This window comes from Papio anubis, chromosome 2 (assembly GCF_008728515.1).
Source record: "Papio anubis isolate 15944 chromosome 2, Panubis1.0, whole genome shotgun sequence".
Taxonomy (NCBI): Eukaryota; Metazoa; Chordata; class Mammalia; order Primates; family Cercopithecidae; genus Papio; species Papio anubis.
In genome coordinates this window covers 156,956,456-157,244,813 of record NC_044977.1, presented here as the reverse complement: position 1 = coordinate 157,244,813, position 288,358 = coordinate 156,956,456, and the positions used below count along the sequence as shown (strand labels likewise).

The 288,358-nt window shown below is 42.9% G+C and overlaps 3 protein-coding genes and 1 pseudogene across 38 annotated transcripts; 1 reads left to right on the top strand and 3 right to left on the bottom strand.

Moving 5' to 3' along the window:
- Window positions 1–87,232: 87,232 nt before the first annotated feature.
- On the bottom strand, window positions 87,233–96,129 carry ANAPC13 (anaphase promoting complex subunit 13). Of its 2 annotated transcripts, none has more exons than XM_003895087.5 (3): window positions 96,018–96,129; window positions 92,345–92,470; window positions 87,233–88,267 (listed from the first exon to the last, which is right to left on the bottom strand). In XM_003895087.5, the coding sequence occupies exons 2-3, from the start codon at window positions 92,441–92,443 to the stop codon at window positions 88,142–88,144; spliced, it is 225 nt and encodes a 74-aa protein (XP_003895136.1). In that variant the 5' UTR covers window positions 92,444–92,470; window positions 96,018–96,129; the 3' UTR covers window positions 87,233–88,141. The 2 variants fall into 2 exon arrangements, with proteins under 2 accessions (XP_003895136.1, XP_003895138.1); XM_003895089.4 differs by lacking the exon at window positions 96,018–96,129 and adding an exon at window positions 95,396–95,555.
- On the top strand, window positions 95,403–273,176 carry CEP63 (centrosomal protein 63). Of its 32 annotated transcripts, XM_017955881.3 has the most exons (16): window positions 96,343–96,609; window positions 99,651–99,688; window positions 105,597–105,665; window positions 123,275–123,452; window positions 148,344–148,439; window positions 149,274–149,396; window positions 153,968–154,081; window positions 162,924–163,157; window positions 163,462–163,601; window positions 164,654–164,791; window positions 166,696–166,810; window positions 167,682–167,879; window positions 169,777–169,863; window positions 173,637–173,842; window positions 174,644–174,923; window positions 176,887–177,410. In XM_017955881.3, the coding sequence occupies exons 2-16, from the start codon at window positions 99,660–99,662 to the stop codon at window positions 177,043–177,045; spliced, it is 2,166 nt and encodes a 721-aa protein (XP_017811370.2). In that variant the 5' UTR covers window positions 96,343–96,609; window positions 99,651–99,659; the 3' UTR covers window positions 177,046–177,410. The 32 variants fall into 32 exon arrangements, 31 of the variants coding, with proteins under 31 accessions (XP_017811364.2, XP_021790534.2, XP_009199943.3 ...); XM_017955875.3 differs by lacking the exons at window positions 96,343–96,609; window positions 99,651–99,688 and adding an exon at window positions 95,403–96,105 and having other exon boundaries at window positions 105,597–105,661; window positions 176,887–180,537; XM_017955880.3 differs by lacking the exons at window positions 96,343–96,609; window positions 99,651–99,688 and adding an exon at window positions 95,792–96,105.
- On the bottom strand, window positions 126,986–134,814 carry LOC108583956 (annotated as a pseudogene).
- KY (kyphoscoliosis peptidase) lies at window positions 215,314–265,805 on the bottom strand. 4 transcript variants are annotated; one of them, XM_031663751.1, is made up of 12 exons: window positions 264,902–265,805; window positions 261,541–261,603; window positions 257,428–257,490; window positions 244,438–244,512; window positions 242,574–242,636; window positions 241,175–241,249; window positions 239,887–239,969; window positions 235,585–235,693; window positions 233,985–234,102; window positions 225,574–225,762; window positions 224,042–224,232; window positions 215,314–219,868 (listed from the first exon to the last, which is right to left on the bottom strand). In XM_031663751.1, the coding sequence occupies exons 1-12, from the start codon at window positions 265,212–265,214 to the stop codon at window positions 218,973–218,975; spliced, it is 2,238 nt and encodes a 745-aa protein (XP_031519611.1). In that variant the 5' UTR covers window positions 265,215–265,805; the 3' UTR covers window positions 215,314–218,972. The 4 variants fall into 4 exon arrangements, with proteins under 4 accessions (XP_031519611.1, XP_003895131.1, XP_009199951.1 ...); XM_003895082.5 differs by lacking the exon at window positions 241,175–241,249; XM_009201687.4 differs by lacking the exons at window positions 241,175–241,249; window positions 257,428–257,490.
- Window positions 273,177–288,358: the final 15,182 nt, after the last annotated feature.

The window sequence follows — 288,358 nt, the reverse complement described above, 5'->3', positions numbered from 1 at the left end:
TCCAGAATCCACCCATTTCTGCACTTCTCCTACAGCTCTCTTGCCTGGTCACTGGGCTCCAGCCACACTGGCCTTTTGGACCCAGACCTGCCAAGATCCCGCCCACTGCAGGGTTTTTGCACCTGCAGTTCCCAGCCTTAGGACTCTGGCTCCACATCTTCTCATGGTTGGTGCCTTCTCTTCCTTCCTGTCTGATCTCACACATCGCCTCCTCAGAGAGACCCCCATGACCACCCAGCTTAAAACACCTCCAGCCTCGGGCACTCTCTGGCACACCACTCTTCCTGTTCTCTGCATAGAAACAAGTCATTTCATCAGTAACTAATTATTTATGTGAGGGATTGTTTCTTTATGGTCAATCTACCCTCAACTGAATGTCAACTTGATTAGGAGGGACCTTGCTTTGTTCCCAGTGCCAGGCACAGTGCCAGGCATGTAACATTGACATAAATATTTATTGGATCAACGAATACAAAGCAGAAAGGGAGGCAGGAAGAGAAGAAAGGGAAGAAAAGAAGAAGATGGAGGGAAGCATAACAGATCAGGAAGGGGCAAATGGAGGGAGAGGCTCTTAACCGCCACAGTGGTGAAGAGCCAGGGTCATTGCCTCAGTCAACCCTGGTGGTGTGTCATCTCGAGCGTGTGATCACTCACGTCTCTGTGCCTCAGCCCCTCCTTTATGAGATGGATTTTCCCTCACAGGGCTGTTACGAAGATGAAACAACATAACATATGTAAATACTATCCTGGTGCCTGGCACTAAAAAAGCACATGATTAATGGGGAAAGAGAAAGAGAAAGAGAACACAGTCTCTTCCCCGCACACTTACTGGGGAATTCGTTTGCTCTCCCTCCCTCCCCGCCATTCAGGGGACTGGAGCCCTGGGGAGCATCTAAAACCCAGGGTCAGCCCTAGTTGTATGTCTTCATGTCCTGACACATGCTGGGGTCCAGTCTCCACCCTGTACTGGTGGCTGTCCTGTTTATAGCCAGCAGACTGCAGTGGCTGAGCAGTCAGACTCCAGCTGGGGTTCCCTGGGAGATCTAATGTCCGCAGCACATTCCAGACCTGCTCCCTTGGGAGGCGGTGCCAAGACGGCATCTTCCCTGCCGCCTCATTTCCATGAGGAACAATGGCTAAGGAAGGAAGGCCGGGGGATGGAGAGTGAGTTGGGGGGTAGAATGGGATGGGGGAAGGGGAGAGAGCCCTTGGTGTCTGCAACTGCAAAGCCTTTAATGCTGGAGACCTGGCCGGCTCATTTCCCCCTATACTTGCAGCTGCCACCCATCCCTGGGCCCCCAAAGCCCCTCTCAATGACATAGTCAGAGGAGGATGAATGCTCAGCCCAGGGCTCCCAAGAGGAACCAACTCTTCTTAGGGGTCCTTTCTTTTTACTTCTGAGCTGAAGGTACTCTCTTCTATTCCTACTATTGCCTGCAGGTTAGTCTGATAAGCAGTCACTGGAAATGGTGGGATGGGTCTAGGGTGGGGGATTGTAAGGTGCTGAGAACAACAACTCAGGAAAGCTTCTCTCCTCTCTTATTGGCTTTTCCACCTGGAACAAAAAGATGAGCCTCACTCTCATCTTGTGCAAAATAAGCATCGTAATAGAACTTAGCTCATAGATAAGATTGTTGTTTCTAATGGTTTCCAGCACATGCTCAATAATTACCTTCTCATGGAGCAGTTCTTTAAATTCTCACCTCTCTTCACCACAGTGGGACCTCCCATGTGCCAGGTTTCCCTCACTAAGACTCAATGGCAGTTCTGAGCCAGCAGCACCCTCTGCCAAAGCTGTTCATGAGGATGAGTCATGTTCTCTGGGAATATCTCCTCTTGCTTTAGGATGAGAAGGTTGAAGCTTTCTGTCCCTGTCTTTGTCTATTATTCACTCCCTTGGGTCTTTTATCAACATCATCCTTTAGCACAACCTTCCCTGATCACCTTATTTAAATAATAACACACTGTAGTACTGTCCTTTTTCCCCATTTATTTCCTCCACTGACTTACTACCATTCTACCTATTATTCATCTCGCTTATTTATTGTTTTGTTGTTTGTCTTCCCCACTGTAATGTAAACAGCACAAAGTCAGGGAGTTTTGCCTGTTTTGTTTGTGTCTGTGTCCCCGATGGCTAGAATAATGTTTGACACATAGTAAGTGCTCTATAAAAATTTGCTGAGGGAGTGAAATGAACTCTTGGACATTTGTTTTTGTCATGGGTGATCCATATAACATTTTGTTTGGTGGCTGCCTACAGGAAGCCACTTCCCCCACCCCCCAACTCATTTAAGGTGCCTATAAAGTACCCTAGCAATATCCCTCTGAGTCTGAGAAGCGGGCACTCACAGGATATGCATGTGGCTGGTCCCGGTCTGCTAAAATCTTCTGTGGTCTGATTGGTCCAGTGGTCTCATATCTTGCAGTACGGTAACACTGTGATTATTATCAGTTGCAGGGGGAATGCAATCCAGTGGCTTTAACTGGGGTGAGGTTAGTATCAAACAATCAGTGGGTTTTGCAGATGTAATGTCCTAAGCCTTGGGTGAGGTTAGTATCAAACAATCAGTGGGTTTTGCAGATGTAATGTCCTAAGCCTTGTATATTAGGAATCATGTTTGGCTGTGAGTATTGGACACCACACTAAGAGTGGCTTAAACTTAAGTTAGGGATTCATTTTTCTTCCATAATGCATGAAGTCTGCAGGTGGGTACTGGGACTGGTGTGGCAGCTCCATGGCATCTTTAGTGTCCCAGGCTCTTTTTATCTTTCTGTTCCTCCTTTCTTTGCCCACAGCTTCTAGACTTAGCCTGATGGTTGTTAAGATAACCACTGCACTTCCAGCTATCAAGTCAGCCTTCAAGCAGTAAGAGGGCCAAGATTAAGCAGAGCAGGCAAAAGGGTGCCCTGAGTTAGTCTCCTTTAAAAAGGACCCAGTCTGGCAATCTTTGATTTTAATTGGGACATTTAGCCCATTTATATTTAGTGAAATTATTAATATATTAGGGTTCAAATCCACTATCTTACCATTTGTCTTTTATTGATTTTATATATTTTGTTTTCCTTCTTTCTTGCTTTCTTGTGGATTAAGTATTCTTATTATTCCTACCCATTTAGATTATTAGTTATAGTTTTCTTATTTTTTTTCCATGGTCACTCTAGAGATTATAACATGTAGCCTTGACTTATTAAAGTCTTAGCCTATAATCCCAGCACTTTGAGTGGCCACAGAGGGAGGATTGCTTGAGCCCAGGAGTTTGAGACCAGCTTGGGCAATACAGGGGGACCTCGTCTCCATAAAAAATTTAAAAATGAGCCGGGTGTGGTGGTGCATGCCTATAGTCCCATTTACCCAGGAGGCTAATTGGGAGGATTGCTTGAGCTCTGGACTTGGAGGCTGCAGTGAGCCGTGACTGCACCACTTCACTCCAGCTGGGTCAGCAGAGAGAGAGCCTGTCTCAACAGCAACAAAAAGTCTAATATAAATTAATAATTTTGCCACTTCCAGGGCAATGTAAAGACTTGAGAATACTTTAACTCACTTCCCTCCCATCTTTTCTGTTCTTGGCATGTATTTTAATTTCATATATATTTTATTTTATTTTGAGACTGAGTTTTGCTCTCTGTTACCCAGGCTGGACTTCAGTGGTATGATCTTGGCTTACTGCAACCTCTGCCTCCCAGGTTCAAGTGATTCTTCTGCCTCAGCCTCCCAAGTAGCTGGGATTACAAGTGCGCCACCATGCCTGGCTAATTTTTGTATTTTTAGTGGAGATGCAGTTTCGCTATGTTGGCCAGGCTGGCCTTGAAATACTGACCTCAAGTGATCCGCCAGCCTTGGCCTCCCAAAGTGCTGGGATAACAGGTGTGAGCCACAGTGCCCAGCCTAGTTATATATGTATTTTAAACCTCACAAAATATTATTACTATTCTTTTACATATTGTAATGAGTAAATCATTTGGAATTACTCATCTATTGACCCACTTTATTGCTTTCTATTCCTTCCTACATCTCCGTGCTTCCATTTGGGGTCATTTCCCTTTTGCTCTGTGTTTCCTATATCTAGATGATAACAAAAGCTTCCCATTTTTGTTGGCTGGAAAAGGTCTTTATTGCAACCTTCTTCACCGTTTGCGAAGAACCAGAGTACCATGGGTTCCAAGGTAGGACACTGTGAAGAGCTGGAGGATGTGCGCTGGATGGAAAGTTCACATTCCTTTTTTCCTGGGCATGAGAGGCATCAAGTCAAGCCAGTGTTTGGCCGAAGTCACAGGCAGCTATTTGATTCTGACTTGGACCAAAAAGTCAGATCTGGCTCTGGTCCAATTTCCAAAGGGGAACTGCTCTTGGCTGTTCCTCTTACAAATCAGATTTTCCCCTAGGCAGCTGTGGTGTCAGAATCTCAGTGTCCAGCCTCACTCTGAGCATGGTGGTGTGGAGAAGGAGGATCAGCGGGCCAACCCAAACTCTGCCTTCTCACCTACATGATGGAATAACTTTCTAAGGCCTATGTTTTTCCAAGCGCAACTCATTTGGAAACTGCTCTCTCCATGTATTCCTCAGATAAGCCTCAGGCCTGTTTGGATAGAAGTGAATGGTCGTCAGTGTCCCTGGCTCTGACCATCTCTGGGCAGCTAGAGCGGTCCTGGCTGGATTTCTTAGACCCCTGTTGGGGTCTGGCCCAGTGTGAATGGGTGGACCCAAGGATCCCAGAGTGAGCTGGGCCATTCAAGGCTTCTCCAGCTGGTGTTCCTGTAGCTTGTGGCCCCAGTTCCCCAATCCCTACATTCTCTACTCCAACTCAAGTGGGAAAACCACACCAAGGTAAATGGTAGGACAAGAAGGCATTAGACTGCTTCTTTCCCCACCTCAAAATCACAGAGGTCCCGCCTGCCAAGGTGTGTAACTGCCTATATTGAGGATGTAGGAAAGAAAGAAAACGAAGCACAACTTGTCTCTGAACTCTGACTCTCTCTGTGGGCAGGAGTGAAGTTAGAATGCAGCTTTGGTGAGCTGCTAGTGCTTAGCTAATTTTTTCTACAGGCTAAACAGAGGAGCCAAGAGCCTTTCCTTCTCTAAATTTTGTTTTGCTAAGTGAAACAAAAACTCATTCTAGACTGTTCCTTCTGTCTGTAACACTCTTTCCCTAGATAGCTCATGGGTCACTCCTTTCCTTGCAGGTCTCTGCTCAATGCTGCCTTCTCAGAGGTCTTTCCTCTTCACCCTATTTAAAGCTACAACCACTATCATCCCCACCTCACCATTCACCGTTAAACCCTGGCAATTCCCCAGGTCCCTCCACTGCTTTATTTTTCTCTGTCACTATCTTACTCCATTTGTGCGGCTATAACAGAATACTTTAGACTAGGTAATTTATAAAGAACATAAATTTATTATCTCACAGTTCTGGTGTCTGGGATGTCCAAGATCAAGGCTCTGGCTTCTGGTGTGGGCCATCTTACTGTGTCTTCATATGGTGGAAGGTAGAAGGGCAAGAGAGAGTGAATCCACGTCTGCAAGCCTTTTTTTTTTTTTTTGAGACAAGTCTCATTTTGTCGCCCAGGCTAGAGTACAATGGCGCGATCTCTGCTCACTGCAATCTCCACCTCCTGGGTTCAAGCAATTCTCTTGCCTCAGCCTCCCAAGTAGCTGGGACTACAGGCGCCCGCCACAACACCTGACTAATTTTTTGTATTTTTAGTAGATACGGGGTTTCACCATGTTAGCCAGGATGGTCTGCATCTCCTGATCTCATGATCGCTCGCCTCAGCCTCCCAAAGTGCTGGGATTACAGGTGTGAGCCCCTGTGCCTGGCCTGCAAGCCTTTAAAAAAAAAAAAAAAAGCAGCAGCATTAATTCTTTCAAGAGTGTGGAGCCCTCATGAACTACACACCTCCCATTAGCCCCCAACTCCCTGTACTGTTGTATTGGAGACTAAGTTTCCAATACATGAATGCTGGGGGACACTAAAGCGGTCAACATGCTTTATCATCTGCTTTCACTCATTAGACATCGGCTACATGAGCACTGGATGCTGTATGTTTTGTCCTCTGCTCTGTCCCCAGAGCCAAGAATAGTGCCTGGCACAGAGTTGGCATATGAGTTATTTATTGCTTCATAACAAATTATCCCAAACCTTAGTGGCTTATAACAACAATGTTTACTAACTTACAGTTACCAAGGATCTGAAGCCTGAGGGCCTCAGGTCCTCCCTGAATGGCCAGAAGTCACCCTCTGTTTTCTTTTCTTTTCTTTTCTATTCTTTTCTTTTCTATTCTTTTCTTTTCTATTCTTTTCAGATGGATTCTCACTCTGTCACCCAGACTGGAGTGCAGTGGTGTGATCTTGGCTCACTGCAACCTCCGTCACCCAGGTTCAAGTGATTTTCATGCCTCACCCTCCTGAGTAGCTGGGATTACAGGCACGCGCCACCATACCCAGCTAATTTTTGTATTTTTTTTGTAGAGACAGGGTTTTATCATGTTGGCCTGGCTGATTTTGGACTCCTGACCTCAAGTGATCCACCTGCCATGGTCTCCCCAAATGCCGGGATTATAGGTGTGAGTCATCATGCCCAGCCCACCCTCAGTTTCTTGACACATGGGCTTCTCCACAGGGCAACTCGCAACATGGCAGCTACCTTCATCAGAAGGAAGAAACATTGGGATAGATGGAGAGGAAGAATAAAAACAGGCAGGGGTTACTGCTGTTGAGCAGTGGGTTCTTTCATACACTGGAAAGCCAGAGGACTTGGGCATCAAAGAGCTTGCCTTTCCACTTGTCACATGCTCCATTTTCAAGATTGGTTAACTTCCACTCTGACTCCATCCTCCTCTTTTGCCCACAAATGCATGCGCGTCCATGACATAAAAATGGGAGGACAATTCATTCCTCAGAGAGGTGAAGAAACTGGCAAGCTTACACACTGGGCTCAGAGGTTTGTGAATTGCTTTCAGAGGAAAAGCTGGGGAAATTTTTTTAATTTTGGGAAAAGCACATTTTTTCCCACTTGCACAACTCAAATAAGGCTGAACACTCCCATGCTGGAATTTTCCAAACCTTTCCATTTCTCAGATGGAGAGGAGAACATTTAGACAAAGCAAAGCCTTGTTTCTAAGGGATAAATGAGCTATATCTGTGGTGTACCTTTTGTAAGCTCACATAAACTTGCATTTCAGGGACACAGAAGAGATAAAAACACAGGAGGCACAACCAGGACGTCTGGAGGGACCAAATCAACAGTCAGGAGACCACTGCCTCAATCATGGGGCTCAGACATACTGTGCTATCAGAGATCAGGAAGAGGGTCCACAGGGCTGATGTGGGCAAGGAGGGAGTCTGGAAATGGATGGGTTAGAGTTTCACCTTTGAGTGTGAAGTGTTTGAGGAGGAGGTGGGCATGATAGGTGAGGAACACAGCAGAAGAGGCAGGGCCATGGGAATTTCTGAAGCGTGATCATGTGTGGAGAAGCAGACCTGAATACACAGAAGGTAGAATAATGACAGACTTCTGGATAGGGCCTTTCTAAGGTTAAGAGGTAGGATTAGCAGGACTGGCTTTTGGAAGAGAGATGAGGAAAGTACTCAGTTCTGGTGATATTAGCTCATCTCTGGGCTCTTGGATACCGCTGCCAGGGGAACAACAAAGTGCACCCTGATTCTTTGTTGTCGGCTACAAGATTAGGGGAAAACCATCATAGGAGACAAAATAAGAGCAGGGTCACACTAGAACTTCTGTGCAACTTCCTTCCCTGTCCCTCCCAGCTCTGTCCATACCACTTCCTGTCTCTTTGTCTCCTGTCCCAACTCTATTTTTCTCCACCACACTTTACCGACACCTGAGACATTGTATGTTCACTTATTTGTCTTGCATATGGTCTGTTCTCCTGGCTGGAATGTAAGCTCCAGGTGCCAGAATTTCCAGAGACTACAAGAGTGCCTGGCACAATAAATATCCATTGAATGGAAGAAGGAGTAGATAATATGGTCCAGGCCTGGTTTCAAAGTGACAAGCTCTGTGACCGAGTTTGAACTGGTTAGGAGAACCAGCAGTCAATTTGCTACCATGCCCACAGCCAGCGTAGCTGTGTAAGGTATGAGTGTGTCTTTACCTGCCAAGAATAGCTTGCTCTTGTGGGGAACACCTTCACCTCAGCTGGGGCACTAGGGAAAGCTGCAGGTGACACCGGCCTCCTTCAGGGGTACATCTGTGCTCTTGCTCTGACTCTGCTTAGCGGTGTAACTTCCCAGGTCTCTGAGTTTGGGGCTTCCGCTGCGCTGCACCTCTGCACAGCCTGAGCCTCACCTCCCTGGATGCCCATGGATAACCCCTCTCCCCTGCTGCCCTCCTGCCAGCCTCAATGGGCACCATGGATTGCTTCTGTGTGAGACCCTGGCTGGAAAGGGCAGGCAGAACTGGGGTTTGCTCTTCCCAACACCCACCCAGCCCCAACAAGCACCAAGAAGAAGGGCTGGCAGGGACGTTTCCATGGCTCCGTGACCCCGTAAAGTATCTTTCATTTTTCTCACAAAATGAGCCTCTTATTCTTTCTTATATTTTCATATGGTACCCAGAAGCCCCTGGATTTCCTGGCATTTATGTAAAGAATTCCAGCTATTCCACCCATAATTTTCACACACTGCCCCTGCCAACAGACTTTGGCCATCTGGGGGGCAGCCCACGACCGTGACCTGAGCTTGTGCTCCTGAGCTCTGGAGATCTGGTAAGGACCCTGGCTTCCCCGCTGACCCCTTGTGTACTCTTGGGTATTTTTTAAATGCTGCTGGATCACGAGGTCAGGAGATCGAGACCATCCTGGCTAACACGGTGAAACCCCATCTCTACTAAAAATACAAAAATTAGCCAGGCAAGGTGGCGGGCACCTGTAGTCCCAGCTATAAGGGAGGCTGAGGCAGGAGAAAGGCGTGAACCCAGTGAGCCAAGATTGCGCCACTGCACTCCAGCCTGGGCGACAGAGCGAGACTTGTCTCCAAAAAACAAAACAAAACAAAACAAAACAGTCTTGGCAGGGCACAGTGGCTCACGCCTGTAATCACAGCACTTTGGGAGGCCCAGGTGGGCAGATCACTTGAGGTCAGGAGTTTGAGACCAGCCTGGCCAACATGGCGAAACCCCGTCTGTAGAGATTAGCCGGGTGTGGTGCCACATGCCTGTAATCCCAGCTACTCGGGAGGCTGAGGCAGGAGAATTGCTTGAACCCAGGAGGTGGAGGTTGCAGTGAACTGAGATCATGCCATTGCACTGCAGCCTGGGCAACAAGAATGAAACTCCGTCTCAAACAAACAAACAAACAAACACCCAAAAAACAAACAAACAATCAAAAAACACAACAAGTCTTATTTACTGTTATGGACATAAACCACATATAACAGTTTGTTAATTTCAGCATTTCAGTCCTTCCCTTCCACCCCTCTCCCCCACCCCATCCCCGGGCAATCGCTGATCATCTTTCTGTTCTTATAGATTAGTTTACCTTATTGAAACGTTTATATAAGTGGAATCATTCAGTAGGCTCTTTCTTTTGGTCTGGTTTTTTGGTTTTTTTCACTTAGCGTAATTCCCTTGATGAGTCATCCATGTCGTGTGTATCAATAGTTCATTGCTTTCTATTGCTAGGTAGTATGGCATTGTATGGATGGAGCACAATTTGTTTACTCGTTTCTCTTTTAATGGACATTTGGCTTTTTTTCCAGAATCATTACTATTACAAATAAAGCTCCTAGGAACATTCATGTTCAAGTATTTGTATGGATATATAGTTCCTTTTATCTTGAATAGTCACCCAGGAAAGAAATGACTGGTTAATATGGAAGGCATATGTCAACGTTTAAAGAAACTGCCAAACTGCTGTCTGAACTGGTTGTACTATTTTACATTCTCACCCACAACATATGAGAGTATCACTGCCTCTGCCTACTGACCAATGCTTGGTATAGTAAGTCTTAATTTCAGCCATTCTAAATGATATGTAGTAGTATCTCATTGTGGTTTTAATTTGAATTTCCCTAGTGGTTCATGCTGTTGGGCATCTTTTCATGTGCCTATTTGCCAACTTTACATCTTCTTGGCAAAGTATCTATTCAAATATTTTGTCCCTGTCCCCCTTTAAAATTGGGTTCTTTTTTTTCTTATTGTTGAGTTTAAGAATTCTTTCTGTGTTCTGGAAAGAAGTCCTTTATCAGACACATACTTTGCAAATGTATTCTTTCAGCTGTGGCTTGTCTCTTTTATACTCTTAATAGAGCATTTTGAAGAGCAAAAGTTTTAAATTTTGATGAAGTCCAATTTATCCACTTATTCTTTTATGGACTATGCTTTTGGTGTTGTATCTAAGAAACCAATCACCAACACAAGTCATGAATATTTACTCCTATGTTTTCTTCTAAGAATTGTGTAGCTTTAGCTCTTACATTAAGGACTATGATCCATCTTGAGTTAATTTTTATTAATGGCAAAAAGAGTGACTCCAAGTTCCCCTTCCTTCCTTCTTTCCTTCTTTCTTTCCTTCCTTCCTTCCTTCCTTCTTTCCTTCTTTCCTTTCTTCCCTCCTTCTCTCTCTCCTCTCCTCTCCTCTCCTCTCCTCTCCTCTCCTCTCCTTTCCTTTCCTTTCCTTTCCTTTCTTTCTTTCTTTCTTTCTCTTTTTCTTTTTTGACTGAGTCTCACTCTGTCAACCAGGCTGGAGTGCAGTGGTGTGATCTTGGCTTACTGCAACCTTCACCTCCCGGGTTCAAGCGATTCTCCTGCCTCACTCTCCCGAGTAGCTGGGATTACAAGTGCCCACCACCACATCAGGTTAATTTTCATATTTTTAGTAGAGATGGGGTTTCTCCATGTTGGCCAGGCTGGTCTCAAACTCCTGACCTCAGGTGATCCCCTGCCTCGGCCTCCCAAGTGCTGGGATTACAGGTGTGAGCCACCGCACCTGTCCCAAGTTCTTTTTTCTTCCTCCTCCTTCTCCTCCTCTTCTTCTTTACTGTAGTCTCTATTTTGCATGTGCTTTTCCAATTATTCCAGCACTGTTTGTTGACAAGGCTATTCTTTCTCTACTGCATTACTTTCGAGCCTTTGTAAAAAAAATCTGTTGTTCATGCCCGAACAATTAGGCAAGAGAAAGAAATAAAGGGCATCCAAATTGGAAAGGAAGAAGTCAAATTAGCCTTGTATGCAGACAACGTGATTTTATATTTAGAAAAACACAAAGACTCCACCAAAAAACTGATGAAAGGACTCAATAAATTTGCAGGATATAAAATCAGCATACAAAAATTAGTAGCTTTACATGTGCTGACAACAATCTGAAAAAGAAATCAAGAAAGTAATCTTATTTACAATAGCAACAAAAAATAAAAAATACCTAGGAATCAACTTAACCGAAGACATGAAAGAACTAACTCTTTAGGGAAAACTATAAAACACTGATGAAAGAAATTAAAGAAGACATTTAAAAATGGAAAAATATTCCACATTCATGGATTGGAAGAACTAATATTGTTAAAATGACAATACTACACAAAGGGATTTACAGATTCAATGCAATTCCTATCAAAATACCAAAGACATCCTTCATAAAAACAGAAATAACAACCCTAAAATTTACATGGAACCACAAAAGACCTTGAATAGCCAAAGCAATCCTGAGCAAAAAGAACAAAGCTGAGAAATCAAACTAGTTGACTTCAAAAAGCTATAGTAACTACATCAGTATGGTACTGGAATAAAAGCAGACACATAGATAAATGGAAGAAAGTAGAGAACCCAGATATAAATCCACGCATTTACAGCCAACTCATTTTTCACAAAGGTACCAAGAATATAGAATGGAGAAGGGACAGTCTTTTCAAGAAATGGTGCTGGGTAAACTGGATAACTATATGCAGAAGAATGAAAGTAGACCCCTAACTCTCACCATATGCAAAAATCAAATCAAACTGGATTAAAGACTTAAATCTAAGACCCGAAAGTATGAAACTACTAGAAGAAAATGTTAGGGGAAAAGCTCCATGATATTGGTGTGGGCAAACATTTTTTGTGCAAGACATCAAAAGCACAAGCAACAAAAGCAAAAATAGACAAATAATAGTACCTCAAGCTAAAAACTTTTGCACGGCAAGGGAAATAATTAATAAAGTGAAGAGATAACCCAAAGAATGGTAGAAGCTATTTGCAAACTATCCACCTGACAAGGGATTAATAACCAGAATATATAAGGAGCTCAAACATCCTAGTAAAAAAACACAAATAATCTGAATAAAAAATGGGTGATATCCAAATAGATATTTCCCAAAAGAAGACATACAAATGGCCGATAAGAATATTTAAAGATGCACAACATAACTAATCATCAGAGAAATGCAAATCAAAACCGTAATAAATACCATCTCACCCCAGTTAGAATGGCTTTTATCAAAAAGACAGGGAATAACAGATGCTGGCCAGGATGTGGAGAAATGGGGAACCCTCATACACTGTTGGTGGGAATGTAAATTAGTATAGCCACTATGAAGAGCAGTAGGAAGGTTTACCAAAAAACTGAAAATAGAACTACCATGTGACCCAGCAATTCCGCTATTGGGTATATATCCAAAAGAAAGAAAATCACTATATATTGAATATATCTATTCCACTGATTTATTTGTTTATCTTTGAACCAATGCCATGCTGTTTTGATTATGGTAGCCTTATAATAATTTTTGAAATCAGATGTCAGTCCTCTAACTTTTAACTTCTTCTTCAGGGTTATTTTAGGTATTCTAGGTCCTTCCTATTTCCATATGGATTTTAGGATCAACTTGTCAATTTATTTTTTAAAAAATCCTGCTGGGCTTTTAGGTAGGATTGCTTTGATTCTGTAGCTCTTAGCTATTTTACTTTACTGCTTTCCTCAGTTCACTCCTCTGCAATGTGGAGATGTTAATTTCTGAATTGCAAGGCAATTGGGAAGTTCAAATGGGCTGATACTGTAAAAATTCTGACATAGCGATTGAGCACAGTAAATGCTGAAAAATGTTGATTCTTTTATAACCTGTCAGAATGCAAAACCTTGCATTTTAAATCGAACTTTTCCTATAGATCTCCCTCTGTCACTTTTGGAAATCCACCATAACATCCTGGTTAGTGGTGAATATGACCTTTATCCTCTTCTCTCTTTGAAGTAGTCTCAAAAGTAATGGCTTCAGCATCTGTCTTCAGTATCAATCACCATAACAAAATGTGGGCATAAATTTCTGTCATTATACTGCTGAACTTCCACGAGTCACAATCTCCAGACAGAAATCTTCCTCTCTAGGTTTGATTCTTTCCAAAGTTATCTGAAACCCAATCTATTAGTTAGGAATGTTTTCACTTGCAAGTGACAGAAAATTTGGCTAACGGTAGCTTAGACAAATAGGGTCTTATTTCATTCATGCAACAAAAAGATTGGAGGTGGTTTCTGGTGTTGGCTCAGTTGTTTAGCAATGTGACCAGAATAGGAAAGAACTCCTCTTTTTCTGGTTTGCAATATTTAGTCTGATGACTTTCACCATGGAGCTTGTTTTCTCATGGTTAGAAGACGGCTGCCAGGGCTCCAGACAACACAACACCTTAAGTTAGGAAGAAAGATGTGGGAGAAATGGAAGCGTTCTTAGAACACCTTGCCCCTCAACAGACTCTACTTCTTTTACACTGTCCTGAATAGGCTCACATGGCCACTCCTAGCTGCAAGGGAGTCTGGGAATGCAGGGAACAGGATTATTGTAATCCATCATTCAGGGCTGGACACATTCTCACCCTACACAAAGCCAGGACTCTATTAACAAAGAAGATGTGAAGAATGAATGTTAGGTAGTTAGTGTCATAGCTGAAAGTGGAGATAATAATGAGATTATTGTGGGGATTAAATGAGGTGATGTATAGAAGGTGCTTAGCACTGTGCCTGACCCATGTTAAGTACTGAATCAATGGAAAATATAATTTTTATTACAGATATCTTCCTTGAAAATGCACAAGGAATTCCTTCACTGTCCAAATAGCCCATTTGATCCTCAGCTCCTCACTCTGTGCATGAAATCTTTCCAACACCCTCCTCCATCCCTGACCACAAGGCATTGCTCTAGCAGATGTAGGAGAGAACTCATTGTGTTCTAGAGGGTGGTGCTGTGGTAGAGAACAGGGCAGACAAGGCTCCTGCCCTCATGGGCAACAGGTAATAAATACACAAGCATACAGATAAACAGGGATGAATATAGTTAGTGATGAGGGGATGCAGGAAATACACTGGGTAAGTAGCTGTAGCCACTGCAGGAAGCCTCTTTGACCAGAAATCCTGGGAAGGCCTCTCTGAGGACACATTGTTTGAACTGAATCTTGAAGGATAAGCAGGTGCCCCCAAGAGAAGCCAAGAAAACAGCAACAGCAAAGACCTAGAGCTGTTATGAGGGTGGGTGTTCATGAAGAGGCTAGAAGAGGGTCAGATGGCCCAGAGCCTAACAAGACCGGAGGAGGAGGAGGTATGAAAAGTTGCAGAAAAGGACTAGGAGATGCAGTTTTGGAGGCCATGTGAAATGGTTTGGCTGTGTCCTCACCCAAATCTCATCTTGAATTGTAGCTCTCATAATTCCCACATGTTGTGGGAGGGACCCAGTATGAGACAATTGAATTACAGGGGCGAGTCTTTCTTGTGCTATTCTCATGGCAGTAAATAAGCCTCATGAGATCTGATGGTTTCATAAAGGGGAGTTTCCCTGCACAAGCTCTCTTCTCTTGTCTGCCACCATGTGAGATGTGTCTTTTGCCTTCTGCCATGATTGTGAGGACTCCTCAGCCATGTGGAACTGTGAGTCCATTAAACCTCTTTCTTTTGCAAATTGCCCAGTCTTGGGTATGTCTTTATCAGCAGTGTGAAAATGATCTAATACACTATGAAAGGAGTTTAAATTGTGTTTCAAGTGCAACATGCAGCCATCAATTAATTTTTAGCATAGGACAGATATGAGCTGATTTAAATTTTCAGATGGTCATTTTGACTGCTAATTCATTCATTCAACCACTATTTAATGAGTGCCAGACAATGTGCTAAGCACTAGGAAGAGAAATAAGATAGTGAGCAAAACAGAAAAATCTCTGCCTTTGTGAGTGATCAACCATCCCAGTTTTCCAGGAATTTCTTGGGACATAGTAATTTCAGTGCTAAAATAGGGACAACCCTGGGCAAACTGGGATGGTCACCCAACATGGAGCATACATTATCTCTACTAGACACAGAAAATAAGCAAAATAAACAAGTAAATTGTATCATATGTTTGACAGTGATAAGTATGGGGATCTAAAAGTTTGAGTCAGGGGAGATGTTTTAGATAAGGTGACTAGGGGAAGTTCTCCTCAGAAAGAGCACTAGCAGTACAAGTATTTGGGGGAGGAGCATTTCTGGGAGAGGGAACAGTCAATGCAAAGGCTCTGGGGACAGTGTGTGCCTACAGGTGTTTGCAGAGCCGTAAGGAGGGCAGTGTGGCTGGAGCAGACCATGTGAGGGCCAGAGTATTAGGGAAGGAAGTCAGAGAGGTAGGGGACCAAAGGCAGGTTATGTAGGGCCTTGCAGAGCACCATAAGGACTTCAGCTTTTCTTTGAGATGGCAGCCATCAGAGGTTTGGAGCAGAGGAGTGACACGGCTTGACCTTTCACTCATGAATATTGCTCTGGCTGTGTTGAGAAAAGCATGAAGAAGCAAGTGCAGAAGCAGGGGGAGCAGTCAAGAAGCTACAGCAGTCACCTGTAGGTGGGAGAGGTGCAGAGGACTTGGTCAGGGAGAGGCACATTCTGAAGGCAGTATCATCTGTGTGGGTTGAACGTGGTATGGATGGTGAGGGAGACGGTGGGTGAAAGGTGATCCTTTGCCTCTGGTTTGAGCAAGAGGGTGGAAGGAGGGGCCGCTGATGAAATCAGGCTTGGGGTAGGGGCAGGGAACTAAGACTTCTATTTGAAGAAGTGTGTGAGATGTGCAAGTGGAGATACTGGAGGAAGAGAGGGCTGTGGGAACTCGGGGCTGCTTGGAACTTAGGGGACAGCTGTGGAGTGGAATGTAAGTTAGGGAATCCTTAGCAAATGCATGGTATTTAAAGCTGTGGGGATGGGGAATGTAAAGAAGACAGACTGAAATATTGCTCCCAATTCTTTGCTCCCTGATAATACATACCTTTGCCACTATTTCATGGTGGGAGGAGTGAACATTACCCTCTTTGACTTTGGACTGGGCCACGTGACTTATTGGCCCAATAGGATGTTAGCAGATGTGACGCTTGTGTAGTTTGGCTTGGCAGTTCATGCCTCTGTCATTGTCAGGACACACCCAAGGGAGCTCAGCCCAGCCACTGAATAAGACACATCAACAGAACTGTCCCAGCCACCCCACAAATCCACGTCTCAAGCAGAGCTGCAGCTGGCCTGCAAATGCTGAGCAAGAAAGAAATGCTTATAGTTGTATATACTTCGTGGTTGTTTGCTGTACAGCACAACCTGACAGGCATACCTCCCTTCAACTTCTTGTGCCATTTTCTCCTTAACTCCAGCTCTCCTCCACATTGTAACAGCCTATTGCCTGCCACCTGACAAAGCTTTCATTTTCTTATCCAAGGTCTTCAAATTCTGTCCCTCAGCCCCTGCTAGACAAGGTGAGGGGATGAGAATAGTGCTTTGAGTCAAATCGTAGTAACAGGGGTGCACAGCATTTCAGCGGGCCTGGAACACTTTTCTCATTTGGTCCTAATGAGCTCATGCTACAGGTAGTCTGACACTAGTTTTACTGAGGAGGCAGCCAGTGTTCAAAGAGAAAAAGAGTCTTGCTCTGGGTCCCACAGCTGGCAGGAGATGGAAGCCTAGGCCTTCTTGGGGCCAAGCAGGAACAGAAAAGCAAGCACTGCTATCTGGGAACAGGGTGGAAGGGAGAATTGGTTTTCACTGAATAGCCATTTTTTTCTTTTGAATTCTGTACCAGGTATATATGTTACACACACACACACACACACAGAAAGAGAGAGAAAGAGAGAGAGAAGGAATAATATGTGATATTTACAAATATAGAGAAAGAATCCATCTGCAAACTGAAGGGGATGGCGAAAGGGAAGCAAAGAAGCACATTCCCCCCGCCCCCATTTTTCCAGTTCTGTCGAAGAGCGGAGATCTGACATACAATAAACTACCCATATTTCCAGTTCTGATTTCCAGTTGTGATTTCATCCTCACCAGGCCTCCCTTTGGATAGAGAATTATGGGCTGGAAGCACCAAGAGTTCTAAGGAGGAGTGCCCCAGTCTGCACAGAACTCTGCCCAGCCTTGTGTGAGTGTGCTTCTTGAGATCTGGAGCCTCTGGGGTGCTGGCACTCCCGTTTTTGGTGGCAGGGTCAAGAGACTGAGCAGGAGTCGGGGCTACTGCCCCAGGTAACTCCACTGAGGTGTCTGTCTGGAGAAGCTTTTCCTGAGAGACCAGCCCCAGATCTCCCCCGTTAAGCCCTGACACTTCTCTTTGCATGGAAATGGCTGTTAGTAATAGCTCAAATTGAGTGTGGGTCCCTTTTGTTTTAATCCACAGACAGATAAAGTTCACAGCTGTCCATAGCTCCTCCCATCTTTTGGCCTTGGCTTCCCCATCTATAAAAAGTTGTGATGTGCTTGTTGTTTGTGTGTGTGGCGGAGTGGGGGTTGGTGGGGAGGGCCGGCGAGGGGAGCGGTGCACAGTGAGAGGAGGGAAAGGGTCTCAAAGAGTCTGGAGAGATAGTTACCTAGGAAGGAGGGTGGATTCGAATCACTGCGGAACAAGGTTGTAGTGTGAAAGGCAAGCTCCACAATGACCATAGCTTTGTTTTGTTTTCTTTTCGGTCGGGATATATTAAAACATTTCAAACTTTCCACTGACATGAAAGGAGGGTGTGTGATATTCAACAAATATGGGTACAGACTTCTGGAGGCAGCAGGCTGGATGATGGGACTTGAAAGGGCTGCCTTTGCCATTGCAGAAAAGAGAAACTCTTCTTTCAACCCAGCATCCCAAGAGGCCTGGACAATTGGTATAAATTCGGAAGATCAGACGTGCAGGCAGACAAAACCAACATCTGCATTTGAAACGGGCTCCCGGGGCTCTTCAAGGAGGGGAGCGGCCGTTGCAGGGCTCCTCTAGGCCAGATTATATCCCAGAACGCCCAGGCAGGACGCTCCAGCTCGGATTGTGAACCCTGGGACTCTGCGTCCAGGAGGGGCCCCCAAACGCCGCGCTAAAAGCCGGAGGTCCGGGGAGCAGGCGGATGCCCCCAGACTTGGCTATTTTGCTTAAGGTCACCTCCAAACGGGACTGGAATAAACCCTCCTTGTTTGCCTCTCGCCAGGCCTAAGCCGCGCGTCCCCTTGGGTGTCGTCCAGGACGCCAGGCGCGGCTGCTTACAATGGTTCTCAGACGACAGATGGCGGGCAGGAAGGGAGGGGGCGCGGGGCAGGTGCGCGGGAGAGACGCGCCGGACGCCAGGCTGCAGGGTGAATAGATTTGCAGCCCGCCGGCTGCAGGCGGCGGCCGCCGAGCCCTGCGAACAATAAGGGAATTCTCCGAAGCGACTGAAACCCCCCGGGCTGGGCCACGCGCCAGCCGGGGAGGGCGGACCGTTGTTCTCCGCAGGCTGAAGCTGGCCCATCCCGGTGCGCGCGGAGCCCCCAAGGGCCCTGGGCCGGTGTGGGGGCCAAAGCCGCGTGTGCGATCGGGCCACGCGGCCTTTAGAAAGAAGTGGTGTCTAGTGTTGACTGATGAGCTCAACATCATGAGCCACCCGGGTCTGGGAGACCCAAGCAGGGCAAGTCCTGAGTTGGAGTTGGGAGGAGAGCTGCATCCCGGCCATGCCCTGCCACTCACTCGGCAGGAGGGGTGAGGCGGGGGGCAGTCGATGGGCTCCCTGAGCCGCTATGGAGAAGGCTCACTTTCACCATGTCCCTCTGGTTGTCAGGCTTTTACAACTACTGTGATGGGCTGTATCCCCTCCCTGTGCTTTATGTTCCATTTTAAACGAAATGAGCCAGAACTGGTAAGGCCGGTAGCCTGAAAGCAAGCCCTTTCTGACCATCCCTTGGGCCTGAAGCTTTCCTGAGGCCAAGGAGGCATTCTTGTGAGTCCTCAGCTAAGTGTAGTGTTGGGCCCTCAGGGAAATCATCTGCATCCTCTGGAGACATTGAGCAACTGGGCGAGTCCACTGCAGATGGAGGCAAGACCTCCCGGCACGAAGTGCCAGACTGTGTGTTGCTGAAGAGCCAATGGCAGCCCAAGTGACCAGGGCTGTGAATGTTGAAGTTTTGTGTGCGTCTGTGGCTTTGAGAGGAATATGTGGGCTAGTTGGACCTTTAAGAAGTGCTACAGTGACCTTCCTCCCCTCACCCACACATTGTTGTGTAAATACTACACAGCAAAAGAAACAAACATGCGGGGCTCTTATTTGGGGAGAAATTCCCTCTAGTAAAGGCAGATTGGGCTCCAGACCCTCCCTCACCCAGATGCCTTTGTGGAGCGGTTGCCTCATCAGAGGAATCCCTTATGGTGGCTGCAATTCCTGTCCTGCCTTTCTCTAATAGCCCCATCGCTTTGTGTCCTTGCTGCAATTGCTCGGCCGGACTGTTTTTAAAACATTATACAGTAACTCCTGCCTCCTTGCTTTTTAAAATGATCTGTCTCTATTCTGAGGTCTCTCCATGGCTATGCTATACATATGATATAGATGTACGGCTTGTATAACCATGAAGAAGTCATTAAAACCAGTCATTTAACTCGTTTAATTATGATTATCATCCCTTCTTTTTTTCTTTAAAGCGACGTGTCACACCCTATTAGGAGAAGATTCTGGCAACTGTGCTGTGAAGAGTAATAGAACACCAGAGTTGGAAGGGAAATTTCATATTTTTCTGGTGCAGTGTTCTCAGGCTTTGTCATTCAAACATCACCTTTGTGATTTCTGTAATATCAGGTACCATCTGTAATATTATTAATACTTTTCCATACATCTAATTTCATACGTAAATTTCATTTTTAAAAAGTCACTTTAGAGGTGATTCTGGGGACATGGTAACTGGAATATGGTTTCCTTTCTCTCCACTTCCAAATGAATTTCTGTTCCTCTCAAGCTAAACAGTTGTAGGAACCAGTAGAAAGAACAGAACTAGTAGTTCTTCCCCATTAGGTCTGCAAATACTGAGGCGTCTCAAAGTCTGGGAAGTGAGTGCTGGAGAGAGCTTGGACCCCAGTGACCAATGGAAGGTTAACATTGCACTAGATGAAGATACCTGGACCCCTGGGCCCCATCCAGAACTAAGAAGTTGTTGAACCAGGGGGTTAAGTTCCCTAATTCCTGAGGTTGGGAGACCCTATAAAGCCCAGGTCAGGGAAGCCTTTTCCAGGTGCCTGCACAGGAGATGGGCAGCATCCCCGTATCTCTACTTAGGATGGAGTTTTTCCCCTCCTTTTTCTCAGTAGAACATCTGTCCTTTAGGGTGTTCCTGTCCTCAGACCTGAACCCAGTGAGCTGGCAAAGAGAGGGAGGTAAGGAGGGACAAACAAAACACACATCCAGTGACACAGAGCAGTTGAAAGAGGCAGATGACAACATGAATTTAAAAAATAATAATAAAAAGCACCTGTAGATATGTAAATGGAGGAAAGAAATACTTTACGAAGCTGTAAAAAAAATGTGATTTCCCAGCTAAACAACTCATCAGATGACTTGAAAAAGAAAACGGTCACTACAATGGAGGGAGTCGATTGGGATGGGAAATCAAGGTCAGCACTCAAGGGCAGCTTAAAGCACAGAACAAAAATATAGGGATGTAAATTAGGGAAAAGATCAGTCTAGCAGGGTAGATCTGCTTACCCAACATGGATGAATGATAAGACTTCCAAAGGAGGAAAAGGAAGACATGAAAGAAATAATAAGCATAATAATAATTTTAAAAACCACCATTGTCCTGAGGCAAAGAAAGATTTGAGACTAAAGATTGGAGATTGAAAGAACTTGGTGATTTTCAGGCTGAATGGATTAAGAAATTACCTACGCCTATTTCTAAACTCTAAGGATAAAGAGAAAACTGTTAAAACACACAGACAATTACCTTAACTTACCTAAAAAGATAAAGAATCACACTGGCATTAGACTTTCCATCCAGTGCTAGAAGCTGGAGACTAGTGAAATAGACTCTATAGGACCACACCTGATCAAGTGATTCACTTGTTATGGAAAAAGAAAAATATTGAGGCTAATGCTATTTCACGAAAATATTCAAGAAAATGTGTTCCCCCAAAATAAATGAACCAACCGAGAATAAACTGGAAAAGTAGAATAGAATTTTCAAATTAACAAGGGGAAAAATAGAAGCCAGCAAAAATAAGAAAAAGCAAAAAGAGAGAAGAAAACAATTCCTGTCCATCCTTATTATTCTAGGATTCTGTATTTGTGAATACAGTTACTCACTAAACTTTATTTGTAACCCCCAAAATCAATACTTGGAGAGTACTCATGATCATCTGTGGACATGCACAAGAGCAGCGAAAATTTTGAGTCACTCAACAGGCACTTTCCCAGCTGAGGTTGACAAAGGCAATGCTCCACCTTCTTGTTTCACTTCTCATACTGTAAATTACAGTTCTTTTCTCAGACTGCTTAGTGTCATCTTTGTGTGTTTCTGGCTGGTGACTTCTGTGAAAATTGATTACACAAATTGAGTCATTCTTATCATATGCAACTACTAGGTTCGTGCAAAAATAATTGCAGTTTTTGCCATCACTTTTAATGGCTAAAGCCGCAATTACTTTTGCACCAACTTAATACATCCGCGTTGAGGGGCTGGGGGGAAAAGCCCTCAGGGCACATAGTACCAGCTCTAATAATTGAATTTGCTGCAAGTCCAGTTGCTGAAATAGCCTGTTGTAACTCTAAGACCAGTTTTACCTAGTAGCTGCTGAAACAACCTGCCTTGACTCAAAGATTGGTTTTATCTACCTCCTTCACTCACCAATCAGAGCTTGCCAGTTCCCAAAAGCTTCTCTAGCACTAATGAGCTCTTTTCAAAACAAAACAATAGGTAACATGGCTTTTTCTAGTAAAACCCCCAAACTTCTGTTTGTTTTTCAGACATACGAAGGCCATCCCAGTCTGTGCGTATGCTCTGAATTGCAATTCTGTGATTCCTAAATAAAACTCTGAATTTAGAGATTCATTGCTATGTTTTATTCTGATTTTCACATCTCCTTAAAAATGGCCCCCAAGTGTAGTGCTGAGATGCTATCTAGTGTTCCTGTGTGCAAGAAGCTGTGATGTACCATGTGGAGAAAATACACATATTAGACAAGCTTTGTTCAGGCATATGTTATAGTGTTGTTGGCTGTGAGTTCAATGTTAACAAGTCAATGATATATAATAAATAAGGTGTCTTTAAGCAGAAACACACCCACAACAAAGTTATACATTAATTGGTTGATGAAATGTAACCCAGAAAGTCACAGAAACCTAACCCTCTATTTCCTCTAGGAGGAATGGTTCAACATTCACTATTTAGCATTTTCAGTGACTCTGTAAAACAAAACCACTGTGAATAATGACAATGGGCTGTCTTAAAACACATAAAGTAGGATGGAAGGAAGATTATTAAGTAAATTAACAACTTCCTTAAATGTGGCTGAACTAAATACTTCAGTTTTTTTTGAGGCCTTATAATGTTTACAAGAAATATCTAACACAATGTGATTATAAAATGGTTAAAAATAAGAGTGTCGATAAAGAGGTATCTTTTTGATACCTTTTTTAAGACAAAAGAATGTAATAGACAGTTAATTGGCAATACTAATCAGACAAGTTGGAATTTAAGGCTAAAAGCATAAAAAGATTAAGGAGGGAAATTGTGACAAGAATTGAGCATAATAAACATAAACTAGTGTGCAACAGACAGCATAGCAAGCAGCTAAACAGATAAAAAATGATACGACTACTAAATGTGGTAAAAACACAGATATATATAGAGAATTTGAATACAATTCTCATAACCAAACAGATCAGATTGAAAAATTAATAAGACATTGTCAAAAAAGTATCCAAAACTTGAAAATAAGGCAGACATTTGGTTATCATATCTTTCCAAAGTCATATGGGGCACTGAGCCACCCAAAGGGTATTTAGTGATTTAGGGTGAATATACTTTAGTCAACCCATTCTTTATGATTGCTTAAAGATCTTACACATGGAATGGTTACATTTTAACTTGCATATTTTTGTCTAGTAAATATGCAAATAATTTCTGACTTGTAGAAAAGATAACCTTAACGTTTAAGATTTATTGCCTTGTAGAACATTAACCAGTTTCGTATCTAATCAGACAATCTTACTCTAACGTTCCTTCATTAAATTTCCTTTAAATATCCAGTACTCAAATTTCCTTTGAATCATCTTTCTTTCTTTCTTTCTTTCTTTTTGGAGATTGAGTCTTGCTCTGTCACCCAGGCTGGAGTTCAGTGGTGCAATCACAGCTCACAGCAGCCTTGAATTCCTAGGCTTAAGTGATCCTCCTGCTTTGGCCTCCAAGTAGCTGGAACTATAGGTATGTGCCACTATACCTGGCTGTCATACTTTTAACTTTTTGAAAATTATACTTATTCTTAAAGAGGAATAAACTAATATATTCAATTCCTCAATTCAGTAGCCAAACAGAATCTTCATTTTTTGAGTAAATTACATATATTCATGGAACAATTGCAAAAACTTAGCATGTACTTGATGAAAACTTTAACACATTTTATTAAATACCGGTTTTATGGGCTACATTCTCCAATCATAATTCAATAAAATCAGTCATAACTAGTTAAGGGGTGACCAAAAATCAAATCCATCAGAAAATTAGGAAACATGCTCTTTGAAAATGCTTGTATGTCATCAGGGAACTGCAAATTAAAACAACTAGCTACAAGATAACTGTTAGAAGGGCCAAAATCCGGAATACCGACAACACAAATACTGGTGAGGATGTGGACTAACAGGAACTCTCTTATTCATTGCTGGCAGGAATGGAAAACGGTACAGCTACTTTGGAAGAATTTGGCGGTTTCTTAAAAAACTAAACATACTCTTGCCATACAATTCAGTAACTTAGTATTTACCCGGATGAGTTAAAAACTTCTGTGCACTCAAGAACTTGCACATGGATGTTTATAGCAGCTTTATTCATGATTGTTAACATTTGAGAGCAAACAACTTGTCCTTCAGTAGGTGAATGGATAAATAAACTGTGATACATCCAGAAAGTGGAATACTATTCAGTGCTAAAAATAAATGACCCACTAAGCCAAGAAAACACATGAAAGAATCTTAAACGCATATTTCTAAGTGAAAGAAGGCCATCTGAAAAGACTAAGTATTGTATGATTCCAACTATTTGGCGTTCTAGAAAGGCAAAACCAGAGACAATGAAAAGACCAGTGGTTGCTGGGAGTTGAGGGGAGGGAGGGATGAATACGCAGAGCACAGGGGATTTTTAGGGCAGTGAACTATTTTGTATGACACTATAACGGTGATGCATGTCATTACATATTTGTTCAAACTCATAGAATATCCAACACCAAGAGTGAACCCTAATGTAAACGAGGGACTTTGGATGATAGTGATGTGTCAGTGTGGGTTCAGAGATTGTAGCAAATGTAGCACTTTGGTGTGGGATGTTGACAGTGGAGGAGACAGTCTTGGGGGGGCAGGAATGGCAGGGAGCAGGGGGTATATAGGGACTCTGTATTCTTCTCTCAATTTTTCTCTGCAATTTATATATATATATATATTTTTTTACCCAATATTTCCAATATTTTTCTGTGTGTATATATATGTATGTGTATATATATTATATATACCCAAAAGATGAAGATTCTATTTGGTTATTGAATTGAGATCATTAAATATATTCATGGATTCCTCTTTATGAATAAGTATAATTTTCAAAAAGTTAAAAGTATGACAGCCAGGTGTAGTGGCACATACCCACACACACACACACACACACACACACACACACACAAATATTGGGTAAAAATGATTGAAAGTTATATTATAAACTATCTAGAAAGCAATGATCTATTTCAGTCATACCAAAACCAGTAGAACACAATGAAAGCTTCACTTACAGGAAATTTATAACTTAAAGTACCTTCATTATTTAAGAAGAAAAATGAAAAATAAAGGAACTAAATATTAATGTTATGAATTAGAAAAGCAAAATAAACCAAGAGAAATAAAAAACTGGATCTTAGTTGTAAAGAGAAAAGAAACAAGAAAAAGGGAATTTAAAAAGATAAAAACTGAAATCAATAAAGTAGAAACAAACACAAAAGATGATCAAAGGACAAAGAAACTTCAAAATGGATTTTTTGAAAAGGTGAATGAAATAAACCTTTTCACAAACTTGATCTTAATCCTTAGACCAAAGGAAGGAGAGTGCAAAACCATGACTAAGAATGAGAAAGGAAACATAACTGCAGATGAGATTAAAATAATTATAAAGAATATTGGGGCTAGGCACGGTGGCTCACGCCTGTAATCCCAGCACTTTGGGAAGCCGAGGTGGGCAGATCACCTGAGGTCGGGAGGTCGAGACCAGTCTGACCAACATGATGAAACCCCATCTCTGCTAAAAATACAAAAATTAGCCGGGTATGATGGTGCACACCTGTAATCCCAGTACTCAAGGGGCTGAGGCAGAAGAATTGCTTGAACCTGAGAGGCAGAGGTTGCAGTGAGTCAACAGTATGCCATTTCACCCCAGCCTGGGCAATAGAGTGAGATTCTATCTCAGAAAATAAAATAAAATAATTATAAAGAATATTACACATAAATTTTCAAGAACACATTTAAAAACTTAGAGAAAATCAATAATTTTCTGGAAACAAATGTCCAAAATTGGTCCTAGAAAAAATATAAAATTTGAAAAGACCAATTATCGTGATAGGAAATGTGATAAAAGATCTACTACTGAAGAACATACTAGTATCAGATGGGTTAATGGCTGAGTTTTTGTGTTTTTCTTTTTGATCTTTACAGAAAATCAGCCCATTGAAAAAGAGAGAATGTTTCCAATTCATTTAATAAAGCTGGCTGTATTAGTGAGGTCCTGCTGCAAGAATGCTACATAACAATTTTAAACAAACAAACAAACCCAATCTCAGTGGCTTTCCACACAGGCTACAGGTCTGTCCATCATCTAAAGCTTGGTTGGGCTTGGTTAGGCTTGGCTTCAGGCTACAGGTTGGGGTTACTTCTGCTCCACATGTTGTCTCCAGAGAAATGGTCTTCTTAAGGAGAAGGATAACACTGTAAGAAGTCAAGCCAAACCAAGGCTGAATGTGACATCTCTTGTGTTTGCTCACATTTCACTGGCCAAAGCAACTCACAAACTATCAGTGCAGTGGTGGCCTATACTCCATCCTCAATGAAGCCACAGCAAAGGTGGGAGTTGGAGGCAGCGGGAATGAAAGAACTACAACTGTGTACAATAATCCTATTTAGTAGCCTGTCTAACCAGAAGATCAAACTTTACTTTTTAATGTAATTGCAAAAACTCTAAATAAAAATGTTATCGAATAATAGAAATGTTATCTATCTTGACCTGAGTAGTGGTTACATAATTGTTTCCTCACTTATGATTTGTGTTTTTTCCGTAAGTATGATATTCAACAAAAAGTCTAAAAAGTACACTAGAAAATTAAATCCAAGCCCAGACAACTAACATGTGACCCACAGACCTGTGAGTAAGAAATAAATGGTTTGTTGTTGAAAGTCACCGAATTTTTTAACAACAGCTTGCTGAAAGGTAAGCTTCCTGAGGTCAGAAATTTTATATTTTGTTCACTGTTGTGGATGTAAACAATGCCTACAATATAGTAAGGTGTCCACAAATATTTGTTACTATCAAAGAAAGTAGCAAATAAATTCCAGCAAAATATTTTAAAAAGTATTTTGACCAAACAGATTTTTTTCTAAGCATAAATGTCAGGAACTCCATTCAACATAATTTATTACATTAGCATGTTAAAGGCAAAAAATCATATGATCATATTAACAGATACTGCAAAGGCTTGGTAAAATTCAATAGCCATTCCTAAAAAAATCGTAGTAAAATAGAAGTAGAAAGAAAACTAAATATTTAAAAAGACTGTCAAAATCCAGTGGGAAATGTTACTAAATAGAGAAACACTGAAATAATTTCAATTAAAGTTAGGAACTTGACAGGGATGTCTGCTCTCACCACTACTGTCCAACATCAATTTGGAGATTCTAACAGATGCAATAATAGGAAAATATTAAATAATTGTTATAAACAAAGTTAAAACTATGTATCTTTTTCTGGTTATGTTATGGTTCACGCAGAAAATTCAAAAGATTTTAGAGAAAAAATCTGCTGGAATTAGTAAGATATTTTAGAAGATGGCTTGACAGATAATATATGTGTCAAAATAGTTTTCCCTTATTTCCACAATAAGTGTCTAGATATAGAAGCAGAAAATGTTTTTCATTACAAGGGTGACAAATGTTATATGGTGCCTAGAATAAATTTAGCATAAAAAACACACAGTCAGCCGGGAGCAGTGGCTCACGTCTGTAATCCCAGCACTTTGGGAAGGAAGGCAGCTGGATCACCTGAGGTCAGGAGTTCGAGACCAGCCTGACCAACATAGAGAAACCCCATTTCTACTAAAAATACAAAATTAGCCGGGCACAGTGGCGCATGCCTGTAATTCCAACTACTTGGGAGTCTGAGGCAGGAGAATCGCTTGAACCTGGTAGGCAGAGGTTGAGGTGAGCCGAGATAGTGCCATTGCACTCCAGCCTGGGCAACAAGAGCGAAAATTCACTTCAAAAAAAAAAAAAAAAAAAGCAAAACAAAACAACACACACACACACAGTCTATTTGTAGAAAACTATAAAATCTCATTGAAAAACATAACATATTCTTGTTTGGGATGGCAATATTGTAAACTATAAATGCTTTCAATGATTATAAAGATTAAACTGTATATGAAAAAATAGGTGAGGGATCTTTGGCAGGTACCAGATGTAATACAAAGTCAGTGTAGTCAAATCACTATGGTATTGGCATAGGAATAGACACATAGAAAAATGGACCAGATTAGACAATCTGGGATTAGATTCCAGATTATATGAGAATTTATTATGAATATATTTATTATTTATTCAGTGGGATATGAAATAGATTATTGGCACCACAGGCTATCTATCTGGAAAAAATAAAAATTGTACCGTACTTCTTTTATCATATCAAAAAATAAATTTAGATTGATCATGCAAAACAAAGAAATTCCTGCAAGAAAATCTAGAACACTCTTCATACAATCTAGGATAGTCCTTCTTAACCAGCACGAGCTAGAAAAGAAAAGATAGACATATTTGACTATACATAGAATGCAAAGCTTTTGCATGGCTAAAATACTTCGAATAACAGATTATTCCAATATATTCTTTAAAAAATTTAACATAGGCCAGGCACGGTGGCTCACGCCTGTAATCCCAGAACTGTGGGAGGCCAAGGCAGGTGGATCACAAGGTCAGGAGTTCGAGACCAGCCTGGCCAACATGGTGAAACCCTGTCTCTACTAAAATACAAAAATTAGCTGGGCGTGGTGGCAGACACCTGTAATCCCAGCTACTTGGGAGGCTGAGGCAGAAGAATTGCTTGAACCCGGGAGGTGAGGTTGCAGTGAACCAAGATCGTGCCACTGCACTCCATCCTGAGTGACAGTGAGACTCTGTCTCAAAAAAAAAAGAAAATAAACAGCCACGGGCGGTGGCTCACGCCTGTAATCCCAACACTTTGGGAGGCCAAGGCAGGTGGATCACCTGAGGTTGGGAGTTTGACAACAGCCTGGCCAATATGGAGAAACCCCATTTCTACTAAAAATACAAAATTAGGCGGGCGTGGTGGCGCATGCCTGTGATCCCAGCTACTCAGGAGGCTAAGGCAGGAGAATAGCTTGAACCCAGGAGGCGGAGGTTGTGGTGAGCCGAGATAGTGCCATTGCACTCCAACCTGGGTAATGAGAGCTAAATTCCATCTCAAAAAAAAAAAAAAGAAAAAATTAACATAATTCCAAAGAGTAATATCTACAACATACTAAGCACTTTTACAAATTGATAAGTAAGAGATGACTCAATAGAAAAAAAAAATGGGCAAAGGATATGAAGAGGAAGTTTAGAATGACCAAGAAACAAAAGAGAAAGTGCTCAAAAACACCAACCATCAAGGTAACGCAAATTCAATTGAAAAATAAAATCTCACTTTTTGCTATTTGACTAGCAAAAATTAAGAAGGTATAACATGGATTGCTGCAGGAGGCTGAGGAAAGAGACACTATCCTACGGACCTGGTGGAAATGTGACTTGCTATAGGTTTTTGGGAATATAATCTATGAACATCTATTAAAATAAAAATATAGTTCCCCTTTGACCAGAAATCCCATTCCTGAGGATCTCACTTAGAAATTAAACAATGAATATGTCAAGGCATACATGTGAGAATGTTTCTAGCAGCATTGTTTATGAAGGGCAAGAATCAGAATCAGTGTGAATGCATGATACGTAGGAAGGATGGTTGAAGTAATTGTGATACATCTACACCATAGTATATACATGGTATATACGGCTTCTAAAGATGAATAAGAGCCATAGCAGTGGACTTGGAGAGACTTCTGAGAGGTTTTTTGAATGAATAAAGAAAATGCAGGACAGTGTGCACAACATGATTTCATTTTTGTGAGAGTAAACGTGCCAAAGTCTGTATGTATAAATTTTTTTAAAGGAAAAAAACCCATCGTGATTTTTTATATAAAGAAAAGAAACCCCTCTAATCCCCAGCTAATAGTCAGAGGTGTTTATCTGTACTCAGGTTATTCCTGCTGTTTAAGTCAGAGTTCATTTGCAAAGGGCATGCCCAAATTGATCACCTTTAATACAACATTTGCAGGTGCCATACGTTTCTTTGGTTTGACTCTTTCAATATCTGGGAAGGTTAATCCAGACAGATTAACTTAAAGCACACTTTCCACCCCAATTCTTGCTTTTCTCTCCCAGTGAAAAATGAACCCCCTTTTTGATGAAAAAATAAAAATTAAAAAGTAAGCTATATTTTTACTGTAAGTAGAAACCCAGTTGTACCTAATATAAATAGAAGGTAGAAGAAAAAAATTAAAATAATAAAATCAAAATGATGTTATTCAATCCCAACTCCTACTGCCAGCAGAGGCTAGGACCTAAGCCCTGCTCTATCTGTCACACAGGAAGATTAGAAAGCATTAGAAACGTATGAGAGGCCCACCAGCACCAAATTGAGACTTTCTCCCCTATAGTATCAAAGGACGGAAAGACAATTGCAAAGGAAATAATTCTTTCAGTGTCTGCTTCACTGTCATTTGATACCCTGCTTATATGCCACCTGAAATCCCTGGCGGCATAGCTTTAGCACTCAGGAAAATGCTGAGAAATCAAATGCTGATTTTGTCTAATCCGTATTTCTTCAATTAATAAACCCACCCCAGAAGGGTGTGGTTCTTCCTGCAAAGGCAAACGTCTGGATGATGGTGTGTTCTTCCTGTACATCAGGCTGGTTCTTCCTGAAAAGGCTGAATTCTTTGTAGACATTTTAAAGAAGAAGCAAAATCAGGAGATGACATAGATGAGAACAGAACATTTGGTTCTATTCTTGGCTGGTCATGAAAAATAGCTCCGTGTTCCTCTCCTTTCACTCACTTAGACAAATACTGTTATTTATATGAAAGTTAAAATAGATGTTCAAGTGGTAGTATGGAATATATAAAGGTCCTTTGAGGAGAAAAATGTCCATCAAGAAACCATTTAAAGTGCTTTGTCTTGTTTCTCAAGGCAGGGAAGGAATGTAAGAATAGAACGCACGGAAGCAAGGGTTCCAAATAGAAGAGTGATGGCAGGGTAATTATAATGGGATGGGTAATTATGGTTTTCCAGGAAGTGCCAAAATTACAGGGCAAAGTGTCATTTCCATGTTAGATCCTCCTGAGAAAAATAATACAGGCATTTGGCATCCGGGCGCACCTGGGCGCTTTGTCCGGGGTGAAGACAGATTTGTTTCAGGGTCTCGTAGTTGCCCTTCTCTCTCCTTCAGCACCCTGTCATCTGACCTGAGAAGTGGCCATTCGTGTCTTGCCCTGCCTCCCTGACTCTATAGTGAGGTGACACTATTCACCAGTCCCTTGTCTGCCTTCTCTCTGGCTCCAAGACGAAATGGTGGGAAAGTCAACAGCGATGAGGTCATGGAGAGCAGGCAGCCTGAAAGAGCAGATTCTCCTTACCCTCGTCTCTGCACAAAGGCAACCTTTCATTCCCTTGGAAAAACCCACCGTGGCCCTCTCGTGAAGAAACTGCCATCCCCAGGACTCCTGTTTACTTAGCTCTCGCCTGGGAGGCCAGAGCTGGCTGACACAGATGCCACCCTTTTAAAGCCATATTGACCTCAAGCTGGCAGAGTGGAAAAGTAAGAGTTTGTGTGAGGGGCCCCCACGGGGAAGGCCCATGGAATTTTCCTGCATCCATTTTGACTGCAACTGTAGCAGCTGCTTCACACGCGGTTGTTTTGATGTGAGGACCTTTGGACTCAGCCTAAAACCCAACCATTAAACTTTAGGCTTAAAAAAAAAGACCACGTACATAGACATTCTTTCCTGAGCCTCACCCCCAGGTAGGGTGAGAGTCAGGACTGGAGTAAGGGTTACGAGAGCCTGTTTTGTATGTTGACTGATGATTTTAAGAAACAGAGTTTTATGCTTTGATATAACCTGTCAAAATGTCAAGAAGGTAGCATCTGAGTGGGCACATCCAAATATCCATCTTCTCATCCAGCCTACACCTGCCCTCTCACACGCCACCCCCTCTCTCATATTGCCTGCTGTGTTGATACAGTGTAAACTCCTGAGGGGCATGCAATGCTTCCTCTGAATCTCCAGCAGGTATATAGCTGCTCAGTGAGTACTCATTTGACTGATAAAATAAAATATACTGATGTTGTTAGGACTTTCCCCATGTCTGAAAAGCAAAGCAAAGAAACAAAGAAAGATCCCTAGACCAGTGGTTTCTCCAAACTCTTTGACCACAACCTATAATCAAAAAACAAAACAACCATTTAATATTGTAGCCCAGGAAGTATAACCTCTCTCTCCCTCAATCTCTCTCTCTCTCTCTCTCTCTCACACACACACACACACCCCCCATTGATATAAAAGTTTAATGGCAAACAAATAGAAGGTATCGTTATCAGAACCTAGATGAAACTGGTTCTAGGAATTTATAAAGAAACTGGGGGCTGGAACCCAATGCTGCTGCACAGGGGAAGGCCCATTTCTAAGACAGAAAGCAAAAAGGAAGGAACAAGTTCTGCCTCTATCTAGCACCTCCTGTTAGCGGAGCCCAACAGGGACCAGGTTAGCTAAAGGAAGATATAGTGTGTGGAGTCCTACTCCCAGCATCCAAAAGAGCATAAGGAGATGGATGTGGGGCAGAGAGATAATGACATAATGACCAACACATTCTATCTCTTTAGCTACTGGACACTGATATACACACCCTTTTTTTTAATACTTCAATTTCCATATAACAATTACAACCATATGCTTCCATATAATAAGATTCAACTCTCTGTTCTTCATAAGAACAAAGATGCTCTCACCCTCTATCAAAATCAGGATACAAAACATCCCACCATTATGGTATCCATCTCTGGACAGTAGTCATAGGATCTACCTCTGGGTGATGTTAATTATTTCTCTGATTCTGTCATAGTCCTGCCCAATTACTTCATAACCTAAGACAAATTTTACAGGTAACTACCAATGGCAATCCTCACATAAAATAAAAACGGGAGGAAGAATGGAGAAATACACACACACACACACGCATGCACACACACACAAGCATAGCTGTTACAGTCCTTGTTTCTGTAGCTGATCATGAAGCTGTAGTTGATATGTATTACTTCTTTCTTCTTTGACGTGTTCCATGTTCTCAGATGGCTGGGGTTCTTGACCTGATGGGCTGACCCAAATCTTTGTGCCTAGATGATCTGAGTCCTCAGTGGCCCTGACATGTTTTCAGTTGTTGAAATTTTTCATTAACTTTTACTATCTTATGCTTCCATATAATAAGATGCAATTATCCTTCAGAAAAACAAAGATGCACTCAACCTCCATCAAAATCAGGATACAAAACATCCCACCATTCTTGTATCCATCTCTGGGCAGTAGTCAAAGGACATGGACATAGATATACCAAGAAGCAGCCTAGGACATCCTCTGAGTTCCAGGCATTGTGCCCCTCACCATGTGTAGCAATGACCCAGTTTCCCCTTGGTAATCGGGATCAGTCATCCTAGCCTGTAAAGTAACTCCTTTTTCTGCTTGCTGGCTCAGTAGCACAAGGATGCCCAAATGGCCACATGGCAGTCCCATCTTCCATTCTAATGGAATCAGTGTGTCTCCTGGTAGAGTGCTCTCCCTTTGGGGACTAAGACCTCCAAACCAGCAGGGCTGTAAGTTGGGATGGGAAGCAACATTGATGATGGATTATTGGCTGTAATAGTGACAGGAGTCACTCCTACTTCTGCCCTTGATTCCCAGACTTCAGTATCTTGGCTATGGGAAAAGCAGCATTACATACTCATTGTTGAGTCAAAGCCTATGCTGGGTATTTTCTCCCAACTGGAGCTATAACTGGGTTTTCAGCAGGCCCTTCCACCATTCTATCTGGCCTACTGCTTCTGGGTGATGGGACATGTGGTAAGACCAGTGAATCCCATGGGCACAAAGCCTTTGCTATACTTCTTTTGTTGTCAAATAAGTTCTTGCTATACCTAGTGATATAGTTTGGATATTTGCCCCCACCAAATCTCATGTTGTAATTTAATACCCAACGTTGGAGGAGGGACCTGGTGGGAGGTGATTGGATCATGTGGGTGGATTTCTCATCAATGGGCTAGCACCATCCCCCTGGTGGTGTCCTCACAATAATGAATGATTTCTAGCAAGATCAGGTTGTTTAAAAGTGTGTGGAACTCTCCCCCTCTCCCTCTCTTGCTCCTGCTCTCTCCATATGAGACACCTGCTCCCCCTTCCCCTTCTGCCATTATTGGAAGCTTCCTGAGGTTCCCCTAGAAGCTGAGCAGATGCCAGCACCATGCTTCCTGTAAACTCTGCAGAACCATGAGCCAATCAAACCTCTTTCTGTATAAATTACCTAGCCTGAGATGTTTCTTTATAGCAACATAAGAATGGCCTAATACATCTGGGTTATTAAGAAGATGAATAGAAAAGCTGGAGGGTGGGGTGGAAATCATGAGGTTGTGTCCCACTTCCTACAAGAAAAAGCTTATGTCCCTTGATCCTACATTCAAGGCCCTTTTCTCTCCCAGAAAAGCCATTCTTTCCAGCCCTGGCCACTTTTCCTGTACTAACTAACCTCACTTCTGCCTGTGGACACCTCTGCTCTCAGGACTACTGTCTCCTGGGCCACTGTCTCCTGGGCCACTGCCTCTGCCTCTGTGTGAAGCCCCTTCCCAGGCATGTCTGGGCCCCTCTCTTCTCAGCCTGCACCCAGGAAGCTGTTTCCTCTTCCCAGACAGTGGATGTCTCCCTGGCAAGTCTCTGCAGCCCTGAACTGTCCTGTCTTTCAGCGTGCAGTTCTTGGAAGGCTCAGGACTGCCATTTGAATTGGGGTTATCCCTGGGAGCCCAAACATCTGGTCATCTCCAGAAGGCCACTCATTCTGGGGCAAGGATGGAGCTGGCAGTATGTCAACTGTGATGTGGGGTGTAACATCTAGACAGTGATAGTCTCATTCTGGGCAAACTATCGCAAGGACAGAGAACCAAACACTGCATGTTCTCACTCATAGGTGGGAATTGAACAATGAGAACACAAGGTCACAGGGTGGGGAACATCACACACCGGGACCTGCTGAGAGGTAGGGGGAGGGGGGAGGGATAGCATTAGGAGAAATACCTAATGTAAATGATGAGTTAATGGGTACAGCACGCCAACATGGCATATGTATACATAAGTAACAAACCTGCATGTTGTGCACATGTACCCTAGAACTTAAAGTACAAAAAAAAAAAAAAAAAAAAAGAGATTCTCCTGCCTCAGCCTCCTGAGTAGCTGGGATTACAGGTGTACACCACCACGCCCTGCTAATTTTTGTATTTTTAGTACAGATGGGGTTTCACCATATTGGTCAGGCTGGTCTCAAACTCCTGGCCTCAGGTAATCTGTCCACTTTGGCCTCCCAAAGTGCTGGGATTACAGGCATGAGCCACCTCGCCTGGCTCATCATTTTTATAAATATGTGCTCTGTCCCATTTTACTCTCTTGCTTAAGTGTGGATAGCTCCCGGTGTGAGTTGCTTATCTAGTCTGTCAAGAGTTCAGGTTAAAGCCGGGTGCAGTGGCTCACATCTATAATCCCAGCACTTTGGGAGGACAAGCTGGACGGATCGTTTGAGCTTCAAGACCAGCCTGGGCCACAGAGTGAGGCCCCATCTCTACAAAAAATAACAAAAAAATTTAGCCAGGCATGGTGGCATGTGCCTGTAGTCCCCGTTACTCAGGAGGCTGAGGTGAGAGGATTGTTTGAGCCTGGGAGGTCAAGGCTGCAGTGAGCCATGATAGTGCCACTGCACTCCAGCCTGGGTGACAGAGTGAACCCCCGTCCCCAAAACAAGCAAACAATAGTTCAAGTTGAGGAATGTCCTTGATTAGCTCCTGCTTGGGGTTTCAGAGGAATAGCTTACTTTGTCTGAGAAGAGCCGAAAGCAGCCTTCCTTCTATGGCAAAGCCTCCCTTTTACCTTTTTCTTCCTTCTAGGGCCTCTCTAAGATCTCTCTGGGGCAGGCCTTACAATTCATCTCTGTACGAGGCTGGATGCTGGCACTGGAGACTACATAGAGGTGATAAGACAGAGACTCCACCCTCAGGAAGCTCTCAGAGAGACCTCCTACCTTGGAAAGAGAAGGCCTTCTTTCAGGTCCAGCTCACACTTTCACTGCCAGTGTGACCTAGGCCTCGGTTTACCCATTTGTGAAATGAGGGGGCTGGCCTATATTAGCCTACCCCCAGGTGTCAGTCATGTACAGCAGTCCCATATGATGCTCCAGGGACCATACTTTGGCCAGCAGGTTTGCAAGTCACTGACGCCTGTGGTAGCATCCTGGGAAGCCCACAGGCTGCATTGTACCCAGGTCAAAGCTGGGGCTGCCCACTCTAGCTGGAACACAGAGCCCTTTACTGCCGAGTGCCTGCAGACAGCCTTCTGGGAAAAGCCAGCTGTGGATTTCTAAAGGACTTTCCCAGGCAAAGATGCCTGGGGTAAGAGAAAAACAGGATGGGGAAAGCACCATCCTGGGGATGTGAGGGACAGAGCACCCTCTCTGACCTGAGACCTGTGGTTGTGTCCCTGCCTCCACTGAGCTGCTCCAGCTGCATCAGGCCTGACTTTGCAGGCTGGTGGTTAAGTGGGTAGACGGGTCTGGACGGTACAGCCACTGCTGGTCATCCACAGCGATGAGCAAGCAAGAGTTTCACTGCGGCCGCCTCTGACACCGTGCTTCATCCCAACCTTTCTTACAGCCTCCCTCAGTGTTTCCAAGACTCCCCGGGGTGAGTGAGACTCATGGTAAATCTGACTCTACCATGGAGGGCAGGCCTGCCTCACCTGGGGGCCTCCCTAAGGGGGTCACAAGCAGGTCTAAGGGAACACTTCTCCTTGGCTGGCTCCTAGAAATGAAAGAGCGGCAGGATGATCACAGGAGTAGAGTTAGCCTTCCTGCTCCCTCCCTGTCCTCCCTCAAGAAAGGGGTGACAAATGAAGCATTCTTGGGGAAGGAGAGAAAGTCCACAGTGACTGAGGTCTGAGGGCAGGCTGAGGCAGAGGTGGTGGAGATGGCGACCTCAGCCCTCCACACGTGCAGTGTCAGGGCGTCAGAGCCCAGCTGGCAGGCTGCAGGAGACAGCGGGAGGTCTGGCTGGAGTGGAGACTGAGTCATCTGGGACCGCAGGGTCCAAAGGAGTCACGCCTGTGAGTGATGAGCACCTTGACTGAGGCCAACGTCACAGACGTGTCTGGGAGGTGAGTCAGGGACCCGCAGAGTAGGAGTCTCAACATTCCTGGGAACAGCTTCCTCTGACTGTCCTGCTATGATATGTTTTCTCCCCTAAGTGGCCTCAAAGGGATGCCGGCTTTGCCACTGACATTTCTACAGCAAAATGAGCTAGTGAGCACTGGAGTTCAAAGGACGTGGCGCAACTTTCAAACCAAATTCTCGTGGGATTTCAGAGGCTGATTACCCTCCCCTCCCTCCCTCCCTCCTTCTTTCCAGCATGTTGATATTCATCTTTCAAATATTTATTGAGCAGCCACTCTGTGCCAGGTGCTGTGGACTGGAGTCACGGTGATGGACAAGACACATGCCTGTGCCTTCCAGTCCCTGCCTTCACACGCCCTGTAGTCTTGGGCAGGGGGACACTAAACACTCACACAAATAATTGCCTGCAATTTGCTGTGAACGATGAATGAATAGTTCAGGGGGCTCTGAATGTATCTAACAGTGGTCCTGGCAGGACCTGGAGGGCCAGGGAGGACTTCCCTGAGGAAAGTCCCCATAAGAAGGGCTGGGTATGGTGGTTCACGCCTGTAATCCCAGCACTTCGGGAGGCTGAGGTGGGTGGATCACCTGAAGTCAGGAGTTCAAGACCAGTCTGACCAACATGGTGAAATCCCATGTATACTAAAAATACAAAAAGTTAGCCAGGCATGGTGGTGCATGCCTGTAATCCCAGCTACTCAGGTGGCTGAGGCAGGAGAATCGCTTGAACCTGGGAAATGGAGGTTTCAGTGAGCCAAAATCGCACCATTAGGCTCCAGCTTGGGCAACACGAGGGAAAATTCAGCTCAAAATAAATAAATAAAGTCCACGTAAGAGGAGACTGAGAGGGTAGAAAGTTCACCCGGGAGGAGTACTTCAAGCAGAAGAAGCGGAAGAAGCTGAGAGCTCTGGGACATTGAGAGACAGAGTGGTTGGTGTGGTCCAGGAGAGGTGAGTGAAGCAAGGGGCAGGACTCAGGTCAGGCAGGGCCTGGGAAGCCACTGTGAGGATTCAGAGCTTTCCCCTGAGAGCAATTCTTAGGAAAGGGAGGGCGGAGAACTGGGTCCCCTGAGCGCCCGCAGGGAAGTTACGAGTTTCTGCTCGTGGAGCATGTGGGCTCTGATCCCCCACCTATCAGCCACAGCCCACATGGTAAAAGCTGGTGAGGCAGGGGAGGCTCAGGACCAGGAAGTCCCACGGTGGACCTGGGTGGGAAGACACCAGAAGCCAGCAGAGGTGACAGTGGGCAGGTGCTTCAGTTTCCCTTACTGTAAAGTGGGTAGAATCACCCTTGGATCAGTGTGTTGAGAATTTGTAAGGATGGACAACAGTAGTAGCTGGAGGAAAGCCTTGTGCGCTTTTAATGGCTGGCATGGCTCAGAAGGTGACTGCTGACTGCCTCCCTCCAAGCCAGCAAACCCTGGGATTACAGAAACACAGCAGCCCCTCCAGCATGAGGTGGCAACTTACCCAAGGAAACAGAAATATACCAAGGAAATCAGCAAATAGCCTGCAGATAATTTTATGTAGTAGAAGGAGCCTGGACTTTGGAGGCAGAAAGACTTGAATTTGTACCCTGGATCGGTCACTAGCTGTGTGACCTTGGATAAGTCACTGTCTGAGCCTCATTTCCTCTTTAATAACAAGAGGACAATTGCAACAAGCTGCGCTAATTCCATTGTTTTAAGGGTTAGAGATGGCGTTTATAAAATGTTCGGCACAGCATGAGGCAATAATGGTCCTCAACATTTGGTAGAAGTAGGTAAACATTCAAACCATTAGAGAGGTGGGTTTTCATCTGTGCTCAGAACAAGGCGAGCGCTGTCTGCCACCTTTGCCCTTTGATAGTCCTTTATCCATTAACCTTCACTGCTAGGAGGTCCTGCCTCATGTCCAATCTGCATGCCTCTCTTCACGTGGCAGCTGGAACCTACCTGGTCTTGATCTGCCCTAACAAGTGGAGCCTGACAACACCTGTGTACCACCAAAGAAAGGAGCCAAGCCCTGGCCACCCACAGGGCCTCTCCCACTAGTTTCTACAGAGAAGCTCACAGAAGACACGGAATGTTGGTCCTGCTGAAAAAGCAGGCAAGCTGGGGGACTACAATCATGTCAGGAATGCAGGCACAGATATCACCCTCTCTCATCACTGTCCATGGTCCGCACACCAAGACCTATCACTTTGGACACAAACCTTCCCGGGACCAGGACAGGAGAGATCAACTCTAAGGTAAGCAAGGGTCCAGGATGAGAATATGGGGTTTCTGGGTCCATGAACACACACACACACACACACACACATACACGAATGTGGACACACGTAAGAGCACACAACTACGTAAAATACACAGAGAAAGATGTTTAAGAGGACCCCACACCCAGCGATCCCCAGCCACTTGAGGAGATGGTGAGGTTGTTTAACTTTTTTATACCTCAGGTCTCTTGTCTGTAAAACAGGAATGATAATAACACAGGAACGTTGTAACGATTACATGTTAGGTACTTGGACAGTACCTAGCCCAGTGTGGGCTCCCGTTTTTGCTACTATGATTGTTATTACAGCTGGGCACTCTCTCAGGACACAGAAATCTAGAGATACAGATGCAAACACAAATACACCCAGATCCTGCACATTTAGATTCACAGGCACACACATACCCTGAATCTGACCGCAGATACAGGTGCTCATCAAAGAGAAGCTGCGTCAAGCACCCTGCTGGTGGACAGTGTGGCAGAGCTCACATAGTTTGGCCTTGGTCCAATTAGGCCTGGTTCATTTCAGCCAGACTGCAGCAAAGAAAGTAAAATTGCTCTGCAAATTCAAATGAGCAGAATTTTGAGATGCCACATGGAGAGATGCCATGGAGAGAGGTAGGGGACTGAGCCTAAGTTCAAAGCCTATTTTTTCAGAGGTCAGATAGTCACTTTTAAGCTGCTTAATGGCCGGACCTGTGATGTAGCCAGGCCCCACTCCACCTAATACACCTTCAGGGAAAAGTGTACTGCCCTGAGTGCCTGCCATGCAAGAGTCTAGAGATGGTCAAAGAGAGGAGGTTTGCTCCACATATGAGCTAATGCACCATCAGTCATGCTCAGAGGCAAGAGGCAAGAGATGCGGAATTCAGTGGCATCAGGAAAGTGGAGCAAACACCAGAAAGCAAAGGGCCTTGAAGCACTCCAGGATTGTCATGAGATAGGGATCAGAGCTATAAAAATGTCTGGAGGATGCAGGACTATCCTCTGACATCCAACTTTATAACCCAACGTCTGGGTTATAAAAAGAGCAGAAACATGAGCATGTGTGTTCAGCCCTCTCTAAAGCATTATGCCTACCTGCTAAGGGAGGCTGGAGGGCAGATCGAGGATGCTGTGGATTTGACCAGAGAGGGCTTTGTGGAAAGTGGGTGTGGGTTAGAAAAAAATGCGGTGTTTGCATCTGGTCAACCTGAAAGTGATGAGGGTTATATCTTGGGGGCGGCCCTCTAGGAGATTTCTCTGAAATTCATCAAAAGATTTTGTGTGATCCCTCACCGATTCTATTTAAGAGGAGGCTGTGAATGACCCTCAGACAATGAGGAGCTATCATTTTTCCTTCCAGGATGAAGCTGCCGCATAACTCTGTGATTAACACACACTGACTCTGGACATCAGGGGAGATTAAAGCAGGGATCAGACGCTTTTGAAGAGAAGGTGGCCATCTGGATGGTGCAGGTGCAAGGTAGTGAAGGCTGAAAGGTGGCAGATGGCTTGGTTCTGTGAAGGCAAATTAGAGAACACAGAAGATGACAGATGGGCAGGTGTTGGGTCATTGTGAAAAGGATTTGCCCAAGTGAAACAAAGATTTTTTTTCTATTTAAATTTGGGTCAAGCATAAGGATTTCATTGCTATTTATTAACTGGCTTTCAAACTTTGCCTACTAACAAAGTGGAAATCTCTTTATAGCAGATTAATTTGGCAAACAACTCAAGCAATAAAAAGAAGAGAGAGGAGAGGCAAGGTTGGCCTACCATCCCTTATTTGCAATTCTAAAAGGTAAAACAGTTCTGAAAATTAAATTTAAAAAAAAAAACAGATTTGACAGCATAACCTGACTTCAACTGACCTTTTTGTCATCTTTATTCCATGTAGTGTGAATATTTGATGTAGAAATGTTGATGCGTTTGACTATTGAGTACTGCCCAGACCCCACTAGGGTTTTATGTAATACGAGTAATATGCCCTATAGTACCTTTCTAAAGTCCAAAAAGTTCAAGATTTTGAAACACACCTGGTCCCTGGGGTTTGTTCACAGATCCCACTTACCTTCAAGGACAATGTATGCTGAAAAGGTATGCTGAGCAGACTGCCCGGTGCTGGCCTCAGCATGGGATGCTCAGGTGTGAGCCAGTGGAAGAGGCTGCAAAGAAAGGATACAGCTCTTTGTATGGGTACATTTGCCAGGGAGGGGAGCAGTGTGCAAATGCTCCACTAGACTGGTGGATGTGAAGTTGACAAAGAGGGAGAGAAGCCCTTAGGAAAGGCGTCCTCCTGAGTGAAATGATAATTCACTTCGAGATAGTGCTAATAACTAAAACATTTTTATGGCTTTTTAAGAAACATCAATTAGGCCCACATGCAAAACTACTCACAACTCCTTGTAACACACGTTTCAGAAATGTTGCTATCCCTTAACCTGCCTTTCTTATCTTCATCAGGTGGGTCCCCCATCCCTAGCCCTGCTTAAGGCCTCCTCAGGAGGGCCAGCGAGGATGACGGCTGAGGTGGGAGGGCAGGGAGCCAGGCGGATCACTATAAATAGAGTCCACCTTCTCCATTCTTCTTACTGAGCCACTTCTGAGCTTTCCAAAACAACTGCAGCAGCAGCAGCTGCTGCTTCAACAGCCACAGAAGTGTTGGTGTCACCAGGTCACAGCCTCAGGTAAAAGAAGGGGCATGGCTGCAGAGGGGCAAAGTCAGAGGGGCTGTGTTGGTGCTGAGCTTCAGGGCAGCCTTATGAGAAAGTAAATAAATAAATACCCACAGAGTTCTCATAATGAAAGAGAAAATGTAACAATTTCTTGGAAATATTTTTAAAAACAGAGCTTCATTCTAAAAGGAAATATCTCACATGGATCTTAGGCAGAGAAGCCTGAGCAACTTGCAATTTTAACAATGATTTTGTCATAGATGTAAAGGTAATTTTTTTGAAGATTTTTTTGTCAATACAAGAGCTTAATAGAAGACCTTAAATGAGGTTCAGGACCAGTGATGCTGAGAGGGCCACCATTTCTACACACTTTCTATGACAGAGGATGCAGGAGCAGAACATGCTAGGGCCTCCTCCTACACAGGGCTCATGAAGAGATGCTGATGAGGAGAGACTTCTAGGTAGGAGAGGATAAGGTTCTGGGTGGGGAACCTGGAGCCCTCAGGCAACAGGGACAAATGGGAGGAGTGTCCATAGCCACCTTCTGTCTGACTGCATCAAAGGAAGACTGCTACCCAGTGATGGATGGGCTGGGGTGGGAAGTAGAGCTCTTCATCGCTGGAGGTGTTTAAGCAGAGGCTGGCAACTCCTTGACAGATACACTGAAGAAAGGATTCATGAATCAGCTGGGGGATTAAAATATTATGTTGATGCAAAAGTTATTTTCATCAGGAAGGACATAGGAGGGAGTGTTTCCAAATCTTAGGGTGGAAGTGGGCAACAAATTACTACTGTCTTTGCAGCCACTGATATGCCCCTCCCCAAATTTCAGACAGGGTGTCAGTGCAGCTGGTGGTCAAGCATCCCTTAGGATATGTCCCTTAGGCTACTGAGGAGGAGGACTTGAAGACTTCTGGGCAGATGCTCTCACCTGTAGCAACAAGTAATACTTGGATAACTGTAATGGACTAGAGAAATACTCACTGAGAGCTTCTTAAAAATATTTTAGCCTAGAAAGACAAGGTGAGCTCACGTTTGACAAAAGGCAAGCTTTCCAGGGGTTGGCTGTTTTTCCCCATGCAAGCAGGACCCCACACCCACTGCATTCCCCTTCCCTGGCTACTTTTGGTTTGTAGGTGGTGGAATGCAAAAGATGTGCTTTCAGCAAGTATTTAACACCAGGACAGACGTGGAACTACCCAGATAATGTGCATCTCCCGTTGCCTGTCTCCATGTCTCTCTCCAGTGGAATTTTCTGCCAAGAGGGAAATATTCTATGTCATCCAGTTTGGTCTCCGTGAGCCACATGTGGCTATTGGACAATTGTAATGTAGCATGAGCACATACATACATTTTAAACTTAATTTAATTTTCATCGATGTAAATTTAAATAGCCTCTTGTAGCTAATAGCTATTGTATTGGACAGTGCAGTGCTGGAATATTCATTCTTTGATAGCAGGAATTGCATTTTAAAAAAGTCTTTGTATCTCTGGCTCCTTGTGTAATGCCCATGAGTAGATATTGGATAAATAAACAACGAAAGATGAGGATGTTCTAGGAGGTTTTTGGACAGGGCATGGTTGAAATCTGAAGGCAAAAGGGCTGTTTTTAGTAGATTAATGAATACTTCAAATCACTAGAGTGTTGGCTGGTTTGTCTGCAGTTTCGTTCTCCTCAATGGTCTAGGACTTTCCTGCCATTTAATCACAGCTTGATTCATTTTGATAAATGTGCACAAATGTAGGTATAGAATATCACCATCAAGATATAGGACATTTTCACACTATGAAAAGTTCCCTTGCGTCCAGGGTTGGTTTCATGGGGACACACAAGCTGTGCAGTCACACAAGGACATGTGCTCAGAAAGGCCCTATACTTGGTTTACTGCTCTGCTGTTGCCGCCTTGAAATTCTTAATACTTTTTAAAATAAGGGGCCTTGCAGGTTCATTTTGCATTGTGCCCTGCAAATTATGTGGCTGGTACTGCCTGTATCCCTTTGCAGTTGATCCGCTCCCACCACCCCAGCCTCAGGCAAGTACTCATCTGCTTTTGTCTCTAAAGGTTAAATTCGTCTTTTTAAATTTTTCATTTATTTTTAAAGACAGGGTCTTGCTCTGTCCTCTGGACTGGAGTGCAGTGGTGCAATCATGGCTCACTGCAGTCTTGAACTCCTGGGCTCATGTGATCCTCCTGCCTCAGCCTCCTGGGTAGCTGGGACTACAGCATGTGCCACCATGTCTGGCTAATTTAAGGTTTTTTTTTTGGTAGAGATGGGGTCTCATTTTATTGTTCAGGCTGGTCTTGAACTCCTTGTTTTGAACATTCCTCCTTCCTTGGCCTCCCATTGTGTTGGGGTTACAGGTGTGAGCCACCACCTGCCCTTGTCTTTATCAGAGTTTCATGTAAATGAGTCATAAAGTATGTAATTCTTTGTGTCTGGTTTCTTTTACTCATAACATTGCTCTTGAGATTTGTCCTTTTTTCTGGTTAGCAATAGTTTGTTCCTTTTTTATGGTTGAATAGTATTCTATTCTGTGGATACACCATGATGAGTTTATTCATTCATTTGTGATGGACATTTGGGTTGTTTACAGTAGTTGTCTGTTATAAATTAAGCTGTTATAAGCTTTTGTTTATAAGTCTTTGTGCGGACAATGTTTTCATTTCTCTTGGGCAAATACCTGGGGATGGAATTGCTGACAGTAATATAATATATTTTCAACTTTTCAGAAGCTGCCAAATTATTTTCCAAGGTTTTTGTACCACTTAATATTCCTACCAGCAATGTATGAGAGTTCCAGTTGCTTTACATTTTTGTCAGCACATTGTATTGTCAGTCTTAAATTTTAGTCATTCTAGTGGCTAAGTTGTGTAGAGTTCCAGTTGCTTTACATTTTTGTCAGCACATTGTATTGTCAGTCTTAAATTTTAGTCATTCTAGTGGCTAAGTTGTATATTTTATTATGGTTTTACTTTGTGTTTTCCTGTGACTGAAGATTTTGAGCATCATTTTGTGTATCTACTTTTGTGATGTCTGGTCAAATCTTTTGCCGTTGTTTGTGTTCTTATTATCGAGTGCTTTATATATTTTGGATACAAGTTCTCTGTTAGATTTTGTGTGTGTGTGTGTGTGTGTGCGTGCACATGTGTATTAATCTGATATATTTTCTTCCATTCTGTGACTTGACTGGTCTTTTTTTTTTGAGACAGGGTCTCCCTCTGTCACCCAGCCTGGAGTGCAGTGGCACATTCATAGCTCACTGCAGCCTTGACCTCCTGATCTCAAGTGATCCTCCTGCCTCGGCCTCCTGAGTAGCTGGGACCACCGGTGTGTGCCACCACACCTGGCTAATTTTTTTTTTTTTTTTGTAGAGATGGAGTGTCACTGTGTTTCCCAAGCTGGTCTTGCACTCCTGGGCTTAAGTGTTCCCCCAGTCCCAGCCTGCTAACATGCTGGGATTGAAGGCGTGAGTCACTGCTCCTGGTCAGCCTTGTCATTTTTTTAATGATATCTTTCAAAAATAGATGTATTTTTAACTTTTATGACATTCAATTTGATATTTTGTATTTTATGGTTTGTGCTTTTTGATGTCCTAAGAAATTTTGCCTACCCTAAGGTCACAAAAATGTGCTGTTAAGATTTTCTTTTAGAAGTTTTATAGTTTGTTTTTTATCTTTAGATCTATGATCTATTTTGAGATTTTATGTATGGTATGAGATAAGAGTAAAGGTTCACTTTTTTCCCATACATATATTCAATTATTCTAGCACCATTAGAAAAACTTCCCTTCCTCTGTGGAATTACCTTTGCTTTTTCATTAAAAAATAATTGATCACATATGTTTGGCTCCATTTCTGGACTCTGTTTCATTGATTTGTATGTCTATCTTTATGTTAATACCACTTTGTCTTAATAACTATAGAATTATAATAAATCTTGAAATCAGACAGGGCAAGTATCCCACATTTGTTGTTTATAAAAATTGTTTTAACCATTGTAGGTCTTTTGCAGTTTTATAAAAATTTTAGAATCCACTTGTCAAGATTGCATTACAACTATAGATCAATTTGGGGAGAATTGATTTTTGACAATATTGTTTTCCAATTCATATCTATTTATTTAGATCTTTAATTTCTCTCAGCAATGTTTTGTAGTTTTCAGTGCACAAGTATTGTACCATTTTGTTAAGTTATCCCTAAATATATAATTTTTTAATGGTGTTGAGAATGCTATAATAAAATTTCTTTTCCCTTGGTCTTGACAGTATGTAGAAATACATTTGACTTTTGTATGTCGAGCTGGTATTCTATGATCTAAAACTTCTTATTTCTAGTAGCATTTTTGTAGACTCAGGATTTTCTATGTACATAGTCACGTCACGTGAGAATAAAGATAGTTTTGCTTCTTATTTTCAAATCTACATGACATTTATTTCTTACTTTTCTCTTTCACTGACTAGAATCTCCTGTATAATGTCTGTTAGAGTTGGTAAGAACAGATATTCTTGCTTTGTTCATGATTTTAGATTAGAACTCATTCCATCTTTTACCACTGAGTATAAAGCTAGTTTAGGTTTGTCACAGACACCATTCATCAATTGAGAAAATTCTCTGCTCCTAGTTTGTTGAGAGTTTTTATGCTGAATAGATGTGGAATTTTGTCAAATGGTTTTGTTTGCATTTTTCATTTGTTTTTTAATCTCTTGAGGTGATCATATAGTTGTTCTCTTTTTATTCTGTTAACATGGTGAGTTGTGTTGATGAAGTTTTAAATGTTGAATAACCTTTGCATTCCTGGGATAAACTCTATTTGCTTACAATATGTTATTCCTTTTAAAATCTCAAGGTGACTCTCGTGGAGGTAGCTAGCTTGAGGCTGGGGAGTGCTGAGCAGCATGTCATGCCCTGCACTTGTCCAGACTAGTGAACAATACAGTCAGGATGGCTAAAGGTGACTCCAAGAAACCAAAGGGCAAGATGTCTGCTTATGCCTTCTTTGTGCAGAAGTGCAGAGAAGAACATAAGAAGAAAACCCCAGAGGTCCGTCAATTTTGCAGAATTTTCCAGGAAGTGCCCTGAGAGGTGGAAGACAATGTCTGGGAAAGAGAAGTCTAAATTTGATGAAATGGCAAAGGCGGATAAAGTATGCTATGATAGGGAAATGAAGGATTATGGACCAGCTAAGGAAGGCATTAGGATCCTTTTTCTTGCCTCCCTTAGTTGGACCCTAATCCTTCGTTTGGATCCCACCATGTGGATTCTTCCTGTTCTGTTCCGAATTCTGCCCCAATATTAAATCCACAAACCCTGGTATCTCTATTGGAAATGTCGCAAAAAGGCTGGGTGAGATGTGGATTAACATGTAACAGTGAAAAGCCGCCTTACATCACCAAGGTGGCAAAGCTGAAGTATAAGAACGATGTTGCTGACTAAAAGAAAGTTTGATGGTGCAAAGCGTCCTGCTAAAGTTGCCTGGAAAAAGGTGGAAGAGGAAGACAAAGATGACGAGTAGGAAGAAGAGGAGGAGAAGGATGAATTTTAAAAACTGTTTATCTGTCTCCTTGTGACGACGTTAGACTAGGGGAGCACCTTAATTAACACATCAAGTGTCTGTTGCCCTCATTAGGTTTAATTACAAAATTTGATCACGATCAGATTGTAGTCTCTCAAAGTGCTCCAGAAATTGTCAGTGGTTTACATGAAATGGCCATCAGTGTCCAGAGCACCCTGAAGCTGTATCAACATTGTACATATTTCTAAACATTTTTAAAATGAAAAAATAATCTTGTGTTCTCCTCACTCTGCGCACTTTGCTGTTGGTGAGACAAGGTGTTTAAAGATGTTTCTGCACGCTCCCCCCTCTCTTTTTTTTAATTCATGAAGTGGTGTTAACATATAGTTATTGGCTTGAAACCCTGAGTTATCAACTGTATTTATCTCTAGTTTGTAAAAAGAACAAAATAATGGAGACAAACTCTTGACACTCCTTGCTTGACATTGAGGCTGCAGGGGAAGATGCCTTTCGGAGGGGTCGTAGCTCATGCACTGTGAGGTTGGACCCGGTGTCTGCAGCAGGCATCCATTTAACTTCAGGTTGTCATGTTTCTGTATATAATGACATAGCATTCTGCCTCCATTCTTAGCTGTAAACAAAGGAGGGTCAGTCGGCATGAGAAGTGCTTTTTGTTTGTTTGTTTCAGTTAAGTGTGATAGTTTTTAAACTGTTTCTTAAACAAACTCTAGAATTCTTCAGTGTCAGCAAAGTGAAGAGCCACTGCATCAATGAAAATTCAAAAACCTTCTGTACTTAAACACGATTTGCAATGTTGTCTTTTTTTTTGTATGTTTAGAATGCTGAAATGCTTTTGAAGTTAAATAAACAATATTACAATTTTAAAAATAAAAATAAAAATCAGTAGACTCTTTGCTAATATTTTGTTAGAGATTTTTATGTTATATTCATGAGGGACATTAGTCTTTAGTTTTCTTTTCTTACAATATCTTGGTCTGGTTTTGGTATTAGAATAATGTTATCTTCGTTAAACAAATTGGAGAATGTTACCTCCTCTATGTTATGAAAATATTTACATGAAATTTGTATTATTTCTTCCTGAAACGTTGTAAGGAATTCATCAGTGATGCCATCTAGACCTGGAGTTTTCTTTATGGGAAGGGGTTTATTTACAAATTCAATTTCTTTAATAAGTGCATGGCACTCCAGATTTTTAACTTCTTTTCCAGTTTGGCAAATCATTTTTTTCAAATAATTTGTCTTTTTTATCTAAGTTGTCAAATTTATTGCCATAAAGTTCTTCATAATATTCTGTTTTATCCTTTTAACATCTGTAGGGTCTACAGGGATATGCTGTCTTTCATTCTTGATATCAGTTATTTGTGTTTTCTCTCTTTTCTTCCTGATCAGTCTAGCTAATGGTTTATCAATTTTATTTTTTTTTAAAAAGCTCTAGAATTTAAAAAAAAATTTGATATTCTTACTGTTTTTGTCCATTTTCACTGGTTTCCACTCTGATCTTTATTATTTCCTTCCTTCTATTTTGGACTTAATTTGATCTTTATGTTTTAGCTTCTTAAGGTGGAAGTTTAGATAATTGATTTTAGACATTTTTTCTCTTCTAATATAAACATTTAAAACTATTATTTTTTCCCTACGTACTGCTCTAGCTGTCTTGCACAAATCTTGGTATGTTGTCTGTTTATTTTCATCTACTTCAAAATATTTCCTTCCTGATTTCTTCTTTGACCTGTACTGTACAGGGAAAAACTCTCTCTCACTGAGTTTCCCTCTGCTCTCACACCACACCACTACAACAATCAGCACAGAGGAAGACTTCTGGACCAAATGTGGGGGGCTTTCCCCACACACCAAGCCACAGACACCAGCAGGGTGTCCAATTCAATTCCAACACAATCTACCTGGAGACAGTGTCAGGGCCCACAGGTTGGGGGCTCAGTTCCCAAGACTGCCCCCGACATCTCCCGTTGCAGTCACAAGTCTGGGCCTCCAGAACTTCTGACTGACTGGCTTCAAGTTGGGGCTCCCACTACCCCCTCTTTGGGTTTGATTCATTTCCTGGAGTGGCTCATAGAACTCAAGAAAATGCTTACATTTATTGGTTTATTATAAAGAACATTACAAAGGATACAAACGAAAAGAAGTGTAGAGCAAGGTATGGGGAAGGGGCGTGGAGCTTCCATGCCCTCCCTGGTCACACTACCCTCTAGCAACCTCCCCGTGAGCAGCTATCTGGAGGCTCTCTGAACTCTATCCTCATGGGTTTTTATGGAGGCTTTACGACATAGGCATGATTGATTAAACCATTGGCCATTGGTATCAGCTTGACCAGCAACTCCTTTCCCCTCCCTGTAGGTTGGAGGGGTGAGGCTGGAAGTCCCAACTCTCTAATCCTGCCTTGGTCTTTCCAGTGACCAGCCCCACAGTTGAATCTATCAGACAAAACACGCACACAAAGACAGCACTTTGGAGATCCCAAGGATTTTAGGAGTCATGAGCCAGGAACCAGGGACGAAAACCAAAACCTATGTATGTGCTCCGTGGAGCATCCCTTTAATCATCTTGGTTTCCATTGCTACCACAGACCACCTCCTGGTTTTGACCACAGATCCCTTACATCAAAAGAATATACAGAATCATTAAGAATTAGTCCAGTCCATCATATTGTATAAATGTCCCAGGGTGAGGCCACTCAGGTTTGCAGTCTTCCTTTCAATCTTGTCAGGTTCCCAAAACAGGAGTGGTCCTGACAAATATACAGCTTAACCCTTTCAGGTATACGGAATAATTGAGCTAAGAGACAGTATCATCTATTGCTCTGAGACTCTTGAGTTGTTCATGTACTGTTGAGCTTCCCTCAGTTAATAACTCATTTATTTATTCATTTACACTCATCTACTATTTCTCCTGCTCTCCATTAATATCCAAATTTTTCACCTTTGGACGGGACATTAGAATTGCCACTGTGCTGGTCTAGATTGCAGGCAGCAGCACTAGTCTGGCGAGTGCCTCCCACTCAGCCTGTTCTCATTCACGTAGGGTAGGGTTATATAGATTCCAAACTGGTGAGCCATTTTCACCACCAGGCATTATAGCTGTATTTATCCTTGGCCCCAGTTTTGCCAGAGGGTGAACTCACAAGCCACCTGCATCAGGCCCTTAGGAATTCTGAGAGGAGAAAAACAAATTTTTTCTTGAGGTGATTTGGGGAAGAAAAAAAAATTGTAGCCATTATACCAATATACTCGTCCCCTGGCAAGAGGTGAGTACTCATACCAGTGTCCTCCCCACCTCCCCTTCCCCAGATCAACCAGAAAAACCGAGAAAAAATCTACTGGGGATACTGTAGTCCCACTCGTGTTGAGTGTGAGCACACAGTCGTGAAGGTGTGTCAGCCAGCCCTTCAAGCTTTTGCTTCTCCCTGCTTTAGGCAACCAATGTTTCAACTGCCTGTTCTCCTCTATCAAACTATTACTTGAGGGAGGCTATCTCTCTGCCCATTGTTGGACATTATGGGCTGTACATTGTGTTCCTTGGTCTGAAGAAATGACAGTCAGCCATCCAAATTTATGCAATATCTTCTGTTCTGTTTTTTTTTTTTTTTTTTAATTTTTATGGCTCTCTGAGCATTTTCATTTCCCACCAGGCATGCAAAAGCCCAGTCCAGAGTCAGTGTCTATTCTTGTCAAGACCCATTTGTAGCCTCCAGGGCTCCCAGCACCAGCCTCCCTTGCCAGCTGTGTTCAGGGCCTTTTCACCAGGGAATCTGCCGCATAGCCATCAGCAGTCTCTCTCTCCTTTTACGACAAACAGAACAATTCTTACTGGCATTACGTGCCTGAGAGGGTGCAAAAAAAGAACTGTCTTGACAACCCATCTCTCCACTGCTGCAGTACCCACTATCCTATATCAATTAATCTCATGGACCCAGGTGGCCACCTCCAGGGAGCACACAGGGATATCTGCTTGGGCCCTGGCAATTGTACTTGTTTCTGTTTAGCAGGTCCAAGCAATATTGTTCGTAAGGACAGGTTTACGTGCTTTCTGTTTTACAGTATGAGGTAGAGGAAACCAATGTGTGTGTGTGTGTGTGTCGTAATACCACACATGGGTTATTAAGAAAATTTGGGATTTTATTCCTAAGTATCTTCTTGTTCTTGATTTCTAATGTAATTATGAGTGGGCAGAGAATATATAATTCAGTCTTTATTTATTGAGACTTATTTTATGGCCCAGAGTATGATCTATCTTGGCAAATGTTTTATGTGCGCTTGAGAAAAATGTGTGTGCTGCTGTTTGGGGATGGGGTGTTCTATAATGTCAGTGAGATCAAGTTGATTGATAATATTGTTCAAATCTACATACTAGCTGGTTTTCTCTCTACTCATTAATAAGAGAGAAATATTGAAATATCTAAATATAATTATACATAAAGTATATTTCTCTTGTCAGTTATCTTTTGTTTGATGTATTTTGAAGTTTGTTTGTTAACCCTAGATGTTAAGCATCTAGAATTGTTATGTTCTCTTGGCATATTCACCCTTTTACTATTATGAAATGTTCCTTTATATCTTTGGTAATATTATTTGATCTGATGTCTACTTCATTTAATATTAATATAGCTATCTTAGCTTTCTCATTAGTGCTCACGTGGTATATCCTTTTTATTTTATTTTATTTTTATTTATTTATTTATTTATTTATTTATTTTTTGGAGATGGAGTCTTGCTCTGTTGTCAGGCTGGAGTGCAGTGGCATGATCTCGGCTCACTGCAACCTCTGCCTTCTGGCTTCAAGAATTCTCCTGCCTCAACCTCCCAAGTAGCTGGGACTACAGGCACACCCCACCACCACGCCTTTTTGTAGTTTTTTTTTGTGTGTGTGTTTTTAAGTAGAGACAGGGTTTCACCATGTTTGGCCAAGATGGTCTCGATCTCTTGACCTTGTGATCCACTCGCCTTGGCCTCCCAAAGTGCTGGGATTACAGGCATGAGCCACTGCGCCCAGCCATGGTATATCTTTTTCTATAAATTTTTTTTATCTTTAATTTTCCTGTGTCTACAATCAAAGTGGGGTTCCCATAGACAGCATATGTTAACAGTTGGGTCTTCTTTAAAATCTGGTTGACATTTTTTCTTTTTTTAGTGGTTACATAGGATTCACAATGTATCTTTAACTTATCACACTCTACCCTTCAATAATATAATACAACTTCAGATATAATAGAGAAACTTACAACAATATTACTTAATTCTTTCATCTTTTGTACTATTGTTGTGCATTTTATTTCTGTTATAAATCCCACAACATGTTATTATTTTTCTTTGAATAACCAGTTATGTTTTAAATAAAATTTAAAATAAAAAACTTTCATATTTGCCCACGTATTTATTATTTCTGGTGTTTTTTCATTATTTTGTATAGTTCCAAGTTTCCATCAGTATGATTTTTTCTTCCACCTGAAAATCTTCTATTTATATTTATTAAAAATTTCTGTTTATAATTAAAAAGTATAAATATAAAGTAAATGCAAATTTTGTTGTAGAACAGATTTATTGACAATGAATTCTCTCAGCTTGTGTTTGTCTGAAAAGATCTTACTTCATCTTTGTTTTTGAAAGATATTTTTACTTCCTATAGAACTGTAGATTGATTTGTTTTCCTTTCAGAATTTTTTTTTTTTTTTTTTTTTGAGACGGAGTCTCACTCTGTCGCCCAGGCTGGAGTGCAGTGGCGCGATCTGGGCTAACTGCAAGCTCCGCCTCCCGAGTTCACGCCATTCTCCTGCCCCAGCCTCCCGAGTAACTGGGACTTGCAGACGTCTGCCATCATGCGCGGCTAATTTTTTTGTATTTTTAGTAGAGACGGGGTTTCACTGTGTTATCCAGGAGGGTCTCGATCTCCTGACCTCGTGATCCGCCCGCCTCGGCCTCCCAAAGTGCTGGGATTACAGGTGTGAGCCACAGCGTCCGGCCTTTTTTTTTTTTTGAGACAGAGTCTCACTCTGTAACCCAGGCTGGAATGCAGTGGCGCAATCTCGGCTCACTGCAACCTCCACCTCCCGGGTTCAAGTGATTCTCCTGCCTCAGCCTCCTGAATATCTGGGACTACAGGCACATGCCACCATGCCTGGCTAATTTTTGGCTAATTTTTGTATTTTTTAGTAGAGACAGGGTTTCACCATGTTGGCCAGGCTGGTCTCAAACTCCTGACCTAATTTCTTTCAGAATTTTTAAAGTGTCATTCCATTGTCTTCTGGCTTGCCCTTTTTTCAATGATAAATCATGGAAATTCTCATTTTGTTTTTTATGTGTTACTTGTCTTTTGCAAATCTGTTTGCTTTTAAGATTTTCTCCTTATCCTTGGTTTTCAGCAATACGCTGTCTTGTAGTTTTATTTGTGCATACCTTTCTTGGGTTTAAGTGAGCTTACTAAATCTGTGGTTTTAGAAATGTTTTCAAATTTGGAAGACTTTCAGGCATTATTTCATCAAGTATTTTTCTGGCCTTTACTTCTTCTCACATATGTTCAACGACTTGATATGTTTCCGTAGTTAGTAGGCTCTGTTAATTAATTTTAATCTTTTTTTTCTTTTGCATGTGTCATTTTGGAAGGTTTTTATTGTTATGTCTTCAAATTCATTTGCCTTTTCTTCTGCAGTGTTTAATTTGCTGGTAAATTCATCCAATAAAGTTTTAATTTAATACCTTATTTTTTATCCCTATAGTTTTTATTTGTTCTTTTTTTATAGCTCCCATTTCTTTTCACATTATGTCTTTTTACATAAGCATATTTGTAAAAGTTATTTTAATATCCTTTTTTGTTAGCTCCAAAGTCTCTGTCATTCTGGGTATGTTTTTATTGACGGATGTTTCCGCTAAGTATGGGTCACGTTTTCCTGCATTTTTGTATGTCTAATAATTTTTACTGGATGCTAGGCATTGCCACAGTTACCTTTTTGAGTGGATGACTTCTGTTTCTTGTAAAGAGTATTAAATTTTGTTATGGCATGCACTTAGGGAACTTAGAATCAGCTCAATTTTTTCAAGGTTTGCGTTAAGTTTTTCTAAGGCAGGTCTAGAGTAGCCTTTATTTTAGGTCTCTTTTATTTAGTTTTACTACCAAGATACAATTCTCCTAGGATCTCCACTGAGTTCCCTGGATGTTAAATGAGATCTCTTCTCTCTGGCTGGATCCCTACTATCTCATAGCCTGTGTAAGCTCTAGGAATTGTCCAGCATATGGATTCTCAGTACTTCTTTGCATAGCTTTGTGGAGTTTTACCCTAAGCATTCACAGCTTAGTTTTCAGCAATAGATTCAAGGAGACCCCTATGCAGATTCTAGGCTCGTTCTCTGCATAGTTCTCTCTGTTCCAGTGCTCTGCCCCATAAATTCCAGCTGCTTTAGCCTCCCTTAACCCTGATCTCTGCTTGCTTAACTTGGCAAGACTGCAGTGTTATGCTTGTGTTCCTTCCCCTGCACCACTGTCTGGAAAAGTGACTCTTGGCAGAGAGCCAGGGAAATTGTAGGGCTTGCTTGTTTGTTTCACGACTCTTGTTGATCATAGTTCTGCACTTCTTGTTGTCTAGGATTTGGAAATAGCTGTTTCATGAATTTGTCCAACTTTCTTATTGTTTTCAGTGGGAGGACAACTCTGGTACCAGTTACTCTGTCATAACTATAAGATAGAGATGAGTTTTTAAAAAGACCACATTCATAGCAGTAGTGACTACAAGTTTTTTTTCATACAATCTCACATGAAGGAGCTTTGGGAACTGAAAAGGACTATGGAGAATCTGAGCTCTGGAGATTTGACATTGGTAGCAGAAGTCCAAGATGCCAGGGAAGATAGCTTAGCAGAAAATCTGACAGCCAGGCTGGAACAATCAGGATTTCTGATGTGTAAGCTCAGAATAGAATAGATTTCAGTACTTTCTCTCTAAACATTATTTGCTTCTTATTGAAGCAGAGGATCCAATATGAGATAGACAAAGGACTCTTCTTCTGATAATCGAATCTCAACCTTGGCTACATACTCGAATTATCGAGGGAGCTTTTACAAATCCTGGTTCTCAAGTTGTACTGAAAAAATAAATCAGTCTGTGGGATGACTCTAGGCATGTGTATCTTTTAAAGCTCCTTGGGTAATTTCAGGGTGCTGCCAAAGCTGGGGACCACTGCTCCAAGGTGCCCCACTGCCAGCATGGAGGGTTAGGGTTAGGGTTAGTATTAGGGTTTCTCTCCGGGAAGTTCTATTAGGTGTTCTGCATATCTTATCTCTTTACTATCCCCTTCCTTTCCCTTCCTGAACATTTTCTCAGCTGCTCTCGTTCTACTCAGAAGAAGGCCCAGGTGATGAGACAGTGGGGAAGGCCAGGCACGAGGTGTTGCAGTGGGGAGGAGGGAAGTGTGGACCCAAGAGGGGGTAGAGGAAAGGACCCAGGAAGGGACCCAGGAAGGAGGAGGCAGAGAGCAGATGCTGCGGAAGCCAGGGTGTGTGGAGGTCCCCATTTCCCCTTCCCCTCCTTCTGCTGTCACACTTCCTTCCCCTGCTCCAGGCCCAAACAAGTCTGGAGCTAGCCAGCTCAGCTGGTGGCTGTCCAAGATCTTCTGCCCACACTTCCTGGCCACAATCCTCCTTTGGGGTGATGAAAAGGCCCTGGAAGTCCCTTGCTATTTACCGAGGAAGCGTGGGCTTCTCTCCTGGGAACAGAAGCCGCAGACTTTCTGTGATGGAAAGTGCCCTGGGTCAGAGCTCATGCCCTGCCACTGACTTGCAGAGTGACCCTGGATGAGTTGCTTCTCCTCTCTGCACCTCAGTTTCCCCACTTCTAAAGCTAGAAGATCCAACTGCATGGTTTCCTTGATCCTCCATCTCTTTTTGAATGTGTGCGGGCAGACTGTACTCCTTTGGGAAGGCTCCAGAAGTTGACTTGAAGGACCCTTTTCTCCCTAGAGGTGTGTGAGGTATGGTGAGTGTTGGCTCTGGACTCCGCTCCTGAAGTGTGCCCAACTCTGAGGGACAGCCTGGAAATAAAGATGGTTTTAGTAGCTGAGAGGACAGCAGGTGGATTGTTGGTTGTGTAATGGATCATTAAGTGAAACTGGACCTTAGCATGGCCTCTTCTTTTCCTTTAAAGCTAAGAAAAATGACATTTCAAAAAGGTCATGTTGGGGGCAGACAACATGTTTGTTTTGAAAAGGACCACTCAGCATTCCCACTGATGACGCGGGAAGGGAATACCTGCTCTCTGGGATGAGGGTGTGCCATGGAGATTCCTGGAGATTGGGTGGGGTGAGGGTAGACAGCCAGATGGAGGGTGTGAGGAGAGAGCCCTGTCCTTGGAGGACGTTTGGGAGCTGGGTGAAAGCCAGTGCGACAGGGACTCCGAAGACAAGGTTGGGCCTGGGGCTGTCTCAGGATGTGCTTGGAGCAGCAGTGCAGGAGGGATTTCTGAGCGTCGAGGAAGGGGACAAAGTGGGAGCCAGGTCCCCAACCTAGGCCACGCAGCAATGCTCTGGTGGGGCTCAGCCACACCCAGCAGCAGACATGCCCTCACAAGGACATTGGGCAGAAGGGGCAGCAGTGCTGGGGCCAACGGTGAGCAGGGAGACTGGAAGCATGTCTGTGGCCTTGCTTCAGAGCCTATGTGGGACGGCACTCGGGAACCCCCAGAAACATCTGGAGAGCAGACCGTCAGAGAGCGCAGAGTCTCTGCATTGGGAGGGCAGGAACTCACAGTGCTTGGCCCACAGCTCTCTGAGGCACCACACAGAACAAGGCAAAGGCTGATTACGAGAGCAAAATGTGTAGCGCCCAGTGTCCACAGGTGTGTTTACAGAACTGCTGCTGTGATTACCGTCATTGTTATGAGCTATCATGGGAATGTTTGTTTTCATGAACTGTGGCCCAGTTTACGTCGAACTTTTTGTTGACTTCTGCTTGGTTACCAGAGTGCCACTATCCAGGCTTGTCCCTAACATTTGTGGGGCCTACATCAAGAACGCAAATAGAGGCCCACATACTTTAACATCATAAATTCAGCCCACCACCAATTTTAGGAGCAATGTGAATTATTTAATTTGAAAATCTTCCTCACACCGTATACAACTGTTATGAACACAGCACTATATAATGAGAGCCTCTGGAGACACACACTGGAACATGAAGAGAAGTTAGGAAGCGAGTGCTCAGTATGACTGGGGAAGTACATTCTGTTACGTCATGCCAGGCCACCTATTGCATTCATGCTGAGAGGAAGGACTGGGCAAATTAATTTGTCTTTTCTTGATCTAAGCACTTCCAACTCCAACTATGCACACTGTTCCTCTCCAATGCTATGCCTTCACAGCATTCAGACAGCTGGCTTTGTTGTGAGGACACAGAGCAAAAAAGCTCCAGAGGTGAGTTTTCCTGGTCCCTAACTGGTGCGGATTGAGATAATGAATGTAAGGCTTTGTGTTTGTAATATGCGGGGTGCTTGAAAGCACGGGGCCCTTCTTGCTGGTACAGCATTGTTTTATTTCATCTAATTTTAGCTTTGGACCTTAGAAATAGACCTTTTAGTTGAGTGTACTCCTCAGTGCATGACACAATATAATCTTCGGTGTGTCCAAGGGCCTTTTAACATCAGACATAAACTTCAGGTTGAGTTTTTCAAGAGATGAAGGGAAATATCACATTAGGCTAAATGAATTGCTAAGATGATGATTCTCCTCTATTTAGAGAAATACAACTTAAAATTAATCTAAGATAGTTCAGCTTAACTCTTGAATTTTTGATCAAAAACAATTTTCAGGTTTTTCTTCAAAATTAGTTAATAACCTATCAAGGGTCAGAAGGACCAGCCCCACTGGACATACGTATTTATAGAGGTGGGTGTTTGGATTTCATGGGAGGAGAATACAGGAAAGCAAAGAAGGGGTGCCAAGCTTGCAGGCTGGTTGCCTATATGTGAGAAATAGGTGGTACAGCTTGTCTTATGTCCCCGTCACTGGCTTGTCCACTGTGGCCTTCCCCAGCCGTCAGCTACTTCTCTTCCTCCTGGCCAGGATTCTCTGAGTTAGGCTTGCTGGCCTTCCAATCGCTGTGTTTCCTGCCCCCTGCTGTCCATTCAGCTGGCACTGCTAGAGCCTCGACAATGTTTCTGGTGTCTCTTCCAGCCCCAGGGGCCTGCCTGTGCTCTGTTGTGCCTATGCCTTTATCTCACCCCTACTGTACTGCCTGGAGTCAAAGCTGTGCTTGTGGAGACTCTCACCTTGGTTATCAATCACGGAATGGAACACTGGGAGTGAGCACGCCCACATAAACCTGCCATGTTGGAACACTGGGAGTGAGCACGCCCACATAAGCCTGCCGTGTTGGAACACTGGGAGTGAGCACGCCTGCATGCTCAACGTGAGCACGTGCCATGTTGGCAGCCAGTGGAGGGTGCCACTCAGCTCTCCCTCCAAGGGAACCTTTTGACGAGAGTGTAGTAAGCTGATGGCCACCAGCTGTGGCACCTTCAGGGTCTGTTGCTGTATTTGAGCAGAGGCGACACTCTCCTGGGCAGCAATGGCCAATGACTGTGCACAGCAGAGGCACTAGGGTCTTGATAATTTCTGTGCAATGCAGGATTTCTCTAATGGGTGATCTTGGTTCTAGAACTCCCTCTTGGGATGGCTGAGATTTTCTGGGGGCTGTACTGCTCTGAGGCGCTCCGTACCCACATACACCTCCTTCCTTCCCCCTTTCCTTTTGCAAGGATCAGGGCTGCACTGCAGTTTGAAGGCTCTTCCTGCCTCCTCCTGCTCCTTCTTCCCCTTCGATCTTCACAGTCATTTCCCCTAATAAATCTCTACGTTTCTAACTCCATCCTGCCATCTGCTTCCCGGAGGACCTGAATTGACCCGACTTGTAAGGCAGTGTGTGTTAGAAGAGCCATGTGTGGCTTTTCAATTGCTGGCAGAGAGGGAAAGAGTGGTTTGAGGGTAGGGTGGATCAGCAGTGGCCCGTCCAGAGCCACTTTCCTGTAAGAGCACGGCTTGTGCAGGAAGTGAAATGGAGCAAAGTGTAATGGGGCCCCTTGCTTGCTATATTCCCCTAAGTTTACCCCCTTTTCTATAAATAATATAGAGAGCCTGGGATCTAGGTCTGGTGCTCATCTCCTCCTTTGGCCATTATTCACCCCCAAGCTCCATTGCTTTTATAGGATCTTGCAACAGGTGGAGTGCAACTGGGAAGACACTGGCAGTGAGGCCCTATCTTCATTTGGCTAACTTTCCTACACTGAATTCATATCTCTTGCTACTTACTTGTGCAAATATCTTGTCAATGTCCATCTTCACCCTCAGAATATAAGCCCCATGATTAGGGGAACCCTGACTGTTCTATTCAGAGTTGATTCCCTGGAACCAAAAGGGTGTCTAAAACATAACAGGCACTCAAAAATATTGCTTGATGAAGAAATGAGTGGGTGAATGCGGGGTAGATCATATTCTTATTCTTCCAGCAGCTATAAAAACAAACCAAGAGTTATATTTTGGTTTATCCCAATAGTTGGGATGCTAATTATCCCAACAGTTGAGTATTCTAGCCAAAAAATGTATGTCCCACATGTATATTTTTGTAAATGTAATGGGCACAGTCCCTGTGGTTCCTGTTTTAGAGCTGTCATCTTGTCTTCAAGATCGTTTTCTATTTTCCCCATGTGAAGCCTGTTTCCACAACCCCTGTACCCAGACTTCCCCCAGAAGCTAAAGCCAGCTCTATCTGTGTTGGGTAACTTATTTAGGGTGTCTGAGATTACTCGTAAGTCCAGGGAAGCCTGTGAGATGACATTCCAAAGAGCACTCCCCCACTGTCTTCTTTCATATAAATAATTACAGGCTCTTCTTCCCAAGGTTCTGTAAAAACTTCCCCATGGGCCAGAGTCCCTTGGAAAGTGGTCCAAGCCCAGTGTCAGTGAGGTACAGTCACACATTAAAAACCATCCTCTATCACTTTTCGCAGGCACGGGGCAAGCCCACAAGTAACCATTTATCAATATTGAGAAGAAAAACAATGGTCAAACGCAAGAGTTAAGTCCATTCAAGACTTGCTGGGTGATATGGTTTAGGTTTATGTACCCCGCCAAATCTCATGTTGAATTGTAATCCCCAGTGTTGGAGGAGGGACCTGGTGGGAGGTGTTTGGATCATGGGGCGGATTTCCCCCTTGCTGTTCTCATTATAGTGAGTGAGTTCTCACGAGATCTCGTTGTTTGCAAGTGTATAGCACTTCCCACTTCACTCTCTCTCTTCTGCCAGCCATGTGAAGATGTGCTTGCTTCCCCTTTGCCTTCTGCCATGATTGTAAGTTTCCTGAGGCCTCCCAAGAAGCACAAGCCTGTACAGCCCACAGAACCTTAAGCCAATTAAACTTTTCTTTATAAATTACCTGGTCTCAGGTATGTCTTCATAGTAGTGCAAGAAGGCACTAACACACTGGGCTTACACAGAGTGGAGGAGGGAGGACTTTTCTACTCTTATATCTTCACCAAGGACCAAAACTGAAACTGCGTGCTGAAAAGGCAGTAAGCTGGGATGGTTGTTACTGAGCCATGGCTTCTTTGAAAAATAGGGTTAGTTGGCTCATGCAGAATGTATTATATGTGCTTACAAAGGGGGCTGGGCTTTGGATAAAGTCCTGTGCTTCCCTCCCACCTGGTTACCTCAGGACACTGAAACAACTAAAGGGCAAGTTACCATACCAGGGATGAGTCCTTTCAACAAAAGAGTCTCTCTATCTGAGTCTCACTCACTTGTGTACTCTCTCTGTCTTCCAGAAAACATTATATAGAAGGAAAGTTCTCCAAGATCAAGGTAGGAAATAGTATATTCATTCAACAGACATTCATGATATGTATTCCATATGCCAGGAATTGCTCTAAGAGCTGAGGATGCAGCAGTAAAAACAAACACATGACCCTTGTTCTTATAGAGCTTGTGCTTTAATGTAGAGGAAAGACAAAGAAATAAACTAGCAGTAAATAAAAGGAAAAAGCAATTTCTGATAGTAATGAGTTCCAGGAAGACAATAAGACAAGACAATGTGATGGAGAGGATGGGATGGGTTCTCTTTGGCTAGAGACATGGGTTAGTGAGGAGTTTGCTAATTTGGACTGGTAGTCAGGAAAGAACTCACCAAGCAGGTGCCATTTGAGCTAATACCTGAACAACCCCCAAAAGCTAGCCACACAAAGGCATAGGGATGGTGCTTTCCTGGTAGAGGGAAGAGCAAAAGCTGAGGTAAGAATGAGCTACATGTGTTTGAGGAATCAAAGGAAGGTCCAGGTGATTGAAGAGCAATGGACTCGGGGAGAGGACAGGACAGAGAAGTAGAAGAGGCCAGATTACATGATAATAACCAAACTTATGAACTAATGAAAACATCATTAGCTCCATGCCTCTCTCAGTCTCTAGGCACTTAACACCAGGGGCCTGTTTGTGTAGAAATTGCTGATTGATGATAGGCTGTGGGATCTGAGACAGTGTTGGTCACTTCCACAGTCACACATATATGCAGGTATATCTAGAATTCTTCATTTCTGCCAAGCTTCTGGCTGGTCCCTTCCATAATATTTCATTATCATGGTGGCTGAGTGGTTTTGCAAACTTGGCATTCCACCACAGCTACAGAATCCCCATATAAACAGTTCATGTTATACGAGAGGGAAGTGTTTAGCCCTTTACTCTTCTCATTGATGCCACTGACTTCCACGTTAACTCTCTTGCTAATCAACAGGAGGCTATAGATAAGTCAGATTCAAAAAACTATGCCAGAGCTTCTCATTGGGTAAGCCAAGGCTTTGCAGAGTTTTGTAGCATCTCCACTTATTTTCCCTAGTGATGTTTTTCTTCTACTTTTTGTTAACTGTTTGTGTCAAAAGAGTCATTTGAAATTCATGCTTCCCATCCAGTGAATGAATCTCAGTGCCAATGTCCTTCAATGTCCTTGTCAGGTGGTTGTCCATCCTTGTCTGGGGAGTTCATCTCCTTCTGAAGAAGGTGGTTCCTTTGTTGGACAACTTTAGTTCTTAGAAAACTCATCTACCTATTGAGTTTATCTTCCAGTAACATTCATTAGCATAATATTTGAGGAGAGTTAGCTTGCAGTCTTAGAGTCTTCTCTACCCCAGGATAACATCACCTCAGCTGTTCTCCCTGCTGAACTTTCCAGATCCTTAGAAGCCTCGGATACACTTATATCCATTAGGATTTTTTCACTAAGAAATGACTGAAAATCCAAATCAAATTGGTTTAAGCCAACAAATAAACTTAAGGGCTCATCTAACTGAAAAGTCCATGCATCAGCACAGTCGAAGTTCAGAGGCTGGTTCTCCCAGTCTTTGGCTCAGCCTTCTTTTGTGTTGGGCTCATTCTAGCCTTCCACTTGGTTGTTCCGGGAGCGCGAGGCTCACATCAGAGTTTAAACGCCATGCTTTGATTGGCCAGTCCAGATTACATTCCTGTGGTAGAGCAGGGGGAAGGGAACAACTGCTTCAGGAACAGAATGGTACTGAGCATGAAGGAGAGGGGGTCCCCTGGAGGAGAAATGGGGTATAGCTAGCTGGAGATAAAAGTGAATAGACACCTTGGGGATAAAACAACAGCACTTCAACTGAGCCACAGATTTAAAAGTAACCAATATTTCCCACTTTGTCAGCTTGGTTACAATTAAGATTATATTTCTTCATGCAGTATTCCAATGGAAGACTTCAAGTCTCCAATCCCAACTCATCTTTTCTTCCTTCCTGGGGTCTACCCTGCTGGGATAAACCAAGAAGTGTCCAAGCTGTTAACTTATGTTTACTGTGTTTCGTCTTTGGTAGAAACACTGCATGGTGTTTGGCGTGAAAGTAGAACTCCGACCTATTTCAGAAACCAGAGATCAAGCATCACATCCAATGCTTCTGAGATGCATGAAGTTTCCATGCTGTCACTTTTGCTGCTTCTGCTGCCACCCTCACCACAGAAGGGTGTCACACCACTGGTCAAATTTAAAAACTTGACCAGCTGAGACTGAGCCTCCTGTTCAGGGGGCTGCCTATGGCAGCAGCAGGGGTTCCTCTGCTTAGGATGGAGATGGATTTTCCACTCCTCTCCTTCCCCACATCCTGGTGCAATTCAGCCAATGGTGTCCTTAACAAAGTATGGCCATATCTGGCCTCCAAGCATGTGCATAAACAAGTCTTTAATGTTTGAAGGCTTTTGAGGTTGATGAAGAATTACTACTCTTGTACTCTATATAATGATTTATTCATGTTCCAAATTTATCAAATAATTAGCATTCCATTAACTAAATGCTGCATATTTCTCAACATGTTCACACAATATTCACACAATTATAAATCAAAACTTATTTATTTGATTAAAAATTTCCAATTGATTGCAAAGTATTTAATCTTCTAGATATTTATCATATTCTAAAATTATAAATCCATTATATCAGATTTTCTTAAGTGCTTCAGATACTTTTAAAAACAACTCAAATATCACAGTGATTATAAAACTAATTATTAAACTTATGTTGAAACCATTTATTAAAGTGCTGGTACCTAGATTTATTTATTTTATCTGCTTGTATCCTTATTCTTTCTTATATTCTAATTTCTCATTTAAGTTCTTTTCCCAGGATTTCCACCCCCAAAGGAAAAAAACAATCAATCATTTAGAGTAGCCAAGAGTGTGGGATGTGAGGTGTAAATTATTGAGCAGGACCAGGAACTTGTACTTTAAATCCCAGCCTCTGGGGGTCAGGCTGAGGCTGAAGCCCTCTGGTAATTTAGGTTAACTTTTAGTTTCCTGGAATTGGTGTAGATTTTAATTTTCAGAAGGAAGGTGTCTTTCCAGAAATGATTGACCCCTAACGTTTGCACACTGGCTCCCTGACCCTCTGCCCTGCCACTGTGGTTCTTGGGCTTGGTTAGGATCCCTGCAGGTGTATCTTTATGAGTAGCTTGAGGTCGGATGGGGCCAGTCAGCATCATCTTTGGGACATTTGATTCCTTTGTTTTCTTGGAACCCACACTTGCCTTCTTTTAACTGGCTACTGTGAGTGACCACCCTGGCTGGCCAGTTTTGGGCCTCTTCCCACGAGACTCTGTCTGTGGCCTCTGGTCCCGGTCAGTGGGTCTTGTTCTTGGAACAGTAACTTACTTTTCCGGTTTTCCTTGGCTTAGTCACAATTTCTGTTTTCTAAAAAATTTACACTTGAAGAACTTATTTTTACTTTATAAATATCTGTTTAACAGAAGAAATAAAATAACCCTATATATGTGTACACAGGTGTGTGGATATGGGTATGTGTGTATATAGGTATACACACAAAGTCTCTCTCATATCTATTAAAATTACTTTAAAAAGAATCTATTGTATCATGTTCATTGTTTTTTCTCCTTATTTTCAACCAGGTCATTTGTAGTCTCGATATTAACTTTTTCTTGAGTATTATTGTCCTCTGGCTTTTCATAAGCCGGAAGTGTTTGAACCAGTTACACTTATGATTCCCCATTTGATGCTCAGAGTCCCAGCTCAGCCTGTGGGAGGCCCAACAAGCCAGCTCCTTGTTCTATCGGCACTGCCTCGAACATCCCAGAAAACATCCTTGCCTTCTGGCAACAACTAGAGGATGTTCCAAACCCTCCCCAATGTTTCCTTATTATTAGGGACCAAAATCTAGGCACTCTGAATGCACAGGGAAGTTGGAGTAGAACAAAATCATATCTGTTGTTTCAGTTTTGGAAAAAGAAATTAATTTTTTTTTTGAGGAATGTGTTCGTCCTTGCTTTCCCGGTATAACACGTCACGGTACCTGCTTTTCATGGTTGGTGTTCTCTCTCATAGTCTGGTCTCAGGAGCCACTCCAGCTTTTCCTACCTTCACAAGATACGGCTCCTTTGATTCACTCTGCCAGCCTCTCCACCACCTAGAAAGGCTGGGCCAGGACGTGCTCCAGCACCCCTTATACCATAAACCTCTAATCCTTTTCCTCTTTGGTCATTTAACTCAGCACAGCATCCTGGCCAGAGGTCCCATCCCTACCTACCTACATTTGTGGTAGTTTTGTTTTGGGAGGTTCACTATTACTCTCAATTCTGCTTCATTAGAAACCTGCCTCATAGAAATGTCATCCTTTATTTATTGTTAGAAAAACAATGTATTTATTGAAGGTAGTTTAGGAAAGTCATTAAGTTACAGTGAAAAAAATTAGAATTAGGCTGGGTGTGGTGGCTCATGTCTGTAATCCCAGCACTTTGGGAGGCTGAGGCTGGCAGATCGCTTTAGGCTCATGACTTCGAGACCAGCATGGGCCACGTGGCGAAACCCCATCTCTACTAAAAATACAAAAGAATTAGCCAGCTGTGGTGGCGCACCCCTGTGGTCCCAACTATGTGGGAGGCTGAGGTGGGAGGATGGTTTGAGCTTGGGAGGTGGAGGTTGCAGTGAGCCGTGATCACGTCGCAGCACTCTAGCCTGGGTGACGGAGACAGATCTTGTCTCAAAAAACCCAAACCAAAACAAAACAAAAAAACTACTGCTACTACTACTAATAAGAACTAACTATGTCTCTAGCTTCTTTTTGCAGACTGCCTAAAATAAAGGAGGTTTTTAGGAAATTCAGCTTCATACCTGGTGAAATGTTATTTATTTCACAATGTTAATAGAGGCTGTTGAGTGGCCATGGAAGTGAGAGGAGAAAGTTTAATTTTTACTTTTTGTACTCATGCATGATTGGAATTTCTAATCCAACACTTACTGCCTTTGTAATCATACATACAATTTTAAGTGTTTCAACTAATAAAAAATAAGTCACCCATGGTTAACATTGCTAATACTTTTTGTGCCTCCTAGTCTTTTTTCTCTCTCAGGCATGTATTTCTCTTAGCAACCTTTGAACCATAATCCATATTTAATTTCTCCCCCTACTTTTTATTTTAATTTAACTTGATGTAGCAAGCACTTTCTCAGGTTATCAATTATTCTTGGGAAACATAGGACTTATAATAGCTGCCTGATATTCTATCATTGAGGATGCACCATAGTTTATTAGGTTATCCCCCTACTGTTGGCAAATAATTGTTTTTAATTTGGGAAGTACTTGAAAAATCACCCATTTGAGGTTCTCACTTTCCAGATGAGAAAACTGCAGTCCAGTGAAGCTAGTCATTTGTCTAAGCATGGCCAGTCGATCCGAGGCTTGCTGGGATGGGATCTGGCAGTCCTGAGGCCTGGGCCTCAGCTCTTGCTGCCGTCACAGGCCGCCTCCTGAGCCTCCGCAGGGCACTTCTGGAACTTCACTGTAGGGTACTGCCTACATTCTTTCTAAATTACATTTTGCCATTTGGGACACATTATTCCTGCCTGTCAAGATCATTTTTTATCTTCTGTCATATAACCATTAGCTAATGAGGGACAGTATAGCCAACGTCAGAAATTATGGCTTTTTCCTCTATCAAGATGTGCTTCCTAAATCATCTCTATGCCCAGGAAGGGGAAATACTGTCATAGCTCTGATCAGATAATTCCAATAGTCACCAGCAATTATAGGGAAGGGTGCTCATTAGCAGATCTCAGGCTGTGTTTCTCAGGGATCCCCTGGGTTCTGACATTCTGTAATCAGCATTCCGGCAGGATGCCTGGGCTCTGCCCTGGGGCTAGTGCTCACAGGATGGAAGAGGAATAATTATTGGGTGGGGAAAAGAAGGAGAAGAGGCAACTAACATCTGAGGCTGACACTGTGCCCAGTGCAGGGTGCCCTGGCAAAGATGACAGAAGCGTTATAGGGAGGGGATCCTGCAGGATAGGACTGGTATGGTTTCAGGCGAAAGCAAGTAGATCAGAAGAATCTCCCATTTCCTCAAATTAAGGAATACTGTCCCACCCCACAGCTGTATTATTAAACTCTAATCAGACATGAAGGAATTCATGGTGATAGAGAAGATTATTCTTAGAGACCTGAGGCTTATTCTGATTTTTTTCCTTCAAATTTTATGAAACACATTTTATCCAAACTTTACGAATGAATCTTTGACATCAGTGTCTGTCATTACTAGAACCAATTTTTGCGTCATCTGGTATAGTTTTTTTCCAGACTCTATAATGTTCACTCCCTCCTAAGTTATTTGACTTATAACCTCTTCAAAATCTCTCTTTAAAAATATTGTGGCTTGAGTTTATTCTGCATGGACATTTTTCATGTATTGCTTTTCAGAAAATGCTTAATTCAAATGAAGCAGGGACCAGGGAATGTGATGGTTTCTATTCATGGTTAATGTTAATCCATTGACCATATGTTAGTATAAATTTCTCGTGCAAATTCCTTTTGCATGGTGTTATAGCACATTCCCGAACTGCTATAATTATGTAATTTATCAATGTGAAAAATGGACTTCGAGATGTAGTAGTCCAGAGCTAATATAGTGAGCAGTAAGGGAATGCAGTGTGTTTAGCGAGGAGCTGTTTCCATGGGAACTAAATCTTTTAAGAAAGACTCCTGGATCCCTGGGCTTCACTGTGAGCTGTACATCCAGGTGATAAGACCTGGGTCCCAAGTTCAGCTCTGACATGAATCGCCAGATGCCACAGACAAGTCCCTTAACCTCTTTGAGACTTAGCATTCTTATCTGTGAATTGAAGTCAGACTAGTTGCATGGTTACTGGACTTTGGAATATCAGTGACCAGTAAGATATTTAAAATTTTGGAATAATTTTAGGTTCACAGGAAAGTAACAAAGATAGATGACTTCCCCTAATATTATCCTTCACCCAGATTTTCTCAATGTTAGCATCTTAAGTGAGGACAGTGCATTTGCTAAAACTAAAAAATTAACACAGGTGCAGTACTACTAACTAAATTACAGACTTTATTTGGATTTTCCAAGTTTTTTTCATTGAAATCCTTTTTCTGTTCCAGGATCCAATCCGAGATTGCATTTAGTTATCATGGCTTCTGAGTCTCCTTCATTTTGTGACCATTTCTCAGTCTTTCTTTAGTATGACCTCAATAGTTTTAAAGAGTACCGGTCAGATATATTATAGTATGTCCCAGACGGTAATTTTTAAAAAGAAAAAAAAAAAACATTGGAGCCTAGGGTTGGCAATTTTTAACTTTGACATATAAGGTGTAGGAATAAATTCCCAGGGTTCCTAGTGACAGAAAGTCTGGTCAAATAGAGAATTTATTGGCCCATGTAACTAAAAAGTCCAGGGGCATGTGTGGGTTCAATAGGACATTCACATCCAGTTCCATCTTGTCTCTTGGTTTGGTTCTTCTCTCCTTTGAACGGTTGGGTCATTCTCAAGTATGCACTCACCACATAGTTCTGAAATGGCTGCTGGCAGCCTTCATGGCTATATCCATCCAGGTTGTGTGCGCGTGTGTGTGTGTGTGTGTGTGTGTAAGTGAGCATGCGTGTGCATGTGGTGGGGGTGGGATGCTTGCCTCTGTTTCACTTTCCCCACTCAGCTATCTTTGGCTCTGATTTGGCCATCTGCTTATCCCTGAACCAGAGGGAAAAGATAATCTGCTCTGATATGAGGATATATTATCCAAAGATGTGGTCACCATCTCATAATCATGAGGGGAGCAAGCTGAGAGCTGCGGAGTACACAACAATCTCAAACAGGGACAAGAACCTGAGTTCTGGGTGACGTCGTTTAGTTACTGAAAATTAACCAACCCTAGAGCTGGGTTGCTCGTATGAAATAAGAAATCTTCCTATTGTTTGAGCTCCTTTTAGTTGGGTTTCAGATCACTTGCAACCAAAAGCATCTTAATACAATGATATTACATCATACCTATTTCCTTGATATGAGTTTCTTAACTGAGCATCTGTAGTTGATTGCCCAATAAAAAGTGGAGCTCAGTATATTCTGGTTCACAGTATTCATCAGAATTATTGTTGAAAACTCCAGCTGCACACAGGTATTTTGGCAAAAACAGAAGTGATACTTTTTTATTTTATTTATTTATTTTATTGAGACAGACTTTCGCTCTGTCGCCCAGGCTAGAATGCAATGGCACGATCTCAGCTCACTGCAACTTCCACCTCTCAGGTTTAAGTGATTCTCCTGCCTCAGCCTCTCGAGTAGCTGGGACTGCAGGTGCCTGCCACCATGCCTGGCTAATTTTTGTGTTTTTAGTAGAGATGGGGATTTTGCCATGTTGGCCAGACTGGTCTCGAACTCCTGACCTCAGGTGATCTGTCCACCTCAGCCTGCCAAAGTGCTAGGATTACAAGCATGAGCCACCACACCTGGCCAGAAGAGATACTCTTAAATTTCACACAATATTGAACGTTAGAGCAATAGCTCCGACGTTTCTTCTCATGAAAGCTGGAAGAAAACCATGGGGACAGACCAATGAGGGGACAGGAGAGGTCTGCAGGCTGCTCCTCACCCAGAACATGTCTGGACTCAGGCTTCTGCTCATCCAATGGCTATGATCTGGAATTGGTCAGAAAGAAACACTTCTGCCTAGAGGACGCTTCTCATGACAAACCTCTGGGCACCCTGGATTGAGATGCCCTTTTCCAAGGCCCTTTTCAACTCAGGCTGGTATTGCTGGATGGACAGGTGTGGAGACCAACAGCAACGGGGACCTTTCTCTCAGCGTAATGATCAGCCCATGGCTTCTCCTGAAGGACCTTTAGTCCCTTTCAAGGACTAGCGGGGTTACGATTTGGAAAGGCACTGGCTCCTTTCCTCTTTCTGCCCTACAAACTCACTCCTTTAGTGATGTCTATGAATACTTTTCTGTTTGCCCCTCTGGCTTTTTTAAATGAAAACAGTTTCTACTCCTTCCTTTCCTCCCACACACACTTTCTCACGAGCAGATACACACTGACATGAAACTCTCAGACCTCTTGTGGATCCACATATTTTGGGCATGTACATGAAGCCATTTATAGGGGTTAATCCATGAATCATAGACAGAAGATTCTCATTAGGAATGGGCAGTGGCCTCTTTAGGCTTGCATAGTACTTAACCGTATTAGGAGGTAGAAAACTCAACATTTTATGGGAGGCTTACAGGGTCACAGGAGACTTTACATTTTAATATTAAAAACTCAGATATTGTATTAAGCCCAAGGGGCAATAATCAGAAATGATAGCAGCACTTTGTTCAGGGCCTGGCATCTAGTAAGTTGTCAAAAACATTTACTGAGAAAGTGAATGGCTCTCTCCTCCTTCCCTCACCCCTTAGGGTTTTCAAGATAAAAAGTTACAAAACAGAGCTTTAGGGAAAATCAATTATTTCAGGATAAATAGCAAGTATTCCTGGAATGCTAAAAGCTGAAACAAATTTTATTTTTATTTATCTTTTTAAAAAGTCAATTTTTGGCCGGGCGTGATGGCCCACGCCTGTAATCCCAGCACTTTGGGAGGCCAAAGAGGATGGATCACGAGGTCAAGAGCTTGAGACCAGCCTGGTCAACATAGTGAAACCCCATCTCTACTAAAAATACAAAAATTAGCCAGTCGTGGTGGTCTGCGACTGTAATCCCAGCTACTCGGGAGGCTGAGGCAGGAGAATCGCTTGAACCCGGGAGGTGGAGGTTGCAGTGAGCCAAGATCATGCCACTCCACTCCAGCCTGGTAACAGAGCGAGACCCTGTCTCAAAAACAAACAAACAAAAAGTCCATTTTTATTTCAGATTTGGGAGGTGCATATGCAGGTTTTTTACAAGGGCGTGTTGCATGATGCTGAGGTTTCAGCTTCTGTTGATCCCATCACACCAGACAGTGAACATGGTACCCAATAGGAAGCTTTTCAGCCCTTGCCCCACTCTCTCCCTCCCTCCTTTTAGAGTCCTCGGTGTCTTGTTTTTATCCTTATGTCCATATGTACCCAATATTTAGCTTCTACTTATAAGTGAGCACATGTGATATTTGGTTTTCTGTGAAATGATTTTTAAATTTCTCGGCAGTTAGACTCCAACAGGGCTACGGAAAATCTCATGCAGATTTGCTGTGTTTCAGTGAATGAAGTTTTGTCTTTGGTGTAAAATTGGCTCCCTTGCTTGAGCCCGTGTTAGGGGGCTGCTGTTTGTTTTCAGCAGTGCACACAAAGGCCTCAGGGCCTGGGCACTCACTTCATTGCTGAGAGTCTCACACTTTCCCTTTTGGTCTCAAATTAGTTTTACTGAAACCCTATCTTTATGTGGGTCAGGGCTTCCGTATTCCTTAAAAAGGTTTTTTTTTTTTTTTTTTTTTTTTCCTTTAAAAACAAAAAAACACCCTTCCATTTCCAGAAATTCCTGCACTTCTTATTTCCTGTTGGCTTATTTAGGGGCATTTTTTGCTAATGAAGTTTCAAGAGGATTTCTTGAAACAAAGTTATGTAACTTTGCTGATTTCAAACTATCTTTTTTGCTAAATTCTTAACTGTTGAGTCTCTCTGTTTAGAACAGAGGCTGCTTCTTAACTACGGATGGTCATAACAGTGAAACTGGATCTCGGTTTTGAAGAATGTCACTGCTTTATGCATTTTTTTTTTCCTTTTCTGATTTCAGACAAAATGATCCTCTTCTCCAAAACGGTTGTTTCGGCCTCCTATTTTAACCCTGCCAATCAGACTCCGAGACATAGACCCAAGGGCTTGTTTCTGGGCTCTCTCCTGGGACATCCTGTCAAGAAAAGTACCTCATGTCTCTAGCCAGGACTGCAGTTTCTGATTGCAAGCTTTTTCTTTTTCTTTTTCTTTTTTTTTTTCTCTTTCTTTTTGAGACAAGTTTGTGCTCTGTCACCCGGGCAGAAGTGCAGTGGCATGAACCTTGAACTCCTGGGCTCAAACAATCTTTTTTCCTCAGCTTCGGTAGCTGGGACTACAGGCACATGCCACCACACCCCACTAAGTTATTTTATTTTCTTCTTCATTTTTTTTTTTTTTTGAGACGGAGTCTCGCTCTGTCGCCCGGGCTGGAGTACAGTGGCCGGATCTCAGCTCACTGTAAGCTCCGCCTCCCGGGTTTACGCCATTCTCCTGCCTCAGCCTCCCGAGTAGCTGGGACTACAGGCGCCCGCCACCTCACCCGGCTAGTTTTTTGTATTTTTTAGTAGAGACGGGGTTTCACCGTGTTAGCCAGGATGGTCTTGATCTCCTGACCTCGTGATCCGCCCCTCTCGGCCTCTCAAAGTGCTGGGATTACAGGCGTGAGCCACCGCGCCCGGCCTCTTCTTCATTTTTTAAAGTAGAGGCAGGGTCTTGCCGTGTTGCTCAGGCTGGTCCCAAACCCCTGACCTCAAGCAATCATTCCACCTTGGCCTCCCAAAGTCCTGGGATTGCAGGCATGAGCCACTGTGCTCAGCCTCCAGTTCCAATTCTGTCGGTTTCCCCATCTGCAAAGGAAGAATTCTGTAGTGGATGTTTTTATGCTTCTTTCAATCTCAGGCTCTGATTTGTTCTGGCATCTAAACGGATGTCAGCTATTCCTCTTCCAAAAACCTCAGAGAAGAAAATTCTCAAGTCCATGGTTTCTTTAATTTTTATGCCTAATAACTCTGTAAAAATTTCTTCCTCCCATCGCATAAATCCTTTCCCATTCAATCAAATGTCCTTGAAGCAGAAACACATGCCTACTTCTGCAGCCACACAGATAGTTGACCTTCGCACACTGGTTGATGTAGGGTTTTGCTCCTCTTCTTCATAAATGTTGGCTACCATAATTATTCACATTTTCCCAGAATAAAGATTATAGGTGTAGTGGTATGGTGTGAGGAGGCTGGGCTTCAGCTGGGGCAGCTGGCCCCTCACTTTCAGGGTGATCTTGGCTCTCTGAGTTTCCTTTTCCCCAGAGGTAAGGTGGGGACCTGCCCTCCTGGGCCGCAGGGCTGTTGTGAGGATGAACTGAGATGCACCAGTAGAGTGGCTGTCTTCACAATATGTGATTATGTTGCATCCTGTCACCTGCTGGCCCAAGGACAGGGATCTAATTGTGTACTGAGACCCCTTGGGAAGTGCTTTTAGATCCCTATGGAATCCTTAGTGGAATGAGATGGGCTATAAATACATGAAGAAAATAGGTAGAGTGAAAATAGAGACTTCTGGAGAATCTGGTTTCCTGTGACTCCACTGGGGTGCTGGGTGGGAGCGCTTTTTCAGAGCACGGAGACTTTCCTTGTACCTCCCCTCATTCCCTCATTCCCCTATTCTCCAGGGTTAAAAAAAAAAAGAACTTTCCCCGAACTTTCCCATTCCTCTGCCCTGGCTGCTAATGCTGAAATTCCATCTTGTGTTTGTTGTCACCCGCAGGTCTGTTTCCATGGTTACCCAAATTCCAGGCACTGGCCCCAGGCCCACCACAACGCATCCCTCAAAGTCTCTTTGGCAGAGGAAAAACATTTCTCCTTGCTGCGGCAAGTCAGAGCCAGAATCTCGGGCTCTCCTGTTTCCAAAGCCCCCACTACACCCTCATTCGTGTGTGATTTGCATGTTTAGGTGGTTCTGCTCAGCGTCGTTTTTTTGGCAGGGGGGTGAATAAGCACAATATAAGAGTTTCCTTCATTTCTCTTCTCCTCATTTGAGCTAAGGAATTACTTTCTTGTACCAAACATTACACCCTTGGAAAACACTCCAGATGGTTCTCATTAAAATTCCAATTCCTTTTTTTTTGCAATTCATTTTTCCCCATTCTCCCCAAACTACTATCTCAAAAATAAACACCAGCCTGAGGGGCAAGTGAGGGGTCTGTGAATAGCAGCTCCGGCGAATGGACTCTGTCAGAGACCCGTGGTGTGGCCCTGAAGGGGCCTGCAGCTTCTCTTGTTGCCAAGGGTCACTTGGCCCTTCATAGGGATGCCAGGGGTAGCAGCCCCGTGGCTTCATCACCAGAGAGAGTCCAAATACACATGGGGGGCATGTTTATAGGGATGAACATGAACACACAGGGATGCCGAGTGCAGCAACCCTGGGCACTGTCACCAGGGAGCGTCCAAACACATGTAGGGGGGCATGTTCGATGGCAAAGGTGCCTTAAAGGGGCCATGGGCTCTGCTGCCTCTGCAGGAAGAGGGGCAGAGGGCCAGCTAGGCCTCTGTTCCCCAACAGGCTGGGCCCAGACCATGCCTTGCAGAGGGGCTGTCCACCTTGTTTAGTGTACAGGGAGGCCTCTGCAGATTTCTAAAGACACTGGCCACAGGAGCGAGGCGATACTTACTTTAACAAGCGTACAAGGAGAGATTGCCAATGCCTTTTGGCCATAATTGAAGCTGAGCAAGTCACAGGCTTTGCTCCCACATCTGGAAAAATCTGCATGCACAGGAAAAGAATGTGTGTGTCCAATGATGTGTATTTGATGTGTTTTTATTTCTAACTTTGTTATGAAAAATTTTAAAAGTACAGAAAAGTTGTAAGAATGGTACAATGAACAGCCATATCACTCCACTTAGATCCAACGAATGTTCCATTTTGTCATTTTTCCTTTCCCTCTCTCTCTTTCCAGATACACAGAGAGATAAATACATACCTTTGCTTAGACATTTGAAAGTTGGGATCTTGTCCCTATAGCATTTTATAACCTAGTAATCTATGCATTAATGAAATCATATAATGCAGTCATGTACTTCATGACAATGTTTTGGTAAACGATAGACTACATATACAATGGTGGTCCCATAAGATTATAATACCAGGCCAGGTGTGGTGGCTCCTGCCTGTCATCTCAGCATTTTGGGATGCCAAGGTGGGTGGATCACTTGAGGTCAGGAGTTCGAGACCAGCCTGGCCAACATGATGAAACCCTGTCTCGACTAAAAAAAAAAAAAATACAAAAATTAGCTGGATGCAATGGTGTGCGCCTGTAATCACAGCTACTTGGGAGGCTGAGGCACGAGAATCGCTTGAACCCGGGAGGTGGAGGTTGCACTGAGCCGAGATCACACCACTGCACTCCAGCCTGGGCGACAGAGTGAGACTAAGTCTCCAAAAAAAAAAAAAAAATTAGAATACCATATTTTTACTGTATCTTTTTATGTTTAGATATATTTAGGTACACAAGTAATTACCACTGTGCTACAATTGCCTACAGTATTCAGTACAGTAACATGCTGTGCAGGTTTGTGGCCTCGGAGCAAGAGGCTATCCCATACAGCCTAGATGTGCAGTAGGCTCTAGCACCTGGGTTTATGTAACTGTGCTGTGTGATGTTTGCACAACAACAAAATCACTTAATAATGCAAATGCATTTCTCAGAACATATCCATGTCATTAAGTGACACATGACTGTATATGAATATATTCTTATTGTAAAATATTCAGACATCTGAATAGTACAGACACATAGAGTATAAGCGAAACCCAGGCATGAACCCCTCCTCATCTCACCTTCCCCACTCCCCAGGGCTGCTTGGCTTGTGTTTCTCGTGAACTATGAGTTTATTTAGACATACGTGTGTTTAGACAGAAATATATATTTTTGTGACACGTGTTTTTAAACATAAATACTATGTTTAAACATATAATACTATGCGTGCTGTTTTGCAGCTTATTTTTCACTTGGAAATGTGTCTGGGATCTTTCCATATTAGTATTTGGAGCTCTGCCTCGTTCTTTGACTACTGCAGAACATGCCAAAGCATGGTTGTATAATAATTTCTTAAATATTCCCTCTTGATGGGCATTTCAGCTACTTAGTATTATTTTTCCATTACTCACAGTGATGCATTTAATATCCTTGAGAAATGTTGCCTTAAGGACATGTACCAATATGTCTCTTTGACAGATACCTAGAGGTGAGATTACTGGGTTGGATGAGAGGCACATTTTATACTTGGATAGATACTGCCAAACCACCTTCAAAATGGTTCTCCAGGCTGAGCACGGTAGCTCACGCCTGTAATCCTAGCACTTTGGGAGGTCGAGGCAGGTGGGTTGCTTGAGCCCAGGAGTTTGAGACCAGCCTGGGCAACATGGGGAAACTCTTCCTTTACTAAAAATACAAAAAAAAGGTTAGTCCGGCTTGGTGGCTTGTGCCTGTAGTCCCAGCTACTTGGAAGGCTGAGGTGGGAGGATCGCTTGAACCCGGGTAGTCAAGGGTGCAGTCAGCTGTGATAGAACCACTGCACTCCAGCCTGGGCGACAGAGCAAGACCCCGTCTCAAAAACAAAAACAGAAACAAAAACAAAAACAAAAAAGGCTTTCTGAGGTAGCCCATTTCCATTTCCCCACATCCTCACCAATGTAGAATTTTGTCAGTCTTTTTAAGCGTTGACTTTGTAATGAATGAGAAATAATAAACATTGCTGGTTTAGTTCGAATTTCTTTGATTATTAGGAAGGTGTCAGAGTTCAGCTAGAAATGACAGAAGCCACTCCCTTAGTTTATGTAGAAAGTGATTTAACATAGGGAATTGAGTGTTTAACATTTTGTCAGATAAGGTAGAATGGTAAGTTCAGGATGAGCTTCGAGGACTGACTCTCAGAACTCCAGCTCAGCAAGGACCCACCAAGGGAGCTTTCCCTTCCCTCATGACCTGGAAGCTGGGGATTTGGGAAGCTGGGCCCCAACTGCTGGCTCGGCAATCCGGAAACCAGGAAGCCTCAGCCATACCTGGTGTCCAGAACCATACTGCCTCAGTTGTGTGGTAGATGCTGTACGTCCTGGCCATGACACCCACAAAGCTGGAGACTGGATCTAGACACTGAGGTCTTTGCTGTTGTTAATGCAGGAAAAAAACCAAAACCAAACAAACAAAAAACCCAAAATAACCCCAATCTAAACACAAAAAACAAGGATATTCTCTACTCTGTCTGCCAGTGGAGTTAGTAGGTCTCTTGAGGGTACACCCAATCAAGAGAAGCCAGGTCACAGGTAGAGGCTCAGCTCTTAGGGAGCCAGGACGCTGCAGGCTGTGGCTTTCCAGGCTCCAGCATGCAGTGAGGCAAGCTGCAAGGTGGCAGCATGGGAAGTAGGGAAAGTCTGCCTGAAATATCCACCATCATCATGTTTTCAGGTCTTCCATCTTTTTTCTATGAATTGCCTGATGGCACTCATTGCCTATTTTTGTATTGGGGTTATATTTTCTTATTTATAGAAGTTTTATGGGTTATCTGGAACTTTTTTTGTCTTTTATACGTGTTATGAATACCTTCTATTCTTTTAAATTTATATTTTTTGTCATGTCGAAATTTTGTTGCTCTATTTTTATACTTTCTGCTTCCTGGCTTTTGTAACTTACTTAAGAAGGCTTCTCCTACCTCAGATATCCTAAAGTATTCAACTACATTTCCTTCTAACACCTTTAACAACTTTTTCATGTTTAATTATTGAAACCCTAACTTGGGTTGTTGTTTTTTCCTAAATGGAAAACCACTGTCTAAGCATAATTTGTTGAATAATTTGTCTTTCAAATTATTTTATAAATTAAATTTTACAAAATTTAAAGGAGAATTTAAAAAAATATAGAATGAACTCTTTCTGCTTTCTGAAGCAAAGCCAAGATGAAGCTCTAAAAAATAAACTTGTTATCACTTCACATTTTGGCTGCACAACAGGCTCAAAAATTAGAGGTTTGATATTCCCTGAAGGACCGATGTGACAAGATTATTCCCCTAATTACAAGCCGTGATTGGACCCCCTTTTCCTGAAGACCAAAGTTCAGTCTCCATAGACTAGTCCTCTGTCTGCTCAGCACTGCTCCCCGCCCCATCGTGGGCCTTTGCAATCTACTTCCCTGCTCCTTTGCCTAGACGGGAGATCACATCAACTGAACTGGCCGACGAAAGCAGAAAACTTGTAAAGATATCTATGTCAGCGATGTTTTTAAATGACATTGTAATCATCTGTTTATGATGCTTCTCTCACTTACTGGTATTTCTCAATGTGGTCACTATCAGAGTTTTAGATAGAACAATTCTTCTTTGCAGTATATTTACTAACCCTGGCCAACATCTCACTAAATGTAGCAGTATTCTCTGGTACCTCCCCCGACCATCCCAGACGTTGTGACAACCAAAAAAAAAAAAAAAAAATGCTCCCATATGTTTCCAAACACACCAGCCCTACCCCTTAGTTGAAAAGAAGAGAGAGAGGGAGAAAGAAAATCAGAAATGACAGAATGTCATCACCACAAGGTACTGTCCTAACTCGTCTTCTAATCTCCAGATGTTCAAATTTGGCCTTTGTTTCAAAAGGCTACCTTCTCCACAAAGCTTTCCTAAATTCCCTCAACTGCAAGAGATCTATTTCTTTTCTGACTCCCCTCTTCCATGGTACTGCCAACATCCATCCATCCATCCATCCATCCATCCATCCATCCATCCATCCATCCCTGCGCTTACTTGCACCACTGCACTATCTATCTAGTAAGTATTTCTTTAGCATTTATTGTGCACTGGGCACACTGATCACTTTCTTCTTATATTTTGACTTTTTATATGGTGTCTTATCTGGTCTAACACAGTGTAATGTCAGGCACAATTCACATCTGACTTATGAACGCTTCTCTCAGGGTGCTTTGCACAGAGCTGGTGCTCACTGCTGAACGTTAGAGGAATGAAAAGTTACTGATTGTAGACAAAAGTTTTAACATAAATTTCAAATATTTATTCAAAGGCAGTAAGGGTAGTTTTTTTTTAAATAATGCTTTTCTGGCTGGGCGTGGTGGCTCACTCCTGTAATCTCAGCACTTTGGGAGGCCGAGGCAGGTGGATCACTTGAGGTCAGGAGTTTGAGACCAGCCTGGCCAACATGGCAAAACCTCATCTCTATTAAAAATACAAAAATTAGCCGGGCGTGGTGGCACATGCCTGTAATCCCAGCTACTCGGGAGGCTGAGACAGGAAAATTGCTTGAACCTGGAAGTCGGAGGTTGCAGTAAGCTGAGATCGTGCCACTTCACCAGCCTGAGCGACACAGCAAGACTCTATCTCAAAAAAAAAAAAAAAAAAAATGCTTTTCTGACTTTCACAATATCAACATTATTACTTGAAAAAATTATCCCAAACCTCATTGCCTTTTCAGAAGGATGTAAAGTAAGATGGGATGAATTACTTCCTTACCAGTTTAATCTTGTCCCTAGAAGTAACTCCTGCTAATAGCTTCTTTTCTTCTCTTCCAGACTTTATAAAAGATGTTTATGCAGATTCAGATACAGATATGCCCACATGTGCATTTATTAGGTTTAAATTAGCACATATATTAAAACGCTACATGAAACATGAATTTAAGAATGAAATTACACAGTTATGAAGTAAATAAATCATGTTTCACTTAAATGTGTATAGTTCTTTATAACTACAAAACAGTTTTCCATATGTTTGTACTCTCCAGCCCTAGGAAGTAGGCTCAGTGAAGTTAACAATCAGGCTCCTGGTCACACAGTCAGCAAATGGTGGAGCCAGAACCTGAACCCGGGTCTTCTGTCTCCTAATTCATTGCTGTTTCTACTGTGTAAAATAATCCCTAAGGATTATCTGCAAGTTATTATTTATATAATAAAATTATTCTTTGCTTGACTTCAGAGCGTCAATGTAAACTTTTTTGAAATACTTAATTGTATTACATTAAAAACAACGGCTAATATTTACCAAGTGCTACCACATGCCAGAAACTTTTCTAAGCACTTTACTTGCATTGTCTCATTTACTCATTCAAGAAACCTTTCATGTAAGCAGTATTATCAACCCCATTTTCAATGAGGAAACTGAGGTTCAGAAAGGCAAATAACCTGCTTGGGGATGGACTGGTGTGTTGCTTGGCTGGGTTTTGAACCTAGGTCCTTCTTGCCTCAAAAGTGTGTACTCTTAGCCACTGTAGTTCGAGGCAGCCTATATACATTTTACTTATATATAATTTTAAGTAAATATTATGTAAAACAGAATGAGATACGAATTTGATGTAAGTTCTACTTTAGAGATAATTGCAATTTGAATGACATAAGAAAGACAAGTCCAATGTATAGACTAGGATGTTTAGATAAATGCTTGAATAAAAGCAAGGGAGAGGGCCAGTCGCGGTGGCTCATGCCTATAATCCCAGCACTTTGGGAGGCTGAGGCAGGCGGATCACAAGGTCAGGAGATCGAGACCATCCTGGCTAACACGGTGAAACTCTGTCTCTACTAAAAAAAAAAAATTAGCTGGGCATGGTGGCGGGCACCTGTAGTCCCAGCTACTCAGGAGGCTGAGGCAGGAGAATGGTATGAACCTGGGAGGCAGAGCTTGCAGTGAGCCGAGATTATGCCACTGCACTCCAGCCTAGGGACAGAGCAAGACTCCGTCTCAAAAAATAAAAATAAAAATAAAAAAATAATAATACAAAAAAAGAGCAAGGGAGAAAACACAGAAGCAAGAGAGAAATAGGAACAAACATGGAGATTGATTCATTGAAAGAGGCAGGCTGCAGAGTCAATGCGAGGACGAGAGACTAGAGCTCCAGCCCTCTCCACTTCTGCCTCGAGCCCATCTGAGACTCTACAAGCCAGCCTGGGACTCATTTTTCTTGCACTCCTGGAGCCCTTGCTGTATGATGCCTGTATGCCTGGACTAAGATCTCAAACTAAAAAATAGGCACCTAATCTCCCGGCCCAGAGGGGAGCTGTAGGGTAAGTGGAGAGAATATCCTTAAAATCTACCCATCCCTGAGAGTAGGGGCTGGGAGGCAAGAGTGGTGACAATGAGGCCAGGAAGAACAGCTCATCAGGCAGACCCATGCCTCCTGTCTGTCTGGGCTGAGTAAAGGCAGGCTGCATCAGATGTTAGTCAATGACAGGTGTCAGGCATCCTCACTGGCCAAGAGGCAGGGATGCATCCACCTCACTCTCTCTCCAAAAGCCCTGTGCCATTAGACTGTGTACCACTTCGAGTGAGTACCACTCTGTGGGTATGGTGGAGGGGAACAGGGGAACTGCTGGAGACTAAGATGACAGGTGAGGAGGAAGCATGGGCAGAGATGCCAAGAAGGTAGAGGAGATCATGCACGGGCAGAGGAAAACCCCTTTTGCCTTTGGGTGGTGGCAGCATGATAAAGGGGATCTGAGTCACAGGGAAGGCGTGGAATAACTGGGATGGGTCTGTACGTCAGCCTCTCCCCTACTTCCTTTGGAGTCATTTGGTTGTTTTCAAATTCTCCACCCTTTGCCTGTCCCCCTTGCCCCATCAAATCCGGTTTGTGTGTGCTGTGTGTTTGTATACACACACAATTGGCTCTTGGTAATAATATTAGCTGAAAACATAGGAAATTGCAATTATCTGACTAGTTTTGATTTATAAAAACAGCTTTTTCATATGGTTCAGCCCAGTTGGTAAACTAAAATAAAAATCTAGGTGGAAATCCTTATAGTAATGAGCAGAACTAATGAAGGAATGGGGAAACCATGGGTCCCAGCTATGTAGTTGTGTTTCTCACACCTACAGCACTCAGAGGCTCGATTCTGCAACAGCTGCATTGCTGTGACCAGGGTGACAAAGTCATATAGTAGTTGGCTAAGTGCCAGATGAAATTTAGGCAGGGACATGCCCTGAGATTGGGTGATAACCTTACTTCAAGTTCTGTACCTCTCCTTCCTCCCATGGTCAGTCAGGCTAGTTTTTAGGAGGCAAAAAAGACAGAGGGTTCAGTTGAGCTGAGGAACCAATTTCAGCAACTGCCTAGGAGGTCATTCAAGGACCTGAACCCCTGTCAGGACTCTGGCAAGCCCGGGGGTCTGCCCCAGCATTTTCCCTGTCGTTCCTCCTGGCCCTGGCTGTTTTTCTGTCACCCCAAAGGCCGACACCCACAGTCCCTTGAATTCTCATTTCTAAGGTGAGGGCATTTGCTGGGTTGAATTAATCACTGTCCAGCATGGAACCCTGATGGGTACCATAGATTCAAGGATCAGCTACCTAATTTATGGGGCCCAGTACAAAATGCAAATGTGGCTCCCTTGTTAAAAAATTATTAACACTTTCAAGACAGCAAAAGCAGAGCATTATACCAAATGCAGGCCCTTTTGAGTGCAGGCCCAGGGCGACTGCCTTGCTTGCATGCCCGAGCAGCTGGTCCAGGCTGGTTCCGGTGCAGAAGCCAGGACCATCCATCATCTGGGCCAGGAAGGCCACAAGATATGAAGTCCCTTTAGGAGACCACCCAGCTGCCTTTTCAGGCCTGCCACTACCCACTGTTTTATTGAGAGCTCACTGATGGGGTATGGCACAGTGAGAGTGAGAAACTGGGGAACAAATTTAATTGTGGGTAAAGCAGGGCCAAATCAAGAAAGGAAGCTTTGAAAAACAGTCCTTTCATGGAATCAACCTAAATGCCCACCAACAGCAGACTGAATAAAGAAAATGTGGTACATAATCACCATGGAATGCTATGTAGCCATTAAAAAGGAGATCAGGTCCTTTGCAGGAATGTGATGGAGCTGAAGGCCATTATCCTTAGCAAACTAACGCAGAAACAGAAAGCCAAACACCGCATGTTTTCATAAGTGGGGGCTAAATAATGAGAACCAATAGGCACAAAGAGGGGAAAAGCAGACACTGGGGCCTACTTCAGGCAGGAAGGTGATGGAGGGAGGGAATCAGGAGAAATAACTATTGGGTACTAGGCTTAGTATCTGAGTGATGAAATGATCTGTACACCAAACTCCTGTGACAACAGTGTCCCTCTGTTAACAAACCTGCACATGAACTCCTGAACCTAGAGTTTTTGTTTTTTTTTTTTAAAGAAAAACAGTCTTTCTAGAGCCTAATGGATTATTCCTGGATGATGCCTAAATTATCCAAACGATTTCATGCAAAGATCTGGGAAATAGCTTAATGAAAGAGCCCCAGGTCTGACTATAAGTTGGGGACACAGGTGAGCAAAATTCCTGGCTCCAGACCTCTTTTTCTTTAACCAAAAGTTCTGAACTGCCCTCACCTTTTGGGTGCTCTCACTTTGCCACTGACAAAGCATGAGTGAGGAGCTCACTAGGTGAGCTGCTCAGTTCAAGCCTGGCTGGCCAGAATCCCAGGGAGGCTGTGTTTTCCTCACATAAACTGCTACCTAGCACTTTGGGCAGCCCAGGTATGCAGAATCACTTTCAAGCAAAAGATCACATGTATTGAGAATCTTCAGAGTTCAGAGCTAACAATCAGCCAGTGATTCAAACTTTCTAAAAGGAATTGAGCGCCCCCTGCTGGGTATTGTAGCATTGACATTAAACCATCCTCTCAAATGCACCAAAATCTGAAACTACAGAGATTTAATCTCCTATAAAATCCGGTGATAACAGGACTCATGGTGACATTATATATGAGTTTGATAAAAGGTTGAACCTTTAAATGTTTCATGACTCCCATGCTCCTATTAAAAACGCTTCTAGCTCTTTGTCTCAATTTTAGAAACAAGGTACATACTTTAAAGTTCTAAGTATTCTGGTAGGATTTTCCTCCCATGTCGCAGAAAGTTTTACAGGAGACGTAACAGGTCCAGGGAGAGGACATGGGTTTTGGGATCAGACATCCTAGGTTGGAATCCATTTACTATTTGAATGACTTGGAATAAGTCTTTTTTTTTTTTCTCACTCTATCGCCCAGGCTGGAGTGCAGTGGCACTGTGTCAGCTCACTCTCTGTTTCCTGGGTTCAAGCAAATCTCCTGCCTCAGCATCCCAAGTAACTGGGATTACAGGTGCCCACCACCATGCCCAGCTAGTTTTTTGTTTTTGATATACCTTTAGTAGAGACGGGGTTTCATCATGTTGGCAAGGCTGGTCTCAAACTCCTGACCTCAGGTGATCTGCCCACCTCGGCCTCCCAAAGTGTTGGGATTACAGGCATGAGCCACCATGTCCAGCCTGGAATAAGTCTTCTAACGTTAACTTGGAATAAGTCATTTAAGTCACCATCTCCTGATCAACGAGGACAATGCTATCCATTTAAAAAGTGAATGTCAGGGCTGGAACTCATGTGTTTAAAGTGCATAGAAGTGCTTGATTAACCATCTTGTCATTGTTACGATACTATTACAATGTGAGTCTAAGTTGGGCTTCAAAGAATGGGTAGCCCCTGGACTCAGACCCTGTTTCCAGAGAATAGGGCCTGTACCTTTAGTCCTGTGTCTAGCTCAGAGATCTAACCCCTGGGTCATGAGGGTAGTGCTCACACTGTGCAAGTCTGGACAATTCCACCTTGAACAAACATTTCAAGTCCTTCTACTTCTACCTGTCTTGCCAATCCAAACTACCATCATCTCTCACTTGAGCCAATGCAAAGCTCTTCTAATTTGTCTTTCTACTTCTATTCTTATCTCCAAAGGGATACACACACACACACACACACACACACACACACACACATATATATATTTAAATCCAATCTGATCAGGCCACTCTCTCTAGTTAGAACCTTTCAATGACTTAGAAAAACTTTTTTTAACCAGACATCTGCCTACCCACCTTGCTTATAATGCCAGTTCTACCTCCTGGCTTTATGCAGTTAGCTCTCTCTGTAAGCAATCCTCATCTCCCAATTCTTTCCCTTATTACTACTACTCATCCTTCAGTTGTTGGCTCACAAGCTCAAGGAGGGTACAAGAGATAGCGTATTTCTTTTCTTCAGAGCAAATTAAGTCCATTTGGCCTCACTCTGCTGCACTGCAAACAGAAATCAATTCTGTGGTTACTGGGGTGTCCCTTCCCCTTCTTAGGGTCTTGCAAGCATTTAGGACACTCATGAATGACCTGGAAAAATGGGTAAAGACCTCTACTCTTCAGGCTATCTGGGTCGTTGCTATTAACTTCACTGCCAAGTCTGAGGGGGCCCTTGTAGGAGGGGGCTCCAAGCTTGGAGGTTTTGGCCTTGTCTGGAAGACTCAGTGTTGAGGTGCAGGTTTCCTCTGGAGCACCCAACAAACCATGAAACTCTGAAGTTCACCATCTCACTGTGGTACCGAGTGGCACACAGCTTTCCACTCCTCCTTAGAGGCTCCTGTCTGCAGACCCTCTTCTCTCCCACCCTCCCCTGCTTCCCAAACAAGCGCTAGGGTTACTGTTAAGCATGTCTGCTTCCTGCTGTGCAACAGGAAGCACACAGGACCTGGTTACTTCTTGGAGAGTGGAAAAAAAAAATCAGAGACAAAATTAGTATTTCAAATTATGTGCTATAAAAGCTGCCAATCACAAGGTCTCCCCTGGATTATTCAATATAAATCAGATCCCCTCCAGTCACACTATCCTATACTGCAGTAGCACTGTCAGTACCCATCCCCCCAGCTACTGTGCATTGGCCGTCAAAGGCTCACAGCTGTAGCATACTCTGCAAAGGCGTGTTGCCTGGCAATGCCTGGGAGGTTACGCTGTCACTGGGGGATTGTGGGAGGGGCCAAGCCAATGACTGACCAATTCATACTCAGTACAAGGGCCTAACCACTTGCCTCAAGGTGAGAAAACTCTTGGTGTCATCATGGTCCAGAAATCCCATCGGATCAGACTGAAGCTACACTTCAGCTCAAACCACATCTTGGCTCAGCTTCTTTCCCTGCCCTATCCTGTTTACCTCACAGGACTCTTCTGAAAGCACCTCAATAAATCACTTGCACAAGAAATCTCTGCCTCAGGCTTGGTTTCTGGGAACCCAACCTAAGTCACATCTCTTATTTCTCCTTCCTAGCATATGCCCCAAATTGAAATTATGTGTTTGTATGGCTAATGGTTTAATGCCTGTCTCCCCAACTAAAGGCTCCACGAAGGGAGAAGCCATACTTACTTTGTTCACTGCTATATTCCCAGTGCCAGCCATGGTGCCTCCCACAGAGAAAAGTAATATGCAGGCTCTAAACTGGAAAGCTGGCAGGAACCAATAGGCCACACAGCCTCTCGGCCTCCCTCTCCAGATACTTCCCTTTTTGGGTGTTTTGGTAGAGACAATTGAAGAAAGCTACCCTGTAACAGCAACTTAGCATTTCTTGTGCCCATCATCCTCAAGCCAGTCCTAGACAAAGATTTTGAAGCCCTAGTTGACAAAAATCTGACTAGCCCAGATTAGGTCACCTAATTCCTGATACAATGAGTTTATGAACTTGCCCAGAGGCTATTCGTGGGGGTGGGGGCAGTTCTCAGATGAGTGTCATAGACACAAACCAACAGCTGTATTCCAGACATCATATTCTGGTTCAGCAGAAATCAACAATAGCTTTCATATTTTACTGGTTTACTAATATTCCAGGGAAAGGCTAGGCAGGATTCACATGAACATTTGTCAAGTTCTTAGATGTGTCTCAGAGATTACATACCCCAAGAAAGCTGTAAAATCCTCATTTAACAAGAATGTGAAAGAACTGTGGCATTCTAGGCACTTTAATTTTTTGAAAAGCTTTTTCTCTTGTATAATTTTTTTGAAATATTGTAATTCTCTTTTCTATTAGGTTGTCTTTCTTTGCTTATTGAAGGGACTGGGGTCTTTATTCTGAAGATCAATGATTTCGAGGTAGAACTACTGATGCAAAGAGAAGAAATCAGCCTGGATGTGTTTGGATTATAGGATAGCTGCTAAAATCATGTTTCTGATTGAAAACCTAAAATAAGCTAATTTGTTTTTTCACGTACCTCTTCCTCCTAAAAGCTAAGTAAACAAAAAGACCCAGCATAAAAAGGATGAGAAGAGATTTTAGTTATTCAGTGTTTTCAGAGTTTCAACAAGGGATACAGATACAGGCAGCCAGGGCTGCTTCTTACAGCGTTTACAGTCTGGGGAGAGCACACGAAAGACACTGTTTAACAGGCAAATAATTCCAGGAAATATACACAAATGTGTTTTTCAAAATACAGGTTCTTATACAAATGTGTAACTAAATACTGATTCCATAGTGGGGTGGTTATAACTGAAAGGGCTTTGAGAAAATAAGAAATGCCACTACTGAATAAAACTAATGGTCCACCTAGCCAAAGATCCTTTCCAGCAGCACAAAAGGAAGTTGTAGGGAGAACAGAGGTAACTGTCAGATATCTTTCTAATCTGTAAATTTATCCAAAGTTTGAAAATACCATGAAGAATCTTAGGAATGCCAGTAACCAGGGAATGGAATATTTGCATATCACAACATCTACAGGCTAAATACACTCCGAATGCTTCTCAATGTGGGGAAGTATGAGAAGTTAGTAATTCTCCCAGTATCTGGCTTCCTTTTCCCTTTGCCTTTCCCTCTCATACGTTCAATCCCCTGTGTTACAGGACACACATGAGTAATTGGAAGGTGTTAAACTTTGACAGTAAAGCAAAATCAGAGGTAACGGCAAATGTTTAACCAGTCTTGTTCAAATACAAGCTACTCAATGAAGAGTTTTAGGTTTAAAGAGCCAAATATTCACCACTACTGAGATATCTCAGTTTCTCATTCTGGTGAACATTTTCACATCGCACTTTGCTACCACAAACTAAATGGGTATACATTTTTGAGTGCTGATTTATTACTCAAAGATTTGATTTAGGAGACTGAAACAAAACATGCTTTATCTGTGTGCTTTTAGAAAATCCATATACAAGAAAGGAGCCAAGTGTCAGTTTCCAATGGGGGGAACATTCTCATGGAGGTACTGTAAGGCTAAGTCTGTCCACTTCATTTCTTGTTCTTTGACAGATTCTGTGGTGCCACCATTGTCTTGTTCAGGTTCAGGAAGCTCATTCTGAAAAGGTACAATAGAAATTCAGAACAGTAATATATTCTGTATCTTCTTGGAACTCAAGAACACTTAGAATTAAAGCTTATGAGTTCCTAGGAACAGGCAACATAACTGATATGTGTATCCTAAAAAAGCTAAAATCATACACGTGAGGAAACGATCAGAAGTATCACTCAAACATGGCCTGGGCCTTCTTCAATAGGGAGTGATGGGCATTTTGACTCTGACATTTGTGAAGGAGGCACCGTGGCAGAAGGGTTAAGGGCAGAGGCTTTTGGAAGCCAACTAGGATCCAAGACCACAACTCTCCCATCTGCTGGGTTACTTGGGCAAGGTTTGCAAACCCCTGGGGCCTTTGTTTCCTCCTTGGCAAATGGGAGAAAAAAAGAGCCATCACCTCACAAGACTACTGTAAGGATTAGGTGAGGTTAGATGAAGTGCTGAGCACTATGTGGGGTACCTGGTGCTCAAGGAATATTTGCTATTATTATAAGGGGTTAGGAACACTGAGATGAGCCAATCCTAAATCTTCTTTTGGGGGAGCGTGCTTTAAAAGAATACTAGTTTGCTGGCATATTCCTTAGACACAAGAAATGTATCCAAAAATGATCTTGGACCCAACATGTCTTTTTTTTTTTTTTTTTTTTTTTTGAGATGGAATTTTGCTTTTGTTGCCCAGGCTGGAGTGCAATGGCGTGATCTCGGCTCACCACAACCTCTGTCTCCTGGGTTCAAGTGATTCTCCTGCCTCAGCCTCCCAAGTAGCTGGGATTACAGGCATGCACCACCACTCCCAGCTAATTTTGTATTTTTTTTTTTTTTAGTACAGATGGGTTTTCTCCATGTTGGTCAGGCTGCTCTCGAACTCTCGACTTCAGGTGATCCACCCGCCTCGGCCTCCCAAAGTGCTGGGATTACAGGCGCAAGCCACTGCGCCTGGCCCAACATGTCTATATTATAATAAAAATGGAGGTAGGGCAGGAAACACGGAAAATGTAACTAGTAGATGATACCTCCCCCTAGTGGTGGAGCAGGGCAACAAAAACCCCAACAAATGACCAATTCACACCCTACCAGCAATTTTCATAAAACGGTAAGTCATGGGCCACACTTAGTATAGGATCTGGGATCATTTACTTGTATTTCAAATTTAAATGTATTACTACTGAAACTCTGCTTTGTACCAGAGTTCACAGATACCAACATATTTCTTTTCGATTATCTTAATTTATGTTTTGTTTTATGCTTAGCAAACTGTTATGCAATATCCAGACTTAAAATTTTCCACTGGATTCTAATTTGTAGTATGTGAATATGTTTTCCCCTCTAAAATTATGCTCAATATATATTAAATGATATTTACTTATCTATATTTGAATCACATACATCTTGTTCTACAAGACAGATTCAAACATACTTGAACAGATTGAAAAGAGCTATCATTTATTGTAAAGCAATCAGTCCTAATAATTACTTATAGATAACAAAGAATAAATAGTATCCTTAGTTAATGAATTATTTAATTCAGAAGCAGACAACTTTGCTTAATTTCATCCTATCTGTGGTATGCTTTCTAAAATAATGTGTCTTTCGTTTGGTATCTATCGTCCCGTTCAATACATGCCAACACATCAAATCGCATATATGCCTGGAAAACAAAAACAAAAGTGTCATAAACCCAGCCATCCATTATGGTGTACCGTAAAATGCCCTTAGTTCTTTGCAGCTACTCTTATCAAAAGGTGAAACTGATTTCCCCAATCTTGGATTTGGATTGGCCCTGGGAGTTATTTTGGCCAACAGAATGAAGCTGTCATGCCAGTGGGCTAGTTCTTGGCCTAAGCTCCACGAAGCTCTGTGGTCTCCTCTCAGGTTGCTCTTGGAACCCTGAGACTGCGAAGTCCAGGCTAGCCTGCTGGATACCAGAGACCATGGCATAGTCACCCCATCACCCAGCGGACAGCTTGTTAACTGCCAGACATGTGAGACAGTCCTCGATTACCCAGCCTCCAGACAGTCTGTTGGCTGACTGCACAACACAAGCAAGCCTGGCAGGGATCAGCTGAGCTAGCACAGACTAGAAGTCCCTCCCAGCTGAGCTACGAAATCATGAAATAAACAGTTGCTCTTTTAAGTCACTAAGCTTTGGGGTGATTTGTTATGCAGCAAATCCTAACTGGCATACACACTGCCTTAGAATGACAGGACAAGCGAAAGGTATGGATTAGCAGCAGGGCCAAGCCAACTTCGCGTAGAAGTCAGCAGGGAAACTTCCCTCTCCTTCATCCCCTGCCACACAAATGTTCTCCAATCTGAGCCATAACATTCTCCAGAAATGGACGTCTCCTTTATTTTCTTGACTTTGTTCAGGCCCTCCTCCCTTGCCTAGACCACCACAATAGCTTGCCAATTCGTCTCATTTGCCCCTTTTTCCATATCACACCATCTCTAACAATGCTGCTAAACCGATTTTCCAAAAGCCAAATCTGAGCATAGCAGTCTTGCTTTTAAGATCATTCATTCCTGGATCTCCTGAGGATGAGGTCTAAGTGTGGTATCAAATACCTCTCTCAGTCTGATCCAAGCCCAACTTTTCAGCCTACTTACGTGACAAACGTATTCTTCATCCACAGTGAATGACTCACCATGTCCCAAAACCTTTCAAACCTCTGGGCCTTTACACATCTATCCCCTCTGCAGCAGTACCCTTGTCTATCTCCACTAAACTTCTGGTCCTTCCTTATGACCCAGCTTAAACATGACATTCTCTCAGAAGCCTTTCTGATGCCCACCAGGCAATCAGTCACTTCCTATATGATGTGGCTGTTTATGCCCCCACCTAGAATATTATCACAATTACTTATCTATAAGTGTTGCCTTTCTAGACCCCTCAAAGAGCAGGAACTGTATCTTATGTTCACATAGTCTTATGGCACACAGTAGGCTTCAAAAAATGCTTGTGGAATGAATGAACAAAAGTTCACAAGACAGGATCTAGAACTTCACAGACCTAAGTATATGTTATATGAAGCCCTACTTATCTGCTACCAGACTTTGGGCAAGTTCCCCTTTCTGATCCTATTCTTTTCCTATAAAATGGGACTAAGAGCACCTCCCTCACAAGGTTGTTTAAGAATTAGAGATAATGTATATTTCCAACCTCAGTCCATGACATAAAACTGGTATTCAATAAATGACATCTATAATTCTTATTATGCTCTTTCTTTTGACTATTTTCCTAAGCTTGAACTAAGCTATGACTTGTTATTTGATATGTATATTATTCACTGAACATATTACTATCTCTTATGCGTAAATGAAAATACAGATGAACTATTTTATTTCTTTGTAAACAGCAGCAGCAGATATTCTAACTATAAATTATATTTTATTTAATACTAACTACTCTTCTCAGGGCAGCTGGCATGCTTTAAAGAAAACAGTCCCATTTTCCCTTTTTTAGGCCTCTATGACATAAATAGGATTGTAAATAAACATTTATATAAGCAAACCTTTAGGATCACTTATTACATGAGGTTTAACAAACTCCCTGCAGCAGAGTTTTCCAAAGATAGGGAAGAAAAGGGTATTCTAGAAGGCCGCTGGCCTAAACGCAAAAGAATACCCAGGTATATTCTGAATATTTTCCAGGGAACACAAGATAGGTGTATGTTCCAAGAACGTGAGTTTCTAAAAATGCCAAAAGACTGATGAGCCACAGGCAGGGAAGTAAGAAACAGAGCTCATATGCTGCTGCTTCTCGTTCCTCCCCATCTTGTGCATTAAACTCTCATTATTTGGTTTTTCTGGTTTTCATGTGGTAGACAGAAAATGGCTCAGAAAATCTGGGCTCTAGTCCTGGCATGACTCCTAACTGACCTGGCCATGCTAGCTCCCTGAACCACATTTTTCTTCAAATGAAACATACAACTAGATGCTCTCCAGAGGCTTCTAGAGTCAGAGAATTCCACAGCTTTGATTTCTTTGCTACATTAGTTTATCTTCCATTGATATCCCTCCTCCACTAGTTACTGCCAGATCAATACCTTTAACCCACCCTCAGCTCAAATCATAACCTACCAGTGGTATTGCGACATCCTCATAAGGCAGCTTGTCTTCTCGCCAAGCATCATCAATCAAATCCAAGATCCTTCCATCTCTCTGAACCTCACTGTCCATTTTCCTGCAGCTTTGATCTTATCAAATCTGTAAGCCAAAGAGGTTATTTCTTAAACACAATGACTGAAGCGACGGTATAATCCACTATAAGGATTCTCCAGGCTTTATAGTCTTTATAGTCTGGGGCTACCTTTTGGGAAAAGGTTCATTTTCTCATATGGGCTGGGTGACTACTTTGATCATACTTCCTCTCTACAACCCCAGCTGATACATATTTTATAGTGTATACTGGACAGGCATGGCCAGTTGACAGACCAGTGTCATAGAGTGTGACAGGAGAGAAACACGTTCTTAAATGAGGCCCTCAAATATTAATATGTTGCATCTCAATGTAGCTCTTCTCTTCTAACTAGAACATTCACCTTTTCCCGTTTGTGATGCCTTTGATGAGTCCCTGATTCATAATGGCCTGCTAAGTTTCCTTTCTAGCCCCTGGCTCAAACCTCAGCATTCTTAGGCACAGGAGTCACATGAACATACTGTAAAGGAAACGGCTTCCTTCCCTAAAATAGTACCCACGCTGCGATCTGAACAAAGCACTTCTAGGTGAACACCAGTGGTAGAACCTCATACTGCCGGTTTCTCCAGTTTCTGCTTCCCTTTGGGATAGCTCCTTCCTTGGAGGTTCCTTCCTCTAATTCTTAATGCTGCACTCCCTTTAATTTCTGGCCCAAATGGCCAGGATACTTATTTAGCTCCTTGACCATGGCTGATTCCCCATTTTTCTCTGAAGCTGCCATAAAAACCCCAACAAATGACCAATTCACACCCTACCAGCAATTTTCATAAAACGGTAAGTCATGGGCCACACTTAGTGTAGGATCTGGGATCATTTACTTGTATTTTAAATTTAAATGTATTACTACTGAACTCTGCTTTGTACTAGAGTTCACAGATACCAATATATTTCTTTTCAATTATCTTAATTTATGTTTTGCTTTATGCTTAGCAAACTGTTATGCAATATCCAGACTTAAAATTTTCCACTGGATTCTAATTCGTAGTATGTGAACATGTTTTCCCCTCTAAAATTATGCTCAATATATATTAAATGATATTTACCTATCTATATTTGAATCACATACATCTTGTTCTACAAGACAGATTCAAACATACTTGAACAGACTGAAAAGAGCTATCATTTATTGTAAAGCAGTAATATATTATCTTAAACTTAAAAAGAAAGTTCAGTCTTAATAATTACTTATAGATAACAAAGAATAAATAGGTCCTTAGTTAATGAATTATTTAATTCAGAAGCAGACAACCTTGCTTAATTTCATACTATCTGTGGTATGCTTTCTAATCCAAAAGGCTGGCTAGCTTGGAGGATACTTTTGGATTCCCTGTTTCCAAGGTTGGGCCCTGATTCATCATAGGCGTCATCCTATGGGTGCTCCCTGCTACAAAGTCACAATCCAAAAAGCCCAGAAGCCACTGGCATCAAAGGTACTCTCAGTTATTCTCAGTTTCTGAGACTATGGAGACTCACACAATAAGCAATTTTGGCGGGGGCGGGGTGGAACCTACCATCTTGAGGTGCTTTTTTCAGAGCTCAGCCTGGGTGCTATTTTAAGGAAGGAAGCCTCTTCCTTTACAAGGTCAACTTCAGACATCGTCTTGCCTTGAGGATTTGTGTCAGGTCTGTAGTTGGTCCCTTCCCATAGTCCAGTTTAGTGTTATCTCAGTATGTTCATGAGCTCCTGTGCCTAAGAATGCTGAGGTTTGGGCCAAGGCAGGTGGAAGTTTTTGTAAAAATGGCTCACATGGCCGGGCGCAGTGGCTCACGCCTGTAATCCCAGCACTTTGGGAGGCCGAGGTGGGCAGATCACTAGGTCAGGAGATCGAAACTATCCTGGCTAACACGGTGAAACCCCGTCTCTACTAAAAACACAAAAAATTAGCCGGGCGCGGTGGCAGGCACCTGTAGTCCCAGCTATTCAGGAGGCTGAGGCAGGAGAATGGCGTGAACCCGGGAGGCGGAGCTTGCAGTGAGCCGAGATCTGGCCACTGCACTCCAGCCTGGGTGACAGAGCAAGATTCCGTCTCAAAAAAAAAAAAAAAAAGACTTGGTCTCAAAAAAAAAAAAAAAAGGCTCACAGATGTCCCCCATAGGATAACTGCAAGATATCCCCAACACCTTGGCAAAAATTATACACAGATTGGTGTGTAGGAAAGGGTTTAAAAGATCTGGGCAAAACTTAAGCAAAACGCGCCCTGCTACTTCTGTCACCGGTGAGCCAGGTGAGGGCTTAATTAATCCAGTACTCAATAATTAACCCCCTACTACCCAGTGGATAACTCAAAGCAAGACGAAGTTTTGGTTATACTTTTGAAGTCCCTGTCTTATAAGAGCTCCCCACTTTCCTGCTGCTACTCCTTTGTCCTTGCTGCTGTGTCTCCTGGGATAGATACCCTTTTCACTTTCCTCAGCTGATCCAAACCTGACTTTCTCAGGCCCACATAGGTTTTCCACCTTTTAGTAATGTTTTCTCAAATCACTCGAGCTTCAGTAGGCCTTCTATCCTTGAACTCTTGCTTCTTGTCCTAACTTAAATCTACTAAACAAGCTTTGTGATCAATTGCTCAGGTATTATTGCCTCCAACTGTTATGTGTACATTTTGTACCCAGGATTCCTTAGTAGATCTTTCCACAATTTGGCCTCAATCTTTTTCACCTGTCCCTTCTCCAAACACCTCAAACCCTGTCACATTTTCCAGCCTTGACAGTTAAAACCCCCCTTTCCACATCACTAATGCCACTCTTCAAGATCAACGCAGGCGTCAGCTCTTGGAGGTCAACATCCCATTTCCGGGGTTAGGCGTGAAGGTGCCTTCACTAGGGGCTGGAAGGATGGAAAGCAACAAGATAATCAATGCCCAGGGCACAGCCACCGTCCCAAGTACTCGTCACACAATACGACCACTGTTTCCTGAACAAACTTTTCTTACACATGTGACAGTCCCGATGCCTGCAATGCTGTTTGTTTCTTCCTTTTTATTCCAGCGAACCCATAGTCAGTCTACAAATCTTAGGTCTCAAGTTGCTTCCTGTAGGAGGCCGCCTCCAAACCTCAGGCTGAGCGCGGTCCCGGTACCCACCGGGGATCTCATAGTTCCCTAAGCACAGAGCATGGCACCAACTAGGGAGCCTGTCAAACAGCCCAGATGTATGTCTTTCCAGACACGCAGTGCCTGCGTTTCCCGGGACAGGGACATGTCTTATCCATTTCTATACATTATAGCTTTGTAAACATGTATTTGTAAGGTCAAAGCGGGAAAATATTGTTCCTTGCTAGAAATGAGCCTCGCAGGCCACCACACCGTACGAGAGGCCGCCCCTCAGCCGCGGCTTCCGGCCTGAGGCAGGATGTACCAAACGTGGAAGCCGAGACGGGGAGGTCTGGGGTGCCAAGCAAGTCCCTTTCCTCCCGACACAGCGTGCAGTAAAGAAAACGGTTATGAGCGTAAAGTGACAGCCTCGGCCGATGGAAATAGGGGGAAGTCCGACACTGAGCCACGAACGCATTCCCGCGCCTCCAAAACCTAGGCCGGGGGCGCTGCAAACCCTTACCGGTACGCGGCCCAGCGCGGCAGACGCTTCCTCCTGCCACGCCCCGCATCACGTGTCTGCACGCTCTTTCTCGGATTCCCGGATGTGGGTGAGTCCATTTGCTCGCGTGCAGGGGAAGTCTGGAGAAGACATTGATTCAATTATTAAAAGTGTGGGGGCAGTGGGCGGAACGAACGCGCCGACTGCTGAGGCTGGACGTAAGGTTAGTGGTGGCGCGCGTGCGCAGTGCCCGCCCGAGGTAACGGCGGGAAGGCTGAGGGGTGCGCTTGCTGCAGCCGTGTAACCGCCCGTGCGCAAGACGGAAGCGCAAGGGGCGAGCGCGTCCTGGTCTGGAGGCGGCCCAGGCTACCTTGGTGACTCTGGCTTCGCGGCCTCATGGCTTGCGGCCGGTTCGCGCAACAGTCTGCGAACCACCAGGCGCGTCCCCGCCGGCTCGCGTCCGCCCCGGAGCCCCGTCCCTCGGCCTGGCCCGCTATGCCCTGCACACCGGCGTAGTCCGGCATGGCGCAGCCCGGCGCGCGGTTCGGCCCCGCCAGGTGGTCAGCGTTTCCTCGGAGGCCGGGTGGCTGGGGGCGCTTCGGAGAGTGGCCAGGTGGGCGGGCGAGCTGCGCCCAGTACTCACCTTCCCCGGCGGACCCACCTTTCTTTTCAGCGGAGGGACCCCAGTGCGGCCTCCCTGCCAGGGCTGCTGTTTAGCTAGCGCTGTTAGGACTACTTCATTCACGGCACAAGGGGACCCGCTCATTTAGGGTGGCATGTTAAGGTTGGCAGCTTTTAAAATAGTTGGTGTAAACGGTTATGTTTAGTACAGCAGGTACGGAAATATGGCAGAAATCGTGGACTGAAATTGGAGAACCCTGAACTAACTGCTCCATGCACACAGATCAGGGATAGAAAGAAATAAGGACGGTTTCTTAGGAACACTTTAATCATGGAGATACTTGAAGACAGTACATTTAGGCTTATAATGTTTTTTTTTATGTCGTTTACGACATCAGGAGAGTAAAGATGTGTATGATGTCAGAGACTTGTCATCTTGTATAGTTTAAGCACCGTACACTAATATGCACAAAGTAGTTTTCCCTGAGCTTTATGTCCGGTTAAACTTACTAAAAGAATTTATTCTTTTATAAAGCAGTATTGTAGGGTAGATGCTCTGTATTTATACAGTTCCTCACGTGCTTGCGTTTATTTTTTAGATAAGAGAAAATCATAAGGATCGTTGATTAGATTTCTGTTAGCTGTAGCTTAATAGTAAAGTATATATATTTTCTTACTTGGAATGCAGTAGCATTTTTAGATTAATTTTTGAGATTGCCTTTTGACTGTGGCATGATCAGTGATCAGGGTAGTAAAAAAGGCTGTGAAACTAAAATGGGGTAGAGATTTATAAACAGGCACACTGCCTTTTAAAATGTATGTAGATGCAACTCTAAAAGTTGTTTGTAAAAGTTGTATATGTTGATTGTACTGATGCCATTTTCTCTCTTTAAAAGGTGGAATGCCTTTGCTTAGTCCTTTCTGTTCTAATTTACGTTGTGCTGGCAGATGGTGACAGCATCAGTAGTCCACTCTGTCATTGCTTCCTGCTTTCAAAAAATGTCAACTTGACTTGGAATTCAGCTAAAGCCAACATTGACACAAGGTTTCAGGAACTGAATTTCCGATCTTTATGTTATTTTAGTCCCCTGCCCGCCCCCGTCAGGAGCTAGGTTTTTCAGTTTTGCAAAGCCACACTACTGTCATTACACATACACAAATTAATAAAAATTCTCTAATGTCAATGTCCAGTCAGATTACGATTTCTTCAACTCTCTCTTAAATGTCTTTTTTGCAGTTAGCTTGTTTGAACCAAAATCCCACAGGGATCTGCCTGTTGTGTTTGGGTGATGCACATTTGACATCTTTTAATCTATAGCAGTTCCCTCATAGCTACAGCTATGGGATTAGCCCCTATTTTTCCTTACAGTTCTAAATTTAGCAGATTACATTGCACAGTATCCTTTAACAGGTATCTCTGTTGCCTTTATGGCTTCTAAACCAGGGGCCCCCAAACCCGGGGCTGCAGAGCACTACCAGTCCGTGGCCTGTTAGGAACCAGGTTACAGAGCAGGAGGTGAGTGACAGGCAAGTGAGCATTACCTACCACCTGAGCTCTGCCTCCTGTCAGATCAGCTGTGGGGTTAGATTCTCCTAGGAGCATGAACCCTAATGTGAACTGCGCATGCAAGGGATCTAGGTTGCATGCTTATGAGAATCTGACTAATGACTCATGATCTGAGGTGGAACAGTTTCATCATGAAACCATGCCCCTAACCCTCGCCATGTGTATTATTCATATTACTGAAGAAGTGGTTGGCCGGGTGCGGTGGCTCACGCCTGTAATCCCAGCACTTTGGGAGGCCGATGCGGGCGGATCACGAGGTCAGGAGTTTGAGACCAGTCTGGCCAACATAGTGAAACACTGTCTCTACTAAAAATGCAAAAAAATTAGCCGGGTGTGGTGGTCTGCGCCTGTAATCCCAGCTACTCGGGAGGCTGAGGCAGGAGAATCACGTGAATCCGGGAGGCGAAGGTTGCAGTGAGCTGAGATCACACCGTTGCTCTCCAGACCAGGCTACAGTGTGAGACTGGATCTCAAAAAAAAAGAAAATAAATAAATAAATAAAAAGTGGTTTGGCCATTCCTCCCCCAAAACATTTCATATGAATGTTAACAAAAAGATATTTACAAAATTTTTTATTTCCACCCTGTCCGTGTTGAAAAATTTTCTTCCGTGAAACAGGTCCCTGGTGCCAAAAAGGCTGGGGACCACTGCTCTAAACCGGTAGTTAGATGTAGAATTGCACTGTCTAGTATTGTAGCCACCAGCCAGCTGTGGGTAATTAAAGTGAAATAAAATTAAAAATTCAGTTCCTAGGCTGAGCGCGGTGGCTCATGCCTGTAATCCCAGCACTTTGGGAAGCCCAGGCGGGCAGATCACGGGGTCAGGAGTTTCGAGACAAGCCTGACCAACATGACGAAACCCCGTCTCTACTAAAAATACAAAAATTAGCCGGGCGTGGTGGCAAGCGCCTACAGATTGCCTAGTGGCTACTTTTTGAACAGTGCAGTTATAAAATAGTTTCATAATTGCAGAAAGTTCTATCGAGCACACTGCTTTAGAAGCCTGATCAGATTTCACCTTTATATTTGTTTTTGTTTTGTTTTTTGGTGGGGTAGTTGGGGGGTTGGGCAGAAAATTTCATAGGTAATGCAATATACTTCCTATTTCATTAATTTTCAGGGAAGCAGTGTCTTGAGGTTTTTTTTTGTTTTTGTTTTTGTTTTTTAAATGATGTTAACATTAAACATTATTTTGGGTTTAGGTGTAGTTAGCTCCATCCACCCATAATGAAATTCCCCAAGATTCTTTCACTTAATGGTGAAGTTCTTTTGTGGGGTTATAATGCCTGTATCCGTTACTGCATTAGAGATGCAACGTGGTGATTATCTATTTCTGTTGTTTCTTCAGTATTTGTTAGCTGAGAGTCTTTTATGAAAACTTTCCCTTACCAGCTGTTTGACTACCCTGAAATACAATTTACACAGGAAAGGCAAGAAAAATGCTTAATTCTTTCCCTCTATTTTCAGACCACAGTAATGAGTTGGTGGCCTAGCAACCTCCAAAGGTAACCATGAGGGTTTTTGTCTTTTTGTAAACCTATCATCATGAACTTATAGACTTTATAATATATTTAAACTGTTTCAACATATGGCAATTGTGTTTTTAATGCTCAAATTGTTTCATCTTTGGCCAGTGGGAGCTCCTTAAAGTTGGCTCCTGTTCCATTTGATATGACCAATAGCTTTGTTAATTTCCTTGCTTTCTGATAAATAATTTTCCTGGCTCATTTATAGATTTCTGGTCTCCAAAGAACCCTGGTTCTTTTGAGTCTGAAATAGTATTTGGAGACCACAGTCTATCTAGGTAGGAGAAGTGTTCTTGCTACTATGTTAATCATTGGTTCTAGGATTTATAGTGGCCAGAGCTAGGAAATATACATTAAAAAAACCACAAATATGCAGAGTTCACATTGTTTCCAACATTTAACATTTAAATTTCCAAAATTTAAATTTAATTTTTCAGTTTTTTCACGTTTGATTTATGTTTGTATCTTTTTTGCTGAATCTTGGTACCTAGTGCCATTAATAGAATTAGTTTTTTTCCTCATCCTATGTTATATATAATGGTTTCAAGTTAACAGCCTATTTTTTTATCAGTATGATTCCTGAACAGTGCTTAGGATTTCTTTGCAATTCTCTTTTATCCTTATTTTTTATGTCTCTAGGGAAGTGTATAGTAAAATTATTGTATTTTAAAGGCATATGAAGTAATTTATTGTATAGTTAGCCTGTCAAATTGATATCTAGTTGGTAGTTGATTTATTTTATTTTGTTTCCAATTTTTCAGTACTGCTTTTTTCCCCATTTTGATTTGTTTTATTATATGCAAAACCTAGCATAATTCCCATAAAACAAGTACCCATAAAACAAGAACTCATAAAACAATTTAGCTTTCATCTCTGTTTCTTCCACTCTGGTTATTTTCCTTCCTTACAGATACTGTTTTTACTAGTTTTGAGTCTATCCTTCCATTAAAAAAACACATACCTAAAAGCAAATATACATGGACAAACACACCTTTCTTTCTTAGGTAAAATGTGTCATTCTGTATACTGTTTCCATCTTGGGTTTTTCACCTAGTAATATATGTCCTGTAGATCCCCTCCGTAGGAGTATGTAGAGATTGTTATTCCTTTTTACAGTTTCATAGTACTCCATTGGTGGATGAATATTTAACTTGTCCCCTCTTAATAGACACTTGTGTTATTTTCTGCTATTACAAGTAGTCCTGCAGTGAATATCCCTGTGGATATGTTGTTTTGCATTTTTGCCAATGAGCCCATGGGATAGATTCTTAAAGGTAGCGTTGTTGGATAAAAGGGTAAATGCCTACATCAGTTGTTAGGTATTACCAAAGTCTCCTCTATAGCAGTTGTATTCATTTTGCATTCCTACCTGTGATGTATATGAGTACCTGTTGTCCCACAGTCTTGTCGTCAGAGTATATTATCAAACATTTAATTTTTGGTTAATCTGGTACAGAAAAAAGGGTAACTTAGTGTAGTTTTAATTTATATTTCTCTTATGAGCAAGGTTGATTACCTTTTCATGTTTTTACTGTCATTTGTATTTTTCTGTGCATTGCTTCTTTATACCTCTTGCCCATGTTTCTGTAGATTTTTTTCCCTAGTCTTTTATAAGCTCCTTGTATATTTAATTACAAGGATAATTAACCTTTTGGGTTATTAACCTTTTATGGTAAAACTTTCAGGTACTGTTGTCATTTGTCTGTTAGCTTTGCTTATGGCGTTTTTTCATATAAAAGTTTGTTTTTATGTACTCCTATTTCTCAGACTTTCATTGTTCTTCCTGGATTTTGAACTATAGTTTGGACAATTTTTTAAAAACGTTAATATTTTGAAAAGTTCCTCTAATATCTTTTTACTGGTATCAGTTTAATTAGGACCCTTTCTGGAAAATGCTTAGTAATACTGATTGTTCATTGGGAACAGCCATAGTTTATCGGCCATGGTATATTTGACACACCATAGAGCTTTGTAATTAAAACGACACCAAGGCAGGTAAAGGGACAGAGAGCATTGTTATCCTCCTTTAGACTTGAAGGTTAGGCATATCCCTTCTCTTAGTATGTACACATTTATTCATAATTCTGTCTGGAGTTTTTATTTTCTTCCTGTGTCCCATTTTGTGAATAATTTGGTCTTGGGCATATACTCTGATATTTTTCCTGATCTGTAAAATAAGGTTAAATTAGAGGCCTGAAGTGCTTTCTAGCTCATAAAGTCGATGTTAATGAATTTCAGAGATTTGCCTATAAGACATTCTATTTGTATTCTTTTTCCCTTAAATTTAAAGTGTGTTTTCTTTGCACCCCAAACTTGATGTAAAAGCTTATATTTCCTTTCACTATCCAATTCCAGGTTTCATTGATTTAAAATAGCCTTCATTCCAAAGGAGAGTTATAATTAATAAGTTTTGTTTGTTGATGTTTTGTTCTAACTGCAGAAATGAATAAGATTGTACCAATGGTAGAGGTATACATTTTCCATTTAATCACATTAGCTTTGCATGTTAGTGGCAAGGAGTAGCAGATTATCAAACATTGTTTTAATTTGTATTTAAAATTTTACAAAGAATATCTAATTTTATGTAATTATATGGCACATGCAAAGAAGAAATCAAAGTGACATAGTGCATAGAGTTGAATGAGGGTCAGGTTGGTTAGGAAAAGAATCTGTGATATAACTATGAGCAACTCAGATGACAAACATCCAGATAAAATCAGCCCTTACTATTTGCCTGATCCTGAGGATTCATGGTGTTTGGCACTAAGGCAGATGGTGAAGGAATTACAGAAACACATTGCACATTAGTAAGTTTACTTTATTTCTCACAGAGGATATTACTGGTCCACTTCTCTCCTTTTTTTTTTTTTTTTTTTTTTTTTAACAGGAATCTCTCTTAGACCATTTTGATTTCTAAAATAGCAGTATTTGTTATGTGACTATTTCATTATTGTGCTGCTGCCACCTGGTGGCTATAGTAGTGATGTCATACTTCAGTTTAATTTCTTTTTTTATTGCAAAGACACTATTAAGCCAAAAGATATGCTGATATATTTTAAGTTATAGAATACTGTAAAATACATAAAGGTTGCACGTTGATTGTGACTCGATAGTCACACTGTCTAGATTGAATCCAGGACTATAATTTGTAGTTTATCATAGTCAAGTTATTTAACACTCTCAGCCTCAGTTTTCTCAAAGTAATAGTATCTGTCTTTTTTTTTTTTTTTTTTTTTTGAGACAGAGTTTTGCTCTGTCGCCCAGGCTGGAGTGCAGTGGCCGGATCTCAGCTCATTGCAAGCTCTGCCTCTTGGGTTTTACGCCATTCTCCTGCCTCAGCCTCTGGCGTAGCTGAGACTACAGGCGCCCACCACCTTGCCCGGCTAGTTTTTTGTATTTTTTAGTAGAGATGGGGTTTCACTGTGTTAGCCAGGATGGTCTTGATCTCCTGACCTCATGATCCACCCGTCTCGGCCTCCCAAAGTGCTGGGATTACAGGCTTGAGCCACCGCGCCTGGCTAGTATCTGTCTTTTATGAGTGTTGTGAAGATTAATTTAGACAATGTGTACAAGACAGCTATTGAACATTCAGTAACTTCTATTATAAATATATTATTAAATAATAGTCATATAGAAAATATATTTGTGTATATTACTAAATATACTGTTTGAGAATAACATGACCTAAATAAGTATAATTTTACTAACGATAATTTTGAATAACTGTGATAGCACTGTCAATAAGAATAGCACTTTCCTACATGTTAATAAGTGTCCATGTATGGTTGTCAGGAGCTTGCTACTTACAGTGGACACTTAATTGGCTATTAGAACCCATGAAAAAGCTGGAAGAAACCTTAGAAAATATTGTTCGTGCCCCTCATTTTACAGATGTTAAAACAAGTCCAAGAATATAAAGCTATTTAGTTGCAGAGTAGGACTGTATCCTGGGTCTCCATCTAGTGCGGTATGGACCATGTACTGCCTCTCAGTTCTCCTAGAGTGGACCAAAACATGGAATCTTGGTTGCATTGTAATTTGACTGTATTGTGATTTGAAAGTGGAGTAAAACATGGGAACTTTTTTCTTTAGGTTTTTATTTTTGCAATTTTGGTGTAATATGTAGGATAAACCAACTAGAAAAAAAATCCTCCCTGTCATGTTTGTGCACAAATAGTTTAATACTCAGTTTGTTAGTATGTTTAGAAATAGATGCAAATAAGATGCAGTGGTTCTATTTTCCAGTCTTCTTATTCTCCTCTGTGTCTCTGGAACACCCTGGGCATGCCTCTCACTGTATCACACTGGGAAAGCCTTTTTGTCTCATTTTTTTCTGTCCCATACTAGACTATTAATACCTTGAAAAGGGCCATATCATTCATCACTATATATCTAGTTGTTAGTACAACACTGAATTATGTGTTGAGTAAAATCATCTACTTCTTACAGCAGTATAATTTTTAGATGAGGATTAGCCCAGGGGCAGAATGTCTACACCACAATCTTTGGTTATTGTCTAAAGGTTTAAGGAAAAAGCGTTTTGGAATGAAAAGTGGTTTGACATTGAACATTTTGAAGATTTATTATAAAAGACGAGAAGCATACAGCACATATTAATCAACACTTCTGAGTTTAAGGGTCTTTCCTTTCTCACTGTCACCTTTCTTCATGGTATATATTACCCTTTATTTTATTTATTTATTTATTTATTTATTTAGTTGAGATGGAATCTCTCTCTGTCGCCCAGGCTGTAGTGCAATGGCATGATCTTGGATCACTGCAACCTCCGCCTCCTGGCTTCAAGCAATTCTCCTGCCTCAGCCTCCCGATAGCTGGAACTACAGGTGTACACCACCATGCCTGGCTAATTTTTTTTTTTTTTTTGGTAGAGTCGGGGTTTTACCATGTTGGCCAGGCTGGTCTCAAACTGCTGACCTCAAGTGATCCACCCGCCTCAGCCTCCCAAGTTCTAGGATTGCAGGCATGAGCCACCGCACCTGACTGTATCTTGCCATTTATATGGCAGTCTTCTATCTCCCTTTCCCTCTTTCTCTGCTAGACTCTTCATGTAGTCCCCTAGCTATGACCAGTTTGCATGAGGGAGAGGGTAGGTAAAAGACAGAGGGGAGTTAAGTTCAGCCAAAAGAATCTGCCACGTACCATGTTGAAATGCTACATTGAGCTCTGGAGCTGCAGAGGTGAATAAAATTGGGTTTCTGCCCTGGAGGGATGAATAGTCTAGTAAGGAAAAATAGTGTGTAAAAAACTCACTTCCAGTGTGGTGTAACTCCTATGAAAGAACCTGTTAAGCACTGGGAGCAAATCAAGTGCAGAGGCAGGAGGGTCCTGTGGCTGCCTTTCGGTGAAGAGAGGATGTGGCATGCAGGAAGTTCTATGAGCCTGTCTTCAGGGGTGAGTAGGCTTTCCCATGATAGACTAAAGAGTTTAATCTCAGTGCACTTCACATTTTTTATACTATCTCTTTATTTAAAAAAAAGCTATGCTTTCCCTCTGACATGTGTGAACCCAATTTCTTTCTCATTTTGTAAGGGGGTTTGTGTACTATCCCTCTGCTAGAGAGATCCCAACTCCACCCCCGCCCACCCGACATTAGGAACTAGACAAAGAACAATGAGGTATTTGATAGTTACATGGAGAGAGTATCAACAGCAATTCAGATATTTTTAAGTTATTCTGTTTTAATATGAAATATGTTTGTTCCTAGTTTTCCTGAAGTGATGTTCTTTGACTGCTTCTACAGTCATCCTAAGAAGTGCTGCATTTTTTCCTTGTTATGTATGCTTTCATTCACATTCTTAAGTTGTAAGTTAGAATGTTAGAACTGAAGAAATGAATTTTCTCATGACTGATATTTTTTCTTTGTCAGTTTCCAGAACAAAGGGGATTTGGTGATGGAGGCTTTGTTAGAAAGAATGCAAAATCGAGGGCATGGTGGGTAAGTTTGCTTTTATAAAAATTAATTGTTTGGTTAATACATAATAATTATACATATTTATAGGGTCCACGTGATACCTTGATACATACATATAATGCGTAATGATCAAATAAGGGAATTTAATATATCCATCAGCTCAAGCATTTATCATTTTTTGTGTTGGGAACATTTCAATTCTTCTAGCTACTTTGAAATATATAGTAAATTTTTAAAGTTTAAGGGACCTTACTGTGCTAGTCACCCTACTGTGCTAGTTACTTAACTAGTCACATACTAGTTACTTACTAGTCACCTTACTGTGCTATTTAACGCTATAGCTTACTCTTCTACCTAACTGTATGGTTTGTACCCATTAACCAAACATTCTTCACCCCCAACCCCTTCCCAGCCTCTGGTAACCATCGTTCTACTCTCTACGTCTGTGAGGTGAACTTTTTTAGACCCCACACATGAATGAGAACATGAGATATTTGTCTTTCTGTGCCTATTATTTCACTTAATGACCTCCAGTTTTATCCATGTTGCTGCAAATGACAGGGCTTCATTCTGTTTTGTGACTGAATAGTACTCCATGATGGATATATATCTGACATTTTCTTTGTTCATTAATCTGCTGTTGGACACTTAAGTCATTTCCATATCTTGGTTATTGTGAATAATGCTGCAGTAAACATGGGGGTACAAGTATCCCTTTCACATATTGATTTCCTTTCATTTGGATAGATTACCCAATAGTGTGCTTTCTGGATCATATGTGTTATGAGTGGTACAAAGTCAGACATAACCAGGTCCATACATGTTTGTGTCTTTCTACAAGAGCAAACTTTTAGTGATGCTATTTCAGTCATAAAAACCACAATCTACGTGGAGTTCCCAAGGAGGCAATTCCCCCTAGTACTACCAGTTCACTTGATAGTCAGAGCCATGGGCATACAGGCTCAAGCCTCTCCACAGTCAGTCAATATTGCAAACCACACATAATAGCGTATTTAATTAATATATGTAAATGTTACAGCGTAAACATTCCACATCAAACAAAGTAACAATTAACAGGAGAAAAGGACAGAAAAAAAAAAGGGGGGGTGCTAAAGAACTAGTCCAAAGAGAGCAACTGAACAAAGAGCGTATTCTGGCCTGATCTGGACGGTTGTCAACATCTTGCAAGGAAGCGCCTTTGGCGACAGATGCCAGGTGCTGATCACAGATGACAGCAAGACAGGGTCTTATCAAGACAGCTGTTTTGAGCTGGCAAAGTCTTGCTTTTTTTGTGGCCACAGAGTCTTCTGGTGAGAACTGATAGTGAAATATTTTGCCTGTTTATGTCATTATGTGATTGGGTGCAGTCTTTATTGATTAGGTCCCTGTGGGCATGATGTCTTTTGAAATGTGAGATGCAGTCTCTTTCTAAAATGGAGTTACTTATGTTAAGGATGCTATATACAATATGGTAGTTCTATTTTTAGTTTTTTAGTAAACTCCATTTAGTTTTCCATAATGGCTGTACTAATTTTACATTCTCACCAACAGCATGTAAGAGTTCCCTTTTGTCCACATCCTCCCCAGCATTTGTTATTTTTGTCTTTTTGATAATCATTCTAACTGGGGTGAGATGATATTGTGGTTTTCACTTGCATTTCCCTGGTGATTTAGTGGTGTCAAGCATTTTTTCATATACCTTTTGGCCATGTGTATGTCTTCTTTTGAGAAATGTCTATTCAAGTCCTTTGCCCACATTTTAATAGGGTTTTCTGTTTTTTTGCTGTTGAGTTGTTTTTCTTGTATATTCTGGATGTTTAATCCCTTGCTGAATAAATAGTTTGCAAATATTTTCTCCCATTCTACAAGTTGTCTTTGGCTCTGTTGATTGTTTCCTTTGCTGTACAAAAACTTCTTAGTTTAACTAAGTCCCAATTGTCTGTTTTTGTTTTTGCTGCCTGTGCTTTTGAAGTCTAAGCCATAAAATCTTTGCCTTGACCAATGTCCTGAAGCATTTCCTCTATATTTTCTTTTTTCTTTTTTTTTTTTTTTTTTTGTAGAGATGGGCGTCTCATTCTGTTGCCCAGGATGGAGTACAGCAGCACAGTTGTAGCTCACTGTAGCCTCAAACTCCTAGGTTCAGGTGATCCTCCTGCTTCAGTGTCCCAAGTATCTGGGACCATAGACGTGTCATCTGGCTATTTTAAGAACAGTTTTTTTTTTTTTTTTAAAGAGATGATATCTCACTGTGTTGCTCAAGCTGGTCTTGAACTCCTGGCCTCAAGTGATCCTCCTGCCTCAGCCTACTGAGTAGTTGGGATCACAGGCATCAGCCACCGTACCCAGTCCGTTTGTTTTCTTCTAGTAGTTTTATAGTTTTGGGTCTTACATATAAGTCTTTAGTCCATTTTGAGTTGATTTTTTTTTAATATGGTGAGAGATAGGAGTCTAGTTTCATTTTTCTGCATGTGAATATCCATTTTTTCCAGCACCATTTATTGAATAGGGCATCCTTTTCCCATTGTATGTTATTGGCACCTTTGTTGGAAATCAGTTGGCTGTAAGCATGTGGATTTATTTCTAGGTTGTTTATTTTGTTCCATTGGTGTATGTGTCTGCCTTTATACCAATACCATGCTGTTTTGGTTATTATAGCTTGGTAGTATATTTTGAAGTCAGGCAGGTAGTGTGATACCTCCAGTTTTGTTCCTTTTGATCAGGATTCCTTTGGCTATTCAGGGCCTTTTATGGTTCAGTGTGAATTTTAGGATTATTTTTTCTATTACTGTGAAGCATGTCATAGGTATTTGATAGAGATTGCATTGAATCTGTAGATAGCTTTGGATATAATCATTTTGAATATATTAATTCTTCTGATCCATGGGCATGGATGTCTTTTCATTTGTTTGTATCCTCTTCAATTTCTTTCATCAGTGTTTCATAGTTTTCTTTGTAGAGGTCTTTTATGTCCTTGGTTAAATTTAATCCTAGGTATTATTTTTTTTCTTGTAGCTTTTGTAAATGGGATTGCTGTTTTGATTTCTCTTTCAGCTAGTTCGTTATTGGTGTATTGAAACAATACTGATTTTTGTATGTTGATTTTGTATTCTGCAACTTTACTGAATTTCTTTATCAGTTCTAAGACTTTTTTGGTGGAGTCTTTAGGTTTTTCTGTATGTCAGATTATGTTGTACACAAAGAGTAACAATTTGACTTGCTCCTTTCCAATTTGGGTGCCTGTATTTGTTTTTCTTGCCTGATTGCTCTGACTAGGACTTTCAGTTATGTGTTGAATGGGAGTGGTGGAAGTGGGCATCCTTGTTGTGTTCAAGTTCTTAGAGGAAGGGCTTTCAGCTTTTCCCCATCCAGTATAATGATAGCTGGGGGTTTGTCATATATGGCCTTTATTATGTTGAGGTATGTTCTTTCTATGCTTGATTGAGAGTTTTTATCAGGGAGAGATGTTGAATTTTATCGAGTGCTTTTCCTGTATTTGTTGAGATGATGATATGGTTTTTGTCTTTCATTCTGTTGATGTGATGTATCACTTTTATTGATCTGTGTATGTTGAATCATTCTTGCATACCTGGGATAAATCCCACTTGATCATGCTGTATTATCTTTTTGTTTTGTTGTTGGATTTGGTTGGCTAGTATTTTGTTGAGGATTTTTGCATCTGTGTACATCAGGGATATTGGCCTGTAGTTGTCTTCTTTTGTTGTGTCCTTGTCTGCTTTTGTCATCAGAGTAAAGGTGGCCTTGTAGAATAAGTTAGGAAAATTTTTCTCTTCTTCAACTTTTTTGGAATACTTTGAGAAGAATTGATGTTCTTCTTTATGAAGTTGGTAGAATTCAGCAGTAACGCCATCAGGTCCTGGGCTTTTCTCTCTTGGGAGACTTTTTATTCCTGGTTCAGTCATGTCACTCATTATTGGTCTTCCTGGTTCAGTCTTGGTAGGTTATGTGTGTCCAGGAGTTTATTTCCTCTAGGTGTTCCAATTTGTTAGCATATAGTTGTTTGTAATAATCTCTAATGTTCCTTTGTATTTTTGTGGTATCAGTTGTCATGTTGCCTTTTCTCTTTCTGATTTTATTTATTTGGGTCTTCTCTTTCTTCTTGGTTAGTCTAGCTAATAGTTTATCGATTTTATCTTTTTAAAAAACCAACTTTTTGTTTCATTGATTCTTTGTATTGTTTTTTAGTCTCTTTTGTTTATTTCTGATCTGATCTTTGTTTTTTTTCCTTCTACTAATTGGGTTTTGTTTGTTGTTGCTTTGGTACTTGAAGTGCATCCTTAGGTTCTTTATTTGAAGTCTTTATACTGTTTTTATTTTTTAGATTCAGGGGTGCATGTGCTGGTTTGTTACATGGATATATTGTGTGATGCTGAAGCTTGGGCTTCTATGTATCCTATCACCCTATGTATTACATCTTTGTAATTCTTTTTGTAGAGATCTTTCACCTCTGTGGTTAGATGTATTCTTAGATTTTTTTTTTTTTTTTTTTTAATGTGTGGCTATTGTAAATGGGATTGTGTTCTTGATTCAGTACTCAGTTTGAACATTATTGGTGTGTAGAAATGCTACTGATTTTTGTACCTTGATTTTGCATTCTGAAACTTTACCAAAGCTTGTTTATCAGGTCTAGGAACATTTTGGTAGGATTTTCAGGTTTTCTAGGTAAAGAATCATATCATCAGCAAAGATAGATATTGCTTATTCAGTATGATATTGGCTGTGGGTTTGTCATAGATGGCTCTTACTATTTTGAGGTCGGTTCCTTCGATGCCTAGTTTGTTGAGGGCTTTTAACATGAAGGGATAATATTAGATTTTATTGAATGTTTTTTCTGCATCTATTGAGATTATCATATGGTTTTTGTTTTTAATTCTGTTTATGTGACGAATCACATTTATTGAACATAGTACGCAAAAGGATAGTTTTTCATCCTTTGCCGGCCCTCTGCCGTTGGCTTCTTTTGGAGTCTCCAGTGTCTAATTTTTTTTGTATTTTTGGTAGAGATGAGACTTCGCCGTGTTGGCCAGGCTGGTCTCGAACTCCTGACCTCAGGTGATCCCCCTGCCTCAGCCTCCCAAAGTGCTGGGATTACAAGTGTGAGCCACCGTGCCTGGCTTATTATTCCCATCTTTATGTCTGTGTATAGTCAATGTTTAGCTTCCACTTGTAAATGAAAGCATGCAGTATTTGCTTCTCTGCTTCTGTGTTAATTTGCTTAGGATAATAGCCTGCAGCTGCATCCACATTGCTGCAAATAACATTTTGTTTTTCTTTTATGGCTGTGTAGTATTCCATGGTGTATATGTACCACATTTTCTTTATCCAATCCACCATCAACATAGGTTGGTTCCGTGTCTGCTATTGTGATTGGTGTTGCAATGAACATGTGAGCGCATGTGTCTTTTTGGTAGCATTATTTATTTTCCTTTGAGTATATACCTAATAATGGGATTGCTGAATCAATTGGTAGTTCTAATTCTAGTTTTAGTTCTTTGAGAAATCTCCAAACTGCTTTCCACAGGGGTTAAACTAACTAACATTCTCACCAACAGTGTTGCCTTTTCTCCAATGCCTCACCAACATCTGTTATGTTTTGATTTTTTTATAATGGCCATTCTGACTTGTGTGAGGTGGTATCTCATTGTGGTTTGATTTGCATTTCTCTGATGATTAGTGATGTTGAACATTTTTCAAGTTCGTTGTAGTTTATGGATATTAGCCCTTTGTTGGATGCATAGTTTGCAAATATGTTCTCTCATTCTGTAGGTTGTCAGTTCACTCTGTCGGTAGTTTGTTTGTTTGTTTGTTTTTCTGTGCCAAAGCTCTTTAATTAGGTCCCAGTTGTCAATTTTTGTTTTTGTTGCATTTGCTTTTGAGGACATAACTTTTTGAGTCATAAATTCTCTGCCGTGGCCAGTGTCCAGAAGAGTATTTCCTAGGTTTTTCTCCTAGGATTCTTACAGTTTGAGATCTTACATTTAAATCTTTAATCCATCTTGAATTAATTTTTGCATATGGTGAGGAGGTATAGGGGTTGAGTTGCATTCTTCATATAATTAGCCAGTTTTCCCAGCACCATTTATTGAATAGAGTATCCTTTCTGCATTGTTTATTTTTGTCAACTTTGTTGAAGATCAGTTCGTTGTAGGTGTGTAGCTTTATTTCTGGTTCTCTGTTTTGTTCCATTGGTCTGTGTGTCCATTTTTGTACCAGTGTCATGCTGTTTTGGTTACTATAGCATTATAGTATAAAGTAAGGTAATATGGTGCCTCTAGCTTTGTCTTTTTTGGGTAGGATTGCTTTGGCTATTTGGGCTCTTTTTTGGTTCCATATAAATTTTAAAATAGTTTTTTTCTAGTTCTTTGAAGAATGACAATAATTTGGTAGGAATTGCATTGAATCCATAGATTGCTTTGGGCAGGATGGCCATTTTAATTGTATAGATTCTTCCAATCCATGAGCATAGAATATTTTTCCATTTGTTTATGTCATCTGTGATTTCTTTCAGCAGTGTTTTGTAATTCTTTTTGTAGAGATCTTTCACCTCTGTGGTTAGATGTATTCTTAGGTTTTTTTTTTTTTTTTTTTTTTTTTTTTTTTTTTATGTGAGGCTATTGTAAATGGGATTGTGTTCTTGATTCAGTACTCAGCTTGAACATTATTGGTGTATGGAAATGCTACTGATTTTTGTACCTTGATTTTGCATTCTGAAACTTTACCAAAGCTTGTTTATCAGGTCTAGGAACATTTTGGTAGAATTTTCAGGGTTTTCTAGGTAAAGAATCATATCATCAGCAAAGATAGATAATTTGCCTTCTTCTTTTCCTATTTGAATGCCGTTTATTTCTTTCTCTTGCCTGGTTGCTCTGGCTAGGACATCAAGTACTAGGTTGAGTAGGAGTGGCAAGAGAGGACATCCTTGTCATGTTCCAGGTCTCGGGGGAATGCTTTTTGACTTTTGCTTATTCAGTATGATATTGGCTGTGGGTTTGTCATAGATGGCTCTTACTATTTTGAGGTCAGTTCCTTCGATGCCTAGTTTGTTGAGGGCTTTTAACATGAAGGGATATTAGATTTTATTGAATGTTTTTTCTGCATCTATTGAGATTATCATATGGTTTTTTTTTTTTTTTTTAAATTTATTTATTATTATTATACTGTAAGTTGTAGGGTACATGTGCATAACGTGCAGGTTTTTTACATATGTATACTTGTGCCTTGTTGGTGTGCTGCACCCATCAACTCGTCATTTACATCAGGTATAACTCCCAATGCAATCCCTCCCCCCTCCCCCCTCCCCATGATAGGCCCCGGTGTGTGATGTTCCCCTTCCCGAGTCCAAGTGATCTCATTGTTCAGTTCCCACCTATGAGTGAGAACATGCGGTGTTTGGTTTTCTGTTCTTGTGATAGTTTGCTAAGAATGATGGATTCCAGCTGCATCCATGTCCCTACAAAGGACACAAACTCATCCTTTTTGATGGCTGCATAGTATTCCATGGTGTATATGTGCCACATTTTCTTAATCCAATCTGTCACTGATGGACATTTGGGTTGATTCCAAGTCTTTGCTATTGTGAATAGTGCTGCAATAAACATACGTGTGCATGTGTCTTTAGAGCAGCATAATTTATAATCCTTTGGGTATATACCCAGTAATGGGATGGCTGGGTCATATGGTACATCTAGTTCTAGATCCTTGAGGAATCGCCATACTGTTTTCCATAATGGTTGAACTAGTTTACAATCCCACCAACAGTGTAAAAGTGTTCCTATTTCTCCACATCCTCTCCAGCACCTGTTGTTTCCTGACTTTTTAATGATTGCCATTCTAACTGGTGTGAGATGGTATCTCATTGTGGTTTTGATTTGCATTTCTCTGATGGCCAGTGATGATGAGCATTTTTTCATGTGTTTGTTGGCTGTATGAATGTCTTCTTTTGAGAAATGTCTGTTCATATCCTTTGCCCACTTTTTGATGGGGTTGTTTGTTTTTTTCTTGTAAATTTGTTTGAGTTATTTGTAGGTTCTGGATATTAGCCCTTTGTCAGATGAGTAGATTGCAAAAATTTTCTCCCATTCTGTAGGTTGCCTGTTCACTCTGATGGTAGTTTCTTTTGCTGTGCAGAAGCTCTTTAGTTTAATGAGATCCCATTTGTCAATTTTGGCTTTTGCTGCCGTTGCTTTTGGTGTTTTAGACATGAAGTCTTTGCCCATGCCTATGTCCTGAATGGTACTACCTAGGTTTTCCTCTAGGATTTTTATGGTATTAGGTCTAACATTTAAGTCTCTAATCCATCTTGAATTAATTTTCGTATAAGGAGTAAGGAAAGGATCCAGTTTCAGCTTTCTACTTATGGCTAGCCAATTTTCCCAGCACCATTTATTAAATAGGGAATCCTTTCCCCATTTCTTGTTTCTCTCAGGTTTGTCAAAGATCAGATGGCTGTAGATGTGTGGTATTATTTCTGAGGACTCTGTTCTGTTCCATTGGTCTATATCTCTGTTTTGGTACCAGTACCATGCTGTTTTGGTTACTGTAGCCTTGTAGTATAGTTTGAAGTCAGGTAGCGTGATGCCTCCAGCTTTGTTCTTTTGACTTAGGATTGTCTTGGAGATGCGGGCTCTTTTTTGGTTCCATATGAACTTTAAAGCAGTTTTTTCCAATTCTGTGAAGAAACTCATTGGTAGCTTGATGGGGATGGCATTGAATCTATAAATTACCTTGGGCAGTATGGCCATTTTCACGATATTGATTCTTCCTATCCATGAGCATGGTATGTTCTTCCATTTGTTTGTGTCCTCTTTTATTTCAGTGAGCAGTGGTTTGTAGTTCTCCTTGAAGAGGTCCTTTACATCCCTTGTAAGTTGGATTCCTAGGTATTTGATTCTCTTTGAAGCAATTGTGAATGGAAGTTCATTCATGATTTGGCTCTCTGTTTGTCTGTTACTGGTGTATAAGAATGCTTGTGATTTTTGCACATTAATTTTGTATCCTGAGACTTTGCTGAAGTTGCTTATCAGCTTAAGGAGATTTTGGGCTGAGACAATGGGGTTTTCTAAATATACAATCATGTCATCTGCAAAGAGGGACAATTTGACCTCTTCTTTTCCTAACTGAATACCCCTGATTTCTTTCTCTTGCCTAATTGCCCTAGCCAGAACTTCCAACACTATGTTGAATAGGAGTGGTGAGAGAGGGCATCCCTGTCTTGTGCCAGTGTTCAAAGGGAATTTTTCCAGTTTTTGCCCATTCAGTATGATATTGGCTGTGGGTTTGTCATAAATAGCTCTTATTATTTTGAGGTACGTTCCATCAATACCGAATTTATTGAGCGTTTTTAGCATGAAGGGCTGTTGAATTTTGTCAAAAGCCTTTTCTGCATCTATTGAGATAACCATGTGGTTCTTGTCTTTGGTTCTGTTTATATGCTGGATTATGTTTATTGATTTGCGAATGTTGAACCAGCCTTGCATCCCAGGGATGAAGCCCACTTGATCATGGTGGATAAGCTTTTTGATGTGTTGCTGAATCCGGTTTGCCAGTATTTTATTGAGGATTTTTGCATCGATGTTCATCAGGGATATTGGTCTAAAATTCTCTTTTTTTGTTGTATCTCTGCCAGGCTTTGGTATCAGGATGATGTTGGCCTCATAAAATGAGTTAGGGAGGATTCCCTCTTTTTCTATTGATTGGAATAGTTTCAGAAGGAATGGTACCAACTCCTCCTTGTACCTCTGGTAGAATTCAGCTGTGAATCCATCTGGTCCTGGACTTTTTTTGGTTGGTAGGCTATTAATTGTTGCCTCAATTTCAGAGCCTGCTATTGGTCTATTCAGGGATTCAACTTCTTCCTGGTTTAGTCTTGGAAGAGTGTAAGTGTCCAGGAAATTATCCATTTCTTCTAGATTTTCCAGTTTATTTGCGTAGAGGTGTTTATAGTATTCTCTGATGGTAGTTTGTATTTCTGTGGGGTCGGTGGTGATATCCCCTTTATCATTTTTAATTGCGTCGATTTGATTCTTCTCTCTTTTCTTCTTTATTAGTCTTGCTAGTGGTCTGTCAATTTTGTTGATCTTTTCAAAAAACCAACTCCTGGATTCATTGATTTTTTGGAGGGTTTTTTGTGTCTCTATCTCCTTCAGTTCTGCTCTGATCTTAGTTATTTCTAGCCGTCTGCTGGCTTTCGAATGTGTTTGCTCTTGCTTCTCTAATTCTTTTAATTGCGATGTTAGAGTGTCAAATTTAGATCTTTCCTGCTTTCTCTTGTGGGCATTTAGTGCTATAAATTTCCCTCTACACACTGCTTTAAATGTGTCCCAGAGATTCTGGTATGTTGTATCTTTGTTCTCATTGGTTTCAAAGAACATCTTTATTTCTGCCTTCATTTCGTTATGTACCCAGTAGTCATTCAGGAGCAGGTTGTTCAGTTTCCATGTAGTTGAGCGGTTTTGATTGAGTTTCTTAGTCCTGAGTTCTAGTTTGATTGCACTGTGGTCTGAGAGACAGTTTGTAATAATTTCTGTTCTTGTACATTTGCTGAGGAGTGCTTTACTTCCAATTACGTGGTCAATTTTGGAATAAGTACGATGTGGTGCTGAGAAGAATGTATATTCTGTTGATTTGGGGTGGAGAGTTCTATAGATGTCTATTAGGTCTGCTTGCTGCAGAGATGAGTTCAATTCCTGGATATCCTTGTTAACTTTCTGTCTCGTTGATCTGTCTAATGTTGACAGTGGAGTGTTGAAGTCTCCCATTATTATTGTATGGGAGTCTAAGTCTCTTTGTAAGTCTCTAAGGACTTGCTTTATGAATCTGGGTGCTCCTGTATTGGGTGCATATATATTTAGGATAGTTAGCTCTTCCTGTTGAATTGATCCCTTTACCATTATGTAATGGCCTTCTTTGTCTCTTTTGATTTTTGATGGTTTAAAGTCTGTTTTATCAGAGACTAGTATTGCAACCCCCGCTTTTTTTTGTTCTCCATTTGCTTGGTAAATCTTCCTCCATCCCTTTATTTTGAGCCTATGTATGTCTCTGCGTGTGAGATGGGTCTCCTGAATACAGCAGACTGATGGGTCTTGACTCTTTATCCAGTTTGCCAGTCTGTGTCTCTTAATTGGAGCATTTAGTCCATTTACATTTAAGGTTAAGATTGTTATGTGTGAACTTGATCCTGCCATTATGATATTAACTGGTTATTTTGCTCATTAGTTGATATAGTTTCTTCCTAGCCTCGATGGTCTTTACATTTTGGCATGTTTTTGAGATGGCTGGTACCGGTTGTTCCTTTCCATGTTTAGTACTTCCTTCAGGGTCTCTTGTAAGGCAGGCCTAGTGGTGACAAAATCTCTAAGCATTTGCTTATCTGTAAAGGATTTTATTTCTCCTTCACTTATGAAACTTAGTTTGGCTGGATATGAAATTCTGGGTTGAAAATTCTTTTCTTTAAGAATGTTGAATATTGGCCCCCACTCTCTTCTGGCTTGGAGAGTTTCTGCCGAGAGATCTGCTGTGAGTCTGATGGGCTTCCCTTTGTGGGTAACCCGACCTTTCTCTCTGGCTGCCCTTAAGATTTTTTCCTTCATTTCAACTTTGGTGAATCTGGCAATTATGTGTCTTGGAGTTGCTCTTCTCGAGGAGTATCTTTGTGGCGTTCTCTGTATTTCCTGGATTTGAATGTTGGCCTGCCCTACTAGGTTGGGGAAGTTCTCCTGGATGATATCCTGAAGAGTGTTTTCCAACTTGGTTCCATTTTCCCCCTCACTTTCAGGCACCCCAATCAGACGTAGATTTGGTCTTTTTACATAATCCCATACTTCTTGCAGGCTTTGTTCATTTCTTTTTCTTCTTTTTTCTTTTGGTTTCTCTTCTCGCTTCATTTCATTCATTTGATCCTCAATCGCTGATACTCTTTCTTCCAGTTGATCGAGTCGGTTACTGAAGCTTGTGCATTTGTCACGTATTTCTCGTGTCATGCTTTTCATCTCTTTCATTTCGTTTATGACCTTCTCTGCATTAATTAGTCTAGCCGTCAATTCTTCCACTTTTTTTTCAAGATTTTTAGTTTCTTTGCGCTGGGTACGTAATTCCTCCTTTAGCTCTGAGAAATTTGATGGACTGAAGCCTTCTTCTCTCATCTCGTCAAAGTCATTCTCCGTCCAGCTTTGATCCGTTGCTGGCGATGAGCTGCGCTCCTTTGCCGGGGGAGATGCGCTCTTGTTTTTTGAATTTCCAGCTTTTCTGCCCTGCTTTTTCCCCATCTTTGTGGTTTTATCTGCCTCTGGTCTTTGATGATGGTGATGTACTGATGGGGTTTTGGTGTAGGTGTCCTTCCTGTTTGATAGTTTTCCTTCTAACAGTCAGGACCCTCAGCTCTAGGTCTGTTGGAGATTGCTTGAGGTCCACTCCAGACCCTGTTTGCCTGGGTATCAGCAGCTGAGACTCAGTTGAAAATGCCGAAATCACCGGTCTTCTGTGTCGCTGGCGCTGGGAGTTGAAGACTGGAGCTGCTCCTATTCGGCCATCTTGCTCCGCCCCCCGTCACCGTTTTTCGGTTTTTGTTTTTAATTCTGTTTATGTGATGAATCACATTTATTGATTTTTGCCTATGTTGAACCATCCTTGCATCCCAGGAATAAAGCCCACTTGATTGTGATGGATTATCTTTTTGATGTGCTGCTGGAGTCAGTTGGTATTTTGTTGAGGATTTTTACATCTATGTTCATTAGGGATATTGGTCTGTAGTTTTCTTTTTTTGTTGTTGTATCTTTGCCAGATTTTGGTATCGGGGTGATGTTGGTTTCATAGAATGAGTTAGAGAGGGATCCCTCCTCCTCAATGTTTTGGAATAGTTTCAGTAGAGTTGATACTACCTCTTCTTTATATGTCTGGTAGAATTTGGCTGTGAATCTGTCTGGTCTGGGGCTTTTTTTGGTTGGTAGGCTTTTTATTACTGATTCAATTTTGTAACTCATTAATCTATTGAGGATTTCTCTTTCTTTCTGGTTCAATTCTGGGAGGTTGTGTTTTCCAGGAATTTTTCCATTTCCTCTAGATTTTCTAGCCTGTGTGCATAGAGAAGTTCATAGTAGTCTGTGAGGATCTTTTGTGCTTCTGTGGGATTGGTTGTAATGTCACCTTTGTCATTTCTGATTGTATTTATTTGGATCTTTTTTTCTGTTAATTTAGCTAGCAATTCATCAATCTTATCAGCCGTTTATTTCATTTGTTTTGGTCTCAATTTTGTTTATTTCTGCTCTGATTTTAGTTACTACTTTTTTTCTGCTAGCTTTGGGTTTAGTTCTTATTTTTCTAGTTCCTTTAGGTGTGACATTACATTGTTTTAGGTTGTTGACTTGAGATCTTAATGTAGGTGTTTAGAGCTGTAAACTTCCCTCTTAACACTGTGAAGAATTTTTTGATATCTGCCTTTGTTTACCCAAAAGTCATTCAGGAGCAAGTTGTTTAGTTTCCATGTATTTTTGTGGTTTTGAGAATTCCTCTTGGTATTCTTATTTTTATATTTTTATTCCACTGTGGTCTGAAAAGATGCTTGGTGTGATTTTGATCTTTTTTTTTTTTTTTTTTGGTCCTTGTACTGTTTTGATGTAGGCATCTATTGCTATAAACATCTCTCTTAGCACTGCCTATGCTGTATCCCATAGGTTTTAGTATGTTGTGTTTTCACTTTCATTTGTTTCAAGACATTTTTGCATTTCTTTTTTAATTTCTTCACTGACCCAGTGGTCATTCAGGAGCATGTTGTTTAATTTCCACGTATTTTTACAATTTTCAAAGTTTCTCTTAATCTTGATTTTTAGCTTTTTTCCATTATGGTTTAAGATACTTGATATGATTTTGATATTAAAAAATTTGTTGAAACTTGTTTTGTGGCCTAACCTATGATCTATCGTGGAGAATGTTCTGTGTGCTAAAGAATGTATATTCTGCAGCTGTTAGATGAAATGTTCTATAAATGTCTTTAGGTCTGTTTGGTCTATAGTGTAGAACAAACTGGATGTTTGTTGATTTTCTGTCTAAATCACTTGTCCGGTGCTCAAAGTAGGGTATTGAAGTCCCCAATTATTATTGTATTGGAGTCTGTCTCTCACTCTTTAGCTCTAATAATATTTGCTTTGTATGTCCGTGTGCTCTGGTGTTGGATGTATGTATATTTATAGCCTGTAATATCTTGTTGCTGAATTGATCCCTTTTCATTATATAATTACCTTCTTTGTCACTTTTTTATGTTTATTTGACTTAAAGTCTATTTTGTCTGATATAGGAATAAGTACTCCTGCATGCTTTTGGTTTTCATTTGCGTAGGATATTTTTTCCCATTTCTTCATTTTCAGTTTATGCGTGTCTTTACAGATGAAGTAAGTTTCTTTTAGGTAGCACATAGTTGCATCTTGCTTTTTATCTATTCAACCATTCTGTATCTTTTAATTGGGGAATTTAAACCATTTACATTCAGGATTGTTATAGATGGGTAAGGACTTAACTCCTGTAATTTTGTTAACTGCTTTCTGGTGCTCTTGTATATCCTTTATTCCTTTCTTCTTCCTTTATTGTTTACCTGTATAATTTGGTCTCTCTCTCTCTGTTTTTTTTTTTTTTTTTTTTTGTGATAATGTTTGATGCCTTTCTCTTTCTCATTTGTGTTTCTGCTTCACCAGTGAGTCTTACACTTTTTGTGTGTTTTCACGATAGCAGATATCATCCTTTTGCCTCATGATGTAGGACTCCCATATGCATTTTTTGTAGAGCTGGTCTAGTGACGATGAATTATCTCAGTTTTTTGCTTGTCTGGGAAAAACTTTATTTTTCCTTCATTTCTGAAGGATGGCTCTGTTGGGTATAGTGTTCTTAGATGCCAGTTTTTTTTGTTTGTTTTTTCTTTTAGCACTTTGAATATATCACCCCATTCTCTCCTGGCCTGTAAGGTTTTTGCTGAGAAATCTGCTGTTAGTCTGATGGCAATATCCTTATATGTGAGGAACTCACAGAACATTTGATATTTTTCTCTTGCTGTTTTTAGAATTCTGTGTCTTTGACTTTTGACAGTTTGACTATAATGTGCCTTAGAGAAGACCTTTTTAGGTTGAATCTATTTGAGGATATTTGAGCTGTCTTTATTTGGATATCTATATCTTTTGCAATAATTGGGAAGTTTTCAGCTATTATTTTGTTAAATTGGTTTTTTGTTCCTATGCCCATCTTTTCTCTTTCTGAATTTGCAAGAATTTGAATATTTGGTCACTTTATGGTCTCCCATATGCCATGTAGGCTTTCTTTATTCTTTTTTATACTTTATTCTTTTGTTGTTGTTGTCTGATGGGGTTATTTCAAAAGGTCCATCTTCAAGTTCAGAAATTCTTCTACTTGTTCTACTCTGTTGTTGAAACTCAATTATATTTTTAAATTTCATTTGTAGAATTCTTCAGTTTCAGGATTTCTGTTTGGCTCTTTTTAATGATATCCATCTCTTCGTTGAATTTCATTTTCAGAACATACATTGTTTTCCTGATTTGTTTTTATTATCTGTGTTTTCTTGTATCTCACTGAGTTTATTTAATAACATTGTTTTGAATTATTTTTAGGAATTTCATACATTTCCTTTTCTTTGGGATCTGTTACCAGAGAATTATTGTGTTCCTTTGAGGTGTTATTTTTCTTTCCTTTTTCATTTTTCTTGTGTCCTTATATTGATTTCTGTGTATCTGGTGTAATAGTCACTTCTTCCAGTTATATGGATTGGCTTTCATAGGGAAAATTTTTTTCCTGTAGGTGTATCTATAATGTTGGTCAGGTAGGGTGCTTTGGATTTGATTCTCAGTGGGTGCAGGAGTGTAGTTTATATGATTTTTCCAGCCATAATCAGTATCAGTGTTTTCTATGAGTTCTTCAGTGACTTGGACTGTGGTGGTTAGTGGAGGCTATGGCAGGGCTCTGCTGGGGATAGGGACACCAGGCAGACTGGTCATCACGTACCAGTCAGTGATGGCAGTGGCAGGCGGGATGGGCCTGTCCTCAGGCTTCCCAGATGGCATGCACAGGCACCGGTGGTAGCAGGCAGGGCAGATCAACCCCCAGGCCCCTGGATGACATGCACAGGCACCAGTGGTGGCAGTAGTGAGTGAGGCAGGCCTCTCCGAGGTCCCTGGATGATGTGCATAGGTGCTGGCAGTGGTCAAGGTGGGTTTTTTCCAGGGCACCTAGTGGTGGAAGGAGGGGCCAGGCTGATCACCAGTGCCTTGGACAATGTGTGTGGTAGTAGTGGTGGGCCCCTAAGTGGTGTGTGTGGACTCCCAGTGGTAAGTTTTCTTTTGATCTTAAGCTTTTCACTGCAGTTTAAAAAGCTTATCTGAGTTATGTCTCTGACCATATTGTGCTTTGGGTACAGAAGCAAAAGTGTTGAGCAAAAGCTAAGTTGATCCATGTCATGGTCACAGTATTTTGGGGGGACTTTGTTTGGGTTGTTTGCCTCATCACAGCAGTGTGAAGCTAGGTGTTTGCCTACATCCTATCTTGAGTTTTCTACTCTTAAGAAGCAAAAGTACAAAGGTTCTGTCACACTAAGGAAAGGTGGTTTTTGAAAGTATTTAAGCCTTACTGATAGCTGTCTGTGGCCATTTCTGGAAACCTCTTTGAATCTAGTATGTCCGTGTCCAGTTCTGTTTCTCAGCAACATCTGGCATCTCCTGAAATGCCAGGATATCAGTAAGTTTACAATAGTAAGGTAGACTACAATAAGTTTCTGACAAAAAGATGGGCAGAAATGGTTGAAATAAATCTGGCTGAAGGATGAATTTCTTGAAGCAGCTCTTAAAATTGTATTATCACTTTCCTGCATGATAGTCTACTTTCTTCCAAGGCTTTTTCCTTTAGCTAGATGAAAATGTGACATATAGGCTTGTCTGGATCCTTCCTGAAAGCTTCCCTAATATATTACAGAGGCGCTTGTTAGCTGTGGCAGCCTGGCTCCACAAACCAGACTTAAAACATCAGTCTTGTGCCTAAGCAAACAACTTGGGCTTTAGGTTGGCTATGAGGGGAAGACAAGATATTCTGTGAAATAAGTAATCATCTTAATATGAGCATTAAAAGTAAAAGCTTAGGCTGGGCACGGTGGCTCACACCTGTAATCCCAGCACTTTGGGAGGCTGAGGCCGGGTGGATCACCTGAGGTCAGGAGTTCAAAACCAGCCTGGCCTACATGGCAAACCCCATTTCTACTAAAAACAAAAATTAGCTGGGCATGGTGGCGCATGCCTATAATTCCAGCTACTCGGGAGGCTGAGGCAGGAGAATTGCTTGAACCTGAGAGGTGGAGGTTGCAGTGAACCGTGATCGTGCCACTGCACTCCAGCCTGGGCAACAAGAATGAAACTCTGTTTCCAAATAAATAAATAAATAAATAAATAAATAAATAAATAAAAGGCAAAAGCTCAGAAATCCTATTATTTGCTTCTGGTAATTTATTAATTGACATTATTAATGTCATTTATTTATTTCAGGTAGATTTACATCTGCTATATGTTTACAGGAAAAAGATGAAAAGCCACTTGAACATATCTTCTGTTTTCTTAATGATCTGTTCTTCTTTATAGGGGATTTTTGACATCGTGTGAAGCAGAACTACAGGAGCTCATGAAACAGATTGACATAATGGTGGCTCATAAAAAATCTGAATGGGAAGGACGGACACATGCTCTAGAAACTTGCTTGAAAATCCGTGAACAGGAACTTAAGACTCTTAGGGGTCAGTTGGATGTGACACATAAAGAGGTAAAGCTATTTATTTGTTCTTCTTGATATTTTTATGTTGTCTTTTATATTAAATGTGTTTCTTAAATATTTGTTGAAGAAATAATTTGTATACCAAGTTAGTTTCTTTATTGTTTTTTATTATACTTTTGCTGTTTTCTTTTAGAAGAAAAATTCATTGTGAAAATGTGTAAGAATATTAGCATTTATTTCAAGGATCATTTTACCTTGGTTACATGTAATATATACATAACTTCTTTTTTTTTTTTTGAGACAGAGTCTCGTTATGTCGCCCAGGCTGGAGTGCAGTGGCCGGATCTCAGCTCACTGCAAGCTCCGCCTCCCGGGTTTACGCCATTCTCCTGCCTCAGCCTCCCGAGTAGCTGGGACTACAGGCGCCCGCCACCTCGCCCGGCTAGTTTTTTTTTTTGTATTTTTTAGTAGAGACGGGGTTTCACCGTGTTAGCCAGGATGGTCTTGATCTCCTGACCTCGTGATCCGCCCGTCTCGGCCTCACAAAGTGCTGGGATTACAGGCTTGAGCCACCGCGCCCAGCCCATAACTTCTTTAAGAAAGTGTAAAAGGGTACCACACATTGTTTGTCTAACCTTCATCATATTACATGTTCATATTAACATTCACTGAGTTTTATGAAACTTGTTTTTGGCTTCACTGTGTGGCTAGTATTACACAACAAGTTCCAGATTAAAGAATTTGCCTCTTTTGGTTAGATTTGAAGTAAAATTAAGAGAACCCTTTAAAAAAAAACAACCATGTTTACCCATGTTGAAAATTAGGGGAGAAGAAAGAAAAGAAGAAAATGAAAATTACCTGCAGTCCCACCACTCATTGATATTGGTAATTTGGGGGAAAAGTTTAATAATATTTGCTGGTTGCCTTCTCATAAATTTAGCTGGTAAATTAGGAGGAATACTCAGAATATTGGAAGGGAAGTAGAAAGCATTTATGTGTGAGGGTTGCCTCTTAATTTTTGGTGTGGATGTCAATCTCAGAAGGATTGGAAGAGTTCGAGTTATAGGGAAGCACTGGTCCCATTTCTCACTCTGAAGACCTTTCCTACCAGTAGGATCACCATTCATTAAGGCTGTCATCAGCTTATTCAGGTACACTTCTGTGAATGGTACACACTGAGATTGTGATTTTGTTGAGAAAACTTAATAAGAATACTTTAGAAATGTTTCCCGTAACAAGGAAAGAGTTTGACTTGATAAAAATGTTATTACGCTTACCCAGAAAATTTCTCCTTGGTTGGCCATTTGTACTTTGGGTCAAAGTAGTACATGGTAACACTGACTGTATCAAAGTTTTCTGCTTATGCTGTTTGCTAAATTGCAATTAATTTAAAATTTGAGTAGACCTTTGAGAATATATTTTTAAATTACACACAATGCAAAAATACAGAAGGTGATGCAAAAGTACAGTGAATAATCATGTTTGATTTTTTAAAAATCATAACTTAGGCAGGGTCAGTGTTCCTTTTATGGTAGGCTACTTAGCTAGCACTTTGTTTCTCTTAGGGCAAAACAAAATTCTGTTTAGCAAGTTGAAATGAAAGTGGTTTTCTGGTTGATAAATAGATTGTTTATTTTGTTAGAAACTCATTAAAGAATTGTGATTATGATAATATTTAGTCACTGTGATGCTAAATTTGAACTTATTCCTGTGGCTTAGTTTTAATATCATGGGCATTATTGCCATTACTTAATGCCCTCGACATCAAAATTTCTCTTAAAGAGAAATTCAGAGAGATTAAGGGATTAAATGGATAGATTCCATGGTAAGGATTTGAAGATTTTAAGTTTGGCCTGGGGACATACAAGAGATTTAGAATTGCAGCTGTCTGGTCAATTTGCTACTTCATTGATTGGGCTGCTGAAAGTTGGTTAAGTTTCTAGAAGTAGGTTTCTGAAGATAATCTAGTAATGGGAATCTATTCCATAGAATTCGTCTGGGAGATTGTGTTGCATTACAACACTTCTTTCTTTCTTTCTTTTTTTTTTTAAGGAACAAATGTGTTTATTATAGTGCTGAAAAATTATGACCACCAACAACCAGTGAAGGGCAGGAAGGAACAACACTATGAGATCATGAAAATGTCTTGCTTCTTGTATTAGTCTGTTCACATTGTGATAAAGAAATATCTGAGGCTGGGTAATTTATAAAGGAAAGAGGTTTAATTGGCTTATAGTTCTGTAGAAGCATAGTGGCTTCTGAGGAGGCCCCAGGAAACTTTCAATTATGGTGGAAGGCAAAGGAGAAGCAGGCCTGTCTTCACATGGTGGAGCAGGAGAGAGAGAGTGAAGGGGGAGGTGCTACACACTTCTAAACAACCAGATCTCAGGAAAACTCACTATCACGAGAACAGCACCAATGAGGAAATCTGTCCCCATGATCCAGTCACCTCCCACTAGGCCCCACTTCTAACATTGGGGGGTTACAGTTCCACATGTAATTTGGGCAGGGACACAGACCCAAACCATATCACTTGTCAACAAACTTTCTTCTCTTGCTTTAACATTTTTGGGATTCTTTCCCAAACCTATTAAGTAATCATGATGGTTACAAATTTTCCAGTTCTACCACTCTTTCCAGTGCATTATTTTTATGTCTTCATTAAAGGGGCAAAGCAAATCCCCTACTTGTAATAATAAGACAATTTTGGAGACTGCCATTAAAACACAGGACAAGTAAAAAACAGATCCGTTCCAAGACACATGGGACTATCAATTTAGGAAATACACAGAAAATTAAAAGTTAAACTCAGTTGGATACATTAAATATGTGCCGCTTTTTGTATGTCAATCATACCTAAATAAAGTGATTTTAAAAGCAAATGATTCAACCTGTACCACCAACAGGTTTTGAGTGTATATACATTTAATATGTATTTATGAGTGGAGAACAACCTTAAACATTTTAAACAGCAGAGATGCACAAAACAATTTTAGGTGGAAGTAATACAAAGTGCCTTGTGTTTCTGTCCTAGAATCAAATCATAGAAGTCTCAGGTTATTAATAAAACAAATATTGTTTTGAATATTAAAAATCATGTGTTTTGGGGAGGGAGAGAATTAACAGCCTTTCTCTGCCTTAAAATACTTTGCATTTTATGAAATTTACAATTGGAATGAAGGCGCTCCTAGAGTTGTTGGTATGCTAGGGAGGGAAATTGAGCACAGGAGCAAACTACTGTTTCTTAGTGCTCAGCTGAAGAAGTTTTCACTTAAAAGAGCTGTTGAAGTCATTTCTATTTTAGAAGTCTAGTATAAATGACTTTTTCTATGTATTAACTAGAATTAATGGTAATTTGTGAAATGTTTTATCATTTTTAAAAATTAGAATCTATATCTCAGCCAGTGAAGCAGCAGACACTGCTGCGTGTCATAATCTAACACCTGTAGTCCACCAGTCTGCATGGACTGTAAGCAGGTGTGGAGAGAACTGGAGTTCACTTATCAGCAACATGACCATGGAATTGACTGTTGAGTCTTTCTACTATTAATTACCATATATGTGCCTTTTTTTCTGGTATTTTATTCCCACTGGATGCTTTTTATTAAGACCTTATATCTGTGAACACATTTGGAGCACAACTTACTGTCTTTAAGGTGCAGGTGGAAAATTGGGAGGCAGTAAGCAAGAAGAGAGCACTCACTCTCCGTTCTTACTCTTCTGGAGCCCAGGCTTGTCTAGCATGAAACTGGAGGTGAACCCAACCATCTGTATCTACAGGGAGACTTCTCCCATGGTCTTCTCTTTTGGAGATTCCTCTGCCTCTGGTGTCCCACCCTGGCTGCAGTTCTGGCCCTGGAGGCCAGCAAAGCACCTGGGGTAGAAGTTGTCTTACAGCCGTATTAACTTCTTCAAGGAGAGCAGCAGGAGGAAGAGCCACCTCACGAGGATGTGTCTCCTCAGAACTTTTCAGGGATGTTTACCCCTTGTCCACCTTTGATTTTTTTTTTTTTTTTGGTAATGATTTCCGAATTCTGGCCTCTTTCGCTGTGCTAGGAATGTCCTTTTGTTTTGGGTAGGCGAAGGCACACGGGTGCTTATGTGCATCTAATTTCTGGCCTTTGGTGCTCAGCTTTAATTGTTGGCACCAGGGACACAGAATGTCCTGGTGAATCAGGTTAACGGGTAGCAGTTTAGAGGGTAATGGAGGGATTGGTATCTTCTGAGGTTTTAGGTTGTTGTCACTGAACTCTGCCTTCCTCTTTGGGCAGAGCACTTTGTCACCTTTGACAGGTATTTTCATTTGGTCCCCTTTGCTGATGTTCCTGGCAAAGCAATTGTGCTTGGTTAATTAGAAGTTTGCTGATCTTCTTCCCTTGACTTCTCTGTGGAGTTCTACTCTTTGCCTTTTTGACTTCTCCATACTCAGAAAAGAGGTGGAGATTGATAAAATTTTTCCAGAATCAAAACACTTCTTTCAAGTATGTGTTATAACACATTCATACTCCGATTTGAGCAGTATATGATATAGGAACTAGAAAATAGGGCTTTATGTTTTTGTCATTGTATTAGTTCATTCTCTCATTGCAATAAGGAACTACCTGAGACTGGGTAAGTTATGAAGAAAAGAGGTTTAATTGACTCTCAGTTCCACAGGCTGCACAGGAAACATGGCTGGTGAGGCCTCAGGAAACTTAATCGTGGCCTAAAGTGAAGAGGAAACAGGCACATTTTCACATGTCAGAGGAGGAGACAGAGCAAAGGGGGAAGTGCTACATACCTTTAAACAACCAGATCTCGTAAGAACTCACTATCACAAGAACAGCAAGGGGGAAGTCTGCCCTCTGATCCAATCACCTCCCACCAGGCCCCTCCAGCACTGAAGACTACAGTTCAACATGAGATTTGGGTGGGGACATAGTCAAACCACATCAGTCATTCTTATTTGTTTGAAAGATACAGACCTAGAAGCAGTTAGTCCTACGGTGTAAACCACTGCTAATCAAATCACAGGTCCATGATGAGATTAAAAGCTTGCACCGGAATGTAAATCAGTGTATATCCATCTTTCGCTGAGAAAATTTTGCTTGTAAGAATGTCAGTTACACTGAACGGTGTGTTTCATGACATACTTGATTTACACTTTGCCTCAGGCTTCTTACGCGGGATTGCTGTCTGTGAATAACTTCAGCCCACCTGCAAATCATACTTGGTGGATCACTAATATAAGCAACTTATTTTGTAAGTTAAGGCTTTCTGGGTTTCTGGTTACAGTGTTGGCACTGGGTTGGTTTTAATGGACATTCCTGCAGTTATTATCTTCTAGCTCCCTACTGGGCAGGTTGACTTTATGAAATGAGTACGAAATTTGGAGTCCTGGCCCTGCCTCTTTTCAGCTGAATGGCCTTGGACAAGTAACTTCCATCATTATTAGCATTTAATATTCCTGAACTTTTCTTCATCTTTAATATTTATACTTGTCACAGTAAATAAAAAGAAAAATAATTCTACAAGGCTCATAAGAAAAAATAGTAATCTTCCCCACCCCTCTGAACCTAGGATTCTTACTTCTGTGAGGAGTAATTTCAAGCCTTTAACTCTTTCTTTTGGCATTTTCTCTATGTTTCCAAGGAACCTTTTTTACTGCTATATTTTCATTTATAATTTTAGCTGTTTAATGACTTGGTACTATGAAAGATGAGGGGTTTTGCTGTCTTACATACAATTATCATCCCCTCATCCTTCCAGGAGTGTATATCTTAATTTTTTGTTAGATCAGTATTCAGCATTTATATCATTAAAATGGTAAATATTATTCATAGTTGAGTCAGGTAGTGTAATAAGCAGACTTGTTTTTTGTACTGTTTTTTTGTTTTCCTGGAAATTACTAATTGTCTCACTTTCATTTGGTTTTTTAAACATACCTACCATTGATTGTTTCTGAACTCTCTGACACAGGTGTAAATCTTCTGTCGTTGTGTTTAGATATGGCAAGTAATCTGTCCATTTTCTTTTCTTTCATTTCTTTTCCCTGTGAAGACATCTGTCCTGGAGCTTGCCATTCTCCAATGTGGATAGGTTGCTTTCAAGAATATAGCTGTCATCGTGAGAACTCCCTTCACCATTATTCTGGAAGTTTTCTGTGCTCCTCTCTTTGTGTTTCTTTGCATTCTCTGTCACCATATTTATATGTTTACATTTCCATTTTGATAGAGCATAGTTTTGAGATCTTGTATATATGAAAATAATCTTTATTCTGTTTTCAGGCCTGATTGGAAGTTTGACTGGCTGTAGAAATCAGCTTTAGAAGTAAATTTCCCTCAGGATGTTTACAGTTAAATATGAATTATTTCAGACTTTAATTTTTGGTAATGGCAGAGTAGGTAATTTGGGCCAGTCCACTCACTGAGGACAAATATTACGTTAGATTTAAAAAAATTTTGGCTTGAAGCAAAATGCTATCAGGATGGTGAACAATTACCAGGCTGGGATCTGGGCTGGGCAAGAGGTTCAGGGAGGTGTGTCCAGGGTTTGGGGCCATTATTAACTGAAAGTAAAGAAAGCAGCGAAGAGGATAAAAGATTGAGTGGTATTTTTGATAACGTTAAGGGGCTAAGGGTCCGTGATGGTTCTGAACACCTCCTCAGTTTGGCTAAAGACCCTGAAAGTCTGCATCCTAGGAGTAAGGGTGGACCAGAACAGGCCCTCTTGATAAAACCACTCAGCTTCAAACATCTAAATCCCTGAAATCAGTTTAAATTAAACTTAAGAGTGCTACTGTCCCCAGGCATCTCCAAAGTGCTAGGGCTTCCAGGAACCTGGAAGAAGCAAATGTAAATTTTCTCCAAAGGAAAAATTACCATTCTAGGTTTCAGATTATTCAAATAATTTTGCAAATATAATGCTTGGTACTTGCTCAGAAAATAACCTCAGACAACATGGACCAGGAGACAAGACAACACAAATGAAAAATAGTAGAAGCAGCAGAAGATAGAAATAGACCCATGATAAATCTAGATATTTGTCATTATCATGCACACAGATTACAATTACAATGTTTATTGCGTTCAAGGAGCTGAAAGATAAGCTTGAGCATTTCAAAAAAGAATTAAAAACCGTAAAAATAAATTAGTGGAAATTTTAGAACTGAAAAATAGAATGACTGAAATTAAGGGCTTAAAGATTAAGGGATAATTAATGAACTAGATGATGTGACAGAAGAAAATGTCTAGAATAAAGCACAGGCAAAATGATAGAAAATATGGATGAAAGGATATGAGAAAGAGGATACAACAAGAAAGTCTAATATACGTGTTTTTGGAATCCCTGAAGGAAAAAAAAGAATGAGAATGGGCACAAGCAATATTTGAAGAGATAACTGGCTGAGATTTTGCCAAAGGTGAGGAAGGCCATGTATTTAAGAAGTCCAAGAATCTCAAGCAAGATAAGTAAAAAGAAACAGTTACCATGGTTGAAAACTAAAGACAAAGGGAAAAATCTGAAAAGCAATCAAAGACAAAAAAGATTATCTACAAATAGCTCTTAACAGTTGACTTGTCAGCCAAAAAAGTGAAAGCCAGAAAACAATAAAATATCTATAAAGAAAGAACATGACTTTTTCCTCTACCGAACGAGAATTCTGTATCTAGAATAACGGTAAAATAAAGACATTTTCAGATGAACAAAAATTGAGAGAATTGGTCACAAGCAGATCTGCACTAAGGAAATACTAAAAAATGTTTTTTAGGAAGAAAGAGAGTGATCCCAGATTGACCCTCAGATCTGCAGGAAGAAATGAAAAGCAGTAGTAAATTTATGGGTGAATCTAAATGAATATTGATTGTACAAAACAACAATAATAAATGGAGTTTTGCTATGTTGCCCAGGCTGGACTCAAACTCCTGGGCTTAAGCAGTCCTACCTCAGCCTCCCAAGTACCTGGGGCTACAGGTGCACGTCACTGTGCCCAGCTAACGGTAATTGCCTTTTGAGTTTAACGTATATATAAAATTATGGTGGCAATGGTGTTATATTTAAGTCAGGTTGGGATAAATGGAATTAAAGTATTTCTAAGTCCTTGGGTTGCCTGGAAATTGGTAAAATTACTAATTAACATTAGACCTTGTTAAGTCACAAATCCATGTTTTTATCTTGAAATCATTAAAAATATATATTAGTAGAGAATATCTTACATGCTAATAGAGAAAAATGGAATGATAAGAAAAGTAATCAGTCCCAAAGAAGGCAAGAAAGAAGAGAAAAAGGAACAGAGCTTATTAGTACAAATATTATGTAACAAGATGACAGCTTTAAATCAAAATAGGTTTGTTAAATGTAAATGCAGTAACTGGCTTAATTAAAAGATTAAAAACTGTCGAACTGGATCAGATAAACAAATGCAATTATTATTTAATGTTTATAGAAATACAAAAACATTGAAATTAAAAGGTAAAATATATAACATGCAGTTTGAGTAGAAAGATGGTATAACTATATTCTTATCAGAAAAAGTATAATTGGAGCAGAGGCCAAAAGCATTACTCAAGGTGAAGAAAAACACTTCATAATGAGAAAATGTGAAATTTCAGGATATGTAACTTTAGCAGACATTCTTTGTGCCCTGTAGTATGTCCTCTTTGCCTCCTGATTTCATTTTAGCTATTGCATATAGGTCCTTGTGCGCTGCCAGTATGTACTATAACGGGTTTCCAATCTTTTAGCTTCCTTGGGCCAGATTGGAAGAAGGATTGTTTTGGGCCACACATAAAATACACTAACACTAATGCTGGCTGATAAGCTGAAAAAAAAAAAAAAAAAAAAAATCTTGTGATGCTTTAAAAAAGTTCACAAATTTGTGTAGGGCAGCATTCAAAGCTGTACTGGGCTGCATATGGCCCGTGGGCTATAGGTTGGACAAGCTTGTCATATATTATGTTTCTCTGGGGCCTTGGAAAGCTGCTCAGATGAAATCTGGAAGTGTCAGGGAGTTTACACTCTTAGGTCTTAGGTGAAGGTTCAAGTAATTGAGGGACTAGGTGAATTCTCCAACTTCCCATCCCTCAGAGGGACGATTCTGAAACATACCATCTGGTTCCTTAGTGGGTTCCCAGTGGAATTCATCACCAGCTGCTTATTTCAGTAATATGCTTACTGTGCTCAATAGCATACCCTTTATTAGCTTTCCTTCCTTCTCTGCCTTGCTCTCCCTGTGTCCTCACTGTGCTTCCTGGGGTCACCTTCAGTTACCCTGAAGTCCGTGTCTCAGCCTACACTTTGCGGGGGGGACTCAAACCAAGATGAAAATATCTGAGTATCTAATGTAAATATCTAATTAAATAGTTTTAAAAGAAAATCCTCTTTGTCTTTTATCTGTATGTGAAAAGTGACAGAACTAGGAAAAAACAGATGAAGCCACAATCATAGGGGAGAATTTTAACACATTTTTCTTAGTAACTGATGGAATAAGAGACAAACATAAGAAAGAATATAGATTTGAACAGCATGATCAGCAAACTTGACTTAATTTATTTATATAGAATATAATACAACGGAATTTCAGAGTACACATTCTTATCTGGCACAAACAAAACCCTTACCAAAATTGACCATATGCTGGGCCATAAAGTAAATCTTGATACAATTCAAAAGCTTGAAATCACAGGTATGTTCTCGGAACATACTGGAAATAAGTTAGAAAAAGATAACTAGAAAATCTGCATATATTTGGAAATTAGGACATGAAGTTTTGAATAATTCATGGATCAGAGAGGAAATCACAATGGAAATGAGAAAATCCTTTGAATTCAAAATGGAAATACAACATCAGACTTACAGAATGCAGATAAAATGTCTTGGAGGGACGTTTATAGCCACAAGAGCATATATTAGAAAAGAGGAAGGGCTGAAAATGATTCATCTCAAGAGATTGGGAAAAGAACTTGCTAAATTTGAAGAATGTAAAAAGAAGGACATTTTAAAAAAATGAAAGTAAAAGCTTGGAAGTGATATGACATGAGAAAACTTCCACAAGAAAACCGATGTAACTGTATTAGCATGAGACAAAGTAAACATCAAAGCCAGAAGCAATATTAAAGATCTAGGGACACTTAAAAATTATGAAAGGATCAATTAACCAGGTTGCTTTATTAATTCAATTCTGTAAATACTTAATAACATAACCTTAAAATATACAAATAAAAATGGACAGAATTAAGGGAACAATTAAGTACGTGGTAATCATGGAAGACTTAACACATAGCTCTCAATTAATACAACAAGCAGAGAAAACCTCAGTTAAGGTGAAGATTTGATCAAGATTAACAAACTTAACCTAATTAACAAACTTGACCTAATTAACCTAAATAGAACATTGTACCTAATAACTGCTGAATCCACATTCAAGTGAATATGGACCATTTACCACTACTGCCATAAAGCATGTCTCAACATATTTCAGAGGATTGGAGTCATGTTTTTTGACCAAGGTGGATTTAATCTAGAACTCAGAACGAACCAGGGAGCAGCTTCAACACCCAATTAGTTCATTACAGTCATCCACAAGCATGCCTTTGCTTTTAAAACCAAAAATAAAACAAAACCCACTACTTTTTTTTTGAAACAACAAACAAAACTAGTACTAATCACTTTTCTGACAATACAAATTACTCAAAATTAACTAGTACTGGGGAGGGGAAAGGGGGCCATACCTATGGGCCTTGTCTCACACGAGCATGTGGGTAGGTGCAGGGCATTTGCTCATTGCAAAACGAATTTTAATTTTTAATCTTTAGTTTGATTTAAACATTGCTTTTGTATGATGTCGACACCACAGCAGAAAGGGCTCTGGAGATGTTCATAGCAGCACACCTCCGCGGCTCTTCGTTCTGAGGCTCCAGGGCAGCCAATATTGCTTCACAATACATTCTTTAGGCCTTTCTGTGTAAGTGCAGAACACCTACATTGACAGCCTTCAGGTCACGGGCCAGCTTCTTTTCAGTAGTCTCTGGAGGATAGGGCTTCGTTTGTTCTTGGCAAGTTTCTCAATAGTGGAGGGTCATCTCTGAGATCAATTTGAGTCCTCAAATAAGCAAGAAAGGGAGTCTTTGGACAGTGGCAGGAGTTATCTCAGGCACCCACTTTTCTTTCACATTTCAAATGATGGAGAGACCACTGAAAACAGACTAGAAGCATCTGTTTGTGGATAACTCATGGCCGAATCTGTCATAATCCTCTTGCCTGCAGTATCAAAAAGTCCAAGAGTATATGGTTCTCCCACCAATCATAACTGTGACTGCATATTGTCAAAACAGTTGGTACATATTCCGATGGAAATTTGTTTGTTGTGTAGGATATCAGAGACATGTTTTACCAACAGCACCATCACCACAACAACACACTTAATTGTTCGCATTGCTGAAATAGTTTTGTATCCACTTTTAAATATTTTAAATCTGATGTTGATTCCCAGCTTCCTAATCAAGCAGCACTGCCGGAGTCATGTTTTGGACCACAGATTTAATCTAGAACTCAGAACAATGAAAGACAACCAGAAAAATCCTCAAAAGCTTGGAAGTTAAGCAATATGCTTCTAAATAACCCATGAATCAGAAGAAATCACAATGAAAATTAGAAAATATTTTGGACTGAGTGATAATAAATATGGTACGTATCAAAACTTGTGGAATGCATCTAATGTGGTGCCTAGAATGTTAGCTGTGTGTGTATACATATAGCTACATTTTATACATTTTATATATAGCTAAAATTATATATATTAGAAAGGCTGAAAGTGATCTAAGTAGCCATTTCAAGAAAAACAAAAAAGTCCCAGCAAATTAAAACCAAATAAAAGAGAAAGAAAAGATGTAATAAAGATAAGACAGAAACTAATAAAATAGAAAATGTATAAGAAGATGAACAAAGCTATTCTCCTTGAAAAAAAGTAATTAAATTGATAACCTTGGAAAGACTAATTAAGAAAAAAGGGGAGAATAACTAATGTTAGCAATTAAAATGAGAAACCATAATAGAGCCTCTGAATAGTAAAGGGGTTATAAAAAGATACTATGACCATGTACCCCCTCCCCGCAGTAAAACATTTAGATGTAATAGAAAAATCCCAAGGAAAGCACAGCATACAAGAAAGGTTGAAACATGTGAACAGTACCCTATTAAATTGATTTTTGATTGTTTTGTTTTGAGATGGAGTCTCACTCTGTCTCCCAGGCAGGAGTGCAGTTGCATAATCTCGGCTCACTGCAACCTCTGCCTCCTGGGTTCAGGCGATTCTCCTGCCTCAGCCTCTCGAGTAGCTGGGACTGCAGGTGCGTACCACCATGCCCGGCTAATTTTTGCTTTTTTTTTTTTTAAGTAGAAGTGGGGTTTCACCATGTTGGTCAGGCTGGTCTCAAACTCCTGACCTCAGGTGATCTGCCTGCCTCAGCCACCCAAAGTGCTGGGATTACAGGCATGAGCCACCATGCCCAGCTAAATTGAATTTGTTATTGAAAAACCTGCTCATAGAGAAATCTCTTGGGCTCAATAGCCTTCATTGATGAATTCTACCAGATATTTTAAGAAATAAGTAACACCAATTTTTTATAAAATATTCCAGAGAACAGAAGAAAAGATGAGATTTTCCTAACTCCTTTTATGAAGCATCATAATCTTCATTTCAAAACTTAACAAGGACATAGCAGTTAAGGAAAATTACAGGCCAGTCTTATGTGAATGCTAATATAAAACTGTTAGACAAAATATTAAACTAAATCCAGCAATATTTAGAAAAGATATTACATACTAACTTAGGTTTATTCTAGGCATTCTAGGTTGTTTCAACATTCATAAATCAATATAATTCATCACATTATCAGAGGAAAAAACACCATAGTTATCTCAATCCAGGAAAAAAATTTAATAAAATTCAGTTATCCATTTGTGATAAATATTAAAATCCCTTAGAAAATTAGAAATGTAAGGGAATTTCCTTAATCTAGTAAAATGGTATATAAAAAACTTAGCAGGTAGCAATTAATGTAACCCATTAGAAGCTTTCCTTAAGAGGTTGTGAATGAGATAAGGATGCCCAGTATCACCACTTTTTTTGTTGTTGTTATTGTAGTGGAGGTGTAGCTAGTGCAATAAAGCAAGAAAAATAAATACAAGATATAAGGATTAGAGAGGAAGAAATACCACAGTATTTAGCATGTGCTTTGTTGGTGTACACAGAAAACCCAAAAAATCTATGTAGACAAACTTAGAATTAACAAATGAAATAGTAGGTTTGCTGAGTTAAAGGTTAATATACAAAAATTTATTGATTCTTTATACCAGCAAAAAGCAATTAAAAATGAGGTTAAAAAAGATACCCTTGACAAGAGTATCAAAAAAACCACCAAATACAGTAAATCCAATGAAAGAGGTACAAGACTTCTATACAGAAACCTCTAAATTATGGAGAGAAATTGAAACTGATATAAATGGAAGAATAGATTATGTTCATGGATAGAAAGACTCAGTATTTTAAAGGTATTGGTTTCTCCAATTTTGATCTATTAATTCAGTATTATTCTAATTAAAACTCCAGTATATTTTAAAGTGAAAATTGACAAGATTGTTTCTCAAATTTATATGGCAGTAGCCAAAACAATCTTGATGAAGATCAATTAAGGTGGAGCACTTAGGGTACTAGAAAACAGGATTTATTAAAAACTGTATTAAGACAGTGTGGTATTGCAAGGATAGAAAAACAGACCAGTGGAACAGAGTTAAAAGAGTCCCATAACAGAGATCCCACATATATGAACATTTGATTCATGACAAGATGGCACTGCAGGGTGGTGGGGAGTCTTTTCAATACATGGCACTGGATCAGCTGAGTAACACACGCGGGAAAAAGGAAGATTTTGACTTCTAGTTTTATACCATACACCAAATTCAATTCTAGATGGATTATAAATTTAAATGTGAAATGCTGAAAATTTTCTAGGCGACATAAGAGAAAGTGTCTTGGAGTAGGGAAAGATTTCTTAAAAAAAATGATAAAAGGTTACTAATTTAGACTATATTAAAATAATAAACTTTTCATATATTTACAACATGTGACCAACAAAAGATAAAGAACATCTATAAATTATTAAGTTAACTGAGTAGAAAAATGGGCAAAAGACAAATAGTCATTTCACAAAGGAAGATATCAAAATGACCAGTGAGCATGTGAAAAGGTGCTTGGTTTCACAGGTTACTAGGAAAATGCAAATTATTTTATACACCAGAATGGCTAAAAGTTAAAAGACTAATAATACTAAGTTACTATAGGGATATGAAACAGCTCAATGTTTTATCAAAAAGAGAGCTGTAGTTTTCTGTGCAAATATTTACTTTCAATTTAAGTTTATTTTAAAAAGCAGCAGTCAGTTCCCATTTTGAGTAGTAGAAAATATACATTTTGTGTATTTTTTCCCATAGGTATTCTGGATTGTTCCCCTTTGGACCTGAAAGTTTGGAAATGGTTGAACATGACTTAGCATGTTTGCTTTCTGCTTTAAACACTAAAAGTCCTTGTCTTTTCACATTTATCTTTTTACATTTACACAAAGTGCATTTGTATTTTTATACTTCGCTTATTTCTTTTATATTAATCTATTCTGTTTACATGCATATTTTTTTCCACTTTGTTTTATTCTAGAACTCTTGTAGTAGGAAGTACTAGAAGATCTGTGAATGTCTTAGTTTTGTTACCTTCATTAATAGCTAATATTCTCATTTCTGTTTAATGATCAGTGACTTAGTATTGCATAAGAATCAATAGTCTAACTAACTGTAAATTGAAGCTCTCATTTCTCCCTTTCAGTGTTACTGAAGTTTTATTTTCTGGGAGGGGGATATTGAACTCCATATTATTGTTTTTAGTGTTTTTTCAGAATCATTTTTCCGGAATACTTTTTACCTTTTTGAGGATGGACTTTTTGCAGTTCACTTTAACTATGTAGTGTGTACAAATGACATTTCAGCCAGACTTGGAGGAGCTGTTCTGGCATTTTGATTTGCAAATCAAACATGCACTCTATCTTTTAGTCTCTTTTCATTGTATTTCTTCTCCTTGTTTCTTTTGGATCTGGTACTGTCATCTGCATTTCTTTATTAATTAACAAATTTGCCTGGAGATAATTTTTACTGCTCCTTGTCTTAAAAACATTTTACTTCCTACCTTTCTTCTTATCAATAAACAGGATATATGTAATTTGGGATTTATCTAATCTGTTACTGATGGATGAAAAGACTCAAAGTGCCAAGAGATCAGGGAAATTCAGATCAATCCAGGAAGGAGGAATCATTAGGTGTGACTCTCAAGAACAGGGATATTCAAGTGGGTCACAGGGTCATTCTGGCAAAGCGTTTTCTTGTGGCTGTGGGTTCTCAAGGGATATAGGTGATTCTAGTGAAAGAAGAGAGCCAAATGAGAGTGATTGTGAAGCGTTGTAGTCAGAAAGGTGATGGTTTTCCTTTTTTTTAAATTTAAATTTTATTTTAAATTCAGGGGTACATGTGTAGGTTTGTTATATAGGTAAACTTGTGTCATGGGGGTTTGTTGTACAGATTATTTCATCACACAGGTAGTAAGCCTAGTACCCCTTAGTTATTTTTTCCTGATTGTCTCCTTCTGCCCTCCAGTAAGCCTCAGTGTGTGTTGTTCCCCTCTATGTGTCCATGTGTTCTCATCACTTAGCTCCCTTTTGTAAATGAGAATATGCAGTATTTGGTTTTCTGTTCCTGCAAAGAACGTGGTCTTATTCTTTTTTATGGCTGCATAGTATTCCATGGTGTATATGTACCTCATTTTCTTTGTCTAGTCTACCATTGATGGACATTTAGGTTGATACTGTGTTTTTGCTCTTGTGAATAGTGCTGTGGTGAACATACATGTTCTTTCTGATGGAACGACTTAGTTTTTTTGGGTCTATACCTAGTAATGGGATTGCTGGGTCGAATCATATTTCTGTTTTTATAACTTTAAGGGATCACCATCATCTTCCACAGTGGTTAAACTAATTTACACTCCCACCCACAGTGTATAAGCTTTCTCTTTTCTCTGCAGCCTTGCCAGCATGTTACTTTTGAATAATAGCCTTTTGACTTTTTGACTTTTAAATAATAGCCATTCTGACTAGTGTGAGATGGTATTTCATTGTGGTTTTGATTTGTGTTTCTCTTATGATCAATGATGTTGAGCATGTTGGCTGCCTGTATGCCTTCTTTTGAAAAGTGTCTGTTCATATCCTTTGCCCAATTTTTAGTGGGGTGGTTTGTTTTTTTCTTGCAACTTTAAGTTCCTTATAGATGCTGGATACTAGTCTTTTGTCAGATGCATAGTTTGCAAAAGTTTTCTCCCATTCTATATGTTGTTCATTCTGTTAATAGTTTTGTTTGCTGTAAAGAAGCTCTTTAGTTTAATTAGATCCCGTTTGTCAAATTTTGCTTTTGTTGCAGTTGCTTTTGGTGTCTTTGTCATGAAATTTTTGCCTGTTTCTATGTCCAGAATGGTGTTGCCAAGGTTATCTTCCAGAGTTTTTTATAGTTTTGGGCTTTACATGTAAGTATTTAATCCATCTTGAGTTAAGTTTTGTATATGATATAAGGATGGGGTCCAGTTGCAATCTTCTGCATATTACTAGCCAGTTATCCCAGCACCATTTATTTAATGGGGAGTCCTTTCCTTATTGCTTGTTTTTGTCAGTTTTGTTGAAGATCAGATAGTTACAGGTGTGCAGCCTTATTTCTGGGTTCTCTATTCTCTTCCATTGGTCTGTGTATCTGTTTTTGTACCAGTGCCATGCTGTTTTGGTTACTGTTGCCCTGTAGTATAGTTTGAAGTTGGGTAGTGTGGTGCATCTAGCTGTGTTCTTTTTGCTTGGGATTGCCTTAGCTATTCAGGCTCTTTTTTGGTTTCATATGAATTTTAAAATAGTTTTTCCTAGTTCTGTGAAGAATGTCATCTGGTAGTTTAATAGGAATAGTGTTGAATCTGTACATTGCTTTGGGCAGTATAGCCATTTTAATGATACTGATTCTTCCTTCCATGAGCATGGAATGTTTTTCCATTTGTTTTTGTCATTTCTGATTTCTTTGAGCAGTGTTTTTTATTTTTTCCGTAGATCTTTCACCTCCCTGATTAGCTATATTCCTAGGTATTTTATTTTTTGTGACATTTGTGAATGGGATTGCATTCCTGATTTTACTCTCAGCTTGACTATTGTTGGTGTATAGGAGTGCTAGTGACTTTTGTACATTGATTTTATATCCTGAGACTTTGCTGAAGTTGTTTATCAGCTTAAGGAGCTTTTGGGCCCAAACTATGGGGTTTTCTAGATAGAGGATCATGTTGTCTACAAACAGGAATAGTTTGACCTACTTTCTTCCTATTTGGATGCCCTTTATTTCTTTCTTTTGCCTGATTCCTCTGGCCAGGACTTCTAAAACTATGTTGAGTAGGAGTGGTGAGAGAGGGCATCCTTCTCTTGTGCTGGTTTTCAAGGGTTTCCAGCTTTTGCCCATTCAGTATGATACTGGCTTTGGGTTTGTCATAGATGGCTCTTATTATTTTGAGGTGCATTTTTTCATTACCTAGTTTATTGAGAGTTTTTAACATGGAAGGGTGTTGAATTTTATCAAAAGCCTTTTCTGCATCTATTGAGATAATCATGTGGTTTTTGGCTTTAGTTCTGTTTATGTGATGAATCACATTTATTTATTTGCATATGTCAAGCCAACCTTGCATCCTAGGGATGAAGCCTACTTGACTATGGTGGATAAGCTTTTTGATGTGCTGCTGGATTAGGTTTGCCATTATTTTGTTGAGGATTTCTACATCAGTGTTCATCAATGATATTGGCCTGAAGTTTTCTTTTTTTGTTGTGTCTCTGCCAGGTTTTGGTATCAGGTTGATGCACAACTTATAGAATGAGTTAGAGCAGAGTCCCTTCTCCTCAAGCTTTTGGAATAGTTTTAGCAGGAATGGTACCAGCTCTTCTTTCTACATCTGGTAGAATTCAGCTGTGAATCCATCTGACCCTGGGCTTTTTTGGGTTGGTAAGCTATTTATTACTGATTCAATTTCAGAACTTGTTATTGGTCTGTTCAGGGGTTCAGTTTCTTCCTGGTTCAGTCTTAGGATGGTGTATGTGTTCAAGAATTTATCCTTTTCTTCTAGATTTTCTAGTTTATGTGCATAGAGGTGTTTATAGTATTCTCTGATGGTTGTTTATATTTCTGTGGGATTAGTGGTGATATCTTCCTTATCATTTCTGATTGTGTCTATTTGAATCTTCTCTCTTCTTTATTAGTCTAGCTGGCGGTCTGTTTTAATTTTTTCAAAAAATCAGCTTCTGGATTTGTTGATCTTTTGAATGGTTTTTTGTGTCTCAGTCTCCTTCAGCTTAGCTCTGATTTTGGTTATTTCTCATCTTCTGTTATGTATGTCACTGCATGTGAGATGGGTCTCTTGAAGACAGCATACCAATGGGTCTTGATTCTTTATCCAGCTTGTCATTCTGTGCCTTTTAATTGGGACATTTAGCTCATTTACATTCAAGGTTAGTATTGATATGTATGGATTTGATTCTCTCATCATGATGTTAGCTGGTTATTTTGCATTTTTTTGTGTGGTTGCTTTATAGTGTCACTGGTCTGTGTACTTTAGTCTGTTTTTGTAGTGGCTGGTAACGGTCTTTCCTTTCCATATATGGTGCTTCCTTCAGGAGCTTAGTTTGGCCAGATAATGAAATTCTGGGTTGAAATTCTTTTCTTTAAGAATGTTGAATATGCCTCCAATCTGTTCTGGCTGGTAGAGTTTCTGCCAAGAGGTCTACCATTAGTCTGATAAGCTTCCCTTTGTAGGTGACCTGATCTTTCTTTCTGGCTACCCTTAACATTTTCTTCCTTAATTTTGACCTTGGAGAATTTGATGATTATGTATCCTGGGAATGATCTTGTGAAGTATCTTACTAGGGTTCTCTGCATTTCCTGAATTTGAATGTTAGCCTCTCTAGCTAGGTTGGGAAAGTTCTCATGGGTGATATCCTGAAATATGTTTTCCAGGTTGGTTGCATTCTCCCCGTCTTTTCAGGGGACACCAGTGAGTTGTAGATTTGGCATCTTTACATAATCCCATATATCTTGGGGATTTTATTCATTCCTTTTCATTCTTTTTCTCTATTCTTACCTGTCTTATTTCAGAAAGACAAGCCAGTCTTCAAACTCTGAGATTCTTTCCTCTGCTTGGTCTATTTTGCTGTTAATGCTTGTGATTGCATTATAAAATTCCTCTAGTGTGTTTTTCAGCTCTAACAGGTTCGTTATATTTCTTTCTATACTGTCTATTTTGTCTGTCAGTGACTGTCTTATTTCAGAAAGCCAGTCTTCAAGCTCTGAGATTTCTTTCCTCTGCTTGGTCTGTTTTGCTATTGATACTTGTGATTGCATTATGAAATTCTTGTAGTGTGCTTTTCAGCTCTATCAGGTTGCTTTACATTCCTTTCTATACTGCTGATTTTGTCTGTCAGTTCCTGCATTGTTTTATCATGATTCTTAGCTTCCTTGGACTGGGTTTCAATATACTCTTGTAGCTCAATGATCTTTGCTCCTATCCATGCTCTGAATTATATTTCTGTCATTTTAGCCCTCTTAGCCCAGTTCTGAACCCTTACTGGAGAAGTGATATGGTTGTTTGGAGGAAGGAAGATACTCTGGCTTTTTGAGTTCTTGGAGTTCTTGCACTATTTCTTTCTCATCTTTGTGGGCTTACGTTCCTTCAGTCTTTGAAGTTGCTGACCCTTGGATGAGTTTTTTTTTCTTTTATCATATTTGATGACCTTGAGAATTTGATTGTAGTATAAGGTGGATTCAGCCAACTGGCTTTGTCTCTGGAAGATTTTAGGGGACCATTGCTCAGCTCCCAACTCCTAGACTATGTGGTGTAACTCTGAGGGGCTTGTATTGGGCCCTAACTTTTTTCTCTGGCTCCTTGAAGTTAGGAATCCACTGCATTGGGGGTTCAGGGTGCTCCTGGACTGCTGCTGGTCACTACACCCCAATGGGTGGTGTCAGCCAAAGCGTTTCATAGTGCGATGACAGTGGGATTCATCCTTGTTTGCATGTGCTGGCAGCAGTGGTAGCAGCAGTGCAGTGGGGGATACACTTGTCAGCTATGGCAGGGTTCTGGTGGGTGCCAGGGTGCTTGCCTCCCTGAAGGTGTTCACCACAGTGGAGGAGGGAACACAGCTGGAAGGTGAGCGGGGGCCCCTGCTGGCAACTGCACAGTGGCACTGGTGGTGGTGTTGGCTTGGGGGCAGGGCACTGGCGGTTGCAGGTCTGTGTGCCTTCTCTGTGTACTGCAAACAGGAGTGGTTGCTCTGTGCAGGGGAGGATCTGCTATTCTCTGTGCCTAGTTTCACTCCTGCGGCAGTGTTGATGCAAGAAAGGGGCACTGGCAGAGGCAAGACTGGCTGGTTTTGTGCCCACCAAGGTTCTGTCTGCAGTGGTGGTCAGTGGGGACATGGGGGATGAACTGCACTCCCGCCACAGCAGTGGTAAGGTGGATACATGTACACTTGCCTGTTGGTGGGGCAAGAAAAGCAAAACCTGCTGGCATAGGCACATGCCAGCAAAGCCATGTGGGGAGTTGCTGTGGGCCCAGAGAAGCTGCAGTATGGGGACAGAATGTACAGGTTGGTGCATAGCCATGGGGGCCACTCCTCTGGAGCTCTCTGCTGGTCAGGTATAGTCTGCTAGCACAGAAGCTATGATGCAGTCCCCCAGGCCACCCAAGGCTGCCCTGTAAGCATGTGTGGCCACGCTGGGGCCCTGGGAGAGGCCGCCAGCAGGCCAAGGGGTGTTCAGGTGAGACTGGCCCCATATGATGGGCAAGACCACTCTGCACAGTTCGGGTCCAACAGTTGCCTTAGAGCTAAAGTCTCCTATGGGAGCCAGTTAAGCCTAAGGGGATGGCTATCCCTGGCCATGCCCCACCACCCCACCACAGATACTCCCGCACCAAACTCTCTGGGCTCCATATCAGCTGGCTTGCTGCTCCTATCATTTCTCTAAGTGGCTTACCCTGTCAACTTGAGTGTTTATGGTGGTCAAGGGGTCGCCTCCTGCTAGGGTTCCAGAGGCCCGTGGGAAAAGGGGGTTGCTTCTTGCTAGTTCAGCTCATCTGTTTTTCCAGAGTTGTTTGGGCCAGCAATGAGTCCAGGTGCCTAGTAGTCGCCTCATGTACGGTTCCCAGCTTCCTCCCCCTTCATCTCTGCTTCTGTGTCTTCTCTCCATCCACTCTCAGTGACCGCCTCTGAAGATCTGTTAGGAGCACACCAGTTGTCTCAGTCCCTCACTGGCAGCTTTTCCTCCTGGCTGTGTCTAGTCAGCCATCTTGTCCGCCCCCTGCTTTTTTTTTTTTTTTTTCTCCCTCTTTGTCTTCAATTTTTAAAAACCTTGGTCAAAGAACTATTTAGGCTAAGTTTGAGAACTCCCTAGTCAGTTCCCATGCTGTCAGCGGACCTTATGAAATCATTTAAAGTTTTTATGATTCTGCAGGTGTGTCTTGTCTAACATGTGATAGAGGGCCAAAAGGCCACACTACTGAAAATTTAAGGAAGGGTGTGTGTGTGGGTGCGGGTGTGGTGTTTTGAGGGTTGCCTTTTCTCTTGGTTGTGATATGTTAGGAGTAATGGCTATTACATACTGATGTGCTTGATGTGCTTTGTCTTTACGGGTTATAGCAGTGTAGACACGAGTCTGCTTTTGGGATAATCTGTTTCCCTTTTTTCTTCTGTCTTTGCTAAAAGCTGTTGCTCATTTCTACTGATCATTGTAGTTACCCCTTCTACCTACCATACTTTCTAATTTTGCATCTTCTGGTGGATTGTGGGCTAGGAAATATGAATAGTTAAGACTGTTCAACTTGTTTTAATCAAATAGATGAGTCCTGATGATCTTTATCAAAGCAAAATAGGTAGACTTAGGGTCAGCCTCTTGTCTTTTCTTTTTTAAAATGTTCTTTTCTTGCTGGTAAAAGCAGTAGCCATTGGAGAAATTTTAGAAAAGACAAACTATGAAGCAAAAAATAATCATAATACCTTGAATCAGAGTTAATCTGTATTAACATTTGGTGTATTTCCTTTAAGCTATGTAAGTAAACTTCAGTAAAAATCCTTCCCAAAATTGGGATTTTAGTATAGTATACTTTTTATATCCATATGTTTTTTAAGTGGTAAGCATTTTGCATGTTAACTGTTTTAATACAGCTTAATGTTTGCATATTTTATTATGTACTTTCATTCATTATATTCGTTCACAATTTATTTATAAACATTTAGATTTTTTCCAGTTTGTCCAGTTTTTATAAAAGAACAAATCCCTATTGACAATTTCTGTGTTTTTTTGAGACTGAGTCTCACTCTGTTGCTCAGGTTGGAGTGCAGTGATGCTGTCTCGGCTCACTGCAACCTCCATCTTCCGGGTTCGAGCGATCTTGTGCCACAGCCTCCCGAGTGGCTGGGATTTCTGGCACCTGCCACCAGGTCTAGCGAATTTTTGTATTTTTAGTAGAGATGGGGTTTTGCCGTGTTGGCCAGGCTGGTCTCAAACTCCTGACCTCAAGTGATCTGCCTGCCTTGGCCTCCCAAAGTGCTGGGATTACAGGCATGAGCCAACATGCCCAGTCCCGACAAATTCTTAACATCTACATTTATTTTCTTCTTTTCGTTTTTTGTAGAGACAGGGTCTCACCATGTTGCCCAGGCTGGTCTTGAACTCCTGGGCTCAAGTCATCCTTCTGCCTCTGCCTCCCAAAGTGCTGAAATTATAGATGGGAGCTGCTCTACCTGGCTCTACATTTATTTATTTATTTATTTATTTTATTTTATTTATTTATTTTTTTTTTGAGATGGAGTCTCGCTGTGTCTCCCAGGCTGGAGTGCAGTGGTGTGATCTCGGCTCACTGCAAGCTCCGCCTCCCGGGTTCACGCCATTCTCCCACCTCAGCCTCCCAAGTAGCTGGGACTACAAGCGCCCGCCACCACGGCCGGCTAGTTTTTTGTATTTTTAGTAGAGACGGAGTTTCACCATGTTAGCCAGGATAGTCTCGATCTCCTGACCTCGTGATCCACCCGCCTCGGCCTCCCAAAGTGCTGGGATTACAGGCTTGAGCCACCGCGCCCGGCCTACATTTATTTTTTTTTACATGAATTTCTAAAAGTAGTGTTTACTAAGTCAAGGTTAAGAATATTTATGAGTGTTTTAATATACACTCCCACATTGCTTTCTGGAAGTCATGTGCTTTGTATTTCAACACTTTATGGGTCTTTGATTCCAAATAACTTACCCACACAAGTCTTATTTTATAAGATCTTTCCTAATTTGATAGATGTAAAATGCCGTTGGATGTTTTCCTCTGATTACTAGTGAAATTAAGTCTTTTTTCATGTTTATTGGACATTTATATTTTTGTGGGAATCATTCTTGTCCTTGAGTTATTTTTCTGTTGAGAGCTTAATACTTTTTACAAATTTGTAAGAGTTTTTTGTATACTAAAAGTTAAAAGCCCTTTGATTTTTTGTAAATATTTTTCTGTTTATTTACCTTTTAATTTTGTTAATTGGATTTTTTTAAAATAGAAGTTTTACATGGTTAAATGTATCATTTTAAAATTACTTTTTCATTAGTTTTAAGCTCAGAAAGTTTCCTTTCATCCAGAAATTCAGTTACATCATTCACTTACATCTTTTTTTTAAAAACTAGACTTTTCCATTTTATTGCCTGTATTTACCCATTCTTCCAGTTTGAACTTTAGAATGACTTTTTCAAGTTCTCTTACAAAAATAAATTCCACTATAATTTTTTATTGGAATTGCATTAACTCCTCATTTTTATAAGTAGTTTATTTCTAGTACTTTTAAGAAATTTACTGTTCTAGATGGTGTTTGTTTACTCCCTCCTGTTCCCTGTTTCCCTCTCCCTTCCTACTTATCAGTCGATGACATTCTAGCTGGTTATTAAAAGAATTACTTCTGGATACTTGTGGAGGTGAAGGCTTGGCAGAAAATAGATGTCTCTGGTATCAAATCATTGAAAAGTGGGTTAGAATAACTTCCTTACCATGGTTGGTGGAACTTGTTTCTCTGAAGTTGGGCAAATGGTAAAGCAGGCACAGGCCTCCTTTTTTTTCCTGTCTGACATTACTATTCTGTACTTTATTGTAGAGAAATTATTCTTAAAGTCTTCTAGATTTTTTATGAAGTATTGTTGGTTTCCAGGGCTCTCAAAACTTTATATTTCTTATTTTCATGAGTTTTTTTTTTTATGAAAAGGGTTGAGTAGAATAATCAGACAGAGAGAGACAGTTTCGGCTGGGTGCGCTGGCTCACACCTGTAATCCCAGCACTTTGGGAGGCCGAGGCAGGTGGATCACGAGGTCAGGAGTTCAAGACCAGCCTGGCCAAGATGGGGAAACCCCGTCTCTACTAAAAATACAAAAATGTGCCAGGTGTGGTGGCATGCACCTGTAATCCCAGCTACTCGGGAGACTGAGACAGAGAATTGTTTAAACTTGGGAGGCAGAGGTTGCAGTGAGCCGAGATTGTGCTACCGCACTCCAGCCTGGGTGACAGAGCGAGACTCCATCTCAAAAAGAACAAAAAAAAAAAAGAAAGAGAGTTTTCATCTAAACCTAGAAATTCTGAAAACTAGTTGTTTGTTCACTATTTTTTGGCAATGTTAAGAATTATTAAATAACTAGGTATTTGACTTCCTAAGAAGTGGGGTAACCATAGATATGCATTTGAGAACTTGAATTTACAAATAAATACAGAGATTATTTTATATTTTTATACCTCAGGGATGTTGTTTCAATGCTAATGAAAAATACTACCACTTTTCTGCTTTTAGGTTGGAATGTTGCATCAGCAGGTAGAAGAACATGAAAAAATCAAGCAAGAGATGACCATGGAGTATAAGCAGGAGTTGAAGAAACTACATGAAGAAGTGAGATTTTAGTTTTGTTAAATGTCGTATATGTAGTTCTCTCTCTTTCACCCTTGAGAACTTTGTTAACGAAAGCCACCTTTCTACTTTGTGAAGTGGGAAATATATAGTGCATGGAAGATACAGGAGTGGGAATCCATTTCTCTGTTCTTTAATCCAGGTAAAGAGGTTTGCCTAATTGTAGGTTTGATGCTACCTAGAAGAGATGCTAAAATATGTTTCTTGGTTGAGTACCTGAAAGAAGTTAGGGCTGTTTTTGTGTAATACTGTGAAATACTTGATACCAAAAATTACATTTAATATTTTAATTTTTATCAGTTACTAGATTATAAACAATGGAGGATCCAAAATTTAAGAAGCATTTTGGGATAAATAAGTAAGAAAATTCTGTCCATTAACTCAATTTTATTCTTCAGATTTGGAAAAAACTGCTTTTATTCTGATTTAATTGCAAAGTATTCTTCTCCTGCATCCTAAATATCAGTGCTCTGCAAGAGCATAGCTTTGAGAATCACAGACCTGGAGGAAAGAAAAAGAGTTTTAATTTGCTGCTTTTATTGTGGGGCTAGGTGGTAGGGTCTTTAAGTGCAAGGCTATTGTAATCAAAAACTTTTGTTTAAAATTTTTAAAAAATTTTTTCTTTGAATGTATTTCTTTACTAATGTTTGTTTTATATATTTAATTTTTAGTTTCCTTTTGTGTTTTAGTTTGGAAATCTAACATGTTCTCAGTAATACTGGTTAGCCCTGCTCTTGTTTTCATAATACAAATTTTTCTCACCACTACTCTTTTCAAATTCTTAAACTTTAAGTATAGAAATAACTGTTTCTACAGTTAGGCATACTGAAGAGAAGCTACGAAAAGCTTCAGAAAAAGCAAATGAGGGAATTCAGAGGAAATACCAAAAATCACAGGGAAGATCGGTCTGAAATTGAGAGGTTAACTGCAAAAATAGAGGTATGTTCATAGTAATAATTTGTTCATAGTGATTGTCAGCCTTCGTGTAGGAAAATGCTGTTTCTAATGGCACTATTTTCTTTTCTTTTTTTTTTTTTTTTAATGGCACTATTTTCTGAAACCAATTTTCTACCATCTTTAGGACTGCCACTAAGCTATTTCAAAGGTGAGAGAGTGATCCACCATACATCCTATCATCATCTGGTTCCCTGTGGTTAACGGGATTACTGGCCATCAATAATTCTCAACAGGGCACTACCACCCTTGGGGAGCATTTGCAAATGTATGGAGGCCTTTTTTTTTTTTGGTTGTCAAAATGACTGAGCATAATAAAACTGGCATTTAGGGGACAGGGACCAGGGATACTAAATATGCCTAAGATTGTTCCACACAGGAAGGATTATTGTACCTCAAATGCCAGTATCTCTCCCATTGGGAAACACTGACCACTAGTTACAGACAGTCCTCTGTGGGCATTGGTCTTGTCTTATATATCATTGTATCTCAAGCACCTAATAAAGTGGGGGCTTAGTAAATGTGGAAAGTACATAGCACTTTTTGTACAAAGTAATCTCTGTATCAGATTATTCTCAATTCCCATTTAGATGTAGTAAGGCATTCACTTCCTTCTCTGCTGACTTTGTTTTTATTAAGACTGAATAACTCCATGATTGTTGTATATATTGAGAACTTAAGGGGAGGTGGTGAGCTAATAGTACCAAGAGTAGATGAAGGAGCAGCACAAAGCTGTCACTCTCTTCCTCTGTCCTTGCTATTAGTTTTTCAGTGGACATAAGAATTCCCAGGGTACTTTTAGGCTCTCAGAAATGCTGATCCAGCAGTATGGCATAGGACCTAGGATGGCATAGGACCTACAATCTGCATTGTATCCAGCTCCCCTAGCTTATTCTGATTTGAGAAACATTGTTCAACATCTTTGTGTGATCACTTATAAGTTTTTACTCTCAGTGACCTGTCACCCACAAATGCCAGTATATTATTGTTACTTAAAATTATAATTTCTGTGTTTAATATTCCTTTATATCTCAAATTTTTTTACATTTGAAGAGCTTAGAATCAGAAGACTGCAGATACTGCTTCCCTTCCACCCTTTTCAGCAATACCTTTTCCCCCCAAACCCTATATCCTTCTTGCTTCACATTGCCACTTCCTGACTATTTTCTTTCCTTGCTACCTCAAAAACTCCGTCTTTGATTTTCATGTTACCAGCCTATGCTGCCAGCCCATGTACATAACAACCAAAGTAGTCATCTTCTGATCTCTGGGTTATTTCCTTGGCTCATTGATTTCAGCACCCAGCTCACTGTCAGTTCTCTCCAACATTACTCTTACTCTGAGGATCTCAGGATCTGGAGGGATGATGCCTATAATACTCTGACCTTACAGTTTCTTGTCTTTCTTTCCTCCATAGATGGTTTGATTATGTCTCTGTCTCATCTACTTATTCCCATTGCCATTCCTCAGCTCTTGTCATTACCATATATGCCACCCCTCTAGAATCTCATTTTCAAGCATTTAATTATCAGACTACCAATCCCTATCTTTTCAGCTAACTCTCTCTAGTCCTTTGACTCTCAGTAATCATTATCCATCCCTTAAAATGATTGAATTCTGCTGCCTTTTTACTGCTCCATTATCTACTTAGTGTTCTCACTTATTGGTCTTTAGCCAGCTTTTAAATTCTGTGATTACATTTTTAACTTTCCCTTTCATCTCGTGTGCTCCTCTCTTGCTTCCTCATATTTGCTTGGCAGAATCACAGATCTGCTTAAGTCCACCTTTCTGCCCACTCTCTACCTGTCATGTATCGCTGAACATGGCTGGAGAAAACCCTAACTATACTGTCTGATATCCCTTTAAATTCATGGTCCCTAACCTCAAATGGGTCCTAATGCTACCTGGAATCGTACTGTATTTCCTCTCATCTCCTACTTTCCACAATGAGTATTTCAGACTTCTGCTTTTCTCCTCAAACTCTCAACACCTATCCCCACATCCTCACCTTTGGGTTATATCTTTATAACCCAAAGATATATAGACCTCCAGCTCTGTGTATAGACTTCCAGCTCTGTGTCCACCCACCTATCTGCTTCTGTGCCCATGTACCCTGCCTTCTTTCCTGGAGGAACTACCCATGCCCTCCCCCTTTTCTACCCAAGGCATTACTCTAGTAGTTCAACTTCTCTTTTCTGCACCATTAATTTTTTCTCTCTACTGGATATTTTTTACCAGCATCCAAATTTCCCTCCTCTTAAATATCCTCTCTTGACCTGTCTCTTCCTCCTCTGCCCCATTTTATTTCTTTCATTTTATAACTAAAAAATTACCTCCATTATCTATACTTGTCTCTAGTTCCTCTTGTCTCATTTTTCTTATACCCACTCAAGGCTTTTGTCCCCTCACACTGCAGAAGCTGTTCACATAGAGGTCACCAGTGACTTACACATTCCCAGAGCCTGTGGGCTGGTCCTCATCTTCCTCATCCTACCTACAGCTTTGTAGGAGAGCTGGTCTCTCCCACCTCCTTACCCTCTTTCTTGACTTGGCTTGAGAAAAACCACATTTCTCTCATTTTTCTCCTTGTTCATCACTCCTCAGTCTCCGTTACTCCTTAACCTAGGATCATGTCATTGGACCTTTCCTTTTTTTTTTTTTTTTCCTGTCTACGCTCACTCCCCTATTGGTCCCATTGAATTTCATAGCTTTAACACTGTGTATATGTTGACAATTCAAAATTTATATATCTAGCCGAGACTTTGCCTCTTCATGACAGAATAACTTTCAACTGCCTGTTTCCTATCTCCACTATGATGTCTGAAATGTGTCCGACTTAACATGTCCAAGCTAAAGGTCCTGTCTTTCTCTTCCTCATCTCCCCAACACTGATTCATGTTTTAGTTGATAGCAACTCAGTTTGCTCGACCTAAAAACCTCAGAGTCATCTTAGACTTCTCTTTTCTCAGCACAATAGCCAGAATGATTCTGCTGTAATGTAAATCAAATTATATCACTTCCTATACAAAAACCTTCCAGCAGCTTCAGGAAGGGGATCATCACACACCGGGTCCTATTGTGGGGAGCAGGGGGAGGAGAGATAGCATTAGGAGATATACCTAATGTAAATGATGAATTAATGGGTGCAGCACACCAACATGGCACATGTATACATATGTAACAAACCTGCACGTTGTGCACATGTTCCTTAGAACTTAAAGTATTAAAAAGAAAAAAAACCTAAGTTATCCTAATGGCCTACGTGGTCTCATTCTCATACCTTGTCTTCTCCTATTTTCCCTTTCATTCACTTTGTTCCAGCCACACCAGTCTCCTTTCTCACCCTTAAACACACCAGGATGCTCTTATTTCAAGGCTGTTCTTTCCACCCAGAATATTGTAACTTCACCCGCATCTCCCTAAGTGTTTACTTAAATGTTTTTCACTCAGTCTGGCCATCCCTTTTAAAAATTACAACCCCAACTCTGAAGACTTCATGCTCTGTTTTCTCCAAATCGTGTATTACCGTCTGCTATACCATACAAGAAATGTGTCATCTGTTGCCCCCAGTTGAGTGGGACTAGGGTGGGTTGTTTGTTTTGTTAAGTATTGTATCCCTGACACCTAAAGCAGTACCTGGCATATATAGTAGAATGATTGAATGAATGAATGAATGAATAAATGAATGAATATCAGAAATTTGGTTAGCAACAGTTATCTTAAGGAGCCTGAGACTTCTGGAGTTGAGGATCCTGGAAGACAGTGATAGAAAGATTGAGTTTCCTTTCCCTTTGATTTGCCCCATTTTCATAAATATTGAAATCATTTTCTTGATCATGCAATTTGATGTTACTATTGATCCATCATTAATTTTGAACTGTTCGGCTTTGGGTTACAAATATCTGTTAAAATTTAGTACAGATTTTCTTTTTTTATTTATTTATTTATTTATTTATTTATTTATTTATTATTATTATACTTTAAGTTGTTATTCAAGCCTTTGCAGTTCCTCTGTTGAGATAATAAAAATTTGGACATCAAAGGATATTGTATTGTCTGAATCTACTTGGTTCTTGAGTTTTAGATACTGAGAAGTAAGATTTGGGTTACCAAAGGACTTATCTGAAAATTTAATCTGTTCAATTCCTGGGTCTGGATATCAAGAATTTGGATAGCGAGGGATATCTGTAATCATACTTAAAAATTTTAGTTATCTTAGCGTCAGTTTTCTGAAAATTCACTAGAAAATTATAACAACCCTTAGGTGGCAGCAAATCAATGAAAAACATCTGAATCCAGTGCTTAGCATCTGCGTTTCATACTCCTCACCATTAGGGTGTTAAATTTAGAAAGACAGATATCCAGAGGCACAGTATGTGAGGAATTTAGTGTTGCTCTCTAGCTCTGTTAGCTAAGTGAGTAATGGGTCTCCTGCTGTGGAGAAAGGTGTGAGCGTACCCAGGGACATGGGGAGAAATTAAAGTAAAAGGGAGTCTGGGAAGTAGTGACAGTGAGGAGAAGCACTCAGAAATTAAGTACTCTAATTGCTTCCTCAGGAATTCCGTCAGAAATCGCTGGACTGGGAGAAGCAACGCTTGATTTATCAGCAACAGGTATCTTCACTGGAGGCACAAAGGAAGGCTCTGGCTGAACAATCAGAGATAATTCAGGTAGGCCTAAGACTTTTTAAAATAATGAGAAGCAGATAGGTTTTGATCAAGTTTGAACTACCTTAATGCAGTGTCCTGGTACCATTTAGCCTCTTTCAGCTTCTCTCCACGAACCCTGCTCTCTTTCTTGTTTAGGTAGCCTCTCCTCCTCAGCATCTAGACCCAGCTCCTCCTTCCCTCCTGCCCTCACACATGCGTGTATTCACTCTCCTGTCCAGGCTCATGTCTTTGTGCCGGCTTGCTGCTTTGCCTCCTTGCTTGTTTCTGACTTGCTCACCCACTCTCTGTCATTGTCGTGCTTACTGAGGCTCTATGCTTGCATCCATGTTCACTGTCCTCATCTTGGTCCCTGGCTTTGTCGCCCTCTCTTCCTCTCCTCTCTTTCTTCCTTACCACAATCCCATTCCTCCCTCTGTCTCCTTTTCCATGTCTTTCTGTCTCTTGTTAGGTCTCTCAGCTCTACTATAGTCTGTGCCTTGCACCATCCCCATGGTCACTGGGGTGTCTTGGCCGAGGTGCCTCAGCCGGGGAGCTTCAGTTTGTCTGCCCGTGCGGACAGATGTGGAGAGAGTCACATGGCAATGGTGTGCATACTAACTAAAAGTGGTGTCTTTGTGGTAACAAAAATACTTATTTTAGAACACTGATAGAAACTTTTCTCTTAATGGCTGAAGCAAAACCAAAAACCAGACACCTACTTTAGGAATATGTCTTATAAGAACCTATTCAGCTCATTCCTTTTTCAGTTAGAATCAAGAACATAAAGGAAACTAAAAAAAAGTTGCGATCATCTGTTATGTGCTAGACATTGACCCAGTGCTTCTAGACAATTTTTGTGTGTGTTCTCTGTTTAATATTATGATAATCTGTCAAGGTTGGTAGTTATCTTAGTTTTATAGAATGAGGGAACAGACTGGGTAAGTTGAAATAGCTAGAAGGGAGGTTTTTTTGTTTTTTGCTTTTTTTGGCTTTTTGGATTTTTTAAAATAATCTGCATTTGTATGCTTTTTAAAGTCTCAATAATGCATTAACTTTTTGTTCGTCTCCCTGAAATATCAGCTGTCTAACTACTGACAGTGGGTCTGCTGTGAGTAACTTCATTCAAAATGATAGGAAAAGTTCACAACAACTGCAAGGAAGAAATTTATTTTTTAGGCCACAGCAAGCTACGCAGCCAGACAGACCAGTGAAATCATGAGATGTCTAGACCAGTTTTTTTACTTGAATGCCAAAGCACTATACAGACCTAATAACTATAAGGTATTGTTTTATATATAATACATGTTTTTTTTTTCTTAACAACAACAAAAAAATTTGTTGGTTTTCGTGAGATGAGGTCTCGCTACATTGCTCAGGCTGATCTCAAATTCCTGGGCTCCAGCTATCCTCCCACCTTGGCCTCCTAAGTGCTAGGATTACAGGTGTGAGCTACCACACTTGACCAAGATATTGTTATATTCTAGTTGTAGGCTTCAGATTGACAAAAAAACAAATTGAGTCTTAATTTTTACAGTTCTCAATTGTTTATCCATGGAGTATTATTGATTATAGAGTCTCTTTTCACATTACTGTTATTCTATTCCAAATTACTATTGTGATTATTGACTCTACATGATAAAAACTTCATTGTTAGCAAAAATGGGATTTTTACTTACTGTAATTCAGCTACGGCTAGAGTAAGAAGTCTTTCAACAGCCAACATTTGTTTTCCTACTAAGGGTGTTTGAATTATTCTTCTGATAGTTTTGTTTAACCTAAAACTATCTGATTGTTTAATAAAAATGTTACCTATAAATGTATTTATCTTTCTCCCTTGGCAAACTAAATAAAATTAAATCTTTCAATGATTCAGTATATACCAGTGCTGTATGATCATCATTTTTTTAAACATCTAAATAAACTTATCTATATCCATTAACGAGCATTAATAGTTGTCATCTTGTAAATCTTTATTTTAATTGTGGTAAAATACACATAAAATGTTCCACCTTAACCATTTTTAAATGTATAGTATAGTAATGTTAACTATATGTACATTGTACAACAGATCTCTAGAACTTTTTTATCTTGTCAAACTGAAACTCTATACCATTCACTACTTCTTATTTTGGGGTGGAATATTACAGAGCAAATCATAGATATCATCTTATTTCCAAACAGGTAAGGACTTAAAAAATAACTACAATATATCAGTATCACATTAATAGAATAATAACTTCTTTTTTTTTTTTTTTTTTTTTGTTGAGACGGAGTCTCGCGCTGTGTCACCCAGGCTGGAGTGCAGTGGCGCGATCTCGGCTCACTGCAAGCTCCGCCTCCCAGGTTCACGCCATTCTCCTGCCTCAGCCTCCGAGTAGCTGGGACTACAGGCGCCCGCCACCACGCCCGGCTGGTTTTTTGTATTTTTAGTAGAGACGGGGTTTCACCATGTTAGCCAGGATGGTCTCGATCTCCTGACCTCATGATCCACCCGCCTCGGCCTCCCAAAGTGCTGGGATTACAGGCTTGAGCCACCGCGCCCGGCCAGTAACTTCTTAATATAACTTAATATCCAGTCTGTTCACATTTCCCCAGTTGTCCAAAAAACTATCTTTTTACAATCGGATGTTTGAGTCAGAATCCCGTCAAGGTTGATATATTGCATTTGGTTGAAATGTGGGTCACCATTGAACAATAGCAGTGGAAAACCTGGGAGACTAAGTGGATATTAACCTACCCTTCATTAAAAAAAAATCTTTGTATAATTTTTTTCTTGTATGTTTTTAACATCTAAAAGTATAATTCAGAAACAACTTCTCATTCTTTGACATATATTTGCTTGAATTCATTTCTTTTAATAAGCTATTAAAATTACATAATACATGCTTATTTTAGAAAAATGAGAAAATGCGGATAAAATGAGAAATAACTAAATCACCCATAATTCTACCGTTTAGAGATTTACCATGAATAAAATTTTGGTATAAATTTCTTCTGACTTTGTGTATGCTTACATACAGTGTGCAATACATTCATGTACTTTTGGTAGGAAAAACCTATATGCACTGTGAGTGGGAAGGGAGGGGTAGTTGCAAACTTTAAAAAATATTGACAGTAGCAAAGTGTTGATAATTTTTGAAGTTGTGTGATAGGGGTTCATCTTACTCTCTCTATATTTGTGTATGCTTAAAATTTTCCATGAAGTAATAACTTTAAAATATATAGAATGCTTACTATGTGATCAGATACTATGCTAAGCAGCTAAGCACTTCACAGCTTTAAAATTTTTCCTTTTTAAATACGATATGTCAACAAATTTGTAGTCATAATGATTACATAGAAGTCCACCCTATCGTCAAACGTATGATGACATTTGTAACCAGTCCCTTACTGTAGAACATTTAGTTTTTTACTTTTCACTTTTGTAAATAGTGCTTAGATTAACATCCTTATATAAACATTTAGGAATATTTATTTTCTTAGGAAATGGACCTTGAATTGGATTTGCTGTATAAGAGTACACTCAAATATTTTAATATACATTGCCAAAGTTTTCTCCAATGATGGATTGATAGACTTTCTTTAGTAGTATGTGAGAATATCCATTTCCTCATATTTTCCCTACATTAAGCACTATTATTTCTTTTGACTTTCCCCACTTTTAGGCTTGTCTTTGCTAATCTTATAGGTGAAAAAAAATGATATCATTGTTTTAATATATATTGTTGTAATATGAGTGAGGTTGAGCACTTTTTTCATCTGTTTATGGCCAACTTCATTTTTCATAAATTATTTGTGTCCTTTATTCGCCTTTCTTTTAGGATTTTTTTTTAAATCTTATTTTATTTTCTTTTTTGAGACAGAGTCTCTGTTGTCCAGCCTGGAGTGCAGTGGCCTGATCTTGGCTGACTGCAACCTCTGCCTCGCGGGTTCAAGCAGTTCTCCTGCCTCAGACTCCTGAGTAGCTGGGATTACAGGTGTTTGCCACGACGCTCAGCTAATTTTTGTATTTTCAGTAGAGACGGGGTTTCACCTCGTTGACCAGGCTGGTCTTGAACTCCAGACCTCAAGTGATCTGCCTGTCTTGGCCTCCCAAAGTGTTAGCATCACACCCGGCCAGATGTTTATATTTTACTATTCTGAAAGAGCTCTTCATACACTTAAGTATGAAGTATAAGTCCTTTGCTATTATGTTACAGTTGTGTGTGTGTACTCAATTTACCTTAATTTTTTTATGGAAATACAATTGTTTTTTAAACAGTTAATTAGAATTACTTAATTCTATCAATTTTTTCTTCAGCGTTTCTATCTTTGATATCATACTATAAAGTCTTACCTAAGTCAAATTTCTTCTAATGCTTTATCATTTCTTTTTAATGCATTTTATCTAAAAATTATTTTAGTGTAAAGTATTTGATAGGGATCTAAATTTGTTTTTTAAATGGTTATATAATTTACTGAGTATAACGTTTTCAGGAACAAAATGATTCTAAAATTCATATGGAATGATAAATGAATGATACTAGCCAACTTTTTTTTTTTTTTTGAGGTGGATTTTTGCTCTTGTTGCCCAGGCTGGAGTGCAATGGCGCAATCTCGGCTCGCTGCAACCTCTGCCTCCCAAATTCAAACAATCCACCTCCTCAGCATCCCAAGTAGCTAGGATTACAGGCATGCACCACCATGCCCAGCTGATTTTGTGTTTTTAGTAGAGACGGGGTTTTACTATCCTAGTCAGGCTTGTCTCGAACTCGTGACCTCAAGTGATCCACCCGCCTTAGCCTCCCAAAGTGCTGGGATTATAGGTGTGAGCCACCGTGCCTGGCCACCAACATTTTTTAAAAAGGAGTAATGGGGGATGTTTGTTCTATCAAATATTAAAATGTATTTTATTTAAAAGTACAGTTGTTAAACTATAATGCTAGATGTAATAACAGAATGAAGGTTATATAGTATAAGAAAAGGATCAGTACAGTCTAAAACCAAGGTCATTTATGTTTAGAAGGCAACAAATTGCCTGCTACTTTTTCTCTTGCCTACATAATGCAAAGGAAATGTTTAAGGAAAACTTAGTGAACATTAGGAACATTTGAAAAAAATTAAAATATTAAGCCAACATAAAATATAAAATATTTAGCTGATAAACAGTATGTGAAAAAAGTAGAGGTTGCTCTATATGTTTTCCTTTTGAAATGCTTAGATGAGCTGTAAGATACTCTTCAAGTTAATTTTAACTCCACTGTTAATTATATGTATATAAATGTATTTATAAGTATATATGTTATATTTTTAAAAGCATCCTTTTGCTGTCACAACTTTTGAAGAAAAAAAATGACCCTAACTCACATGTTAATCTGTTGTCTTGGTAGAAATATCAGAGTTAATTGAATTGACTTAGACTTACTGTTTAAAAGTTCGTAGTAGCATAGACACAGCAGTGATAACAGGATCTTAGTGGGAGCTGTGTTGTTAGCAGGCTCTTTAGGCTGCTCTAAATGCTGCAAGGCTGTGGCCTGCACTGGCGCATTTGGAGTTGACAGTGATGGGAAGCTTAGTAAGGGATTGATGCTTACAATGGCCATACCTTTATACTGGGATTCTTTGGAAAATAAAAAGCCCTGTTGCTTCATATCACATTGTTCATAGTAATCTCACTATCTGGGAGAGTCCTTTTCTTGAAGCACCAGGAAGTACCTATCACACATCCAGAAGAGGATTTGAATTCAACCCCCAGTCCCCAATTTCTTCTTCACTCTCCTTCACCCTTTAGCTGCCCACACTGGCCATTTGTTTCAGTTTCAGTTTCAGTCTCCCTGATGTAAATTGCCTTCTTGATTGCTTCTTTTAACCACCTCTGCTGTGATTTGTATTGTTGAAATAACTCTCTACCCATTCCAATAGAATGCTAAATGTTAGATTAATAAGAGGAATGCCTGTTTCTGGCTCAAAGAATTAGTGGTTACTGCAAAAAAAAAAAAAAAAAAAAAAAAAAAAAAAAAAAAGTTTAACAATATGCCAACCTTAAAATACCTCTAAAGCCAGATAATTATCAGAAATAATCATTATTTTATAAGTATTTTAAATAATTATTTTTAGATCACTTGGACTCGGGAAGGGGAACATCACACACCGGGGCCTATCATGGGGAGGGGGGTGGGGGAGGGATTGCATTGGGAGTTATACCTGATGTAAATGATGAGTTGATGGGTGCTGACGAGTTGATGGGTGCAGCACAGCAACATGGCACAAGTATACATATGTAACAAACCTGTACGTTATGCACATGTACCCTAGAACTTAAAGTATAATAATAATAAAAAAATTTTAAAAAAATAAATAAATAAAAATAAAAATAATACTTTCTTAGTATTGATGAGGTATTCTTGAGATTATTGTAATGCTAATAGATATTGGTGAGTCACATGTAATTTAAAATTTTCTACTAGTCACATTAAAAAGTAAAAAGGTGAAATTAATTTTAATAACTCAATATATCAAATATTACAACAGTTACTTTACATTTTTTAAACTGAGTCTTTGAAATCTTTAACTGAATTTGTGTTTTACAGTTAAGAGCACATCTCAATTCAGATTAGCCACAGTTTAGTTGTGCAGTAGCCACATGTGGGTGACTGCGATGGTAGTGCAACCCTAGTGTATTCTAGGCAATGAAAATTTAGAGTTTGTTCTTGAGTTGATTATGTACTTTTCACTATGCTTAAAAAAAACTGTATTTTTGTGTGACCAAAATAGTAAATCAGTGAAAGAAGGTTATGTTCTTCATTCTTCAAAACTGAGAAGTTTTTTAGTATTTAGCAAATCTAGAATCACTGGTTAAAGTATACCTTGGTTTGACTATTAGTTTATTATATCAATACTGAGTTTAAGATCACAGATTTGAGTTGATAGTATTAGGTAACTCTTGCAGTATTAGGAAGATAGTGTTTTGCAATGATGTATTATCTGAGTGCCCATTTGGGCAGTGGGTTTCTAGCTGTGTTTTGCTAAGACCCAGGGCTGCTGCACAGATTAAGGGTAGGACTAAGGGACATTTCAGCAAGCTGAGCTCTAACCCTTTTCTCCTTCTCACCCTCACCCATTCTCTGCATTTATTTATTCTGCACAGGAAACCTTTCCTCTTTGAAAAAAAAGTTTATATTATATTTAAAAGTTTGGAGACAGTTCCATGCTTAGCAATTGTTCTAGTGAATCTAAACCTAAATGTTGATGTTCTTCCTTTATACCATTGTAGGAATCTGGTTTTAAAAAAAAAGGCTCTTTGCACTGAAATCTTGATCAGTAATTTATACAAACAGTATTTGTCTGTCTCTTCACCTCTCTTCTACCCTCTCTCTGGCTTATGGGAAGTTTTTAGCATCTACTTTATTTGACTACAGTATACAGTACAGGATTTGGACCTGTACTGCAAATAATAAAATCTTTAAATCTGCAACAGATAGATTTCCCAGAGATATTTCTACTTGTATTTCTAAAATAAAATTGTGTGCTTTTACCTTTAGAAATATTTAGAATAAGGGAAGTTTACTTCCACAGATTATTTATATTCATCTTCAGTGTGTAGATGAAGTACCAGCCAGGATGCTGGATTAAAACTTGTAAATACTAAAAAGTTTGGAGCTAAAACCCAATATTGCTGGGATGCATAGCCTAAAACATAGTAGTCAGTAGATATATCATTGAGAGAAACCAATTTGAGATGCACTATATTTGTCTACCTCTTTTAACTCAGGAAGTGTCCAAAAACTGATGACAGAACCAATCTCTCCTCCCTTATAAGCACCTTTTCCTCCAATAAACAAAAATCCACAATTTCCCCATTTCTCTGAATTTAAAGAGCATTTTATGGTTACTTTGACTAATCTAAATATGAATGTTTATAATGTTAAAACAGAATAATTACAACATGCTCCAGGTGGTGGGGGCAGGGGGCGGAATTTAAACTACAAATTTAGTGATTTTGAAATCTAATTTCTAAACTTCCATCAGAAATATAATAATGCATTATAGCTCCTATTTCCTATGTTTTACATAGGAAATAATTCCAGCCAGGTTGCAGTTGAATTTCTGTGTAAGTAGGTAGAATACTGTAGCATCTCTTCTCCTGAGGAATCCCTTTACTTTATCCATTCTTTTCTATTTATTTATTTCTTTGAGACAGGTTCTCACTTTGTCACACAGGCTGAAGTGCAGTGGTATGATCTTGGCTCACTGCAACTTCCGCTTCCTGGGTTCGAGTGATCCTCTCATGCCACCATGCTTGGGTAGTTTTTGTATTTTTTGTTTCTTTGTTTTGAGACAGAGTCTCATTCTGTCACCAGGCTGTAGTGCAGTGGCGCAATCTTGGCTCACTGCAACCTCCGACTCCCTGGTTCAAGTGATTCTATTGCCCCAGCCTCCCAAGTAGCTGGGATTACAGCCATGCGCCACCACGCCCAGCTAATTTTTGTATTTTGATGGGGTTTCACTATGTTGGCCAGGATGGTCTCGATCTTCTGACCTCGTGATCCACCTGCCTCAGCGTCCCAAAGTGCTGGGATTACAGGCGTGATCCACCGCACCCGGCCAATTTTTGATAAAGACAGGGTTTCGCCATGTTTCCAGGCTGATCTCCAACTCCTGAGCTCAAACGATCTGCCCGCCTCAGCCTCCCACAGTGTTAGGCTTACAGGCATGAGCCACCATGCCCAGCCTCTCAATTCTTTCTTACCCCTTCTCAATGTATATATATTTTAGTGAGCCAGTGCTTTATGCTTCTATGGAAATAATAGTTTCATTTTAGTCTTATTCATTGATTATTTTATAATTTCCCTTTTACCTATTGATTGATAGTCTGTGTTTCTAGGCTCAGCTCGCCAATCGGAAACAGAAATTAGAGTCTGTGGAACTTTCCAGCCAATCAGAAATTCAACACTTAAGCAGTAAACTGGAGCGTGCCAATGACACTATCTGTGCCAATGAGTTGGAAATAGAGCGGCTCACCATGAGGGTCAATGACTTGGTTGGAACCAGTATGACTGTCCTGCAGGAGCAGCAGCAAAAAGAAGAAAAATTGAGGGAATCTGAAAAACTATTAGAGGTCTGTTTTAAAATCACTGTAATTGGGGGAAGCGTGTGTATGTGTGTTTTAAGAGAGTGTTATTAAGCTAGAACTAGGTTCTACAATCTATACTTTCTTCCCTGCTTTATAAATGATGGATCAGATATTGATAGTTTTGTTAATATTGTGACTGTTACATAACTTATAGTCTGACTTCCTGGCTTCTTATGAAATAGAAAAATTGTAATAATAGCTGGCTTAGAAATTTCTGGGTATTTTGCAGGTTCTGCAGGAAGAAAAAAGAATTGAAGGAAAATTACAATCATATTTGACTTTTTCGCAGGCTCTGCAGGAAGAAAAGAGAGAATTAAGGGCAGCTCTTCAGTCTCAAGAAAATCTCATCCATGAGGGAAGAATGCAAAAGGAGCAGTTACAAGAAAAAGTAAAGGCAGCTGACACTCAACATGCTGTAGAAGCTATAAGGTAAATTTAATCTTAAATATTATTCATCTTAGCCACTTAATGGCTAGGCATTAAGCACTAGGCTTATTTTTATTTTTATTTTATTTTTATTTTATTTTCAGATAGTCTCCTTCTGTTGCCCAGACTGGAGTGCAGTGGTACAATCTCAGCTCACTGCAACCTCCACCTCTCAGGTTCAAGCGATTCTTCAGCCTCAGCCTCCCGAGTAGTTGGGACTACAGGTGCACGCCACCATACCTGGCTAGTATTTTGTATTTTTAGAGATGGCCATTCATCATGTTGGCTAGGCTGGTCTTGAACTCCTGACCTCAGGTGATCTGCCCACCTCGGCCTCCCAAAGTGTTGGGATTACAGGTCTGAGCTGCCACGCCCGTCCAAGCACTGGTTTTAATATTGCATATTCATAATTTTATGTTTGATCGTATTGTGGATTTTCTTAATTGGCTTTAACTTCTGAGTTAGGTTTTTAAAGTGTTATAAAATTTTGTGTGGTTAATTTTCTTCTGCCACCAGTTTGGATCCCTAACAGAGACTCTCATGTTTAGAAAGTTAGAAGCCAAGGTCAGTTTGCATGCTTTGGGAAAATCCAAACGTGCAGGGAATTGTCATTCACGTCTCCTGGAGGCCTCACTTTCTTGGTGGAGTAGGTCGTGATTAGTAGCTGCTTATCAATAATAGCAGCCAGCCATTGGGCTAACCCTCTTGCTTGATGTAAGTCTGGTGCACATTTTTATTTTTGCCAGAATTCTCCTGTAATTTTTCAGTTTTTTTGCTACAAGGTTTCAAGTGTCACTGAAGTGATTTTGCCATTTTGTCTTTTTCCCTTGAAAAATAGGCCAAATCCCAGTTAAGAAGGGAGTAAATTGCTGCTTTTATAACTTTTAGGATCTCTTGACTGTCTTTCCTCTCCCAATATTCTTTTTATAAAGCAGGAGACAAACTGAAGAGTTACAAAGCGTTTATCAAAAATGGTTGGGAAACACAAACTAGATGTGCATTGTTTGTGTTTGCAGAGATAAAGGCCTTAACAGTCATCCTATGTCTTTCCATAGGCTACGGGAAGAATCTCTGGCAGAAAAGAAGTACACCTCTCAAGGGCAGGGGGACTTAGACAGTGTGCTCTCGCAGTTGAATTTTACCCATACTAGTGAGGAACTTCTGCAGGCAGAGGTGACTCGTCTTGAAGGCAGGTACATAATTATACACACATTTCAAAAATTTCAAGTTGTTAAAATGAATTTTTGATCATCATATTGATAAAATGAATATAGTAGTCATAGTGAAAAAAATAAGATTTTTTTCTAGCATCCACAAACTGCCTGAGTTCTTGTTTCTTTTTTTTTTTTTTTGAGATGGAGTCCGACTCTTTCACCCAGGCTGGAGTGCAATGGCACGATCTCGGCTCACTGCAACCTCTGCCTCCCGGTTCAAGTGATTCTTCCTCCCCAGCTTTCCAAGTAGCTGAGATTACAGGCGTGCACCACCACGCCTGGCTAATTTTTGTATTTTTGTAGAGACAGGGTTTCACCATGTTGACCAGGCTGGTCTTGAACTCCTGACCTCAGGTGATCTACTCGCCTCAGCGTCCCAAAGTGCTGAGATTACAGGTGTGAGCCACCACGCCCTGCCCTAAGTTCTTATTTCATTGAGAAGACAGCAGCAATTAAAGGAGAACTTCTTAATCTTTCTGTCATCAAAACTACCAGTCTTCCCACACCTGTGCCTTTCTGCACTTCTAAGACCAACTACTCCACTTGTGTCCTTTTTCTGTAGTTATATCCTTTCTTTTCTACATCATCAAGTTCTTTCTCTCTGCTGAATTATATCCACTGGTATAAAATATGCTATAACGTCACCCATCTGGGGGAAAAACCATCCCTTAATCCTATATCTCCGTCAAGTTACTTCCACATTTCTGTACTTCTCTTTAAGACCAAATTCTTTTTTTTTTTTTTTTTGAGACGGAGTCTCGGCTTCTTGTCGCCCAGGGCTGGGAGGTGCAGCGGCCGGATCTCAGCCTCACTGCAAGCTCTGCCTCCGGTTCACGCCATTCTCCCTGCCTCAGCCCCTCCTGAGTAGCTGGGACTACAGGCACCCCGCCTTCACCTGTTTTTTGTATTTTTTAGTAGAGACGGGTTTCACTGTGTCAGCCAGGATGTATCTCGACCTCCTGACCTTGTGATCCGGCCTCGCCTCGGCCTCCCAAAGTGCTGGGATTACAGGCTTGAGCCACCACTGGCCCAAGACCAAATTCTTTAAAAGAATTGTCTGTACTGACTCTACTTCTTTACCTTTCACCTGTTTAGCAGCCCTTCACTTAGGTTGTCCTCCCTGCCACCTTGGAAGCAGGGTAGGAAGGGGTAACAGTTGACACACGGTGATCCTCCTGCCCCACAGGGTGTTGCTACTTCCTTTGCAAGTTAATTGAATCCTGACTAATGCTATACCATACCTACCTAACCTCTTGTCATTGTCGTACTTATAATTTTTTTTTTGGTTTTTCATACCTCTCAACTTTTTGATTGGGAAGAGTGTGATATTTTGTTTTAAACACATGACTCATCATCATTTGTACACTGGCATTTTCTGTATGTAAAAGATAAAATTACTTTTAACATGAACTGTTAACCTTTAGGCAAACAACAAGAGAAATATCATTTTACACTTTTTAAGTTATCTTTAAGTAATACATTTTTTGTTTTTACATTTATTTCTGGTTTTGGAAACCAGTAAGTATTTTCTTTTATCTACATGTTAAATGCACAAACATACATACACACACATATTTTCTGCTTTATTCCTTTTGGAATACCTGGAGTACTTGAGATAATCTTTGTTATCATTGAAGTATATGTGTACTCTTCCATTTGACTAAAATTAAGTTTATTATTTTTGACATTGGGACAACAATTTACATTTTTATCACAGTTTTTTTATTGATTGGCTTTTTAGCAATATTTAAGTGAGTGATGTCATGTTTAAGATATTGGCTGGATATTTTTTGGACATCAAGAATGTAAATTATATAGTCCAATTTATAGGTTTCGGGATTTTGGTTTTGTTTTAAATATGGGATCTTATTTTTGTCATACAGTTTGGAATCTGTGAGTGCAACATGTAAACAGCTGAGTCAAGAACTAATGGAAAAATACGAAGAATTAAAGAGGATGGAAGCACATAACAATGAATACAGAGCGGAGATTAAGAAGGTAAAAATATGCATACCTAGGATTGCAAAATTGTATGTGTTTATGGACTGAGCTGTGGGTTTGGAGATTATAGGGGTTATTTTTAATGAGAGAAAAATGTAGTTCAAGGGGCCACTTGATATTTAGGAGTGGAAGAGTATGTGGAATGTGCATAGGGAAAGTGCCTTCTTTCTCTGGCATCCCCCCGATGCCCAATAAATATTTTTAAGATAATTGAAGGCTGTTCCCTTTGAACTTAAAAACTTTATTTTAAACATGTTTTAATGAAAAGTTTTCTAAAAGACATACACTTAGTGTTTGCAAAAAAATATGAACTGTCATTTAATATTTTCTTATTGCCTAAACATAGTATTTATGGATTGTCTCCTGTGCTATGATGTGGTTGGTATCCTTGTCAGCTATTGAGGTATGCAGAGCTGTTTGTGTCTATATGAGTGGGTCCTAACTGTCCTATTTGTTGTTTTGTATTTTTTGTTACTTTTTGAAAATTACTTCTCGCTCGTTTCTTCCTCTTGTTCTTTCTGTTTGTTATCCTGTGGACCAAGATACCATATGAGCAAAACTTTTAGATTCACAACTATAAAAAAGAATGAAGGTCACAAGTACTGTCCTCTAAATAGTGTGCATGGACCTTGATTCTGGTCCTCAGCACTTGAATAACCCATCTCTCCCTGTTTTGAGGTATAATAAATGATTGTAGGTATAACCACCTGACCTTCAGTACAGATATGCAACTTGGTAAATTGCTAATTTTTCTGCAGATTTAATTCAGGAGAAATTTAATGTCTTGAGATAAGGTAAGCTTTTATTTTATTAGCTGGTAACATATTATTCTATCTAAATGCTTTCTCTTTTGGTGCTTTCTTTATAGTTGAAAGAACAGATTTTACAGGGTGAACAAAGTTACAGTTCTGCACTAGAAGGAATGAAGATGGAAATCTCCCATCTAACTCAGGAGTTACATCAGCGAGATATCTCTATTGCTTCCACCAAAGGTTCTTCCTCAGACATGGAAAAGCGACTCAAAGCAGAGATACAAAAGGCAGAAGAAAAAGCAGTAGAGCATAAGGTGAAGCCTGAACAAAAACTTTTTTAAATTTGAAATTTGTTTTAAAGATGGAATTGATTAAAGACATAATTTTCATAATATTTAATTCAGTGAATTTTTATTAGATACCTGCTTTGAGCTGAGGGTATGCTGGTTAACAGAGAGTTTAGTGAGGGTGGTGCAGAGGTGAGAGTAGACACAGACAAGTAAAGTGACTGTATCAGTGGTATATGATGAGAGTCACTAGAGATCACAAGCAGCCTGAATCTAGACCACTCACTGCAAAGGCCTTCCAGAAGGTGTGATAGCAAAGCTAAGTTAGGAGCGAGCTGGGTGAGGGGAAGGAAAAGTATTTCAGGCACAGGAAAATACAGAGGTCTCTAAGAGATAGTAGAACACGCTTGCTGTGGTTGAAACTAGAGTACACGTGGGATAAGTGGAAGGTATGAGACTGGAAAGCAGGGACTGGCTGCTGAAAGGCTCTGTTAGCCACATAAAGGAGTTATACTGTGACCTTGAGGTCAGTAGGGAATGGCCACAAGCAGGAGTAAAATTCAGTGGTCTTTAAATGGAGAATAAGCAGGGAGACAGAGCACCCAGATGCTGTTACCGTGGTAAGATGGTGGCCTGAGCAGTGGGTAAGGGAGGGAGAGAGAAATGGATGAATTCTGGAGATACTGGGCTGGTAAAAATGACTGGGCATTGTATTTGATTGGCAGGGAGGGTGAGGTAGGCAGAGTTAAGAAATGGTGTTCCACAGGATTTAAGCTTAGGCAACTGATGGAAAGTGATGCTCTTTAATTACATAGAGAAAAGACAGGGATCTAGTTTGGCGAAGGATGATGAATTTGTGTGAAAAGTACACAGACTGGAGAAACTGGTGGAGAGGACTTTGGTTTAACACATTTGTTTGGAATAAAGGCTGGAATTTTGTGTGGATAATAGTCATTTCCACAGAAGGCCTGGAGTTAAAGATTAAAAGCAGGATTAGGTATTTAGCTGTGGCTGTCCTTTCTTCATGGTGACATTTGAAACCCCCTGAGAGACTTAATGATTATAGTGAGAAAGCATAGCATAAAAAGAGAAGTGACTGAAACCAAACTTAGGATACTTCTCATTTAGCGTATAAAAGATGTTGGAATGAAGCTTAAAAAAAGGGAGCAGTGAGGAGGAAAATCAGATAGTTTTTGCCAAGCCAAGGAAAGAAGGAATATTTTCTTTTTTTTTCACTCTGTTGCCCAGGCTGGAGTGCAGTGGCGTGATCTCTGCTCACTGCAAGCTCCGCCCCCTGGGTTCACGCCATTCTCCTGCCTCAGCCTCCCGAGTAGCTGGTACTACAGGCGCCTGCCACCACTCCCGGCTAATTTTTTTTTTTGTATTTTTAGTAGAGACGGGGTTTCACCGTGTTAGCCAGGATGGTCTCGATCTCCTGACCTCGTGATCCACCCGTCTCGGCCTCCCAAAGTGCTGGGTGAGCCACCGCGCCCGGCCAGAAGGAATATTTTCAAATGGGAATGGTTAAGCACAAAAGCTAAGGGGAATGAGAACTGAAAATAAGTTATTATTTTGTGAATAAAGTACAATTCCATGTGACGTTGCAGGTAGAAGCCAAGTTGGAGGAGTCCAACACAGGAGAATGGGTAGGGATTTAAGGGATTTACCAGTGAATTGAAACTTTGCTGCTTTATCACCTGATTTATCCTATTAGAATGATATCTTCATCCCATTCATGTTCATTCACCTTAATAACACCTTATCAATCTTTTTAGAAAGTCCATATATATATATGTATATTTATATATGTTTATATATAAATGAAGAATATGACTTAGCCTAATGAAAATTCCATGTGGAAAATTTTGTAAGATGCATTTGATTTACATGTTATATTTATTTTTTTCTGCTTTCCCCTTTTCAGGAGATTTTGGATCAGCTGGAGTCACTCAAATTAGAAAATCGTCATCTTTCTGAAATGGTGATGAAATTCGAATTGGGTTTACATGAGGTACATAAATAGAAACTTAAGTTTTTCTATTATCCATGTCTTAAAAAAAATTACTTTGTAAATATTAACATTATAAACAGAGAGTTAAGATCAACTTAGTCCTTTTGCAGAAATTTTCTAAAGGAAATGAAGGCAAAATGCTGGAAGTGAGCAAAATATGACTCTCCACTCCAGCAGCAGGAAGGGTTTTTGTTTGTTTGTTTTTTTGAGATGGGGTTTTGCTCTTGTTACCCAGGCTGGAGTGCAATGGCATGATCTTGGCTCAACCTCCACCTCCCGGGTTCAAGCGATGCTCCTGCCTTAGCCTCCTGAGTAACTGGGATTACAGGCAAGCGCCACCACACCCGACTGATTTTGTATTTTCAGTAGAGATGGGGTTTCTCCATATTGGTCAGGCTGGTCTCGAACTCCCGACCACAGGTGATCTGCCCGCCTCAGCCTCCCAAAGTGCTGGGATTACAGGCGTGAGCCACCATGCCTGACCATGAAGGTTTTTTTTTATATTATGTATGTGATAAAATATACCTACAGTCTGTGTTCTTAGTTGGAAGAATGTATATGAAGGACTTAGCATAGTACCTGGCACTTAGTAAGTATGCAATACATGCTAGATGGTGGTATTTTTATTATTATTGTTAATGATTATTATGTTTATGTTATATTTTTAGAAAGTATATTGTCTTTAAAATAATTTAGCTTTAATTTTTTTTCTGCAAGATATTCACATAGTAAAATATTTTAGAATCTTTTATATTCAAGGACTTTTAGTAGGTGCTATAATGAACACAGGATGAATAAGATAGCATTCTTGCCTTTAAGAGAGATTTTGGATCAGCTGCAATCACTCAAATTACTCTAGCCTTTAAGAGACTAGAGTAATCTAGTAGCAAGGGTAAGAAATGCATACAAGCTTCTGTGAAACCAGAGAGAACATGATTAGCCAACAGTGAGTTACAGTATAGATGCTCTTTTAACTGTTTTGTTACAAAGTTCCTATAATTTGTGAAATGACTCATCTATTCTGACCCATCTTTTCTTGGTGTAGGTCAAATGTCTGAAAATTGTATAAATGCTTTTTTCCTGGATTTCCAGAGAGTATTCCTCCAAAAAGATACATAATTCCAAGGTGCTCCCTGTTTGCTCTGAAAAGTTCAAATTTCACAATCCAGGATTGTGGATACTGGGGTGGAAGAATGTGCAAAAGACTATTGTAGAGTACCTTATTTCAACTGGAAAAACGGGGGACTATTTTTGTAATCTTTCAGAAGGGTAAGATTCTCTACACATCATGAAGTCATAGAGGATTTTACAACATAAAAAGGTGAAGTTTCTGGAAGGTAAAAGGCTCTATTAAAAAAGGCTAATAGGGAGAAAACAATTTATAATCAGAAAAAAGGTTAATGTAAATTATTAATACATAAAAATTCCCTACAAAGATAATAAGGAAAAGATAATCCAGTAGAAAAATAGGCAAAGGATGTAAATAGATACCTCACAGAATTAATATAAATATCTAGTAAACAAAGAAAACTGTTCAACCTCTCTAATAAAGCAAAATAAATAGACATTGTTTTACTAATTGGTTTGATAATAACCTTTAAAAACTAATATATAGCCAATGTTAGAAAGATGTAAGGAAACAGATTGATTGCACTGTCAATGAGAAAGTGAATTGATATGGCCTTTCTAGAGGACAGCTTAGCAGTATCCATCAAATGCGTAAATATGTATAGCCTCTAAATTCCTGGGTCATGTGTGTTTCTGATTTTGATAGTCATTGCTGAATTGTTTTCAGAATGGTGTTATCTTTTTACATTCCCTTAGAAACCATTCTCTAGGAGCAAATGTGCATAAAATGGTCATTGCAGTATTGTTTGCAATGTCCAAAATTTTGAAGTAAACTAAATATTTATTTCAGTGGTTAATTTGTGATTTTATGAATATTACGCTGTCATGGAAGGTGGCAGGTGAAAACACTCATCTGATCTTGCTGTATCCTCAAATCCCTCTAAAACTATCATGAAAGGATTTATTTTTAAAGCACAAATCCACAAGGTTGGGAATAATAGGAGAGGAGACAATAGCTAAACATTTTATAAGGGGGAAGATGGGAAGGAAGGAAGGGAGGGAGGGAACTTGATATCCCCTAATAAAGCCAATATTAAGCTAGTAGTGGAGAACTCTAAGAACTAAACTGATTTACACCACAGAATTCTGTAAAGGCTTAGGTTTCGGCAGTACTTGATTGAGAGACTCTTCTGCAGTGATTATCTGTTCATATTTAAGAATTGAGAACTCTTGGGGAACTTTAGCCAGACCATGACCAGAGATGCTGTTCAGCTTAATTTCTCCTGAAACTTCCAGCTGTCAATAATAGTGGTAATACTGTTCTTTCTTTACACAGCTAGATGTGTGCTTGCTACTCAGTTTTCATATTACCTTTCATATTCATTTATCTATAGTAATTGTTTATAAAATAATAACTTAGAGAAATTTTTAAAACATACCTGAACAAAGGTAAGCATCATCATTTTTTAATAAGTATGTTTAATGACATCAGACATCAAACTGGTGAAAACCGTGTCAGCAGTTTAAGCTTTCTGTAGTTTTGAAATTACATACAGTGTGAATATGTTGTACATATTATGAAGAATAATTATTAGAAAGTGCCCTTTTGCATTTTACCATGTAGAAAGCTGAAGTTACTTGTACAAATGAATGTTTGGGTTAAATGTCTTTTAATAAATTACCTAATTATCTTAGTAATGAAAGCAACAGCTCTGATAAAATACATTATTTACCATGTTTTAAAAACTGATAGTAGTTTCATTTTAACTCATATGTCCTGCAGATGTTCTTCTCTGGTATTTTATCTGGCATTTACAACTTGTTGAAAGATTTTGTAGCTCTTAGTCACTACTTGTACACAGATAGTTCACAGATATATTTTAAAGTTTATGTTTTTGTTAGGAAAATTATGTTTGTTAGACCACTCTTGACGAGCTTACTTTCAGAATTTTTTTTTTTGCAGAAAAGACCAAGCTAACCATGGTATTAAACTCCAAAGATTACCATAACTTTGCATAATACTAATTAAAACATTTTGTCATCAGAAAAAAAATCACCCAGACTACCATTTTTTCAAGTAGTGTCTTACCAGGAAACACCTCGAATTGAAAAGCAATCAAATATATGATACCAGATCGCAATAGTAATTCCCACTATGTACTTGAATCCTGCCTTATCATGTCCAAATTTATATATGAGTAGATATCAAAGTTGTAGAAAAGTGTTTAATATTAGAGAGTATTTATTTTAAAGTTGTCCCTGCCAGCCAGATTTTTTTCTCAGAACTTTTTGTTCAAATTTCTTTCCTTGAACTAGGTCTCTGTTTTCTTCCACTGGTATTCTGGGGCTATTCAACCTTCACCTTCTTGCAGAAGAAACATGGCCACTATTTTCCTTCTTTTTCCCTGTTTCTGATTCCCTCTTACAACTTTCCTCCATCCTGGTTCCATCCTTCCTCCACCTCCTTGGAATTCCTTGCCACACAAGGAAGCCCATTGTGGTTCTAGTGTTCCACCAGCATTTACTTGAAGAATTCTTTATCTCTGTTAGTCTTAGAGGCCTAAAAACAAATCTTCACTTTTTCTAAATTAAAGCCATAGATTAACTACTTACAACTAAAAAATACTGAAATTTCCAACCAGCAGTATCACAGATCACAAGTATTCTTGTACAGATTAAGTGACTCTAGTATTCTTTTTTATTAGGCAAAAGAGATTTCACTAACAGATCTCCAGGAGAATTATATTGAGGCATTAAATAAATTAGTGTCTGAAAATCAACAACTACAGAAAGATTTGATGAATACCAAATCTCAGCTGGAGATTTCTACTCAGATGTGCAAAAAACAAAATGACAGGATCTTTAAACCAACACACAGCAGAGCAACTGAGTTCAAGAATACAGAGTTCAAGTAAAATTTCTTAAAAGTTTATTTAAAATGTGTATTGGTACAATATAATTCTCATTTCTTTGAGAATAATTTCTGACTTACAGAAATTAAATCTTCATCAAAGGACTCCATGTTTAATTCTGAAGTATAGTGTACACAAGTAAAGCCATGATCATGTTAAAAAATGGGTGGGGGAGGTGTATAGCATTTTCATTAAAGCTTTTGTTTTGTACACTCTGGATGTCAGTGTAAACAACATGTGTATTACCTGAGACTTTTCATGCTGCCTTCCACCTCTTCAACCCCATTTGCCCATAAGAAGTAGAATATGGCTTTTTATAAACAGCTTCCTTTGTGTTTTTAGTCAGTTTGTTATAGGCTGTTACCATAAGAAATAAGCATTCAGTGAAAAGCCACCTGGCTTCAGCTCATACTATATGGCTTACATGTTTTCTTACCCAAAGCCTTCGCTGACACGCTCACCTCTACTCCTACACCTGCCCAACCCTCTAGTGAGGTTAGGTGCCTTCTTAGGTGCACAGCACTTCTCCTGTCCCAGCACTAACCACACTAGATTACCTGGCAGCTTGTTTGTCTTTCTTGCTATACCATAAGTGTGTGAGGGCAGGGACCTGGTAGTGGGGATTGGATATTTGGGGCCTGAATGAATGAAAGAACACCTGATCTCAGTAGGTTGCTCATTTTGTAAATTCTAGCCTTATTAATTAGGCTGTTGGCTTAAGCAAATTTCCTACATTTCTGTTGGAGAGAGAAAAGTTGCTACAATTTTTTATTTGTTTTGTTTTCTAATCTACCATCCAGGCCAACCCATGGCCAGCACAGACATGATGGAATAAAGACTGAGCACTACAAAACAGGTCTTCATTCTCCAAGAGGACAAGCGTCGGATAGTATAGACCCCATGTCTAGGGTGCTAAGCCCCCTGAGTCCTCAAATCAGCCCTTGCAGCTCCACCAGGTCTTTGACTTCCTACTCTCTGTGTAAAAGTCACTGTTTGCCTTCAGCGCTAGATACAAATGAAGCCAATTTTTCTGACACTGTGTCTGAGAGTATGAATGACCAAGAAGAGTTTATGTCTTCGGTATGGAAACTTTCTGATCTTATTAATTTGTTAGTTTTTTAGTTTGATTTTATTTTTTATTTTAAGGGTGAAGAGGTTGATTTTTTTTTTCCTTACTGGTTCTTTTATCATAAGTACTCTTCATTATTTTCAGGTATATCCCTGTCATACAGTTTTTGCTTGTGAAGAGACTTTCAGCCAAGACTACTTTTCAAAATGTTCTGAAATGTGTTATAGTTATTCATTTGTCTTTAACACTTATTGGAAATTCCCTTCCTGCCCTTTTAAGAGATGCTTAATTTTCTTCTGGAATGGTTAGTTCAAGAAATGTCTCTGGATGCCAACATAGTCCTGAGGCACAGGCAGTGAAGGAAGAAAAGAGGAGCTGCTGGAAAGGAGAAAGGGAGTTCAGAGGTGGAGGAAGTGTGTGCCTCTGATGTGTGCAGAGCATGGCTTGGGTGTCACAGATGGTGGCCTTCAGAGCAGAATGTGCCTTGGACACCATGCCGGTCCCTTGCTCCTTCCATTGCTGTGCAACCTGCACCATCTTTTTGCCTTCTGCACCAAAGCACTTGCCATGGGCCCTTCATTTCCTGTCACCAGCTGCAGCCATATAGCCATGAAAGTGCAGTATTTTTGACTTATTAATGTGCCACCAAATCCATGGAAAGGTTTTCTTTTATTTTTCAAAATAAGTCCTCACTTCACTTTCTTCCTAAGTTTAGCAGCAAAATTATTTTGGCACCAAAACTTTCCCTGGCCTGAAATGATGTGTTAATTTGTATAGACTTTCTCTGTTCCACTTAGTGTGAATATCCATGTGTTTTGCTTCAGAAATATCAATGTGTTTGGTTATGGGATGTTCCCTCAGACTCCACTGGGGTAATACAGTTGATCCTCCTTATTCACAGATTCTGTATTTGTGAATTTGTCTACTCCCTAAACTTTATAACTCCCAAATCAGTATGTGCAGCACTTCCACAGTCATTCGTGGACATATACAGAGTGGCCAAAAATTTGAGTGCCGACTTGCACAATCCCAGCCAAGGTTGAAGTAGGCAGCACTCAGCCTTCTTGTCCCTGCTTATGCGGAGATGACCAGAGGGTGGAGATGGATGGGACAGCGCAGTGTAGGGAAGAAGCTCAGCTCCATGCCAGATAGAGGAATGGGTAGAGTCTGAATCCCAGCCTCGGCACCAGTTAGTGGGGCGGCCTCAGGAGAGTTACCACTTCTGATCCTCATGTCTCTCATGTGAAATAAAAAATACAGAATCCACCAGAATGAGTTGTTCTAGGATTTAGGATTGTACTCTCTGTGTGGGGAGTGTGTGTGTGTGTGTGTGTGTGTGTGTGTGTGTGTATTTGTTGTATGTGTATATTTCCCTGGGCCAAAAATTCTGTGTTTGCTAATTCAGTGTTCTGGGTGACTTTATAGAACACAACGACTGCTGTTGTGAATGAGTATTGACTGCATATGGCATATGTTCTGTACTACCTTTCTAAAAATCAGAATTCTGAAACATCGCTAGCCTCAAGGGTTTCAGATAAGGGACTGTGGACTGAAAATTTGGAGGAGAAAAAATATTGATTTTAGCTGGCATCTAATTTATTTTTGTTAAATTTTCTGTGCTTTAAAATGAAAGTGACATACTCAGGTTTTTAAAGTGAGTTTGAAATAATAGGCATTAACTATGGAAGGATATATAAGTCTAAACTGAAACATTCTTCAGACCAATAACTAATATATGATACTTTACATGATTACAACTTGGGTCAGAAAGGGACAGATCTGTGTTAATTTTTACAGAACTTACTGAGTTTTGTTCTTTTATTGCTCTTATTATTAGGATGAAAACCAAAAAAGTCTCTTCAAAGGAAAACAATCAGCTTTTAATATTGCTAGTTAGAAAATGTCATGAACAGTGTGTCTTAGAAATATAATATTCTACTTATTTACACATGTCAAAATTTGTCTCTCTTCCAGTGTTCCTTGCCTGTTTCTCCCCTTGGTTCAATAGCTACTAGATTTTTGGAAGAGGAGGAACTGAGGTCTCATCACATTCTAGAGCGCTTGGATGCCCATATTGAAGAACTAAAAAGAGAGAGTGAAAAGACAGTGAGACAATTCACAGCCTTAAAGTAGCCTCTTAAAAAAATCACAATCTTGGAAATAAAAATAAACACCAAAGAGTTACTGTCATCTGAAGTAGCAGCTCTTTAAAAACATGAAGAGATAAAATTATAAAAATGATACATCTAAAGCAGTGGTGAAGAAAGCTGAAAAACCAATACTTTTGATAGGCATTTTCTCTGCACTAGTTTGTTTGAAGGACTTGCTCCAGCGATAAGTTGTGAGAATAAACCACTTTGCTAGACTTTTTTCTCATACGAATATGTATTATCATAAAGTGATACTTATCTTGCTGACTTAAATGTGAATAGCTGTGTACTAATTGAAATAAGGATTTTATGATACATGTTGAAAATAAAGTAACTGCAGGAACTTTCTTTAAGGGAAATGTGTAGAAACATGGATTTAGGGGTCAAACTTACCTGGATTGATAGACTGGTTTTGCCACTTACCATCCAACTGGGCTGGTTATTTACTAGGCTGGTAGCCCCTCTTAGCCAAGGGGCTGGTGGTGTGTAAAGTCAGGCTGGCAGTGAATAAGCGGGGTAGGCTAAAGAACCTTAGCAAGCAGTCCTCTCTTGCTCAGCACTCATGCAGAGGAGAGAGGCAGGGAGGGCAAGGGACTGGCTTTCGTGCGTGGTGCCCATGGAATATCCATTGGAAATAAATGTTCAGCGTCTGCACTGCTGAGGACAAGTTTAGATGGGAGATAAAGATCTGGATGTTGATGTGCCAGAAGCATTTGAAATCATGGGAGTTGATAAGATCCACCAGGGAGGCTGTGGAGAGAGAGAGGAGCAGGAGGCTGGGTTTGGGGCCCTGAAAGATGCCAGCATCTGAGAATCACAGGAAATAGATCTAGCAAAGGAACTAGAATGTGCAGTTACAGATGAGACAGGTCAGTGTAGTGTACTTGCCACCTTAAGGGTATGGCCCCTGTGAATCCTCTTTCTCTAGTGGATCTTTCCCATTAGCATAAAACATCCTGTTATTTCCCCTTTTTTAAAAAAACCTCATTTTTTTAATACCTCTCTATCTACTGCTCTGTATGTTTATTTGCTTCCCTTCACCCAAACACTTCTGAAAAGAGGTGTCTGCAGTGACTCTTTCCAGTTTCTCACCTCGCCCCACCGCAGTTCTCTTCCTAACCCTCTCCACCACCATTTCCATCCCCAGACTGCTTTCTTGCTCTTGAGTTCACCAGTGACCTAATCAGCGTCTGAGCATCATTCAGCACAGCTGGACTCTCTCTTGGCTTCTAAGACCTGGAACTTCTGGTTTCATCTCTACCTCATCCTCCACTCCATCTCATGGTTTTTCCTCTTCTAACCTGTAAGTCAGAGGGCCCCCTAGAGCTCTGTCATGGGTTTTCTCCCTCAGCATTCTCTTCCCTAGAAGTTTCCATTCCAATCTCAAGCTCTTAATGCCACTTATAGGCCAGTGACCCTTACATTTATTACTAATCTTGACCTCTCCTGGAGCTGCTGTCTTAGATACCTAGCTGCTTATGCGATGTCTTCACTTGGATGTCTGACAAACGTCTTGTTTCCAAGAGAGAACTCTTTATTCTCCCTCTTGCTAAGATTCCATATCAGGACACAGCATTATGTTTGCCTGTTCCTAGGAGTTGCTGATAATTCCTTCCTTACCCACGTCTGCATATCCAGTCATTTGGGAGGTCCTGAATCTTCCCCCAGAATCTTATCTCAGACCTAACCATTTCCCTCCTGCACTTCTACCACCTGATCCAGACTACTTCTCTCTCACCCTGATTCTGGCAGTAGCCTAACTGATACTACTCACACCAATAATTCAGGGAACTTCTGGAGTTATCCTTTAGAAAAGTAAATGAAACAGTGTCACCACTGCTTCCCTTTAGACTCTTCCAAGGCTTCTCTTTTTTTTGATTGAGATGGAGTTTCACTGTGTCGCCCAGGCTGCAGTACAATGGCAGGATCTCGGCTCACTGCAATCTCTGCCTCCCGGGCTCAAGTGATTCTCCTGCCTTAGCCTTCCGAGTAGCTGGGATTACAGGTGCATGCCACCAGGCCCAGCTAATTTTTGTATTTTTAGTAGGAACAGGGTTTCATGATGTTGGTCAGGCTGGCCTCGAACTCCTGACCTCAAGTGATCCACCTGCCTCAGCTTCCTAAGGTGCTGGGTTATAGGCGTGAGCCACTGTGCCCAGTCCCAAGGCTTCTTACTCCACTCAGAATAAAATCCAAATGAATTAGTATAGCCTACAGGGCCTCAATAATCTGGGCCTAATCTCCCATTGCATCATCCTTTACTGTGTTCCATCCATGCTGTCCTCCTTTCTGTTTTTTGAGTACAACAAGCTTTAACCTCTTAGGGTCTTTGACTTGCAGTTTACCCTGAATATTCCCTTTCTCTTACCTCACCTGTGATTGGCGTTTTCCCCTTGCAGGCCTGCACTCTGGCATCCTCTCATGAGCAAGCCGCCTTTGACTGCTGCCTCCCAAACCTGCTTCTCCCCATTTCTCTAGCTCATTGGCCTGCGTTATTTCCTTCATAGTGCCCACCACTATCTGAAATCATTTCATTACTTGATTTATGTTTGTATTGTCTATTTCTGCCATTAGAATTAAAACTCCTTGAGGGCAAGGACTTTGCTTATCTGGTTCATGGTGGGATCCCCATTACCCGGCACAAGCCCAGCACTTAGGAGAGGCTCAGCTAGTTCGAACCAATGGAAAATGCCATTCCTGAGGTGCACCACATCATTTCTTTCGTGTTGGTGTGCATGCTGTCCTTCAGTTTGCCTCCTCTTCCCGTACCCTGTCATGTGCTCTTGAAACTCCCCATTTACTTGGCTACTTTATCTGGCTTGGCAAAGCTTTCCCCTATACCCTGACCCACATCAGGGAACGTTTCTCCTCATTGCTCTCACAGCACCCTGTGTGTGGCCGCGACCAGACTGTGCTATCCTCTTTGATTTCTATCTCTCAGGGGCTAGGTCCTGCCTACATCCTCAGTCAGCATGCTGCCTAACACGTAACATCCTAAGTAAATACTGGGTGGATGAAAATCACTACTGTTCAAGTCTTCATTGTATTTATCAGTAAAACCGAAATAATATCTAATGGCGTCGAGAACATTTACTGAAAATATGTATCTGAAAGGGCTTTGCAGATTTTCTAAAAATACTGTAGCTGTGTGCATTGCTATTATATTCAGGAGATTTTTAGTTTTAGACAGTCCCAAGCTTCAGCTTAAAATCTGTAGACTGCAACCCATTTCTGAGATGTTTGTACTACGTGTTGACTAGGAGGAACAATGACAGACTCTGTAGTCACGAGAAATACTTAAGGAATCATGAGGTACTATGTATTTCCTTAAATTTGTACTGTTTTTTAAAGCTAAAGTATTTAGTAATTAATGGGTTATCCAAATTTGTCAGAAAATTCAACTGTAATTTAATGTCTCACCTTCATTTTTCAAAAAGATATATTAATACCAAATATTAAAATGTGTCAAGACTAAATCTGAGTTAGTGTCTTAACACACATTTTCCAAAATCTCAGAGATCAGGGTACCCAAATGAGATGAAAAGATTAGGGATCAGTAGTCTACTTTTGGTGTTTACAGATAATGTTTTATTGGGCAAGTCATCTCATTCCTCTTGTCCTGGATTCCCAATGAATTTTCATCTGTATTCCTATGCAGATTTTAGCTGAAGAGGGCAAAGTTAACTTCCCACTGTGGGCTGGACTTTACCTTCCCTTGCAGCCTCATTTGATCTCAACAAGTGTAAAAAAAATACTATAGCACTCTGTGTTTCTATGACATCTGCTTAAACCCAAACAATTCTTACCTTCTCTGTCTTACATACACATAACACCTGGTAAACTGCGGGTAATGATTTTCTGTTTTCAGAACACTCGAGTCCAGTACCGAATGAATCTAGTTACCCGGTTCAGTTGCCAGAGGAAGGCAGCCAAGTTACCTCTGAGCTTCAGATGGGGAAAAGCAGAGAAGAAAACATTTACCTAAAAGTTTTATGGTACTCATAAGATAAAAAAAAAAATCATAGACTTAAGAAAAGCACAGTTTTTTCTCCGTGTTTGAATAAGCATTTTGTAAAGTGTGTGAGCATCCAGAAGAGAAGTCCAACATTTTCATAACTGGTAATAATAATCTGCACAGCTCCCCCTACAGTGTGCTTCACTGTGGGTTGATGGCATAAGGCTGACTTCCAAATTCAGAGGAAACTGTTCTGAGAGGGCTCCAAACATGATGGTGTAAAGCTCTCATGGCCTGGAAAGGGAAAATTTAGAGGGATGATGGACTGCTTTAAACCAATCTTTTGTAAAAGCTATTTCTCCACGGTGCAGTTTTGATAATTCAGACAATACAGTTCACATCTCTTTTTTTCTCTCTGTGAGGAACTAGAAGTTGAGAATTTTATGTTGCCCATTAAGGCCAGGTTCAATTATTTGACAATCATCCAATCAGAAGAACTTTTGCACTCCTCTTACAAAAAGAAAGTAAGGCAGTAGTTGATAGGGGAAGGTCTAGAACTCCTTGGTACTAAATGCAAAACATTTATTAATGTTAATAATATATTAATAATGTTAAATGCAAAAAATGTGCATGTGTGCATTTTTCTGGGGAGAAGATTCATAATTTTCATTAGAATCTTGAAGGTGTCTGTGAATCAAAAAGAGATTAAAAACCATAGCTTTAGGGACTAGAGTTCTCCCAGAATGGTATCCCGTTTCCTGGGGAGAGACATAAAATGTCTTCCGGGGCTGAATTTTAAAGTGCAGTTGAATACTCATTCAAAATTTAAGTTTTTCAATAATAATAAGACAATTCAGTTCAAAAATGGATAAAAGATTGGAATAGACATTTCTCTAAAGATACACAGATGGCTAATAAGCAAATGAAAAGATGTTCAACATCATTAGTCATCAGAGAAATGCAAATCAAAATCAAAATGAGATACCATTACACACCCACTATAAAAAAGATGGACAATCACAAGTGTTGAAGACGATGTGGAGAAATTAGAACACTCATATTTGCTGTGGGAATGTAAAATAAAATAGTGCAGTCACTCTGGAAGACAGTTTGGCAGTTCCTCAAAAAGGGTTAACCATATTACCCAGCAATACCAATCCTAAATCTATGACCGAGAAAAATGAAAACATATCCATACAAAAAGTTGTACACAAATGATCTTAGCAACATTATTCACGATAGCACCAAAGTGGAAGCAACCTAAATATCCATCACTGATGAATGGATAAACAAAATGTATATCCATGTAATGGAATGTTATTTGGGAACAGAAAGGAATGAAGTGTTATTGTACTACTGATGCCACAGCATGGATGAACCTTGAAGACAGGAAGAAAACAAACAAACAAACAAAAATCACATATTGTATGATTCCATTTATATGAATTGCCCAGTATAGACAAATCTATGGAGACAGAAAGTAGATTGGTAGTTGCTAGGGTTTGGCAGAAGGTTGGAGTGGGGAATGGGGATAGGATTGGGAGGTGAAGACTAAAGGGTATGGGGTTTCTTTTTGAGATTATGAAAATGTTCTAAAATTGATTGTGATGGTTGCACAAATCTGAATATAACAACTAAAAACAACTAAATCGTGTACTTTAAATGAGTGAATTATATAGTATGTAAATTATATCTTAACTGTTACCAAAAAAAAAAAAAAAAAAAAACCTCTGATGCATGGCAGCTCCTTAAAAATATCAAGTTTATATTAAGGAAATATCACTTCACATACAACACAAGCTATTCTAAAGTTTTCTATTTTCAACTCTCAGTTCACATTCAGGAGTAACAGTGGTACCTTTGTTGGAGAGAGTGGATGATCAAGCTCTGTCAAGCATCGCTTGTGGTGTGGGGCGGCTCTGCACTGTGCAATATTGTGGGGCAGAGGGCCAGGGACCTGCACACCGCAGGGGTTCCTGCTCCTCCAGGTGAGAGTTCAGTCTTGGTGCTGCTGCCTGCTAGGTGAGGGTGCAGGCAGCAAAGGCCACTCATCAGCCAGCCAGTGTCTTGGCTAAGTGTATTCTAAGGAGAAGCGGCAGGAATGCTTGTCACTAACCTCAGTGCTTAGAGGAAGACTGTTTACAGAACACTTTAGAGAGGGTTACAGACCACTGATGTGGAAATGTGAGCATATTGAAGTTTTGCCCTAAGACTGCTTAGCAAGTCCCTCATTATCTCTACAAGCATGACTGGGCAAAGTAGAGAAAGAAAAGCCAAGTACTTTACCTAAACCTACTTTATTTCTTTGGCTGTGAGAAACAGATCAGCTAAGATACGCTTTGAAACTAGTCTTTCTGGAGTGGCTATCCCTTTGACAGGCATCCAGTGTGGATGGGCTAATCCCCAGTTCCCAGAGCTGTCCTGATTTCTGTGGCACTGGCTTTGGGAGGCAGTGGGGGCCTCTCAGTGGGTCAGCTCTTGGATTTGTCTTGCCGTTGATGTATAGCATAAACCCAAACAGCCCACCAGTCCCTGACTTTTCTGCAATCTAGGACATGTGTTTTCGATCCCCAACTTAAATGAAATACAATAAACAAGACCACAAGTGTTATCTCCCAGTTAGTTTCTTCAGCCACAGGCAAGCACAGCCCTTGGTCCCAGCAGTAGCATGCACTGCAACCCTGCAGGTCCCTGTGTAACCCAATAGGGCAGTGGCTGGGGTAGGAGCTCAGTGCTTCTCCAAGGATCCCCTCTTCTGGAAGACAGGCGCCTCAGCCCAGCATGGAACCCCAGCAGTAGCCTGTTCATACTAATAAATTCTGGACCATGAGCAAAGGACGGGTAAGGTTCCAGATTGCTGATATGTTCAACCTGCCACCTCCTGCATGAGCTATGACTTGTAGACTAAGAGGGCATCACCTGATTTGTTTATTTTGCTCCAAAAAGGTTTAACATTAACACATTGTTTAACAACACCAAGCAATTCCAGACTCTTCCCCAGGCAAAGTCATTCCTTAAATCCACATTTCTCAAGCTGTTTTCCAGAGATTCAAAATATTTGAAGTGTTTTAAGTGCTTTATTGGTCCATTTTCATGCTGCTGATAAAGACATACCTGAGACTGGGTGATTTATGAAAGAAAGAGGTGTAATAGACTTACAGTTCCATGTGGCTCGGGAAACCTCACAATCATGGCAGAAGGCAAGGAGGAGCAAGTCACATCTTACATGGAGGGCAGCAGGCATAAAGATCCTGTGCAGAGAAACTCCCCTTTTTGAAACCATCAGATCTTGTGAGACTTATTCACCATCACGAGAACAACATGAGAAAGACCTGCCACCATGATTCAACCACCTTCCACCTGATTCCTCTCATAACACATGGGAATTCCGGTGAAATGTGGGTGGGGACCCAGGCAAACCACATAATTCCACCCCTGGCCTCTCCCATATCTCATGTCCTCACATTTCAAAACCAATCATGCCTTCCTAACAGTCTCCCAAAGTCTTAACTTATTTCAGCATTAACTCAAAAGTCCATAGTCCAAAGTCTCATCTGAGATAAGGCAAATCTGAGCCTATAAGCCTGTAAAATTGAAAGTGAGTTATTTCTCAAATACAATAGGGGTACAGGCATTGGGTAACTATACTCCCATTTCAAATGGGAGAAATTGGCTAAAACAAAGGGGCTACAGGCCGCATGCAAGTCCGAAATCCAGCAGGGCAGTCAAATCTTAAAGCTCCAAAATGATCTATTTTGACCCCATGTCTCACATCCAGGTCATGCTGATATGAAAAGGTGGCTTCCCATGGTCTTGCACAGCTCCACTCCTGTGGCTTTGCACGGTACAGCCTCTCTCCCAGCTGCTTTCATGGACTGGCATTGAGAGTCTGTGGCTTTTCCAGGTGCACGGTGCAAGCTGTTGGTGGATCTACCATTTTGGGGTCTGGAGGACAATGGCCCTCTTAGCACAGTTCCACCAGGCAGTACCCTAGTGGGGACTCTGTGGGGGCTCTGCTCCCACATTTCCCTTTTGCACTGCCCTAGCAGAGGTTCTGCATGAAGACCCCACCTCTGCAGCAAACTTATGCCTGGGCATGTAAGCATTTCTGTACATCCTCTGAAATCTAGGTGGAGGTTCCCAAACCTTAGTTCTTGTCTTCTGCACACCTGCAGGACCAACACAACATGGAATCTGCCAAGGTTTGGGACTTGCACCCTCTGAAGCTATGGCCTGAGCTCTTTGTTGGCCTTTTCTGCCACAACTAGAGTGGCTAGGACACAAGGCACCAAGTTCCTAGGCTGCACACAGCATGGGGACCCTGGACCCGGCCTGTGAAACCATTTTTTCTTCCTAGGCCTCCAGCCCTGTGATGGGAGAGGCTGCTGTGAAGACCTCTGAAATGCCCTGGAGACACTTTCCCCATTGTCCTGGGGATTAACATTTGGCTTCTCATTACTTATGCAAATTTCTGCAGCTGGCTTGAATTTCTCCTCAGAAAATGGGATTTGCTGTTCTAGTGCATTGTCAGGCTGCAAATTTTGCAAACTTTTATGCTCTGTTTCTCATTTTAAACTGAATGCTTTTAACACACCCAAGTCACCTGTTGAATGCTTTGCTGCTTAGAAATTTCCTCTGCCAGATACCCTAAATCATCTCCCTCAAGTTCAAAGTTCCACAAATCTCTGGGATAAGGGCAAAATGTTTCCAGTCTCTGCTAAAACATAGCAAGAGTCACCTTTGCTCCAGTTCCCAACAAGTTCCTCATCTCCATCTGAGACCAGATCAGCCTGGATTTCATTGTCCATATAGTTACCAGCATTTTGGTCAAAGCCATTCAGCAAGTCTCTAGGAAGTTCCAAACTTTCCCACATTTTCCTGTCTTCTTCTGAGCCCTCCAAACTGTTTCAACCTCTGCCTGCTACCCAGTTCCAAAGTCGCTTCCACATTTTCAGGTATCTTTTCAGCAACACCCTACTCTACTGGTACCAGTTTACTGTATTAGTCTGTTTTCATGCTGCTGATAAAGACATACCTGAGACTGGGCGATTTACAGAAGAGGTGTAATGGACTTACAGTTCTATGTGGCTGGGGAAGCCTCACAATCATGGCAGAAGGCAAGAAGGAGCAAGTCACATCTTACATGGAGGGCAGCAGGCAAAAAGAGAAACTGTGCAGAGAAACTCCCCTTGTTAAAATAATCAAATCTCTTGAGACTTATTCACCATCACGAGAACAGCATGAGAAAGACCTGCCCCTATGATTCAACCACCTCTCACTGGGTCCCTCCCACAACATGTGGGAATTTAAGATGAGATTTTGGCAGAGACACAACCAAATCACACCAAGTGTTTTTTAAGAATGTGCCAAAACAGAATGGAAAACGGCAAGTCAAATTCCCCAGAGCCAGGTCAGCCTCTGAATGGGATTAGGAGAGCCCTCTCTCCCTCCCACTGGCAAGGATCTTGCCTCAGCCTCGTCTGTTGCTCCCCAATGGAATGGGAACTGGTGGCTTAGGTAATTAGAGGTTCTTTACCTTCTGTGTGTCAGGAACGCCTCTGGCAGAGTTGAGGAGCCTATGGACCCCTCAGAATAATGACTAAGTGCATAAAATAAGATACAAATCATTAAAAGGAAAATAAATTACATCATCATTCAGTTATGAAAACCTAAGAAAAAACAAATTTGTGATGTAGTATTATATGCATTTCTCCGGTTAATGCATTAAATAACAAGACTGAGTGGCAGGCATGATATGGCAGGCCTATCATGCTTTTGAAGTGGGGACGCATGAAAGAAATGTTTTAAGATGTCCATGACAATTGTAATGAGCTATGAAAGTATCTGTGATTTCTATTGGAATAAAGCTATGGGTACTGCTAGCACTGTGGCTTATACTCATAATGGAAGAAAAGTACATTTCAGTCAGAGGTTATTGAAAGTAAGGATGTCAGTTTTTCCCACCCAAGTTCACGGAGCCCTAAATTGTATCCTTGGATCCCTTGGGAAGTGTCTGTGGAGTCCAGGTTAAGAATTTAGAGGCTTACTTATGTTTTGTCTCGTGCCGGTCATGTTGGTTCCCTGTGAACATTCCATTGTTTACAGGGGGCAGTATTTGTGCTTAATGTCAATCATGACTCTAAGAACTTAGTCTTTTTTAAAAAAATATTTTCAACTTTTATTTTAAATTCAAGGGGTGCATGTGCAGGTTTGTTACATGGGTGTACTGCATGATGCTGAGGTTTGGGATATGAATGATCCCAATACCCAGGTGGTGAGCGTAGTACCCAATAGGTAGTTTTTCAACGCTTTCTCCCCTCCCTTCTTTGTCTTTCTATCCCCAGTGTCTATTGTTGCCATCTTTATGTCCATTACTATCCAATGTCTAGCTCTCACTTGTAAGAGAGAACATACAGTATTTGGTTTTCTGTTCCTGCCTTATCTTGCTTAGGATGATGGCCTCTAGCTGCATCCATGTTGCTGCAAAGGACATGATTTTGTTCTTTTCTATGGCCGTGTAGTATTCCATGGTGTGTATGTAGCACATTTTCTTTATCCAGTCCACTACTGATGGGCACCTGGGTTGATTCTGTGTCTTTGTTATTGTGAATGGTATAATGCTGAACATATGAGTTTATGTGTCTTTTTGGTAGAATGATTTATTTTCTTTTGTGTATATACCCAGTAATGGAATTGCTGGGTCAAATGGTAGTTCTGTTTTAAGTTCATTGAGAAATCTCCAAACTGTTTTTCACAGTGGCTGTACTAATTTACATTCCCACCAACAGTGTATAAAGCATTCCCTTTTCTCTGCAACCTCACCAGCATCTGTTGTTTTTTTGACTTTTTGATAATAGCCATTCTGACTGATGTGAGATGGTATCTCAGTATGGTTTTGATTTGCATTTCTCTGATGATTAGTGATGTTGAGCATTTTTTCATATGTTTGTTGACTGCTTATATGTCTTCTTTTGAGAAGTGTCTGTTCATCTCTTTTGCTCACTTTTTAATGGGGTTGTTTGTTTTTTGCTTGTTGAGTTGTTTAAGTTTCTTATAGATTCTGGATATTAAATCTTTGTCAGATTGTTTAGCTTGAGAATATGTTCTCCCATTTTGTTCACCCTGTTGATAGTTTCTTTTGCTGTACAGAAGCTCTTTAGTTTAATTAGGTCCCACTTGTCAATTTTTGTTTTTGTTGCAGTTGCTTTTGGGGACTTAGTCATAAATTTTTTGCTTAGGCTGATGTCCAGAATGGTGTTTCCTAGGCTTTCTTCTAGGATTCTTATACTTTGAAATTTTACATTTAACTTTTTAATCCATCTTGAGTTAATTTTCATATGTGGTGAAATGTAAGAGTCCAGTTTCAATCTTCTGCATATGGTTAGCCAACTATCCCAGCACCATCTGTTGAATAGGAAGTCCTTTCCCCATGGTTTATTTTTGTTGACTTTGTTGAAGATCAGATGGCTGTAGGCATGTGGCTTTATTTCTGAGTTTTCTATTCTATTCCATTGGTCTATGTATCTGTTTTTGCACCCATACCATGCTGTTTTGGTTACTGTAGCCTCGTAGTATAGTTTGAAGTTGGATAGTGTGATGCCTCTGGCTTTGTTCTTTTTGCTTAGGATTGCTTTGGGTATTCTGGCTAAGTAAGAGCTTAGCCTTTAAATGGGCTGAGATAATAAATCAACTTACCCAAGCAAGGTAATATTCATTTTTTTAAATTCATGACATACTTTTTGGAATTTTGGAGAACTATTGTTCTGCATCTGACAGATCAGAGCATTCTACCTGTGTTAGGGTTAGGCCCTGAGGTTTTGGAAGCCCTCAGCATTTAGGGCAGTGAGGTCAAGCCTGGAATGGTGAGTGCCCTTCTTCTGGGGCTTCTTGGAAGAAGACCAGGTTTGAACAAGCACACCACAGTCTCTGTAGGTCACAATCCCAATGCTTGACATGCAGCCTCATGAACTGGCCGCATATGACCAGGGAGAAGCTGGACCACTCAACCATTTCCTCTGCAAAGTTGCAGAGTATGCTGCTGTCCTCTGTGGACAAGAGGCCTATAGCACTGTTGGAGGAGCTGGTGCTCTGTGTGCTCCAAGATAATTGCTCACTGCCAAAGTGCAGCCCGTTAGGACTGGGGAGAGAAGAGAGATGGAGGAGGGGCTTCTGCAGGGAGACCAGACAGAGCTCAGGTGGGCACAACTCTAGACCACAGTCCCAAATCTGTTTTTACAAAACAATCTAACAGTTTCTGACTCTTTCTCACGTCTCAAGATGCATTTTGGATCCTTGGCCTAAACTTAAACACTACAAACAAGGCCAAAAGTATTATCTAGTGATGTGTCAGACAATTATGTCTGTCTGCTGCTGGCATGCTCTGCTGCTTCTCATGCCAAGCTACAGGGTGCCTGCTCCAACAAGAAATATAATTCTTTAAATTAGGGTTTCTCTTTATTTTTAAACACTGGATCAAAATATATTTGATTAGATTCAAAATTTATCCATAATATTGCTATGAATTTTTCTTTTTTTTTTTTTTTTTTTTTTTTTTGGTTATAGAGTCCCACTCTGTCACCCAGGCTGGAGTTCAGTGGTGCAGTCATGGCTCACTGCAACCTCCACCTCCTGGGCTCAAGTGATCCACCTCAGTCTCCTGAGTAGCTGGGACTTCAGGCACATGCCACCACACCTGGCTAATTTTTTGTATTTTTTTAATAGAGGTGGGGTTTTCATGTTGCCCAGTCTGGTTTTGAACTTTGGGCTTCAAGCAATCCGCCAACCTCAGCCTCCCAAAGTGCTGGGATTACAGGTGTGAGCTACCACCACTGGCAGTTAAGAATTTTAACAATTTTCCAATGAAAGAAGTAGAATCTCAGTTAGAGTCTTTATATACAATCTGTACTGTTGTAACTTTCAAATAAATATTGTAAAGAAAATTAACAGTATTTTGCCAAAGGTTTTCATCAATATGGACTATGAAGAATTTAAAGACTGTCACTAAAAACATCAGGAATTTTCATGCTAGAAAGCTTAAGATCTTCTTTCCTTCCTCCCTCCCTCCCTCCCATTCCCCTTCCTTCCTCCCTCTCTCTCTTCCCTCTCTCTCTTCCCTCTTTCCCTCCCTCTCTCCTTCCCTCCCTCCCTCCCTCCCTCTTTTCCTTCCTTCCTTCCTTCCTTCCTTCCTTCCTTCCTTCCTTCCTTCCTTCCTTCCTTCCTTCCTTCCTTCCTTCCTTCCCTCCCTCCTTCCTCCCTCCCTCCCTCCCTCTTTCCTCCTCCCTCCCTTCCTCCCTTTCTTCCTTTCTTCCTTTCTTTCTTTTTTTCTTTCTTTGGAGACAGGGTCTCACTCTGTGGTCCTCTTTCTCCCTCCCTCCTTCCCTCCCTTTCTTCCTTTCTTTCCTTTTTTCTTTCTTTCTTTGGAGACAGGGTCTCACTCTGTGGCCCTCTTTCTCTCTCCCTCCTTCCCTCCCTTTCTTCCTTTCTTTCCTTTTTTCTTTCTTTCTTTGGAGACAGGGTCTCACTCTGTGGCCCAGGTTGGAGTGCATTGGCACAATCACGGTTCACTGCAGCTTCGGCCTCCTGGCCTCAGGTGATCCTCCCACCTTAGCCTGCTGTGGATTATAGGCACCTGCCACCACATCCGGTTAATTTTTTAATTTTTTGTAGAAATGGGGTTTCCCTATGTTGCCCAGGCTGGTCTCAAACTCCTGGGCTCAAGCAATCCACCCTAGGCCTCCCAAAGTGCTAGGATTACAGGCTTGAGCCACTGTGCCGGGCCATAGGATTTTCATCAAATATTTTTGCAAAGGTTGTATTAGAAGTTTCATATAAATTCAATGTTTCTTAATACTTGCATTTTATTTTCATCATCATAATTACATATTGCAGAGAAATGCAATGACTTTTATGTATAGACCCCCTTAAATTCTCTCCAGTTTACCACACAGGTGTAAATATAATTGTTTATGCTTTTCACGGGAAGTCTTCTCTTGAATGTTGGGCCTTTGGATGAAAGAGCCTTGGGGTGAAGCCCTGGTATGGTTTCTGGGACATTGCAGGCCAGCCCTTTCTCCTTTTCCTTTATGCTTCCACTAAAGTATTTCTGCAGTTAAAATTTATTTTGATTAATGCTTAAACATACATGGGCTACTCAGAATGACAGTTTATCCATTTATTAATTCATTCATCAAACATTAATCAAGCAAAGCCCTCATCTTAGAAGACTGAGTTCCTGCTATTCCCTGAAGATGCCAGCACAGAAGACACAGATGCCAGCTTCCTTCCTGCTCCAAGAACCTCTGACAAAGGCGCATGGCAGGACTAGTAACACACCTGTGCCCTTAGCAATTTGCATCACCAATGCTTGAAGCCCCAGTGCCCAGGGCAGTGAGACCCTGTGAAGTGAGACTGAGAGCGGAGAGGTAGGGCCTCAAAGCCAGCTTACCACTTAGCAGCTGTATGCCCTTGGGCAGTTTCTTCATATGCAGAATGTGGACTATGATCCTAATTCATCAAGGCTGTCACAAGGCCAGGCGATATGCTGAAAAGGGAAGACAATAGAAAACCTGTAGATGGGACTCCCCATGTAACATCAGCCACCCAAGCGGGCAGCTGTAGGAAGGCATCAGGGCAGGAAGTTGACCCTGGCCTCGGAATCTGGGAGACAATAGAGGGGCACATGTGGGGTGACTTGGAGAGCCAGCCCATCCAAAGGGAGGAACTAAAATAAAACGTGGCTCCCTGTGTTCAAAGGCTTCTCATGAAAAGCTGGCTACTCAATTTTTTAATGCCGTTTTCCTGGTTTTCAAATGTTAGCACCAATTAACTTAAATAAATAAAAAACAACACTGCACAAGCCGAACAATAAAGTTTGTAACCTCTGCTCACACTGGTGTTGGGGTAATAAAGATAACCTGGGACCATGATGCATCACTGCAAGTGAGACTTCCAGGAAAGGGAGTGGGGGCCCAGCAGGAGGAGAACCATCTTCCCCTGTCTGCAGGGCTCCAAACAAGACTGGAGCCACAGAAACTGGCCACCCATCGCATGTCCTTTCAACCAGAATGGGGCTCATTTTGCAAGAGAGTGCCATCTATAAAGAACCAAAGCCAAAAATCTTCTAGGAAAAAAAAAAATAGGAGAAAATTGTGACCCTGGGTTAGGCAAAGCTTCTTTTTAAAAAATAGTAGCATGGATGATTTTTTTCTCTTGGATTTAACAAATGTCAGCGTTTCATCATATATGCTTCACACTTGTGTGGAAGAAAAGCTTACCAAAAACTTTTTTGTGGCCTTTTCTAATCCACTTTTTTTTTTTTTTTTTTTTTTTTTTTGAGTTGGAGTCTGGCTCTGTCACCCAAGCTGCTGCAATCTTGGCTCACTGCAAGCTCTGCCTCCCAGGTTCAAGCAATTCTTGTGCCTCAGCCTCCCCGAGTAGTTGGGACTACAGGTATGCGCCACCATGCCTATTTATTTTTAACTTTTTTTTTTTTTTTACTTTGAGTTCCAGAAACATGTGCAGAATATGCAGGTTTGTTACACAGGTATACATGTGCCATGGTGGTTTGCCGCACCTATCAACCAGTCATCTAAAGCCAAATGCATTAGCTGTTTGTCCTAATGCTCTCTCTCCTCTTTCCGTCCACCCCCGCGACAGGCCTCAGTGTGTGTTGTTCCCCTCCCTGTGTCCATGTGTTCTCAATTTTCAACTCCCACTTATGAGTGAGAACATGCAGTGTTTGGTTTTCTGTTCCTGTGTTAGTTTGCTGAGGATGATGGCTCCAGCTTCATCTATGTCCCTGCAAAGGACATGATCTCATTCCTTTTTATGGCTGCATAGTATTCCATGGTGAATATGTGCCACATTTTCTTAATCCAGTCTATCATTGATGGGCATTTGGGTTGATTCCATGTCTTTGCTATTGTAAATAGTGCTTCAATAAACATGTGTGCATGTGTCTTTATAGTAGAATCATTTAAATTCCTTTGAGTGTATACCTAGTAATGGGATTTCTGGGTCAAAAAGTATTTCTGGTTCTAGATCCTTGAGGAATCACCATGCTGTCTTCCACAATGGTTGAACTAATTTACATTCCCACCAACAGTGTAAAAGCATTCCTATTTCTCCATAGTCTCGCCAGCATCTATTGTTTCTTGACTTTTTAATAATCGTCATTCTGACTGTGTTGGTTTTTTTTTTTTTTTGAGACAGAGTCTTGCTCTGTCACCCAGGCTGGAGTGCAGTGATGCGATCTCAGCTCACTGCAACCTCTGCCTCCTGTGTTCAGATGATTCTCCTGCCTCAGCCTCTCGAGTAGCTGGACCTACAGGCACGCACCACCACGCCCGGCTAATTTTTGTATTTTAGTAGAGATGGGGTTTCACCATGTTGACCAGGTTGGTCTCGAATTCCTGACCTTAAGTGATCCACCCACCTTGGCCTCCCAAAGTGCTGGGGTTACAGGCGTGAGCCACTGTGCCCCGCCCTCATTGTGATTGATTTGCATTTCTTTAATGTTCAGTGATGTTGAGCTTTTTTTCATGTTTGCTGGCTACATAAATGTCTTCTTTTGAGAAGTGTCTGTTCATATTCTTTCACCACTTTTTGATGGGGTTGTTTTTTTCTTGTAAATTTGTTTGAGTTCCTTGTAGATTCTGGATATTAGACCTTTGTCAGATGGGTAGATTGCAAAAATTTTCTCACATTCCATAGGTTGCCTGTTCCCTCTGATGATAGTTTCTTTTGTTGTGGAGAAGCCCTTTAGTTTAACACCTGGCTAAGTTTTGTATTTTTAGTAGAGACATGGTTTTGCCATGTTGGCTAGGCTGGTCTCGAACTCCTGACCTCACGTGATCCACCTGCCTTGGCCTCCCAGAGTGCTGGATTACAGGTGTGAGCCACTGCACCTGGCCCCCACACCATTTCTTTAGCAGAAACAACTGCTATCCTGGTGATGGTGTTAACACTTGACAACCGTGTTTTTGTATGTATACATATTCACAAACAACACATAGTGTGATTTCATGTATTATAAGAAGTATATAAGGCAATACCATACATAAAATTTGCAACCAGTAAATGAGAACCTTACAGGGTAACTTATATGTTGTCCTTGGGGTAGGTTTGGCTTATACAGAGTCGGTTTTTGCACTTTCCCGGGAATAATGTGCTTTCCCAGGAATTGCTGGGTTTGTGTTTAACTTCTAAAAATATCAAGCTGTTTTCCAAAGTGGCTAAGCTATTTTACGTTCTCATCAGCAACATTTGAGGGTTTCGGTTTAGCCACAACCTCACCAATGCTAGATAGCAATTAGTCTTTTAGATTATAACCATTCTAGTGGGTGTGTACTGATAGCTCATTGTGGTATTAATTTGCATTTCCATAATCACTAAAGATGTTGAGCACCTTTTCATGTGCTTATTAGCCATTCATATATTTTCTTTGGTGAAATGTATATTCAAAACTTCTGCACAGTTTTTAATTGGGTTGTTTATTTTCTTATTTTGAAAGGGTAAGAGTTCTTTGTATATTCAACCCAGTAATTCTACTGCTAGGTACCTAGAAGTGAGAATATATATCCATATATGTAGGTTGATATGAAGACATCATTTGAATGTCTATAGCAGCATTACTCATAATAGTCAAAATATAAATGTTTATCAACTGGTAAATGAATAAAAAATAGTATATCCATGCAAATAATACTATATAGCAATACAAAGGAATGAAGTACTCATACATGCTACAACATGGATGAAACACTAAAACACACTAAGGGCTAGGTGTGGTGGCTCATGCCTGTAATCCCAGCACTTTGGGAGGCCAAGGTGGACGGATCACCTGAGGTCAGGAGTCTGAGACTAGCCTGGTTAACATGGTGAAACCCCATCTCTACAAAAATACAAAAATTAGCTGGGCATGATGGTGGGTGCCTGTAATCCCAGCTACTGGGGAGGCTGAGGGGAGAATCGCTTGAACCTGGGAGGCAGAGGTTGCAGTGAGCTGAGATTGCGCCATTGCACTCCAACCTGGGTGACAGAGTGAGACTCCGCCTCAAAAAAAAAAACAACAAAAAACAAACAAACTACGTAAAAGAAGCCAAAAGATTATATATTGTATGAATCCATTTATATAAAATCAGAAAGGCAAATCTGTTAAGTAGTGGTTGCCTGGGGCTGTGGGTGGCTATGTGGAAGCTTTTTGGGGTGATTGAAATGTTCTAAAACTGGATTGTGGTGATGGCTCTTCAACTCTAAGAATTTATAAAAATTATTAAGATGTGAACTTATACAGGGTGAATTTTATGATCTAAAATTTACATCCCAGTAAAGCTGTTTAAAAATGAACAGACAAACAGAAGTAATACCAACCATAACTAAATTCATGAAGAAAGTAGAAGAGAATTCCCTTCAACTTTTTCTATTTGGCTGGCAAAACCATGATACCAAAAGCTGACAAAGACATTATTAAAAAAGAAATTTATGGACAAATATTCCTCATGAACACAAATGCAAAAGTCATTAACAAAATATTAGCAAATTAAGTCTATTAATAAAGAACAAACTGAATACATCATAACCATATGGCGTTTATCTCATGTGAATTCAAGGTTGATGTAACATTTAAGAAAAAACAGAGTTCACGACATGTGAACGACAGCCCTCCAAAAATGTCTATGCCCTAATAATCCCTGCAACCTGTGATTATCTTACACGTCAAAGGGAAATTAAGGTGCCAAAGGGAAATTGAGGTAGCAAATGTAATTAATCAGCTAACCTTAAAATATGGAGATTATCCTGAATTAACCTAGTTGGGCCTCATGTAATCACAGAGACCCAAGTGTGGAAGAGGGAGGCAGAAGAGTATCCGAGTGATGTGGTATGAGAAAGACTCCACCGGCCATTGGTGGCTACGAAGATGGATGGTGGCTGTGAGCCAAAGAATGCAGGCAGCCTCTAGAAGTTGTAAAAAATACAAAAACTAATTCTCCCATAGACCTTCCAGAAAAGAGCACAGTCCTGTTAACACCTTGAGTAGAGCCCAGTGAACCTCATTTTGTACTTCTGAATATACAATAAATTTGTGTTAAGTCACTAGCTCTCTGGTAGTTTGTTACAGCAGCAATAAGAAATCAATATACCACATTAATGAAATAAAAAATTACATAGGCCAGATGCGGTGGCTAAGACCTGTAATCCAAGCACTTTGGGAGGCCAAGGCGAGTGAATCACCTGAGGTAAGGAGTTCGGGACAAGTCTGGCCAACATGGTGAAACCTGTCTCTACTAAAAAATACAAAAATTAGCTGGGCATGGTGGTGGGCGCCTGTAGTCCTAGCTACTCAGGAGGCTGAGGCAGGAGAATTGCTTAAACCCAGGAGGCGGACATTGCAGTGAGCCGAGATCACTCCATTGCACTCCAGCCTGGGCAACAAGAGCAAAACTCTGTCTCAAAACACAAACAAGCAAACAAGCAAACAAAAATTATATAATCACTTTAATAGATGCAGAAAAAGCATTTGACAGAACTCAATACACATTCATGGTGAAAACATTTTTTTAAACCAGAAGTAGAAATAGCAGACTTTATGATAAAAAGCATGATCAAATAAAAAAGGAGAGATTTAATGATGATAAAGTGTCCATCTGTCAGAAGATATCAAATTCTAAATTATATGCCACTAATAATACAGCCGCAGGGAAAAAAAACCTGGAAGAAATAGAAGGAAAAGGAAATTATAACTACAGTGGATGGTTTTTTTTTTCAATTATACTTTAAGTTCTAGGGCATGCACAATGTGCAGGTCTGCCACGTAGGTACACATATGCCATGTTGGTTTGCTGCACCCATCGACTTCTCATTTACATTAGGTATTTCTCCTAACGCTATCCGTCCCCCAGTCCCCCATCCCCCTATAGGTTCCAGTGCGTGATGTTCCCTGCCCTGTGTCCAAGTGTTCCCTCTGATCAACTCCCACCCGTGAGTGAGAATATGTGGTGTTTGGTTCTCTGTCCTTGTGATAGTTTGCTGAGAATGATGGTTTCCAGCTTCATCCATGTCCCTGCAAAGGATATGAACTCATCCTTTTTTATGGCTGCATAGTATTCCATGGTGTACATGTCCCACATTTTCTTAATCCAGTCCCTCATTGATGGACATTGGGTTGGTTCCAAGTCTTTGCTATTGTGAATAGTGCCGCAATAAACATATGTGTGCATGAGTCTTTATAGTAGCATGACTTATAATCCTTTGGGTATATACCCAGTAATGGGATCGCTGGGTCAATTGGTATTTCTAGTTCTAGATCCTTGAGGAATTGCCACGCTGTCTTCCACAATGGTTGAACTAATTTACACCCCCACCAACAATGTAAAAGCATTGCTATTTCTCCACATTCTCTCCAGCATCTGTTGTTTCCTGACCTTTTAATGATCGCCATTCTAACTGGCATGAGATGGTATCTCATTGTGGTTTTGATTGCATTTCTCTGATGACCAGTGATGATGAGCATTTTTTCATGTGTCTGTTGGCTGCATAAATGTTTTCTTTTGCGAAGTGTCTGTTCATATCCTTTGCCCACTTTTTGATGGGTTGTTTGTTTTTTCTTGTAAATTTGTTTAAGTTCTTTGTAGATTCTGGATATTAGCCCTTTGTCAGATGGGTAGATTGCAAAAATTTTCTCCCACTCTGAAGGTTGCCTGTTCACTCTGATGGTAGTTTCTTTTGCTGCGCAGAAGCTCTTTAGTTTAATTAGATCCCATTTGTCTATTTTGGTTTTTGTTGCCATTGCTTTTGGTGTTTTAGTCATGAAGTCTTTGCCCATGCCTATGTCCTGAATGGTATTGCCTAGGTTTTCTTCTAGGGTTTTTATGGTTTTAGGTCTAACATTTAAGTCTTTAATCCATCTTGAATTAATTTTTGTATAAGATGTAAGGAAGGGATCCAGTTTCAGCTTTCTACAAATGGCTAGCCAGTTTTCCCAGCACCATTTATTAAATAGGGAATCGTTTCCCCATTTCTTGTTTTTGTCAGGTTTGTCAAAGATCAGATGGTTATAGATGTGTGGTGTTATTTCTGAGGCCTCTGTTCTGTTCCATTGGTCTCTATATCTGTTTTAGTACCAGTACCATGCTGTTTGGTTACTGTAGCCTTGTAGTATATTTTGAAGTCAGGTAGAGTGATGCCTCCAGCTTTGTTCTTTTTGCTCAGGATTGTCTTGGCTATGCGGGCTCTTTTTTGGTTCCCTACGAACTTTAAAGTAGTTTTTTCCAATTCTATGAAGAAAGTCATTGGTAGCTTGATGGGGAGGGCATCGAATCTATAAATTACCTTAGGCAGTGTGGTTATTTTCATGATATTTATTCCTCCTATCCATGAGCATGAAATGTTCTTCCATTTGTTTGTGTCTTCTTTTATTTCGTTGAGCAGTGGTTTGTAGTTCTCCTCGAAGAGGTCCTTCACATCCCTTGTAAGTTGGATGCCTAGGTATTTTATTCTCTTTGTAGCAATTGTGAATGGGAGTTCAGTCATGATTTGGCTCTCTTTTTGCCTGTTATTGGTGTATAGGAATGCTTGTGATTTTTTTTTTTTTTGAGATGGAGTTTTGCTCTTGTTGCCCAGGCTGGAGTGCAATGGTGCGATCTCGGCTCACAGCAACTCCACCTCCTGGGTTCAAGCAATTCTCCTGCTTCAGCCTCCCAAGTAGCTGGGATTACAGGCGTACACCACTGTGTTTGGCTAATTTTTTTTGTCTTTTAATAGAGATGAGGTTTCTCCATGTTGGTCAGGCTGGTCTCAAACCCCCAACCTCAGGTGATCTGCCCACCTCGGCCTCCCAAAGTGTTGGGATTACCAGCGTGAGCCACCACACCCAGCCTTGTAATGCTTGTGATTTTTGCACATTGATTTTGTATCCTGAGACTCTGTTGAAGTTGCTTATCAGCTTAAGGAGTTTTTGGGTTGAGATGATGGGGTTTTCTAAATATACAATCATGTCATCTGCAAACAGGGACAATTTGACTTCCTCTTTTCCTAACTGAATACCTTTATTTCTTTCTGTTGCCTGATTGCTCTGACCAGAACTTCCAACACTATGTTGAATAGGAGTGGTGAGAAAGGACATCCTTGTCTTGTGCCAGTTTTCAAAGGGAATGCTTCCAGTTTTTGCCCATTCAGTATATCAGCTGTGGGTTTGTTATAAATAGCTCTTATCATTTTGAGATACTTTCCATCAATACCTAGTTTATTGAGAGTTTTTAGCATGAAGGGCTGTTGAATTTTGTCAAAGGCCTTTTCTGCATCTATTGAGATAATCGTGTGGTTTTTGTCATTGGTTCTGTTTATATGATGGATTACATTTATTGATTTGCATATGTTGAACCAGCCTTGCATCCCAGGGATGAAGCCAACTTTATCGTGGTGGCTAAAATTTTTCATGTGCTGCTAGATTTGGTTTGCCAGTATTTGATTGAGGATTTTTGCATCAATGTTCATCAGGGATATTGGTCTAAAATTATCTCTTTTTTATTGTGTCTCTGCCAGGCTTTGGTATCAGGATGATGCTGGCCTCATAAAATGAGTTAGGGAGGATTCCCTCTTTTTCTGTTGATTGGAATAGTTTCAGAAGGAATGGTACTAGCTCCTCTTTGTACCTCTGGTAGAATTCGGCTGTGAGTCAGTCTGGTCCTGGACTTTTTTGGTTGGTAGGCTATTAATTATTGCCTCAGTTTCAGAGCCTGTTATTGGCCTATTCAGAGATTCAACTTCTTCCTGGTTTAGTCTTGAGAGGGTGTATGTGTGCAGGTATTTATCCATTTCTTCTAGATTTTCTAGGTGTTTTTTTTTTTTTTTTTTTTTTTTTTTTGCATAGAGGGGTTTATAGTATTCTCTGATGGTAGTTTGTACTTCTGTGGGATCGGTGTTGATATCCCCCTTACCATTTTTTATTGCGTCTATTTGATTCCTCTCTCTTTTCTTCTTTATTAGTCTTGCTAGTGGTCTATCAATTTTGTTGATCTTTTCAAAAAATGAGCTCCTGGATTCATTGATTTTTTGAAGGGTTTTTTGTGTCTTTATCTCCTTCAGTTTTGCTCTGATCTTAGTTATTTCTTGCCTTCTGCTAGCTTTTGAATGTATTCGCTGTTGCTTCTCTAGTTCTTTTAATTGTGATGTTAGAGTGTCAATTTTAGATCTTTTCTGCTTTCTCTTGTGAGCATTTAGTGCTATAAATTTCCCTCTACACACTGCTTTAAATGTGTCCCAGATATTCTGGTACGTTGTGTCTTTGTTCTTATTGGTTTCAAAGAACATCTTTTTTTTCTGCCTTCATTTTGTTATTTACCCAGTAGTCATTCAGGAGCAGGTTGTTGAGTTTCCATGTAGTTGTGCGGTTTTGAGTGAGTTCCTTAATCCTGAGTTCTCATTTGATTGCACTGTGGTCTGAGAGACAGTTTATTGTGATTTCTGTTCTACTTCCAATTATGTTGTCAATTTTAGAACAAGTGTGATGTAGTGCTGAGAAGAATGTATATTCTGTTGATTTGGGGTGGAGAGTTCTGTAGATGTCTATTAGGTCTGCTTGGTGCAGAGCTGAGTTCAAGTCCTGGATATCCTTGTAAACTTTCTGTCTCATTGATCTGTCTAATATTGACAGTGGGGTGTTAAAGTCCCATTATTATTGTGTGGGAGTCTAAGTCTCTTTGTAGGTCTCTAAGGACTTGCTTTATGAATCTGGGTGCTCCTGTATTAGGTGCATATATATTTAGGATAGTTAGCTCTTCTTGTTGAATTGATCCCTTTACCATTATGTAATGGCCTTCTTTGTCTCTTTAGATATTTGTTGGTTTGAAGTCTGTTTTATCAGAGACTAGGATTGCAACTCCTGCTTTTTTTTTTTTTTTTTGCTTTCCATTTGGTTGGTAGATCTTCCTCCATCCCTTTATTTTGAGCCTATGTGTGTCTCTGCAAGTGAGATGGGTCTCCTGAATACAGCACACTTACGGGTCTTGATTCTTTATCCAATTTGCCAGTCTGTGTCTTTTAATTGGGGCATTTAGCCCATTTACATTTAAGGTTAATATTGTTATGTGTGAATTTGATCCTGTCATTATAATGTTAGCTGGTTATTTTGCCTGTTAATTGATGCAGTTTCTTCATAGCATCAGTGATCTTTACAATCTGGCATGCTTTTGCAGTGGCTGTTCCTTTCCATGTTTAGTGCTTCCTTCAGGAGCTCTTATAAGGCAGGCCTGGTGGTGACAAAATCTCTCAGCATTTTCTTCTCTGTAAAGGATTTTATTTATCCTTCACTTAGGAAGCTTAGTTTGGCTGGATATGAAATTCTGGGTTGAAAATTCTTTTCTTTAAGAATGTTGAATATTGGCCCCCACTGTCTTCTGGCTTGTGGGGTTTCTGCCGAGAGATCTGCTGTTAGTCTGATGGGCTTCCCTTTGTGGGTAACCCGACCTTTCTCTCTGGCTGCCCTTAACATTTTTTCCTTCATTTCAACCTTGGTGAATCTGACAATTATTCGTCTGGTGGTGGTTCTTCTCAAGGAGTATCTTTGTGGTGTTCTCTGTATTTCCTGAATTTGAATGTTGGCCTGCCTTGCTAGGTTGGGGAAGTTCTCCTGTATAATATCCTGAAGAGTGTTTTCCAACTTGGTTCCATTCTCCCTGTCACTTTCAGATACACCAATCTGATGTAGATTTGGTCTTTTCACATAGTCCCGTATTTCTTGGAGGTTTTGTTTATTTCTTTTTCCTCTTTTTTCTCTAATCTTGTCTTCTTGCTTTATTTCATTAATTTGATCTTCAATCACTGATATCCTTTCTTCCACTTGATCAAGTTGGCTATTGAAGCTTGTGCATGCATCACGAAGTTCTCGTGCCATGGTCAGGTCATTTAAGGTCTTCTCTACACTGTTTATTCTAGTTAGCCATACCTCTAACCTTTTTTCAAGGTTTTTAGCTTCCTTGCAATGGGTTAGAACATGCTCCTTTAGGTTGGAGAGGTTTGTTATTACCGACCTTCTGAAGTCTACTTCAGTCAACTTGTCAAAGTCATCCTCCATCCAGCTTTGTTCTATTGTTGGCAAGGAGCTGTGATCATATGGAGGAGAAGAGATGCTCTGGTTTTTAGAATTTTCAGCTTTTCTGCTCTGGTTTCTCCCTATCTTTGTGGTTTTATCTACCTTTGGTCTTTGATGTTGGTGACCTACAGATGGGGTTTTGGTGTGGATGTCCTTTTTGTTGATGCTGATGCTATTCCTTCCTGTTTGTTAGTTTTCCTTTTAACAGTCAGGTCTCTCAGCTGCAGGTCTGTTGGAGTTTGTTGGAGGTCCACTCCAGACCCTGTTTGTCTGGGTATCACCAGCGGAGGTTGCAGAACAGCAAATATTGCTGCCTTATCCTTCCTCTGGAAGCTTCGTGCCAGAGGGACACCTGCCTGTATGAGGTGTCTGTCAGCCCCTACTGGGAGGTGTCTCTCAGTTAGGCTACACAGGGGTCAGGGACCGACTTGAGGAGGCAGTCTGTCCGTTCTCAGAGCTCAAACACTGTACTGGGAGAACTACTGCTCTCTTCAGAGCTCAGCTGGAAATACAGAAATCACCTGTCTTCTCCGTAGATCACGCTGGGAGCTACAAACCAGGGCTGTTCCTATTCAGCTATCTTGGAATGGACCCCCTATAAAAAAAAAGGCAGTGGATGTTTTTAATACATCTCTCTCAGTAAACCTAAGTAAAGATGTAAGAGATTGGCCAGGCGCGGTGGCTCAAGCCTGTAATCCCAGTACTTTGGGAGGCTGAGACGGGCAGATCACGAGGTCAGGAGATCGAGACCATCCTGGCTAACACGATGAAACCCCATCTCTACTAAAAAATACAAAAAAACTAGCCAGGCGAGGTGGTGGGTGCCTGTAGTCCTGGCTACTCAGGAGGCTGAGGCAGCAGAATGGCGTAAACCCGGGAGATGGAGCTTGCAGTGAGCTGAGATCCGGCCACTGCACTCCAGCCTGGGCGACAGAGTGAGACTCTGTCTCACAACAACAACAACAACAAAAAAGATGTAAGAGGTTTGAGAAACAAGATTAACAAACTTGAATTAATGGATATATAAAGAAGATTCCATCCCAAAATGTCAGAATATGTCCCTCTTCAAATACAATTAGAACTAATATTGGCTGAGCGTGGTAATCATGTCTGTAATTTCAGCATTTTGGGAGGCCAATGTGGGAGATCACTTGAGGCCAGGAGTTTGAGACCAGCCTGGCCAACATGGCACAACCCTGTCTCTACTAAAAATACAGAAATTAGCTGGGTGTGGTGGTGTGCACCTGTAATCCCAGCTACTCAGGAGGCTGAGGCAGGAGAATCGCTTGAACCAAGGGCACAGTGGTTGCAGTGAGGAGAGATAGCGCAGCTGTACTCCAGGCTGGGTGACAGAACGAGACTCTATCTCAAAAATAAATAAATAAATAAATAAATATAAAACTAATATTAAACATATGTTGAGACACAAAGAAATGCTGAACAAATTCAAATTATTAAAATAATCCTTGACTGAGTAGAATTAAACTAGAAATAAATTTTAGATGGTATTTTAAAAAATACCTAAGTGTTTGGAAATTAGGCAATACGTTTGTAAATACACTTGGGTGAAAGAAATCACAATTGAGAGTAGAGAATATTTTGAACTGAATGATCATGAAATGATCACACTCTTGGTGTGCAATTGAAGTTGTGCTCACAGGGAAACTGGTAACTTTAAATTTATATTTTAGAAAAAAAAGCATTGAGAAAATAAATGATCTAAATACTTATTTTAAAAAGTTAGGTAAGAAAGAGCAAATTAAACCTCAAGAAAATAGAAGGAAGGAAGCTATGAAGAGTAGCAATCAATAAATTAGAAAATACGGCCGGGCGCAGTGGCTCAAGCCTGTAATCCCAGCACTTTGGGAGGCCAAGACGGGCGGATCACGAGGTCAGGAGATTGAGACCATCCTGGCTAATACAGTGAAACCCCGACTCTACTAAAAAATACATAAAAAACTAGCCGGGCGAGGTGGCGGGCGCCTGTAGTATAGTGCCAGCTGTGCGGGAGGCTGAGGCAGGAGAATGGCATAAACCCGAGAAGTGGAGCTTGCAGTGAGCTGAGATCCGGCCACTGCACTCCAGCCTGGGCGACAGAGCTAGACTCCATCTCAAAAAAAAAAAAAAAAGAAAAAAAAAAAAAGAAAATGAATGTACAATAGAGAAAACAACAAAATCAAAAGTTAGTTCTTTAAAAAGACTAATAAGACTGACTGAACCTCTGACTAGATTTATTGAGAAAAAAGTAAGGATACAAATTGCAAATATCAGGAATAAAAATACTAAGCAAACAAGTGCAGATCTTACAGACACTAACAAAAAGGCATAAACAACTCTGGCAACAACTGTAAACATTTAAGCACAATATTCTTTTAAAAACTCATCATACCAAAATGGACACAAGAAGAGATAGAAAATCTGAAGAGTCATATATAATTTTAAAACTGATCCTTAATTGAAAAACTTCCTACAACAAAAATATCAGGCTTCACCAGTAAATGTTTCCAAATATTTAAGGAAGAAATAAGCCTACACAACAAACTCTTTCAGAGAATGACGAAAGGGGAAATAATTCTCTTCTCATTTTATAAGACCAGCATAACCTTGAAACCAAATCTGACAAAGACATTTCAAAAAAAGAAAAGTACAGATTATCTTATGAATATAGATGTTAAAACCCTAAACAAATTATGACCAAATCAAATGATTTATAAGAAGTGATATATAAAAAGAATAATCTATTATGACCAAGCTGAGTTTATTCCAAGCATGCAAGTTTTGTTTAACATCATCTGGAATAGCGAAATACTGAGCACTTTCACCCTGAGATTGGGAACAAGAAAATAATACCTACTACCATCATTACTTCTACCCAGCACAATCAGATCAGGAAAAGAAATAAAAGGTAGAATGACAGAGAAGAAAAAAATACTTATTCATCACCTCATACCAGTCAGAATGGCTATTATTAAAACGTCAAAAAATAACCGATATTGGCAAGGATGTGGAAGAAAGGGAATGCTTATACACTGCTGGTGGGAATATAAATTATTTCAGCCATTATGGAAAGCAATTTGATGATTTCTCAAAGAACTTAAAACAGAAATACCATTCGTCCCAGCAATCTCATTGGTGGGTATATCCCCAAAGGGATATTAACTGTTCTACCATAAAGACACATGTATGCATATGTTCATTATAGCACTATTCACAATAGCAAAGACATAGAATCAACCTAAATACTCATCAATGGTAGACTGAATAAAGAAAATATGGTACATATACACCACGGAATACTATGAAGCCATAAAAAAGCATCAAATCATGTCTTTTCAGAAACATGGATGGAACTGGAGGCTATTATCCTAAGTGAACTAACATAGGAACAGAAAACCAAATATCACATGTTATCACTTATATGTGGGAGCTAAAGATCGAGCACAAAGAAAGCAACAACAGACATTGGGGCCTACTTGAGGATGGAGGGTGGGAGGAGAGTGAGGATCGAAATACCTGTTGGGTACTATGCTTATCACCTGGGTGACAAAATAATCTGTACACCAAACCATCATGACACTCAATTTACCTATATAACAAACCTGTACATATACCTCTTAACCTAAGACAAAAGTTGAAAAAAATAATTTTTCACAGGCAACATGATTCTGTGTGCAGAAAATCCAAAAGGACCTCCCTATGAATGATTAGAATTAATTAGTAAATTTAGTAAGATAATTGGATACTAGGTCAATGCATGACAATAGTTCTATTTCTACTCATTAGATATAAGCAATTAGAAAATGAACTTAAAAATTTATACCATTTACCACATTATCAAAAATACACCTGCAAATACCCAGAAACATATCTAATAAAAGATATGCAAGACTCCACAAAAATCTACCAAGCATTATTAAGAGAAAGTGGGAATTTGCTCACTCTAGAGTAGAAGATGGGAAAGGGAGAATGGGGCTGGAATGGCTTTCAGACGTCCAAACACAGAGCCTAACACATCAATACTTGGCATTTACATTATTATGGCCATGTAAATGTCAACATATAGCACACTACAATTACATTTACTTTCTTTGTACAACTTTTCCCCATGGAGCTTGCATTTGCTTAGTTTTCTGCATACCTTTCACCAAATGGTCCTCTAAAGTCCTTAATGGCACTATACAATTCCCTCAATAATGTCAACTACATCAGGTAACCACTTTATCAGTCCCATTTTATTTTTCCCTATGACATGCCTCCTGGACGGGTCTGCCCTGCTCCTGTCTGGACTGTGTTCATCCTGTTCACTGCACAGCTGTTCTCCAGACACATCCTATTACTATCCTCTTAGGAATTCCCTTTGTCTCTTCTGTGTGAAGGAGCTTCCTGGTTCCAAGCAGACCTCTTTCTTGGTCTCTGTCCCTCACTGGGTGGAGCACTCCACCAGAGAAATGGCTCATGAGAGGCAGATTTTCTTTGAGATCTTGAATGTTTCTAAATGTTCTTATTCTACTCTCACCCTTGATTGAGATTTTAACTGAGGATAGAACTCTAGGTTAGAAATTATTCTGCAGAATGTTGAAGGTATGGCGCCACTGTTTCCTCGCTTCCAGCATTGCTAGTGTGAAGTCATTCTGATTCCTGATCTGTTGCAAGTTACTTGCTTTATTTCTTCTCTGGAGGACCTGTTTGTCTCTTGGGAAATTCATTGAATTATGTCTTTAATAATTTAATTCTCAGCGGATTCCGGCACAAACTAGGCACGGTGACAGTGTTTGCTGGTGTTATCATTCTCTTTGTGGAGCTCCTGTAGGTCAGACATTTTCCTCAGGTCTGGGGATCTTTGGAGGTCCTCTCAAAGTCCTTTTTAATATTGAGATACAGGACAGGCACAATGGCTCACGCCTATAATCCCAGCACTTTGGGAGGCTGAGGTGGGCGAAGTGCTTGAGCTCAGTAGTTCGAGACCAGCCTGGGCAACAGAGTGAGACACCATCTCTACAAAAAAACAAAAACAAAAACAAACAAACAAAAAACCCCTCCCACACACACAAAAAACATTAGTCGGGTGTGGTGGTACATGCCTATAGTTCCAGCTACTTGGGAGGCTGAGGTGGGAAGGTGGCTTAGGTCTGGGAGGCAGAGGTGTCAGTGAGCTGAGATCATGCCACTACACTCTGCCTAGGCAAGAGAGCCACAGCCAGCCCCTGTCTCAAAAAAAAAAAAAAAAAAAGACTAAGATATTAAAATGCTCTATTAGCTATCTATGGCTGTGTAACAATTATCCCCAAATTTAGCAACTTCGAATAATAAGTTTTTTATGACCTCACAATTTTTTGGGGTCAGGAATTTAGGAATGGCTAAAGTGGGTGGTTCTGGCTCTGGGTCTTTCATGAGGTTCCAGTCATGAAGCTGGCCAGGGCCGCAAAAATCCTCACAGGAACTGCTTCCAAGATAGCTCACTCACATGACTGTTGGCAGGAGGACTCAGTTCCTCACAATGTGGGCCTCTCCAGAGGCTGCTCGAGCATCTTTACAACATAGCAGCTGGATTTGCTGAGAGCAAGTGATCCGGAGAAAATAAAGAGGTGGCTATAATGCCTTTTATATCCTACTCTTGAGTGTCACACACCATCATTCATTTCTACCACATTCTATTTGTCAGAAGAGAATCACTAAGTATGGCCTCCACTTAAGAGCATGGGAATTAGGCTCTATCTTTTGAATGTAGGAGCACCAAAGAATTCATGGACATTTTTTCAAACAACCACAAATGCTATCTGCAAACTGTGGGGTGTGTGTGTGTGTGTGTGTGTGTGTGTGTGTGTGTGTGTATGGAAGAATTGACTGGCTTCCCAAAGATGGGAAAATGGGGTGCTGGTCTTTTCACTGGGGTGGTGGTCACCGATGGTACCTGTAGGCCTTTTTTCTTGGGTTGATCTGTTTTCTCAGAGTGATATCCTCCAGTTTTTGCTTTGAGGACCAAAGTCAGACAGCCAGGTTTGGGGAGTTAAGTAACGTCAGGGTTTGAGGTGGTCTCACCATTCAGTATGCAGATTGTATTTTTGAAAAACCATTCATTAATTTTTTAACCATTAATTTTCTTCATGTGGTTTCATATGTTGATTTACAGCTGTCTCGAGTGGGAGGTTTTCTTTGTCTTTTTGTCTGCTCTTTGGGCTCCCTTCCTTGTCTGAGTATATTGCAGTTGCTCCTACCCAGTCCCCGGAACCCTCAGACTAGAGCCAGGCTTTGTACTGGTGACTTGGGACTCCCACTACATGATTGTCCCAGCATATAATAGACAACTCACTGAGCCTAGTGGGTGGGTTGGCTCAGCTGCCCTAATTTAAGGCAGTTTTGTATAGGTAAGGCCTTAAAATAGGTGTCCAGTAGTGGACGGCTGCCTCATGGAGTGGAGAACTCCTGGTCCCTGGAAGGATTCTAGGAAAGACTGGGTGGTTGCATATTGGATATGGGATTTCTGCATTGAAATCAGTGATTGCTACAATTTTATGAGGAGCTTGAGACTTTTGGATTCCTTAGGGAGCAGCACATCAGTGTCATCCTCATCATGCTGACAGTGACTGATGTGTCGTGATGGTAGCCAAAAGTTACTGAGTACTTACTATGTGCCAGGGACTTTTCTAGTCATTGTACCATATGTTAGCTCATTTAATCCCCATAAGAAGTGTACACAGTAGGTGCTATGAGTATCCCTATTTTACTGATGAGGAAACAAAAACAGGGAGGTTCAGTAATTTGCACAAATCAGTTGGGAGGGGGCAGAGCTGGGGTTAGGAATCAGGCGGTCAGCTCCAAGTGTGTGCTCTTAGCTGGCACACTCTCCTACCAGCTGTCAAACAGGGGCTGAGCCACAGGCCTCCCCACCCTCATGACAGCCAACACTGAGGAGGAGGAGGGGTCCACAGAGCTTCTCCAAGTGAAATCAATGTGTATAGAGGAAAACTCAAGGCTTCAATCATACATTAATGGCTCCTGACCACACAAGACAGATTTCAGTCAAACAGGGGACCAGTGGCTAAGAGGCCATCTTCCCAGAAAGAAGCCCATTTTCTTCTTTTAAAGATAGACTTTAACACTCTTGTTGAGCTTTAAAAATGTCAAGTGAAGCTTTTACTGCCAGAGTGGATGCCCTCCCACAATCAGGTTAACGTGTTCTCTCCACTGTGTGGCTCCTGGGAGATGGAGAAGGGGATCTGATACTCATGAAATGAATACCAAAAGGTTCATGGTGCCCATGCTTGCCCAGTCCCTAGGGTGGGGCTATCCCAAAGGGCATAGGAGGAGGAGACAGCCTTCAAGTGCTGCCAGTATCTTGGCTTCATTTAACTTTTTAAATACAATAAAATGGTGGATGTTAATTTCCAGATCTCCTTGGTGTTCACATACATTCAAATACAAATATAAGTATGAGCAAAGTGTTCACTAGGCAATCTGTAATCCCGCTGTCATTTTGTTTTAAATAAACGCTTCCTCATTTTTCCTCACCACCATCCTTTCCCCAGATGGGAGCTGCCAGGGGCTCCCCACTCCTAATATCTGCGGTTCATCAGTCATGCAGCCCAGCTGTTCTTGTGTACTCACAGTTGTGGCTGCCCCTCTGCCTTCATGCCACCAGCCTCTCCATAGCTGCCCCTGCCACCATAAAGGGGGACGTCACTGCCTTGGTCCCTGCACAGCTGGGGCGAAATGATGGCTGATTCCTTGTGTCACAGAGGCAATCAGCCATTCCTCCTGCTAGAAACAAAGCAATCTCGGCACATGCTTAGGGCGGGTGGATTCCCTCGAGAAGAACGCCACTCCTCCCATCGATTGGTTGCCTATGCCCTGATTGTTTCCCAGAGGCAAACACCATGAGCACTCCCAGTCAGGTGGCAATTTTTCTCTTTCTGTAAATATACATTTCCCACAGGGGCAACGGAGCACACTGCTGTGCATATGCTTTCCTAGTTGAGCAAAAGAAGGAAATGACTATTTAGGATGTTGTAACTCAACAGCTGTTTTGGTCAACAGCCATGTAAACAACCCCGAGATCTATCATTTTGTTTTTGAAATGACAAGGCAATGTTCACTTCAAAAATTTACCGATCACTTATTCTAAATGCAAGGCACTGTTTAATCATGGAGATAAAAGAGCAAACACACTCAGCCTGGGCTCCTTCTCCCTGAAGTTGATATGCCTGTGCGCATTTGTGTCCTCTGAGCTGGGTGGCATGCATATTGAGTGGAATCCTCCTGGAGCTCAAGGGAGGTCAGGAGGCCCCCAGCACATCCTGAGACCTTTGGTTTGAAAGCTGACTGGTTGTCAGTCCATGGGCTAGCTTATGGGAAGCCAGTGCTCCCCACTGGTCTGAATAGCCTCTGATATGGTTTGGCTGTGTCCCCAACCAAATGTCATCTTGAATTGTAGTTTCCATATTCTCCACGTGTCATGGAAGGGACCCAGTGGGAGGTAATTGAATCATGGGGGTGGTTACCGTCATGCTGTTCTCATGATAGTGAGTGAGTTCTCACAAGATCTGATGGTTTTCTAAGGGGCTTTTCCCCCTTTTGCTCAGCACTTTTCCTTGCTGCTGCCATGAGAAGAAGTATGTGTTTACTTCCCCTTCTGCCATGATTGTAAGTTTCCTGAGGCCTCCCCAGCCATGCTGAACTGTGAGTCAATTAAACCTCTTTCCTTTATAAATTACCCAGTCTTTGGTATGTCTTTATTAGCAGTGCGAGAATGGACTGAACAGTCTCCTTCATTATTTTGGTCTGAGCCCTGATTTGGCTACATTTAAGATGGGATTGGCAAATACATGGCACACCTTACCCTTCAATTCATTGTCTGCGGATCACTAGCTAGTCATGACCCTCTTTCCTACTGAGCCCAGATATGGCCTCAGAATCTGTCTAAACCCAGTACCCCAGGCAATGATGACTAAACGTCTAGCGTGCTGGTTTAATTGGAGAGAGGGAATCTCTTGGTGGGCCCTGTCTAGGTGGCCTTCTCATTCTCAAACTTTCATGGCTTGGCGTTGCCACTGGATACACCAAGCACTTCGTGGTTCTTTGTCTTTTTTATACCTCGTCCTGCAGGGGCTCCTTTTCAGAGGACCAGCCTTGAGGATAACTGTGCTCAAAGAAACCACGAGTTCGAGTGTTCCCTGGAGCATTAGTTTCCAGTATATCAACGGGCTTCAAGACAGTCCCACATACTTAGGCTTTGCTGTAGAAAATGTTTATGCCTTTAGACCCTAAATAGCTGTATTTGCCATTTTGCAGCTCTTTCCTGAGAAAACAGGTTCTTCTGGGCTTTAGAAGCTTTCCCGTTGTTTGTTGGTCTCTGTTTGGATGGGAGTGGGATCAGCAGGTGCCCTCAGCTAAATGTTTATGTCACTCTGGGTTAAACAGAAGCATCAAGCTTAGGTGATATAATCTTCAAACAGGGCCATGGGGGAAATTTGGAGCAGGAACAAATCTAGATAAAGGAAAGAAAATTCCATTAAAACTGTTCACAGCCAAAGAATCCCTGACCACCCTCTGCTACCCACCTTTACAGACAGGATGGCCATCCTTCTCTAGTGAAGACCAAGTCCTACTTTCAGGATTTGTTCTATCTTCCAAATAGTCAGTATGTGTCCTCTTTTAGATATTGGACTTGGTAAAGGGCCTCTTCCTTTGAAGACCACCATTAGCTGCATCCTCAGCCTCCTCCAGGGTGGTTACTCCACCCCACATTCCCAGCCCACCCCACGATGTGGCCCTCCTCTGAGAGAATCTTGAGTTTACTTCCTCAGTGTCCAGGATGTGGCTTCCAGAGTTGGACACAAAGCACACGGGCCAGCCCTGGTGAAATGGGAACATGCGTTGACAAATGCTCAGTGGATGGTTATGGACTGCTGGGTCATAGTACTTCCCTGGCCCTGTCTTCCTAACCTCTCTTAGTTTTCCCAGTGAAACACTTGCCAAGCATTTACCAAGCACCTACTGTGTGCCAAGGGGCAGAACCAAAGCATATGTATTCAAGGAATTCACATCCAAGGGGCAGAACCTCCAAGTATTTCCTCGATCCCAGAATCTTGTAGAAGGTTCTGGCTTAACAGATGAGTGACAAAGTGTGACATGAACGTGGAAGATGGGCAGATAATTCCCCATGGCTTGGGCAGTGGGAGGACTAGGAAGGTCTGACAGAGTGGTGGGCTGGCCTGATCCACGAAGGCCAGGCAGGGCTTCCTCAGGCAGGAAAAGGCGTCCTGGCTAGAAGGGACAGCACGTATAAAGCACGCTGGTGGGAGGTACACGGCCTGCCTGGTGTCACATGGTTGATGATTCTAAGGGGCTCTCAGGGAGAGTCATAGGACACAAAGTGAAGAAAGCAGTATGAGGCCAGAGTGAGGGTCTAGTCTCATCCCTGAGCAATGGGGAACCATTGGTCGGTTTTAAATAAGAGTGGAGCGTGGAACAATCCTCTTGGCTGTTGTGTTGAGGTTTTCCTGGATGGCAGGGGTAGGAGGGAGAGAAGGAGAAATAAGAAAGAAGCTGCCTTTCATCAAATTAGTCCACAGCACCTTGCAGGTGGCCCTTGGAGTACATGTTTATCCTATGTAGAAGCCCCTGTCCCTTCCACAAACTATCTTGTGAAGCCCCTTCAGTGACTGCCGGATCCCAGACGGCTTTGGGTGTGCTGACTCCACACATAGAACCCTCACCCAGTCTTTCATGAACCCTCCATAGCATAGGCAAGTTAACTTGTGTGTGCTGCACAGGTCTCCCTTCTGGAAGAAGTTGCTGATTCTCTGCAAGGAGTGTAGGTAGCGGAGAGTCTCCAGCTGTTAGCACCTTCAGGGTCTGCCTGAGCTTTTGAACTGAGACCAAGCTTTTGCCAGGCAGCCCCTGCAAATGACTGAGCATGATGGTTTCTCTAGGGCTTGGCCATTTCTGTACAGCTCCAGATACCTCTAATAAAAATCTTTGTTTTGGAACTCCCTGTTGGGTTGGCTGGGACTTGGTCAGTCTTGCACCATTGTCTGAGCTTCTGTCTGCCTCGTCCTGCTTCCCCCCTCCCTTTTGCCTTCCACAGGTATTGCCTCCAGCACACTGTTTGCATTCCTACTGTGTCTCAGCATCTGTTTTCCTGGGAATACAACAGGCCCACCTGAACATATGATCTGTGCTGCTGTTGGTGCAGGAGGACAGGAGGGAAATAGACTGGAAGCCATGGATGTGGAGAGTCTGGCTTCGAGATGGAGCTTGTTTACCTGCAGGTGGGGCTCCACTCCTGCACCCTGTTGAGTCCCCCGCCTGGCTGTGGTACGAAGAGCTACCCTGCATACCCTCACCCAGTAGTGGAGTAGGCCGAGGCAGCCAGTATGGGGTCCGGCGAGTGACATGCATCATCGAAGGTGCTTATTATTTTGATGAAACACAACACATTTCTTTCAGCCCGTAAAATCAAAGATGTGCAAAAAGGCTGTTTTCAGGGTGTAAAACGCCCCTTGTTTCCCTGTGGTAGTGCATAGCTATTATGCCTCTGGAGCCTTTGTGCATTTTTCAGGTGTGAGTGACACGAGGCTGACTGGGTGGCCTTGGCATCTTGTTTCTTTACAGAAAAAGGAGGAGACAGGGCTTCTTCCCGATTCCCTATAAAAACCAGTTTTTCTTTGAAGACCTACCTTTCCCACTAGTACCTAATACCAATTATGTCTTTCCAGAGATGGTGAGCTGCTTCTGGTAGGATTTCTTGGAAACCTTGTCTTAATAACCTGATCATCCTGGTGTGATAAGAATATACGAATGGGAGGCCAGTGTGGACAGTAATAGGGCCGAGAGGCTTCATCTCCCCATAGAAAGTATAAGACACAGACAGTATAGCTGAGATGATGAGGACCTGGACTGTAGCGGGTCGTGGGAAAGGAGAGAAGGTGGAGTTGGGAGAGCAGGTGGGAGGTGGGACACATCCAGAAGGGACTGGGTTTCATCACCAGTAACTGCCATGAGTCTAACTTAGTTATCTGGTTGGATAGGGATGCATTTACTGAACTGGGGACCCAGGAGGAGTTGGGAGTAATTTGAGGGAGAGAAGTAACTCCAGTTTAGCATCTTTTGACTCGGAGATGCCTGAGATGTCCCAAAGAGGACATTCCAGTTAACTTTCAGTTTCCTTTAGTTCTGCTTGCAAAATCAGACAGAAGCAACATCCTGTCAGAGGCTGTTCTTCCCCTTTGGTCCCTCTGCTGGGCTTTCTCCAGCCCCTTGCCCTCAGGCAAGAGAGGAGCCAGCAGTGCAGTCTGCCAGGGGCTCCAGGGGCAGGCTCTTAACACAGCAGGGCCCTTCGGCTGTTCCACAGCAGGGCCCTTCAGATGTTCTGTAACTGACAACCCCAGGCCCACTGCCTGCCAGCATCTGTTCACAGAGACACGGCATCACAAACTCTCCGGACTGGAAGGGACGTTGGAGGTCACTCACTCCAGCTTTGGGGATGGCATTTTCAGACTGTTCTAATAACTCAAGACTTACTCCTTCTTTTGTGCGGAAGACTGTTTCTTCTGACTTCCTCTTAATATGCTGTCAGGTCTCCTTCCTAAGGAGAAGCATGCTGGGCCTCGTTTTTGTGGATCTAGCAGCGAGAGACATGACGAAGCCAGATTTGGGAACACAAGTTCTTTTTGTCCTTCACACTACAGCTACGAGAATGGTCTCCATGGTTACAGCAGCTTCTCAGAAATGTCTGGATTTTTCATTTTCTGTATTTCTCTAAATATCTAATTTATGAATAATCTGCTTAGGTGAACCCTGGAAAGTTTCTGCATGTATATGAATATCAAGAAATACATATTTATATACATTCAAAATAAAAGTAGGCTGATAGGCATTTTTGGTAAATTTTTTTCTCCCACTATAAAAATAAATTAGGATTGACTTTAAAATTTTCAAGTTAAACAAGATTCAATGAAAGAAACAGTGTCTTCATGTTCTTCAAAGGCATGTGAGCCATAGAGTGGCTGAAGCTAACCTAATTATGTTTTCTTTAATGTGAAATAGCTATTTACCCGACATTCCATTTGCATTTCACCGTCACATTCAACTGGCTGGGACATTGATTTTTTTCTAAGGCTTCCTTTGAACATGAAAGTGTTTTTCCTGTTTCTCTCCACTCCCCACCTTGTGAGATCCATGATAAGAATGAATCAATAATTACATTGTTGGATAAAAATGAATATAAATTTTATTGAAAAACAACACCAGCAACAACGTGGGGAAAGCATACTTAACAGCCACCGGCCCACACAACTCAATGCACACATTATGAGAAGTAATCACCTCTTTCAATTGCTGACTACTTACTCCAAATGAAAAGAAATTATAGACCTAAGATAAACCGAGGTGGGCTATAGAGGCACACCATCTTTGAAAATTTTGCCAATAGCAAATGATGTAGTGATGCTGTTAACTCTCTGTTTGCTGCAGACAGACCAGGATATCTCAGGAATTAATTGGTTTCGAGAAGAGAAAACCCACTCCTTCTAGTGAACATGGCATCTAAAACCTCAGACGACTGGGAAAACTTTTCTCCTTTTCAAGTCCTTTGAGAAGAGGATTTCACAAACTTTCTTGGCAACTCGTTCCTCCTGCTTAACAACAGGAAATAGTTCTTTATGTCTAGCCGAAATCCTTCATGCTTCAGTTAGTCTATTTATTTCCTTTTAATCTCAGCAGGCAGTGAGGAGGCTGTCCTGGTAGGACAATGTAACATATGGGGAACTCACAATGATCATAATCGGATTGAAAATGGAGTCCAGCTGAGCTGGTGGCACTTCTGAAACAAGCTGGAGAGAAGTGAACTGCAGTCATGGTGGTAGTGCCTCTGCCCACCACTCCTCCACCCTCGGTTCCCTTCTGCCCTGTGGCCTGGGGGCTGCCATCCCGAGAATTGCAAGCAGATACCCTCTGAGTTTTATCGGTTCCAATCCTTCATTGGTATAGTAATGAGTGTAGTCACAGCTGTTCCATCCAGTCCTACGTCCAGTGCTTCTGTTTCAAGAAGTGATTTCCAGGCAAAACCGTCCCATCACATCCCTTGTCTTTTCAACACACCAGGTTGCCCCCCAGGATGCCTTCACAGCTTGTGCGTGACAAAGATGTCCTCCGTGTACCCATGAGGAAGCGCTGAGAAGCCACGAGAAAGCACCTAGTGATTTTAACATAAACATTTCCACAGCATTTTCAAGTTCTGCGTAAAAAGCCGGGTGATAGAGCGGCCTCGCGGCGTATAGAGCCGGCAGCTCCGCACTTCGGACACCTGGGGGCGCCCGTGCCATTCCGCCGGCGACTGGGACTCGTCGCCCGGGAAACAAAGATGGGGATTTGAAGAAAAGCCTTCAAAATGCAACTCCGAATGTCTACCCTGAGCAGCATGCGTGTAAAAATTCATGAAGATTAGATTTCATTTCATGTATTTTTACTTCAGTGGAAAGAAATGCAGGTGATTTTCTGACTGCGCCTACAGCTGTCTTTACAAAGGGGGTGCTTGGTTAAATGAGAGGGAGGGGCTTGCCGATGCCCTGCGGTGCTTTGAGAGGCGGGGCCTCCCTCTCTGGTGCTGGGGACAGCTCCTATTTTGCTGGGTGGCATTCTCTGCATGCTCCAGGATGTATTGATTAATTATATTACATATCGAAAAGGTATGGGGTCTCCAGCAGGACTAGGCGAGGCAGCCAGCGCGGGGTCCAGTGAGTGACATGCGTCATCCAAGGCACTTATTATTTTGATGAAACAAACACATTTCTTTCAGCCCATAAAATCAGAGGTGTGCAAGAAGGCTGTTTTCAGGGTGTAAAACTCCCCTTGTTTCCCTGTGGTGGTGCATAGCTGTTATGCCTCCGGGGCCTTTGTGCATTTTTCAGGTGTAAGTGACACGAGGCTGGCTGAGTGGCCTCGGTGGCAGAGACTGCGGAGGGCGCAGGACCAGCCCAGGGCAGTTCAGTCCCCCAGGGGCGACACCCCTTGTGCTCGATGCCCCCGGTCTGTTGGGTGATGGGCACCTTTGTGAGCTGGCTCTGGGCTAGGCCACCCTGCTGGGTGGCAGTGGGGACTTTTAGGGGAGGGATCCCGTGGGATAATGAACAGAAGTGTCCGGAGCCTGGATCTTCAGTCAGGACCTGGGCAAGGGAGGCTGCTGCCACCTGGCAGTTTCCTCACCCTGTGCTCTGGATGGCCAGGCCCCCTTTGTTCACCTCTGTAGCCCAAGCATCTGGCACTTACCAAAGCACCCCATGGACATTTGTTGGATACAGGGATGTGAGGGTGAATGCCACAGAGGAAGCTGTGAGGGTCCCAGCTGGCCCTGGCTGTGGCTGAGCCTGGAGGCCTGAGGAGGGGCAGTGGGGAGAGGTACCAGGCAGTGCTGGCTCTCAGGGGTGGGGGGTACTGAGACAGCCAGGGGTCATGGAGCTGGAGAATCCAGGAGTTCGGCAGGGAGTGTGTCTGTGTGCCAGGATGGTTCTGCAGTAGCCATGTGGGGCCTCTCTCGCCTTTCCCTCTCATGTGCCCTCGCTGAAGCCAGCCTTTCCTCCGTTGCCATGGCAACGGCAGCCTGAGGCGCTGCTGAGGGCCAGCTGGGCAGCCGAGGCCTCTCAGTCTGGCCTGAGCAAGCAAGGGGCCCTCAGCTGTCCCCATGCAAGGTGAGACTGGAGGTGGGTATCTTCTCAGAGAAGGGATGAAAGGAGATGGGATGGGACGTTTGCTCTGAGACAGGCACAAAAGCTGCTCCCGTGCAGCTGGAAGTCTTCCCAGCCCTGGCTTTGCTGGTAGAGACGCTGGGGGCAGGCAGAGCCCTGTTAAGGTGTGAGTCTCCTCGGCATTGCCGCACTGCACTACTCACCTGATCTGCGGCCAGGTCCTTATTCACGGCTATCTGCAAGGCTCCCCAAGGGCCTGGCCAGCCTCTGGAGGCTCCCTGTGGAGGCGGGGCAGGGGCCTGAGACCCAGGCTCTGCGAGGGCCTGGAGGGCACTCCAGGCCTTAGACTGAACTAACTACCCTGTGCACTCCTCTCAGAGCAGAGCTGGAGGTCTTACACCCTCAGACACAGGCTGCAGCTCTGCCGACAGTGTCCCTCCCACCTGCACAGCCACAGCGGGCATGGGCTGCTCTTTGCTTTGGAGTCTCCTCACAACTTTCTGGTTGTCACATTCCTGACTATACTTAGGGATGGTGGAGATAATCAGCTTCCAGCCAGTTGTGGGTCAGCTAGATTCCTCACCACACCCTTTTACTAGGGCTCTCGAAGAACAAGAAGTAGCTAATGAAGAAGCAGCAGGATGCGGAAGATGATCAGGTCTGGGAGGAGAAAATAGTCCAAGATTCCCTGGGGGCCTGGAGCTGTCGAGAGGCATGGTGATGTTGCTTGAAAGGGGCTCTGTGATTCAAGGACAACTCAGCCTTGCAAATCATGTCCCCTTGGGCACGGAAGAGAATTCTCTAAGCATCATGTGAAAAGCTGTCAACCTGGGCAATATCCCTGCTTTCCCACATCAGCCCTACAACAACAACAACAACAGCAGCACTAACACGAGAAGGGGCATCTGGATGCAGGTGTACAGTTTACAATACCTTAGATTTACATAGCACCTTTTTCTTCTAAAGAGCCACTGCTTCTGTCCCCTCAGTCACAGCCACACCTGAGTGAAGCCTTCGGAACACAAAGATCACAGCTCCTGTTTCAGAGGAGGGACACTGAGGCAGAGGCCTAGAAGGGATTTCATGCAGACTCAGTGGTGTCCAGGGCTCCCTGCACTTCCCTTGAGCCCTCCCTGGGGAGGTCTGGCTTGGCCCTTTGGGAGGGTAAGACCGGGGCACAGGCCTCACTGGGCATTCACCTTGTATTTCAGGATGTAGGAGTAGAAGTTGTGGTTGGCATTCTCCAGCACCATGACATAGACTTCCTGGCAGCCAGCTGTGCTGCAGCTGCCCTCCCAGTAGCCCTCGTGGTTCAGGGTCAGGGGCCATGTGTCCTGCCCCTTTACCAGGACTTTGGCAATACCATGCAGCTTCAATTTGAATGGGATGTTCCGGTTGGCAGGAAGCACACCCGACAGAGGCTCCAGCAGCTCATTGTCCTGCCCCCAGTTGCCAAAGCTCTCAGGGAACATGGGCCAGTTCACCTTGGTGTTGGCACAGCATAGGAGGTAATTAAAGACGAAGATGTAGTTTCCTGGTTCCTGCCTCTTCTTGACAAAGATCTTGAGGGCAAACTTGCCGGCATGGGGCAGCTGGACTTTCAGCTCGGTCCGCTTCTCCCAGTGCAGCTGGAAGATGTAGCGCCGCTGTGTCTCCTCAGTGATGGGGCCATCATCCCCATGGAGGGAAGCCAGGACGTTAATGCCCTCCTCTACGCTGAAGCTGATGGAGCAGCGCCCATCGCTGGTGTGGATGATAGGGTCAGGGTGGGAGGGCTTCATGATGCCCATCTGCTCCGAGAACCAGCTGGGGCCCACGGGCTGGTGAAGCTCAGCAGGCAGCCGGACACCCATGTCCACATAATTGCACTTGAGCGTGTACTCCAGCACTGAGCTGTAGATGTCGGAGTTGCCCTTGGCAAAGATCTGCAGCTTGTGAGTGCCCATAGTTGGAGGGTACACCTCCAACTTCATCCCATTCTTCCTGAGGCTCAGCAGCCCATGCTCTTGCTTGCCGTTGAGCATGAACATGAACAGTGTTGGGGCGCAGCTCTCAATGGTGACCGTGGCCTTCCCGTTCACTGTGGAGAGAAAGTCGGGGTCAGCAGAGATGGGTCCAGCATGTGCTGACGTGCTGGTAAATGTTTAACAACTGTCTCCCTGGGAGAAAAATGTCTTGACTTATAGTGCTTGCCTATTTCCATGGTGTCAATACTTTCACCACAGTCCATTTCAAGCACCCAATATGACTTCACTGAGCGCGGCAGCAGCCAGTGGCAGTGCACCGCTGGAAGGGTTCCCTACTCCCTTCAGGTAGTTTTCTTTGAGATAAATGAAAGCTAAGGAGCCTCTAGAAAAATTTGTCCCCAGTGGTATGTGTGCATCCTGCCCATTTGATTCACATTAGATGAAGGTTGCCTGTGTCCAGAGAGGGTCATGGGGCAGGAGGGGCACCTTCTCCCCCAAGTATCAGGTCTAGCTTTCACCTTGCTCCCTCCAGCATCTATCTAAGTGTCAATACTGTCATGTCAACATATTGTCCTTAAAACTAGTGAGAATGGCTTCACTCCCTGAGACTGTGCACAGGAGGTTGGGGTGGGGCAGTTCCCTGATCCCCACCTCCCCCACCCCATGCTTCTCACATAAGTGTATCTTAGCCATGTTTCAGGAATGGGTCTTGAAAAGTCAGTGTGTGCACAGGAGGGTCTTTTGCAACCCCCACACTGCCACACACCACCATCCCCACCGCCGTCTCTCCCTTTGCTCTGCAGTTTCATCTTCATCTGTCCTGGTCATTGACTTTTCAGGGAGAATTGGTCAGTTCTCTAGTCTTTGTAGCCCATGAGGACCCACCTGCCTGGTCCTTCCTGGCTCCCAGGGCCACAGGGAGGGGCAGTGGCTTCTTAGAGCCTGGCCTTACTTCTCTCAGAAACTGGTCATCCGCTCCCAGCCCCAGCAACCTCCCCAGCCCTGTTCACAGTTGAGCGCAGAGGAAGGAGAGAGGCTGTCTGATCCACGTCACCAGGAACGTTCCCCTAGCTTGGGCTCTTGGTGGGGGAGGCAGGACACTGTGCCTGGGCTCTAGGATAACGGCCTGAATACACTTTCCATTGAATGTGCATTCCATGCCAACTCCCACCTCAGGAATGGGAGAAGCCCACACGGGCCAGCATGATGGGGAGGCTGCTTAGACAGCTCCTCTACCTTCTTCACGGCTGTTCTACCTCGAAAGCTGTCCCAGCCTTCTCAGATGCTGCCCACTCTGCACCTGCCCTGCACTCCCACATGTCCCCCCCACTGCCTCCGTTTCCTCTCTGCCCCTCAGCTTTCTGGCACCCCAGTGACTTCCCTCTGCCCCCACCCTCCAGTGACTTCCTAATAATGAGGCCCCTCAGACCTTGGAGGACCTAGGCTGCTGGCCTCCACGCCTTCCTCCGAGTCCTCTCCTCCCTTTGCAATCCCCACTCTTTGAGGCCTGGCCCTCATCCCACTCTCTGAGCACTGCTTAACCCCAATGCCATTGCTTCCCCTTCTGTTACACTGAAATCGTGTGACTCTTGGTGCTTGAGTGCTATTTTATTTGCCTACTTGCTTTCTCTACTGCCTTCAGCCACTGCATGCCACATCTGTCCCATGGTAACCTCCAAAGGAAAGTGACCAAGATCAACAGACTTGTTATCTCCTCTTGGTGAAAACCCCCCTCTCCCCTCACTTCTGAACTAGCTTAGTGGGCAGAAGCTACCTCAGCTCCTCACTGCGCATGGCCCCTGTCCTGTTCCATCTCACAACTGGCTGTGAGTCCTGCACAGTGAGGCCCAGATCCCCCTGCGATTCACTTTTGATTGTGGAGCACCACCCAGCACCCCACAGAGCAGCCCCAGGGCTCCTTTGAAAATGTTTGCCTGGCTACTCCCGGGCTCATGGCAGAGCCCTGAAGCTGGAGACCCATGCGGAGACCTGTCTCTTCCTGCCTCGCCAGTATCAAGCACTCTCGTAGATCCTCCAAGGCCACACCCTTCATGCCTCAGGGTCTTCCCACCCACTCCTCCCTCCCCACCACTTCCCCCAAACCTGGATAAGGCCTCGTGGTAATGTCCCGATGGCAAAGCAGCCCACCCGGACCCTTCAGCTGAGGCTGAGTTCCCTGGCAAGCTCTCTCCTAGCCCTGGCTCTCCTTCAGAGAACGTTCCACTGCTGTAATTCATCACGTGAGCACTTCTGTGTAGTGTCTGAACTCCTTGCCGGGCTGTGGGCTCGGTGGCGAAGGGGCCAGCCTGCTTCATTTCCTGCCATGTCTTAGTGCCTGGTTGCGGTGTCTCACCCAGAGGGTTCTTGCCAAAGGTGTGTTGAATGACTGGGAAGACTTGAAATAAAGGACTGGTCACCCCTGCAGACCTCTGTGGGAGCCTACGGGCTCTTCCAGTCCCTCCGCCTCCTCCACCTCTCCTTTCCCCTCTGCGGCGCTCTCCTGGAGCCCGGCAGCTTTCCACCCCCTTATCTAGGTGCCCTCTTCCTTCCCTTCCCTTCTGCTCACCTCAGTTTCCCTACTTTGCTTCCTTCCCCTCACCACTCTTAACTAGGTACCACAAAGAAATACTCTGTAAATATGTATCAGATATATGGAATCATATTTAGGTTTAGATTTCTATAAATTAAAGAATCTGGTGTTTATATTTTTATGTCTCTTAAAAAGGCAAACTCCACTCAATGGCATCAGTTTGGTATTGCTTTGACCTGGTCAGTTCTTTCCGATGGTTCAATGGCCTATGATACATTGAACGAGCCCTCCATCTATTGTAAGTGCAGGAAATGGATTCCCAAAGTGAGCAACTTCAGGCTGTTATTTTAGCCGCAGGAGCTGCCAGGTATTCGGAGATGGAAGAGTATGCAAGAGTTCAGCAACCTGGCAAAGGAAGCTATTGTGTGGTGGAAGGGACAAGTCAGTTGGAACTAACTTGGGGGCACCTGTGCTTCCGGCTGCCCCATTGCCCTGCAGTGTGGGTGGGAGCTCCCCAGGGGCTCTGGGCCACCCACAGGCACTTTGTGCTAATAGTCAGTGTGATCTCAGACCTCCTGTCCTGGGTGGATGGCGTCCCCAGTGGCAGAGACAGTGCCGCCAGGCAGTCCTTTGCTGAGGTATGGGAGGCTGGGCTGACCTGACTTACAGGGCTCTGCAGTGTGCCCAGGCTGTGTGCCCAGCACTGGATCAGGTGCCAAGGCCTTGGAGAGGCATAAGAGACAATCTTCCAGAGAAGGCCCTGCATTTTTGTGACCAGTTCTGGCCCCCTCAAGGTAGCCCCCATATGCCTCAGAGTATGCAAACATACTCAGCTGCTATGGCTCCATGGTGAGGGTTGGGGGAGCAAATGTCAGCCCAGGCCAGCCATGGGAGATGGCTAAGCTGGGTATCCTATACTGCCCCAGGAGAGTGGGCTGGAAACCGCTGGGTCCCGCCTCCAGAAGGGAGGGGTACTGAGCCAGACAGAGGTCTGGAGCCTGGCCCTCATCTAGGGGTGCCTGAGTTTGGAGGCTGGGGGCTTACTGTGTCCCCTCTTCTCCTCTGCTGCCTAAAACATGTCCATCTCTGTCTAGCTATTATGCCTGTTCTCTTCTCCCAAGACCCAGCTCAGAGGCCACCTCCCTAAGGAAGTCTGCCCCAAGTCTCTGTCTTGGGTGGGACTGCCCCTACCTGTCCTGGGAGACCCCTGCTGCTCCCCACCCTTGCTGGTTGGACCACCAACACCCAGATTGCAGCTCTGCTGAGGCCATGTATTCTCTCCCGCAGGAGTTGGGGAAGAGAACACAGCAGGCCAGTAGCTTCTGTTGGGCACCTGAGCCCAGAAGCTATGTGTAGTGGGGGTGATGCAGTCCTCTACCCTGCTCTGTGAGCTGAGAGAGACTCACCCAGCTAGGAACCACTCAGCCCTGGCTTCTGTGACAGGCCAGGCTGTGTGTCCAGCCCTCAAGTTCTAGGAAACCTTCAGCCTTCAGACACATCCCTTTCTGGGTTTATGCTAGTGTGAGTGAGCTTCTGTCCCTGCTGATGTGGCCTCTGGCCCTTCCCTGCCCTGATGGCCTGGGCTGCCTCAGCAGCCCCCACACATCCACATGCACACACAAGCTTTGTGCTAAGCTCACAGGCCATGCTCCTGGAAGGGCATGCCCTGAAAGCACAGTCTCAGGCGGGCTCCTGGAGGACAGTGCGAAATGCTCCATCCCTGCTGCTAGCGCACAGGCACCTGCTCCAGGCTCACCTGTTCTGATCATGGAAGTCTCCGGGTGGGCACTCAGCATCCCTTTGTTGTAGAATTCACTCTTGTGATACATGTTGTTCTCAAACTGCCTCAGAGATTGAGGAGGTTTTAGCAGCTGCCAGTTCTTGTTGTCTGGGAAGTGGTCCTCGATGAACAGTGCAGGATGGGTGAGGAAGTAGAACTCATTGTAGCTGGAGCAGAGACAAACTGGTTAGCAGCCAGCTCTGTGTAGAGGAGGCAGGGGCCCAACACACCCACCGGAGCGGTCCTGTGGACATCCTGGATGGGAAGAGGTGCCATCTCCAACTTTAACATGGGCACTGGAGACTCCTCCTCAGTGGATGCTTCCAGAAATTGTAGCCAAGGCAGGGTCTGAGGTCGCTTCTAAGGGAAGCCACAGTGCCCTCAGTGCCCTAGGGTGTCGTGGGGAAAATGGACTCCCTCATGCTCAAAGACAATCCAAAGTTCAAAGGGGGCAAAGGCATAGCCTGTGGAACACGCAGTGGGGTTGTGGGAAGACAGGGAGACAGAGCGCTTGAATTCACTGCCTCCATCTACCACAGCCTGTTTCTGTGCTGTGCAGCTGTGCTGGTGGGGACCTTTTGTGGCTCTCCAGGACTGACTGGAGTGCTGACTCTCCGGGTGTCAGTAATGGGGATCAAGAGAAGAACAGGGAGGCCCTTCCTGAGACGGGGGAGGCTTTGCTCTGCCTAAGAGGAGCAGTGTTGAGAATAACAGTGGTAAAGAGGGCATCTGTGAGTGCGTGAGCCCTGCGTGTAGGATGTGTGTGCACATGGCTTGTATTTGTCCCATGTGTGGGAGTGTCAAGATTTAAGCTGCAAAAATCAGACAGAGCACACTCATGTTTCTGAATAAAAAGGGATCTGAGCTGCTGATAGCATCATGATCCATGAAGAATATTGTATGTAGCCTCAGGTTAAGGCCAGGGTTGGCCAGAGCCCCAGAGGATAGAAATGCTCCAGTCCCCTGCACCCCAGCTGCCCTGCCCCACTGTGCCTCACAGTGACCCTGCACCGCCAATAGCATCCCTTCCCCCAAAACCACAGCCCTTTCCTCAGAAATGTGATACATTCTCACTCAGACCAGAGAGGAAAAGGAGCCTGGTGTCTGGGCAAAGTAGTAAGAGAACATTCTGGCATTTGTGCCTGGTAATGCGGTCAATGGCCAAAGTCTGGAAGGGAACCTGCCAACAGCTAAAGAAGGCTATTAGCCCTGCCTTTCCTCACATGTGACCTGGGGGCAAACGCTCCAGGCTTTCAGTGCTTTGGTGGAGGGAGTTATAGGGAGTCAGAGGGGGGTGTTTGTCAGTGGAGGGTGAGGTGACAAAAGGGTGTGGGTCCTCACAATTGGCCCGGAGCCAGCCCACTTCAGAGCCGGGGAGGGGTGGGCGTGGGGCCTCCTGGCTCTCCTTCCTCTCCCGCTTGGCTTTCTCCACCTGCTGCTTCATGCAACCCGGCGCCTCCTCCACTTCCACCTGCTAGACGCCCAGCAGAACTGGGGCAAGTACTTACAGGAAGGTGAATTTGGAGGTGGTGGTGTCCACCAGGCCGCTGCCCCAGGTGCTGTCCACCAGGTGCCATCTTCCCTCCAGGTACACAGCATTCCAGGCATGGTCAAACTCCCCCGAGAAACTCTGCCCTGTCTGGTAGCCGAAGCCCTTGGAGTAGCCAGGCACGGTTATACACTGCACTCCGGCGATCCTGGGGGCAGGACAAGGGGTCTGAGAGGGGGATCCTGCCGCGACTTGCCTCCAAGTCTGTCCATGGTCTCAGGTTTCAGGCATGTTTGCTGCCCATCAGTCCTCCCTGCCTATCCTTTTTCTTGCTTCTTGTACTCACATATAAACAGCCTTGAGGACTTTTATCTCTGCGCATGGGGGACAGGGAGATACAGTGCTGGCTGGTCCTGTCGGTACAGACTGGCTGCAGTCTCCGTTGTCTGCTCCTCCTCTGAGACCAACACCATTCAGATCAATTCTGAAATGTTCATCCCTAGAGCCTGCTCGACACGCTCCTCAAGCAGCTCTTCAGCAGGAAAAAATGGGGGCAAGCGTGAGGTTGGCTTCAAGAAAATAGGAGCCGGGGAAATGACAATGTTCCTGCAACAAAACCTACATGCAAGGGGTGAGCACAGCTGCTGGGAGAACCAGGGCACTCTGGACATGTGACTGACGCGATGGGTCTCGTGACACACGTGAGATGTTGGGGGATTGCTGGTTGTGAGGGTACAGAAGACAAGCCCTACTCCGCTGCTATTCCTCCCAAGGAAGCCTGCACGGGAACCCAGGGGCAGGCGGTGGGTGTCTCCAGTCCTGGCCCAGGGAGGACTGGCCAGCTGCCAGCTTGCTCAGGTCTTACTGGTGGGCCTGTCCTTTGTGAATGGTGCAAGAGCCATCATGGTGCATTCAGGTCATTTGCTGACTGCCTGCCCTGACCACAATTCTGGAGTCTTCTGTGGCCGTCCTGAGGGGAACGGAAACACTGACCAGTCAACCTGAGCTTTGGGGTCCTTTTGACATTGTGCTCCCCACTGCTCACGGCAGAGATGGCACCGCTTTCTGGGAACCTGGATGGGAAGATGGGCATGGGTCATCTCTGGGGACGACATAAAACTAGACATTTGGAGCTGAAACCCTGAGGCCCAGGCCTGGGCTGTGGGCACCAGCCCAAGGCCAAAGCAAGACCCCAGGTATCCTTTCATGGCCAGTTGGTCTTGCTCCTCAGCAGCCCTGCTCCCCCGAGGACAGCCAAGGGGGGATACTGTGCAGACAATTTCACTGGTAGTCTGACTTAGGGACATCCCATGCTAGCCCTTCTCCGGCCTTTGTGTAAATTAGAAAAGGTGCCCCTTCCTCAAGACATTTTCCTTGCACTCATGGAAAATTGGTGTAATAGATACACAACCTGCGAAACCGAGGATGTGCTTGATGCCCCTTTGATGGGGCTCCTTTGAGCACCACGCAGGCTGCTCAGTCCCAACTCAGTGCTGACCCTGTGCTCTACTCTGCTGAGCTGAGTCTGCAGACCAGGGTGTTGGTGGTGCCTGTTTCAGTGAGATGGGCCCATGGGGGTGGGGCCCTTCCACAGACCAGGACTCCAGCCTCAGTTGCTGTAAGCAAGAGGGCCATGGAGCCTTCCAGGGTAATGGGGTGAAATGGCCATGCATCTACTATAGGAATGGGGGGAATCTTCCCAGTAAAAATGAACATGTAATTTAAAATTAGCAAAATATTGGATTAAATATTACTAATATATATCACTTGCTGAGAGAGTAATTGGGATCAAATGTGATGTCCTGAGGGTTAAGAGATTCTACTTTCCCTGCCCTCATTGTTTCTTCACATGCATGCAATGAGGACGTGTTACAATGTCTGCCTTAACCTCTGCTCACCTGCGGAAAGTCCGGGTCACTAGTGCTGAGGTTCCTTAGGGGCTTGGAAGTTTTCCAGACCCCGCCCTTTTGCCTGCTGTTTCACAAAAGGAGGTTCAGGCCTCCTAAGCCCTCTAAGGAATCCCATGAGAACATACCAGCTGGGCTCTGTGAGAAGGCTTCTTGGAGCACTTGGGGGCATGGGGACGGACTGCAAGAGAAACTAGATCCTGGTGTCATGATTTTCTGCTGGCAAAGGCCATAAGCCATTCCAGGGCAGAAAGAGGCAGTAGCTGAGGAGACCATGGAAGAAAGGGGAGCAGGTGCAGCCTGCATACCTGGAGTGCCCTCTCCTCATTTCTCTGCAGTGCAGAGAGTGGAGGGTGGTGGGAAGTGCTGGGGGATGCAGGGCTGAGGGGGTTGTTCTCAGGATGAGGAAATCTGGATGTGTTTATAGTCTGAGAGGAAACAGCTAGCAGAGAGGGACCAGTGGAAAGCAAGGCCAGAGGAGTGGGTGGAGGTGTAGGGGTGGGATAGACATTCGATAGGAGGTGGGGTCCCATCTACTCAGAGACTGGGTGAGGAGAAGAAATGTGAAAAATACTTAGTGAGCTAAACAGTGCCCCTGACACAACGTGAACTGACAACAGCATGTCAGTCTCTCCAGTCAGTACGATGTCATGCCGATGCTGTGTGTGTGTGTGTGTGTGTGTGTGTGTGTGCGCGCGCTGCCTGCATGCACAGAGAAGGAGGGGCAGGGAGCGAGAGGGGAAGAGATGGCACAAAAGGCACCTGGTCTCTTGGCAATGGGATTATAGGTGATTTTAATTTTTTCTTGAAACTTCTCTATATTTTCTAAATTTGTAATAATGATTATGTGTTACTTTGAGAATTGGAAAAAAACCCATAAATACTACTTAAAATTATATTCTTCAGGAAATTACTTTCCATTGCTGCCTAGAACGTCTGTGCATATCACTTTCTAGGATGATGTGGAGGGATAAGGGGAGTCCTGGGAACAATGGGGCTTGGAGAATGGCTCATTTTGCATTAAGGTGAACTGATTTAGTGGAGCTGTGGGCCTCTGGACACGCTGCCCACTGATGCTTGTCCTCTGCTCAGAGCCACCTGGAGTCAAGGAAGGAAGGAGAGGAATTTAGCATTCGTGCAGCCTCCAGGTGGTGGGGTAAATCAGAGTGGGTATGGAATGTCTTCCTGGGAGAAGCCATGTCCTAGGCCATGTGTCCAGGGGGACATCCTGCCCTCAAGGGGGTGAAGTGGAGGCAAGATTGGAAGAACGAAGTCAGGGGGCAGCAGTGAGAGTGTGCCCCAGTCCTGGAAAGGAAAGGAGGAGGAAGAAGCGAGGGGCAGGGATGTCCACCTGTACTGCTCTGAGTCAGGGTGGTGGCCCCAGAGCCAGGAAATAAGGTCACCTCTCAGGTCTAATGGTCACCTCATGGGTGACCTTGCCAGGCTCATCATGGGCAGTGAGAAAGGTTGGCATTAAATGATCTCCAGGGGTTGATTCTTCTCTGACAGGCTGAGGAGAAGCTGGGAAGGCTGTGGGAAATGCCTGGGGCAGAAAAAAGATGAAAATATAAACTCAGCTATAAGCTTATGTCATGCTTGACTCTGATATGAGGATCTTTTATTACCTGGCAGCAATGTGCCAGATGAACTGGACAAAGAAGGTCATAATGTAAAGCATTATTGTAAATATGCCATAATTCTCGTGCAAAATAATCTGTATGTATAAGACAATGATTGTGGAACTCACAGGAGTTTCGTCTCCAGCCACTCTCGCTAGCCAGGATGAGCCACAACTCTTTCATGTCATCAAAAGATCACTGGCCGCACACGCTGTGTATAAAGCACTGTAGCAGGGAATACTATAACATGACGTGGCACCATACAATGCAACACAATGTAACAACATAATAAAATATGATATCCCAAAAATAAGGCTCAGTGGCTGCCCTAGATGTGCTGACAGTTGGAAGGAGGGTGGATATGGGAACTGTCACTGGAACTGTCTCCAGAACTTTGCTTATAAAATGCCAGTCTATAAGCAAAGTCCCGGAGAGCCCAAAGGTGGAGAAATTAACTTTGCAGGCAGGAGCTCAGAGAGCATTGAAGGAGGGGCAGAGCACAGAAACATTTCCACCTCCTGAAGAGCTCCGACCAGCCACCCCAGAGCCTAAAATATCACCCAAGGAGATTTATTTAATGACCTCAGACTGCAGAATCTTCGCTTCTACTTTACAGAACTGACAACCTCAATTCCACCTCCATAGTTCATGGCTGATAGGTATCCCAAGCCACAGTGAAAACATGGATGTAAGATGCCCTGAACAAGCTTCCAAGGAGCACCCTGGAGGATTTGGAGAAAGCTGCAGCCCCCTCTCCAGCAAACGTCAAGGCTCAGGGACTCAATCAGAGAAGCCCTGAGGGCTGCAAAGGACCACGTGGCCACCAAATGTGACCTGATGGGAAGAGACTGAACAGAGGGGCAGCCAAGCAGAAGGCAATGTCATTACCTGGGTACCCTTGATGAACCCTGAAGCTGCTGAGTCTTCTATGAATGCATTATCCTTATTATTTAAAAAGATCTGCGTGTTCCAGTTTGGTGCAGTGTATCCTAGTGTATTAATTTGGTATTATTTTATACTGAGATGGTCCAGGCCCTGCCGTAGGAACTGTGTGATGCTGCTACAGTCAGCACCAATGCCAGGCCCCAGCAGCAGTGTGGCTGAAATATCTGGGTGGGCAGGTGCACCCTCCACCAATGGGCTCTGACCACGGTAGACTCTCCCAAATCTGATCACCTCTCCCAGAATGTCTGAGCCAAGTAGGGGAAAAAGGGAGGGAGGGTGCCTGTAGGAGAGACAATGAAGTATGCTTTTCTTTTGCTATTTTGTTGAAAATACTGTGGTTTCTATAGTGCAGCAGGACAAACAAACGATGACTTATCTTTCACAATTTATGTACTTGATTTCTTATAATCTGACAGTGTGTTTATATTTCTCCCATGTGCTCTCTTTTCCCTTTTCTTACACATTACCCTTACAGCTAGGTCAATAACAAGTAATCCTGCTAATAATTCTCTCTCCAGGGCCCTGTGCAGAACCTCATGGGATGTGACTTCAGAGGCCTCCTCTCCGACGGGTGAGGGAGGAGTCAGCTATTCAGAGAGAGAGGCTGCCTTGCCTGGGGACACACAGCTAGCCAGTGGCCGAAGCAGCAGTGGATGCAGTTGTCCTGATGCACCTTTGTGTTGCACCAGCTCTTTTGTAAATCAAGATTTTGTTTTGGTCTATACACTTATAGGTGGTACAGAGAGTGAAATGAAAAGATGGTTTGCACTAGTGACATAGCTTATCTTTGTGAGTGCCATCCTTTGGTGTAGCTATAAGAGTGGGGGGCTAAGATGTCCCTTTCAGAGGCCTTATACACCAGCATCAGATTTGGTGATAATTTAAGATTATCCAATGAATCTGCATCTCCCAGAAGAAGGCTTAGATGGCCACTCCCTATCTTCTGGGGCCTTTGGAACCAAGTGATGTTTTAGGATTATAGGGGACATACTGCTAACCAGAAGCAGCCATCTGACTGTACACACTCCTGCCCCTGCTCTTGGTGACAGCTAGAGGATGGGTGGAAAGCTAGCTGACATCTGATTGGTGACAAACAGCTCCCTCAGTGTCAGGGCTCAAACTGGTAATAAGCGCCTGGCTTTATCCAAAGTCTCTGAAAAACCTGCTAGCTGGTGATGTGAAAGCCATGCTAACGGGAAGAGAATTTACTGGAGGCTGACTCAGGGGCAGCAGTCTGGGGAATTAAGCTTGGCTCCTGCGAGGAAATTAGGCAGAATCAATTAAGGATGCGGGCAATTGAGGCAGAGACATTAATATTGGATGATAGAAAGTCAGAAGGAAACTGGACCAGCAGTTACAAGCTATAGCACTAACCAAAAAAACCCCACATCAGTGACTTGGGAAAGACAGAAGGAAATGAATGAAGTTGTGAAAATATCTGAATTTCCCACCAAATTACTTTATTAAATCAGTCTTTAATGAGGCAATTTCAGGGAGGTAGAATGGACTGGCAAAAAGTAATGATGTCCGTGTGGGTACAACTCTTTCTAAGAAGCCACCCTGACAACCAAGCAGGGATAAATCGGCAAGTGTGGATTACATGTCCTCAGTTATTAAGGAATTAGCTAATTAATTTACCAAACTTTTGGCAGTTATTTTAAAGGTAAAGAGAGTTAGTAGAGGGATGCATAGATAGGTTACTGATCTTTAAAGAAAAAGTTAAAGGAATTCAGGGGACTGTGAACTATTGTTACATATCTCAGGCGATGTGAGGAATTTTGCACATGGTAATCACCATGTTGGAACTAACTTTAAATGATGCAAAATGTTAGCGAGAGTTTCAATGATAAGCTGCAGGCCAGAATAGGGCCATTGTTAAGTATCTGGACCTGGGCAAAAAGCTGACAGTTTCACTCAAGGCAAGTGTCAATTTTCTGAATCTATGCAGGCTGGCGGAGTCTGTAGGAAAGTTCCACAGAGCAAAAGAACTCCAATCAATACTCAAGAAAGACAAGACAGGTTAAAAAACACCCACCCCAAAGTCGGGTTGGTAAACCCCAAAACTGCAGTCTCATTGAGTCCTATAGCCCTGCCAGGTATAGATGAGAGCACTGAGGCTGCAAAAGGTTAAGTGCCTTACCAAAAGGAACAAAACGAATAGGTGGTAAATTAAAAACTGGGAGCCAGGTCTTTCTGGCTTTAACTTTGGCACTCCTTCTAAAGGATGCTAGGATGCTTATACTGGATCAAGGAGGCGTACCACTCTACGTGGTAGACCCAGGTCTTTCTAGCTTCGAATCTGGCATTCCTTCTACAGTATGCTAGAAAGCTTATACTGGATAAAGGGGGATATATCCTGGAACTTGGAAAAAAATGCTAAGCATTTTCAAATTTGCAAAATCAGATGAAGATAATCATGTTCTGAAAGATGCTAGGCACAAATGGAGCTAAGACTTGTGGCTATTTCATCAGTTAAAAGAATAAGCCCCATTCCACGTGAGTCTGCTAGGAATATCCTGTCATTTCCTGTCATTTCTATATGACAGGGAAGGTTGTGGGCTGTCCTGGAGTGGGGCCTGGGAGGAGCACTGGGGAGAGGGAGCAGGTGTGCATGCAGAGGTGGACGGGAAGGTGGTGTCACACAGTGCAAGGCTGGAAACTTGGCTGAGGTCAGATTTTGGAGGACTTTGCCAGACAGTGTGATCCTTTAGCGGTGTTAGGAACCCAGGACCAGGGGAGCCTGGGTAGAGAGGCCAGTGAGGATCCAGGTTCCTGGAGAGGCCCACAGGCAGCAGGGGGTATGCTTGGGTCTGGAGTAGGGGGTGGGAAGCAGCCAGGGTGGCATCTTCTGTACCCTGACCCACCGTGACTGCCTCTGGGGCTGTGGTCTCAGGGAATGGCCTTGAAAGTGAGAAAAGGGAAAAACAGGGAGCAGAGCAAGAGGTCGTTAGAGCAACTCAGCAGCCGGGTGGGTGCCTGTTCTTGGCAGTGGTGATGGGGGGCAGGAGGCAGCACAACAGGGGGTTTGGGCCAGGAATAGGTTGCATGCGCCCAGTGCCCAGCAGCTGCCGCCTCTGCACCACTGAGGCCATCACAACTGCCTGCCTGTGGACTAAGTGTTACGCTTGTTTTGATGAATTGCCACCTGCAGTTCTGGTGGACTGACATCTGGGTGCCTGAGAAGACTCACTCCCAGAAGCCTACAGAGACAGTGGGCAGCCGTTCATCCACCCCCTGGGGAGGGGTTCTTTGATGGCCCCAGAGCTAGCTGACTGTTTTCTGGGGGAACCCAGCAGACCTCAGAGAGTAGGCTCAGGAAGCTGTGGAGGTCAGTGGCCATCCCCTCCCCCACCCCACATCTTAAGCCTGTTTTGAGTCACTGGGAACCGGCAATGGCCCATTCTCCTGCTCAGGCCAGAGCTGTCTCCCACCCCAGCAACCTGGCCATATGCCCACTCCCAGAGTGCTGAAAATGGAGCCCAGCGACTCCAAGAGAAGCTGCTTCCTAGTGATTCAGCTGTCCAACTGACAAATCTTTTCAGGTGGGAGATCTTTTGTTTCCCCCAAAAGAGGCCCCCTGTGTCAGCCCTGAGGACAGCCTTTCACAGTCCCCTTGGCATCTGCATCCACTGTCCTCCCGCTCCCAGGCCTGCTATTCTTTTAACCTTCAGCTGCATAGAGATGGGAGAAGGCGGAAAAAAGGCTTTTTATAACCAAATTATCTCTGTGCATTCATCTGCCATTATGTTAATGCATCGCGAAGCCCAGCAGATGGTACAAAGTCAATTATGCTGGTGTTAAAAAGGGAGAAATTGACCTTTTCAGGACTCACTTGGGTTCCAGAGCAGAGTTTGCAAACTCAGGTTTCAGGCCTGGCATGTGGGCAAAGGCACATGGCACTGTGGAAGAGGGAGAGGGATGGATCTGGTGGTCAGCACGGGGAGTCCTGTCTCTCGTACCTGCACATTCTCTCAAAGAGGCCAGCATAGCCGTCACAGTTGGTCTTCTGGGTCCGCAGGATGTCAGTGGGTTTGAAGGCTTGGCGGTCCTTCTCCTGAGCAGCTGCAATGTCGTACTCTACAGGGCGGGTGAGGGGATCATGAGGAACCTGAGCCTGGGAGGTGAGAAGACTCCACCCCCACCCCTAGCTGTGCTCTGGCCATCACCAGCCCCAGGAAACCACAGTGGGCTGAATGGAACTACGGCCCCAGCCCACATGGGATCTGGGAACTGTCACCTCTTTTTGCAAGTGGTGAGAGGAGGAGCAGGCCTTGGCAGAGGGTGCCACCTGGCTCCCCAAACCCCTGAGGAGGGGCTAGGAGGAGAAGGGAGTAGGACTGTGCAGGGGCATGGGGCTCTCTCCGCTAATCCCCACCACACAGCTCTGCACACAGTTCCAGCGAAATCACTGATCCCGTCTTCCTGCAGCCCGGAGGCCTCATGCTGACCCATGGGGCACACAGAGCTCATCCCCAAGTGGAGAAGGCTGCTCTCCCACAGCCTGTCACTTCACTAAGGAGGGGATGAAGACATTGCAAAGAAGCTGGAGGCCTGCGGTGAGGCCCTAAGGCAGAAGTCTCTGTGGCCACTGAGGACCCAAAGGGACTGTGTATGTGTGTATTGGCATGGGGATAGGAGCGGTAACAAAGTCCTATAAATGTCCTGTTTCTGACCCTGCCTCTTTAAGGCACAGGCACAGCTGGTGGAGTTGGGATGGGAGCTGGGGGTCTCTCACATCCTCAGTTTGGACCTCCTGCCTGTGCCTGGCAAGCTCATTCTCTAAGCTGCATTCCCAACTGTTGTTCCAGAAGAACAAAAGAAAAGCCCAGTGGCAGCAGGCTGAGAAAGACCCGGCTGGTCTTTATGTCAAAGGACTAGGAGTCCACCTCATGATCTGGCCCTGTCCACTCTCATTTGTGTTTGCAAGGGGGCAAGGGGCAGCATCCCTTAGCTACCACCTCTGCAGTTCTGCTTGACCTGGGAGCTTCCCAAGGCCATCCTGTGGAGAACTGTGGGCAGCTGCATAGGCCTAGGTCCCTCAGGTGGCTCCAAGAACCTTGGAGACTGAGCTGGGACCAGTGGCCAACATTGCTAGTGTAGGAGCAGGAAGTGGAGAACCCACTTTTCCTGGCTCTGGTATTTAATGAACCCTCTGATATTGCAATCACTTTTCAAACAGCTGCAACTTCTCCCCACCAATGATCATCATTCTTTGAGATGACCTGCTGCTCCGGGCTCTCACCTCTGTGGAGATGAGACAGAGGGAAGGCTGGGACAGAGGGAAGGCTGCTGCTGGATGAAGTTTCTAGCTCTGGGCACTGGCTATGGGCAGAAGGCTGCAAGGGATTCTCCTCCAACTAACTTTCATGGAGACTAATAGCACATGGTAAATTTTATCCTCCTTGGTAACTCTCTGGTTCATCAGTCCAGTCTCCTGGGTCCCTCTCCCCGCCCACCTTTCATGTCACTCTGCACATGTGAATAACCTGATAGGAGCAGAGGCCTGCGGGGAAAGGAAGCAAGGGATTCTAGAGCCAGCAGTGCCACAGGTGGACCTACCTATGTGATGGCAGATCCAGATCCAGATGGCACGGACCCTTTCCAGGTCAGTATGGGCCTCCTGGAGCAGGTCACTCACCAGTTCGTCTAGGCCACTCTTGGCTGTCACCTGGGGAGCAGGAAGGGGATGCTGTATTAGGGCCTCAAGGAGGGGCTGTTGGCAGCCCAGTACCTTGCACCTATAGCCAGTGCTGCTCTTCCCCCAGGCAGAGAAGCTGGAGGAGAGGCCCTGAGGGGCAAAGGCTGGCTGAGGACCAATTGGGAGGAAGTGGGGGAAGTTGGACAGGGCAGGTGGTGCTGACCAGCTCAATCACAGGCCCTAGAGCCACCACAGCTTTTCTCTGCAGATCTGGGGGCTAGCCAGGCAGGCATCTGGACAGCTGTAGCAGCCCCTGGTCATGGTCAATACTAAGGATTTAACATAATCCTTATCAAAATTCCAATACCTTTTGGTGCTGAAATGGAAAAATCAGTTCTCAAATTCCTATACATTCCAAGTAGCCAAAACAATTTTGAAAAAAGAACACATTTGAAGGACACAAATTTCCCATTTTCAAAACTTACTGTAGAACTACAGTAATCAAAACAGTTTGATACTGCCATAAAGATTATATAGACAAATGGAATATAACTGAGAGTCCAGAAACGGACCCACATATCTATGGTTAGCGGATCTTTGACAAGGGTGTCAAGTCCATTCAGTGGGGAAAGAAGAGTCTCTTTTACAAATGGTGCTGGGACAATTGGGTTTCCACATGCAAAAGAATAAAATTGGATCTCTACCTCATGCCATATACAAAAATCAACTCAAAATGGATCAGTGACTCAAATATAAGAGCTTAAACCGTAAAACTCTTAGAAGAAAACACTGGGGTTAATCTTCATGACCTTGGATTTGGCAATGAATTCTTAGATATGGCACCAAAGGCACAAGCAACAAAGAAAAAAACAGATAAAAGGCCATTCGTGAAAATAAAAAATGTCTGTACATTAAACGATATCATTTAGAAAGCAAAAAGATAACTTACAAAATGAGAGAAAACATTGCAAATCATATATCCAATAAGGGCTAAATATTCAGAATATAAAAAGAACTCCTAGAACCCCACAAAAACAAAACCAACCCAATTCAAAAAGGGACAAAGGACTTGAACAGATATTTCTCTAAAGAAGATATACAAATGGCCAATAAGCACATAAAAATTGCTCAACATCCTTAGTCATGAGAGAAATGTAAATCAAAACCACAATGAGATACACTGCGGACCTAATGAAATGACTATTGAAAAATGAAACCAGAAAATAATGTGTTGGCACGAATATGGAGGAATTGGAACCCTCGTACGATGCTGGTGGGAAGGTAAAATGGTGCAGCTGCTGTGGACAACATTTTGATAGTTTCTCCGAAAGTTAAATGTAGAATTATCATATGATCTAGCAATTTCAGTCCAAGGTATACACCCCAAAAAACTGAAGGCAGAGACTCAAACAGACATTGTTTCCCCAATGTTCATTGCAACAAATCCACAATAGCCAAAAGGTTAAAAAACATCCATCCATGAATGAAAGGACAAATAAAATAGAGTATATACAGTATGTATACTATATAATGGGAATATTATTCAACTATAAAAAGAAGGAATTAAGTTCTATATATGCTACGACACGGATGAACCTTGAAAACATGATGCTAAGTGACATAAGCCAGACACAAAAGGACAAATATTGTATGATTCCACTCATATGAAATACCTAGAGTAGGAAAGGTCATAGACAGTAAGTAGAGATTACTGGGGGCTGGGGGAGGAGAAATGGGAATTTCATTGCTTAATGGGTACAGAGCTTCTGTTTTGGGTGATGAGTAGACAACATTGTGAATATAATTAATGCTAGTGAATTGTACATTTAAAAGTTATTAAAATGGCACATTTTATGTTATTTTATGATAAAAAAGAACAAATTAGTTTTCTTCCTAGGGGCCCTCAGGGAAACAGGGCTGAGGTTGCTGGAAGGTGGCCCTGACCATGTTTAATCTCTGTAGAGAAGCTGGGGCAATGGGTCCTGCAATGGTGCCCACATTCCCCACAGCCCCCACCTTGAGGGTACTCCAGGACCTTGTTTTCAGCTGGAACCATCTCACTGCTCACAAGGGACTCCAGGACCCACCTGCTGACCACTGGCCCAGCACACTGGCACCCTGACCTCTGGAGACCTCTGGGCCCCTGTTCTACTCTCTCAGCTGCTTTCTGTTTCATTTTCTTCTATGTCCAGCTCCAACGCCACAGACTTTGTCCTTGTCCCTGTCCCAGGGCCCCGAATGGTACTCAGCATTGCTGGCCTGCACTGCAGCCTGGTGTCCTGACTTAGCCTTCTACTTCAGTGCCATGGCTTCTGGTCCTTTGGTCCCCACCTCCTGGCCCCACCTGGGCCTGGCTTGCTCTGGCCACTCCCTGCTCTGTGGCTGGGTCTCTGGCCTCCGCTGGCTTCCTGGCACTGTTTTCTGAGTATGGCTAGCAGCCTGACCCATCCCTTCTGATGGTCATTACAAAAGTCCAGGCCCTTTGCAGACTCCTGACCCCACTGACTTCCCTCAGTCACAGGGAGTGGCCTGGCCTCCACTTCATAGCAGGCCAGGTGGGACTTCCTCACTAAGAGCCTCATCCTCCCCTCCTGCTTCAACTATCTCTATGTCTCAGATCTTCAGCCTTTGCAGGGACTTCCCCTCTTCAATCAATGGCCTCCTTCTCCTATGTCCTCACCTCCTCCCTTCCTTTCCTGGCTGCCCCATGCCTCCTTGTTCCCCCACCTTAGGATGCCCTCCCAGTCTCCTCAGTTCTGCTCATGTCTAGCCTCCCCTTCTCTGCAGGCTCCTGTGGGATCTTCTCCTCACTCCCCACTACTCACCTCCTGCTTGCTCTTCCACCCACCTGAGGTCTGAGGCCTGAGGCCTCCAGCCCCTGTGCACTGCCCCTCGCAGGTAAGGTGCACTTTGATGCTGCAGTAGCCAACATGAGTCTGCCCTGATCTCACTTGAGCAGATAGCACAGCTCACACAGTTGACCACGCCTGCCCCAGGGAGCCCCTCCCTAGACCTTCCAGAACTCTGACCCTTCCTGGCCTTGCCCCAGCCTCTTTGATGGCTCCACGCCCTATGGGCTTCCTCCGCCCCCGCAATATGATACCCAACCTATGGCTTCAGCTCTTAATGAAATCTGATGACTCCCAATCAGTGTCTCCAGCCCAGACCTTTCCAGGCTTGTATATTCAGCTGCCCAGGGGGCAATTCCCCCGGATGTGCCACAGAGAGTAGGGCCCCTCATATCCCAAACACACTCACCCCCTAAAACCTGCTCCTTCTCCCTTGCTCCTCATGGGGAGGCACTGATCCACCCTCCAGGAGTCAATCCAGCCGTCTGGGAGCCCCTCTCCCCCACCTCCCACCCACTCCACACCTACTGGTGATGGAGTTCTTCCCCTCTGCCCCTAGCTCAGGATTGGCCTTTCCACTCCTCTGTTTCCTCAGTGTCTCCACTTAATCCAGGTCATGTCTTCTGCCAGGACAGGAGGATGCCCTCAACTCATGTTCTTACTTCTCATCTGGCTTTCTTGATCCATGCACCCACTATCCACTCATTATTTCAACAAACAAGGTTCCTGAGTACCTACAAGGTGGCCTTTCTAAGACCATTTAATGTCCTAACTTCACAAAAGTGTTCAGCACCTTGTTCCTCCTATCAGACTCTCCGTGCTGAAGCTCCTGCCTGGCTCCAATGACTCCCATATGTCCCTAGTGTTTCAGCTCTTCATCTGCCCCTCCCACCTGCACCTGAGACATGCTCAGGCCCAGAGGCGTGAGAGCTTGGCAGCTCATGCACTTCGGAGGTGAGCACGGCTGTGATTATAGTGGTCATGGCCATCTACATCCATGGTCCTCCCATCCTCTCCTCCCTTCCTCCATGGACTGGAGGCAGGCAGAGCTTAGAAGCAGAAATGCCAAAAGGGGCATGGAGAAGGCAGGTCAGGGCTGGCCAGAGGGGCCCGCCAATGAAGTGCTCCAGGGTGTGCGGTATTGGGTGGGAGCAACAGGATCGTGGGTGGGGTGGGGGATGGAAGGGCCTCTGGCCCTGGGCAGGGGCTGCTGCTTTGTGCCTTCTGTCCCCATCCATATGCTATGAAAAGGCATTCCAGGGCCATCCAACCAAGCCACTCAGGTTATGCTCAGGAGGTGTCTGGGGAGAGGCTTTGCTAGAACTCTTGAGCCACCTCGAAGGGGCCCATGGTCAGAGCAGCCAGCTCTCCTACCTGTGAGGCATAGAGATCCAGTTTCTCAAACTGCCGCAGGTCCAGGGACATGGATTTCAGGCTGGATCGATCCCAAGGGTAGGCTGGAAACACAGGGCAGCTTGGTCAGCAGCTGAGACCCACTGAGGAGGGCTGTCTGGCCTAGGCCTTGCTGTCTCTTTGAGGAGCTGTGGCTGTCCAACTTTTAAGACAATTCTCAAAGCCTGAAACATTGAGCCTAAGAGCTATATGGGAACTTTCCTAGAAGGGTCCCCTGATCAAGTTAGTTTGGGAACTATGGCAACTCCCACAGTCCTCTTAGAGGCCTACAGGGAACATACGCCTATTGCAGACTCTGAGAAGTCAGAAGTAGGAAACGGGCTTAACCTCAGTTAACCCAGCAGTTCCCAGACATATTGATGATGGAATCTCCTTTTTCCCACCGTTTGGTTTTCCGTGGATTCCCTGTTATTTTTCCCGGGAATGAATGCTCTTTGGGGAGTGTCCAGGCAGTGCTGCTCATGCTCACAGGCTCAAGGAGGGAGGTCTGTGCCATAACCACAGCGCTGGGGTGGAGGTGCCAAAGGACACCTGGGTGGAGAAGGAGGGCATGGAAAGGCCGGGCCATCTGGGTCCTGCAGGGTAAGGCGCGTTTGGCACCCAGATAGGCTTCCTCCTTTGCCCTTGGTCAACTGGAGACTTGAGCATCTCAACCATGTGTGATGGCGTTCTGGTAACAGGGCCCTGAGAAAGGCTGGGCCTCCAAATCACTCATCTATGCTTAGCCTTACTCACAGGGAGCCTCCTGCCCAGAGACCAAGCCATGAGTCAGGTCTCTGAGACAGAGCTACAGGGAGGGGAGAAAACTCGAGACCAGTGCTGATGCAGGGCCAGCAATCAAGCAAGCTTCCCACTGGACACAGGACAGCTATAATCAGCTGCTGCTGGGGGGCTGCTGCAAGGCTGCCTGGCCAATGGTTAGACCAACAGATGCATGGACAGCAGACCCCTGTCCCAGCCCAGAAGAGAGCCTGGGCTCTGGCAGATCCTTTCTTAACCAAGGGTCCCTGAGTCAGGCAGATCAAAATCAGGGAGGCTGGGTGGGAAGACAGGATAGGAGTGGGAAGAAGTTGGGACCAAAGAGGAACTCAGCCCTTGACCCAGGTGGACCCACCCACCTTCAGCCTCCATGTCCGGAGCCTCTGGGTGCTGGGCAAGTGAGGTGTGTTGGAGAGGCCCCAGGGTATTGTAGGAAGTCTGGGACGAGTAGGGCCATGTGAGAAAGCACCTGATGGGCCTGCACTTCTACCTTGGTTCCAGTCTGGTTCTGATCTCCACCTTGCTGGGAGGGACTGGACCCAGCTCCCCGGCCTCAGGTACACATCTGTGGGATTCCCGGGAGCATGAATGAGATGGTAAATCATGTGATGTTAGTGACACACTGCTCTCTGGGAGGGTGCAGGGTGTGGGGCTCCTCTGCAAGTGCATGCAGGGAAGGACATGCGGCCTCCCTGCCTAGTGGGGGACACTGCAGGTGCATTTGCCCACACATCCTCAGGGCTACCGCTGTCAGTGAGAGTCACTTAATCTGGTGCTATTAGACCTGAAAGATGTGGGGAGGGGTGTGTGTCACCTCTAGACCTCGCCCCAGCCCTTTTGTGACCCTCTTCTGGGCCAGCATGGTTTGAGAAGCAATGCCCACTTACTGGGGAGCTGACCAATATTTGGGCCCAGGGGTTTCTTGCCTGGCCACCATGACTTATGTCATCAACCCCTGCCCTGTGTGGTCCAAATGCAGCCAGAGAAGACTGGGGATGCTCAGGCAGGCCCCTGCTGAGCCTTCCCCCTTCTCAGTGCCCTCTCCCTCTGCAGAATCTGTTCCTATCATGCTCTCACAAGAGCCATCAGGGTGACCTAAGTGCATTCAAAGTGGACTCACACATCCAACAGATTTCCACTCAGTATAGCTCTGCAAATGAGGTCTCCCTGCACTCCTATTTAGAATAAAGGTGGCATTTCTAAAATGCTATTGAAAACCCTATTACTAGTTTTCCCCTTTCTTGGTTCCATTTTCCAATATCTGAACATTAAAAATGCCCATGATTTATGCCTCATTAAAACTACCTGTGAGATTATATAAGATCTAAATATGATTCTACATAAATACATTTAATATATCAGTGCCATTAAATTATTCTGATTTTAAAGCAAAACAATAGGAAGAAGTATGGAGCTGCACCCAGCCTTAGATAACATCTGGTCTACTAAGGGGGAAACTGAGGCACAGGGAAGGCAAATGAGGGGCAAAAGCAGGATTCCAACACAGGCTGTCTATCATGCCTCTCATTCCTCTGCCTCACTCTGCTTATTCACATGCCTCCTACCCTACAGACATTTGGCACTCCATTTAAAGTTAACATAATCCTGAATTATGATTTTAATATGCTTCCTATAATGGTCTGCCTTGTTATTGGTGGGGTTTATACTTTAGCTTTAGGATGACATCTGGTGCATGAGCTTTTTCCTTCTCCACCTGTATCCATGGCAGACACTGCTAATCAATCATGACACTCTTCCCCTCCTGAACCCAAAGGTGGCCCCAGCCTTTCAGCATAGTGACCCAGGAAGCAACTGCCAATTGGAGATTAGTCTATGGGCTAACCCCATGTGCTCTCTTGAGAATTCTCCTGGAAGACTCTGGAACTTACCATGGGCATCTTTCCCTCCAGGTTGCCGGGGTCTTGTGTTTCCATTTTTATCACCTTGTAAACCTACAATATTCCAAAGATTAGAAGTATAGATACTTCAGAAGAAACAGAAATGCAAGCACTGATGACTCATCTTCTGGTGGTCCTTGCTTTTGACCCCTCCTCTGTACTCTCCTTTTCATAGCCTCCTTGTTCCCACCCCACTGACCACAGAATTGCTGCTGGAATTGCCAGGAACTTCCTGGTATGGCAGAAGGAAGACTAAGAACCAGGAAGTGGCTGACAAGAAAGGGAGCTGCATTCTGCAACTGGAATTAGTATTTGCTCTGACCTAACACTTTGGATGATTCAGTGGGTCCTCCTGGAACCTGGTGTTCCTGCCCTCTTTTGGATTTTCCTGCTTTCTTGAATCCACTGCCAGATAATGCTGGGATAAGAACTGACCATGGATGGAAACAAAGATGCAGAAAGGGGAAAGCGGTTCGTGTGGAGGTCAAAACCTAGAAAGTCAGGTCATAATTAAATTATTCCTTGGGAGGATTAAAGGCCAACTGAATCCCATAAATCTAAGACTGTAAAGGCAGAATCGTAGCCAATAGTTATTAGACTCCCTGGGCAAAAGGAAAGGAACTTTTCCTGCTGATCTGGAACCAGGTCAGGAAGATTTGGGTCCCTGATGGGATCAGGGGGAGTTGAAGGTGGGGATGCCAAGGCAGGTATTTTATGCCCCTGAAGGCCACTTTAGGCTATAAATATAACAAAGAAGATTGCAACTGCACACAGGTCATTCTGAGAAACAGTGCTCCATTTATTGCTCACACCTGCATTTTGTATTTCACACCTACATTTTTTTCCCACCTACATTTTTGGTAGAATGATAAAGGTACAAAATGATAGCTAGCATTTGTTACACACTTACTATGCCTGGTGTGGGCTTTACATTTACTCTCTCATTTAACTCATAATAATCTTATGAGGCAGATTCGCTTATTTTCCTTCTTTTATAGATGAGAAAACTGAGTTTAAAAGAGGGGTTAGGCCACTGGCCCAAGGTCACACAGCTGAAACATGAACCTAGACAGTCGACCCTAGAGCCTGCCCTCTTTACAGTAGACTACTCTCTTGAGATCCTGACTGCTGACAACTACAGGACCAGACAGTTTTGGAGGACTTTGGCTCACTGCATGGACCTAAAAAGGACTTGAGCCTCAGTTGTTCTTCAGCCTCTGTTACTTAACCTGCATCCCTCCTGAGGTCCCTGTTTAGCAATAAGGTGGACAGATGCAGGGAGGGAACTGAGAAGGGAGTTGGGGAGACATCATGGTCCTGGGCCTGGTCCTATGTGCACTGCACTGAGGGCTGCAAAGTATGCTGGTTAAGACCACAGGCTTCAGAGTCATACCTGGGTTCTGACCCACTTCCTAGCTGGGTGACATGGGTAGTCACTTCACCTCTCTAAGCCTCACTTTGCTGATCTAAAAAGTGGGGATGATATTAGTATACATCAAAAGGTTAAAAAGTTAATAAATGTTAAAGTACTTAGCATTTTGCATGCCACTTTTTGGGCAGTAAACAAATGGTATCTAAAAGCCACAGCAACAACACTCTTGTGATGCAATGTGTCTTCAGCTAAATGTCTTGTGTTACCTATGACTAATTCCAGAGATGCAAAATCAGTGGTAGCTGGGTGTGGAGAAAAGAGTCTCCAAGGATGAAGCTGTCATGCTTCTGCCTTTTCCCAGTTTGCAGGCCCATGTCACTCTTCTCCTTCCCTCAGAAGATGCTTGCGCTGGGATCTGGCCCAACCAGCTGCCTTCAATCCTCTCTGCCAGCCCTCCACCATGAGTACCTCTGTCATACATACGTTTAGCCAAGGAGAACTTCTTGAGTAGCTGGGGCATGGCATCTCGAGGGTGGACTTCCACAGTCAGTTGTGTCCCTACAAAGGAAAAGGATATGACATTCTCAACCAGATGCTGCCAGGAAAGGGTAAATGCCTCATGACTGATGATTGAATAACAAAACAATTAGTTTTAGAACTTTCTTTTGTGTGTACAAATCATCCTTGCTTTTTTCTTTAAATCAAAACAACAACAAACCAAGCAGATAGTTTCCAAATTCAGGCAAGATGGAGTAAAGCAAACCCAGCCCTGTCTCTCCCACTGAATGCAATTATAAACAATGTACTGAATGTAAGGGGCAACTATTAGAGGATTCTGCAAAGTAAATAATAGAATAACTGGCAAAGACTGGGAAGAATTTTTAAAGCATTAGCAAATTGACAGTGAATTTACCATTCTTCTTCCCCCTCTGGTATCATCTAGACTGAACTTAAAGGCATTCTCAAACCCAGAAGGGTGCAGTGGATGCAGAAAAAGAGCACACAAGAGAAATCCTCTCTTTCTGGCCTGCAGAGTGAGAAAGGGAACCCCTAAGAGTCAGAGAGAGTGAAAGAAATCTTTTGTTGGTTTTCCCCCTCTTTATTCTGTTATTTCCCAACTCAGTCCCCAGGCAATTCTGTTGGTAGCAATGGCAGCAGTGATGTTGGTGGCCATGCAGGCACCTACAACTTTGGGGCAAGGATAACTATTTTCTTCTACCAGAGAAGTTACAGTCCCAAGAAAATGAGGGCAAATATTTATTGTTTTTTCTCTCTGTTTTCTGCTGATTTGCCCCAGATGCAGACACAGTTGTGAGGCCCATATGGCAGAGTGAGGAAACTGAAGCTCCAGCTTTTTGGGTAGAGGAATGAGAAATGGGTCATGAAGAGGAGGGAGCTCAAGAAGGCAATTCCATAAAGTTGTAGATGGACTCCTGTGGTCACCTCTGAACTGTGCATGCATGGATCTCATCCTAAACATCATACCACAGTCTTCAGGAAGTAAACTATGGGGTAGATTAATGCCCAGGTCCCAGACTGGCCACTGGGTAGTGCACATGCAGGGCAGATCTGTATAGCATTGCAAAGTCTACAATTCAAAATTACTCAGCTACAAAGACTCAGGAAAATCTTAATTTGAAAAGGAAAAGATAATCAACAGATGCCAACTCCACACAACTCCACACACAAAAAACCAGCCACAATAACTTGCTCTAACAAGTAATGGCAAGCAGTTTTGAGATAAATGGAAAGATATAAAGTATCAGCAATAAAAAGAAGATATAAAGGAGAAGTAAGTGAAGATTTTAGACTGAAAAATATGGTTAAAAATCCTCTGGATATACTCAATAGCAGAATGAAAATGACAGAGAACACAGAGAACTTGAAGATAGATCAACAGGTATTGTCCAGTTTGAACAACAGAAAATGTGAATAGTGCCTCAGGGATCTGTAGGTCCATACCTAAAAGTCTAACATTCATGTCACTGAAGTCTCAGAAGGCAAACAGAAATAATGTGATGCAGAGAAAATATTTGAGGAAATAATGAAAACTTCTGAAATCTGGCAAAAGACATAAAACCTTACTGATTCAAGAAACTCAGTGAATTCTAAACAGGATAAATGTAAGAAAATCCAAGTCCAGACGCATAATCAAACTATTAAAGAAAAAAATATGGAAAGTAGCCAGTGAAAAGTGATGTAAAGCCAAGAGAATTTGGTACCAACACACTTGCTCCAAAAGAAATGCTAACGGAAGTTCTTCAGATGGAAGAGAAATTATACCAGAGGAAAACTTGGAAGAGGGATAGAAATGGTAAATATCTAGATAAATATATTAGTCTGCTCTCCTCTCAAGTTCTTGACAATATGAATAATAATTGAAAGAAACAATTATAACATCTGATAGGTTTTTGATAGATGTGAAATACATGACAACTACAACATAGAGTAGGAGAGTGAATGTACCTATATGGAGGTAAGATTTCCTCATTCTACTTGAAATATTAATATTAACTATAATTAGTCTATGAAAAGTTAAGTACATATAATACATACAAAAATAGGTATATATGGAGATATAGTAAAAAACTTAATAGGCAAATTTAAATGTAATTCTGAAAGGAAAGGAAAGCAGGAAAGAGGAAACAGAGGCACAAACAGAAAACAAATAATAAAGTAGAAAACCTAAATACAAATGTATCAATAATTACATTAAGTGTAAATGGTCTAAACATACTAATTAAAAAATAGAGATTGTCAGAAAGGGTAAATACATAAGATTAAACTACATTCAGTTTCCAAGGACCCAACTTTAACTACTATGATAAAGGTTGGTTAAGTGAAAAGATAATAGAAAGCTGGAGTTGCTATATTAATATCGGACAAAGCAGACTTCAGAGAAAGGAAAATATCAGGGACAGAGGAATATTAGCAAGAATACATAACAACCTTCAATATACCTATGTCAAACAACAAAAAAGTTTTAAAATGCATGAAACAAGAACTGATAGGACGAAAAGGAGGAATAGACAAATCTATTTTCTATATATTTGCTGATTTTTCAGTCATTGAAAGAATTAATTGAAAGAAAATCAGCAAATATATAGAAGAAATGAACCACACAATGAATAAAATTTATTTGATGTTTATAAAAGATTCCATCTAATAACGGCACAACACACATTCATGTCAAATGCCCATTGAATAGTCACCAAGATGGACTACATCCTTGGTCACAAAACAAACCTTAAAAAGTTGAAGAGAACTGAAATCATACAAAACTCTTCTCTGACCATAATGAACTAAACTAGAAGTAAAAAACAGAAAGCAACTGGAAAATTTCCAAATATTAAAAATTAACATACTTTCAAATCACACATAGATCAAAGAAGAAGTCTCAAGGAAAATTCGAAAATATTTTGAACTCATTGAAAATGAAAATAAAACACATCAAAATGTGTGAGATGAAGCCAAAGCAGTGCTTCAAGGGGAAATTTGTAGCATTAAATTCTTATTATAGAAAAAAGAAAGGTTTCAAATCAACAATCTAAGCTTCCATTTTAAGAAAGTAGAGAAATGAAGACTAAATCCAAGGCAAGCAGAAGGAAGAAAATCATAAAAATGAGAGAATAAATCACTGAAATTAAAAACAACAGCAGAGAATAATGAATGAAACTAAATGCTGGTTCTTTTTAAAATAATACTGATAAACAGATCAGTAAAGATTTTACTGATCTGACCAAGAAAAAAAAGAGGTAAGACACAAATCAGGGGTAAATACACCAATATCAGGAATGAAATGAGGGCTATCACTATAAGCCCTCGTAAGTATTAAAATAATAATAAAGGAATGATACAAAACCTATGTGTACATAATTTCTACAACTTAGAATAATATTGGGAACAAGTCATAGATGTCCACTTTCACTGATCCTAATAATATTGTACTGGAAGTCCCACCCTGTGTAATAAGACAAGAAAGAGAAATAAAAGGCATACAGATTGGCAAGGAAGAAATAAAACTGTCCTTATTCATAGTTGATATGTCTGTCTACATAGAAAATCCCAAGTAATCTCCAAGAAAAAGCTCCTAGAACTAGTAAGTTAGTTTAGCATGGTCACAGTATACAAGGTTAACATACAAACATCAATTGTATTTCTGTATATTGGCCATAAGCAATTGGAGATGGAATTTAAAAATAACCATTTCCCATAGTTCCAAAATTAAAATATTAGTTCTAAATCTAAAACAAACAAAAATCCCAAACATGGGTAATAATCGCGTACTGAAAACTCCAAAATATGATTAAACACATTAAAGAGGACTTAAATAGATAGGGAGACATACCATGTTTATGGATTGGAAGACTTAGAATTGTCAAGTGGGCAGTTCTCTCAAAATTGATCTATAGATTTAATACAAGTTCAACCAAACACTTTGGGGGAACTGTGAAAATACATAATTATAAAATATAGACATCAAGGCACAGGAACTGGAATAACTAAACGAATTTTGAAAAAAAAGATGGGAGGACTCCCACTCTTTGATTTTAAGATGCATTAATGAAGATGCTGTAATCACAACAGTGTGATATTGGTAAGAGGATAAACAGATCAATCAACAGAATAATAAAAAATAGATTCACACAAACATGGCAAAATAAATTTTTACAAAAGTGCAAAGGCAATTCAATTGGAAAAAGGGAAAAAGAACAGATATTTTACCATAAAAGAGATTATGGATGGAAAATAAGCACATGAAAAGATGTTCAGCCTCATCAGCCATTAGGAAAAGGCAAGTTAAAACCAAAATGAGACATTACATCTATTAGAAGAGCAATAATATGCAACTGGCCCTTGAACAACATGGTTTTGAACTGCACAAGTCCACTCATATGTCCTTTTTTTCTACCAGATGCAGATGCAGAGTACTGTTCGTGGAGTGCAAAACTCGCATGTAGAGGACCAACTTTTCCTATATGGGGTTTCTTCAGGGACGACTGTGGGACTTGAGTATGCCCACATTTGGTTATATGTGGGTGGTCCTGGAACCAATCCCCCATGTATACTGAGGGGTGACTGTAATTTAAAAATAGTGATAATATCATATGCTGACAAGGATGCAAAGAAATTGGATCTCATATATTGCTAGTGGGATTGTAAAATAGAACAGTCACTCTGGAAAATTGTTTGGCAGTTTCTTATAAAACAAAACATGTACTTACCATGCTACCTAAAAATTGCCCTGTTGGGCATTTATCCCAGAGAACTGAAAACTTATGTTCACACAAAAACCTGTACACAAATGTTTATATAGCAGCTCTATTCATAATCACCCCAAACTGGAAACAACTTAAAAGTCCTTCAGTGAGTGAATTGGATAAACAACCTGTGGTACATCTGTATCAAGAAATAGTTCTCGGCTGGGCATGATGGCTCATGCCTGTAATCCCAGCACTTTGGGAGGCCGAGGTGGTTGGATCACTTGAGGTCAGGAGTTTGAGACCAGCCTGGCCAACATGGTGAAACCCCATCTCTATTAAAAATACAGAGATTAGCTGGGTGTGGTGGCAGGCACCTGTAACCCCAGCTACTTGGGAGGTTGAGGCAGGAGAATCGCTTGGAACTGGGAGGCAGAGGTTGCAGTGAGCCAAGATCGTGCCATTGCACTCCAGCCTGGACAACAGAGCGAGAGTCTGTCTAAAAAAAAAAAAAGTACTTTGCAACAACACAAGGGAACTCTTAAGAGTGATGGGAGGATTAGAGTCCATACAAGATAATTTTAAAGAGGGTAATAGAACTGCTGTATATTCTGATGGTGGTGTATTCTGTATTTTCTGATGATGGCAACCACCATGGTGGTGGTTACACAAATCTATGCATGTGTTAGCAATCAAAACTGCACACTACAAAAATTCAATTTTACTGTATGTTAATGTAAAATAAAAATAAAAGCAAAAATACCAACCACACACAAAAAAACCCAAGCAGAATTAAAACAAAAACTTGGATGGCACAGAAAGATATAAAGTAGAAAGTGAAACTCCTTTAAGACTTCATTTCTACATTTAAAAATCCAAAGCAGATTACAGTAAACATATTTTTCATAACCTGCTTTCTTCATTTAAATCTTTACATGTCAGTAAGCATAGCCATATGTTATCATTTCAAATGGCTGCATAGTATTCTATTTTGTAGATGGTTTATAATCCATATAAGCAATCCCTATTTGTTGAATATTTAGCTTTTCACAGTTTTGCTATTAGAAATGATGCAATGAACACTCTGATACATACATCTTTGTATGTATGTAAAGTGATTTGCACATTTTGCAAATCAGTTCCTTTGAATAAATTCTTAAGTATGAATCAAATAATATGGATATTTTAAAGGCTTTTGTTAGATATTGGCAAATTTTTCTCATGAATGATTTTATCAGTTTATGAGCTCATCAGTACTATGCAAGAGAATGCCCATTTTGCACATTCTCGCTGTGCTTGATTGCAAAATTGGTCACAAAGTGCAATACTTTGCACTTCCTCCCAATGAGAGGTCTTTTGTTCCACCCCTTGAATCTGGGCTGGGCTTTTGATTTGGTTTGGCCAGTTAGCACATGGCAGAAGTGATGTTGCACAAGTTCTGAGTCTAGGCTTCTAGAGACTTTGAGGTTTCCATTCTCATTCTTGGGATCCTAGCCATAACTGCCATGTGAATGAGCCAGGTTGTAGATGAGAGCTCACATGGAGCAGAGCATAGCCTCTCGGGTGAGGCTATCCCAGACCAGCTGGTCTCCAGCCAACCTACCAGCTGACAACAAGCACATGAGCAAGCCCACCCAAGATCCAAGATCAGCTGGGTATGGATCCAATGAGAGTTTCTAGCCAAACTGCAGATTGGTGAGCTCGTAATTGCTTATTGTCTAAAGCTGCTAAGTTGTGTGGTGGTTTGTAACGCAAAAGTAGATCACACATACACTCACTGATGTTTGGTTTTATCAACCCTTTAAATTTTTATCAATGAATAATAATACCTGGTTGCTTTGTACATTTAGTTTTATTGTAGTATTCTTTGCATATACTTATTTACCATTTTAAATTCTTATGTTGTGAATTGGTTATTTTCCTATTGAAGTATTATTTTTTCCTCGTTGATTTTGTAAAACCTCCTTTTATAACCCTTTGCCTGCTAAATGCGTTGCAATTATTTTTTGTAGAATAACAATACTGTCTTTTTTGTGTAACTCATAAACTTGTTCTGCATGCCAAAGAGGGTCATTCTCAAACAATTTGAAAAGATACAATGTGGCCTCTGCCAAGCGTAGCTTTGAAGGGGTTAACATTCATTTTGAAGTGTAGTTTCTAGCATATTCCATGTTGAGAGAAAATCAGCTTGTGAGTTTATAATTAAAACATTAAGTATTTCAGAGTTCAAGGCACAATTCAGTTCTGGTCATAGGATCGGGTGCTGTCACCATCAGCAAATACTTCCTGTGTGTATTCCCATCATGAGTGAGGCATGGGCCTGTTCTTCTCCTTTTCACTTTCTCCACCTCAAACCCTCTGAGGTGTCTTTTAAAGTGGGTGCTAAGTGGTACTTGACTTCAAGATGCCTTGTGAAAAATGAATTGAGAAACATGTTCACTCTCTCCCCTCTCATAGGTCACAATACACAATGATCTGAGTAGTCCTGTAGTAAAGAACTCGATTTGACCCAATACTATGTTGTCAAACACAATTTGGAAAATGCTGGACTGGAACAATCTCCATACGCTTAGAGAAACTGCAAAAGTGAACAACTTACCGGCCTAGGGTTCAACAACGAATCTCTTCCCCAAACTTCTCATAATGCCCAGGTACTTTCACACACACACCTGACAGTCTGTTAATTAGTTGCTTCCGGCAGCCACTTCCAATCAGTCAGAGTTAATGAAAAACATGACACCTGTTTGCCACCCTGTGTTAGGTGTCCTGAGCCATGTCTCTATGGGTATTAGCCATGTCCCACTTCAGCCATGTCTCTTTGTGAAAGAGTGATCAAGCTGAAAAACAAACTGCTGTTAAAGTCCCTCCAGGGCAGGGTGTTGAGGTGGGCTCACGTTCGGAGCATGGCCCTGGCCCAGAAGCTCCAGCCATCACTATTCCTAATCCCTTCTCTCCTTTCTGTGATTCCTCTTCCCTCTTGGACAGGGGTCAACGTCCAATATATTCCTGAATCCCACTTCCTGGTTCTCCCCCAAAGCTGTGCTGCTGCTTAGCATTCCCTCAAGGAAAACAGCCCATTTCTCGGCCTCCCTGATCTTCATAGGAGTGTGATTCCTGCTCTCACTTACAGGTGTGTGAGGGCACCACTGGGAGGCTTTGCTGGCTCCAGGAACTGGGCCTGGGCTGGACACACTGTTTCAAGGGGAAGAGCATTCACAATATAGCTTTATGCTTCCTTAAGGCATGGAGTGGAGAGAGTTTGCTGGCTATGACACTCCTGGATCAAATAAAACTCTTAATTTAAGAAAAAATAGTAACGTGGCCAATCTCTAACAGAGAGTAGATCATTTGGAGCAAAATTTGCAGTCAGATCTAAACCCTAAGTACAGCACAGTACATTATTCTAATCTTGACTATGAACCATCACAACCAAACCTACAGGAGGCCCTTCCTGGGATTCCAGGCTGCCTGGCTGACCTCTCTCATGCACCCCTCCCCAGCTCCACCAGCTGTCAACAAAGTCACATTTCTGAAGCTGCAGTTTTGACCATCTTAGTTAAGAGCTTGTTAGAGATTGTTTTCTGCTAATCCTCAGAAGTGGCTCCCTGGCCCCTTTCCTAGACCCCGCCAGGTCTCCTTGCTTTCCCCCCGCCTTCTCAGGAACAGAGCACACAGGCAAGCACGAGAATGTCCACATGCTTACTGCCCTGCACCTGCCTTTCACCCAGTCAGGTTTCTCCTACCTGACAGCTGCTCTCCAGATCTCTTCAGGTTTCAATCAGGATTTATCTAAAGGCCTAATTGGCTCAGAACACCTAATGCAGTATGGCAAACAGGTTTCATGTTTTTCATTAACTCTGACTGATTGGAAGTGGCTGCCTGAAGGGATCAATTAACAAAGACTGTCAGGTGTGTGTGTGTGTGCATGTGCACGGGTGTATATATGTGTGCAGGGGTCATGGGATTCATGTGAAATACTTGCCATCATTGGTTTAAGGTGTTTGTTAACTTTTTCTGTAACAGGTTGGCACATTTACAGCCTTTTTTCTTCTACCTTGGAGTTTTTTTTTTTTTTTTTTTTTTGCAGTAGCTTAGAGTCAGAAAAACAGCTAAAGCATTGGTAGTTTAAAAAAAAATACCCTTAAATAGTCCCTGGTTAGGTATTCAACAGAGACATGCTGTGATTCCACCCAGGATGCAGTAGTCAGGAAGTGGAGAGCAGTGACATCCCAGGAACGAGCATGCTAGATGGTGACAGGGACTGTCTAGCTCTGTATAACATGCTGGAACACCACCCTTAGGGGGTACTGCCAGACACAGCATGAAAACCCCACTCAGCAGCTCTCATTGTGAGATGACAAGCTAGTGTTCCAGAGCTCAGGGCTGCGACTAGGCATCTGCTGGTGTGCATGATGAAGGTCATCACTGGCAGCCCTGCCCCTGGCTTCCATTAGGAACTGAAAACAAAGGACTGTTCATGATTCCTTCTATGGGCTGGAGCTTCACAGGGAGGTCTGAGGTCTGGAAACATGGCACTTTGACCCCAGTGCACGCATGATCAAAGAAGGCTACTCTAAAAGTGTTTGCATGGGAATAAGGGCTGATGACCTCGAGGACAGAAGCCCCAACAGAAAACTGACTCCCCAAGAATGTCCTTTGGGGTCAGGCATGGTGGCTTATGCCTGTAATCCCAGCACTTTGGGAAGCTGAGGGAGGGGGGTCGCTTGAGCCTAGGGGTTTGAGACCATTCTGGGCAACATAGTGAGACCCCATCTCTACAAAAAATAAAAAAAAAACCCAGCCATATGGTGGCACTTGCCTGTGGCCCCAGCTACTCAGGAGGCTGAGGAAGGAGGATCACTTGAGCCCAGGAGTTTGAGGCTGGAGTGAGCTGTGATCCAGCCTGGGCCACAGAGTGAGACCCTGTCTCAAAAAAAATTAAAAAAAAAAAGTCCTTTGCAGGGGCTCCTTGTGATTACCCACCTTCCATTCATTGAACCCACACACCCACTACAGATCCATCTCCAAAGCCCCTTCTCTGACCCAGGATTCCAATGTTCCTTTGTCACCTGTTGCATAAAGTCTATCATTGAAAGAGAGGCTGAGGAGGAGGGACAATGTTGAAGCATTCCGAGCATCGAGTTCAGACTGAAACCTTAGGCTGCACGTTGAGGGTGGGGGTTGGGTGGGGGTACCGTACCCAGATCAACACCACCAGATTGGTCCCTGTCCTGTATGGAAGGGACAGTATGGTGGAGTAGTTAAGCCTACCGGTTTCAAGAGCACACAGACATGGGTTCCACTCTGGGTCTGGAATGTGCTAACTGTGCGACTTCAGGCAAGTTATTTAAATCTCTCTGAGCTTCTCTATCTGTAAAATGAGGATGATAACCTTCCACAGAAGGTGGGTGTGGAGATTGAATGAGGTGAGCCATGAGAGGGGCTTAGCTTAATATCTGGCACACACCAAGTGTCCCGCCTCTGGTCACCGCTATTACTGTGATAGAGCTTCCAAGAAGGCTTCTCTGGGGGCTGGTGTGGTTCTCAGAACAGAGCCCAAAGGTTGTCAAGGCTCATGGGATGAATAAGAAAGTGGAACATGGAGTAACGATTCCCTGGCCACTGCTTTCCAAAATGGCAGGTGCTGGCACCAGCCTCCACAAAGCCAAATTTGAATTCATGTTTCTTTCCCAACCTGCTCCTCCTGCATCTCCCTCACCTTCATCCTCCCCATTGCTCAGGTCCCAAGCCTTGACTCCTCTCTTTCTCGTATACCCCAAATTCACACCATGGGGGAACGTCTCCTGCTGGATTATCATGATTCCTCTTAAGGGTTGTCTTGCTTCCAACCTTGCCCCCTCTCTTTATTCTCTTCGCATTGGAGGCTGTCATGTTTACAACCATCTAATGGTTTCCAATCGCACTCCGATTAGAAGCCTCCCAGGCCCTGCCAACTCTGCCCTGTGTCCTCTCTGACTCTTCTCCTGCTACCCCCACCTTGCCCATGCCCCTCCCTTCTTCTCCACAGCACAGTTGCCTGCTCCTTGAACACGCAGACACGCTCCTGCCCCGGGGCTTTCACGCTCACTGCTCCCTCTGCTGGAAGCCCTTCCCCAGATACCCACATCATTTGTTCTTCACTTCTTTCCTTGCTTAGATGTCACTTTCCCAATCAGACCGTTCTCACCTACTCCACTTTAAATTGTCCCCTGGGATAGGCTGAAGAATGACCTTTAGAGATATCCATGCCAGAATCGCTGGAACCTGTGAATGTTACCTTATACGGCAAAGAGGACTATGCGGTTGTGATTAAATTAAGGATCTCGAGATAGAGAGACCATCCTGATTATCTGGATGGGCCCTGAATACAACCACACATATCCTTATACAAGGGAGCACGGGGAGATTCAGCTATTTATAAGCAGAGAAGGCAATGTGACAATGGAAGCAGAGATTGGAGTGAGGCAGCCACAAGCCATGGTGGGCCTGCAGCCTCTAGCAGCAGGAAGAGGCAAGTAACGAAGGCACTCCTAGAGCCTCTAAAAAAAAGCCAGCCCTGCTGACACTTTGACTTTAGCCCTGTAAAACAGATTTTGGACTTCTGGGCTCCAGAAGTGTGAGAACAAATCTGTGATATTGTAAGCCACCTCATTTGTGGAAATTTCCTATAGCTGCTATAGAAAATGAATACACACCCCTGCACAGTCCCAGACCCCCATTCCCACATACACTCCTTATCATCCTTCCTGCTTCACTTCCCCTCATGCCTTATCTGGATCAGGGTGTTTGACTTGTCAGGATTGTCTGTGTCTCCTCACTAGGATGTCAGCTCCACAAGGACAGCGGCCTTTGTCTGTCTTCTTCACTAAGTGAGGTAAGTGGTGCTAATCCACTCTCATTAGAGCCAGATATCTCTGAGTCCTTTTTTTTTGTGTTGAGCCATGTGTAGTTGAGTTCATTTTCGAGAAGCAACAGCATGTGGGCTTTTCCTTGTGGTTTCTAGGGCTGGTGGCAGGTCCTGCTGGGCCCACAGAGGTCTCTAAGGCCTGTCCTAGAGCTGCACTCTCAGGAATTCTGGCCTAAAGGGACACTGGCCTGCACTGTGAGGAGAGCCAGCTCCCCCATGCTGGTAACCCCAGTTGGCTGGCCTTTCATCACTACCTGCCAGCACCTTCCTCTAGAGAAGCTGGTCCACCTGTATTTCAGAGAGCAATTCCCTGAGAGGTTCCAATCCTCCAGGGCCTCCAGAGTCCTCCTGCTTCATGTGGGGCATGGGGGAAGTCACTGCCTCTGAATTTGATCAGATAATTTCCTTGCAGGTTAGGACATCAACTCTCAGAGCAAGCGTGATGAACTCTTACGGCTGAGCCTGTGAGAGCACACAGACACCAGGGCCCAGTATTTAATGCAGAGCAGTTAACCACGGTGGGAGTGAGACTCTCTAACCTGGCCTCCCGCCACCACTGCTGTGGGGCCCTCCTGTCTCTATCTTGTCATGTGCTCAGATCCAGTCAACTGTAGAGTCAGTGATGCTCTTGCCTGCCTTCCCCGAGTCCCCAGAGTCTGTCCCCAAAAAGTGAGGACTCCCAACGAAGGTGCCTCTCACTCTGCCTTGCTGTGGCAAACTCACTGGATAGGATGCCCTGGGAAGGCTCAGTCTCAGCAGGAGAGGCCGAATAACTGCTTTGGGTCAGGACAAGGGAGGGCTTGGATGCCATGAGCCAGCAGGAGGGAGACTGGTTTCCAGGGGAGATGAGGAAGCAGAGATGTGTGAAGGTTAACAGCTGAGACTTGCTGGGGGTCAGGCTGCACAGCTCTGACTCTTGCTGGCCATGTGATCTTGGACACATGACAGCCTTTCCAAGCCTCAGTTTACTCATCTGTAATTTGAGGATGGTAAACAGGATTACTGTGAAGCCTAATTTACATGAGAATAAGTGCACAAATCTGGCACATGGTTAGCATTCAACAAATGCTGAATGTTGAATGTTGAATAGTGATGACAGTAATAGTGAAGATGATGACAGCAGCGGGCTCTGAGGCCCACGGGCTTTATTTCTTGATCTCATGGTGAGGGGAAGACAGACTGTGCAGCCTCTTGCTGCTTCCCGTGAGACACAGGGAGAGGAAAAGGGTTTTCCAAAACCCATGGGTGCAGAGAGGACCCTGCTCCCCATAGTCTGAGCTCCACATCCTGGGCTGTCACTGGCCAGAGCATCAGGTCTGGGCACACATCTGCAGGGGAGGTCATGGCTAGCAGTGAATCACTTACCTTGGCTGTCGTAGGAAGTGATCACCTGGGGCTGCGAAGGGTGCTGCTTCTCCACCAAGTTTTCTATTTAAGGAAGACAGAGAGGCCTGCAGTGACCACTGGGGAATTGACCCCAGGCAGAGCAAAGGGCTGTATGTGTTTGCAGGAAAGGTGGGCTGGCGAGGGCCAAGCACATCCCCAGGCCTAAATGTGTGCGCACCCTCACAGTTTGCACATGTGCAAACCAGCACAATGACACTGTGCATGGAGACAAATGCCTGGAAGCCCATGTGCACATACCCCTTGTAACTCTTATCATGTGCCAGCACACGCTGGGTTTCTTCTGGAACAGGCTACCAGTCTTCCATGGTCTTTGTAGCCATAACTCCCAACTTTGGTGTCATCAGGCACAGTTTCAAAAGCACTGTCCATACACAGATGCCTCACTGATCTTCACACCTTTCTGTGGAGCAGGCTGGGAGGTTCTGACCTGGGACTTAAACCCCAGGTCTTCTGACTCCCAGTTGAGCCTTCTGCTTCTTTTTTTTTTTTTTTTTTTTGAGATAGAGTCTTGCTCTGTCCCCCAGGCTGGAGGGCAGTGGCATGATCTCCGCTCACTGCAAGCTCTGTCTACCTCCTGGGTTCATGCCATTCTCCTGCCTCAGCCTCCCGAGTAGCTGGGACTACAGGCGCCCGCCACCACGCCTGGCTAATTTTTTTGTATTTTTAGTACAGATGGGGTTTCACCGTGTTAGCCAGGATGGTCTTGATTTCCTGACCTCGTGATCCACCTGCCTCGGCCTCCCAAAGTGCTGGGATTACAGGCATGAGCCACTGTGCCTGGCTGAGCCTCCTGCTTCTTGATGAGAAGAAGCAGCCTAGGAGACGGGATGATGTGTAGTTTGGTTCTGTTTCACAAACATTTGCAGGGCATGCACTCTACGCACATTCTCTCCACATGCTGGGATATTTCTGTCCCTGGGACACAGAGTTGTCCTCAGTGCCTAGTGGAGTCAGGCTGCCATGGAGTGATGCCTAGTTCCTGCCATTGGCCAAGAAGTGGGAGGTCACAGGCTTACTTGCCCTCCTATGGGAAGCATGACCTTTCCTCCCTTCTTTACAGTTGCTGCTGTGGCCTGCTCTTAGTGAGGCTGCCCTTGAACCTCTGCTTCAGAGGGATGGGGGAAAGGCTGGGCAAGGGGAGGATGGTGGCAGCTGGAGGTTCACCCACCACTACCACCCTGGCCTGCCATCTTCTCTCTATAGCTTCCTGCTGGCTTGCAGTGGGTTTGTCACTGGAGGTGACCACTGGGACCAGGGCCTCAGTGTGGAAACAAGTATGCCTCTGGGGCATTGGCCTGAACAGGTCCATTTAGATGATTCTTCTTGTGCAGATGAGCCACTCAGTGGTTCCCATGCCTGGGCCCACACAGAAGTCAATCAAGGTAGGGGGTGAGGTACTGAGCCAGGCTGGATTTGTGATCCACCTGACAGGGTCTTGCCCTGGAAAGCCTGCCTGCTCCAGCCTTCTCCTGTGAACAGGCGCAGCTAGGTCCCTGAGCCCCACACTAGTCAGCCGAGGGCCAGGTCTACTGTGTATTCCAATACAGGGTGATGTGGCATGCAGGGCTGGAGCCCCAGACCAGGCGAGGACAGGGAGGCCAGGACCGCCTCCTGCAGGCACAGCTGGCAGTGCCTCGGCTGGCTGAGGGAGGAAACAAAATCCGGGAAGGGAATCCTCAAGGAGGGTGATTGGCTGGCATAGCTGCTGTGGGGTATTTATAGTCAAGGCTGCACAATTGGTTTCCCTTTAGCTGTGGAGCGTCAGTCCCTGTGCTACTAGGCAGACTTTGTCCAGGACCAAGGAAAGTAGCCAATCACAGCAGGGGAAGCCCGTTGCTGGGCAAGCTATCGGGGTGGGGTGGTGGGGGTGAGGAGGCGGCTGGGCCCAAACACCTGCTGCTTCGAAAAGTTTGGAGCTCTCTAGTCTCAGCACCCTGCCAATGCCCCAGCCCAAGCAGTGCACGGGGTAGCAAGAGGGGGAATATGCGCCCTTCTGGATCAACCCCATGCTCAGCAGCGTCTGTGTGCACTCCACCAGCACATGCCATCAGCCACTTCCTTCTAAGATGGAAGCCATCCAGTTACCAGGGCTGGGCAGCCTGCTGATTACCAGGGCTGGGTGCCTTGGGCACCAGTAAGACAGGTATGAGAAAAGGTCAGCTTCAATACCTGCACTCAGAATCTCAGCATCAGAAAACACAGAAAGAAACTAATTTTGATTTCTGCATGCATGTAAACGTACCATTTGAAAAATAAATGAAATTTTGCTTTACACATGTTGGTGGAATGGTAGAAGTGTCATTTTTTTCTGGGCTCAGGGCCTCTGTAGAGCCTCTCTCCAGCCCTGCATGTACCTGAAACTCCCAGTTCTCATGGTGGTTTTGCAAGGACTATTTTAATCATCTTCTATCAGCTGACACATAGTGCTAAGACTCACTTCATGTCTTTTACAAGAGTCTTGTAATGGTCTTGTAATAGTCAATGTGTCACTTTGTGTTTTGTGATATTTTTCCACTAACCTTCTCCTAAATCAGAAACCCAGAAGATGGTAAAAATAGAATGAATTCAGTATATTTCAATCTTCTCCTGATGTAATAACATGCCTGAGAAGCCCTAAGATGAGTGTCAGACAACTCAGGCAAGGTATGAGAAAGCTGCAACCAACAAGGATGCTGTGCTTCTTTGCTTCCACCTGTGGCTTGCTTGCCCGCTCACCCACTCACACATGGGCCGAGCATGCATACCTTCCATGCCCTGCATGGCCATTTCTGTGGCTAACAGGTCTCTGGGGGTCTGATTCTTATTAAAATTCTCAATAGCCCATAGCAGAGTTTTGTTAGCCTTGGCGTCTACTTCAGTAGAGCTAAAGCTGGCATGTCTACCAACTGATGGCCCCTGTAGCAAGGTTACAGGGAAGCCATTGCACCCATGCGTGTCTATAGGTTAGGTCACAGAGGGGGTGGTTCCCTGGCAGTGGCAGGGTAGGGGTGGAGGGTGTGTCTTGAGGACTCCTACCAAAGGCAGGGAACATAGGAACACTCTTCACCTCCAGGGTGTCGAGACTCACCTGCAGTGCATTACAATTCCAATCATTTTCACACAGCTCCCCTGAGGGCAGTGTTCTTGGTTGTCTTTTTCACTGTTTCATTTCCAATATTTAGACTCATGCCTGGCACAAAGTAAGCACTCTAGGCATTTGTGGACAGAATGAGTGAATGAATTCACTTTTAGAACTTCATCTTTCCCTTTCATTATTGTCAGAAGGATGGTAGAACATAGCAGTTTAGTCCTATTCATCTGCAATCCTATTTCCCCATTTGTGTCATGGAGGGTGGTTCCTTTAGACTGGCATTTGATAAACCAGTCATCTGATCCCAGGGCTCACTTAGCTGGGGGCGGATGGAGTTCTCTACTGGGGTTCTGGGAGTAGAGGTTTGGTCTCTACTAGAACCCTCATGTGCCCACTGTGCAATGTCCCTGATGTTTGTCCCTGGAGGCTGGGCTAATGAACTCTAAAGGGAATAGAATAAAGCCTTTTATAGTTGGTCCCTTAGTGTTCCCAAAGAGATCCTGGGCCTGGGGTGGCAGATGCCTGGCACCAGAAAAAAGAGGCTTTGGAAGCTGACTTCTTATTGTATTTTGGGTCCAGGCCAGCAGGAAGCTATAGAACCCTTGAGTGGCATCTTCTCAGGCCTCAAGTCATACCGTCCCAAGGCAGACCACTGTCCTCTCTGCTGGGAAACATTTTCAAAACATAGATGGCTGCCTCTCATAGGAGCGCACTCAAACCTCACCATCCCAAGGGATGTTAGGTCCTCCCCTACAGCTCAGCCAGCAAACAAATGGGTGCTCAAGTTCCTGTTCTTCAGCCATAGCCTCCAGGAGAGCCTGACACCAGGGACCACTTCCCACAGTCACAGTGGTCCTAGAGGCCTGGCTGGGTCAGGAGCAGCCACTTTCTGTTCAGTGGTTAGATGTCTAGGGCCAGTCTTCAAATGAGTGAAACCCAATCCTTCCAGTTATTATTCAATGTATTAAATCCTATAGGTTGAAAGGAAAAAGAGAATTTACCGTGAAGGTCATTTCCTTCTAATTTCTGCCATCTTCGGACTCCATTTCCAATGCCTTGGAATCCTGCAAAATAACAAGTTTCTCTGAGGCGGGAGGCCCAGGGCAAAAGAGTGATGTGCCAGTTGCAGACTTATCTGGGTTATGGTAGAGCAGGTGGATCTTGGCTCTCTTGGAATCTGAGAGAGGTTACCCATGAATCAGATGCCCCTGAGGAAATGAATGCAGCTCTCAAAATTCAAAACATCTAAAAAGTGTTAAAACAGTTTTCAAGGGCAGTGGGGTTGGTTATCAGGATCATTTGGGGAGAATTTTTGTAGTAGAGATGCCCATTTTCCACTTCCACCTCTCCTCTGCATACACATGAAAGCATTATTTTAGAAGTCATTTGCTATCCATGTTGCCTGCCTATTTCTGTAAGTGATGAATCACTCACTTTTAGAGTCTTGATATAGAGTGGGAGGAGTGGGCTAAGACCGTCAATCCCAATGGGAACGGAAAATGACAGTTGCCAGTTCTCTTGGCCTCCCTTGCAGCTAGAGGGTAAACACGTATGGCCTAGCCATGGCCACTCTGATGTACCTGTGTTTCACTCTGCCTTGGGACCTGGTGATGCAACAAGGAAGGGAAGGAAAGCTCTCACTCTGGCTGCGGCTGCAAGTGGTAGCCGCAAGGTCGAGTTCCTGGCACAGCACGGGGATACGTTCTGGCAGCGGGTGCTGCTGCAATAAAATTGAGATTCTGGCGCGGAAGGAGTATTCAGGGCTCCTTGGTGGCCGAGGAGGTTTCCTCACTAGACCAGCTCTGTGGTACTGCTGATGGCACTGTTCCTGGAAGTTCAGCCTTGAGTCTTATTCTCCAGCCCTCTCAACCACTCAGGGGCCGCCACTCCCTTCTTAACACCCTTCTTTTCTGCAGAGTCCCCCATAGCCAGGGCCAGTGACTTACCACTTGGAACCCTCATGACACACCTATGGAGTAGAATACACAAATCACATAGATTTTTGGGATAAGGCCTGAAACTTCGAAGCTCATTGGGTCTTGCTGCAGGCAGCTATAGGCTATATCCTCTACTGCCGCAGGAATATATGCACTTTACTTTCTGATAGGAGTTGAGGGCTTTCAGGCACGTTTTGGAGAAGAACTGTTCTAGGGAAATGACTGGGAGGATGCCTTACAGAAATGGGAGAGAACATCTGCTGGCTCTGTAGCCCAAATTCCTAGTGATCTAGCCTGTCCACACTCTCCTTGCCTTCTTGTCCCCCTGACTCTTTTCTTCCACAAGGCCACCAGCAGAAGGGCCACTGGTTACAGATTACTCCATCCTCTTCATTGCAACAATAACTGAGCCTTGATCTTTTCTGACATGGAGTCTAGGCCCTCTTTTACATAGCCAAGGAAGATCCACTCTCCAGTGGAGGACCTGGAGTGCGGAGGAGAAAGGAGGAGATACCTGAAAGTGATCATGGGTTTGTTTTAGATCTTTGCACCCATGGGAGGCTTTGGAACAAGCTGATCTTGTTGGGCATTTTCCTCCCTTAGGCTGTTTTTTGAGGAGGGGGTCTGCAGGCTGACTTACCCTGGGGTCTCCTGAATATCATTGTTGACCACCAGGCATCAAAAGTCATGCACTTTCCCTCCTCTCTGCTCTGGTTGTGAATAAGTGACAGAGAGCTCTACACTGTCATTCATAGCATCTGTGAGAAACGGCCATCAGGAAAATATTTGGAGAAAAAGCTCAGCAGAAAGGGCCCAGCCATTAGGGGTCTTTTTTTCTCTGTCACAGTCACAAGTGTGCATCCATTAGTCTGGAGTCATGGCGAGTTTGTGCTGGGTGTTGGGCACCTCTCAGGACAGTCCTGATGCCTGGTATTTCCTGGGCTTCTCTGCATTCTTTGCCCTTTCTAGTGTCAGAGTCTTTAGAAGTGACGTGATCAGAGAGGATCGTGGGACTTGTGGGCTGACCTGGAACTAGGCCTCACCATACACTGGAGAAGGCATTCTGGACTGTGGTACATGTATTCAGAGCAGTCTCATTTCTATCAAGAAGTTGATGCCCTCTGCTGATTTTCTAACTACAAATACCCTAGACAGGCCATTTCCCCTTCTCCCAAGAGCAGGTCTGAGAACTAAAGAGCCAATGAATCCAAACAACTCCTGCTTCAGTCAGGAATCAGCCCTGAGACTAGAGTGCCTGTCAACATACTCAGCCCTCCAGATTCTGTTTCTTTCCCCTGCCTGCCTTCCCAGGAAGTCCCCAGGGCTCCGGAGGCAGCTGTAGCCTATGTGGCTGGTAGTGGCAAGGCCATCCACAGCAGCATTACTTTAGCAAGGCAGGTGGAAGGTGGATGTTCAATGCCCACAGAGGCTCTGGGGACAGAAGAACCAAGGGCAGAGCAGCAGCAGGAATTCCAAGGAGCTCCAGAGCTGGAGGGGAGGAGAGAGGCAGAAGTCATTCTCCTGCATGGACTGTCAGGCCTAACTTCTAAAGAACTGGCCCACAGTCCGCCTAGTGCATCCTCACACCAGCCTCGGAGACAGCTTGCCATCCAGGACCCTGAGGTTCTCTGGCTTTTCAGGGGCTTATTTAACCTTCCTTATCATCCATCTGCACTCTATTCACATTGTGTTCTGTCGTCTGGAGAACAGAGAGGCCCGGATCCTGCTTTCCACAATCACTCTGTAAACAGTCACTTTATTTTACCAATCTACAATTTATAAATTTACCCAGAAAATATGTAGGACAAGTAAAATTGATGGATAAGTTCAAGTGGAGACAGCAGGTTTCAAATCTTACCCTATCCAAACCTGCGTTCCTTTTACGCCTTTCATGCCTGGCATCTATAGAAGGCTAGGAGAAAGTCTCAAGAAAGGAGAAACTGAGGCTGTAAACTGTGCAGGGCCACACAGGGAGCACCCCATCTCAAAGGCTGACTCAGCACAAAGGTTTCCCAGGGTCCCCTGTGCCCTGCAGTGTGCTGTGGGAGGGGAGCAGGCCTCTGCTACCCGTGAGTGAGCTCTGAGGCTCTGGCCGCCTTCCTCCAGGGTATCTTCCAGTCTTGCTCTCCCCGTCAGGGAGTGGCTGGGAGGAAAAAGACTCCCAGGGGTGACGGAAGCACCCACAGGCCTGCACAGGGATCAAACTGGGGCAATCACGGGGCTGCGCGTTGCCACGGGACTGCGCGTTGCCACGGGACGCCGGTGCCACTGCGGGGAAGCGACGGCAGCCATGGGGGAGAGGGTCGGGCTCGCAGACCTCGTTCGGGGTAGCAATGGGCGCCCCCCGGCGGGCGGGCCCTGTGGCAAGGAGGCCGAGGTGCCGGGGGACCCGGGGACCCGGGGACCCGGGTCGGGCGCGCGTTACCTCCTCGGCGCTGCAGCAGCGCGCTCGGGTCCGCCTGCTGGTCTGAGTGCGTACCCTGTGCAGCGCGCCGCTTCTCTGAGTGCACGATCAGCAGCATGTCGATAGATACGGCGTTGATGTCCTTCTTCAGCTCCATGATGCCGCCTCCCTTCCGACCTGGGCGCCGCGGCCGCACACTAGGCTGCTTGCGCTGCAAATGGCCCCGTGCGCGCAGCTGCCCCACACGGGAGAGGGCGAGGGCGCGGGAGAGGGCGCTCCCCCGCCGCTGGAGCTGCAGGGCGCCGCGTTTCGCTGACTCTGCCAAACACGCCATTAGGGCCCTCCTGGGAGGGCGCTACCCTAATGAAGCTGTTCTAAGTCACCTTTGAAAGGAAATCCCCAGGCCCAAGCCTTGACCTGCACCGGGGCCATAGTCGGCAGAGGCGGCCGGTCCAGAGCCTCCCTCCCTGCGCCCCTGCCTCCCGCTCGGTGCACTTGAAGCGCTGGTCCTGGGCTCCAGGACTTCTCTGGCTGAGCGCTGCCTCATCCCCATGGTCTCCGGAGGGTTCCCGAGAGGGCCCGGAGCCCACCTCCCACGAGAAGCCTCTGGCAAATACAGAAATCGCACAGTGCTGTCAACATTGAGAGTAGGTTCAGGAAAAGGAAAGACAGCAAAGGGGCTCCAGATTGAATTGCAAGATGTGCAGAAATTGGTCAAGTTTTGGCCTCGACCTCCCTCGTTCCCCGGGTGGGTTTTGGAGGTTGACAGCTCTCTCCCTAGGAGGGAGTTGGGTGGGGTTTTGGAGTCAGGAGCTCCCCCCAGTTACGGCCCCTCTAGAACTTGGAACATGCCCATTGAGTATCAAGCTAACGATCCTCTTTGATCTGAAACGAAAGTCTTAAAGTCTCTGTTCCTTCTAGAAGCCTGGCTCCTGCCCTGTGGGGAAGGAGGGAGGGGGAGAGGAGGAGGCTGGGGCACAGGGAGCTGGACCTGAGAAGCCTTCTATTTTTAGCCCGGCCTGGCCTGCCCAGCCAACAGCAGCAGGGGTTTGGCTGTAGGTCTCAGGAGTGTTTACATAGGCTTCTGCCCGGTACCCCGGGGCACTAACGGCCCACCCTGCTGGGGGCGTTCCTCTAATTCGAGTTTCTACTGTTAATAAATGCCCCCCACATGGAGGCCTTTGCTCTGGGAGCCCTCCCCACATTGGAGTGTATGGACCCCACCTTGTAGCATGGCCCTGAGAGTTCCCAGATCCTCCTTGGAGGAGCCAGTGTCACATAGACTACATTCCAGTACCAGTTCCATCACTTCCTGGCTGTGTGACCTTGGACCAGCCATTTCCCCTCCATCTTCTTACCCTTATCACTGGGTTGGTAAAAATTTCTCACATGGCTCTTGTGAGAATGGCATGAATATAAGGCACCTGGTGTACAGAAAGTGGTCTTCACATGGTGGGTAATACCTTCACATGTAGGTAGGAAATACTTCACCCTTACTTCATTTTAAGGATAAGTAAAGGGACAGAGGGAGTGAGAAGTGACTGGTGGAGCAGAGAAGCAGGAGACATGTCACAGCCACACCCTGAGATTCTGAAGGTCTTCCCCCAATAACAGTGGCTCAGAGTTTGGTCGCATGTAAAGGCTGTTGTCTCATTGCATTACCAGCGCCCCCTCCCACCCTGCCCCCACCTCACCCACTGGGCATCTGATGAAAGGAGAGGTTATTGGCTTCCAGAAATGTTGAACTGGAGTCCCCAGAGAGCTGAGGCCATAGACAGACAAGTGGAGATGGGTGACTCCCAAGGCAGGTTTCCTTCTGCTAAAGTGAGTCTTGTCCTATCTGTATGTGTGCAGGTACACACACACACACACACACACCCCGGGAGGCTGGCTAACACTTGCTCTCTGTGTGGCTGGGGAAGTAAGAACTATGAATTACGCAAAGCTCTTGGGGTGTTGGAGATTGCTGAGGCAGATCTCAGGTCCCAGAGTTCCCCCAGCTACCCTGGGCCAGTCAGTGTTGCCTAACTCCTTCAAGTGTCAGGTTGTCTGAAGTGCTGAAACCAACGAGAAGCCCGTGTGCAGCACCCCTGGTTGCTGGATGGGTCTGAGTGGTGGTGATGGTGGGGGGAGCTGAAGTCTCATTTCCTTACACTTGCATTCCCATCTCCCAACCCCTGCTCTCCTGCTGGAAAGTGTCATTGCTAGGAACTCGCAAACTCTGGTGCCCCCTCCCAGAACTGCCTCTGGAGAAGGATATTCTGACCTGGGAATGGGCTGCCAGGGGTCTGGGGAGATGGTGTGGAGGCCTCATGTCTCTCTGCTATGTCTGAAGACAGCTTTGGAGCAGGGCCTCTCATCCTTGGTGCTATTGACATTTTGAGCCAGATAATTCTCTTTTGCGGAGCTTTCCCGTACACTGTGGGATGTTTAGCAGCATCCCTGGCCTCTACCCACTAGATGCCAATCACATTCACTTCCCGATTGCGACAACTTAGAATGCCTCCAGACATTGACCAATGTTTCCTTTGGAAAGAATTGCAGTGTGGACACCGCTTTGGAGCAAACTCCTGAAGTTGGAGTCACCTCAACTGCTCTGGGAGATGTTGCTGCCCCTGGATCCTGATGCTGCCTGACTCCTAGACCCTCTCCCTAGAGGTTTACCCATGGCCATCAGTCCAACAGCCCAGCTTCTGGGGCCTGCCAGGAGCATAGATGAGATGCTCTTCTTAATGCCAACTCTATTCCCATCCTTGGCCTGGGTTGACCTAGCTGCCTCCCCTCTTCCCCACTATCCATTCTTGGGCGGAGAGGGAGACACCATGGGGAAGGTGATGTGGCTGAAGGCATTTGGATAGATCAGGACAGGGGAAGGAGAGACAAGAGAAGACTGAGGTGGCTGGGATATCGTTCAAGTAGAGGCTCTGTCCCTTCTGCTCAAATCCTCCCTGCAGCTGCTCACATAGTCAATGGGACAAATGACAGAACCCCCAACCTGCAAATCTCCAGACCCAACTCTTCCTTTTTCCCTACCAAACCCACACACGCTTCAGCAAAAACCATGTCCTCTACACCCCAGACACACCATACTAGCCCCTCCATCCTGCCACTATCTTGAATAAAAAAGATGCAAGGCTCTCTGTATTCTGACCTAAATAATTCATCTGCCTCCTTGTCTTAGGATCTGACAAACCAGGGGCCTTCTCCATTCTTGAGCAAAACTTTATTTTAATCAAAATGAGTGGGAAATTCCAGGATCCAAAAAGACAAAGAGCAGTCACAATAGTTGTATTGTCACCTTTGTCAAATTCAACACTTAGACACATCCAGCTGTCAGCAGCCCTGCATCCACTCCTTTGCTAGAAGGTGAGATTTGTCAGTTGTCTGAATGGTTCTGGGCCCTGAGTTGGTTCTGCTGTTTTGGAGATGAGAAGTGTTCACCAGGGGCAGCTTCAACCTGGCAGTTGAAGCTGTCACCAGAGAGGAGTGTGTTTTGACCCTCACAGTTCCCTCAGAAGTAGTTTTGCAGGGACCATCAGTCATAACTGTTTTTACCACTCTTGGGATTCCAAGAGGCAAGTTTCTCTCTTCCCTATAGAGATAGAGTAAGTAAGCCAATGCAAGAAAGGCTTTTGGCAGGGAATTTTCTCCATTGATGATGTGGGGAAGAGGCACACAGAGAGTGGTGTGGGTTGGTGAAGAGTAACAGACCAAGTTCCAGTCTCCTAACTCCCTCAGCCTCCCCTGATATGAGTGAATCCTTACATGGGATACGGGATACCTTTCCTAGAAACCTTTCCACAGCCAGTGTAGGCTTCCCATGGCCTCTTGACCGGCCTGGCTTAGCTTGCTTCTGCTTCTGAGCCTTTGCTATTGCTATGATTTCTGCCTGGAAAACCCCTTTGGACTTCCCTGGCAAGTACAGTTTAGGCATCCCTCAGGACCCTGTGGGTAGGGTCTCATGAATGTGGTTTCACAGTTGGAGGGCGGGTATAGAAGGAACTGGAGCCATTTCCTTCCCTCTACTTTGAAGCCTTCCTGGGTACCCCAGACCTTGGAGGTTCTGGGGAATGCCAGTTCTCTGTGGTGCCTCTTTTTACAATCCCAATAGTTAATTTGGAAGCTCACCCCTGCTCTTGTCCCACACTCACCAAATTTGGAAATCATATCAATCCCCTCTGGAACAATTATACCAGGCAAACCTGTTTCCAGACACTGTCTCCCAGCAGGGTAATAGTAACAATGTACTTAACCTCTCCGAGCCTCAGTTTTCCTCATCTGTCAAGTGGGTGAGGGTGTTGCTGGGATTAAATGAGATAAGGTACTTAGCTTTGGGTAGTTATAGCTATGGCAACTTCCTGTATTCCGGTCAGACCCCCTGCTGGGTCCTGCTCTGGGGAAGGTCTCATGGATGTGGTTTCACAGTTGGAGACGGAGTATAGAAGGAAACAGAGCCATCTCTGACCTCCGCGTTGTCTTCCTTCCTATATCACTGCTCTGTGGCCACTGTTCTACAATCACAGAAAAACTCAGTGAGCCACAGAATCCATTCCTTGAAGAACTGACATCAGATCTCTGCGGCTGCAGCCTGTTTGGCAGGAGTTACGGCACAGCACAGTTCTGCTTCTTTCCCACCCCGATGACACTTGTGAACTCTCTGTGTGCATTCAGTAGGATAAACCTTTGCATCATCTCCGTTTTATAGATGAGAAAACAGAGGCTTAGAAACGTAATGTGACCTACCCAAGGTCTCACATGTGTCTTACAGGTAGCAGGGGACACCCAACCCTTGACACCCCACCCAACTCTGTATGCTCCAAAGCTCATGTGCTGAACAACACCTGCCCCCCCCTAACCTATATGACCATAACATGCCCATGAGCTGAGGCTGCATAGTGCCCAGGCCAGGGAAAAGATCAGCTGTCAGCCTGTGGGGAAGATGGTCTTAAGAATCATGATGAACACACCTTGACCCGGGGTTTCAAGACCTCTGTCTTGGAAAAATTCTTTGAGCTCAAGCCCTGAGCTGGGCTTTTGGGGACAGATTTTACAGTTTCTGTGGCATCAGTTGTTTTGGGTGGGGAGAGAACTGGTGGCAGTGGCAGTAGTGAAAAGTTGGTGGCTGGGAGCATTCAGCAGTCTTCAGGAGCAGTGAGGTAGTCCTGCCAGGGATGGAGAGGAAGGCAGAAGACTACGATTTTTGTAGACGGGAAAAGAAATTTTTGTGTTGTGATAGTTCCATACCATTCTGGGGTGAGGATGGTTACACTGTAAAGAGAGCTTTCCACCTCTGCTAGGTTTGCCATGAAGATGTTTCCCAGCACAGATGACGGCTTGTTCTTGAGACTCCACTGTGTGCAATGCCATAGGATGAAATGAAAGAGTAAATACAGGGGAGGGGCACCTGTCCTCCCAGAGAGGAGGGGCCAAGAAAGCTACATTCCCAAACAGTGTCCTTAGGGATGAATGAGTAGGAGAGAGGGACCGGGCTTTCCAGGCAAGGAGGAGCCTGGGCAGGAAACAGGAGGGGCTGGAAGGAGTGCTGGAGGTGAGAGAGAAAACGGCGTGTCTCAGGAAGTGAAACCAGGGCAGTCTGATTGGTGCTATGGTGCAGGGGAAGAGCTCTGAGAGGAGCAGAAGAGCAGCCAGGGCCAGTCTGCTGTGGGTGAAGCTTCAGCTGCCCATCTGAGCGGTGATGCTGGTCCTGGTCAGCAGGGATGGGAGAGCAGGGGCAAGGATATTCACAAGGGTGAGGGTGCAAGTCCCACGGTTGTCCTAGGCATGATCAAAACCACTGTCACTTGAGACTGGCCTTCTGGGGAAGACGCTAGGCAAGGGTGGTGATGGTATGAAGAGACAGTCAAACACCACATACAGATGCTGTGTAAGAAAAGGAGGATCTTTTGGGGTAGTGTGGGGTAGAGTGCTGGGTGAGGTGGGAACTGGGCTCAGATGGAGAGGATTGGCAGGGGAGACACAGGGCCTCCACCCAAGCTGAAGGGCCAGGCCCAGCTCAGTCCTCAGACTTAGGAGACCCCTCTGGGTGAGCTGGGTCATAAAGTCCCACAGGGCATCAGGAGACAAGAGACTGTGTCAAATTCAGGCTCATTACTAACAATTTAGAAAGTGCAAGAACTATGTAAAGAAGAAAATAAAGCCACCTAAATCCCATCATGCCACCAACTAGAGAAAATCACTTTTAAACATTTTGTTATTTACTATTTCCTTTCATTATGACTACCACATAGGGTAAAATAAATGAACATTTATTATATATAGGTGTATTAGTCTGTTTTCATGCTGCTGACAAAGACATACCTGAGACTGGGAAGAAAAAGAGGTTTAATTGGACTTATAGTTCTACATAGTTGGGGAGGCCTCAGAATTATGACAGGAGGCAAAAGCCTCTTCTTATATGGTAGCAGCGAGAGAAAATGAGGAAGAAGCAAAAGCAGAAACCCCTGATAGACCCATCAGATCTCATGAGACTTATTCACTATCGGGAGAATGGCACGGGAAAGACTGGCCCCCATGATTCAATTGCCTCCCCCTGGGCCCCTCCCACAACACATGGGAATTCTGGGAGATACAATTCAAGTTGAGATTTTGGCAGGGACGCAGCCAAACCAAATCAATAGGTGTAAAATAAAAATGAATATTTTTATTTAAAAACTATAATTGGTATTGCACCATATACAGTTTGGTATCATGATTTTTTTTTCACTGAGCTATTCATGTAATGAATAGTTTACCAAAAACTCTTCAAAAGCTAATTTAAAAGAAGATTGCTTAGTCACTTTTTATACTGACATGCCACAATCCATTTTTCTATTTTCTCATTGTTGGACTCTTAGTTTGTTTTGCATTGTCTACTTTTATAAATAATGTGATAATAAATATCTTTGACTGCATTTCTGGTTATTTCCTTAGAATAGATTCTTGGAAGTAGAATTACTGAGTCAAAGACTATGACTATTTTAAGGATTGAGAGATATATATGTATGAAATGTCAAATTACCTACCAGAAAGATTGTGCCTATTTACACTCACTAGCTGTATATGTCAACCTCTCCATACACTACCACAAACATTGAAAACTATCGGTACATCAACATTTGCCATTATGATAATTGATACATGGTAACCTTTTCTTTTTATTTTATTTATTTATTTTTTTGAGATGAAGTCTCGTTCTGTTGCCCAGGCTGGAGTGCAGTGGCACGATCTCGGCTCACTGCAACCTCTGCCTCCTGGGTTCAAGCCATTCTCCTGCCTCAGCCTCTGGAGTAGCTGGGACTACAGGTGTGCACCATCACGCCTGGCTAATTTTTTGTATTTTTAGTAGAGATGGGGTTTCACTGTGTTAGCCAGGATAGTCTCGATCTCCTGACCGTGTGATCCACCCGCCTGGGCCTCCCAAAGTGCTGGGATTACAGGCATGAGCCACTGTGCCCGGCCGATACATAGTAACCTTTTCTAATTTTCATTTTTATTACCATGGAGATTGAACAATTTTTAAGCATAAATTTACCTTGTGTGTGTGTAGTGTGTGTGCATGTGTGTGTATTTAAAAAATTCATATCCTTAGTTCTTTTTCCTACTTTAACGGCACAAATATTTAAATATTGGTTGGAAAAAAAATACTCTTCCAACCTACCTCAGATCTGTTGTATTTCGTAGCAAAGTCTATGGCAGAGTCGTGCTCATAGTTCTGATTACTTGAAGCTCTTTGAGGGCCAGGGGGCCAGGTCATGGTCTTACTCATTCCTGAATCCCCCAACACTTTGTGCCTATGTTTGTTGCACCCAGAAAGTGCTCAACAATTGTTTGAATCAAATTGGACAGAATTAATCCTCCCAGCAAGCTGAGACTTCTTCCTTTAGCCTGGAGCTAGAACTGAGCTTTCCAGAGATGTGTAGCATTTGCTCTTCTGTCTCTCTCTCATAGACCTGCAGGGAACGAAGAAGAAGGTTAAACGAGGACAAGCAGCTCTGAAGGCACCATCCTCCACGCTGACAGAACCATCTGGAGCATGAATTTGGGGAGAGCTTAGTTCTGAGACAGCGCTGCTCAGTCCCATGCAGACACCAGCCCTGCCCCCTGCCCCCATCAGAAGTCACAAGCCGTGATTCATGCTGTTAAGAGCAATTTTCATTCTTAACCTTTCTGGTGCGTCTCTTCCTGATCAGTTTGTCAGCCACTCCCTTTCTCAAAGTATTTCTGTTCATGACACCTTAATTTGCTTTCCATATTTTTTGGTCCAGAGCTCATTAAAATCTCATCCTCTTGCATATAATAATGTGCAAGTGTGGGAAGCACTGCTTTCCAAATTTTGGGTACTTTGAATTTTGGAGTCTTTACACTCCATGGCATTCTTGGCCCTTTGCTGGGGAGGGAGATGATGAAGATCAATCTGTCTCTCACCACCACTTCCAAAATATCCTGGGCAATGCCAAGAGAAGTATCCAGTGGCACATGAGAGCGCATGGAGAGATTACCTCTTTAACCTAGCCAAGTGTTGATTACCCAGCTATTGAAATGCTCCTTCATATTCCTTGACCCGCCCCTCTCTCTGACGTAAACAAGGACTCACTCCTCTGCAGGTCAGGCTTCAGAGTCTGCTCAATACCAGTCACCTCCTTCTGTGCAGAATTCTGCATTTCCATTTCCATGAATTCACGTAGTCTTCACAATTGCCCGAAGCCGGGCTGATGCCTTTAAGCCCATTTTACTGACAGAGAAAGGATTGAGAAATCGGTTCACACAGTTCCCCAGTAGCTTCCGGATAGGCCCAGTCCTCCCCCAAGCCTAATGTGCTTGCCATTCTGCACGTTTCAGTGAAAAGGCATTTTTCCAGGAGCAGGCTGAAATGTGGGCCAGCCACTCACAGGGCCCAGGCAGTGAGTGCTCCTAGTGGTGGGAGCCCCCTGAGAGAGGACCTCTCCTAGTGGTTCAAGATTGTCTGATCAGGGGGTGAGGAGGAACACAGAAAAGCGCTTTGGCGGATCTCAACAAAACCACGAGATGAGCTAAGAGCAGCCTTTTGATGATTACTGTCCACCCCCAGGGGCCTGGTGGGAGGATGTTGGTGTTCTTCCGCCCCAAGCAGGAGGAGCCCAGTGGCCTGGATCCCAGGGGGCATGCAGGAGCGTTTTCAGTGTCAGTGCAGACTCCAGCCTTGCCCGTCCCTGGGGCAGAGCTTCTAATAGGAGCCGCGGGTATTTTTAGTCTCACGTGTGCAGGCACAGGACAAGGCGAGCTGGACAGGAACAGCTAATAAGCCGTGGTCCTTATTAAATTGGAAAGGATTAAATGAGGGGAAGAGGGGGAGCCTGGTGGAACTTTTCACACGTCTCATTTTCAGAGAACTCTCTTTCCATAATTCACAGAGAAATATTGAGGTCAGGGTGATTATGCGCAGGCCTAGTAGCAGAAGCCTGAAAGTGGGGCATGTTCAAGTCCTGTGGCCTGCCGATCCCTTCCCCACAAGGCTCCGCTCTGTCCTCTGGGCAAGGAGGTTGACATGGAGGGATGAGCGGCTTTGGGGCTTGGCTGTCAAGGCTCCTGGGGTGGTGGTGGGGGCTTCGAAAAGGACTAGATTAGAAGCCAGTTCCTAATATGATCCTCAAAGCCACAGGGGATAGTTGAGTGGTATCAACTATTATCCTCAGTTCACAGATGAGGAAATAAAGGTTCGGGGAGGTGTGGGACTTGGTAAGGTCACATAGTTCAGAAGTGGCAGAGCTAGGATTCACACTCAGTGTCCTAGACAAAGGTCTATCACTATTTGCTCCCAACAACAGGCAGTTGTGTGTAAGACTCATTGTTCATTTTACTTAACTCACAAACATCTTTTTTTTTTCTATGCCAACTCTGTACCAGGAACTCTATCACTGGAATGGGGCAGTGAGGATGATACAACTTCTGCTCCCAGGGAGCTCTTGATTTAGTGAGGGCAACATAGCATCGACTCCCAGCTGAACTTTGGTGCAGTGAGTGTGCAAGCTTGCCCTGTGAGCAAAGCAGACTGGGAAGTGAAATTGGCAGCTTTCCAACCTTTGGTGTTGCGTGTGAGGACAGTCAAGGCTCCACCAGTACAGTCAATTTTCCTTCAGTATAGCCTCTTCTGAGGGTGAGAGTGGAAAGAGGGCTAGGAAGGGGCAAGTAAGTCCTCAGCCCTTTTCTGGGTCCTGTGGCTCTAAGCATTGTGATGCCTGGAGTCTACGGCAGGACTCCCTTAGTGAGGGTATGGGCAAGGCTGGAAGGCAGGTAGCACCCGGGCCCGGCTGTTGTCAACTACCCACTTCCTCACCACCCCCATCTTTGTGGTTTGAGAGCAATGGGAGAGAGAATGAAAATTGTGATTTGGGGATGAAAACATTTTAGTGAGTTTCTTGCAGCCTTCCTGCCCAGCCCAAAGCCAGATATGGCATATGTGCTTCTGTCCATCTGTTTATCCCTCCACTCTACCACATACTTGATTGAGCACTATGCTCTTTCATATCCATCCATCCACTCCATCTATTTCCATCCATCCCACTTAGCTATTCCTTCCATTGCAACCTAGACACCACTGTGCAAACCATCAGCCAAACCCACCCTTCTATACCTTCCATCTAATGTGCTTTGTCCATTCACCCATTCTTTATTCATTCAGATTCCCCCCTCCCCCATTCCCATCCAATTATGATTCCTTCATTCCATCTGTAACCAACATTATGTTCTAAGACTGTGTCTGATGTTGTGGGGACACAGATGAACAAATCTCTCTCTTGTAGTTGACCTAGAAGAGAACGTGTAGATCCACTTATGAAGATAACAATGGAATTGAAGAGGGTCCTAAGAGAAGAAACACAAAGAATCTGGATGAAGGAGAAGAGAGAGAGCTGAATGAGGAGCAATTGAAATGCTTGGCACTCTCCTTTCTGGGAAGATATTATGAAAAGAGAGAGAGAGAGAGGATAAAGGGGAAAAAGGGAAGGAAGGCAGGAAAGCTAGGCTGGAAAGCTGGAAGGCAGGAGGCAGGAAGGAAGAGAGGAAGGAAGGAAGGAGTAGGGAAAGAAGGTGCTATGGGCTGAATATTTGTGTCCCCCCCAATTCATATGTTGAGATCCTAACTCCTAAGGTGATAATATCAAGAGGTGGAGCCTTTTGGAATTGATTAAGTCGTAAGGCTGGAGCCCTCATAAATGGAATTAGTGCCCTTGTAAAAGCAGTTCAAAAAACCTCCTTTGCTCCTTCTGCTGTGTGAGAACATAGCAAGAAGGTGCCGGCTGGGCATGGTGGCTCATGCCTGTAATCCCAGCACTTTGGGGGGCCGAGGCGGGTGGATCACCTGAGGTCAGGAGTTGGAGACCAACCTAGCCAACATGGCAAAACCCTGTCTCTACTACAAACACAAAAATTAGCTGGATGTGGTGACGCACACTGGTAATCCCAGCTACCCAGGAGGCTGAGGTAGGAGAATCGCTTGAACTCAGGAGGCGGAGCTTGCAGTGAGCCGAAATCATGACATTGCACTCTAGCCTGGGAGACAGAGTGAGATTTCATCTCAAAAAAAAAAAAAAAAAAAAAAAAAGGTGCCGTCTTTGAACCAGGAAGTGTGTGCTCTCAACAGACTCAACAGACACAGAATTTGCTGCCACCTTCATCTTGGATTTCCCAGTGTCTAGAGCTGTAAGAAATAAATTTCTGTTGTCTATAAGCCACTCAGTTAATGGAGTTTTGTAATAGCAGCCCAAACGAATTAAGACAGTGGTAAAGAAGGAGGGAAAAATGTGTATTGGGTACCCACTCTATGCTGGGCCCTGTGCTAGGTGCCTTTGCAATCTTAATCATCCCAACAACCTTTTGAGGTGGTTAGTTGCCTGCATTTTAGAGATGAGGAACTGGGCTCTGAGAAGGTAGCTATTCAGCATGAATAAAACACAAAGAGCAGGGCTAGTTCAAATATGTTTGCTAATACAGAGCATCAGAGTGGAGTTTAAAGCAAACATGTCTAGGACAATTGAAAAGCATGCTACTTGACAGATAGCTTCTGGGCTGTGCTGCCTGAAGGTGTACGTGGATAGGAACCACAAAGTCTATCACTCAGTGAGAAGGAGGTGGTGGGCATGCACAGCTGTTGGAGTCTGATGCCAGGTTGTGCCTGTTTGACAGGGAACTAAAGCATCCCTTGGCAGCTGTATCGATCCAGGGTCCTATTGGAAGATTCCTGACCCTGGGCTCTCTGGCCAGAATTTTCCAGGTAACCTCAGGCCAGATCTGTGGGCATTCACACAGCCAGTTTAATGTCCAGCTTCGCTTTTCTGATCCAGGATCTCCTCTTGGGGATGGGAGTGGAGGTAGAGCAGAACCCTAGAGAGGAGAGGTCATGGCTCCATGTGCCCCAGATACAGGCCCCTCTGGCACCCAGGATGTGCACGGTTTTCTGCGGGTACATCATTCCTGGCACTTTCTAGGTCCACCCCATGCTCATTGCTTGGTACCACCAAACTGTACCCTGACCATTCTGACGAGTCTCTGAGGACTATTGATTGACAATCGCTGTCCCATGGCTGAAGTATTCACAAATGGTTAGGTAGGTGGCTCAAGTAACCAAGAGCTCTAGTGACATCCCAGGGTGAAGGGCTTGGTTGAGGTGAGGCAGACCAGCAGATCACTAGACAGACGCCTTCTCACTGCTGCAGAGCCTGTGGAGTAAGGATATGGCAGAGGCTAGGGGAGAGTGTCAGTGCTAATTAGATATTCTAGAATCATAGAGATCTCATTCACGTGAGCCCCGCTGCTGCCCACAAACCCTGGGGGCCTTCTATTCTCTGAAGTCAGTCTGTCCGTCTGCTCAGAAACCTACTTGGCTTTGTCTTTGCCAATTCCAGAGAGCAGCGTTTGGGGGAAAGGGAGTGCAGGTTCTCAAGTCTTGGTGCTGGGTCCAGTGGATCATTCCCTGGCATGCGGGGGCCCAGAGGGGCCAGGAAGGAGGGATATGGGGATGAGGAGAGTGGCTGCACCAGGCCTGAGTTACCTCAGCCGTCCTTCCTCCCCAGCTTTCCTCTTGGCATGGCAGGGCGGCCCACTGGCCAGCTCAGCTGTCCTCCTTTCTCACCATGTAATCCCTGCCAGGAAGAGGGGAGGGAAACCTGAGCCAGGCCTTCTCACACTGCATCCTGCCATCCTGTCCTCCCTACAGCCAGAAGGGAGAGTAGGACGGGGTGGGGACAGGGAAGGGCAGGGCTTGGGGAGAGCTTCTAGGCCTAGCTGCTGCTGGGCCGCTGCAGGGGTGGGCGGACTGTGGGGTGTATGCGAACCACAAGACTTGGGCCTTCCCTCTGGAGCCTGTGCCTAGGGGCTGCCCTGGCCTCCTCCGGCATCAGGACACCTGTTAGGCTGCTTCAATTTGTGGCTTGCCCTTTGCTTCCCTGTGTCTTGGAGGGCCCCTGCTGGGTATTTTTATTTTCATCCTAAAAAGGCCGTCTAGGAACCAGGGAGTTGAAGTTGCAGCATTCCCAAGTGAGTCAGAGCCTCAGCCTCCTTATCTGCAACCCAGCAGCAATCATGCCCTCTGCCCAGGGTGGAAGGCAAAATGAGGCAATGCAGAGTGTGCCCTCAGCACACAGCCAGGCACACAGTAACGACTGCTCACAAGCAGTACCAGCCCAAACCTGAACCTAGGACACAAGTGCAGACATGCAGCCCTGTGGCTGATCTCACACTCAGGGCATCTCTGGCATTTGGGATGGGAAGAGCAGGGACAGAGACAGCCCCGTGTGCATGCACCTCACTCTAGGATCGCACCTACATCAGGGTGGTGATGTGTGCACAGGCATTTGTGTGGGACAGCTCTCTATGGCAAGGATGGGGCCATTTGTTTGCATTTTCCTAGAACAGCCTACCTCCTGGCACATGACAGGTGTTTCTTTAAGCAGTTCTCTCTCTCTGTGTGTGTGTGTGTGTGTGTGTGTGTGTGTAACCAGGCCATTTGAACTTTAATACCTACCCTACTAGTGCCATGGGATGTTGGAAGAGTATTTTCCGTTTTGTGGGTCTTGGTTTTCTCATCTGAATAATGGGTATATTGATTCCCGCTTGAAGTGGCTGCTCTGAATTCAGCACTGGCCCGCTATATGGCCTGCAGGAAATAAAGGGCTCCTTGACATCTGTTTCCCCTATCCCCCAGTGCAGAGATTTTTCTCAGGTTGCTTTGGGGTCTGACCCAGGAAAGAAGAGAAGGGAATGGTGGGGGCAACAGGAGCAGAGGAGGGAGTCCTGGCTTCTCAGCAGACGCTCACATGCTCTGTAGACTGAGGTGGGCAGAGCCACCCTCAGGACAGGTGCACAAGGCTACTTCTGGTCCCACCCTGTAGGTCTGGGAGAAGTCAGGCAGGGAGCTTCACGGCACTCCAGACTGGCTTATTCTCCCCATCTCCTGGTTCGAAGGGGATTGGGCTAGGGGAATGGGTCCAGGGCATCTACACTGCTGTGACCACTTCCTCTCAGTGAGAAAGGTCAGGGCTGACCTGGTGTCCATGAGGGACCTCTACCTCCTGGTGCTGCCCTGGACCTGGGAAAAGGCTACTGCGTGCAAGGCTCCTCCTGCCCCATCCAGTTCCCTGAGGTCAGGTTTCTGGCCCCCTATTGCACAAGCAAGGTGGGAGCCTGGCCTGTCTCCAGGTTACTGGAGGCAGGCGGGCCCAGGGCTGGGCCTGGACCTGGATCACAGTGGTGACAGCGACCTGTTTGTGACAGGACAGTTTGCACTCCCCAGGTGGTCGCTGAAAAGCCACCACTGTGGGAGGGGCCTCCCCGATGAAAAGGGGCCTCTGGCCAAGGCCTGATAGCCATCTGTTCCCGGCCACCAGCCTGGAATCCTCCAGGAAGGGTGAAGACAGGGGAAGAGAGAGGGGGGGAAACAGGGGACACACACACACACACACAGACACACACACACGCACACAGAGACACACGCACAGAGAGAGAGAGACATAGGGACAGAGAGAGAGACAGAGACACTGAAAGACAGATAAACAGAGAGACACAGAGACATAAAGACAGGAAGAAAGAACCGCAGACAGGCAGAGAGACAAATATGGAGGAAAGATAGCCAGAGGAAGGGAACAAAGAGACTAAGATTGAGGATGAGAGAAGTCGAGGGGCAGAAAGAGACAGACATAGAGACATAGGGAAAGAAATAGAAGGACAGGACAGTCAGAGAGAGACAAAGAAAGAGAGAACAACAGAAACGGAACAAAGGGAATCAAAGGGATCAAGAGACAGAGAGAGCGAGACAGGGAGAGATGAGAGAGAGATAGAGAGACAAGGAAATTCCCTGAGACAGATAGAGAGGGTGCTTGTGGTGATGGCTGGCATCAAAGTGAGGGTAGAGAGACAAAAATGTCCTGGGCAAGCTCTCTGATGGAAGGAGGACCCTCATGAGCGAAATCCCTTCCAGCCTCAGCACGTTCAGAGGGAAGAAGCCACACAGGATCACAGCCTCTGGGTCCAGGGTCCTGACAGCAGTTTGCAGACCTTAGTAGTCAGCAGACTCACCTGTGGGGCATGTGCAAATGCAGGTTCCCGGGACCAACCCAGAGTCTGATTCACACGTCGGGGAGACCAGAAATCTGTATTTCTAACCTGTTCCCAAAAAAGTCTTTCGTAGGGATTGTACCAATCACAATGAGAAATGCTGCACCGGGATATGCCAAGCATTGGTCCCCCATCTCCCTCTCATCTCTCCCCACACTGTGGAGCCCCTGAGTGGACAGGGGGCAGGCAGGAGCCAGGGCACGAGGTGCTCTGAGGGTACCTTCTCCACAGTTGCTGGAGACTTCCTACACCTTTTATTTCACCAGCTAACAATCCCCCAGGAAGGGGTGGAGGCCCTCCATCAACCCCTGGATGGGCAGCCTGGGAGGCACCTCAGAGGTCATGACTCAGTCCCAGCCACTCTGCACTGTCGGAGGAGTCTCTGGCCGGGCCAAGGCAAAAAAGACACATGCCACATTCTTTTATCCAGCTCCGCTACATGCCGGGCTCTGTCCTATCAGTTCATTTCATTCTCTTAAATAGATGAGGGATCCTCATTGACGCCACCTTAGGGATGAAGAAATGAGGTCTAGCGATGGCAAGTAACATGCCCAAGGTCACAAAGCTAGTCAGTGGCACAGCCTGCACTAGAATCTGGGTCTGTCTTACCGGAAAGCCCATGCTCACTCCCAACTTCCCCTGTCCCCTGTGTCTATTAATGGCTCTATTGCCTCTCAGGCTAAGATCCCAAACTCAGCTCTGGGCTCCTCCCCTCGTTCTCCCCATCCAGTCGGTGTCCGAGGATACCAGTGCCAGCTCCACAACAGCTCTCATTCATCACCATCTTTTTCCATGGTATGCCTCTTCCCAGATTCAACCTTCATACCGCTGGCCCAGACCTTGGCAGTCATCTTGCAGCTCACTCCCCACCGACTAATGTTGTTACATAACAACATTAGTGAGTGAGATGATTTTAAGTGGCTATCTTTCTAGGTACTCTAACAAAACAGAGCCCGAGGTAAATTTCCATGCTAACACTTTACAGGAGAGGAAGGGTCGGGGTGGGATGAAATTTCAGGGCAGCAAACTTGAGGGGAATGCTGTGAGGTGGTGGAAGGAGAGTAAAATTCAGGGGGTGCATTACTGAGTTGGTCACAGTCTTCAGAACAAAGCTTCTTTCTTTGGACACTTGGGTTGTTTCCAGAAAAAGAATCATGTAAACAGTATGTGTGTATGGGTGAAAGGACAAGGAATTTATCCCCTCCTTCCCATCTCTTAACTGGCACTAGTGAAACTTCACCCGGGGGGAGACATTAATTTCCCTGCACTTCTGGGTTGTTGCTTGGGCAACCGTGAGACACACTGGCTGGGTGTTCCGCTGTGGCCACTCCCACGGTGGTGGGCATGATGGTGGCTGTGCCATGCCCAGCCCTCACCCCTTGAGAAGGCGGAGATGGCTGGTCTGTTGGGAGATAAAGTGAGGAAGCCAGTGGCCAGATTCTCTTCTGGGCAGGCAACCAAGGCCCTGGGGCAAAGACAGCCAAGCAGCTCTGCTGGGGATCATCAACTGAGTATGATACAGGAGGGCATCTTTTATCGGTGAGTAAGATGATACAGAGTAAAGTAGGCAACAAATATAAATCAGTTTGGTCAAGTTCAAATTATATTAAAAGATATATAGACTTGCTAACAGCAAAACAACAGGGTCAGTGGAACCCTCACAGGTCTGTCTCCAGATGTATCTGCCCTGGTGACACATCCTGGGAGGGGACTCTTGGCTCCAGGTGTGGTGGATGGCATGCCTCATGCTCCAACCAGCATTGGGGTTCTGACTGAGGACAGACTTGCAGGAACTGCCCTACATCAGACCTCAGGTCTCTGCTCAAATCCTACTGATGGAAATACTTGGAACTGGAAGTGTGGACCAATCTGGGTCGGTCTGGGGGTTGCACTGTGATGCTGCCCTGGAAGGAGGAGTTGGGTGCCTATAAAACTGTGTAAACCCAAGTCTATACTTGGAGAACTCTTGAGTCTCTCTGACCCACTGTTTCTTGTGCAACTCTGGCCAGGTTAGGGAGGGAGGAAGCCGTGAAGCCTATGGTCATGAGAACTCCTTGTCTGCCAAGCTGTCTACCTTGGCCTGAGGAGGAAGCTGAGGATAGAGAAAGGCTGTCCAGGTGTGAGCTGCTCAGGAGGGGAGCTTGCTGGCAGCCCTTGGCCCCCAGAAATTGAGCCCACCTAGAGTTGAAAGCAGAACTTGGAGGTGGCATTATAAGGTAATCACCTCCTTGACCATCAAGACAAGTCAAGAACATATCATGGAGCTGCTTTTAGCAAAGCAGACTTTCAGTATCTTCCAAGTCACTTTCTGTCTGGGTGGTGTCCAGTTCACCCTCCTGATAAAATCACTTATATTTCTTCTTTTAACTGAACTCTATGGTTCTTCAGGTTGACTCACATCTTGTAGATTTCCACGTTTCCATTTTTCACTTTCCATTTTTCCCTTGGATTGGTTTCTTAGTAAAGTACATCTTATTATCACATTTCCATCAAAAGGCCACCACGTCCACCTCTGCCATCTCCACTACCTCCACCACCTTCACTCTCAACCCCAACCCTCAGAGAACTCGTCTTATATTTCAGAGAGAGATGCTCAATTTTCAAAGTAGCAAGCAATGAAAGGGAAACTGACTGGTGCAGTCTAAGGAGCACAGACGATGGATTTAGGGCAGTATGCTTCCTTCTTCTTCTTCTTCTTCTCTCTCTCTTTTTTTTGTTTTGTTTTTTTGTTTTTTGAGACAGAGTCTTACTCTGTTACCCGGGCCAGGCTGGAATTCAGTGGCATGGTGGTCACGGCTCACGGCTGCCTTGACCTCCTGGGCTCAAATGATCATCTCACCTCAGCCTCTCAAGGAAGTGTGTCACCACATGCGGCTTAATTTTTAAAATTTTTTTGTAGAGAGAGAGTTTTGCCATGTTGCTGGCTGGTTTTAAACTCCTAGGCTCAAGTGATCTGTCCACCTTGGCCTCCAAAGGTGCTGGGATTACAGGTGTGAGCCACCACACCTGGCCCCACTCTTTGTGAGCCAGTTCTTGGGGTTCTGGTCAGATACTGTGTTGGTGTGATGTCCTGACTTCATCCTCTACCCACTCACTCTGCCCTGACCCTTGTGGCCCACATAATCCAGAAGTCTGGCAATGCAGTAATGAGGAGGAAGGTCTTGGGCCCAGGTTGCTCTTCAGCTGGTTGGCATAGTATGGCTGCCCCAGGCTGTTGACGGGTACTATCAGCTCTGATTGATCAGCTTCCGCATGGTGTGGATCATTAAATATTTTGCACAACACCAGTGCTACCCCATGAGAACTATGACTCAGTTTATGTTACTTATTGAGGAGGCTAATGGTGATTTCAGTGATGGCAAAGCTCTTTAGCTCCATGGTTTCTGTAGGACTAAAGTGTCTGGTTAATTGAATCCAGATTTTAAGTAAAAATAGAGCCAGTGCATGTTAAAAAGATGGAATCTGGGGTATGACAAATAATTTCTGTGCACAAGAAAAGGTTTTAATGGTTACCAACTGGATTATTGCTATAGACTGAATGCTTATATCCCCTCAAAATTCATATGTTGAAACCTAATCCCCAATGTGATGATATTTGGAGATGGAGCCTTTGGGAGGTGATTAGGTCATAAGGACAGCCCTTCTGAATGGGATTAGTGCCCTTTTAAAAGAGACCCTGAGAACCCCCTTGGCCTTTCTGCAATGAGAGGATCCGGTGAAAAGTATCCTGCAACCTGGAAGAGGGCCCTTATCAGAATCCCACCATGCTGGGACCCTGATCTCAGACTTTCAGTCTCTAGAACTATGAGAAATAAATTTCTGTTGTTTATATGCCGATCAATGATAATTTACTATAGCAGCCTAAATTAAGATAATAGTCCACGTCAAATATGATTTTTTAGGCTCTCTGAGCTATTTTCACAGAAAGTTTTACAAGCTGTTTACCTCCAACATGAACACACTCTTCCCCAAACCACACACAGCCCCTCTGCATATAAAATTTAAATTCTGATTAAAAAAAGAGTTGCTAACTATGGGGGTCCCTGACTTGATGGAAACACTTGAGGAAATGCTCTGGGGGAATCTTAGATGGCCATAATCAGAGCCTCCAGTGTGAGGAGAACAGAGTGGGGATCAATGGAGAAAATAAGGCAGTGTTCCATTATTGCAAGAAGGAAGTTCCTTAGGGAGTCAGCCAGCCATGGAACAAGAGACGGTGCTGCTGAGAATAATGGTAAATTACTAACTCTTATATTAGCAGGACAGTGAAGTCTGATGACACCGTGGTTGGCTGTGGATGAACGGACTACTTATAAACTGAATATAAACTGTTGCCATAATTTTGGAGAGCTATTTGGCAACATCTGATAAAACTGAAAAGTATATACCTCAGGAACCAGGTCAGATCATGTACATGGTTGCTTATCACAGCAGAGTCTATAAAGCTTAAAAACATGGAAATGTCTATGGCAGGAGGTATTGTATAAATCATGGAGTCCTCTCATACTGAATACTGTAGAGCAGTTACCATGCATGTACTAGATCTACATGGAAACGTGTGGATGAACATCTACAACACAAAACTCAATGAATAAACTACAGTTAGAAGGATATTATAATATGACATCATTTACCTATAGTTTTAAAACACACAAAACAATATGTATTGTCTACAGATACATACATTTGTGGTAAAAGTCTAAAAAATGAATAGAATGCACCACAACTTCAGAATAGTGATTCCTCTGGGGAAGAACGGAGAAGAAGGCATTGGAGAGGTATTCATAGAGATCATCAATACATGTGTCATATTTACTTTTTAAAAAAGATCTGACTATACAGCCATAAAAAAGAATGAAATCATGTCCTCTGCAGCAACACGGATGCAGCTGGAGTCCATTATCCTACGCAATCTAACTCAGAAACAGAAAAGCAAATACTGCATATTCTCACTTATAAGTGGGAGCTAAACAATGAGCACACATGGACATAAAGATAGGAACAATAGACACTGGGGCCTCCAAAAGAGGGCAGGGTGGGAGCGGGCTGAGGGTTGAATAATCACCTATTGGGTACAATGTTCATTATTTGGGTAATGGGTACATTAGAAGTCCAGTCCCCACCAGTACTGCAATATACCCATGTAACAAATGTGCACACGTATGCCTTGAATCTAAAATGAAATAAAATTAAAAGAAAACCTGAAGCAAACATAGAAAAAAAATGTTGACCATTGTTCACTTCCAGTGGCGGACATGTGGGTATTTGTGATATTACCAACGGTACTTTTCTGTGTGCTTGAAACATTTCATAAGGAAAATAATAAATGTGCAAAGAAATAGGAAAATCCAGAGTCCTGCTTTTATGGAAGTGTTTAAACAAAAAGCTGTAGGAGTGTCTGCTGGGTGCAGTGAACAAATGCTTTCTACACAAGGGTGGCAGAGTGGTGGGGGTGGCCTGAATGACTGGAAAACCAGAAAGAGGGTTTGAGCCCTTGCCCTGACTCTCATGGCTTGTGGGACATTTTAAGTGGTGGGGATGGGTTGCTGTGAGCCAAGGGAGACAATGTGTGTTGATGTGGGCAGGGAACAGTGAGTCACACACAGTGAGGGTGAGGACCTGGGCTGGCCGGAGCTGTCCCCCGGAAGCCTGCAGTGATAGATGGTTGTCAAGTAATACCTTAACAAGTGTGTAGGGTGGAGTGTTGAAATCACTTTCAAAAATGACTCCCCTACCTCTCCAAGGACTGCTAAACCCCCTCTGTAAAAAATGGGGTACACTGATTACATCATTAGCCACCAGAGTCAGACTGAGTTCATACTATCACCCAGTCACTGCCATGTGTTCATGTGTCACCTCTCTGAGTTTTTTCTTGCTGCTAAAAATGAGTAATAATAGTAGCATCTGCCTCGTTAGGTTATTCTGAGGAATAAATGAGATTTCACATATAAAGTGCTTAGCGCAGACCTCAGCACTTAGTAAGTCATCAGAAAATGTTAACTGGTTATTGTGACCATTGTTACTTCTGGGTCTGAGCCTAAAAACAACTACCAAGAAACATTTTGCTAGCTTAGATTCAGTGATATTTATGACTTGAAAATAAGGCCAAGGAGAATATGGTTGCTAAATTCAAAATTGTCATGATTCTGGTTTATTTTCTTCCTAATTAGATATTCTGTCGCTTTTATAATTATGCCTCTGAAAAAGGGGGAAAGGCAAATAATCAGAAATCTGGCAAAAGGCAGCTGATTTTGCACCTCTTTCTTGAACTACTCTCATTTTGGGGGCTCCCAGTTCCATCATAAACAGCTTCTCTTCCCAATCTCTCCCTTGCTTTCTCTCCGTGCTGGCTCCTGTCTTCCTCTTACTGTTGGTCCCTTCTGTTCTGGCTCTCTACCTACTCATTCTGTCTTCTGGCTTCAATTCCAATTAATGTGTTGGATACCTGGCCCCTTGCCCCAGCCCAAGCCTCCATCAACCATTGCCTGGACCACGTAGTAGCTCCCTCCCCACCTCTCTCCACAGCACAGCAGAGTGAATGTTTAGCAATGCAGCTCTAATCATGTCACGTCCTGGCTTACATTATTTCAATAGTTTCCCTTTACTTATAGAATGAAGCTGCAATCCTTGGTAGGACCTGTAAGGCCCTGCATGGATGGTCTTAGCATCAAGCCTGAGCTCTCTCATCCTTCATAGTACTTCCACCCCTCTGTGCAAACTCCCAGGATTAAACTGCCCTGAATGAAGTGGATCACATTCTCCTTTACTCTTCACCAGGTCTTCAGGAGTAAATTTTGTGCTTTTGTTCATACCTGAAACCTGCAATCATTAAGGAAATGCCATCATCCATCAATAACCTCATCCCAGAAACCCTGACCTCTGTTAACTCAGGTGCTTTTTCACTCATCCTGTCCTAGAACTACCTCCTCTCTAAGATCTTCTCCAACCACAGTCTGAGATACCCCCTCCAACTGTCTCATGGCCTCACATAGAAGCCATTGGACTTCCTGGAGACCTCCAGTCCGAAGTCCCACCCTTTTCCCCGGCCATCAGCTCCTTTTGGCCTCTCTTCCCTCCCTGCAATGCGTAGTGCCTTCAGTGGTCCATCCAAATGGCTCTCTCACTACCTACCAGGATTCCCTCATATCTCTCCTTCTGCCACACACGCCTGACAAAACATCAATCCTGGCTCAGTGTGGCAGCCAGCCTGGAGAACAGAGCATGGCCTGCCCTGAGGGTCAGGACCTCCAGTAGCAGCTGGGCCCTTGGGGCTGCCCTTTGTCCTTTTGCGTACCCTGGATTGTCTCATCTCCATTCTTCTCTGGAACACCTCAAACCTTCATCCCTTTCCTTCTGAGTCCTCAATTTAACCCCTTCCCCACCCCCTCCACCAGCAGATGACCTCATCTCCTACTACTCCTGCACACCACCTACAGACTTATGCACAGGCACACCATTCTCTCCCTCCTGCAGGACAACCCCCCACCTGGGCTCCTTGGCCCCATTCTGTGGTGAGCACCTGTATTTTTGCTACCTATCATCTATCAATCACTGTTCTGGTAAAACAGAGCCCCAGGGTTTATTTGGGGGCCCACGATCTCTTACTCTGATCCCAGGTTTTGCTGAGGTTGATCCTATGTCCAGGTGCATGTCTAAACTACTCAGCAAAACTCATTCCATTGGACACTTGTGGTTGTGCACATGACTCAATTTGGATCAATGAGAATCTGGCCCTGACTTTTATTGTACTGTTGGGGTGAGGTGTACTGTCTTTCTAACAGAACACAAACTTCCAGGTGTAGGAAGTCATCTCACAGTGTCAAGAAGTGAGTCTGTCATCAACAAAATACAGGCAAGCCAAATCTAGGAACATATAAAAAGATAATACATCAT

What these genes read in the sequence shown, in the direction of transcription:
- ANAPC13 (XM_003895087.5), bottom strand. Translation starts at nt 92,443, where the DNA reads ATGGACAGTGAGGTTCAGAGAGATGGAAGGATCTTGGATTTGATTGAT. An exon ending in AGGATGTCGCAATACCACTG is followed by an intron (nt 88,268 to 92,344) that starts GTAGGTTATGAT and finishes GTACCTTTTCAG; the next exon opens with AATGAGCTTCCTGAACCTGA.
- CEP63 (XM_017955875.3), top strand. Translation starts at nt 95,932, where the DNA reads ATGGAAATAGGGGGAAGTCCGACACTGAGCCACGAACGCATTCCCGCG. An exon ending in AATCTGAAAAACTATTAGAG is followed by an intron (nt 163,158 to 163,461) that starts GTCTGTTTTAAA and finishes ACTTTTTCGCAG; the next exon opens with GCTCTGCAGGAAGAAAAGAG. An exon ending in ACAGAGCGGAGATTAAGAAG is followed by an intron (nt 166,811 to 167,681) that starts GTAAAAATATGC and finishes CTTTCTTTATAG; the next exon opens with TTGAAAGAACAGATTTTACA.
- KY (XM_031663751.1), bottom strand. Translation starts at nt 265,214, where the DNA reads ATGGCGTGTTTGGCAGAGTCAGCGAAACGCGGCGCCCTGCAGCTCCAG. An exon ending in AGAAGGAAATGACCTTCACG is followed by an intron (nt 257,491 to 261,540) that starts GTAAATTCTCTT and finishes TTCCTTAAATAG; the next exon opens with AAAACTTGGTGGAGAAGCAG. An exon ending in TGGAGGGAAAGATGCCCATG is followed by an intron (nt 241,250 to 242,573) that starts GTAAGTTCCAGA and finishes GGAATCCCACAG; the next exon opens with ATGTGTACCTGAGGCCGGGG.